The 288,358-nt window shown below is 44.5% G+C and overlaps 12 protein-coding genes across 19 annotated transcripts; 5 read left to right on the top strand and 7 right to left on the bottom strand.

The window, feature by feature from the left end:
• Positions 1 to 12,389: 12,389 nt before the first annotated feature.
• LOC311113637 (keratin, type I cytoskeletal 42-like) lies at positions 12,390 to 55,489 on the bottom strand (the record flags this gene model as incomplete). Its single annotated transcript, XM_084156906.1, has 9 exons — positions 12,390 to 12,496; positions 12,617 to 12,705; positions 13,188 to 13,241; positions 27,906 to 28,072; positions 28,380 to 28,616; positions 30,879 to 31,035; positions 31,266 to 31,348; positions 33,058 to 33,186; positions 55,268 to 55,489. 9 exons carry the CDS (start codon positions 55,487 to 55,489, stop codon positions 12,390 to 12,392), a joined length of 1,245 nt encoding a protein of 414 aa, XP_084013032.1.
• Positions 55,490 to 56,920: 1,431 nt separating this feature from the next.
• On the top strand, positions 56,921 to 88,011 carry LOC311113354 (UPF0575 protein C19orf67 homolog; the record flags this gene model as incomplete). Its single annotated transcript, XM_084156568.1, has 6 exons — positions 56,921 to 56,969; positions 57,079 to 57,277; positions 57,486 to 57,630; positions 57,998 to 58,098; positions 87,516 to 87,677; positions 87,861 to 88,011. The coding sequence occupies 6 exons, from the start codon at positions 56,921 to 56,923 to the stop codon at positions 88,009 to 88,011; spliced, it is 807 nt and encodes a 268-aa protein (XP_084012694.1).
• Positions 88,012 to 98,060: 10,049 nt separating this feature from the next.
• On the top strand, positions 98,061 to 98,578 carry LOC311113638 (cholecystokinin-like; the record flags this gene model as incomplete). Its single annotated transcript, XM_084156907.1, has 2 exons — positions 98,061 to 98,325; positions 98,508 to 98,578. The coding sequence occupies 2 exons, from the start codon at positions 98,061 to 98,063 to the stop codon at positions 98,576 to 98,578; spliced, it is 336 nt and encodes a 111-aa protein (XP_084013033.1).
• A 306-nt stretch (positions 98,579 to 98,884) lies between these two features.
• On the bottom strand, positions 98,885 to 156,880 carry LOC311113634 (trafficking kinesin-binding protein 1-like). Of its 5 annotated transcripts, XM_084156903.1 has the most exons (18): positions 156,792 to 156,880; positions 153,886 to 154,045; positions 144,333 to 144,680; positions 143,727 to 143,918; positions 111,453 to 111,529; positions 111,100 to 111,216; positions 110,677 to 110,774; positions 110,437 to 110,545; positions 110,209 to 110,287; positions 109,865 to 109,995; positions 109,513 to 109,587; positions 109,053 to 109,264; positions 108,496 to 108,735; positions 103,621 to 103,985; positions 103,133 to 103,330; positions 102,399 to 102,507; positions 101,085 to 101,188; positions 100,682 to 100,812 (listed from the first exon to the last, which is right to left on the bottom strand). In XM_084156903.1, the coding sequence occupies exons 3-18, from the start codon at positions 144,391 to 144,393 to the stop codon at positions 100,766 to 100,768; spliced, it is 2,214 nt and encodes a 737-aa protein (XP_084013029.1). In that variant the 5' UTR covers positions 144,394 to 144,680; positions 153,886 to 154,045; positions 156,792 to 156,880; the 3' UTR covers positions 100,682 to 100,765. The 5 variants fall into 5 exon arrangements, with proteins under 5 accessions (XP_084013025.1, XP_084013026.1, XP_084013027.1 ...); XM_084156899.1 differs by lacking the exon at positions 101,085 to 101,188 and having other exon boundaries at positions 98,885 to 100,812; XM_084156900.1 differs by lacking the exon at positions 101,085 to 101,188 and having other exon boundaries at positions 98,885 to 100,812; positions 153,909 to 154,045.
• A 6,733-nt stretch (positions 156,881 to 163,613) lies between these two features.
• On the top strand, positions 163,614 to 190,507 carry LOC311113635 (junction plakoglobin-like). Its single transcript, XM_084156904.1, has 16 exons — positions 163,614 to 164,078; positions 180,482 to 180,534; positions 180,952 to 181,122; positions 181,376 to 181,629; positions 182,468 to 182,706; positions 183,022 to 183,223; positions 183,607 to 183,751; positions 183,975 to 184,078; positions 184,348 to 184,686; positions 186,781 to 186,933; positions 187,123 to 187,242; positions 187,363 to 187,513; positions 188,505 to 188,626; positions 189,008 to 189,050; positions 189,474 to 189,623; positions 189,800 to 190,507. The coding sequence occupies exons 2-15, from the start codon at positions 180,522 to 180,524 to the stop codon at positions 189,614 to 189,616; spliced, it is 2,199 nt and encodes a 732-aa protein (XP_084013030.1). The 5' UTR covers positions 163,614 to 164,078; positions 180,482 to 180,521; the 3' UTR covers positions 189,617 to 189,623; positions 189,800 to 190,507.
• A 6,756-nt stretch (positions 190,508 to 197,263) lies between these two features.
• Positions 197,264 to 202,471, bottom strand: LOC311113636 (cell division control protein 6 homolog). Its single transcript, XM_084156905.1, has 9 exons — positions 202,400 to 202,471; positions 201,355 to 201,650; positions 200,863 to 201,132; positions 200,414 to 200,613; positions 200,026 to 200,180; positions 199,718 to 199,824; positions 199,061 to 199,301; positions 198,432 to 198,666; positions 197,264 to 197,839 (listed from the first exon to the last, which is right to left on the bottom strand). Exons 2-9 carry the CDS (start codon positions 201,620 to 201,622, stop codon positions 197,609 to 197,611), a joined length of 1,707 nt encoding a protein of 568 aa, XP_084013031.1. The 5' UTR covers positions 201,623 to 201,650; positions 202,400 to 202,471; the 3' UTR covers positions 197,264 to 197,608.
• A 405-nt stretch (positions 202,472 to 202,876) lies between these two features.
• LOC311113353 (uncharacterized protein) lies at positions 202,877 to 215,052 on the bottom strand (the record flags this gene model as incomplete). Its single annotated transcript, XM_084156567.1, has 7 exons — positions 202,877 to 205,493; positions 205,864 to 205,974; positions 206,645 to 206,896; positions 212,412 to 213,188; positions 214,301 to 214,429; positions 214,638 to 214,770; positions 215,035 to 215,052. 7 exons carry the CDS (start codon positions 215,050 to 215,052, stop codon positions 205,450 to 205,452), a joined length of 1,464 nt encoding a protein of 487 aa, XP_084012693.1. The 3' UTR covers positions 202,877 to 205,449.
• Positions 215,053 to 219,400: 4,348 nt separating this feature from the next.
• On the bottom strand, positions 219,401 to 223,596 carry LOC311113415 (UPF0669 protein C6orf120 homolog). Its single transcript, XM_084156625.1, has 2 exons — positions 223,513 to 223,596; positions 219,401 to 222,679 (listed from the first exon to the last, which is right to left on the bottom strand). Exon 2 carries the CDS (start codon positions 222,613 to 222,615, stop codon positions 222,058 to 222,060), a length of 558 nt encoding a protein of 185 aa, XP_084012751.1. The 5' UTR covers positions 222,616 to 222,679; positions 223,513 to 223,596; the 3' UTR covers positions 219,401 to 222,057.
• Positions 223,597 to 224,805: 1,209 nt separating this feature from the next.
• On the bottom strand, positions 224,806 to 249,505 carry LOC311113631 (puromycin-sensitive aminopeptidase-like). 4 transcript variants are annotated; one of them, XM_084156896.1, is made up of 23 exons: positions 249,141 to 249,505; positions 243,938 to 244,028; positions 243,670 to 243,747; positions 243,348 to 243,469; positions 242,803 to 242,910; positions 242,267 to 242,467; positions 241,945 to 242,041; positions 241,812 to 241,845; positions 241,459 to 241,573; positions 241,107 to 241,271; positions 240,832 to 240,936; positions 240,570 to 240,630; positions 240,314 to 240,423; positions 240,120 to 240,183; positions 239,815 to 239,954; positions 238,539 to 238,673; positions 233,861 to 234,101; positions 233,256 to 233,398; positions 232,684 to 232,740; positions 227,478 to 227,585; positions 227,032 to 227,187; positions 226,781 to 226,828; positions 224,806 to 226,644 (listed from the first exon to the last, which is right to left on the bottom strand). In XM_084156896.1, exons 1-23 carry the CDS (start codon positions 249,432 to 249,434, stop codon positions 226,498 to 226,500), a joined length of 2,820 nt encoding a protein of 939 aa, XP_084013022.1. In that variant the 5' UTR covers positions 249,435 to 249,505; the 3' UTR covers positions 224,806 to 226,497. The 4 variants fall into 4 exon arrangements, with proteins under 4 accessions (XP_084013022.1, XP_084013023.1, XP_084013020.1 ...); XM_084156897.1 differs by having other exon boundaries at positions 243,944 to 244,028; positions 249,141 to 249,484; XM_084156894.1 differs by having other exon boundaries at positions 233,882 to 234,101; positions 249,141 to 249,463.
• A 1,549-nt stretch (positions 249,506 to 251,054) lies between these two features.
• Positions 251,055 to 256,329, top strand: LOC311113546 (large ribosomal subunit protein mL45-like). The gene is made up of 8 exons (XM_084156791.1): positions 251,055 to 251,137; positions 251,745 to 251,946; positions 252,253 to 252,370; positions 252,733 to 252,831; positions 254,003 to 254,051; positions 254,795 to 254,944; positions 255,406 to 255,579; positions 255,948 to 256,329. Exons 1-8 carry the CDS (start codon positions 251,075 to 251,077, stop codon positions 256,044 to 256,046), a joined length of 954 nt encoding a protein of 317 aa, XP_084012917.1. The 5' UTR covers positions 251,055 to 251,074; the 3' UTR covers positions 256,047 to 256,329.
• Positions 256,330 to 257,775: 1,446 nt separating this feature from the next.
• Positions 257,776 to 275,191, bottom strand: LOC311113475 (uncharacterized protein; the record flags this gene model as incomplete). The annotated part of the gene is made up of 11 exons (XM_084156699.1): positions 274,272 to 275,191; positions 273,485 to 273,593; positions 269,979 to 270,063; positions 269,399 to 269,625; positions 266,442 to 266,510; positions 265,094 to 265,203; positions 264,642 to 264,880; positions 264,148 to 264,286; positions 261,813 to 261,915; positions 261,579 to 261,728; positions 257,776 to 261,147 (listed from the first exon to the last, which is right to left on the bottom strand). The coding sequence occupies exons 1-11, from the start codon at positions 275,171 to 275,173 to the stop codon at positions 257,776 to 257,778; spliced, it is 5,505 nt and encodes a 1,834-aa protein (XP_084012825.1). The 5' UTR covers positions 275,174 to 275,191.
• Positions 275,192 to 279,375: 4,184 nt separating this feature from the next.
• On the top strand, positions 279,376 to 285,489 carry LOC311113414 (suppressor of cytokine signaling 7-like; the record flags this gene model as incomplete). The annotated part of the gene is made up of 9 exons (XM_084156624.1): positions 279,376 to 280,907; positions 281,219 to 281,280; positions 281,446 to 281,550; positions 282,356 to 282,487; positions 283,056 to 283,204; positions 283,780 to 283,948; positions 284,526 to 284,654; positions 284,846 to 284,981; positions 285,369 to 285,489. 9 exons carry the CDS (start codon positions 279,376 to 279,378, stop codon positions 285,487 to 285,489), a joined length of 2,535 nt encoding a protein of 844 aa, XP_084012750.1.
• Between the last annotated feature and the right edge of the window lie 2,869 nt (positions 285,490 to 288,358).

Here is a 288,358-nt window from a genome sequence, read left to right as displayed (position 1 = left end):
TGCTATGTTAGCTAGCTGGCTATGGTTATCCAACACTGGAACTCTTCCAAGTCAAGATAAGCTTTTGGTTTGATTAATTTATTGCCACTGGGGCCCGCCGGGGTAACTGCTAAACTGCTTGCTGTACTGCATGATTTTAGCAGGTTTACTCACGTGTTAATTATTGTAGCTATGTTGATTATGACGTTAGCTAATATGGTGACAAAGATGTAGACTGTGCAGCAGTTAGAGGTTATGATATTGTCACGACTTCCTCCGAGGCTTCGACGATGCTAGCCAGCTTGGGAGAAGCGATGGATTGGGTTCTCCAGGTCATCCAACGCCTGGAGAGGAGAGGACCTGATCTGTCGGGACCAGCTGGGCGACCGGATCCAGCCACCCACACCCCAGCACCCAGAGGGATCCATATCTCCCGACCACAGGATTTCGAAGGGGCAGCTGCTCTCTGCCAGGGATTCCTCCTATAACTGGAGCTATATTATTCCGCCCTCGTCTCCTGTCTCTCGGGGAAAGCCCTGGAGTGGGCCAACGCGGTTTGGAGTGAAGGAGGAGCCCCGTTGGACAACTACGGGGAGTTCGCTCGCCTCTTCCGTGCAGTCTTCGACCGCCCGCCCGAGGGTAGAGAGGCGGGCGAGGGGACGAGGACCGCGCAGGACTTCACCCTGGAACGAGCGGGCCCTCATCGACCACTTCCGGTGCCATCTGCGAGAGGACGTCCGACGGGAGCTAGCCTGCTGGGACACCATGTTGTCCTTCATCCAACTGGTGGACATGGCCATCCGGTTGGACAACCTGCTGGCTGCTAGAGGACGTCCTGGGAGGGGTCTGCCCGTTCCACCCCCCCCCCCCCCAACCCGAATCACGAGATGGAGCTGGTGGAGCGGCGATCCGGGAGAGCAGAAGACGACAGCGCCAGTGTCACTCTCGTGGCGCGAGAGGACATTCTCCTTCACAAGGTCGTCAGCGTTCTTTTGGGTCTGGAGGCGGCAGGCAGGGCACTTTCGCGTCACCCCAGGTATCGAACACCCACACTCGTTCAGAGCCCTCTGCTACGCACTGTACACTTCCTATCCACTTTCCTGATTACATTGTAGTTCCCCAGTGTAAGGCGCTGGTCGATTCAGGCGCAGCTGGGAACTTTGTGGACAGGTCATGTTCACAAAGTCAAGGCATTACATTGGTTCCCCTATCCATTCCACTCCCCATCAGAGCACTTGACAAGCAAGTCACTTTTTTTATTATTGAGTCTCCTGATTTCCCTGTTGTGTTAGGTCTTCCCTGGTTAGCACTACACAACCCCACCTTTTCATGCCCGCAGAGGGTTCTCACGGGGTGGTCGCGAGAGTCTCAGGGTAGGTGTCTAGGTGTTTCCATTGGTGCAACCACGGTGGAAAGTCCAGACAGTACCTTCACCGTGTGCATTCTCCTCAAATACCCCGATTTGGCGCACGCGTTTTCCAAAACGCAAGCGACCAAATTACCACCTCATCAAGCGGGGGATTGCGCGATAAACCTCCGGGTAGATGCTGTGCCTCCCAGGAGTCATGTGTATCCCCTGTCGCAGGCTGAAATGGAGGCTATGGAGACATCCGTCTCCAAGTCCCTGCGCCAGGGGTGCATAGGTCCCTCCACTTCACCCGCCTCCTCAAGTTTATTTTTTGTGAAGAAGAAAGACCTCCGGAGGTCTGTGCCCTTGCACTGTTTACCGAGCAAGGGGAAAATACGTTATAGTTATCCTCTACCCCTCATTCCATCTGTGATCTAGTCAATGCATGGTGCACGCTTCTTCACAAAATTAGATCTCCGTAGTGCGTACAACCTGGTGCGTGTCCGAGAGGGGGACGAGTGGAAGACAGCATTCAGCACCACCACTGGGCATTACGAATACCTGGTGATGCCTTACGGTTTGATGAATGCTCCATCCGTCGTCCAGTCCTTTGTGAACGAGACGTTTCGGGACATGCTTGGTCGCGGTGTAGTGGTCTACATCGATTACATTTTGGTGTATTCCGCTACGCGTGCCGAGCATGTGTTCCTTGTTCACAAAGTGCTGGCCCGACTGTTGGAACATGACCTTTATGCCAAGGCAGAATAGTGTCTGTTTTTCCAACAGTCCGTCTCCTTCATCAGATACTGCATTACCACCTCAGGTGTGGAGATGGAGGGAGATCGCATTTCAGCCGTGCGTAATTGGCCGACTCCAACCCCGGTAAAGGAGGTGCAGTGCTTTATTGGCTTTGCCAACTACTATAGGAGGTTTATCCGGGGCTTTGGCAAGGTCGCAGCTCCCATCACATCACTGTTGAAGGGTGGGCCATCCCTACTCCGCTGGTCTGCTGAGGCTGACAGGGCATTCAGTAACCTGAGGGTTCTGTTCACCTCAGCCCCGGTACTGGCCCATCCCAATCCATCACTACCATTCGTAGTGGAGGTGGATGCGTCCGAGGTAGGGATAGGCGCTGTCCTATCTCAACGCTCGGGCACGCCACCCAAGCTCCGCCCCTGTTCCATCTTCTCCAAGATGCTCAGCCCGGCGGAGCAGAACTACGACGCTGGTGATCGGGATCTGTTGGCTGTTGTCCAAGCCCTGACCGTGTGGAGGCACTGGCTCGATGGGGCGAAACACCCTTTCCTCGTCTGGACGGACCACCGTTAACTGGAGTACATCCGGGCAGCGAGGAGGCTGAACCCTCGCCAGGCCATGTGGGCCCTATTCTTCACCTGGTTTGACTTTACACTATCTTACATCCCGGCTACGAAGAACGTGAAGGCAGACGCATTGTCACAGCTGTACGACCCAGAGGAGAGGCCCATAGACAACACCCCCATACTCCAGGCCTCCTGCATTGTGGCACGGTAGTATGGGCGATGGACGCAGACATAGAGCGGGCATTACGCACAGAGCCATCTCCACCTCAGTGTCCAACTGGGCTGCAGTACGTGCCTTCTCTTGTCCGTGACCATCTGATATATTGGGCACACACGTCCCCCTCCTCTGGTCACCCAAGTATCGGTCGTACAGTGCGCTGCCTGACCAGAAAGTACTGGTGGCCTACCTTGGCTAAGGACGTGAGGGTGTATGTCTCCTCCTGCTCGGTTAGCGCCAGAGTAAGGCACCTAAGCACCTCCCAGCGAGTAAGTTACAGCCCTTACCAGTTCCACAATGGCCATGGTCCCACTTGTGTATTGACTTCCTTACTGATCTTCCCCTCTCTCAAGGTAACACCACCATCCTGGTCGTTGTGGACCGCTTTTCCAAAACCTGCCGCCTCCTTCCTCTGCCCGGTCTCCCCACGGCCCTGCAGACTGCAGAGGTCCTGTTTACAGACGTGTTCCGGCACTACGGGGGTGCCAAAGGACATAGTGTCTGACCGGGGTCCCCAGTTCATATCCAGGGTCTGGAAGGCGTTCATGGAACATCTGGGGGTCTCGGTCAGCCTGACCTCTGGTTTTCACCCTGAGTCTAATGGTCAGGTAGAACGGGTGGATCAGGATTTGGGTAGGTTCCTGCGGTCCTACTACCAGGACCAGCCGGGGGAGTGGTCAGTGTTCTTGCCATGGGCCGAATATGCCCAGAACTCTCTCCGCCACTCCTCCACTAACCTAACACAATTTCAATGTGTTTTAGGTTATCAGCCGGTTCTGGTACTGTGGCATCAGAGCCAGATCGAGGCTCCTGCGGTGGATGACTGGTTTCGGCGTGTGGAGGAGACGTGGAACACTGCCCACGTCCACCTCCAACGTGCCGTGCGTCGCCAGAAGGCCAACGCTGACCGCCACCACAGTGAGGCCCTGGTCTTCGTACCGGGTGATCGGGTCTGTCTCTCGACCCGGAATCTGTCCCTCCGCCTGCCCTGCCGGAAGCTGAGCCAACGGTTTGTGGGGCTGTTCAAAGTCCTGAGGAGAATTAAAGAGGTTACTTATAGGTTATTACTCACTCCAGATTATCGCATTAACCCCTCTTATATAGGTTGTAGGTTGGGAGCTTTTGTGAAAGAGCACAGTTAGAAAGATATGGCATATAGAAGCAAAACAGATGGACATCATGAAAATGATCGGAGTTCAAGAGTAAAAACAAACAAAATAGAATTATTGTAAAATTGACTGTGTCCATAAAATATATATATATAGTATGTATAAGCTGGAAGTAGAGGCCTAAGCATTGTTGTTCACTAGTTTACTCCAAGTAGGGAAAGGGTGGCAGGGTTGGAAAGTAATAAAGGGGAATATATATTTTTTAAAGGATATGTATGTGTCACGTTCGTCAAACACAGTGGACCAAGGCGCAGCGTGATATGCGAACATACTTTTATTTATATTCACCCACACGAACAAAACAACAAACGATACGTGAAGTCCTTGGTTTACAACATAAAACCAACACGGAACAAGATCCCACAAAACACTGTGGAAAACAGGCTGCCTAAGTATGGTTCCCAATCAGAGACAACAAGCAACAGCTGACACTCGTTGCCTCTGATTGAGAACCACCCCGGCCAACACAGAAACACATGAGCTAGATAAAGAACCTAGAACACAAACACATATAAACTACACACCCTGGCTCAACATAACAGAGTCCCAGAGCCAGGGCGTGACAGTACCCCCCCCAAAGGCGCGGACTGCGACCGCGCCAAACATAAACCGAACAGGGGAGGGCCGGGTGGGCACTCCTCCTCGGAGGCGGTTCCGGCTCCGGGCTTGACCACCACCCTCCAACAATCCCCCCGTAGCGCCCCTGGTCCGGTCTGGCCCCGCTGGCTGGAGCTGGACTGGACATCGGTGGAGCGGATTGCTTAGGCTCCGATGTGGAGCAGCTGACCGGTACCTGACCAGGCACCGGTGACCCAGGCACGGGCTGTGCCGGACTGACGACGCGCACCACAGGCTTGGTGCGGGGAGCAGGAACGAGCCGGACCGGGCTGACAACGCGCACCACAGGCTTGGTGCGGGGAGCAGGGACGGGCCGAACCGGGCTGACGAAGCGCACCACAGGCTTGGTGCGGGGAGCAGGAACAGGCCGGGCCGGGCTGGCGACGCGCACCATTGGCTTGGTGCGGGGACCAGGAACAGGCCGGGCCGGGCTGGCGACGCGCACCATTGGCTTGGTGCGGGGAGCAGGAACAGGCCGGGCCGGGCTGGCGACGCGCACCATTGGCTTGGTGCGGGGAGCAGGAACAGGCCGGGGTGGCGACGCGCACCATTGGCTTGGTGCGGGGAGTAGGAACAGGCCGGGCCGGGCTGGCGACGCACACCATTGGCTTGGTGCGGGGAGCAGGAACAGGCCGGGCCGGGCTGGCGACGCGCACCGTAGGCTTGGTGCGAGAGGCAGGAACAGGCCGGACCGGGCTGGCGACGCGCATCACAGGCTTGGTGCGAGGGACAGGAACAGGCCGGACCGCACTGGGAACACACACCACTGGCCTTACCCGGGGATCAGGAACGGGCCGGACCGGACTGGCAACACACCTCAATACCTCTCGCCGTGCCTCTACATTTTCCTTCCCTCTACTCGCCAATGGCGCCCGTAACCCGGTGGCCTTCTCTCCTTGTCCACTAACTCGCCCCTTATCTGCCTCCAGCAGCCCCGTCGTCCACGGTGTGAGCCCCCCCCCTAAAAATGTATTGGGCTTGTCTCTCCCCCGTGGATATGGCCTCCATGGCTCTCGCCAGACTCTCCATCCTCTGCTCCCAAGTCCAACCTATCTCCTCCTCACGCTGCTTGACCCAGTCGAGGTGGACATCCGCTAAAGTTACCTCCGGCGTGTACTCCTGGACACGCTGCTTGGTCCAGTATTGGTGGGATCTTCTGTCACGTTCGTCAAACACAGTGGACCAAGGCGCAGCGTGATATGCGAACATACTTTTATTTATATTCACCCACACGAACAAAACAACAAACGATACGTGAAGTCCTTGGTTTACAACACAAAACCAACACGGAACAAGATCCCACAAAACACTGAGGAAAACAGGCTGCCTAAGTATGGTACCCAATCAGAGACAACAAGCAACAGCTGACACTCGTTGCCTCTGATTGAGAACCACCCCGGCCAACACAGAAACACATGAGCTAGATAAAGAACCTAGAACACAAACACATAGAAACTACACACCCTGGCTCAACATAACAGAGTCCCAGAGCCAGGGCGTGATATGTGTATGTATGTATGTATGTGTGTATGTATGCGTGTGTATGTGTGTATATGTGTATATATATATATATATACAGTATTTCACAAAAGTGAGTACACCCCTCACATTTTTGTAAATATTTGAGTATATCTTTCATGTGACAACACTGAAGAAATGACACTTTGCTACAATGTAAAGTAGTGAGTGTACAGCTTGTATAACAGTGTAAATTTGCTGTCCCCTCAAAATAACACAACACACAGCCATTAATGTCTAAACCGCTGGCAACAAAAGTGAGTACACCCCTAAGTGAAAATGTCCAAATTGGGCCCAAAGTGTCAATATTTTGTGTTGCCACCATCATTTTCCAGCACTGCCTTAACCCTCTTGGGCATGGAGTTCACCAGAGATTCACAGGTTGCCACTGGAGTCCTCTTCCACTCCTCCATGACGACGTCACGGAGCTGGTGGATGTTAGAGACCTTGCACTCCTCCACCTTCCGTTTGTGGATGCCCACAGATGCTCAATAGGGTTTAGGTCTGGAGACATGCTTGGCCAGTCCATCACCTTTACCCTCAGCTTCTTTAGCAAGGCAGTGGTCGTCTTGGAGGTGTGTTTGGGGTCGTTATCATGTTGGAATACAGCCCTGCGGCCCAGTCTCCGACGGGAGGGGATCATGCTCTGCTTCAGTATGTCACAGTACATGTTGGCATTCAAGGTTCCCTCAATGAACTGTAGCTCCCCAGTGCCGGTAGCACTCATGCAGCCCCAGACCATTTACATTTTTACATTTACATTTTTAGTCATTTAGCAGACGCTCTTATCCAGAGCGAATTACAGTTAGTGAGTGCATACATTATTTTTATTTTTCATACTGGCCCCCCGTGGGAAATGAACCCACAACCCTGGCGTTGCAAACGCCATGCTCTACCAACTGAGCTACATCCCTGCCTGCCATTCCCTCCCCTACCCTGGACGACGCTGGGCCAATTATGCGCTGCCCCATGCGTCTCCCGGTCGCGGCCGGCTACGACAGAGCCTGGATGACACTCCCACCATCATGCTTGACTGTAGGCAAGACACACTTGTCTTTTGTACTCCTCACCTGGTTGCCGCCACACACGCTTGACACCATCTGAACCAAATAAGTTTATCTTGGTCTCATCAGACCACAGGACATGGTTCCAGTAATCCATGTCCTTAGTCTGCTTGTCTTCAGCAAACTGTTTGCGGGCTTTCTTGTGCATCATCTTTAGAAGAGGCTTCCTTCTGGGACGACAGCCATGCAGACCAATTTGATGCAGTGTGCGGCGTATGGTCTGAGCACTGACAGGCTGACCCCCCACCCCTTCAACCTCTGCAGCAATGCTGGCAGCACTCATACGTCTATTTCCCAAAGACAACCTCTGGATATGACACTGAGCACGTGCACTCAACTTCTTTGGTCAACCATGGCGAGGCCTGTTCTGAGTGGAACCTGTCCTGTTAAACCGTTGTATGGTCTTGGCCACCGTGCTGCAGCTCAGTTTCAGGGTCTTGGCAATCTTCTTATAGCCCAGGCCATCTTTATGTAGAGCAACAATTCTTTTTTTCAGATCCTCAGAGTTCTTTGCCGTGAGGTGCCATGTTGACCTTCCAGTGACCAGTATGAGGGAGTGTGAGAGCGATGACACCAAATTTAACATACCTGCTCCCCATTCACACCTGAGACCTTGTAACACTAATGACACATTTTCACTTAGGGGTGTACTCACTTTTGTTGCCAGCGGTTTAGACATTAATGGCTGTGTGTTGAGTTATTTTGAGGGGACAGCAAATTTACACTGTTATACAAGCTGTACACTCACTACTTTACATTGTAGCAAAGTGTCATTTCTTCAGTGTTGTCACATGAAAAGATATACTCAAATATTTACAAAAATGTGAGGGGTGTACTCACTTTTGTGAGAAACTGTATATATATATATAAAACATGGGGGATTGGAAGTGATGCAGACAATTACATTGATGGAAGTTACAATCTATCTGCAATATTAAGCTAATTTAGCAGACACTCAGCCAGAGCAACTTGCAGCCGATGGGGATATAGGTTATATTGATTTATCTTTATCATTATATAAATGAAATTGAATTTTGACAGATATATGCTTCCATAGATAGTAACAGAGAGCAGTGGTAATTGGGAAACTTTTGAATATGGAATAAAACATCTTCATAACCTGGTGTTGACATCATTTCATGATTACATTAATAATATGTATATATAAAAATATGTTTAAAAAAATAAAAATAAATACAGCCATTGACCAGACATTAAATAAAGCATACTTCATATTTACATAAAGTTAGCTACAGTACACTTGACAGGCGACACCACTACACTGCTCCATTCCAAAGCAACATAACAAACTATTGAGAGTGCAATGGACGTTGTTCTTCTCAGGAATGCAGATTGTGAACCCTGGATGGCCCTCAATTGTACTTCCTTGATTCTTCATGTCCTTTCTCCTTTCCCCCTCCTCAAAATGCATTCGAGGAGAAGATCCAAGGTCCCTACCCTCGGACCTTCTCCACCAATGCATTTCTAGAAGGAGACGAGGAAATGGACACACAGGATCAAGGAAAGGCTAAATGAGATCCACCACCTGTGTTCTTCGGAGGGGAGGTACAGGGAGGGGTCACCTGGGGGCATGTGGGAGAGGGATGGGCCCTCGCAGACTAAACATGTCCCCACTGGACGAGTGTCGACAAGGGGCCTTCCACAAACCAGAGTGCCTCTTTGATCTCCATGGATTGCTTGAAGAGCTCTGCTGCTTTCTCAAAGACCCCCTTCACATAGCTGGGGGAAAGAGAGGGAGGAGGAAGGAGAAGAAGATGGAGAGAAGAGAGAACCAGGTTCATAAAGAGATATGGGGTTGATGACAATGATGATAAAACTAGTCGTTCAGCTTATAGTACTGTATGTATATTAACAATCAAATGGAGTGTGTGTGTGTGTACTCACCTGAGTACAGCTAGTTCTGTCTCTCCGACCCGTGGGTGTGAGCATCACAGACTGTCCTCTTACACTCTCAGAGCCTTTTCATGCAGGGGTAGCGCCTCACTATGCTTCTTCTGTCACAAAATAACACACAGTCAGACCAATGTCCAGACAGAATCTGGGAGAAACAATCTGAATTTCCATTTGAAGTCCAATTAAGCTGGGAAGTCAAATCAAACCATACACATGCTGTATGCTTTCCAGCACTTCCCATCTTTCCCTAATATGGATGCAGCAGACATGGGTTTAATGTGAAAAATCATTTCAAACACTTTATCTGTGCCTGTTTGAGCTTGCCTGGCTTAATAAACCAAACCAAAAGTCCCAAAACTGCAAACCCCACACATCTGGCGCTCCAGGCAAACTCAAGCAAACGCTCAAGTATTTGAAAGGATTTTTCAAGTATTTTAACCCTGGTCTGGTATGCAGTGAACTGTTAGCAGTGTTGGTCCTCTCACCAGTTGGCAGCAGAGTACAGCCAGGTTGACCAATGCTGTGGCCATACTGGGGTGTTTGGGTCCAAAACTATTCTCCCTGATGTCCAGAGCCAGCTCATGCTTAGGAACAGACTTATCCAGCTTCCCCTGGACAACACACACATCTTCTCTGTCAGCTTCACAAATCAGGATTACACACAAGCTACAAGCTAATAGAATTTGTGGTAGGTGAGGAACAAGAATTCAAGATCTCTAGGCTAACTGTCAAATGACAATGCACATAAAGTTACCAGACATGGGACGGTTACACAGACTCAGATTAAGCCTACATCTGGAGTGGACTAAAAGCAATTTTAATGTGTACTCTCTTTAGACGAGGACTTAACCAAAGTATTTATTCCATTGTCTTTTTAATTTTAGTTTTTAATTTATCTTATGTGGTGTTCACGGTGTTTGTTGGGTCTGTTCTGTTTGTGTGTAAAATCAATAGCAATGTTAAAAGGAGGGGTTCACTTACTCTGAACCAAATCTCTATTTTACATATAAATAGCATGTTATAGAAGGGTCCAGACACTTTTTTGTGATTTCACTTGGTTTTGAGAAACTTACCCCACCCGCGACAGACTTCCTCATTGCTCGTTCTGCAGTATGGGGGCTGAGGATACACATGAACAAAGGCTCCAAAATCACCCAAATACTTCCTTTTAGAAACGGCAAAGCTCTCAGTATATTGATGCAGGTCTTTAGATGTTGTAAACATGAAATTGTGTCATTCAGAACTTTATCTGCAACGTTACATTCCTTTTTGTTGCGACTAGGGGAAACGGCTCAAGTCCTGACGCAACAAAGCATCCCCAAACCATCACACTATGGTATGAGGTTCTTACTGTGGAATGCAGTGTTTGGTTTTCACCAGACATAATGGGACCCATCTCGTCCAAGAAGTTGACTCAAATTTGCCAAAAAGCACCTGGAAGCACATGGATGATCATCAAGACTATTGGAAGAATGTTCTATGGACAGATGAGTCAAAAGTATAACTTTTTGGACGACATGGGTCCCATTTTGCCTGCCGAAAACAAACACTGCATTCCACAGTAAGAACCTTATACTGTACCAACGGTCAAGCATGGTGGTGGTATTGTGATGGTTTAGGGATGCTTTGCTACCTCAGGACCTGGACGACTTGCCTTAATAGAAGGAACCATGAATTCTGCTCTGTATCAGAGAATTCTACAGGAGAATGTCAGGCCATCCGTCTGTGAGCTGAAGCTGAAGCGCACAATCAAGTCTACATGACAATGGCTAAAAAGCAACACATTTGATGTTTTGGAATGGCCTAGTCGAAGTCCAGACCTAATCCCAATTGAGATGTTGTGGCAGGACTTGAAACGAGCAGTTCATGCTTGAAAACTCACAAATGTCGCTGAGTTAAAGCAGTTCTGCATGGAAGAGTGGGCCAAAATTCCTCCAAAGTGACGTGAGCGTCTGATCAACAACTCCAGGAAGTGTTTGGTTGGAGTCATTGCAGCTAAAGGTGGCACAACCAGTTGAGTGTAAGGGGGCAATCACTTTTTCACACAGGGGCATTGGGTGTTGCACAACTTTGTTTATTAAATAAACGAAATAAGTATATAATTGTTTGGTTATTTTTTCACTCAGGTTCCCTTTATCTAATATTAGGTTTTGGTTGAAGATCTGATAACATTCAGTATCAAAATTATGCAAAAGTAGAGAAAATTAGAAAGGGGGCAAATACTTTTTCACAGCACTTTATATAATTATATATTTAGACTAACTGGAAACAGGAAATTAATGCGCAAAATGAAGAACTTGCTCTAGCTATATTCAACCTACTTTGTTTTGCTTATTTGCTGCTCACTCCTGCAGAATTTTGTTCTTCCTCTTCTTCCCTCACTTTTTTCTCAACATTTAAAAAAATGAACATGACATGTCTACTAGCCTGCTCTGTTTGGTATTCCCGCCTCCTTCCATTTTCATTGGTTGCCTGATGCTTTCTGCTCTGAGAACATGTTTGAGTAAGTGAAACTCCCATGAGGGTTATGCTCATATAATATAGGGTACAGTATGTGTTGGCCTCATCCACTCTGCAAAGGTGTTTTTTCCCCAGCTTTGTAGAGGACAGCAACGGACCATCAATTATGATATCAGTGTGCTGAAATGCATTGACGTCTAGATTTTATCAACAGCCACATGTATCATGTGTCGTAGGCTTACAGTGTCGTAAACCTACAGAACATGAACTTTAAACCTGTCATAGAGTATAGAGAATATACATGACTTGTGGTCCTGGGAGTATACAATGGAGCTAAAATAGCTTTATAATGGCTGATGACGCAAGTAATATTTTCCCTGATGTCATTTATGTAACTGAAATAATCTGTTTCCACTTTACTCAAATTAGATCCATTTCACTTTTTAATTGGGATGACCAAATATGTTTAAATGAGAGACATGCCACCTGTTGGCAAAGAATGGAAGAACGGGAAAAACACATTCTATAAATAATATTCAATTTGCTATATGATAGAGCCATATAAGAGTTATAAGGTAACATTAGTAAATTACATCAGTTATCATTCAGCTGATGCAATCCTGTCAGAAGGGAAATATTACAATATGCAACCATGAACATATATATATATGGGGCTTGAACCCCCGTCATCAGGGGTATGTGTGGTCCAGGGGTATGTGTGGTCCAGGGGTACGTGTGGTCTGTTACCGCTTCACCAGATTCCGGAACTATTTGGCCTTCTCAGTTTATATCCTGGACCTTCTCATCAACTGAGGTGGACACCACCTTCCCATCCACCATCTCCTCCACGATCACCCTCACACGCTTCTGCATGTGTGGGTTGTACTCTGTGGAAAGAGCCACAAAACAGGAATTAATTAATTAATTAATTGTGCGTATGATGGGTAACAACACTTGATTATTTCACTGATTCATTCATTTGATTAATTATTCTCCTGCTTGCTCACCTTCCACCACTTCCTGGACGTGTTGTACTTCCTGGACCTTCTCAACCATGATCACTTTCCTGACCTCCTGTCGGGTCTCCACATGCCTACTGGTAGATACACAGGGACAGCTTACGGACAGCTAAACTCACCAACACACATCTTGATCTTCTAGTTTGCAATGAGGTGCTAATAAACAGATGTCATTCACTGAACCCACTGCACTGTACCTGTATTGAGAAGGAGACGGGACAGTTTACACAGAGCATTGTGGGTACTGTAGTACACCATGCCAACCAACTGTGTATTTTTCTAACACCAGTATATATTTATGGTCTCTGTCCCCCCTCTCTCTTCCACTAACCGCTCCCTCTCTCTACTTCTGTCTTTCCTTTCTCCCTTTCTCTACCCTCCCTCCACTCTCATCCTGCATTCCCTCCTCCCTCCTCTCTTCGCCAACCCCCAATTACTACAACTTGCTCAATCTCCATCCTCCCTCTACACTCTCCGCTCTTTCCATTCCCCCAACTCGCTATCCCCCCATCCCAATCCCCCTCCCTCTCTTTCCTGCCCCTCCATTAACCCCTCTCACCTGAGTCCCTCTCCATCCAACAGCCTCCTGTACTCAGCGATCTCCATCTCCAGCCTAATCTTGATGTCCAGGAGGATCTGGTACTCATCTCCTCCAGCACCTTGCTCATGTCCACTGAGGAAGAATAGTCCATCTCCACATTCACAGCACCACACTGCTGTGTCCGCATCAAATCCATCTCCTAACAACAGGAAAAGGGGGACAAATTGTGTCATAATACCTGGGATTTGTAGTTTACTTATATACAGGGAAGGCTAAAAGTACCTGAAAACAATGAGTTACTGTATATTTGAGTACTAATAACAGTGAAGTTGCACAGTTCTTCAACGATCAACAAGATAAATACTGAGACAATAGGAATTACACCTCTAATCTATCACTGGATTAGAGGAAAGTATTCAGACCCCTTGACTTTTTCCACATTTTGTTATGTTACAGCCTTATTCTAAAATGGATTTAATAAATAAAAAATCCTCAGCAATCTACACACAATACCCCATAATTAAAAAGCTAAAACTGTTGTTTTTCTTTACATTTTTGCACATCTATTAAAAACAAAAACAGAAATACCTTATTTTCATAAGTATTCAGACCCTTTGCTATGAGACTCGAAATTGAGCTCGGGTGTATTCTGTTTCCATTGATCTTCCTTGAAATGTTTCTACAACTTGATTGGAGTCCACCTGTGGTAAAAAAAAAATGATTGGACATGATTTGGAAAGGCCCACACCTGTCTATATATGAGGTCCCACAGTTGACAGTGCATGTCAGAGCAAAAACCAAGCCATGAGGTCGAAGGAATTGTCCGTAGAGCTCTGAGACAGGATTGTGTCGAGGCACAGATCTGGGGAAGGGTAGCAAAAAATGTCTGCAGCATTGAAGGTCCCCAAGAACAGAGTGGCCTCCATCATTCTTAAGTGGAAGAAGTTTGGAAACACCAAGACTCTTCCTAGAGCTGACCACCCGGCCAAACTGAGCAATCGGGGGAGAAGGGCCTTGGTCAGGGAGGTGACCAAGAACCCGATGGTCACTCTGACAGAAATTCAGAGTTCCTCTGTGGAGATGGGAGAACCTTCCAGAAGGACAACCATCTCTACAGGACTCCACCAACCAGGCCTTTATGGTACAGTGGCCAGACGGAAGCCACTCCTCAGTAAAAGCCACATGACAGCCCGCTTGGAGTTTTCCAAAAACTAAAGACTAAAAACTAAAGACACTCAGACCATGAGAAACAAGATTCTCTGGTCTGATGAACCCAAGATTGAACTCTTTGGGCTGAATGCCAAGTGTCACGTCTGGAGGAAACCTGGCACCATCCCTACGTTAAAGCATGGTGGTGGCAGCATCATGCTGTGGGGATATTTTTCAGCGGCAATGACTGGGAGACTAATCAGGATCGAGGCAAAGATGAACGGAGCAAAGTACAGAGAGATCCTTGATGAAAACCTGCTCAGGACCTCAGACTGGGTAGAGGGTTCACCTTCCAACAGGACAACGACCCTAAGCACAGAGCCAAGACAATGCAGGACTGGCTTCGGGACAAGTCTCAGAATGTCCTTGAGTGGCCCAGCCAGAGCCTGGATTTGAACCCAATCAAACATCTCTGGAGAGACCTGAAAATAGTAAAAGTGTGCAGCAAGTGTGCAACATATCACAAAATGTGGAAAAAGTCAAGGGGTCTATACTATTCAGACCCCTTGACTTATTCCACGTATCTCCCATTCTTCTCTGCAGATCCTCTCAAGCTCTGTCAGGTTGAGTGGGGAGCGTCGCTGCACAGCTATTTTCAGGTCTCTCCAGAGATGTTCGATCGGGTTCAAGTCCGGGCTCTGGCTGGGCCACTCAAGGACATTCAGAGACTTGTTCCGAAGCCACTCTTGCGTTGTCTTGGCTGTGTGTTAGGGTTGTTGTCCTGTTGGAAGGTGAACCTTCTTCCCAGTCTGAGGTACAGAGTGCTCTGGAGCAGGTTTTCATCAAGGATCTCTCTGTACTTTGCACCGTTCATCTTTCTTTCAATCCTGACTAGTCTCCCAGTCCCTACCGCTGAAAAAAATACACACAGCATGATGCTGCCACCACCATGCTTCACCGTAGGGATGGCGCCAGGTTTCTTCCAGACGTGACACTTGGCATTCATGCCAAAGAGTAAAGTCTTGGTTTCATTAGATCAGAGAATCTTGTTTCTCATGGTCTGAGAGTTCTTTAGGTGCCTTTTGGCAAACTTCAAGCGGACTGTCATGTCCCTTTTACTGAAGAGTGGCTTCCATCTGGTCACTCTACCATAAAGGCCTGATAGTTGGAGTGCTGCAGAGATGGTTGTCCTTCTGGAAGGTTCTCCCATCTCCACAAAGGAACTCTGGAGCTATGTCAGGCCCTTCTCCCCTGATTGCTCAGATTGGCCGGGTGGCCAGCTCTAGGAAGAGTCTTGGTGGTTCCAAATTTCTTACATTTAAGAATGATGGAGGCCACTCTGTTCTTGGGGACCTTCAATGCTGCAGACATTTTTTGCTACCCTTCCCCAGATCTGTACCTCAACACAATCCTGTCTCGGAGCTCTACGGACAATTCCTTCGACCTCATGGCTTGGACATACACTGTAAACTGTGGGACTTTATATAGACAGGCTTGTGCCTCTCCAAATCATGTCCAATCAATTGAATTTACCACAGGTGGACTCCAATCAAGTTGTAGAAACATCTCAAGGATGATCAATGCAAACAGGATAAACCTGAGCTCAATTTCGAGTCTCATGGCAAAGGGTCTGAATATTTATATAAATAAGTTATTTCTGTTTAGAATATTATGCATTTTCTAACATTTCTAAAAACCTGTTTTCGCTTTGTCATTATGGGGTATTGTAGGTAGATTGATGAGGGAAAAAAAGTAATTTAATCAATTTTAGAATAAGGCTGTAACGTAACCAAAGTGGAACAATTCAAGGTGTCTGAATACTTTCCGAATGCACTGTATGTTGTTGCTCTGTCAGGTTTTGAGCTGGTGTCGGAGGTGACTGATGAGGAGCTCAAGGCAGCCTTAGGCCCTGTCCCTGACCTCCCAGAGGACATCACTGTGGCCTACTCCATCCCTGAGAAGGTCAGTACCAAATACAGTGTCTTGCAAAAGTATTCATCCCTCTTGGCGTTTTTCCTATTTTGTTGCATTACAACCTGGTGAAGTGAAATGAAAAAAATAACGTACAAAAATATATATATATATCAATAACGGAAAAGTGGTGTGTGCATATGTATTCACCCCCTTTGCTATGAAGCCCCTAAATAAGATCTGGTGCAACCAATTGTCTTCAGAAGTTGGAGTAAAGGGGGGGGGGGGGGGTAGAAGGATTACTGTATCCTATCCCAGGTATTCCTTAAAGAGGTGGGGTTTCAAATGTCTCCGGAAGGTGGTGAGTGACTCCGCTGTCCTGGCGTCGTGAGGGAGCTTGTTCCACCATTGGGGTGCCAGAGCAGCGAACAGTTTTGACTGGGCTGAGCGGGAACTATGCTTCCGCAGAGGTAGGGGAGCCAGCAGGCCAGAGGTGGATGAACGCAGTGACCTCGTTTGGGTGTAGGGACTGATCAGAGCCTGAAGGTACGGAGGTGCCGTTCCCCTCACAGCTCCGTAGGCAAGCACCATGGTCTTGTAGCAGATGCGAGCTTCAACTGGAAGCCAGTGGAGTGTGCGGAGGAGCGGGGTGACGTGAGAGAACTTGGGAAGGTTGAACACCAGACGGGCTGCGGCATTCTGGATGAGTTGTAGGAGTTTAATGGCACAGGCAGGGAGCCCAGCCAACAGCGAGTTGCAGTAATCCAGATCTCAGTATGTATACACCTGTTCTGAAAGGCCCCAGAGTCTGCAACACCACTAAGCAAGTGGCACCATGAAGACCAAGGAGCTCTCCAAACAGGTCAGGGACAAAGTTGTGGAGAAGTACAGATCAGGGTTGGGTTATAAAAAAATATCTGAAACTTTGAACATCCCACGGAGCACCATTAAATCCATTATTGAAAGATGGAAAGAATATGGCACCACAACAAATCTTCCAAGAGAGGGCCGCCCACCAAAAGTCACAGAGCAGGCAAGGAGGGCATTAATCAGAGAGGCAACAAAGAGACCAAAGATAACCCTGAAGGAGCTGCAAAGCTCCCCAGTGGAGATTGGAGTATCTGTCCATAGGACCACTTTAAGACGTATTCTCCACAGAGCTGGGCTTTATGGAAGAGTGGCCAGAAAAAAGCCATTGCTTAAAGAAAAAAATAAGCAAACATGTTTGGTGTTCGCCATAAGTCATGTGGGAGATTCCCCAAACATATGGAAGAAGGTACTCTGGTCAGATGAGACAAAAATTTAACTTTTTGGCCATCAAGGAAAACGCTATGTCTGGCGCAAACCCAACACCTCTCATCACCTCGAGAACAGTGGCTAGATGTGCCAAGCTTACAGAGACATACCCCATAAGACTTGCAGATGTAATTGCTGCAAAAGGTGCCTCTACAAAGTATTGACCTTGGGGGGTGAATAGTTATAAACGCTCCAGTTTTCTGTTTTTTTGTCTTATTTCTTGTTTGTTTCACAATAAAAAATTATTTTGCATCTTCAAAGTGGTAGGCATGTTGTTTAAATCAAATGATACAAACCCCCAAAAACTCAATTTTAATTCCAGGTTGTTAGGCAACAAAATAGGAAAAATGCCAAGAGGGGTGAATACTATCGAATTCACCTTTTAACGGTGTGATTCGAAATGGTCGGTGATCTGTTTTTTAACTTGGCTTTCAAATACTTTCGAAAGTCAGGGCAGGGTGGATATAGGTCTGTAACAGTATGGATCCAGAGTGTCACCCCCTTTGAAGAGGGGGATGAACGTGGCAGCTTTCCAATCTCTGGGGATCTCAGACGTTTTGAAAGAGAGGTTGAACAGGCTAGTAATAGAAAGAAAGGGTCCAGATTGTTTAGCCCAGCTGATTTGTAGGGGTCCAGATTTTTCAGCTCTTTCAGAACATCAGTTGTCTGAATTTGTGTGAAGGAGAAGCGGGGGGGCATGGGCAAGTTGTAGCGGAGGGTGCAGAGCTGGTGGCCGGGGTAATGGTAGCAAAGTGGAAAGCATGGCCAGCCGTAGCAAAATGCTTGTTGAAATTCTCGATTATTGTAGATTTATCGGTGGTGACAGTGTTTCCTAGCCTCAGTGGTAGTTGGGTTAGGAGCTGCTCTTATTTTCCATGGACATTACAGTGTCCCAAAACGTTTTGGAGTTAGTGCTACAGGATGCACATTTCTGTTTGGAAAAGCTAGCCTTTGCTTTCCTAACTGATTGTGTATATTGGTTCCTGACTTCCCTAAAAAGTTGCATATCGCGGGGGCTGTTCGATGCTAATGCAGTACGCCACAGGATGTTTTTGTGCTGGTCAAGGGCAGTCAAGTCTGAGGAGAACCAGGGGCTATATCTGTTCTTAGTTCTGCATTTTTTGAATGGGGCATGCTTATTTAAGATTGAGAGGAAAGCACTTTTAAAGAACAACCAGGCATCCTCTACTGACGGAATGAGGTCAATATCCAACCAGGATACCCGGGCCAGGTCAATTAGAAAGGCCTGCTCGCTAAAGTGTTCTAGGGAGCGGTTGACAGTGATGAGGGGTGGTCGTTTGACCGCGGACCCATTACGGACGCAGGCAATAAGCCAGTGATCGCTGAGATCCTGGATGAAGACAGCGGAGTTGTATTTAGAGGATAAATTTGTCAGGATGATATCTATGAGGGTGCCCATGTTTACAGATATGGGGTTGTACCTGGTAAGTTCGTTGATAATTTGTGTGAGATTGAGGGCATCTAGTTTAGATTGTAGGTTGGCCGGGGTGTTAAGCATATCCCAGTTTAGGTCACCAAGCAGTACAAACTCTGAGGATAGATGGGGGGCAATCAGTTCACATATGGTGTCCAGGGCACAGCTCGGGGCTGAGGGGGGTCTGTAGCAAGCAGCAACAGTGAGAGACTTATTTCTGGAAAGGTGGGTTTTTAGAAGTAGAAGCTCAAACTATTTGAGCACAGACTTGGATAGTACGATAGAGCTCTGCAGGCTATCTCTACAGTAGGTCCTCTGTAGCTCAGCTGGTAGAGCATGGCGCTTGTAACGCCAGGGTAGTGGGTTCGATCCCCGGGACCACCCATACCTGGGGCGGCAGGTAGCTTAGTGGTTAAGAGCGTTGTGCCAGTAACCGAAAGGTTGCTGGTTCTAATCCCCGAGCCGACTAGGTGAAAAATCTGTCGATGTGCCCTTGAGCAAGGCACTTAACCCTAATTGCTCCTGTAAGTCGCTCTGGATAAGAGCGTCTGCTAAATGACTGTAAATGTAAAAAAATACATATAAAAATGTATGCACGCATGACTGTAAGTCGCTTTGGATAAAAGCGTCTGCTAAATGGCATATTATTATTATATTATAGATTGCAACCCCACCCCCTTTGGCAGTTCTATCGAGATGGAAAATGTTGTAGTTGGGGATGGACATTTCTGAATTTTTGGTGGCCTTCCTAAGCCAGGATTCAGACACTGCTAGAACATCAGGGTTGGAGAAGTGTGCTAACGCAGTGAATAACTCAAACTTAGGGAGGAGGCTTCGAATGTTAACGTGCAAGAAACCAAGGCTTTTACGGTTACAGAAGTCAACAAATGATAACGCCTGGGTAGTAGGAGTGATACTGGGGGCTACAGGGCCTGGGTTAACCTCTACATCACCAGAGGAACAGAGGAGGAGTAGAATAAGGATACGGCTAAAGGCTTTAAGTACTGGTCTTCTAGTGCGTTGGGTAAAGAGAAAAAAAGGGGCAGATTTCCGGGCGTTGTAGAATAGATTCAGGGCATTATGTACAGACAAGGATATGGAAGGATATGAGTACAGTAGAGGTAAACCTAAGCATTGGGTAACGATGAAAGAAATAGCATCACTGGAGGCACCGATTGTATGGGGGGTGGGACAAAGGAGCTATCTAAGGCAGGTTGAGCTGGGCTGGGGGATCTTCAGTGAAATAGTACAACAAGAAATAACCGAAACAGCAATAAGCAAGGCATATTGACATGGGAGAGAGGCATAAAGCAATCAAAGGTGTTATTCGAGAGAGCTAAGACAACAGCTGGTAATGGCGACAAAGTTTGGGCTGAGGCTAAACATAAACAGGATGCGGTACCGTAAAAAGGAACAGTCCAGCAGGCATCAGCTGTGTAGCTGAGTTATCATAAGGTCCGGTGAACAGCAATAGGAGAGTTTGGAGGTAGTTCGGGGGTTGCTATAGCACTGACGAGCAAGAGGCCACGGCTAGCGTGTGCTAGCGGGCCGGGGCTAGCATATGGATCTTCCTGGTCGACGTCATAACGGGAAGCCTGTTGTAACCACATCAGACGATTTCGTCGGCAGATCAGTCGTGTTGGATCGGCGGAGCTCCGTGTCAACACTAGGAGGTCCCGTCCGGTTGACAGAGAGGTAGATAGCCGGGAGATGGGCCTGGCTCTAGGCTAGCTCAAGGCTGATTAGCCAACAACAACGTCCATTTGGTTGCAGCTAGCTAGCTGCGATGATCCGGTGTCAAAGGTCCAGTAATTCAGTGATTCCGGCAGAAAAAATTATATGTTCTGGGTCTATAACGCGCTGTGCAGACAGTGCAGAATGGCCGATAATAGTACAGGCTAGAGCTGGCTGGTAGGTAGTACAGGCCACGGACAATGGTGAAAAAACGCTAACGGTGGCTAATAGCAAGTAGCTAGTTAGCTGGCTACTCCCGTCCGGTAGACAGAGCGGTAGATAGCTGGGATATGGGGCTAGCTCAAGGCTAACTGGTGCTTACTTCGGGGGCAGTGGTGATTAGCCAAACAGCAACATCAATTCGGTTTCGACTAGCTAGTTGCGATCCGGTGTTAATGTCCAGTGATTCAGTTATTCTGGCAAAAAAAATCGATTTTCTGGGTGAAAACCGCTAACGGTGGCTAATAGCAAGTAGCTAGTTAGCTGGCTAGCTAGTTTCAACTGGAGATTCTAGATAAAAGGTAAGTCAATAATAGAATCCGTTCCACATTGAGTGAGGCGGGTTGCAGGAAATATATTTTGTAGAAGGATGAAAAGTGTGATAGGGAAATATGTACGAAAAATACAAAAAATACAAAAAATACAAAAAACAGGCTATTTACACAGACATTCAACAAAGAACACGACCGCACTGCTACGCCATCTTGGATATATAATCTCCACCCGGCACATCCAGAAGGGGACTGGCCACCCCTCAGACCCTGGTTCCTCTCTAGGTTACTTCCTAGGTTTCTGCCTTTCTAGGGAGTTTTTCCTAGCCACCGTCCTTCTACATCTGTATTGCTTGCTGTTGAGGTTTTAGGGTTTCTGTATAGCACTTTGTGACATCTGCTGATGTAAAAAGGGCTTTATAAATACAATTTGATTGATTGATTGATTGTAGTATCTGTATGGTCAGCACAGAAAAGCCAAGTCCTCATGTATCAGTGGAGGCTGGTGAGGGGAGGACGGCTCATAGTAATGGCTGGAATGGAATGGATTGAATGAAAGGTTAGCAAACATATGGAAACCATGTGCTTGATACCATGACATTCATTCTGTTTCAGCCGGTACTATGAGCCATCCTCTGATTTAAATTGACACTAGCCACCACTGCTATGTATGAAGTAAAAGTAATTGGCAGATCTGAAGTAGTTTCAAGTAACAATGGCTTTTCTACTACTTACTTAAACTGCATACTATTTAGAATGCACTGCTTAGTAAAAACTAATGCAGTACGCAACTAATATCAACATACTATGCTCATCCATGCTGCGAAGGCGTCATCTAATGATCAGTTGCTTTGAATCCTGTGGTGAATTATTATTAATGAACTGTAGAGTTTAATGGACTATGAGGTAGAACTGGGTTAATCAAGAGCATAAAGTTTGAATTCTTTGTTACTGGGCCAGGAATTGTATTGGGTCATTTAATTTCACTGTGTGGGTGAGTAGAGAGGGATTCTGCCCTAGGGTCAGATTGCTTGCTCTTACTTAGATCCATGGTTGTCTTATCATATCAAAGACTGAAACTGGCTTGGGCCGTTTGTTTTTCTTTTCGAACACAGTGAAAAGAGCCAGGGTTCAACAGAGTTTAAACTAAACATGAGTGTTTTTGCAAGATAAGGATTGATTGATTGTAGTACTCTGAACTTAATGAAAGTTGAGTTTAGCCACTCTCAGAGACAAAGGAAGTGGGCGGAGCAATAAAAGAGCTGGAAAACTGAAGAGGACTATATAAGATGGAGGGAGACCGTAAGGGGGTGTGCCTTTCTGCAGACTGGTATCGGCTTTGTTGAAAACTTTTATGAAGTCATTTCATGATGCAACAAAAACTCTGTAAGACCTTATTTGTAATAAAGTATAGTGGTTAATTTCCACAACAATCCCGCCATTCTGATTATCAGCTGTGGTCAAAAACATGTAGGTCTCAAAAGACGGTTCTCTTCCTCAGTAGTGTGCAGCAAATTCTACTAGATGAAAAGCCGAAATCAGTACATCCTACAATTTAAAGCATACTACATTTCTGAAATTTCACATACTGTATAACGTTCTATTTTCGCATACTCAAAATGCCTACTATTTAGAACACTGGAATGGGTATTCGGACACGGCCCATTAAACATTTTTCGTCATTAGGGGAGACGGTCAAGGAGACGGAACAAGAGTCTAGAGGAGCTGATGGCTCAGATGAGGAAAATATAGCTAGGACCAGAAGACACCTCTGTTTTCAGACAACCCTCATAGGCTACGTCACAAATGAAACCCAATACTATAGAGTGCACTACTTTTGACCAGGGCCCATTCTGTTAAATTAGCTTGAAGTAATGGACCAGGTACATACAAATGTTAGCTGTATAATTAACTGTGCTTATGTATCACCTGTTGAACGAGAGGAAAGATTGTTGTAACACTCGGAATTGAATAAGTAATCAATCACTGCATTATGGATGCAATTACTACGACTGGATAGAACTTCTAAAACGTTTTGAATGATGGTGAATGAGGGCCAACATTTCTCTGCATGACAAACCTGCCTTTACTGTATCTGCTCCATGTCAAGCTCTGGTCCAGGGCCTAACATGTGGTTTGAGCCTTAATAGCTCAAGCTGCACATAACGCCCTGGACCAGAGCTACTCCATGTCATACTCTTTGTCATACTCTTTGAGTCACTGTTTAAACTGATATATACACTACCGGTCAAAAGTTTTAGAACACCTACTCATTCAAGGGTTTTTCTTTCTTTTTACTATTTTCTACATTGTAACTACATCAAAACTATAAAATAACACATATGGAATAATTTACTAAGCAAAAAAGGGTTAAACAAATCAAAATATATTTTATATTTGAGTTTCTTCAAATAGCCACCATTTGCCTTGATGACAGCTTTGCACACTCTTGGCATTCTCTCAACCAGCTTCATGAGGTAGTCACCTGGAATACATTTCAATTAACAGGTGTGCCTTCTTAAAAGTTAATTTGTGGAATTTCTTTCCTTCTTAATGCATTTGAGCCAATCAGTTCTGTTGTGACAAGGTAGGTGGGGTATACAGAAGATAGCCCTATTTGGTAAAAGACCAAGTACATATTATGGAAAGAACAGGTCAAATAAGCAAAGAGAAACGATAATCCATCATTATTTTAAGACATGAAGGTCAGTCAACACAGAACATTTCAAGAACTTTTAATGTTTCTTCAAGTGCAGTTGCAAAAACCATCAAGAGCTATGATGAAACTGGATCTCATGAGGACCGCCACAGGAATGGAAGACCCAGAGTTACCTCTGCTGCAGAGGATAAGTTCATTAGAGTTACCAGCTTCAGAAATTGCAGCTGAAATAAATGCTTCACAGAGTTCAAGTAACAGACACATCTCAACATCAACTGTTCAGAGGAGACTGTATGAATCAGGCCTTCATGGTCGGATAATGAATCTAGTACTGAAAGCAAAAGCTACAGCTAGTTGCACTGCAGTGCATAAAATGTGGTGAGTAGTTGACTCAAAGAGAGAGAAAGACAACATTTAAACAGTTTTTACAAATTAATTTATTCAGAAATGAGAGAGACTGAGAGCTGTATTTCATTTTATTTTTAATTTTATTTTTTCACTTTCATTACTTAGCTATCAAATGCAGCTAGCTAGTTTAACCTACTCAAACACCTGGCTCAAACAGAGGGAAGCTTTGTTAACTAGCTGGCTATGGCTATCCAAGCTTTTGGTTTTGTTAATTTGTTGCCACCGGGGCCCACCGGTATAACTGCTAAATTGCTTACTGATTGTACAATATACTACATTATTTTTGCGGGTTTACTAACGCATTAGTTATATTAGCTATGTTGACTATGATGTTGCTTTAGCTAATATGGTAACAATGATGTAGGCTGTGTTTTTTGCCTGGTCACAGATAGCTGATGTGTTGTGCATTGAAGTCCACAAGCAAATTGAAAAGGTGAGAGAAGGAAAGCACAAAGATGCGAGAATGAATGCAACGTGGCCGCTATGAAAGTGATCTGTGCTTACGTGTGATCAGGGGTATATTCATTCCACCGATTCTGTTGAAAAACCTTTCTTAAACGGAAGCAAACGGAACAAAAAGGGGATAAACATACCTGAATTTGGCCAATAGAAACTTTCGTTTGCAACTGTTGATTACACCCTAGATCAGCTAGATGCAGGCAAGAGTGGGCAAGGCGGTATTGAATGTGTCACTGTATGTCGCCTCAAATGTTTTCTCTGGACCTGTGTGCACCTGCATTGTAAACTTTCATTCATAGACTAGCTTGTAGCAACCGCATGATGGGTAAAGGGAATATTCGAGCATCATGTAGAAGCCTAAACCTATCGATGTTACATTGAACTGGGTGAATGGAATATGAATGACAGTCATCCAATATGCTGTAATAGAAATAAGGCCATGCTCATTAAAAAAAATGTCGTCCTCCCTCATCTTAAACGGCACTGACCTCCACTGCTGTAAAGATGTTTCTTTCAGCTTTTTAGTTGACAACAACACACCCTCAGTTATGATATCAGTGTCCTGAAATGCATTGACATCTAGATTTTATCAACAGCCAAATGGATCATGTAGCGTCGGTGTCGTAAACCTACAGAACATAAACTTTAAACCCGTCATAGAGTACAGAGAACATACATTGCTTGTGATCCTGGGAGTTTACAATGGAGCTAAAATAGCTTTATAATGGCTGATGACGCAAGTAATATTTTCCCTAATGTCACTTATGTAACTGTAATAATCTGTTTCCACTTTTAATTGGGCTGGCCAGAGATGTTTAAATGAGAGAAATGCCACCTGGTGGCAACGAATGAAACAACGGGAAAAACACATTCAAGAAATAATATTCAATTTGCCATATGATAGAGCCATATACAGTGGGGAAAAAAAGTATTTAGTCAGCCACCAATTGTGTAAGTTCTCCCTCTTAAAAAGATGAGAGAGGCCTGTTATTTTCATCATAGGTACACGTCAACTATGACAGACAAAATGAGAAAAAAAAATCCAGGAAATCACATTGTAGGATTTTTTATGAATTTATTTGCAAATTATGGTGGAAAATAAGTATTTGGTCAATAACAAAAGTTCCTCAATACTTTGTTATATACCCTTTGTTGGCAATGACACAGGTCAAACGTTTTCTGTAAGTCTTCACAAGGTTTTCACACACTGTTGCTGGTATTTTGGCCCATTCCTCCATGCAGATCTCCTCTAGAGCAGTGATGTTTTGGGGCTGTCGCTGGGCAACACGGACTTTCAACTCCCTCCAAAGATTTTCTATGGGGTTGAGATCTGGAGACTGGCTAGGCCACTCCAGGACCTTGAAATGCTTCTTACGAAGCCACTCCTTCGTTGCCCGGGCAGTGTGTTTGGGATCATTGTCATGCTGAAAGACCCAGCCACGTTTCATCTTCAATGCCCTTGCTGATGGAAGGAGGTTTTCACTCAAAATCTCACGATACATGGTCCCATTCATTCTTTCCTTTACACAGATCAGTCGTTCTGGTCCCTTTGCAGATAAACAGCCCCAAAGCATGATGTTTCCACCCCCATGCTTCACAGTAGGTATGGTGTTCTTTGGATGCAACTCAGCATTCTTTGTCCTCCAAACACGACGAGTTGAGTTTTTACCAAAAAGTTATATTTTGGTTTCATCTGACCATATGACATTCTCCCAATCCTCTTCTGGATCATCCAAATGCACTCTAGCAAACTTCAGACGGGCCTGGACATGTACTGGCTTAAGCAGGGGGACACGTCTGGCACTGCAGGATTTGACTCCCTGGCGGCGTAGTGTGTTACTGATGGTAGGCTTTGTTACTTTGGTCCCAGCTCTCTGCAGGTCATTCACTAGGTCCCCCCGTGTGGTTCTGGGATTTTTGCTCACCGTTCTTGTGATCATTTTGACCCCACGGGGTGAGATCTTGCGTGGAGCCCCAGATCGAGGGAGATTTTCAGTGGTCTTGTATGTCTTCCATTTCCTAATAATTGCTCCCACAGTTGATTTCTTCAAACCAAGCTGCTTACCTATTGCAGATTCAGTCTTCCCAGCCTGGTGCAGGTCTACAATTTTGTTTCTGGTGTCCTTTGACAGCTCTTTGGTCTTGGCCATAGTGGAGTTTGGAGTGTGACTGTTTGAGGTTGTGGACATGTGTCTTTTATACTGATAACAAGTTCAAACAGGTGCCATTAATACAGGTAACGAGTGGAGGACAGAGGAGCCTCTTAAAGAAGAAGTTACAGCTCTGTGAGAGCCAGAAATCTTGCTTGTTTGTAGGTGACCAAATACTTATTTTCCACCATAATTTGCAAATAAATTCATAAAAAATCCTACAATGTGATTTTCTGGATTTCTTTCTTCTCAATTTGTCTGTCATAGTTGACGTGTACCTATGATGAAAATTACAGGCCTCTCTCATCTTTTTAAGTGGGAGAACTTGCACAATTGGTGGCTGACTAAATACTTTTTTTCCCCACTGTAAGAGGTATAAGGTAACATGAGTAAATTACATCAGTTATCATTCAGCTGATGCAATCCTGCCAAAAGGGAAATATTACAGTGTGCGACCATGACATATATATAGAGACGAGGCTTGAACCCCCGTTTGCAGGGGTATGTGTGGTCCATTACCACTTCACCAGATTCCGGAACTATCTGGCCTTCTCAGTTTATATCCTGGACCTTCTCATCAACTGAGGTGGACACACGCTTCTGCATGTGTGGGTTGTACTCTGTGGAAAGAGACACAAAACAGGAAATCATTAATTAATTAATTGTGCGTATGATGGGTAACAACACTTGATTCTCTCACTGATTCATTCATTTGATTAATTATTCTCCTGCTTGCTCACCTTCCACCACTTCCTGGACATGTTGTACTTCCTGGACCTTCTCAACCATGATCACTTTCCTGACCTACTGTCGGGTCTCCACATGCCTACTGGTAGATACACAGGGACAGCTTACGGACAGCTAAACTCACCAACACACATCTTGATCTTCTAGTTTGCAATGAGGTTCCAATAAGCAGCTGTCATCTCCCCCCCCCCCCCATCCCTTCCCCCTCCCTCTGTTTCCTGCCCCTCCATTATCCCCTCTCACCTGAGTCCCTCTCCATCCAGCAGCCTCCTGTACTCAGCGATCTCCATCTCCAGCCTCATCTTGATGTCCAGGAGGATCTGGTACTCGGGGGCCTGCGGCTGGATGCTGACATTGAGCTGCTGCAGCTCCTCCTCCATGCTGTTGATATGAACCTGCAGCTGGCTCAGCTGGGAGCCGTAGCGGCCATTTATATCAGTGACACTCTGCTCCAGGTACCCCTTCTAGGAATGTGTTTATGTTTGTAAGGGATGAAGAAGATGGAGAAGGAAGAAAGGAGAGGGTAGTAGAAATTGATGAACAGGGAGATGAAGAAGGGTAGAGATAGTTAGATTGGTGCGCATAAAGAAGTTAGAACACCTTGACATTACACCACAGTGGAGGTCTGAAAACATTTAACAAACTTTGATTTTGGAGTGTAATGTTCCTTTACGACATAAAGGAATTCCATATTTTAGGAACAGAGATAGGGTAAAGACGAATGCTATATGTTTAGGGATGCTGATTCACTAAGATGGTTTGACATCATACCTGAGTGAGCAGGCCATGCAGTTCAATCTCCAGGCTCTGGAAGGTCCTCTTCAGGTCGGTCACCTGAGACTGAGACGTTTTCACCTCTATGGGGCTGGTGGTGATCTGGTTCTTCTCCACCATGCCCTCATACTGGGTCCTCATCTCCTCCAGCAGCTTGCTCATGTCCACTGAGGAAGAACAGTCCATCTCCACATTCACAGCACCACACTGCTGTGTCCGCATCAAATGCATCTCCTAACAACAGGAAAAGGGGGACAAATTGTGTCATTGTCACGATCGTCTTGTAGCGAAGTAGACCAATACGCAGCGTGTTGAGCGAACATGATTGACTTTATTATATTAAAGTGCAAAAACCAAAACAATAGACGACTCGTGAAGTCCACAGTAACAATGACCGTAAAGGAACAAAAACCCACAAACACAAAGTGAAACACAGACAGTTAAATATGGCTCCCAATCAGAGACAACCAGCACACAGCTGACACTCGTTGCCTCTGATTGGGAGTCATTCAGCCAAACATAGAAACAGACAACCTAGAACACCCAAACAAAGAAACAGAACACAATGAATGAACACACCCTGGCTCAACATATAGAGTCCCAGAGCCAGGGTGTGACAGTACCCCCCCCTAAAGGCGCGGACTGCGACCGCGTCTTAACAAAACCCCAAACAGGGGAGGGCTGGGTGGGCATTCCTCCTCGGAGGCGGCTCCGGCTCCGGCCTTGACCACCACCCCTCCATAACTCCCCCGTAGCGCCCCTGGTCCGGTCTGACCCCGCTGGCTGGATCTGGACTGGACATTGACGGAGCGGATTGCTTACGCTCCGTTGTGGAGCAACTGACCGGTCTTACCAGGCTGACGACTCGCACCCCGGGCTTGGTGCGAGTAGCAGGAACGGGCTGAACCAGGCTGACGACTCGCACCCCTGGCTTGGTGCGAGTAGCAGGAACGGGCTGGACCAGGCTGACGACTCGCACCCCTGGCTTGGTGCGAGTAGCAGGAACGTTCTGGACCAGGCTGACGACTCGCACCCCTGGCTTGGTGCGAGTGGCAGGAACAGGCTGGACCAGGCTGGTGACTCGCACCCCTGGCTTGGTGCGAGTGGCAGGAACAGACCGGGCCGGGATGGCGACTCGCACCCCTGGCTTGGTGCGAGTGGCAGGAACAGGCCGGGCCGGCGACGCGCACCGTAGGTTTGGTGCGAGTGGCAGGAACAGGCCGGGCCGGGCTGGCGACGCACACCGTAGGTTTGGTGTGTGGAGCAGGGACAGGCCGGGCTGGGCTGGCGACGCACCCCGTAGGCTTGGTGCGTGGAGCAGGGACAGGCCGGGCTGGGCTGGCGACGCACACCGTAGGTTTGGTGCGGGTGGCAGGAACAGGCCGGACCGGGCTGGCTACGCACACCCTAGGCTTGGTGCGAGAGGCAGGAACAGGCCGGACCGGGCTGGTGACGCGCACCGTCCATTTGGTGCGAGAGGCCGTAACAGGCCGGACCGTACTAGGGACACACACCACTGGCTCTACCCCGGGAACTGGAACGGGCCGGACCGGACTGGTAACACACCCCAGTACCTCTCGCCGTGCCTCTAAACCTCCTTTCCCTACTTTGACCAGTAGCCCCCGTAACCTGGTGGCCTTTTGAATACGCCCCTTCTCTGCCTCCGTCAGCCCCGTCGTCCATGCCCTGTGCCCCCCCCTAAAATGTTTTTGGGGTTGCCTCTCGTCAGTCTCACTCCATGGCCAGCGATCCTCCCATGTCCAGTCTGCCTGCTCCTGGACACGCTGCTTGGTCATTGTATGGTGGGTTTTTCTGTCACGATCGTCTTGTAGCGAAGTAGACCAATACGCAGCGTGTTGAGCGAACATGATTGACTTTATTATATTAAAGTGCAAAAACCAAAACAATAGACGACTCGTGAAGTCCACAGTAACAATGACCGTAAAGGAACAAAAACCCACAAACACAAAGTGAAACACAGACAGTTAAATATGGCTCCCAATCAGAGACAACCAGCACACAGCTGACACTCGTTGCCTCTGATTGGGAGTCATTCAGCCAAACATAGAAACAGACAACCTAGAACACCAAAACAAAGAAACAGAACACAATGAATGAACACACCCTGGCTCAACATATAGAGTCCCAGAGCCAGGGTGTGACAGTCATAATACCTGGGATTTGTAGTTTACTTATATACAGGGAAGGCTAAAAGTATGTGAAAACAATGAGTTACTGTATATTTGAGTACTAATAACAGTGAAGTTGCCCTAGATTTGTTGTGGGTGAGTTTTGCCCCCTTGTGGCCAAACATGGAAAGGTCTCAAACCCACTGAGAATTAATAAATACATTCAAGTGCAAAAACATTCCAAAAATTACAGGGGGAGCCGGGGTGTCCAAATGAAAAAAACACGTGGCTGTCCTGGCACATTGACACTTCAGCCAACAGCACAAGCGTTAAGACTTGAGTGTGTGAGGAGAATTGAGGAGGTTACCTCCTCATGGTTCTTCCTGAGGTAGACCAGCTCCTCCTTCAGCCCCTCAATCTGCATCTCAAGGTCTCCTCTGGCATGCGTAAAGCTGTCTAGGACTCCTCTCAGACGAGCCACATCCCCTTCCGTCATCATACGCATTTTAGCCTCCTTCTCTAACCTATACGGGTTGAGGAGAGGAGAGAGCTTGATTAGTTCCTTCTCACAACAAACCAAGATACAAATTGCCCAACAGTATACTGATCCATAGCGCCTGCCTACCCCCATAAGCATTTCTGTAGATCTGGGAGGATTGGATGTACTCAATCTCGAACCTATAGGCCAAGAGCTACAAACAGAAACAGTACACTCACAGAAGCTGTGTACAGTACAGAGAGGAAGTGCACCTACTTCATCTTGAAGTCATCAGCTGCAAGTCTGGCTTTATCCACACACAGGATCATCTGAGAGTTCTCCATAGACCTGGCATGGATCTAGGAACAGGAGGACAGCCACAGTCAATGGAATGTAATAACAGTGTCAACTATGTATGGGATATAATGTGTTTAGATCAGCAGATCTGGGTCATATCTATTGTTCATTCATATACAACAGGGCACAGTTCTTCAACGATCAACAAGATAAATACTGAGACAATAGGAATTACTCCTCTAATCTATCACTTAGATTAGAGGAAAGTATTCAGACCCCTTGACTTTTTCCACATTTTGTTATGTTACAGCCTTATTCTAAAATGGATTTAATAAATAAAAAATCCTCAGCAATCTACACACAATACCCCATAATTACAAAGCTAAAACAGGATTTTTTACATTTTTGCACATCTATTAAAAACAAATACAGAAATACCTTATTTGCATAAGTATTCAGACCCTTTGCTATGAGACTCGAAATTGAGCTCAGGTGTATTCTGTTTACATTGATCTTCCTTGAAATGTTTCTACAACTTGATTGGAGTCCACCTGTGGTAAAATAATTGATTGGACATGATTTGGAAAGGCCCACACCTGTCTATATATGAGGTCCCACAGTTGACAGTGCATGTCAGAGCAAAAACCAAGCCCTGATGTCGAAGAAATTGTCCGTAGAGCTCTGAGACAGGATTGTGTTGAGGCAAAAATCTGGGGAAGGGTATCAAAAGATGTCTGCAGCATTGAAGGTCCCCAAGAACAGAGTGGCCTCCATCATTCTTAAGTGGAATAAGTTTGTAAACACTCTTCCTAGAGCTGACCACCTGGCCAAACTGAGCAATCGGGGGAGAAGGGCCTTGGTCAGGGAGGTGACCAAGAACCCGATGGTCACTCTGACAGAGCTTTAGAGTTCCTCTGTGGAGATGGGAGAACCTTCCAGAAGAACAACCATCTCTGCAGCACTCCACCAACCAGGCCTTTATGGTACAGTGGCCAGACGGAAGCCACTCCTCAGTAAAAGCCACATGACAGCCCGCTTGGAGTTTGCCAAAAGGCACGTAAAGACACTCAGACCATGAGAAACAAGATTCTCTGGTCTGATGAACCCAAGATTGAACTCTTTGGCCTGAATGCCAAGCGTCACGTCTGGAGGAAACCTGGCACCATCCCTACGTTAAAGCATGGTGGTGGCAGCATCATGCTGTGGGGATGTTTTTCAGCGGCAAGGACTGGGAGACTAGTCAGGATCGAGGCAAAGATGAACGGAGGAAAGTACAGAGAGATCCTTGATGAAAACCTGCTCAGGACCTCAGACTGGGTCGAAGGTTCACCTTCCAACAGGACAACGACCCTAAGCACACAGCCAAGACAATGCAGGACTGGCTTCGGGACAAGTCTCAGAATGTCCTTGAGTGGCCCAGCCAGAGCCCGGACTTGAACCCGATCGAACATCTCTGGAGAGACCTGAAAATAGCTGTGCAGCAACGCTCCCCATCCAACCTGACAGATCTTATGAGGATCTGCAGCGAGGAGTGGGAGAAACTCCCCAAATACAGGTGTGCCAAGCTTGTAGCGTCATACCCAAGAAGACTGAGGCTGTAATCGCTGCCAAAAGTGCTTCAACAAAGTACTGAGTAAAGGGTCTGAATACTTATGTAAATGTGATATTTCCGTTTTTTTTATATACATTTGCTAAAATTTGGAAACAATGTTGATTCAACCAGTGTGTGCCCAGTGGGTTGCTACATTAAAACTACATTACCCAGAAGTACCTTGTTGCGGATGTCTGCGATGGTGGCATAGAACCCACTGAGGTCCTTCTTGTGAGTCGGTGATCTCATCTCGTAGAACTCTTTGATCTGCAGCTCCAACTTGCTATTGGCTGCCTCTAGAGAGTGCACCTGTGTACACAGGGAGTGGAGGGAATCAGTTCAGTTCATGGGTCTTTCCGAAATAGCACCTATGGGTGCCATTTGGGGCGCATCCCATCACGTTATGTGAATCAGTGCACTCCCATAACATAATCCCCAACATAATGGAATTGAAAATAAATGATCAAATCCTGCTGTCATTGTCCTCATCAGTGTTTTAAAGTACTTCAGTAAAAATACATTAAAGTACTTCTTAAGTAGGTTTTTTGGGTATCTGTACATTACATTACTATTTATATTTTTGACAACTGTTACTTTTACTCAACTACATTCTTAAAGAAAATAATGTACTTTTTACTCCATACATTTTCCCTGACACCCAAAAGTACTCATTACACTTTGAATGCTTAGCAGAACAGGAAAATGGTCAAATTTACACTCTTATAAAGAGAACATCCCTGGTCGTCCCTACACAAACGCTTTGCTTGTAAATTATGTCAGAGTGTTGGAGTGTGCCCCTGGCAATGCGCACAAATAATTGTGCCGTCTGGGTTGTTTAATATAAGGAATGTGAAATTATTTATACTTTTACTTTTGATACTTAAGTATTTTTGAGCAATTACATATACTTTTGATACTTAAGTATATTTAAAACCAAAGACTTTTGGACTTTTACTCAGGTAGTATTTTACTCCGTGACCTTCACTTTTACTTGAGTCATTTTTTATTAAGGTATCTTTACTTTTATTCAAGGATGAAAATTGGGTAGTTTTTCCACCACTGGTCCTGATTATGTATTTAGGAATGCGTTTATAACAGGTGTGTCTTTTAATAATAATGAGACTTCTCCTTGGAGCTATACAGGCAAACTATAGGTTACTGTTTCTTCTCAATAGCAACTCATTCATACACGGTGGACCCACAAGACGACATGATGAATGATCCACATGCCTCGCTATGTGAACTCATCCCCATCAAGACTTCACTGTCGCTATCCTCAAACCACCACCCATTGAAACCCCAAAGCCCCCTCATGCAGCCAATATACTTGTACATTAAAAAAATCACTTAACTTAATGGCCTCAATGTATTTTCTGGTGACCCAAAAGGTTAAAAGGGAGTGTTGACTTGACTCTTTTTTGGCACCGTGTGATGAGAGATTTTCCCAGGGAAACCAAGATACCATTGTGTGCCTAATCACTTGGCAGACCTTCTGCTGTTTTCTTTGGTTCTATTATCACAGGTAGAGATATTTATGTTCTGCCTCGATTAGCGTATGACGGTAACAAAAGTGAAAGAGTGAGTCGTAATTTTCTTTGGCCTACATGCAATTCCTTCCGAATGTCAGTTGGAATGCCTGTATGTCTGGGCTCATATGATAAAGCAGGTATGGAGGGGAGTAGTACACCTCCTTTACTGGAAGTTACACCAGTAAAAAAGAGGGACACAGCACAGACTGATCCAGCACAATTTGGAGGGCTGGAGGTGGAAGGACCCTAACAAAATGGGTGTATTTCCAATCTACACTATAAAAAGTAAAGGTTCCTGGATGAAATTGTGGGGGAAGCCCTACATGTTCTTCAAAGAACCCCTTTTAATGGATTTTCGAATAACCTTTTGAATAACCTTTTGGGGTTAATTTTTGAACTACCCTAATAATACGCATAAAAATAACACAGTATTTTAGTTGTCAGTGTTTATTATATTAGTGGCAAATCAGAATAAAAAGATCAAAATATGAGGTAAACTCCTACACTCTAAAAATTAGGGGTTGAACAAGGGATCTTCTAAGATCATCAAAGTTCTTCAAATAACCTTTGGGTTCTTGGTACTGAAAATTGCCCCCAAAAGGTTCTTAAGAACCTAACTGCCCAACTGAAACGTTTTGATTTTAATTTGAAAGAACAGCAGATGCAGGCACTTAACTGAAACATTTAAGGATTTCCTAAATTAAAGGTAAGGTTTGGCCCTTGTATGATCTAAATTAAAGGTAAGGTTTGGCCCTTGTATGATCTAAATTGATATTGTTTTATGATGATACCATCTATCTTTTCATATTTGTGCAAATCTTTCTAAAACAGAAAATGGACACAATTCAATGGATATCAATAAACAAAGAGATAATAATATGTAGGCTATAATAATATGTTGAAGGCTAGCTGTATTGGGTGCAGATGACTGAACTGCTCACTTTTGTGTCTGCAGGTATACAGACGAGGAGGCATACAAAGGTACCTCAGACTGGGGGCAAAGGTTCACCTTCCAACTGGACAACAACCCTAAGCACACAGCCAAGACAACGCAGGAGTGGCTTCAGTACAAGTCTCTGAATGTCCTTGAGTGGTCCAGCCAGAGCCTGGATTTGAACCCAATCGAATATCTCTGGAGAGACTCAGGTGGACTCCAATCAAGTTGTAGAAACATCTCAAGGATGATCAATGCAAACAGGATAAACCTGAGCTCAATTTCGAGTCTCATGGAAAAGGGTCTGAATATTTATGTAAATAAGTTATTTGTGTTTTGAATTATATGCATTTGCTAACATTTCTAAAAACCTGTTTTCGCTTTGTCATTATGGGATATTGTAGGTAGATTGATGAGGAAAAAAAGTAATTTAATAAATTTTAGAATAAAGCTGTAACGTAACCAAATGTGGAACAATTCAAGGTGTCTGAATACTTTCCGAATGCACTGTATGTTGTTGCTCTGTCAGGTTTTGAGCTGGTGTCGGAGGTGACTGATGAGGAGCTCAAGGCAGCCTTAGGCCCTGTCCCTGACCTCCCAAAGATATCACTGTGGCCTACTCCATCCCTGAGAAGGTCAGTACCAAATACAGTGTCTTGCAAAAGTATTCATCCCCCTTGGCGTTTTTCCTATTTTGTTGCATTACAACCTGGTGAAGTGAAATGAAAAAAATTACGTACAAAAAAATATATATCAATAACGGAAAAGTGGTGCGTGCATATGTATTCACCCCCTTTGCTATGAAGCCCCTAAATATGATCTGGTACAACCAATTGTCTTCAGAAGTCACATAGTTAGTTAAATAAAGTCCACCAGTATGTATACACCTGTTCTGAAAGGCCCCAGAGTCTGCAACACCACTAAGCAAGGGGCACCACCAAGCAAGTGGCACCATGAAGACCAAGGAGCTCTTTAAACAGGTCAGGGACAAAGTTGTGGAGAAGTACAGATCAGGGTTGGGTTCTAAAAAAATATCAGAAACTTTGAACATCCCACGGAGCACCATTAAATCCATTATTAAAAAATGGAAAGAATATGGCACCACAACAAATCTTCCAAGAGAGGGCCGCCCACCAAAACTCACAGAGCAGGCAAGGAGGGCATTAATCAGAGAGGCAACAAAGAGACCAAAGATAACCCTGAAGGTGCTGCAAAGCTCCCCAGCGGAGATTGGAGTATCTGACCATATGACCACTTTAAGACGTATTCTCCACAGAGCTGGGCTTTATGGAAGAGTGGCCAGAAAAAAGCCATTGCTTAAAGAAAAAAATAAGCAAACATGTTGGGTGTTCGCCATAAGTCATGTGGGAGACTCCCCAAACATATGGAAGAAGGTACTCTGGTCAGATGAGACTAAAATTGAACTTTTTGGCCATCAAGGAAAACGCTATGTCTGGCGCAAACCCAACACCTCTCATCACCCCGAGAACACCACCAGTGGCTAGATGTGCCAAGCTTACAGACACATACCCCAAAAGACTTGCAGATGTAATTGCTGTAAAAGGTTGCTCTACAAAGTATTGACTTTGTGTTATGTGGGCAGCTTGTCTCTCCCTTTTCTGTTTCCCTTCCTCCTTGTTTTGTCTCCTCTTTGTCTGTTGTATCTGTATGTGTGTTTGTCCCCATTATGTGGGTGCGTCTGCCGGTGTGTGTCTGGAGTGGATCGGGGGGCGTGCTCAGGATCTGCCTCTCCTGTGCAGCTGCGGGTTGTTTCCAGTGATTCCTGCCTACGCAGCTGCATCCTATTCTCTCATCAACCTGCACTTCTAATTCCTGGGCATGGCTCTCCACCGGCGCCAGATAGTTGTTCTTACTAGAGCGTTCAGACATACCTCCCAACCTGCCTGCCTGCCTTCCTGCCTGCCTGCCTGCCTCAGCCTCTCCTTCCTCCGGAGCCGACTAGCCCACTCTGTTCCTTTTCTTCAGTTGTTTTTGGACTAGACAAATTGAACTTTTATTAAAATAATGTTTGTTTCTTCCACTCCCTTAGTCGTGTTTTGTTTCTCGGAGTGCTGGGTTTAACCATAGCGTAACACTTTGGGGGGGTGAATAGTTATACACGCTCAAGTTTTCTGTTTTTTTTGTCTTATTTCTTGTTTGTTTCACAATAAAAATTATTTTGCATCTTCAAAGTGGTAGGCATGTTGTGTAAATCAAATGATACAAACCCCCAAAAACTAATTCCAAGTTGTTAGGCAACAAAATAGGAAAAATGTCAAGAGGGGTTGAATACTTTCGCATGCACCTTTTAACGGTGGGATTCGAAATGGTCGGTGATCTGTTTTTTAACTTGGATTTCAAATACTTTCGAAAGGCAGGGCAGGATGGACATAGGTCTGTAACAGTATGGATCCAGAGTGTCACCCCCTTTGAAGAGGGGGATGAACGTGACAACTTTCCAATCTCTGGGGATCTCAGACGTTACGAAAGAGAGGTTGAACAGGCTAGTAACAGGGGTTGCGACAATTTTGGCGGCTAATTTTAGAAAGAAAGGGTCCAGATTGTCTAGCCCAGCTGATTTGTAGGGGTCCAGATTTTTCGGCTCTTTCAGAACATCAGTTGTCTGAATTTGTGTGAAGGAGAAGCGGGGGGGCATGGGCAAGTTGGAGCGGAGGGTGCAGAGCTGGTGGCCGGGGTAATGGTAGCAAAGTGGAAAGCATGGCCAGCCGTAGCAAAATGCTTGTTGAAATTCTCGATTATTGTAGATTTATCAGTGGTGACAGTGTTTCCTAGCCTCAGTGGTAGTTGGGTTAGGAGCTGCTCATATTTTCCATGGACTTTACAGTGTCCCAAAACGTTTTGGAGTTAGTGCTACAGGATGCAAATTTCTGTTTGAAAAAGCTAGCCTTTTGCTTTCCTAACTGATTGTGTATATTGGTTCCTGACTTCCCTAAAAAGTTGCATATCACGGGGGCTGTTCGATGCTAATGCAGTACGCCACAGGATGTTTTTGTGCTGGTCAAGGGCAGTCAAGTCTGAGGAGAACCAGGGGCTATATCTGTTCTTAGTTCTGCCTTTTTTGAATGGGGCATGCTTATTTAAGATTGAGAGGAAAGCACTTTTAAAGAACAACCAGGCATCCTCTACTGTCGGAATGAGGTCAATATCCATCCAGGATACCCGGGCCAGGTCAATTAGAAAGGCCTGCTCGCTAAAGTGTTTTAGGGAGCGTTTGACAGTGATGAGGGGTGGTCGTTTGACCGCGGACCCATTACGGACGCAGGCAATAAGGCAGTGATCGCTGAGATCCTGGTTGAAGACAGCGGAGGTGTATTTAGAGGGTGAATTTGTCAGGATGATATCTATAAGGGTGCCCATGTTTACAGATTTAGGGTTGTACCTGGTAGGTTCGTTGATAATTTGTGTGAGATTGAGGGCATCTAGTTTAGATTGTAGGTTGGCCGGGGTGTTAAGCATATCCCAGTTTAGGTCACCAAGCAGTACGAACTCTGAGGATAGATGGGGGGCAATCAGTTCACATATGGTGTCCAGGGCACAGCTCGGGGCTGAGGGGGGTCTGTAGCAAGCGGCAACAGTGAGAGACTTATTTCTGGAAAGGTGGATTTTTAGAAGTAGAAGCTCAAACTGTTTGGGCACAGACCTGGATAGTACGATAGAGCTCTGCAGGCTTTCTCTACAGTAGGTCCTCTGTAGCTCAGCTGGTAGAGCACGGCGCTTGTAACGCCAGGGTAGTGGGTTCGATCCCGGGGACCACCCATAAAAATGTATGCACGCATGACTGTAAGTCGCTTTGGATAAAAGCGTCTGCTAAATGGCATATTATTATTAGATTATAGATTGCAACCCCACCCCCTTTGGCAGTTCTATCGAGACGGAAAATGTTGTAGTTGGGGATGGACATTTCTGAATTTTTGGTGGCCTTCCTAAGCCAGGATTCAGACACTGCTAGAACATCAGGTTTGGCGGAGTGTGCTAACGCAGTGAATAACTCAAACTTAGGGAGGAGGCCTCGAATGTTAACGTGCAAGAAACCAAGGCTTTTACGGTTACAGAAGTCAACAAATGATAACGCCTGGGGAGTAGAAGTGATACTGGGGGCTACAGGGCCTGGGTTAACCTCTACATCACCAGAGAAACAGAGGAGGAGTAGAATAAGAACACGGCTAAATGCTTTAAGTACTGGTCTTCTAGTGCGTTGGGTACAGAGAAAAAAAGGGGCAGATTTCCGGCCATTGTAGAATAGATACAGGGCATTATGTACAGACAAGGATATGGAAGGATATGAGTACAGTAGAGGTAAACCTAAGCGTTGGGTAACGATGAAAGAGATAGCATCACTGGAGGCACCGATTGTATGGGGGGTGGGACAAAGAAGCTATCTAAGGCAGGTTGAGCTGGGCTGGGGGATCTACAGTGAAATAGTACAACAAGAAATAACCAAAACAGCAATAAGCAAGGCATATTGACATGGGAGAGAGGCATAAAGCAATCACAGGTGTTATTCGAGAGAGCTAAGACAACAGCTGGTAATGGCGACAAAGTTTGGGCTGAGGCTAAACATAAACAGGATGCGGTACCGTAAAAAGGAACAGTCCAGCAGGCATCAGCTGTGTAGCTGAGTTATCATAAGGTCCGGTGAACAGCAATAGGAGAGTTTGGAGGTAGGTCGGGGGTTGCTATAGCACTGACGAGCAAGAGGCCACGGCTAGCGTGTGCTAGCGGGCCGGGGCTAGCAGATGGATCTTCCTGGTCGACGTCATAACAGGAAGCCTGTTGTAACCACATCAGACGATTTCGTCGGCAGATCAGTCGTGTTGGATCGGCGGGGCTCTGTGTCAACACTAGGAGGTCCTGTCCGGTTGACAGAGAGGTAGATAGCAGGGAGATGGGCCTGGCTCTAGGCTAGCTCAAGGCTGATTAGCCAACAACAACATCCATTTGGTTGCAGCTAGCTAGCTGCGATGATCCGGTGTTAAAAGTCCAGTAATTCAGTGATTCCGGCAGAAAAAACGATATGTTCTGGGTTGATAACGCGCTGTGCAGACAGTGCAGACTGGCCGATAATAGTCCAGGCTAGAGCTGGCTGGTAGGTAGTACAGGCCACGGACAATGGTGAAAAACCTCTAACGGTGGCTAATAGCAAGTAGCTAGTTATCACCATCGATCAGTCCGCCTGTCCAACTTCTGGAACCCAGTGGGATTCGGCTCTCGCTCCCGAGGGCGTACGACGGCACCGCTGCCGGGTGTCAAGGGTTCCTGCTGCGAGTGGAACTCTACCTCGCCACCGTACACCCGGCACCCTCGGGACACGAGAGCGTTTCCGCCCTCATCTCCTGTCTCACCGGCAAGGCGTTGGAGTGGGCCAACGCCGAATGGAGGAGAATAGACGCCGCTACTATCACCTATGCAGAGTTCTCCCGCCGCTTCCGTGCAGTGTTTGACCATCCACCAGAGGGGAAGGCGGCGGGGGAGCGTCTATTCTACCTCCGGCAAGGGATGAGGAGCGCTCAGGAGTTTGCACTGGAGTTCCGGACTCTAGCGGCAGATGCAGGGTGGAATGAGCGGGCCCTCATAGATCACTTCCGCTGCAGTCTCCGGGAGGACGTCCAGCGAGAGTTGGCGTGTAGGGATACCACGCTTTCGTTTGACCAATTGGTTGACATGGCCATTCGGCTGGACACCCTGCTCGCCACTCGCGGGCATCCCGGGTGGGAGTCGCCCATTCCACCCTCCAGCGCCTCCGAGCCGAGTCCTATGGAGCTCGGAGGTGCTGGCGCTAGAGAACAGAGGAGAGGGAGCCCGAGGGGGGCCGTCCCCTGCACCAACTGTGGCCGTGGAGGGCACACCGCGGCTAGGTGCTGGGGAGGGTCTCCTGGTGGAAGAGAAGGCAGGCCACGCATTGGGGAGTCCTCCCAGGTGAGTAGGCGCCCCACTTACCCAGAGCTTTCTGTCGTACACATAACTATACCTGTTTGTTTTCCACAGGTTGCACCTCGTTCCCAGCATAAGGCGCTAGTAGATTCAGGCGCAGCTGGGAATTTTGTAGATCGTAAATTCTGTGTAGAGTTAGGGATCCCTCTTCTTTCGGTCAATAATCCTTTCCCAGTACATGCCCTAGATAGCCGTCCGTTAGGATCCGGGTTGATTAGGGAGGTCACAGTGCCACTTAGGATGGAGACGCAGGGGGGCCATGAGGAGACGATTCAGCTCTATCTGATCGACTCTCCTGTGTATCCGGTGGTACTGGGGCTTCCCTGGTTGATTACCCATGATCCTACTATTTCGTGGCGAGAGAAGGCTCTTAAGGGGTGGTCTGCCCAGTGTGAGGGGCTATGTCTGGGTGTTTCCGTAGGGGCGACCTCGGTGGAGAGTCCAAACCAAATGCCCGCACTGCACATTCCCTCCGAGTATGAGGATTTAGCACTCGTGTTTAGCAAGTCGAGAGCGGCGCGGTTGCCGCCTCATAGACAGGGGGATTGTGCGATAGACCTCCAGGCAGGAGCTGCGCTCCCGCGGAGCCATGTGTAGCCTTTGTCACAAGAGGAGAAGAGGGCGATGGAGACATACATTGCCGAGTCTCTGAGACAGGGATACATACGGCCCTCCACTTCGCCCGCGTCCTCAAGCTTCTTTTTTGTGAAGAAGAAGGATGGAGGTTTGCGCCCGTGTATTGATTACCGCGGTCTCAATCAGATTACTGTAAAATATAGTTATCCACTCCCTCTGATTGCGAATATGACGGAGTCATTACACGGGGCACGGTTCTTCACAAAATTGGACCTCAGGAGCGCATATAACTTGGTGCGCATTAGGGAGGGCGATGAATGGAAGACAGCATTTAGTACTACCTCCGGTCATTACGAGTATCTCGTCATGCCAAACGGGTTAATGAATGCTCCATCAGTCTTCCAATCCTTTGTAGATGAGATTTTCCGGGACATGCAGGGGCAGGGAGTAGTCGTGTACATAGATGATATTCTGGTGTACAGTTCTACCCGAGCCGAGCATGTAGCCCTGGTGCGCCGAGTGTTGAGGAGGTTGTTGGAGCATGACCTGTATGTCAAGGCAGAGAAATGTCTGTTCTTCCAGGAGTCGGTCTCCTTTTTGGGTTATCAGTTGTCTGCGTCAGGGGTGAAGATGGAGTTTGACCGTGTGTCAGCCGTGCGTAATTGGCAAACCCCAACCACGGTTAAAGAGGTGCAGCGGTTCTTGCGAATTACTACCGGAGATTTATCCGGGGTTTTGGACAGGTGGCAGCTCCCATAACGTCCCTTCTGAAGGGGGGTCCGGTGCGCTTGCGGTGGTCAGCTGAGGCGGACAGGGCCTTTGGGAGACTGAAGAACCTGTTTACCTCGGCTCCGGTGCTGGCGCACCCGGATCCCGCTTTACCATTCCAAGTGGAGGTGGACGCGTCTGAAGCCGGTATCGGGGCCGTTCTCTCACAACGGTCCGGCACACCACCTAAACTCCGCCCCTGTGCTTTTTATTCGAAGAAGCTCAGTCCGGCGGAGCGTAATTATGACGTAGGGGACAGGGAGTTGTTAGCCGTGGTACAAGCCCTAAAGGTGTGGAGGCATTGGCTTGAGGGGGCTCAACACCCTTTTCTCATTTTGACTGACCACCGTAACCTGGAATACATTCGGGCAGCTAGGAGACTGAATCCTCGCCAGGCTCGGTGGACTATGTTTTAGCCCGGTTCGTGTTTAAGATCACTTACATCCCTGGGTCCCAGAACGGGAAGGCAGATGCCCTGTCTCGGCGGTATGACACGGAGGAGAGGTCCGTAGAGCCCACTCCCATACTACCTAAGTCTTGTCTGGTTGCACCGGTGGTATGGGAGGTCGATACGGAGATCGAGCGGGCGTTGCGCACCGGACCTAGCCCTCCACAGTGTCCGGTGGGTCGGACGTACGTCCCGCTCGAGGTCCGGGATCGACTCCTTTATTGGGCTCACACGTCACCCTCCTCTGGGCATCCAGGCCGGACAGTGCACTGCCTTAGCACAAAGTACTGGTGGCCAACGTTAGCCAGGGATGTGAGGATTTATGTCTCCTCCTGCTCGGTGTGTGCCCAGTGTAAGGTGCCCAGACACTTGCCCAGGGGTAAGTTAGAACCCCTGCCCGTTCCACAACGACCCTGGTCTCACCTCTCGGTGGATTTTGTTACAGACCTTCCCCCCTCCCAGGGGAATACCACCATCCTGGTCGTTGTGGATCGGTTCTCGAAGGCCTTTCGTCTCCTTCCCATGCCGGATCTTCCCACTGCCCTACAGACCGCTGAGGCTCTATTTACCCACGTCTTCCGGCATTACGGGGTACCCGAGGATATAGTGTCTGATCGAGGCCCCCAGTTTACCTCCAGAGTTTGGAGAGCGTTTATGGAACGGTTGGGGGTTTCGGTGAGCCTTACCTCAGGTTACCACCCGGAGAGTAATGGGCAGGTCGAACGTGTCAACCAGGATGTGGGTAGGTTTCTGAGGTCGTATTGCCAGGGCCGGCCGGAGGAGTGAGCGAGATATGTTCCCTGGGCAGAGATGGCACAGAACTCTCTCCGCCACTCCTCCACTAAACTAACCCCTTTCCAGTGTGTGTTAGGGTACCAGCCGGTTCTGGCACCTTGGCATGAGAGCCAGATCGAGGCCCCTGCGGTGGATGAGTGGGTGCGGCGCTCGGAGGAGACGTGGAACGCTGCACACGTCCACCTGCAGCGGGCCATCCGTCGACATAAGACGAGCGCCGATCTCCACCACATTGAGGGGCCAGTGTACGCACCTGGAGATCGAGTCTGGCTCTCGACCAGAAACCTGCCCCTCCGCCTGCCCTGCCGGAAGCTGGGTTGGCGGTTTGTGGGGCCGTTTAAAGTCCTGAGGAGATTGAACGAGGTGTGTTACAGGTTACAACTGCCCATTGATTACAATAATATTAACCCCTCGTTCCATGTGTCTCTCCTCAGGCCGGTGGTAGCTGGTCCACTCCAGGACTATGAGATAGAAGAGACTCCTCCGCCCCCGTTGGACATCGAGGGGGCTCCGGCGTACACTGTTCGGTCCATCCTAGATTCGAGACGCCGGATGGGGGGTCTCCAATATCTCGTGGAGTGGGAGGGGTACGGCCCGGAGGAGCGGTGCTGGGTGCCGAGGAGGGACATCCTAGACCCGTCTCTGCTGACCGAGTTCCATCGTGGTCATCCCACACGCCCTGCTCCGCGTCTTCCTGGTCGTCCCAGGGGGGGTACTGTCACGGTTTCGGCCGAGGCTGCGCCTTCTCCTTGTTCGGGCAGGCTTCGGCGGTCGTCGTCTCCGGAGTACTAGCTGCCACCGGTCTATGTTTCCATGTTTGATTGGTTTTGTCTGTGTTGCTACACCTGTTCCTTATTAGTGTTTATTAGGTGTCCTATTTAGTTATCTTGAGTTTGGTCAGGTGTTGTGTGTAATTGTTTCCGTGTCACGTTGTGTGCTAGGTCGACATTTTCTGTTCTCTCTGTATTTTGTGTTTTGAGAGAGAGTTCCGCACTTTGTGCGCCTTAGCATACTTTACTGTTGTGCGTAAAGTTCGCCTGTAGCCTGTTGCCGTGTTTGGCTCATTTTGGACTTTACTAAAGACGCTGTTCGTAACCTCTGTGTGTCCTGCGCCTGATTCTACACCACCTCTACACTCAACCCTGACAAATGGATTGAATGAAAGGTTAGCAAACATATGGAAACCATGTGCTTGATACCATGACATTCATTCTGTTTCAGCCGGTACTATGAGCCATCCTCTGATTTAAATTGACACTAGCCACCACTGCTATGTATGAGTCAGTAAAAGTAATTGGCAGATCTGAAGTAGTTTCAAGTAACAATGGCTTTTCTACTACTTACTTAAACTGCATACTATTTAGAATGCACTGCTTAGTAAAAACGAATGCAGTACGCAACTAATATCAACATACTATGCTCATCCATGCTGCGAAGATCAGTTGCTTTGAATCCTGTGGTGAATTATTATTAATGAACTGTAGAGTTTAATGGACTATGAGGTAGAACTGGGTTAATCAAGAGCATAAAGTTTGAATTCTTTGTTACTGGGCCAGGAATTGTATTGGGTCATTTAATTTCACTGTGTGGGTGAGTAGAGAGGGATTCTGCCCTAGGGTCAGATTGCTTGCTCTTACTTAGATCCATGGTTGTCTTATCATATCAAAGACTGAAACTGGCTTGGGCCGTTTGTTTTTCTCTTCAAACACAGTGAAAAGAGCCAGGGTTCAACAGAGTTTAAACTAAACATGAGTGTTTTTGCAAGATAAGGATTGATTGATTGTAGTACTCTGAACTTAATGAAAGTTGAGTTTAGCCACTCTCAGAGACAAAGGAAGTGGGCGGAGCAATAAAAGAGCTGGAAAACTGAAGGGGACTATATAAGATGGAGGGAGACCGTAAGGGGGTGTGCCAATCTGCAGACTGGTATCGGCTTTGTTGAAAACTTTTATGAAGTCATTTCATGATGCAACAAAAACTCTGTAAGACCTTATTTGTAATAAAGCAAAGTGGTTAATTTCCACAACAATCCCGCCATTCTGATTATCAGCTGTGGTCAAAAACATGTAGGTCTCAAAAGACGGTTCTCTTCCTCAGTAGTGTGCAGCAAATTCTACTAGATGAAAAGCCGAAATCAGTACATCCTACAATTTAAAGCATACTACATTTCTGAAATTTCACATACTGTATAACGTTCTATTTTCGCATACTCAAAATGCTACTATTTAGAACACTGGAATGGGTATTCGGACACGGCCCATGAAACATTTTTCGTCATTAGGGGAGACGGTCAAGGAGACGGAACAGAGTCTAGAGGAGCTGATGGCTCAGATGAGGAAAATATAGCTAGGACCAGAAGACACCTCTGTTTTCAGACAACCCTCATAGGCTACGTCACAAATGAAACCCAATTCTATAGAGTGCACTACTTTTGACCAGGGCCCATTCTGTTAAATTAGCTTAAGCTTGAAGTAATGGACCAGGTACATACAAATGTTAGCTGTATAATTAACTGTGCTTATGTATCACCTGTTGAACGAGAGGAAAGATTGTTGTAACACTCGGAATTGAATAAGTAATCAATCACTGCATTATGGATGCAATTACTACGACTGGATAGAACTTCTAAAACGTTTTGAATGATGGTGAATGAGGCCCAACATTTCTCTGCATGACAAACCTGCCTTTACTGTATCTGCTCCATGTCTAGCTCTGGTCCAGGGCCTAACATGTGGTTTGAGCCTTAATAGCTCAAGCTGCACATAACGCCCTGGACCAGAGCTACTCCATGTCATACTCTTAGCTGTTTAAACTGATATATACACTACCGGTCAAAAGTTTTAGAACACCTACTCATTCAAGGGTTTTTCTTTCTTTTTACTATTTTCTACATTGTAACTACATCAAAACTATGAAATAACACATATGGAATAATTTACTAACCAAAAAAGGGTTAAACAAATCAAAATATATTTTATATTTGAGTTTCTTCAAATAGCCACCCTTTGCCTTGATGACAGCTTTGCACACTCTTGGCATTCTCTCAACCAGCTTCATGAGGTAGTCACCTGGAATACATTTCAATGAACAGGTGTGCCTTCTTAAAAGTTAATTTGTGGAATTTCTTTCCTTCTTAATGCATTTGACCCAATCAGTTCTGTTGTGACAAGGTAGGTGGGGTATACAGAAGATAGCCCTATTTGGTAAAAGACCAAGTACATATTATGGAAAGAACAGGTCAAATAAGCAAAGAGAAACGACAATCCATCATTATTTTAAGACATGAAGGTCAGTCAACACAGAACATTTCAAGAACTTTCAATGTTTCTTCAAGTGCAGTTGCAAAAACCATCAAGAGCTATGATGAAACAGGATCTCATGAGGACCGCCACAGGAATGGAAGACCGAGAGTTACCTCTGCTGCAGAGGATAAGTTCATTAGAGTTACCAGCCTCAGAAATTGCAGCCCAAATAAATGCTTCACAGAGTTCAAGTAACAGACACATCTCAACATCAACTGTTCAGAGACTGTATGAATCAGGCCTTCATGGTCGAATTGCTGCCAAGAAACCACTACTAAAGGACACCAATAAGAAGAAGAGACTTGCTTGGGCCAAGAAACACGAGCAATGGACATTAGACCGGTGGAAATGTGTCTTTTGGTCTGTAGTCCAAATTTGAGATTTTTGGTTCCAACCGCTGTGTCTTTGTGAAACGTCGTATGGGTGAACGGATGATCTCTGCATGTGTATTTCTCACGTAAAAGCATGGAGGAGGAGGTGTTATGGTGTGGGGGTGCTTTGCTGGTGACACTGTCTGTGATTTATTTAGAATGCAAGGCACACTTAACCAGCATGGCTACCACAGAATTCTGCAGCGATACGCCATCCAATCTGGTTTGGGCTTAGTGGGACTATCATTTGTTTTTCAACAGGACAATGACCCAACGCACCTCCAGGTTGTGTAAGGGCTATTTTACCAAGAAGAGGAGTGATGGAGTGCTGCATCAGATGACCTGGCCTCCACAATCCCCTGACCTCAACCAAATTGAGATGGTTTGGGATGATTCTATGAAATATAAAATATATTTGATTTCTTTAACACCTTTTTGGTTACTACATGATTCCATATGTGTTATTTCATAGTTTTGATGCCTTGTTTCCTTCCTCCTTTGGGTATGTTGACTTCAATACAAAACCTAGGAGGCTCATGGTTCTCACCCCCTTCCGTAGACTTACACGGTAATTATGAAATCTTCCAGAGGACTTCTTCCAACCTATCAGAGCTCTTGCAGCATGAACTGAAATGTTGTCCACCCAATCAAAGGATCAGATAATGAATCTAGTACTGAAAGCAAAAGCTACAGCTAGTTGCACTGCAGTGCATAAAATGTGGTGAGTAGTTGACTCAAAGAGAGAGAAAGACAACATTTAAACCGTTTTTAACTAATTAATTTATTCAGAAATGAGAGAGACTGAGAGCTGTATTTCGTTTTATTTTTTATTTTATTTTTTCGCTTTCATTACTTAGCTATCAAATGCAGCTAGCTAGTTTAACCTACTCATACACCTGGCTCAAACAGAGGGAAGCTTTGTTAACTAGCTGGCTATGGCTATCCAAGCTTTTGGTTTTGTTAATTTGTTGCCACCGGGGCCCACCGGTGTAACTGCTAAATTGCTTACTGTCTGTACACTGTACTACATTATTTTTGCGGGTTTACTAACGCATTAGTTCTATTAGCTATGTTGACTATGATGTTGCTTTAGCTAATATGGTAACAATGATGTAGGCTGTGTTTTTTGCCTGGTCACAGATAGCTGATGTGTTGTGCATTGAAGTCCACAAGCAAATTGAAAAGGTGAGAGAAGGAAAGCACAAAGAATGAATGCAACATGGCTGCTATGAAAGTGATCTGTGCTTACGTGTGATCAGGGGTATATTCATTCCGCCGATTCTGTTGAAAAACCTTTCTTAAACGGAAGCAAACGGAACAAAAAGGGGATAAACATACCTGAATTTGGCCAATAGAAACTCTCGTTTGCAACTGTTGATTACACCCTAGATCAGCTAGATGCAGGCAAGAGTGGGCAAGGCGGTATTGAATGTGTCACTGTATGTTGCCTCAAATGTTTTCTCTGGACCTGTGTGCACCTGCATTGTAAACTTTCATTCATAGACTAGCTTGTAGCAACCGCATGATGGGTATAGGGAATATTCGAGCATCATGTAGAAGCCTAAACCTATCGTTGTTACATCGAACTGGGTGAATGGAATATGAATGACAGTCGTCCAATATGCTGTAATAGAAATAAGGCCATGCTCGTTAAAAAAATAGTCGTCCTCCCTCATCTTAAACGGCACCGACCTCCACTGCTGTAAAGATGTTTCTTTCAGCTTTTTAGAGGACAACAACACACCCTCAATTATGATATCAGTGTCCTGAAATGCATTGACATCTAGATTGTATCAACAGCCAAATGGATCATGTCGCGTAAACCTACAGAAAATGAACTTTAAACCCGTCATAGAGTACAGAGAACATACATTGCTTGTGATCCTGTGAGTTTACAATGGAGCTAAAATAGCTTTATAATGGCTGATGACGCAAGTAATATTTTCCCTGATGTCACTTATGTAACTGTAATAATCTGTTTCCACTTTTAATTGGGCTGGCCAAAGATGTTTAAATGAGAGAAATGCCACCTGGTGGCAACGAATGGAAGAACGGGAAAAACACATTCTATAAATAATTTTCAATTTGCCATATGATAGAGCCATTTAAGAGTTATAAGGTAACATGAGTAAATTACATCAGTTATCATTCAGCTGATGCAATCCTGCCAGAAGGGAAATATAACAATATGCAACCATGACCATATATATAGAGACGAGGCTTGAACCCCCGTTTGCAGGGGTATGTGTGGTCCATTACCACTTCACCAGATCCCGGAACTATTTGGCCTTCTCAGTTTATATCCTGGACCTTCTCATCAACTGAGGTGGACACACGCTTCTGAATGTGTGGGTTGTACTCTGTGGAAAGAGACACAAAACAGGAATTCATTAATTAATTAATTGTGCGTATGATGGGTAACAACACTTGATTCTTTCACTGATTCATTCATTTGATTAATTATTCTCCTGCTTGCTCACCTTCCACCACTTCCTGGACGTGTTGTACTTCCTGGACCTTCTCAACCATGGTCACTTTCCTGACCTCCTGTCGGGTCTCCTATGAACCTGCAGCTGGCTCAGCTGGGAGCCGTAGCGACCATTTATATCAGTGACGCTCTGCTCCAGGTACCCCTTCTAGGAATGTGTTTATGTTTGTAAAGGATGAAGAAGATGGATAAGGAAGAAAGGAGAGGGTAGTAGAAATTGATGAACAGGGAGATGAAGAAGGGTAGAGATAGTTAGATTGGTGCACATAAAGAAGTTAGAACACCTTGACATTACACCACAGTGGAGGTCTGAAAACATCTAACAAACGTTGATTTTGGACTGTAATGTTCCTTTAAGACATAAAGGAATTCCATTTTTTAGGAACAGAGATAGGGTAAAGACAAATGCTATATGTTTAGGGATGCTGATTCACTAAGATGGTTTGACATCATACCTGAGTGAGCAGGCCATGCAGTTCAATCTCCAGGCTCTGGAAGGTCCTCTTCAGGTCGGTCACCTGAGACTGAGAGGTCTTGACCTCCGTGGTGCTGGTGGTGATCTGGTTCTGAAGCACCTCCACCTGACACACACAAACACACACACATCATTTTAGTCAAAAGTATAGTACCACTTCACTAAACACATTTAGGGACCCAGGCCCACACACTTTGAGGACCCCTGTCCTATTTTCAGAGGTTGTTTCACCTTGCTCTCGAACCACTTGGCAGCATCTCTCTGGTTCTTCTCCACCATGCCCTCATACTGGGTCCTCATCTCCTCCAGCACCTTGCTCATGTCCACTGAGGAAGAACAGTCCATCTCCACATTCACAGCACCACACTGCTGTGTCCGCATCAAATGCATCTCCTAACAACAGGAAAAGGGGGACAAATTGTGTCAAAATACCTGGGATTTGTAGTTTACTTATACACAGGGAAGGCTAAAAGTACCTGAAAACAATGAGTTACTGTATATTTGAGTACTAATGACATTGAATTTGCCCTAGATTTGTTGTGGTTGAGTTTTGCCCCCTTGTGGCCAAACATGGAAAGGTCTCAAACCCACTGAGAATTAATAAATACATTCAAGTGCAAAAACATTGCAAAAACTACAGGGGGAGCCAAGGTGTCCAAATGAAAAAACCACGTGGCTGTCCTGGCACATTGACACTTCAGCCAACAGCACAAGCGTTAAGACTTTAGTGTGTGAGGAGAATTGAGGAGGTTACCTCCTCATGGTTCTTCCTGAGGTAGACCAGCTCCTCCTTCAGCCCCTCAATCTGCATCTCAAGGTCTCCTCTGGCATGTGTAAAGCTGTCTAGGACTCCTCTCAGACGAGCCACATCCCCTTCCATCGTCATACGCATGTTAGCCTCCTTCTCTAACCTATACGGGTTGAGGAGAGGAGAGAGCTTGATTAGTTCCTTCTCACAACAAACCAAGATACAAATTGCCCAACCATAAACTGATCCATAGCCCCTGCCTACCCCCATAAGCATTTTTGTAGATCTGGGAGGATTGGATGTACTCAATCTCAAACCTATAGGCCAAGAGCTACAAACAGAAACAGTACACTCACAGAAGCTGTGTACAGTACAGAGAGGAAGTGCACCTACTTCATCTTGAAGTCATCAGCTGCAAGTCTGGCATTATCCACCCACAGGATCATCTGAGAGTTCTCCATAGACCTGGCATGGATCTAGGAACAGGAGGATAGCCACAGTCAATGGAATGTAATAACAGTGTCAACTATGTATGGGATATAATGTGTTTAGATCAGCAGATCTGGGTCATATCTATTGTTCATTCATATACAACAAGGCACAGTTTTTCGACAATCAACAAAATAAATACTGAGACAATAGAAATTACACCTCTAATCTATCACTTAGATTAGAGGAAAGTATTCAGACCCCATTACTTTTTCCACATTTTGTTACGTTACAGCCTTATTCTAAAATTGATTGAATAAATAAAACATCCTCAGCAATCTACACACAATACCGCATAATGACAAAGCTAAAACAGGTTTTTGGAAATTTTTGCACATCTATTAAAAACAAAAAAACAGAAATACCTTATTTGCATAAGTATTCAGACCCTTTGCTATGAGACTCGAATTTGAGCTCAGGTGTATTCTGTTTCCATTGATCTTCCTTGAAATGTTTCTACAACTTGATTGGAGTCCACCTGTGGTAAAGAAAAATGGATTGGACATGATTTGGAAAGGCCCAAACCTGTTTATATGAGGTCCCACAGTTGACAGTGTATGTCAGAGCAAAAACCAAGCCATGAGGTCAAAGGTATTGTCCGTAGGGCTCCGAGACAGGATTGTGTCGAGGCAAAAATCTGGGGAAGGGTATCAAAAGATGTCTGCAGCATTGAAGGTCCCAAAGAACAGAGTGGCCTCCATCATTCTTAAGTGGAAGAAGTTTGGAACCACCAAGACTCTTCCTAGAGCTGGCCACCCGGCCAAACTGACCAATCGGGGGAGAAGGGCCTTGGTCAGGGAGGTGAGCAAGAACCCGATGGTCACTCTGACAGAGCTTCAGAGTTCCTCTGTGGAGATGGGAGAACCTTCCAGAAGGACAACCATCTCTGCAGCACTCCACCAACCAGGCCTTTATGGTACTGTGGCCAGACGGAAGCCACTCCTCAGTAAAAGCCACATGAAAGCCCGCTTGGAGTTTTCCAAAAGGCACCTAAAGACACTCAGACCATAAGAAACAAGATTCTCTGATCTGATCTTTGGCCTGAATGCCAAGCGTCACATTTGGAGGAAACCTGGCACCATCCCTACGTTAAAGCATGGTGGTGGCAGCATCATGCTGTGGGGATGTTTTTCAGCGGCAGGGACTGGGAGTCTAGTCAGGATCGAGGCAAAGATGAACGGAGCAAAGTACAGAGAGATCCTTGATGAAAACCTGCTCCAGAGTGCTCAGGACCTCAGACTGGGTCGAAGGTTCACCTTCCAACAGGACAACGACCCTAAGCACGCAGCCAAGACAATGCAGGAGTGGCTTCGGGACAAGTCTCAGAATGTCCTTGAGTGGCCCAACCAGAGCCCGGATTTGAACCCGATCGAACATCTCTGGAGAGACCTGAAAATAGCTGTGCAGTAACGCTCCCCATCCAACCTGACAGAGCTTATGAGGATCTGCAGCGAGGAATGGGAGAAACTCCCCAAATACAGGTGTGCCAAGCTTGTAGCGTCATACCCAAGAAGACTGAGGCTGTAATTGCTGCCAAAGGTGCTTCAACAAAGTACTGAGTAAAGGGTCTGAATACTTATGTAAATGTGATATTTCCGTTTTTTTATTTTTATAAATTTGATAAAATATGTAAACAATGTTGATTCAACCAGTGTGTGCCCAGTGGGTTGCTACATTAAAACTACATTTCCCAGAAGTACCTTGTTGCGGATGTCTGCGATGGTGGCATAGAACCCACTGAGGTCCTTCTTGTGAGTCGGTGATCTCATCTCGTAGAACTCTTTGATCTGCAGCTCCAACTTGCTATTGGCTGCCTCTAGAGAGTGCACCTGTGTACACAGGGAGTGGAGGGAATCAGTTCAGTTCATGTGTCTATCCGAAATAGGACCTATGGGTGCCATTTGGGGCGCATCCCATCACGTTATGTGAATCAGTGCACTCCCATAACATAATCCCCAACATAATGGAATTTTAAAAAAATGATCAAATCCTGCTATGTAATTGTCCTCATTATGTATTTAGGAACGTGTGTTTATAATAGTAATACAGGTGTGTCTTTTAATAATAATAAGACTTATCCTTGGAGATTTACAGGTTAGTGGAGGGAATCAGTTCAGTTCATGGGTCTATAAGAAATGGCACACTATTCCCTATATAGAGCAATATTTTTGACCAGAGCCCTATGGGCCCTGTTGTGCACTACATAGGGAATAGGGTGCCATTTGGGGCACATGCCATCATGTTATGTGAATCTGCACATTCCCATTAGATAATCCCCAACATAATGGAATTGAAAATAAATGATAAAATCCTGCTGTCATTGTCCTCATCAGTGGTGTAAAGTACTTCAGTAAAAATACTTTAAAGTACTTCTTAAGTAGGTTTTTTGGGTATCTGTACTTTACTTTACTATTTATATTTTTGACAACTGTTACTTTTACTCAACTACATTCTTAAAGAAAATAATGTACTTTTTACTCCATACATTTACCCTGACACCCAAAAGTACTCATTACACTTTGAATGCTTAGCAGAACAGGAAAATGGTCCAATTTACACTCTTATAAAGAGAACATCCCTGGTCGTCCCTACACAAATGCTTTGCTTGTAAATTATGTCAGAGTGTTGGAGTGTGCCCCTGGCAATCGGCACAAACATTAAAATAAATAATTGTGCCGTCTGGGTTGTGAAATTATTTTAATTTTTTGATACTTAAGTATTTTTGAGCAATTACATTTACTATTTGATACTTAAGTATATTTAAAGCCAAAGACTTTTGGACTTTTACTCAGGTAGTATTTTACTGGGTGACTTTCACTTTTACCTCAGTCATTTTCTATTAAGGTATCTTTACCTTTACTCAAGTATGATAATTGGGTAGTTTTTCCACCACTGGTCCTCATTATGTATTTAGGAATGTGTTTATAATAGTAATACAGGTGTGTCTTTTAATAATATTGAGACTTCTCCTTGAAGCTTTATAGGTTACTGTTTCTTCTCAATAGCAATTTTACAATTAGAAAAGTTAATGATGGAATAAATCGTTTAAAAAAAGTTAAAAATTAAGTAAAAGGGGTTTTATATGTATGTATATATATATATATATATATATATATATATATATATATATATGGGGTGAATTTACTGTAGACTACTGCATTATCACATTTAATTTAACATTGTGGATCATATTCATGAAAGGGGTTATTAAATTTTTTTAAAAAAAGGATATATTTATGGGGCCAATTTACTGTAGCCTACTGCATTATCACATTTAATTGAACATTGTGGATAGTATTGATAAAAGGGATTATTTAAAACAAAAATGCTTTATAACAAAGATTGAAGATAATTTGCTCATTAAAAAAATCTGTATCATCGAATATGTAGTATTTTCAAAAGAGTTATCACTCTCTCTTGTCTGTCGGTCTCCACGCTCATAATCTGGGACGTGCATAATATCGCGCAGCGCGCGTAGCGTAATCGCCTTCCACATCCCCGTCACTCTTCCTTACCTTTTCCAGGTAGGTGGCCAAACGGTCGTTCAGATTCTGCATGGTATGCTTCTCGTTGGCGCTGAAAGTGATCTGGCCTGGCCAGTCCATAGAGAAAGAGGATTGAGAGATACGGGTGCCGTATCCCCCCACACCTCCGTATACACTCGGCGCGCGACTGCTCCCAAGAGATGACACGCTCATACGGGACCTACCGCTTCCCAACCCGTTGGAAAACTGCATCCCACCGGCAGAACTGAGGCCACTCGAACCGACACCGCTACATGAGCTGTAGCTACGGCTACTATTGCGACTGGCTACAATAGACATGGCGAGAGATAGTCTGGCGATGCGTCCTGGGAGGTTAAAGTGCGTTCTTCCGAGTGTGAGGCGACATGTAAAATACCCCCTTTTGTGTCCTCGAGTTTCTTATACAGTTGGATTAAGCATGATTGACTACGTCACCACTATTCCTTGGAATGAAAGTATATCTAATTGTTTTGTTAAGTAGGTGGGTAAAGGCAACAACTATGTAACAAGAGACATCAAGTCACTAAGGACTTTAAGGGAAATTAATTGTTCAGTAAAGGTTGTGGTTTATGAAGGGCAGTGTGTTTGACAGGTATAGACTGACAAATCAGACAGGTTGAGATTCTCTGGAAATTCACTGGATGTGTTTTGTAAAGCTGACATTCCATGGTTTCAGACAAACATTTTCAATTACATTTTGGTTTGTTTACTGAAATTGGCAATGTTTTTAATATATTTCAATATATAATTGGCAATGATTTGTAGGCTAAATATTGTATTTGTTATGTTATTATTTTAACAAACAAAAATGTTACACCAAGTCACTCTTCTTTTTTTTGTCATTTAGCAGACGCTCTTATCCAGAGCGACTAGGGTTAAGTGCCTTGCTCAAGGGCACATCGACAGATTTTTAACCTTGTCGGCTCGGGGATTTGAACCAGCGACCTTTCGGTTACTGGCACTACGCTCTTAACCACTAAAGAATGCCCCTACGCTCTTAACCATTTATGACAATGGTGTAAGATATATGGTCTTTTTTTAAAACATTTTGCAATCATTTATTTATTAGTCTTCCTAGGCAGAAGGGTTGTCTATCTCCAATTATGTATATAAATAAGCCCACATAATTGTCAAGAGGTTTTGTGCATGTTTCGGCCAGCAGAGGGGTCCGCTCGCTCTAGTGGTTGCTTCACACGCTCTCGTAGTAGTAGTTCTCGCGCTAGGCTAGCCTGCAGACAGACTAAATCAGTTGAGACGGGACCGAGCGTCAGATATAGACACCAAGGGAAAGAGGAGACGGAGAGAGGTTGAGAACCGTACTTGTCAAGTCCTGGACTGACCGTGGGACCGGAACGTCCATGGCGCTGCACATGAGCTCTTCACAAGCATTCAGAGGATTGGGGAAAGTGGCGTAGGTGTCGCTTAGTTAGCTAATAGCTAACTATCCTCAATTCATGAAAATACTGGCTCAGAAAGTTGTAACTTGTAAAGTGTTCAATTAATACACAACACACAAGAAACCCGTGTCTTATAGTGCAGTTGCTAGCTATCTGACAAGCTAAAGCTAGCTAGCTAATGAAGGATTTCGAAGAGGTGTCAACCTAAGCAAACTCACCAGAAAGCCAGGTCACATAGGAAGAAAGCATGGAACGGGGGGAGACGAAAAATAATCCTGAATCATCACCAGACACAGGTGACTTTCTGTCAAAATGCATAGGTAGCTTAATAATTATGTAGACGAAAAACGTGCTAACTCTGCTAGTCAAACTCAAATCAGCAAATTATTTCCCGCAATTTCTCAGAAAATGTGGAGCATTTAGAGGATCGTGCTTTGGCGCCCTCATGTGGCGATCAAAGGCACAGCACAGGGGATGCGGCTTGGAAGTCCACGTCCTCATGCCATGACATCAACATGATGGATCAGAAGCTCAGACCCATTGAACAGCAACTCCAGTACCTGCTGAATAAGGCGGATGAGTTTCAGGCACATCTTTTATACAGGTAACGTTAGAGTCAGTTAGGAAAGTTGTTAATGTAGTCTAAGATAATGAAAGGTAAAGGTTAGGTGAGTCAATGATTAGTGCACCTAAACTATACAATTGCATCTAGTGGTGTTTCAAGTTATTATTTATTATTTATCAAAAGGATTAAAGTAATACATAATGAATCCCTGTCCTGTGACATAACCATGTGTGTGTTTTGTCTGCAGACGTGACAATCTGCAAAAGGAAAACTTTGCTTGTGTGGTGCCTACTTTTCTGCGGACCTGTCAGCCCTACTTCACTTACCTGGAGTCGACCGCTCGCAGCTCCCTGCCCCAGCGCACGCCTCTGCCCGTGTACATCCGCTCACGAGTAAGAGCCTTTCGAAACACAATCCTACTCACCTGAATCCGGGTAGGACAAAACTGTCCCTCTTTATTGACAAGTGTTGCTGAATCGCCTCTCTATCCTCAATTCATGCACCTTGGTTGGAAAGTGAGGTAGCGGCAGTGATCCCTTCCCTTTGCACTGTTTATTGATATTAAATGTATTCTACACTTCACACAAACATAAATGTCTCTGTGAATCAACTCTGGTCAAGAATAAAGGCTTATGAGAGGTTTGAGAAATAATAGAGAAAAATCAAGAGATGCTCTAAACTGAGAGTGGTGTGTATTGAGTAATTGTGTGTATTTGTCTGTCTGTCTGTCTGTATTTATGTGTTTGTCCATCTCTCCAGTTGTTAGACTTCTCCCAGCAGCTGTGTGCGAGGCTGGAGCAGCTGGTCTTGACCTACGCCTCCTTTGACTTTCTCTCTCTGGAGGAGGCTGAGCCGGCCAGGTGCTGTGCTTACCAGAAGAGGCTGGTGGGAGGAGCTATAGGACGGCCTCATTGTAATGTCTGGAGTAGAGTAAATGGAATGGAGTCAAACATGTGGTTTTCATATGTTTGATGTGTGTTATACCATTTAATTTATTCCATTCCAGCCATTACAATGAGCCCGTCCTCATAGCTCCTCCCACCAGCCTCCTCTGGTACTTACACCATAACATCTGAAGGCAGTGAGCCACTAAACACACACATAGGCACATACAGACGCATAGCGCCGCTGTCGGGTGAAAACCTCATCTCCAAAACAGACACTTTTCAGGAAATTGAAAAAAACTCCCATATTAGACTATTTTTAACGAACTTACAATTTCGAAATTTCAGAAGCTATTTTGAGTATATTTTCTACAACTACTCTCTGACTTAGAATATGTGGACAACTACAAATACCTAGGTGTCTGGTTAGACCGTAAATTCTCCTTCCAGACTCACATTAAGCATCTCCAATCCAATGTTAAATCTAGAATCGACTTCTTATTTCACAACAAAGCCTCCTTCACTCATGCTGCCAAACATGCCCTCGTAAAACTGACTATCCTACCGATCCTTGACTTCGGCGATGTCATTTACAAAATAGCCTCCAACACTCTACTCAGCAAATTGGATGTAGTCTATCACAGTGCCATCCGTTTTGTCACCAAAGCCCCATATACTACCCACCATTGTGACCTGTACGCTTTCGTTGGTTGGCCCTCACTACATATTCGTCGCCAATCCCACTGGCTCCAGGTCATCAATCCCAGCCTTATCTGAAGTCATTGGTCACCATAGCAACACCCACCCGTGGTATGCGCTCCAGCAGGTATATCACCCCTCCTTTGGCCACCATTCCTTCCAGTTCTCTGCTGCTAATGACTGGAAAGAACTGCAAAAATCTCTGAAGCTGGAGACTCTTATCTCCCTCACTAACTTTAAGCATCAGTTGTCAGAGCAGCTTACCGATCACTGCACCTGTACACAGCCTATCTGTAATTAGCCCACCCAACTACCTCATCCCCATATTGTTATTTATTTTGCACCGCAGTATCTCTATTTGTACATCATCTTCTGCACATCTATCACTCCAGTGTTAATACTACATTTTACTTATTTTGCACTATGGCCTATTTATTGCCTTACCTCCATAACTTATTACATTTGCAAACACTGTATATAGATTTTCTATTGTGTTATTGACTGTATGTTTTGTTTATCTCATGTGTAACTCTGTGTTGTTGTTGTTTTTATCACACTACTTTGCTTTATCTTGGCCAGGTCGCAGTTGTAAATGAGAACTTGTTCTAAACTGGCCTACCTGGTTAAATAAAGGTTAAATAAAAAAATGAAATAAAATGTTTAATTCAAATTCATTAAAGATATTTTGTCAAGACTTGAAAAGTGCCATTTATTTCAAATGATAATTATTCAGTGTCTGCAACCCTCAAGAACCAGGGTGAGTCTGGGTCCCCCTTTAACTGGGCAAACACAACTTGCATATCGTCATAGACTAGGCCTAAACGTTAATCTTTTAACCTTGCTTGAATAAAACAATGCATTTTTAATAGTGAGAAAGAGTTGCGCTTTTCCTTTTAGATTATGATTAAGGTTTTTGGTTGCACCTCGACTCAACGTTGGTTGAGCGCCCTCCACTTTTTCGTCAAAAAATACATTAAAAAAAATGTCATAGGTAAATTATTAAAAGCATTAAAATTGGGATTGGGATGTTTCCCACTTATTTATACAACCTACTCCACAAAGTTTAGAGAAATGTTCTGAAATTAATTAAGAATTAAACAGAAGAAAATCAGAATTGAAGGCAACTATAATGGAAAGAATTTAATGGTCTATGGTTCAATCCTGTTTCTGGTCTAATGAATAGTTAATATTGTTCCTCCTCTTCCTTGTGGCAAGCGCAGCAGCACACTGCCCTCCAAAGCCTGCAAAAAAAACGCCGGACTGCCCCTTTCCTCGCCCTGCATGGAACATCCAGGGTCACGTCCTTGGTGACGTGTGGGGTGACGTCCGGGGTGACCACAGCAACATCCTCTGGAAAAGGACAAAAGCGGGACAGAACGTAAATAAATGCAAATCGTAGGTTCTAAACACTGGCCAGTTGAATGGGATCTTTTATTTCAGCTCATGAAACATGGGACCAACACTTTACATGTTATCATGACAAATGGCACCTGTCAGAGTGCTTTCTATAAGTCTTACTCACCTGCTTGGATGGCAGATGGCAGAGTGGCGGAGACGGCCACCATGAGAGGCTTTTCTTCAAGTGTGACGTCCACAACCTCCAAGAGTGAAGAAGCCGGGTATGCATTTGTGTTAGGGGAGAGGTCCAAAACCTCCAGCTGAGAACAAGCCTGGTCTGCTTCTGTGTTAGGGGTGATGTCCACAACCTTCAGGTGGGTAGAAGCCGGGTCTGCCTCTGTGTAAGGTGTGATGTCCACAACTTCCAAGTGGGAAGAGACAGGTTCTACCTCTATATTAGGGGTGACTTCCACAACCTCCAGCTGGGAATAAGCCGGGTCTGCCTCTGTGTCAAAAGTGATGTCCACATCAACTAGGTGGAAAGAAGCCAGGTCTGCCTCTGTGTTAGGAGTGATGTCCTCAACCTCCAGGTGGTAAGATACCGGGTCTGCCTCTGTGCTACGGGTTTTGTAAACAACCTCCAGGTGGGAAGAAGCCAGGTCTGCCTCTGTGTTAGGGGTGATGTCCGCAACCTCTAGGTGGATAGAAGCCGGGTCTGCCTCTGTGTTAGGGGTGATGTCTGCAACCTCTAGGTGGATAGAAGCCGGGTCTGCCTCTGTGTTAGGGGTGATGTCTGCAACCTCTAGGTGGATAGAAGCCGGGTCTGCCTCTGTGTAAAGGGTGATGTCCACAACCTCCAGGTGAGAAGAAGCCCGGTCTGCCTCTGTGTTAGGGGGGATGTCCATAAGCTCCAGGTGGGAAGAAGCCGGGTCTGCCTCTGTGTTAGGGGGGATGTCCACAACCTCCAGGTGGGAAGAAGCCCGGTCTGCCTCTGTGTTAGGGGGGATGTCCATAAGCTCCAGGTGGGAAGAAGCCGGGTCTGCCTCTGTGTTAGGGGGGATGTACACAACCTCCAGGTGGGAAGAAGCCCGGTCTGCCTCTGTGTTAGGGGGGATGTCCATAAGCTCCAGGTGGGAAGAAGCCGGGTCTGCCTCTGTGTTAGGGGGGATGTCCATAAGCTCCAGGTGGGAAGAAGCCCGGTCTGCCTCTGTGTTAGGGGTGGTTTCCACAACCTTCTGATAGGAAGAAGCCGGGTCTAACTCTGTGTTAGGGGTGATGTCCACAAGCTCCAGGTGGGAAGAAGCCAGGTGAGCCTCTTTGTTAGGGGTGATGTCCACAACCTCCAGGTGCGAAGAAGCCAGGTCTGCATCTGTGTTTGGGGTGACAATTAAAATCCTGATTGGCTTTACTACTACAAGGCACCAGGATGTCATGACAAAAGGCATCTGTCAGAGTGCTCTCTATGAGTGCTACTCACCTGCTTGGATGTCAGCTGGTAGTGTGGCGGAGACGGCCACCACTAGGACAGGGGGGACTGGCAGGGTGTCTGCAGTAGGCTGGAAGTAGCTTTTCACCTCGTCCGCCACAAAGGCACAGACAGAGCTCATAAAAAAAGGGGTTGTGAGGTCATCCAGGGAGAAGGACTGGCTGATTCTCCCGAGGATCGACCTCACAGAGTCAAAAGCAGCAGCCCGGGAGAAAGGGGTGTGAGGAGAAGAGGCCTTCAACGTGTTGGAGAGCTTCTCCCCTACGGCCACCACCATACTCACAGCCATCCCGCTTAGGAGGATGGGGTGATCTGAATGGCCTTCCTCTGGCTGAAGCCACAGGGCCAGGAGGATCCTGGGCACCAGCTCCACCACCACCTGGGATGGGCTGAGCAGGTTGCTACAGGGCTTATTGGACAGCTTGTCCAGAATGCTCCTCACAGCTCTCTCCACGATGCTGTGGACCTTAGGGTCGCTGAAATCAACAAAAAGCAGCAGAGAAAGCTAAACGATGTGCAATGTTCACACAGAGAACACTGCCCTAGTTTCTTTCTGCATAGCTCCAGATGTGTAGATGAATGGAGCAAGCTGTATGCAGGGCAGTACATGGAACTCACATGTCAGCGCCAGCTGGAGAGGTGGGGTGCATAGAGCGGCGGAGCTTGCAGACAGCCTCGTGCTCCATGTCAATCATTTTTAGGCAGGTGTTTACTTCCCAGGTCTGCCTTAGGAAACAGGAAGTCCCATTAGTGTAATTTCACAACAGATATATTCTGCTGTACTAACTAGTTGTTGAAAGGCTAGAAAAGAGCTCACTGACTGATAGTCTAAGTCTCTAACTCTCATTCTCTTACCAGCCGAGCGAGTTCGTTCCCCTCCTCCAGGGTTTCCTTCCACACCCTTCAAATAAAACACAAAGCATTTCAACTTTCCTGGCTTCCTATTTTTTGTTGTTTATTTTACCCACACCTCCTGGAGTGCTGCTGGTGACAGAGAATGGCAGTGAAGGTGAGAGCTGACGTGGTACTCACCTCTCCCTAAGGGATTTTTTGCCCTGAGACACCAGCCAGTCGCTCATGTGCTCCATGGTGACATGGGGCGAGACCTGGCCTCGACTCTGGAGCAGCAGATAGTGGACCATGAGCTTCTTCTGCAAGATGAGGTAAGGTGTGAGACCGTGCCACTAAAGACCATATAATGTGCTTTCAGAAGGGCTTCTCGCAACATTTCACAACTGCTCATGTCTCACAATTTGCAAGTGATCTTATGACCATCTTCTCTAAACTATCTTGAAATAAAACTCTTGTTTTGGGATTAAATCTCTCTCTTTTTTTCTGTGGTTACTGTTTTTGTGGGATGAATCTTACCTGTTTATTGTAATATACTTCCTCCCAGCAGGCCTGCAGAGTCTGAAAATAAAGGCTGCTTCTACAGAATTCCTTTGAAGATAATTAAAATAAGTATGCTTTATTAGGTACATTATGCACAGGCATTTACAGTATGCCAAAAGGAATATCTCCTAAGATTACCTTAGTGGGACCATAAGTGAACTCAGGAATGCTCCCAACCCTATCCATGGTCAGAGGGGGACGAAATGCAGCGCTATAAATATACGGGATGCTCTAGAGATAACAGGAATTACTTAAAGTCGCGAATGATCAATGCCTGTGGAGTCGTCCAATATGCTGCACTGAGAATTGAGTTGTAGGCGATATTTGGTTATGTTTGGCGCAACATACATGTTTACATTCTATTGCCATGGAGAAATTGAGTTTCTAGAACCTGTTTTCTTTTATGTCTTTATTTCGTGAAAGATTAAGCTCTTTATTTTGTCATAATGTGTATATGAGGACGTTGGAGCCCGTTCCAATTCATGACGCGGTTATCCAGGTGCATGTTACATAGACCTACTAATCCAACCTTGGCTTACAAGTTAAATTAAATGAGTATATATGCCTATACAAATCTATTGACCACATCCATTTAAATCAATGATTGTCAATTGAAAATGTGGTTGTTGTGTTATCTTGTTGTGCTTGTCAGGGGTCCTCTTCAGACCCGTCGCCAGACCTCAGTCTTAAGGGGGGCATATGAAATGCATGGGAGGGCAGGGCACAATTATTATTAGCCTACAGTACGTATATTTATAATAATCTTATACTCTATTTGCGCAACACCTAATCATCACATTAAACATAACCAAAAGCAATATGACCAGGTAGCCTATAGCCTACACCACATTACATAGAAGCAATGTTATGAGTATCCATAAAACACTTGACTATACAACATATTAGATGTAACACCAGAAGCATCTCTCAAACATTGCATTTTAAAGCAGTCAACAGAGGGATATGCATTGCCATGAGACACACACACACACACATATACACACACACACAGAGACTTTGAACCTACCGGTACTTTGAGTGGAGGCAGCGCTGTCCTCTCTCCAGTCCCTCCTGTCAGTACAGCGGGAGGCGGCGTTTCTCCGAGCAGAACCTCCTCATCAAAGTATCCTTCCACTCGGACTTAAACTTGTGAGTGAGGTCCTTTTCAAAAGCAAGCTGAATCAGCTGGGCCTTGCGTCTGTGCAGCATACTGCGCCGATGCGCTGAGAAGACGCTTTTGAGCGTGGAAAATGAGTTTTCACACATTGCTGTCGAAGCTCCTAAGGTTAGGGCAAGTGTGTAGGCTGTGAAAACAGTCGACATAGCCTGGAGTCAACAGTTGAATGTGCTGAGGATGTTGGCTATTGTCCATTTTCCATCTTCGGGGGGAACCGGGGTTCCAGCTAATACCAGGAGAGGGGTTACCTTTGATGGGTCCAGGAAATTATCCTCGCTACTGCGCTCTCCAAAACGCGCATTCATCTCTCCTTGCACAGCATCGACAACACTGTAAAACAATCTCATGAACCGTCTTTTCATCTATGTCACTTTGTGGCTGACCAACTGTTTCTTCAACTGCAAATCAGCGGAGGTTCTTATTAATTGTGCGTCTTCTCTTGCTTGGACCAGGGTCTTTCACCGGCACAGCCTCGGTGGCCGATGCTGGAGGAGCGCAGAGATCCCACAGTGCAGAAAACTCGTTTTCTGCGCGCATTGTCTTCACGCAGTCAGAAGCGCTGTTCACAAGTGTCACCGCAGTGAACAAGTCCATATCTTCGGCCTGTAGTAGTCTGTTAGGCGGCTCGAAAAGTGATAACAGTTTCATAACAAGGTGCGCAATGAAAAGAAAACTGCGCTGCGTAATGGCACGAAGCAGCCCCGTAGCCTCGACGCGCACCTCCGCTCCAAGGCCTCGTGTGTTTTCCACCTCGGTCAGTAATGTGGATATGTCGTGAAAACTCTTCACCACAACTTTGACCGTTGCCAAGTGGCCAGTCCATCTCTGGTTCAAGAGACGTTTCAGGGTATAGCCTTTGTACAGAATAGCCACGGTTGGCTTCCTGATGAAGTTGTACAGCATGTTGCATACTCCAAAATAATCATCGACAGCTGCTTCACTGGACATGGCATGAATCACAACCAGATGAAGTTGGTGATTAAAGAAGTGAATATATGGTATGTTACGATCCAGCTTGTTTTGGAGCAATTTCTGCACACCACCATGCCTGCCAGACATGAGTGATGCGCCATCATAAACTTGACTCAGGATTTTGTCCGTGCTGAGTCCGGCGCTGGTGAGCTCATCAATGATGACACCTGTCAGAGCCTCTGCATCACTTTTCTCAGATGTGGTATTACCAAGAGGCGCTCACACAGACCATAGTTTTTGTCAACAAAACGCACAACTACAGATATGTTTTCTTGGCTTAAAGGATCCCGTGTGCCATCCACTTTAATTAAATACCAGCTATCGCCGACATGTCTCACTATCTCCTCTGTCACGAGTTTGCTCATCATTTCGAGAATCTCGTTTTGTATCTGTGGGCTGGTATAGCGTGCATTCTGTGGGATTGTTTTTGTAATCCGTGTCAGTTCAGGATCTTTGCGCATGGTGTACTCAAAGAGAGACAAAAACAGCCCCATTGAGCTATTATCATCTAGCACACTGGCAAAACCAGCATTATCTCCACGTAACGGCAATTGATTCACCACTAAAAACTCCAGCATATAAATTACCGCTGACATGTAGTATCTGTTGCGAGCCAGTTGCTCTAAATTTAAGAGTGGAAATCTCTTTTCCTGTCTCTCTACGTCAGGGGTGTCAAACTCATTTTAGCTCAGGGGCCACATGGAGGAAAATCTATTCCCAAGTGGGCCGGACCTGTAAAATCATGGTATATATAACTTAAAAACAACAACTTCAGATTGTTTTCTTTGTTTTAATACTATCAACATAAAACATAAAGCTGGAGCCTGAGGACAGTGTGTCCAAAATAGTACAAGCACAACATCACTATTAATCATAAAACACCTGAAGTTTATTTGAAAATTCTAAAGAAAAAGAACACACAAACACACAATGCCTCAGTGATTCACATAACTGTTTCACAGATCACAGAACTATATCAGGGTGTCATTTCTCAGGCAGAAATGTAGATACAAATAATGAAATCCTGTTCCCCAAACAAGTGCAAGAACCACAGAGTCAAGAATAGGTTAAATATACAAATAAAATAAAAACAATTAAAAACAATAGCACATCAACATAAAAACATATCAACATAAAGCTGGAGCCTGAGGACAGTGTGTCCAAAAGCACAACATCACTATTAATCATAAAACACCTCAAGTTATTTGAAATTCTGAGGACAAACAACACACAAACACACAATGCCTCAGTGATTCACAGAAGTATATCACAGATCACAGAACTATATCAGGGTGTCTCATGCAGCACTTTAAGTGGGGTTGCATAGTTTATTTGACTCCTGATACCTGGCATCTTTTAGCTTTCACCAGCGCATCAATATCAGGCGTCACATCCTGAGTGGCAGCCAACTTCAGGATGTGATTCAAGTGCTTGTGCGTGAGCCTTGAGCGCAGCTTTGTTTTATTTATGCTCATTACAGAGAACTTGCTCACAAAGATATGTGGTTCCAAACATGCACAACAGTTTTGCAGCGAGGGCTGTCAAGTTGGGGTAACCTGGCAAGAGATTCTGATAAAATGTGTCCAAGCCAGCTGCGGCAAATTTGCCCTTCAAATCCGAGTCACACTGCAAGTCTATTATTTCAAGTTGGATGCTGACGGGCAGATCAGAGGGATTCACGGTGAATGGCGAACAAAAAACGTTGAAGTCTTTCTCCAGTTCACCAAAAATCTGAAAGCGTTGCTCAAACTCCCTTAACAGTCCCGTTATTTTATCTTTGAACCGCTTCATGTCTGCCACATGTTGGGTCGCGCACACATTTTTCAGACAGGGGAAGTGAGCTGCATCACCACCGGCGAGTTGCGTCTCCCACAATGACAGCTTCAACTTGAAAGAACGTATGCTGTCATAATACTGCGTGGCAACTTTGTTGCGCCCTTGCAGCTGTTTGTTCAAGTTATTCAGGTGCTCTGTAACATCCACCATAAATGCAAGGTCCTGCATCCATTCTGCGGAATTAAATTCTAACACTGGTTTGCCCTTTTCTTCCATGAACTGTTCAATTTCTTCTCGTAAATCAAAGAAACGCCTCAGCACAGCACCTCGGCTTAACCATCTTACCTCAGTGTGGTATGGCAGGCCATAGATGTGGTCTTTCTCTCTGAGAAGGCTGTCAAACTGACGGTGATTCAGGCTTCTGGATCGGATGAAATTAACAGTTTGGATGACCACCTTCATGACGTTATCCATCTTTAATGACTTGCAACACAAAGCCTCCTGGTGCAAAATACAGTGAAAAGTCCAAAAATCACGTCCTCCATTTGCAGATTGCACTTTCTCTCTGAACTTTGTCACAACGCCTGCTTTTTTCCCGATAATTGAGGGCGCACCATCTGTAGCCAGGCTGACAGCGCGGGACCAGTCCACTCTGACCCTGTCCAGCGCGCCGACAAGTGCAGTGAAAATATCAGCTGCTGTCGTTGTATCTGTCATCGGCACCAACTCCACGAACTCCTCGGGGACGGTCAATGTGTCATCAACTCCGCGGATGAAAATGGCCAGTTGTGCAACATCTGTAATGTCCGTGCTTTCATCAATTGCAACCGAAAACGCAATAAATGACTTTACTTTTTGCTTCAACTGTGTCACGATCGTTGAATGGAGTAGACCAAGGCGCAGCGTGATGAGCGAACATATTATATTTATTTAATGAATGCACGAACAATAAACAAAACAATAAACGATAACGTGACGTCCTAGGTTTAACACAACCAACACGGAACAAACCACAAGGAACAAGATCCCACAAACACTAAGGGAAAACAGACTGTTTAAATATGGCTCCCAATCAGAGACAACCAGCAACAGCTGACACTCGTTGCCTCTGATTGGGAACCACTCTGGCCAACATAGAAATACAAGAACTAGACAGTGAACATAGAACAAAACACATAGAAACTACACACCCTGGCTCAACATATAGAGTCCCCAGAGCCAGGGTGTGACAAACTGGCTGTCCAAATCCACTGAAAGATCGGAAATCCTGTCTGCAACTGTGTTTCTTGTCAGGCTGATATTTGCAAAAGCCTGGTGCTTTTTAGGGCACACAATCTCTGCTGCCTTCATCATGCATGTTTTTACAAATTCACCCTCACTAAATGGTTTTGAAGCCACTGCGATTTCATTAGCAATGAGGTAGCTAGCTTTCACTGCAGCGTCACTGATGTCTCGGCTGTGAGTAAACACAGACTGCTGTTTCTTCAGACCCACCAACAGTTCATTCACCTTCTCTCTTCTCCGCTGTCCTTGAAAGTTGTCATATTTGTCGGCATGAAGACTCACATAGTGGCAACGAAGGTTATATTCTTTCAGCACTGCAACATGCTGTGAACACACCAAACATACAGCTTTCCCATTCAATTCCGTGAATAAAAAGAAGGATGACAATTTTTCTTGGAACACTCTGCACTCTGCGTCCACTTTTCTCTTTTTTGACAGAGACATATTGGGGTAATGAGGGTGCCAAAGCACATAATGTTAAAAGTAGAAGCCGTAATAAATATCGCGGGCAAAACAAAGTAGCTCATCCGGACTGGCTGCACTTGCTTGACCTATTTGCTCTGCCCCGGTATAAACAGTTTGCTTGCTTAACACAATTGCTATTGCGCCATCCAGTGGACACAATTGGAACAGCAGTTTATTTTATTGAAAAATTGCAGCTCATTTTTATACTTTACAAAATCATCTCGCGGGCCGGATTAAACCCGTTTGCGGGCCTGATCCGGCCCGCGGGCCGGACATTTGACACCCCTGCTCTACGTTTTTCTGAATCTCTCCACATTGCTTCACAGGCTAAATGTTATTTTGAAGCTGCATGCTTATTTAAGCCCTTGCCTGAAATCTCTTTTCCTGTCTCTCTACGTTTTTCTGAATCTCTCCACATTACTTCACAGGCTAAATGTTCTTTTGAAGCTGCATGCTTATTTAAGCCCTTGCCTGTTCCAATTGCATGCTTCCAATCATTAAATCCCTTAATGGAGAAGTTCGCGTCCGATGATACAGATTTGAATTTCCTGCACGCATAACAAAATGCGGAGTCCTTTTCCACCAAGTACTCAAGCCAGTCCCTGTTCAAATACCAGCTAGAGGAAAATGATCGTTTTTTTTAACCAAACATTTTGACTGAATATTTCCTCAACACAACCTGTTTGGGTTTGTCCATGCCGAGGTCACTCATACCCACTGATTCAACAGGCAGTTGTGGCCCAAATGCTGCCCCGGACTCCACGGAGAAACTAGCATCAGGCTCAGACTGTCGTCCAGGGTCTCCTTCTCCAACTACAACATCAGGAGGCGTCGGTGTCGTATCCAATTTGGCAGAGGAGACTGTTGGTGGGCTTTTCAACCACTTACGGATATATATGACGAACTGAAGCGAGTAAGCCGGCGAAAACTCATCCAGCTTTCAAAAATGCGCGGTAACTGTTGAGCGGCTACACTGACGTAGGATACGTCACGTACGTAGCCTAACTTTCTTTTTATTAAGGCCGTGATAGGCTGTTGCAGTGTGGATTCCCATCAATCAAACAAAATCACACCATTGTTTCTTTATATTTTTAATGTTTTAATGATAAAGAATGCAACATTAATGCAACACAAAATTAGCAACTATTATAATATATATATATATATTTTTTGTTGACATTTACATTTACATTTACGTCATTTAGCAGACGCTCTTATCCAGAGCAACTTACAAAATTGGTGCATTCACCTTACAGCCAGTGGGATAACCACTTTACAACACATTTTTTATTTTTATTTTTTTTGTGGGGTGAGGTAAGAGGTAAGGGGGGGTAGAAGGATTACTTCATCCTATCCCAGGTATTCCTTAAAGAGGTGGGGTTTCAAGTGTCTCCGGAAGGTGGTGAGTGACTCCGCCGTCCTGGCGTCGTGAGGGAGCTTGTTCCACCATTGGGGTGCCAGAGCAGCGGACAGTTTTGACTGGGCTGAGCGGGAACTATGCTTCCGCAGAGGTAGGGGAGCCAGCAGGCCAGAGGTGGATGAACGCAATGCCCTCGTTTGGGTGTAGGGACTGATCAGAGCCTGAAGGTACAGAGTTGCCGTTCCCCTCACAGCTCCGTAGGCAAGCACCATGGTCTTGTAGCAGATGCGAGCTTCAACTGGAAGCCAGTGGAGTGTGCGGAGGAGCGGGGTGACGTGAGAGAACTTGGGAAGGTTGAACACCAGATGGGCTGCGTCATTCTGGATGAGTTGTAGGGGTTTAATGGCACAGGCAGGGAGCCCAGCCAACAGCGAGTTGCAGTAATCCAGACGAGAGATGACAAGTGCCTGGATTAGGACCTGTGCCGCTTCCTGTGTAAGGCAGGGTCGTACTCTCCGAATGTAGTAGAGCATGAACCTACAGGATCTGGTCACCGCCTTGATGTTAGCGGAGAACGACAGGGTGTTGTCCAGGGTCACGCCAAGGCTTTTTGCACTCTGGGAGGAGGACACAACGGAGTTGTCAACCGTGATGGCGAGATCATGGAACAGGCAGTCCTTCCCCGGGAGGTTCAGCTTGAGGTGGTGATCCGTCATCCACACTGATATGTCTGCCAGACATGCAGAGATGCGATTCGCAACCTGGTTATCAGAAGGGGGAAAGGAGAAGATTAGTTTTGTGTCGTCTGCGTAGCAATGATAGGAGAGGCCATGTGAGGATATGACAGAGCCAAGTGACTTGGTGTATAGCGAGAATAGAAGAGGGCCTAGAACTGAGACCTGGGGGACACCAGTGGTGAGAGCACGTGGTGCGGAGACAGATTCTCGCCACGCCACTTGGTAGGAGCGACCTGTCAGGTAGGACGCAATCCAAGAGTGAGCCGCGCCGGAGATTTCCAACTCGGAGAGGGTGGAGAGGAGGATCTGATGGTTCACAGTATCAAAGGCAGCAGACAGGTCTAGAAGGACAAGAGCAGAGGAGAGAGAGTTAGCTTTGGCAGTGCGGAGAGCCTCCGTGACACAGAGAAGAGCAGTCTCAGTTGAATGACCAGTCTTGAAACCTGACTGGTTTGGATTAAGAAGGTAATTCTGAGAGAGATAGCAAGAGAGTTGGCTAAAGACGGCACGCTCAAGAGTTTTGGAGAGAAAAGAAAGAAGGGATACTGGTCTGTAGTTGTTGACATCGGAGGGATCGAGTGTTGGTTTTTTGAGAAGGGGTGCAACTCTCGCTCTCTTGAAGATGGAAGGGACATAGCCAGCGGTCAAGGATGAGTTGATGAGCGAGGTGAGGTAAGGGAGAAGGTCTCCGGAAACGGTCTGGAGAAGAGAGGAGGGGATAGGGTCAAGCGGGCAGGTTGTTGGGCGGCCGGACGTCACAAGTCGCAAGATTTCATCTGGAGAGAGAGGGGAGAAATAAGTCAAAGCATAGGGTAGGGCAGTGTGAGCAGGACCAGCAGTGTCATTTGACTTAACAAACGAGGATCGGATGTCGTCAACCTTCTTTTCAAAATGGTTGACGAAGTCATCCATAGAGAGGGAGGAAGGGGGGGGGGAATTCAGCAGGGAGGAGAATGTGGCAAAGAGATTCCTAGGGTTAGAGGCAGATGCTTGGAATTTAGAGTGGTAGAAAGTGGCCTTAGCAGCAGAAACAGATGAAGAAAATGTAGAGAGGAGGGAGTGAAAAGATGCCAGGTCCGCAGGGAGTCTAGTTTTCCTCCATTTCCGCTCAGCTGCCCGGAGCTCTGTTCTGTGAGCTCGCAATGAGTCATCAAGCCACGGAGCTGGAGGGGAGGACCGAGCCGGCCGGGAGGATAGGGGACATAGAGAGTCAAAGGATGCAGAAAGGGAGGAGAGGAGGGTTGAGGAGGCAGAATCAGGAGATTGGAGGGAGAAGGATTGAGCAGAGGGAAGAGATGATAGGATGGAGGAGGAGAGAGTAGCGGAAGAGAGAGAGCGAAGGTTGCGACGGCGCATTACCATCTGAGTAGGGGCAGAGTGAGTAGTGTTGGAGGAGAGCGAGAGAGAAAAGGATACAAAGTAGTGGTCGGAGACATGGAGGGGAGTTGCAGTGAGATTAGTAGAAGAACAGCATCTAGTAAAGATGAGGTCAAGCGTATTGCCTGCCTTGTGAGTAGGGGGGGACGGTGAGAGGGTGAGGTCAAAAGAGGAGAGGAGTGGAAAGAAGGAGGCAGAGAGAAATGCGTCAAAGGTTGACTTAGGGAGGTTAAAGTCACCCAGAACTGTGAGGGGTGAGCCATCCTCAGGAAAGGAACTTATCAAGGCGTCAAGCTCATTGATGAACTCTCCAAGGGAACCTGGAAGGCGATAAATGATAAGGATGTTAAGCTTGAATGGGCTAGTGACTGTGACAGCATGGAATTCAAATGAGGAGATAGACAGATGGGTCAGGGGAAAAAGAGAGAATGTCCACTTGGCAGAGATGAGGATTCCTGTGCCACCACCCCGCTGACCAGATGCTCTCGGGGTATGCAAGAACACATGGTCAGACGAGGAGAGAGCAGTAGGAGTAGCAGTGTTTTCAGTGGTAATCCATGTTTCCGTCAGCGCCAAGAAGTCGAGGGACTGGAGGGTAGCATAGGCTGAGATGAACTCTGCCTTGTTGGCCGCAGAACGGCAGTTCCAGATGCTGCCGGAGACCTGGAACTCCACGTGGGTCGTGCGCGCAGGGACCACCAGGTTAGAGTGGCAGCAGCCACGCGGTGTGATGCGTTTGTATAGCCTGTGCAGAGAGGAGAGAACAGGGATAGACAGACGCATAGTTGACAGGCTACAGAAAATGGCTACAATAATGCAAAGGAGATTGGAATGAAATGAACTAAACATCTGGGAAAGCGAGAGAGCGGGGCCTCCTTCATTTACGTTTCACTGAAATATAACTCTCCCAACTTCCACCTCAGAAAGTTCCACCTCACTTTTTAAGAGATCTGTGCCTCAAGTGGGGGGTGCCAAGCATTTTTGGGGGCGGGCCCGGCCCCCTATGGCCCGCCCATAGCGACGGGTGTGGTCCTCTTAAGCACGTTATTTCAATATTTCCTAGCTCTGAATTGACGCAGGTTACACTTTTGCAAAGCTACTCGGTTAAAAATAAGAGCATGAATGACAATAAAGGTATGACTTGAATTATATGCATAATGATGTAGAAACAATATCGCTCAGCGTGGGAACTTTTGGTGGGGGGGAAGTAGCCTTTATAAGTCTCCATGGCGGGTAAAGACCATCACTTCGTTGTCTTGTTGGGAATAGTAATAATTCATGACAGTACGCATTGTAATAGTCTAACAGTTGTTTTTCGTTTTATTTCTCACATTAAACAGACATTTGAGAAGGATTTGAGAAGCGAATTGCTTGCAGTTGTACCTATGACACACAGACACACTAAAGCTGTACAGTGTAGTTAGAAAAGTCAGTTTACATTATTTGCAGATGTGTTCCCTTTTATTTACAAATCGAAAAATGTAACATTTGAAATGAATGTGACAGAACAGTTAAGCCAAGAGTTCCTGTGGGAGTCTTCTCCTTCAGTCTTTTTGCCTCCTATGCCTCGTTTCCCATTAGATGGGATTTTCCCAATGCCAACTTCACCTGAGACAGCCACTATCCAGTGTCATGTGTTGCTGAATTACAGATCTCGCTATCCCAATGTCGCTGCTGTCCATGGTGCTGAAATATCCAATCTCGGCTATTTGCATACATAGGACCATCCACACTTGACACCACACACACAAGTTAATGCTTTTTCTCTCACACACTTTTGAACATTGTACAACCTGCAACAAGACACTGAAACAACACTTAATTTCAAGTTTGTTTCTTTCTGAATAAAGATGAAATCAATGTGTGGAAGGAGATTGGACAATGTATAGGCATTCCCTATAGCTGTTTTTGACTGGAGCATGATCAGATTGCTTTGTTTGAGCCAGAATGGAAATTTGGTCTGAGAAACGACGCCCATTATAGCATGACTATTTCAGACAGAATTAACTTTATGTTATAGGTAAAAATATAAATAAGGCAATGTTTATATGACCCCCTTTCAAACAGTCACTTATTTATCACTTTCTTGCAGATATACAGTGCATTCAGAAAGTATTCATACCCCTTAACTTATTCCACATGTTGTTTTCTTACAGCCTGAATTCAAAATGGATTCAATTATAATATTTTCTCTCACGCAGCTACACACAATACCCCATAATGACAAAGTGAAAACACGCTTTTGAAATTTTTGCAAATCTATTGGAAATTACATACAGAAATATCTCATTTACATAAGTATTCCCACCCCTGAGTCGATTAAAGCTGTGTCTTTCTGGGTAAATCTCCAAGAGCTTTGCACAACTGGATTGTAAAATATATGCAATATACATTATATAGACAGCCATTTTTTTTTGCCATAGGTTTTCAAGCCGAATTAAGTCAAAACTGTAACTAAGCCACTCAGAAACATTCAATGTCGTCTTGGTAAGCAACTCCAGTGAATATTTGGCCTTGTGTTTTAGGTTATTGTCCTGCTGAAGAGGGAATTTGTCTCCCAGTGTCTGTTGGAAAGCAGACTGAACCAGGTTTTCCTCTAGGAATCTGCCTGTACTTAGCTCTATGCCGTTTATTTTTATCCTAAAAAAGTATCTAGTCCTTGCCAATGACATGCATACCCATAACATGATGCAGCCACCACCATGCTTGGAAATATGAAGAGTGGTACTCAGTGATGTGTTGTGTTGGATTTGCCCAAAACATTACGCTTTGTATTCAGGGCATAAAGTTCATTTCTTTGCCACATTATTTGCAGTTTTACTTTAGTGCCTGATTGCAAACACAATGCATGTACAGGTTTCCTTCTTTTACATTTACATTTTAGTCATTTAGCAGACGCTCTTATCCAGAGCGACTTACAGTTAGTGAGTGCATACTCTGTCAATTAGGTTAGTATTGTGGAGTAACTACAATGTTGATGATTCATCCTCAGTTTTCTCCTATCAAAGCAGCTGTTTTAAAGTCACCATTGGCCTCATGGTGAAATCCCTGAGCGTTTTCCTACCTCTCTGGCAGCTGAGTTAGGATGGACACCTGTATTTTTGTGGTGACTGGGTGTATTGATACACCATCCAAAGCGTAATTAATACCTTCACCATGCTCAAAGGAATATTCAATGTCTGCTTTTTTTGTACCCATCTACCAAAAGGTGCCCTTCTTTGCGAGGCATTGGAAAACCTCCCTGGTCTTCATGGTTGAATCTATGTTTGAAATTCACTGCTCGACTGAGGGACCTGATAGATAATTGCATGTGTGGGGTACAGAGATTATGTAGTCGTTCAAAAATCACTATTATTGCACACATAGTGAGTCCGTCTAACTGATTATGTGACTTGTTAAGCACATTTTTACTCCTGAGCTTATTTAGGCTTGCCATAACAAAGGGGTTGAAAACTAATTGATTAGATTACTAGATACTAGACTCTGTCAATATGTTTTTGGAAGTGGCTCTGCATTTCTTGCATACATATCATATTTATTTAAGGATTATGACGACTTTCTAAAAGGACAAAGCTGTTTCTGTGTGCTCCCTTGTCTCCACTGTCACTCACCACATCCCTCGATGCGTGCAAACAGAGCATCTATATTAGGGATGGGCAACTCCAGTCCTCGGGACCTGATTGGTGTTACACTTTTTCCCCAGCCCCAGCTAACACGTTTGACTCTAATAATCAAGTACTCATGGGTTTCAGTTTAGAATGCAATAAGTTTAATCATCTGTGTTTGCTAGGGATGGGGAAAAAGTGTGACACCCCTCCGACCCCCAAGGACTGGAATTGTCCATCCCTGATCTAAATGGTAGGACCAGTACCAGACCTGAATGAATGTGTCTGTTTTGAATATTCACGGAGACAGAATGATGTGGTTGATAGCAGAGACGTCATGCCCAAAGGGGGCACAGGGTCACTTGCCCCCTCAGATTTGTGATGTTTAAATTTGTCTTGTTATATTTTCTCTGTCATACTACTAACCATGAAGATGGCTTTAGCTAGCCCAGATAGGATCCCAATCTCCCAACCTAATAACTACACTGAACAAAAATATAAGCGCAACATGTAAAGTGTTGGTCCCATGTTTCATGAGCTGAAATAAAAATCCCAGAAATGTTCCATTCGCACAAAAAGCTTATTTCTCTCAAATTGTGTACACAAATTTGTTTACATCCCTGTAAGCGAGCATTTCTCCTTTGCCAAGATAATCCATCCACCTGACAAATATGGCATATCAAGAAGCTGATTAAACAGCATGATAATTACACAGGTGCACCTTGTGCTGAGGACAATAAAATGCCACTCTAAAATGTGCAGTTTTGTCACACAACACAATGCACAGATGTTTCAAGTTTTGAGGCAGCGTGCAATTGGCTTACGGACTGCAGGAATGTCCACCAGAGCTGTTAACAGATACGTTTATGTTAATTTCTCAACCATAAGCCAAGGCGGCTTTAGAAAATTTGGCAGTACTTCTAACTGGCCTCACGACTTCAGACCACTTGTAAAGCAGCGTATGGGCGAGCTGTTGGCTGATGTCAACGTTGTGAATGCTCCATGGTGGCAGTGGGGTTATGGTATGGGCAGGCATAAGCTACGGACAATGAACAAAATTGCATTTTATCGATGACAATTTGAATGCACAGAGATACCGTGGGATAGTGTACGTGCACAAAGTGAGTTTGTAACATGTATATCATTCTTACTTGTTGTTCTTTATATTTACTACCATTGCCTATTGTAAGTTGCCTCTCTGTGTTTTACTATCAGTTATTGTGCATATTCATTACCCCTGTTATCTGTCCATTACAGGACCACTATCATCCCACTACCTTTCCATGTCCATTTCATCCGTGTGTGTCAATAAAGTATCCTTGAATGTAACTCTGAGGTTGCCTTATTCCCCTCTTACCGGGGGAGGTGAAAGCGCAACCTGGTCTCAGAACATTTCGTATTATTCTGTATGTACAAAGCTGTGATCAAGGCAAAGGGTGGCTACTTTGAAGAATCTCAAATCTGAAATATATTTTGATATGTGTAACACGTTTTTGGTTACTACATGATGCCATATGTGTTATTTAATAGTTTTGATGTCTTCACTATTATTCTACAATGTAGAAAATACACAAGACACAGAGGAGGAGAAACTATCCAACACCCTGGGAGAGAGAACGAGTGACCTCAGTCGAACTCACAGCCAGAAAGATGGGTTAGATACAGGAGAGGAGGAGGTTACCCCGGATGCCATCACCCCTGCTCCTGTGAACAAGAAATGAGAGGGGAAGCCTTCTAATCAGGCCAACGGGCAGGCGGAGCGAGAGGTCATAGTGATAGTGATTCACACCCAGAGAGAGACAGACAACCCATACAACCTCTTGGCTGAGATTAACCACACAGAGGTAGAGGCAGAGGGCCTTCAGGGCAAGCCAGTCAGCCTGCCTGCTCTGATCCTCAAGTCAATTGTATTTAATAATAATAATAATAATAATATGCCATTTAGCAGACGCTTTTATCCAAAGCGACTTACAGTCATGCGTGCATACATTTTTTTTGTGTATGGGTGGTCCCGGGGATCAAACCCACTACCTTGGCGTTACAAGCGCCGTGCTCTACCAGCTGAGCTACAGAGGAATTCATATTCATTAAAGATTTTTAGTCAAGACTTGAAAAGTGCCATTTATTTCAAATGATAATTATTCAGTGTCTGCAACCCTCAAGAACCAGGGTGAGTCTGGGTCCCCCTTTAACTGGGCAAACACAACTTGCATATCGTCATAGACTAGGCCGAAACGTTAATCTTTTAACCTTGCTTAAATAAAACAATGCATTTTTAATAGTGAGCAAGAGTTTTCTATGATGATGAAAGTTTTTTTGTCGCGCCCTCCACTTTTTTGTCAAATAATACATCTAAAAAAAATGTAATAAGTTAATTATTGAAATAATTAAAATTGGGATTGGGATGTTTCCCACTTATTTATACAACCTACTCCACAAAGCTTAGAGAAATGTTCTGAAATTAATTAAGAATTAAACAGAAGAAAATCAGAATTGAAGGCAACTATAATGCAAAGAATTTAATGGTCTATGGTTCAATCCTGTTTCTGGTCTAATGAATAATTAATATTGTTCCTCCTCTTCCTTGTGGCAAGCGCAGCAGCACACTGCCCTCCAAAGCCTGCAAAAAAAACGCTGGACTGCCCCTTTCCTCGCCCTGCATGGAACATCCAGGGTCACGTCCTTGGTGACGTGTGGGGTGACGTCCAGGGTGACCACAGCAACATCCTCTGGAAAGGGACAAAAGCGGGACAGAATGTAAATAAATGCAAACCGTAGGTTCTAAACACTGGCCAGTTGAATGGGATCTTTTATTTCAGCTCATGAAACATGGGACCAACACTTTACATGTTATCATGATGAACGGCACCTGTCAGAGTGCTTTCTATAAGTCTTACTCACCTGCTTGGATGTCAGATGGCAGAGTGGCGGAGACGGCCACAATGAGAGGCTTCTCTTCAGGTGTGACGTCCACAACCTCCAAGAGTGAAGAAGCAGGGTATGCATCTGTGTTAGGGGTGAGGTCCACAAGCTCCAGGTGGGAAGAAGCAGGATCTGCCTCTGTGTTTGGGGTGATGTTCACAACCTCCAGGTGGGAAGAAGCCAGGTGTGCCTCTTTGTTAGAATTGATGTCCGCAATCTCTAGGTGGGAAGAAGCCGGGTCTGCCTCTGTGTTTGGGGTGATGTCCACAAGCTCCAGGTGGGAAGAAGCCGGGTCTGTCTCTGTGTTAGGGGTGGTTTCCACAACCTCCTGATAGGAAGAAGCCGGGTCTAACTCTGTGTTAGGGGTGATGACCACAAACTTCAGGTGGGTAGAAGCCGTCTCAGCCTCTGCGTTAGGGGTGATGTCCACAAGCTCCTTGTGGGAAGAAGCCAGGTGTGCCTCTTTGTTAGGGTTGATGTCCGCAATCTCTAGGTGGGAAGAAGCCGGGTCTGCCTCTGTGTTTGGGGTGATGTCCACAAGCTCCTGATGGGAAGAAGCCAGGTGTGCCTCTGTGTTAGGGGTGATGTCCTCAACTTCCAGGTGGGAAGAAGCCAGGTGTGCCTCTGTGTTAGGGGTGATGTCCAAAACCACTATGTGGGAAGAAGCCGGGTCTTCCTCTCTGCTACGGGTGATGTCAACAACATCTAGGTGGGGAGAAGCTGGGTCAAACTCTGTGTTAGGGGTGAATCCCTCAACCTCCAGGTGGGCAGAAGCCGGGTCTTTCTCTGTGTTAGGGGTGATGTCCACAACCTCCGGGTGGGAAGAAGCTGGGTCTGCCTCTGTGTTATGGGGGATTTCCACAACCTCCAGGTGGGAAGAAGCCTGGTCTGCATCTGTGTTAGGGGTGACAATTAAAATCCTGATTGGCTCTACTACTACAAGGCACCAGGATGTCATGACAAAAGGCATCTGTCAGAGTGCTTTCTATGAGTGCTACTCACCTGCTTGGATATCAGCTGGTAGTGTGGCGGAGAAGGCCACCACTAGGACAGGGGGAACTCGCAGGGTGTCTGCAGTAGGCTGGAAGTAGCTTTTCACCTCGTCCGCCACAAAGGCACAGACAGAGCTCATAAAAAAAGGGGTCTTGAGGTCATCCAGGGAGAAGGACTGGCTGATTCTCCCGAGGATCGACCTCACAGAGTCAAAAGCAGCAGCCCGGGAGAAAGGGGTGTGAGGAGAAGAGGCCTTCAACGTGTTGGAGAGCTTCTCCCCTACGGCCACCACCATACTCACAGCCATCCCGCTTAGGAGGATGGGGTGATCTGAATGGCCTTCCTCTGGCTGAAGCCACAGGGCCAGGAGGATCCTGGGCACCAGCTCCACCACCACCTGGGATGGGCTGAGCAGGTTGCTACAGGGCTTATTGGACAGCTTGTCCAGAATGCTCCTCACAGCTCTCTCCACGATGATGTGGACCTTGGGGTCGCTGAAATCAACAAAAAGCAGCAGAGAAAGCTAAACGATGTGCAATGTTCACACAGAGAACACTGCCCTAGTTATTTTCTGCATAGCTCCAGATGTGTAGATGAATGGAGCAAGCTGTATGCAGGGCAGTACATGGAACTCACATGTCAGCGCCAGCTGGAGAGGTGGTGTGCATAGAGCGGCGGAGCTTGCAGACAGCCTTGTGCTCCATGTCAATCATTTTTAGGCAGGTGTTTACTTCCCAGGTCTGCCGTAGGAAACAGGAAGTCCCATTAGTGTAATTTCACAACAGATATATTCTGCTGTACTGACTAGTTGTTGAAAGGCTAGAAAGGAGCTCACTGACTGATAGTCTAAGTCTCTAACTCTCATTCTCTTACCAGCCGAGCGAGTTCGTTCCCCTCCTCCAGGGTTTCCTTCCACACCCTTCAAATAAAACACAAAGCATTTCAACTTTCCTGGCTTCCTATTTATCTGTTGTTTATTTTACCCACACCTCCTGGAGTGCTGCTGGTGACAGAGAATGGCAGTGAAGGTGAGAGCTGACGTGGTACTCACCTCTCCCTAAGGGATTTTTTGCCCTGAGACACCAGCCAGTCGCTCATGTGCTCCATGGTGACATGGGGCGAGACCTGGCCTCGACTCTGGAGCAGCAGATAGTGGACCATGAGCTTCTTCTGCAAGATGAGGTAAGGTGTGAGACCGTGCCACTAAAGACCATATAATGTGCTTTCAGAAGGGCCTCTCGCAACATTTCACAACTGCTCATGTCTCACAATTTGCAAGTGATATTAAAAACTCTTATGACCATCTTCTCTAAACTGTCTTGAAATAAAACTCTTGTTTTGGGATTAAATCTATCTCTTTTTTTCTGTGGTTACTGTTTTTGTGGGATGAATCTTACCTGTTTATTGTAATATGCTTCCTCCCAGCAGGCCTGCAGAGTCTGAAAATAAAGGCTGCTTCTACAGAATTCCTTTGAAGATAATTAAAATAATTATGCTTTATTAGGTACATTATGCACAGGCATTTACAGTATGCCAAAAGGAATATCTCCTAAGATTACCTTAGTGGGACCATAAGTGAACTCAGGAATGCTCCCAACCCTATCCATGGTCAGAGGGGGACGAAATGCAGCGCTATAAATATACGGGATGCTGTAGAGATAACTGGAATTACTTAAAGTCGCGAATGATCAATGCCTGTGGAGTCGTCCAATATGCTGCGCTGAGAATTGAGTTGTAGGCGATATTTGGATATGTTTGGCGCAATTTACATGTTTACATTCTATTGCCATGGAGAAATTGAGTTTCTAGAACCTGTTTTCTTCTATGTCTTTATTTCGTGAAATATTAAGATCTTTATTTTGTCATAATGTGTATATGAGGACGTTGGAGCCCGTTCCGATTCATGACGCGGTTATCCAGGTGCATGTTGCATAGACCTACTAATCCAACCTTGGCTTACAAGTTAAATTAAATGAGTATATATGCCTATACAAATCTATTGACCACATCCATTTAAATCAATGATTGTCAATTGAAAATGTGGTAGTTGTGTTATCCTGTTGTGCGTGTCAGGGCTCCTCTTAAGCACGTTATTCCAATATTTCCTAGAATTGACGCAGGTTACACTTTTGCAAAACTACTAGGTTAAAAATAAGAGCATGAATGACAATAAAGGTATTACTTGAATTATATGTGTAGTAGTGTGATGTTGTTCCCCTAGATTATGCACCAAATTGCACACAAGGACAGTTCAAGTAGGCCAGGTCAAGAGGGGATGTTAATAAATTAATAATAATAATAATTCAATGTGGTTTCTTTATTTAATTACAGCTGCATAGCTAATGTTATTTTAATGGTGTACAAACATTTTTATGTATCTATATTGCAAATACACCTAATTGTAAAAGTTGTGTATATTTTGGTTTGGTCAATCGCGGGTTATCTGTATTTATGTACCCTCTTATTGTTCTCTTTTGCCTGACCTTCAACTAGCAAGGTATGTTGTCCTTGGCGCCGTAATTTGTCAATATAAAACTGTGGTTAAGTTACACAAAGTGCTGTTACGCAACTACAGGTTTTGTTACAATGTGGACAATATAAAGATGTATGTTAACAACTTTCACCGAGCTCGCTAATTAGGGTACCTATTGTAACTCGGGAGGATTTGGGGCAGTGTTTGAGTGAGTTTCTATGTGCTCACGCAGGTGCCCGAGAGCTGTGGCTGCACCAAGGGCTAACCTATTGTGTGTTGTCTCGTGGTGTGCAGGTATGTCTTTTATTTTGTCAGAATTATGTTGTATATCATTTTACTTGTATTGTATAGTGTGTTGTTAGGCACTGAATGTGTGCATGCAGCACCTGTTCTCTTTTGCCTGACCTTCAACTAGCAAGGTGCCCGAGAGCTGTGGCTGCACCAAGAGCTAACATATTGTGTGTTGTCTCTTCGTGTGCAGGTCGAATAAAAATTATCCAACCATCAGAATTCCAGTTGTGGCAGTGTCCTAATTACGTGACCTGCCGACTGGTCAGCTCAAGCCGACCGCCGGAGCTGTGCATGTGGATGAGGTGCACGACCTGCGCATGTGAATTTGTTGATGGCTTACTGTAAGTGAATATATACTGTAAACAGTGAAAGTGAATGTAGCATATTCATTAGATACAGGTATTCGTGCTTATTTGTATGTTTTGGATGAATTTGTTTATTGCATTAATTTTTTTTGGTATTTGAATGCACTACATTACATTGTATTTTAGTGCTCTGTTGAGCCATGGAAGATTCTCAAATCCATAAGACGTGTTATGCTGGGGATTTTAGTGTGGGTAGAGGGAGGGGTGTCCTTCCATTTACACCAATTGTACAGTCAGCTCCTGGGAGTAGAGAGTTTGCTAGTCCTGAGTTTGCAAGCACTGGGAGGGGTAGGCTGTTTGTTCCACCTGACCAGGGTATCCCACCTCTGTCTTTTGATGTACCATCATCCACAGTACTCGGTGATAATGGGACGCCTCCGAGTCAGCTTAGTGACCTTATTAAGCAGATTGGTTCAGAGATAGGAGAATCTATCAGAGCGAGTTTACTGCAGCCTGGGGTTTCAAGTCTTTCTCCTGCCCGTCCCCCTCACCAACCCCAGCAGTTTCCCCTGCCTGAGCAGTGTGGGTCAACCTTTATTGATGCGTCCAAGCTGAATCTGGTTGTGAAGTCAGATGTTAGTGCTCCACCTCTTTTTAGGGGTGATGGCTCAGATAAGTACTCTGTCCTGGAGTGGGAGGAGTTAATGGAAGTCTACCTAGAGAAGAGGGGTTACACTGGGTCTGGGAATGTTGGGGAGGTGATGTCTAGGCTCATGGGGAGGGCACGGGATGTGACCAAAGTCTGGAAGCGTAACAACCTTGTTGTCACAGATGTTAAGGCGGTGTTCAGTGTTTTCAAGCAACACTTTGGGGATACTGTCTGCTCAGGTATGCCATTAGCTGATTTCTATTCAATCAAACCATATGCTAATGAGGGTCCAATAGATTTCTGGATTAGGCTTAACAAAGCTGCAGAGGCAGCCGAACAGTACCTTGTGAGTGAGGGCAGGACCTTACCCAATCAGTGCTCAGAGTTGGCAGTCATGTTTGTACGCAACTGTCCTGATAAAGAGTTGGCCCAAGTGTTCAAGAGCAAACCCATTCGTGACTGGACAGCCAGTGAGGTACAGGATCGGTTGGATGAACTGTTAAGGGAACGTAAAGCATGTAGAACACAACTTTCACAGCAGGTTGCTGCTGTTTTTGACTGCCCTCAGGAGGGAGTGGGTCCTGTGAAAAGACCTAATGTGTCATCTTTTTCTCAATGTGGCCGTGAACCAGACCAGGCACCATCTGTATCTGAGGGTGGGACATTAAAGAAAGTTTTGACTTTGTTAGAGAAGGCTCTGGTCAGCAATACTCAGCAATACTCAGTCTGTGAGTGGCGCAGTGGTCTAAGGCACTGCATCGCAGTGCTAGCTGTGCCAATAGAGATCCTGGTTCGAATCCAGGCTCTGTCGTAGCCGGCCGTGACCGGGAGACCCATGGGGCGGTGCACAATTGGACCAGCGTCGCCGAGGGAATGGCCGGCTCAGTTCGTAGAGCATGGTGTTTGCAACGCCAGGGTTGTGGGTTCGATTCCCACGGGGGGTATGAAAAAAAAAAAGTAACGTATGCACTAACTGTAAGTCGCTCTGGATAAGAGCATCTGCTAAATGACTTAAACATGTTAAATGTAGAGGGCCCCGTAAACAGTTCCACAAACGTCAGCATGAGTGTGCTGTCTGTGGAAGCACTAATCACTGGACCAAAGCTCACTGTCAGATGCACCAGCTGTGCGTCAAGTGCTTTTCTCCGGGCCACATGAGCTTTGACTGTAGTGAGGCTGGGCAGCGACAGAACCCTGGATGTGGACAGACTGGCAGGTCTCAGGAAAACTAGAAAGCCTCCGTTCTGAGGAGGGCAATGTGGGGCATTCTTATTTTTCCTCCACTGATGATGATATCCAATCTGTTTATTCTTACTTTTGTGAGTCAGTACCCAAGAACAACACAGTCATTTTTCAGAACACAATGAGAATTACTCAGAATGACAGTTTGTTTTACACCACTGTGCTAGTACAGGATAAAGTTGAGCTGAAGGGGATGTTAGATAGTGGGTCCATGGCTACTACTCTGCGCGCAGATATTGTACCTCGGTTGAGGGAGGCAGGAGTGGTAGAGGGGAACTTTCTAGCTCCTTCAGACATCATCCTGGTGGGTTGTGGTGGGAACAAACTAGCCCAGTGGGCATGTGTGACTTAAAAATTCAACTTTATGGCTTCTGTTATGTAGTCCCAGTGCTTATTGTTGATGGGCAGGTTGATGAACTCATTGTGGGAACTAATGTGTTGAAGTCTCTGATTAGACAGTGAGTTTCTATGTGCTCACGCAGGTGCCCGAGAGCTGTGGCTGCACCAAGGGCTAAGCTACTGTGTGTTGTCTCTTCGTGTAGAGGTATGTCATTTATTTTGTCAGAATTATGTTGTATATCATTTTACTTGTATTGTATAGTGTGTTGTTAGGCACTGAATGTGTGCATGCAGCACCTGTTCTCTTTTGCCTGACCTTCAACTAGCAAGGTGCCCGAGAGCTGTGGCTGCACCAAGAGCTAACATATTGTGTGTTGTCTCTTCGTGTGCAGGTCGAATAAAAATTATCCAACCATCAGAATTCCAGTTGTGGCAGTGTCCTAATTACGTGACCTGCCGACTGGTCAGCTCAAGCCGACCGCCGGAGCTGTGCATGTGGATGAGGTGCACGACCTGCGCATGTGAATTTGTTGATGGCTTACTGTAAGTGAATATATACTGTAAACAGTGAATGTAGCATATTCATTAGATACAGGTATTCGTGCTTATTTGTATGTTTTGGATGAATTTGTTTATTGCATTAATTTTTTTTGGTATTTGAATGCACTAAATTACATTGTATTTTAGTGCTCTGTTGAGCCATGGAAGATTCTCAAATCCATAAGACGTGTTATGCTGGGGATTTTAGTGTGGGTAGAGGGAGGGGTGTCCTTCCATTTACACCAATTGTACAGTCAGCTCCTGGGAGTAGAGCGTTTGCTAGTCCTGAGTTTGCAAGCACTGGGAGGGGTAGGCTGTTTGTTCCACCTGACCAGGGTATCCCACCTCTGTCTTTTGATGTACCATCATCCACAGTACTCGGTGATAATGGGACGCCTCCGAGTCAGCTTAGTGACCTTATTAAGCAGATTGGTTCAGAGATAGGAGAATCTATCAGAGCGAGTTTACTGCAGCCTGGGGTTTCAAGTCTTTCTCCTGCCCGTCCCCCTCACCAACCCCAGCAGTTTCCCCTGCCTGAGCAGTGTGGGTCAACCTTTATTGATGCGTCCAAGCTGAATCTGGTTGTGAAGTCAGATGTTAGTGCTCCACCTCTTTTTAGGGGTGATGGCTCAGATAAGTACTCTGTCCTGGAGTGGGAGGAGTTAATGGAAGTCTACCTAGGGAAGAGGGGTTACACTGGGTCTGGGAATGTTGGGGAGGTGATGTCTAGGCTCATGGGGAGGGCACGGGATGTGACCAAAGTCTGGAAGCGTAACAACCTTGTTGTTACAGATGTTAAGGCGGTGTTCAGTGTTTTCAAGCAACACTTTGGGGATACTGTCTGCTCAGGTATGCCATTAGCTGATTTCTATTCAATCAAACCATATGCTAATGAGGGTCCAATAGATTTCTGGATTAGGCTTAACAAAGCTGCAGAGGCAGCCGAACAGTACCTTGTGAGTGAGGGCAGGACCTTACCCAATCAGTGCTCAGAGTTGGCAGTCATGTTTGTACGCAACTGTCCTGATAAAGAGTTGGCCCAAGTGTTCAAGAGCAAACCCATTCGTGACTGGACAGCCAGTGAGGTACAGGATCGGTTGGATGAACTGTTAAGGGAACGTAAAGCATGTAGAACACAACTTTCACAGCAGGTTGCTGCTGTTTTTGACTGCCCTCAGGAGGGAGTGGGTCCTGTGAAAAGACCTAATGTGTCATCTTTTTCTCAATGTGGCCGTGAACCAGACCAGGCACCATCTGTATCTGAGGGTGGGACATTAAAGAAAGTTTTGACTTTGTTAGAGAAGGCTCTGGTCAGCAATACTCAGCAATACTCAGTCTGTGAGTGGCGCAGTGGTCTAAGGCACTGCATCGCAGTGCTAGCTGTGCCACTAGAGATCCTGGTTCGAATCCAGGCTCTGTCGTCGCCGACCAGGAGACCCATGGGGCGGCGCACAATTGGACCAGCGTCGCCGAGGGAATGGCCGGCTCAGTTCGTAGAGCATGGTGTTTGCAACGCCAGGGTTGTGGGTTCGATTCCCACGGGGGGTATGAAAAAAAAAAAGTAACGTATGCACTAACTGTAAGTCGCTCTGGATAAGAGCGTCTGCTAAATGACTTAAACATGTTGAATGTAGAGGGCCCCGTAAACAGTTCCACAAACGTCAGCATGAGTGTGCTGTCTGTGGAAGCACTAATCACTGGACCAAAGCTCACTGTCAGATGCACCAGCTGTGCGTCAAGTGCTTTTCTCCGGGCCACATGAGCTTTGACTGTAGTGAGGCTGGGCAGCGACAGAACCCTGGATGTGGACAGACTGGCAGGTCTCAGGAAAACTAGAAAGCCTCCGTTCTGAGGAGGGCAATGTGGGGCATTCTTATTTTTCCTCCACTGATGATGATATCCAATCTGTTTATTCTTACTTTTGTGAGTCAGTACCCAAGAACAACACTGTGTGTTGTGTTTCTCGAGCAGCTACTTCCTGTGCTACGAGGACGTCCCTGAGGAGCCTGCTGAGCGGGGCGATGGAGAAGGTAAAGGGGAGACGGTTGCTATAGGCAACGTGGTCAGGATGTGGTCAATCGGTCAGTGGGTCCAAACGCAGCCTGAACCTGTGACAGACGACATCTACGAATGGTACAAAGTCACACTCAGATCGCTACACAACACTCTTTCATCTTTGACTTGTTTAAATAAGATTTTTTTTGCACAAACTCTACTTAAGACTAAGTACCTTACAAGTACCATGTTAATATAGCTCACACTGTGTGTGCCTGGTGCGTGTGTGTTTGTGCGTCTCTGTGTGTGTGTGTGTTCCAGGGTGCTGTGCTGGGTTCCACAGGCTCAGTACCACAGGCTTTTGTGTCTGGGAGGAGAGGAGCCCACTGCCTGCAGTGCTACTGACTGTCTACTGGGGGCGTTGTTCTCTCAACAGAGCCCAGTGGAAAGCCCCAGTCCTGAAACAACATAAAGAGACAAGCCACTTTTCTAGAACTATCTTTGACCATAACATGTTCCCATTGATTAAAGGATTTAACATTACTTATTGTTAGTTTTACATTGTGTTATGTTCGGCTAATGTTTCCAAATCTAAGTAACTATTGGGAAGGACATTAAGGACTGAACACTGAAATAGCTCTGGTTCCAATTAGCCAGTCATCCATGACAAATGGTTTTCTTATGGTTCCTTACATATTGTATAAAAATAAATATAATTTCTAAAGATAGCAAGTTTTATTACCAATTCCCTACCTGCTAGTGATACATTTGAACTGTATCTGATGTCTGTTCATATTCAAGGTTATATTGAGCACGTATGTATGTTACTGTATTGTGTGGTTGTTGGAAATCATTTTGTATGATGTTAAGAATAAAAGTATTGACCTGTCATTCATTTGTATGGGAGTGTTATTTTATGAAAGAAAACAATTTATTGAAAATAAATCATTGTGTTTCAGAGAATAAAAAAATATTGAATATTTTCAAAACATGGGGTCTCAGTACTGTACTTAAATTGTAAATTATTTGTTTGTAAACAATGGAGTAATTAAACATTACATTTTTCCATATTATAAAGATAGAGTTAAGATTTTTTCTTTATTGATAATATTTCACGTTTGCAGCGCAAAATAGCCTACTGTGACATCTAGGCAGTTCAGAATGAAAAGCGTTCTGTTTCAGAATACTTTCTGGCGCTGTCCTTGCCGCAGTTATTTTTAGTTCACTTGCACCATCTAGTGGTGATCACAATGTCTTATGTTTGCCAAAGATTCTAAAGTTCTATATTTGAGCATTCTATAGTTCTATTTTTATACACATACATTCTGAATTCAGACTGCTATAATACACTACTTGGTTACATTGCTCGATTGTTTAGTTCTTATTTAGGATTTACAGAAGTTTTCTAGCACAGTTTAGCAGTTTTTAGTTGAGTTTTCTGTAAATAACTATTTTCTAGCTGTTATACTGGTCTCTTGGTGATACCTTGGAGCAAATATGGATGACTCTACATCCATCCAAGGGTCTTCTTGGGTCGATTGTTACCTTGATGAGCAGGTAAGTTTGCCATTAATTATTCAATAGCTCTCATGTGTATAAGCATCTATTTTGATGTTCTCCTTTAGTTTTTAATACATTTTGGACCGACCACATCCATGATAAATCTGTGATATCCTGAACAAAATGACATTGTCAAGGCCATAAAATAAAATGTCCTGTGTGATACCACTGCTAATATTAAACTCCTACTGTGCGTACAGATGTTGAAGGTGAAGGGTCGCCAGAGACTCCATGAGATCGAGCAGGAAGTTCATAGAGAGCTGAGCGTGACACTAAGCCAATGTCACCAGTCCCCAGGAGAGGTAACCTTTCGGTTACTGGCACTACGCTCTTAACCACTAAGCTACCTGCCGCCCCACTTACATTTGAGGATTTTCTATCATTCTATCCATTTGAAAAGATGGGCAGTAACAGTCATATTTTTGAAATGTAGATAACCATTATGATCTGTTCATGAATTCAACACATTCAATTTTGTTACTTCGTCTACTCAGTATACTTGCTCTCAGATTAGTTGGTTTGGATAGTGTGTTTAATCATTGTCAAAGTTGTGTAGTAGATATTCTTACTAAAATAGAATGTTGTCCTAAGTCACTTTGACGTACTGTACTGTACAGTAACTATGCCCTTATTTGAAATATGAATAAACCTCATATTCCTCACATTCCATTTAGCCTACTCTGTACTTGCTCTCAGATGTTGGTTTGGATAGTGTGTTTCATTCAAGGGAAAAGTGTATGCAAAACAGCCAGAAAACAGCCTGAATAAATTGAACAGTTTCATTCCAAAACGCTATATATCAATTTTCAGAAATATTAGTAAATTAGCTTTTATTGTTTAAAGACATTTTGAAAGAGATTGGTATGTTTTTTCACTATCTAATGAGGTTGTTCAATGACAAACATGTATTTGTTAGTACTGCTAGGTTCCGCATAGTCAAATGTAACAAATAACTACATTTATTATAAAGAAATGTATGAATGAAACATTTGTGACATCAATATTTCAAATTATTCAGTACAGTAATGTGAGATCTGTATGTAGAACGTTTACATTTGACATTTTAGACATTAGCAAATGCTCTAATCCAGAGCAATTTACAGAAAGTGCATTCATTTTAAACTAGCTAGGTGAGACAACCACATCCCAGCTAGCACATAACGTTCTGAGAACCATATGTTTCTTAGAGCTTGGTGAGAGCTTGGTTGTCCTATGGTTTATTGCATACAACCTTCCCATAACGCAGGGGTTCCTAAAAAATGTTGGCCCGCGATTTCATTTTGAAATAAAAAAAAATGTGTTTGCGACCCCATCATTTAGAAAAAATGATGTAATCAACGGTCAATATTTACTTTTTAAATTGGGGTTATGACAGTCTGATGTTCTTTTCCCCCCAGTCTGAGTTAGTGCCTGGTCTTGTCCATTCTGTTCAAATTAGTATTGTGGGCATTGTAGAGGGAAACATAAGTGTGATGAGTGTGGTGAAAGGAGTCAGGCGCAGGAGGGTAGTCACCGAATATAGAGTTTATTCCTTCGTTGACACACACATGAGCTTCAATAGCGATCAACGAAACAGGCACAGGGGAAACAAACATCCCTGGTAAATACACTGTAACGGAATCCAAATATACATAGGCACAGGGGGGAAATCTACCCTGGCAACAGAACGATCTGCGTAGCTCCACCGAGCTACAATACTCTCACAATAAACAATCAACCACAAGGACAAGGGGCCAGAGGGAACACTTATACACAGACTAATTAGGGGATAGGAACCAGGTGTGTGTGATTGACAAGACGAGACAGTTGTGATGATGATTGGGGCGGCAGTGGTTAGTAAGCCAGTGACGACGAACGCCGAAGCCTGCCCGAACAAGGAGGGGAGGCAGCCTCGGCCGAGGTCGTGACAATAAGACATATGTGTTCCTGGGAGTCTTGTCTTTCAGTGATGGGGTCATAATATTTTGTAGCTTAAACAATTAATTTTTTGGAAGAAAACAGAAACCGCTCTGTTTATTACCACTGCATCTGACGTAACCCCAGTTCTATGAACCAAGCGCAATCATTTTTATTAATTTCAGAGTTTGTCTCCCCATTTTATAATCAAGCGACCCGTAGTTTGGGAAACGCTGCCATAACATTTCCTACAGGTTTCCTCATGGTTCTATTTAAAGTCATGTTCTCAAAAAATTCAGAAAAGGTTAAGAAACAACATTCTTTTGTGGGAATTTCTGTACTTCAGCATAACGTTTTCTGCGGGTTTCCTCATGGTTCTATTTAAAGTCATGTTCTCAGAACATTAAGAAAACTTTCCATAAAATCCAGAAGAAAACATGAATCAAGTTTTAAAAAGTTATAAGAATGTTATTTAAAAACATATACATTCCTTTCTTAGCATCAACAAAACTCTCTCTATACTCTATCTTGTTAAGTGTGTTCAGGTGTTTTGGCCACGCCCAATAATTGGCCACACCTGATCTTAATGAGTGCTTGTTTCCTTTGAAATAGGATCTGTTTGAATAAACTAAAATGAACAGCTTTATATGAGTAAAAAAAACATGGCATGCTAGCTCCATCCTGGTGGCACAGTGAACTTATTCCATGGACAGACGCCATGCCACATAAAACAATTAATTGGTTTGCATGATTACTGCCTAGGTGAATGAATTTCTATCTGTGCCTGGAGTTCACAACAACAAAACTAGCAGTGTTATTTGAAAGTCTTATTGAAACATGTTCTCAGAACATTATTTAATTACCTTCAAATAACCTATAATTTCCGTTCTAACATTAATAAAACCTCCCAGGAAAACATTCAGGGAACTATAGAAAAACATTCTCAGAACCTCCTTGCAACTTAAAAATGTATGTTCCCAGAATAGGAGAATAGGAGAACTTTACGTTTCAACTGTCAGGAAACATATCGCTTCGTTCCCAGAACCAATGGGAAACCAAAAACGTATGTTCCCACAACTTCCAAGGAAACAAATGTGCTGGCTGGGATATCACATTCAAATATACAGGATACGAACATTCCATTTTAGCTAAAAAATGGATTTATAGCATTTGCATTAAACGAAAAAAGCTGTACACACCTGGATTGTACAATATTTGCACATTATTATTTTAAAAATTCTTCAAGCTCTGTCAAGTTGGTTGTTGATCAGTGCTAGACAGCCATTTTCAAGTCTTGCTATAGATTTTCAAGCCAATTTAAGTCAAAACTGTAACTAGGAACATTCAATGTCATCTTGGTAAGCATTTCCGGTGTATATTTGACTTGTGTTTTAGGCTATTGTCCTGCTGAAAGGACATAAAGTTAATTTCTTTGCCACATTTTTTGCAGTTTTACTTTAGTGCCTTATTGCAAACAAATGTGCTAGCTGGGATATCACAGTCCAATATAGAGGATACATCAAAAACATCTAAAATCGAGGAATTAAACATCTGAGAACAGTCATATTTTACAAACAGATGAAGGTACCCATAAGCAATCATTTCTGATGAAAAAAATAAACACTGACAAATGTGTTGATATAGCTTTTTTGAAATTAACGCTTCAAATACTTCTCCATGATCAAATCAAATGATGTCTACTGATGGACAGATGGACATTTTCTTTCCTACATACTGAGGCTGGATTTCAGTCAAACCTGTATGTTTACACGCTCTCTTTGTTTAGTAAGAACTGCCCAAGCTCACATATAATTCTGAAAACCATCAAGCATCAACCTGTTAGAGGAGTCTGTAGTTGGATTTTTGCAGTTGTGAAAACCATTCTATGATTTTATTTGATCATGAGGAAAATGAGCTGCTGTGTAAGCACTGCAAGGCAGATTAGACTGAATTGAGCCATGTAATGATGATGAATGAGTTCTTCCTTGTCAGAGCATGAACAGACATATCACCAGGCCATTTCACCTGAACAAAAATAATTAGTGATGAATAGCACACAGATACAGAGCCTTCAGAAAGTATTCATACCCCTTGACTTATTCCACATTTTGTTGTGTTACAGCCTGAATTCAAAATTGAATTCAAAAATAACAATATCTCACCCATATACACACAATACCCCATAATGACAACGTGAAAACGTAGAAATGTTTGCACATTTATTAAAAATGAAATACAGACATATATCATTTACATAAGTATTCACACCCCTGAGTCAAAACATGTTAGAAACACCTTTGGCAGCGATTACAGCTGTGAGTCTTTCTGGCTAAGTATCTAAGAGCTGTACACACCTGGATTGTAAAATATTTGCACATTATTCTTTTAAAAATTCTTCAAGCTCTGTCAAGTTGGTTGTTGATCATTGCTAGACAGCCATTTTCAAGTCTTGCCATAGATTTTCAAGACAATTTAAGTCAAAACTGTAACTAGTCCACTCAGGAACATTCAATGTCGTCTTGGTAAACAACTCCAGTGTATACTTGACCTTTTGTTTTAGGTTGTTGTCCTGCTGAAAGGTGAATTTGTCTCCCAGTGTCTGTTGGAAAACAGACTGAACCAGCTTTTACTCTAGGATTTTGCCTGTGCTTAGCTCTATTCCGTTTCCTTTTATCCTAAAAACAACAACTCCCTAGTCCCTGCTGATGACAAGCATATCCATAACATCATGCAGCCACCACCATGCTTGAAAATATGAAGAGTGGTACTCAGTTGGATTTGCCCCAAACATAATGCTTTGTATTCAGGACATAAAGTTAATTTCTTTGCCATATTTCTTGCAGTTTTACTTTAGTGCCTTATTGCAAACAGGATGCATGTTTTGGAATGTTTGTATTCTGTACATGCTTCCTTCTTTTCACTCTGTCATTTAGGTTAGTATTGTGGAGTAACTACACAACCGTTAAACTCTGTAACTGAGTTAAAGTCACCATTGGCCTCAAGGTGAAATCCCTGTGCGGTTTCCTTCCTCTCCAGCAACTGAGTTAGGAAGGATGCCTGTATCTTTGTAGTGACTGGGTGTATTGATACACCATCAAAAGTGTAATTAATAACTTCACCATGCTCAAAGGGATACTCAGTGTCTTGCTTTAAAAATAAAAATAAATCTACCAATAGGTTCCCTTCTTTGCGAGACATTGGAAAACCTCCCTGGTCTCTTTGGTTGAATCTGTGTTTGAAATTCACTGCTCGACTGAGGGACCTTACAAATAATTGTATGTGTTTGGTACTGAGATGAGGTAGTCATTCGAAAACGATGTTAAACACTATTATTGCACACAGAGTGAGTCCATGCAACTCATTATGTGACTTGTTAAGCACATTTTTACTCCTGAACTTATTTATTCGTGCCATAACAAAGGGCTTGAATACTTATTGACTCAAGACATTTCAGCTTTTCACTTTTAATGAATTTGTAAAAATGTCTAAAAACAAATTTACACTTTAACGTTATGGTGTATTTTGTGTAGGCCAGTGACACAAAATCTAAATTGTATCAATTTAAAATTCAGGCTGGAACACAACTAAATGTGGAAAAAGTTAAGGGGTATGAATACTTTCTGAAGAATCTGTAAGGAGACATTTTTATTTTTTACCTCAAAGCCACAAAAGTACAAATCATTCATACACGGTGAACCCACAAGACGACGTGATGAATGATCCACATGCCTCGCTATGTGAACTCATCCCCATCAAGACTTCACTGTCGCTGTCCTCAAACCACCACCCATTGAAACCCCAAAGCCCCCTCATTCAGCCTAGACTCTTCTTTGGCACCGAGTGACGAGAGGTATTTCCAGGGAAACCAAGACACCATTGCGTGCCTAATCACTTGGCAGGCCTTCTGCTACTTCTACTGTTTTCTTTTGATCTATTATCACAGGTAGAGATACAGTGGGGGAAAAAAGTATTTAGTCAGCCACCAATTGTGCAAGTTCTCCCACTTAAAAAGATGAGAGAGGCCTGTAATTTTCATCATAGGTACACGTCAACTATGACAGACAAAATGAGAAAAAAAAATCCAGAAAATCACATTGTAGGATTTTTAATGAATTTATTTGCAAATTATGGTGGAAAATAAGTATTTGGTCAATAACAAAAGTTTCTCAATACTTTGTTATATACCCGTTGTTGGCAATGACACAGGTCAAACGTTTTCTGTAAGTCTTCAGAAGGTTTTCACACACTGTTGCTCCATGCAGATCTCCTCTAGAGCAGTGATGTTTTGGGGCTGTTGCTGGGCAACACGGACTTTCAACTCCCTCCAAAGATTTTTTATGGGGTTGAGATCTGGAGACTGGCTAGGCCACTCCAGGACCTTGAAATGCTTCTTACGAAGCCACTCCTTCGTTGCCCGGGCGGTGTGTTTGGGATCATTGTCATGCTGAAAGACCCAGCCACGTTTCATCTTCAATGCCCTTGCTGATGGAAGGAGGTTTTCACTCAAAATCTCACGATAAATGGCCCCATTCATTCTTTCCTTTACACGGATCAGTCGTCCTGGTCCCTTTGCAGAAAAACAGCCCCAAAGCATGATGTTTCCACCCCCATGCTTCACAGTAGGTATGGTGTTCTTTGGATGCAACTCAGCATTCTTTGTCCTCCAAACACGACGAGTTGAGTTTTTACCAAAAAGTTCTATTTTGGTTTCATCTGACCATATGACATTCTCCCAATCCTCTTCTGGATCATCCAAATGCACTCTAGCAAACTTCAGACGGGCCTGGACATGTACTGGCTTAAGCAGGGGGACACGTCTGGCACTGCAGGATTTGAGTCCCTGGCGGCGTAGTGTGTTACTGATGGTAGGCTTTGTTACTTTGGTCCCAGCTCTCTGCAGGTCATTCACTAGGTCCCCCCGTGTGGTTCTGGGATTTTTGCTCACCGTTCTTGTGATCATTTTGACCCCACGGGGTGAGATCTTGCGTGGAGCCCCAGATCGAGGGAGATTATCAGTGGTCTTGTATGTCTTCCATTTCCTAATAATTGCTCCCACAGTTGATTTCTTCAAACCAAGCTGCTTACCTATTGCAGATTCAGTCTTCCCAGCCTGGTGCAGGTCTACAATTTTGTTTCTGGTGTCCTTCGACAGCTCTTTGGTCTTGGCCATAGTGGAGTTTGGAGTGTGACTGTTTGAGGTTGTGGACAGGTGTCTTTTATACTGATAACAAGTTCAAACAGGTGCCATTAATACAGGTAACGAGTGGAGGACAGAGGAGCCTCTTAAAGAAGAAGTTACAGGTCTGTGAGAGCCAGAAATCTTGCTTGTTTGTAGGTGACCAAATACTTATTTTCCACCATAATTTGCAAATAAATGTATTAAAAATCCTACAATGTGATTTTCTGGAGAAAAGTAATCTCAATTTGTCTGTCATAGTTGACGTGTACCTATGATGAAAATTACAGGCCTCTCTCATCTTTTTAAGTGGGAGAACTTGCACAATTGGTGGCTGACTAAATACTTTTTTCCCCCACTGTATTTATGTTCTGCCTGGATTTGTCTTTGGCCTACGTGCAATTCCTTCCAAATGTCAATTGGAATGCCTGTGTGTCTTGGCTATTATGATAAAGCAGGTATGGAGGGGAGTAGTATACCTCCTTTACTGGAAGTTACACCAGTAAAAAAGAGGGACACAGCACAGACTGATCCAGCACAATTTGGAGGGCTGGAGGTGGAAGGACACTAACAAAATGGGTGTATTTTGATTCTACGACATCAACAATCTTACGTGCTTTTTTGCTTTAATGATCAGTTTCTCCGTAACTCTCTCTTCAACACCTACGTCTCAAAACTGAATGAACAACATCTCGCACGCACCTCAATTACCCCAGTTACCACACACACACCCCTCCAATCTTCCTGGGAAAGAGCCGCCCTATGCATTATCATCACCCTTGGAGTGACAGAAAAGGACAGACTGGCTGGCAGTTTTTCTATATAAATGAGTTGATACTTTACATTACTGTGAAGTGCACAATGAAAAGAGACATCAGGTCCATGTTAAACCATTATCTCTTGTTTCCTATTTCCATAACAGCATATCACTTTGGCTGTGGTTTCCTGACAACAATTACAGTGTATTTTTAAATGTATTTTTTATTGACAAGCTTCATTGACTACATTCTAAATGGATATCATATCTGTATGAATTGAATTAAAAAATGTTTTACAGCTTTTAAAGACTATATTATATACAGAAGCTACTGTCTTAACTATTTAGAAAATCTATAGGTAAACAACTCTAATGTTGGTCCCAGTCAATGATGCTCTCTTTAGTCCAGATAAGAGTGGAGGATGTACGTCGTCACACATTGTCCACTATAACCTTCCTCATCGGTTGTTTAGGTTACGCCTTAACGATATCTCTGTCATAATCATTTTACAACTAGGTCTATATTAAGAACAACAGTAAGGATATGGTGCCTTTGTGTTTCTAAGTGATGGACCACTTGCCACTTTTTCCATGGCATTTTTAATGATCGATCCATGGTTTTCGTTGCATGTCAATGCAAGTGGAAGTTATAGTTGGTGGACCTTGGCCTTGGATACAGCTGTTATGACAGGGTTGTAGACTTCTGTAACAACAACCACTATTGAACGTCTAACTGAGTTTTACTTTATTGTCTCACATTTATGTCTCACATTTCCAGATGAACGATTAAAATATTGATGCGCCCCGCCTGAACGCAGAATGGCACCAAGTATCCATTACGCATGGCGTTTCCATCATCTTTTTCAATCAATCAAGGGATCTATCTTGGACATTGTTATCAGACATTGCTCTTTGACCATATTGGTTACATAGACTTTTGTGTATAAAAGACATAAAGAACTGGCAATATCATTCGCACATGCTGACTTCAATTTGTACAGACTGTTACGTACAATCACCTCTCTTTTAAGGTAATTGACACTCACTTTCACACAAAAAATTGCTTTTTGCATTTCCTACTTTTAATAATCTAAAGCTATTTTGTTAGAAAACTCTTCTTCTGCGTCCAGGAATGGCAATGAGTGGATTGTTGTTGTGCGGCCTCATGGCAGCGCTAGTGGGGGTTGGTTTGACATCGCCCGTATCCAAGTCGGATGGCAACACCAAACAGGGTGGGATACTGCCACAGCTACTGGCCAGGAGGGAGGCAGTGAGGAATAGTGCAGAGAACGTCGCTAGGCGGAAGCAAGACAGTCAAATGAGCATGGCACGGATGGCGCACCTGTCGGAGGACCAGCGCGAGTTCATGTCCAAGCAAATCATGCAGGCCATCTCAGGTACGTGGTGGTGTCGAGTCAAGTGCGTGTGTGTGTGAGAGAGAGAGAGAGAGAGTAAGTGAGTAGGTGGGAGATGCCCACATCTACCGTGGCAAATGTGAAGAGTATCGTCGTTCGCTTGAGCACTTTAAACGCAAATTTAACTTTTCTGTTTGGTTCATGTTGGTTCTTATTGTTCGCAGAGATGATGAACGAGTGTCCGGACCGGGACTACCAAGGATGGGTAGACTTTGGACGGCGGAGTGCAGAGTAGAGACGTACTACAAGCCAACCGAGGAACGTCTGCCTGCACTGGCTTTACTCAGGAATCCATCCCTATTTAAAATATATTGTATATTTTCATTGGCTTATGTCATTTGACTTTTGCTTTTAATCCAAGTGTCATAATAAACATGTTTGCAGTATGTATGTCTACGGACTTTCTTGTTTTTGTTTAGGACATGGACCGGTTTCCACGGACACAGAATATACATTGAGTGTGCTTTTTAGTCTAGGACAAGGCTTAATGTGTCCGGGAAACCGGCCCTTCGAGTAGAAAAATAACACACATGCACGTGTGCCTGATGGAAATACAATGTACTTTTTAATTTACAAGTGGTACAATTTATACACACATACAACTCAGCAATTATAACATATAATTCAGCAAAGAGTAGTCCATTTCAACATCTGAAATATATGCATTGCTGTTTGGTTCATTTTCTTCTGAATACAAATTGTCGTAATTTGCTATCATTTTCCCTTTTGATCTGCAGTATCCTACGCCTTTTATATACAACTGATTATCCAAAGCATGCAGTCCATTATCATTTGGTTTTTGTACCTTTCTTTTTTCCCGTGACACTTTGCTTGTATTTTTTTTTTCCTCGTAAGGTATCCTCCTTAGTGCAATCACTGGAGGAATTAACTTTGAATGCCCAACTTAATTTTTTCATACAGCTAACTTTCATTATTCCTGATGACATTAAATACATTTGTACAAACAAGACTTTAGTTTAAGGTCTGTTAACACAGATCCAGCACATACACTAGTCCCAATACATTTTACAGTCACCTTCTGTTGTCTTTGATACAGCATGGTAGACTACCTGAATGCTTTTGGAGAGGTTTGAATAAATGCACAAGTTCACAATGACTGACATAATTTGACAGCATTTCGAAGTAAAGCATTTTACAATGACTTGCAGCAGGGGATGTTGTGTGATGCCATGCAAACGCACAGTACTGCTAGTGCTACATGAGGACTTTGGGGGAAAGAGCAGAGTAGTATCCCTCAGTTAATGTCATTAATGTCACAAATTTTCAGTAAGTTCAGTCAGTGTATCAGTCTCTCCACCATTCTGTAATGGGGAGTGATTGAAGTGCTTGTGGTTTTACCACAGTAAAGTGAATGTGGTTAATACCCACAAATGCTTCATTTTCTAATAGCAGCTATATATTGCAAAAGGACATCCTGAATTCCAGTGCATCTTGTTTTTTTAAAGTGTGACAAACTAACTGCTGTGGTCAATCTTTCCCAACATAATGAAAAGGTAATGTGATTGTATTTGATGGTATTAACAAATTATTTTAGAAAAAATAATATTCTAAAAAAAAAAAACACCACGAGAAGCACCATTCCCTTACTTTCATACCGTGTAAAACCATCGACACGCACAAAACACAGGTAGAAAAAAGCAACGCATGTTTCTCAACTTTTTATTTTATAAAAAAAACAAAAACCCTTCCGCGTGTTCAAGCCAGCCGGAGCGGTGATCAGGTGATTCTCCTGAGAATGATCATGATGTCACACATTGTCGTGGAGACCTAGTATCTACAATACAGGAGTCCATTACAAAAAGAAGAGTGACTGTACACGTGACAGAAACTCAATATGGCTCTATGGTTCTCCCGAGGCTCCATTTTACAATGTATTGCTGTGGGCCCGAAACACAAAATGGCGGTACAGTGGCATAGCCAGCATGTGGTTTGAAGTCAATGACGATTGAGGAGGAAGGGGAGAAGGAGGGGGGAGGGAGTTCTCCCAGTCGTTCTCAGACTCTAGGTGGATGTCTGTATTGCCTGACTGCTTCTCTCTCCTCTCCGTTCTCTCTCCAGTCCACCACCCCTCGGGCTGCCACCTTGTGAAGTCCCAGACTCCTCAGCTTCTCTACCAGTTTGAAGCTGAAAATGTTCCTTCTCCCTTCTTCCTCCATCTTGAATGTACCTCCATCCTGATCTTCCTCTGCCGTTGTGGGGCGTGTGTGGGCTGTGAGTGGGGTCAGTTGGTGGTAAGGGTAGGGAACGGTGGAGCCGGAGATGCCCTGCTCCTCCAGCAGCCTCAGGAGTCCCAGTGATAGAGGAGGTGCTGGGGTGGAGGTGGAGTGGTGGCCGCCGCCCTGGCTAGGGTCAAATATCAGCCCACAGTGCTGCTGATTGGAGGAGGAGGGTGACGTGGTGCTCAGATGCTCACAGCTCCCACAAGCGGACAGGCTGCGAGAGCAAAGGCTGCAAATAGAGGAAAAGAGAAAAAGACCAAATCAGACACAGGAGTGCTGTTATCACACATCCAATAAGATACTCAGCTTGTCATTTGCCTACTTAAACATACAAAATAAACAAATAGCTATAAGCTTAGCAACATTAGTAACAGTGCATCATTAGTTAAGAGTGGTTAGTTAGTTTAGCTGCCTGTAAGGGTGGATTAGAGATGATGTTAGTCAGTTCGATAGTCAGCCTGAGAACTGAAAAGAGGATTGCCGTTGGGTCGTGCAGTTTACCTGGAAGAATCTGGAAGGGATCAGGAACTGGTGTCCAAGTTAGCAAGCCAAGCAAGTGTGTAACATGTTGTTTATGAAGTAGATTCAAGATAATGGACCAAATCCTTAATAGAGAAGCAGGCATTAAGATGTTGGAATGGGAAACCTGTGTGTATTAAAGTTTGAGTTACGTGTGTATCTTAAAATAGGATTTGGCCCCATTAATCTAATACTAAACCTCAAAGTCATTTAAATAGACACAAGAACATCCATTTGTTTTATGCATGGAAAGTTGAAGCATTGTCATAGCTGCGAGTGCATTCATTCCATGACTTTGTAGTGGTGTTTGTTCAAGGCTCAGCATGGGGGTATGATCAATAATTTTACTTAGGGGTTGGGTGGGGTCAGAGTTAGAATGGGAGTGGTTTAGAAAAGTTAGGGGATAAATATATAATTTTCCTGCATTCCCAAGATGTCCATGCCTGTTGGATCTTACTTTGCCTAGAAAGTCCACTTTAGAGCTGGAGAAAGTGCTTGGACCAGCGTTTCCTACCACTGAGGGGAGAGACATGGGGTAAGGAGAGAGAGATTGAGTAAGGGAGGAGAGAGAAGGACTGCTATACACACAAAGTAGCAAGGTACTATTGAGGAGAAAAATGGAGCAGCACAGCGAAGCTGCTATTGTTTTCAGAGTGGTATATTGTAAATACCTTTTCACGTTACTACTAATATTGGTCTTTAGTTTAATTAATTAATTAATTAAAGATTGAATGAATACCAAAAGGCAAATTAATGAAAAATAAATGGATTTCACTTCATTTTACAGTCCACTACCTGGGGATAATAGGCAGAATCTACCGCACACCCAAAACCGATTAGTGAAGGTGCTGGAGGCAAAATGGACAAGTGGAGAAACAGGGAAAAGTCTCTGCACACTTCCATTCAGATGCACATTTCATTTAATAGTAGCTGAGCTTTAGGTCAGTCGACCATCAACAGTCCACTACCTGGTAATTACTTATGTTGCTTTGGATTCATTTCAAACACCATTTAGTACCATACCATTTAGTACCAGGTTACCTATTATTTCGACGTCTTTGATGAAACTTCCAGGAAGTATTCATTGTCACCATATATACGTTCTTAGTAAATACCAGACAAAAAAACATGTAGCTTTTTGCACTTGACTGTACGCTGCTTTCTTGGCCAGATCTCCTTCGAAAAAAATACCTCAAGGGCCTTCCTGGTTAAATAAAGCATACAAAAATTGAAACCGGACAGTAAAATAAAGTGTTACCAATGAATAGTTGTGTGTGAGTGATTCCCAGATCTTACCTGGTGGAGAAGGAGGGGAGCAGGAGGGAGGGGTGGTGGCGCCGACAGGTGGTGACGGTGTGGGTGGGAAGGGTCTGGGGGAGGTTGGGGCCGGAGGATAGAGGAGTGACTGTGGATGATGGACACACTTTACACAACTACCCACCAACACAAAAACACACACACAACAACAAACACATACACAACTACTCACAATGGATGAGGAAAATCCCAGAGCCACACACCAAATGACACGGATGGGAGAATGTACGATATACAATGACAGTATGAGTTGGAATGACTCAAACTGTTTAGTAACATCACACCTACCACACAGGTGAACTTAGGAAAGTTGGAATGAGTTGGAATGACACAAACTGTTTAGTAACATCACACCTACCACACAGGTGAATTTAGGAACGTTGGAATGAGTTGGAATGACACAAACTGTTTAGTAACATCACACCTACCACACAGGTGAACTTAGGGGGATATGGACCACAGTAGACATGTTATCCAAATAGAAGGTTCCAGTGTCAATGCCTGATCGTTCTCCCTTACCCAATCTGACGGACCTAAAGAGTTCCGTCGGAGGGAGAAGGGAAAACGATCAGATTTTCACACCAGACTAGAGGGACCAGAGGAATGAGTGTGTACTGTGTGTGTATGAGTGAATGTCTTCACTTACAATTGACACCCTATCAACCGTATCTACTAAATTCAACTAAACACTACCCTGTGGCCTCTTTTCTTACCCATGGCTCCGGCAGCCAGGCTGTGGGAGAGCTGTGATAGGTCAGGCTCGTCCTCCTCCAGGTCGTTGAGGCTGTAGACGTGTTGGAGGTCGATCTCCAGCTCCCGGAAGTCTTTGGTGAGGACCCCCGGGCGAGGGTGCAGGATGCCTCCCAGGTTGGGCTTGGCCAGCTGCTGCCAGTGGTGTAGGGTCACTGAACCTGTTGTGGCGAGGAAGGGCAATATAGTTAACATTGTTGTATGTTGGGAATAACACATTTATTTATTTATGTAATAAACTGTATTTCTCTAATCATGCATATTTTTCATATTAAAAGAAGGAAAAAATGGTAAAGAGTGTCTACTTTCAGCTGTAGAGACTACATTCATAGTTTCACCTGTAATTGAGTCTAGCAACCTTAGGCAAGTTACCATAAAACTGACAGTCGAGTTACCGCACACCTAATATCTCAGCAAAGAACACAAACAGGGTCTCCCCCTCCCTCCTCACCTTCCAGGGGCTTGACAATCTGCAGGCGATCGGGTAGGTAGGAGCGCGAGCCCCCCGATCCGGCCGAGGAGTGCATCGAGCTGCCATTGGAGTAGTTGGTGCCTGTCGACGCCGCCGAGCTGGACACCAGGCTGTCGTTGGGCGTAAGGAACCCGCTGGAGCCCAGCTCGCCCACCTCCTCACCCTCCTTGCTGCACCCCTGGTAGGCGGCGGCCAGGGCGCAGAGTTTGCGTTCGCGCTCCACCTCAAAGAAGGGGCGCTCTGAGGCGTGGCTCTGCTGGCGGTCAGATAAACAGCGGAGCGCGGCTTCTAGGTCATGGCCTCCAGGCATGCCCGGCATGCCCAGACGCTTAGGGCCACTAACACTGAGATCAGAGAGAGATAAAGGAAGGTTAGTGATGTACTATACACTGTTGATGCACTAACACTCAGAGTAGAGGAGGTAGAACAGGTTTTGAATACAAATGCACTGTTGTTATTAGTACACATAGACCAGAGAAATAGAAGCTGTATGTTTGAACATGTAGGAGTGAAAGAAGTCCATTAATATACTATGGAAAAGCATTTCACTGTTAGTCTACGCCTGTTGTCGGCGAAGCATGTGACAAATAAAATTTGATTTGATTTGATGTGAAAAGTAAATACCCTGTGTGTCTGCTGTCTGTGTAGACTCTGTATGAGAGTTAATGAATTCAAACATACAGTACCAGTCAAAAGGTTGGACACACCTACTCATTCAAGGGTTTTTCCTTATTTTTCCATTTTTTTCCATTGTAGAATAAAAGTGAAGACATCAAAACTATGAAATAACACATATGGACTCATGTAGTAACCAAAAACGTGTTAAACAAATCAAAATATATTTGAGATTTGAGATTCTTCAAATAGCCACCCTTTGCCTTGATGACAGCTTTACACACTCTTGGAATTTTCTCAACCAGCTTCACCTGGAATGCTTTTCCAACAGTCTTGAGGAGTTCCCACATATGTTGAGCACTTGTTGGCTGCTTTTCCTTCACTCTGCCGTCCGACTCATCCCAAACCATCTCAATTGGGTTGAGGTAAGGGGATTGTGGAGGCCAGGACATCTGATGCAGCACTCCACATCACTCTCCTTCTTGGTAAAATAGCCCTTACACAGCCTGGAGGTGGGTTGGGTCATTGTCCTGTTGAAAAATAAATGATAGTCCCACTAAGCCCAAACCAGATAGGATGGCGTATCACTGCAGAATGCTGTGGTAGCCATGCTGGTTAAGTGTGCCTTGAATTCTAAATAAATCACAGACAGTGTCACCAGCAAAGCACCCCCACACCATAACACCTCCTCCTCCATGCTTTACGGTGGGAACTACACATGTGGAGATCATCCGTTCACCCACACCGCGTCTCACAAAGACACAGCGGATTGAACCAAAAACCTCTCATTTGGACTCCAGACCAAACAACACATTTCCACCTGTCTAATGTCCATTGCTCGTGTTTCTTGGCCCAAGCAGGTTTCTTCTTACTATTGGAGTCCTTTAGTAGTGGTTTCTTTGCAGCAATTCGACTATGAAGGTCTGATTCACATAGTCCCCTTTGAACAGTTGATGTTGAGATGTGTCTGTGACTTGAACTCTGTGAAGCATTTCTTTGGGCTGCAATTTCTGAGGCTGGCAACTCTAATGAACTTATCCTCTGCAGCAGAGGTAACTCTGGGTCTTCCATTCCTGTGGCGGTCCTCATGAGAGCCAGTTTTATTATAGCTCTTGATGTTTTTTGCGACTGCACTTGAAGAAACGTTCAAAGTTCTTGAAATGTTCCGTATTGACTGACCTTCATGTCTTAAAGTAATGATGGACTGTCATTTCTCTTTGCTTATTTGAGCTGTTCTTGCTATAAAATGGCCTTGGTCTAAAAACAAATAGGGTTATCTTCTGTATACCCCCCGCCATGAGGTCGAAGGAATTGTCCGTAGAGCTCAGAGACAAGATTGTGTCGAGGCACAGATCTGGGGAAGGGTACCAAAACATTTCTACAGTATTGAAGGTCCCCATGAACACAGTGGCCTCCATCATTCTTAAATGGAAGAAGTTTGGAACCACCAAGACTCTTCCTAGAGCTGGCCGCCTGGGCAAACTGAGCAATCGGGAGAGAAGGGCCTTGGTCAGGGAGGTGACCAAGAACCCAATGGTCACTCTGACAGAGCTCCAGAGTTCTTCTGTGGAGATGGGAGAACCTTCCAGAAGGACAGCCATCTCTGCAGCACTTCACCAATCAGGCCTTTATGGTAGAGTGGCCAGACGGAAGCCACTCCTCAGTAAAAGGCAAATGACCGCCAGCTTGGAGTTTGCCAAAAGACTCTCAGACCATGAGGAAGAAGATTCTCTGGTTTGATGAAACCAAGATTGAACTCTTTGGCCTGAATTCCAAGTGTCAAATATGGAGGAAACTCAGCTGGTAGAGCACGGCGCTTGTAACGCCAAGGTAGTGGGTTCGATCCCCGGGACCACCCATACACAAAAATGTATGCACGCATGACTGTAAGTCGCTTTGGATAAAAGCGTCTGCTAAATGGCATATTATTATTATTATTATCCCTACGGTGAAGCATGGTGGTGGCAGCATCATGCTGTGGGGATGTTTTTCAGCGGCAGGGACTGGAAGACTAGTCAGGATCGAGGGAAAGATGAACGGAACAAAGTACAGAGAGATCCTTGATGAAAATCTGCTCCAGAGCGACTGGGGCAAAGGTTCACCTTCCAACAGGACAACGACCCTAAGCACACAGCCAAGACAACGCAGGAGTGGCTTCAGGACAAGTCTCTGAATGTCCTTGAGTGGCACAGCCAGAGCCTGGACTTGAACCCGATCTAACATCTCTGGAGAGACCTGAAAATAGCTGTGCAGCGACGCTCCCCATCCAACCTAACAGAGCTTGAGAGGATCTGCACAGAAGAATGGGAGAAACTCCCCAAATACAGGAGTGCCAAGCTTGTAGTGTCTCGAGGCTGTAAATGCTGCCAAAGGTGCATCAACAAAGTACTGAGTAAAGGGTCTGAATACTTATGTAAATGTGAAATTTCAGTCATTTATTTTTAATACATTTGCAAAAATTTCTATAAACCTGTTTTTGCTTTGTCATTATGGGATATTGTGTGTAGATTGATGAGGGGAAAAAAACAATTTAATAAATTTTAGAATAAGGCTGTTACGTAACAAAATGTGGAAAAAGTCAAAGGGTTTGAATACTTTCCAAAGGCACTGTATATATACAGTGAGGGAAAAAAGTATTTGATCCCCTGCTGATTTTGTACGTTTGCCCACTGACAAAGAAATTATCAGTCTATAATTTTAATGGTAGGTTTATTTGAACAGTGAGAGACAGAATAACAACAAAAAAATCCTGAAAAACGCATGTCAAAAATGTTATAAATTGATTTGCATTTTAATTAGGGAAATAAGTATTTGACCCCTCTGCAAAACATGACTTAGTACTTGGTGGCAAAACCCTTGTTGGCAATCACAGAGGTCAGATGTTTCTTGTAGTTGGCCACCAGGTTTGCACACATCTCAGGAGGGATTTTGTCCCACTCCTCTTTGCAGATCTTCTCCAAGTCATTAAGGTTTCGAGGCTGACGTTTGGCAATTCGAACCTTCAGCTCCCTCCACAGATTTTCTATGGGATTAAGGTCTGGAGACTGGCTAGGCCACTCCAGGACCTTAATGTGCTTCCTCTTGAGCCACTCCTTTGTTGCCTTGGCCGTATGTTTTGTGTCATTGTCATGTTGGAATACCCATCCACGACCCATTTTCAATGCCCTGGCTGAGGGAAGGAGGTTCTCACCCAAGATTTGACGGTACATGGCCCTGTCCATCTTCCCTTTGATGCGGTGAAGTTGTCCTGTCCCCTTAGCAGAAAAACACCCCCAAAGCATAATGTTTCCACCTCCATGTTTGACGGTGGGGATGGTGTTCTTGGGGTCATAGGCAGCATTCCTCCTCCTCCAAACACGGCGAGTTGAGTTGATGCCAAAGAGCTCGATTTTGGTCTCATCTGACCACAACACTTTCACCCAGTTCTCCTCTGAATCATTCAGATGTTCATTGGCAAACATCAGACGGCCCTGTATATGTGCTTTCTTGAGCAGGGGGACCTTGCGGGCGCTGCAGTATTTCACGGCGTAGTGTGTTACCAATTGTTTTCTTGGTGACTATGGTCCCAGCTGCCTTGAGACCATTGACAAGATCCTCCCATGTAGTTCTGGGCTGATTCCTCACCGTTCTCATGATCATTGCAACTCCACGAGGTGAGATCTTGCATGGAGCCCCAGGACGAGGGAGATTGACAGTTCTTTTGTGTTTCTTCCATTTGCGAATAATTGCACCAACTGTTGTCACCTTCTCACCAAGCTGCTTGGCGATGGTCTTGTAGCCCAGCCTTGTGTAGGTCTACAATCTTGTCCCTGACATCCTTGGAGAGCTCTTTGGTCTTGGCCATGGTGGCGAGTTTGGAATCTGATTGATTCATTGCTTCTGTCGACAGGTGTCTTATATATAGGTAACAAACTGAGATTAGGAGCACTCCTTTTAAGAGTGTGCTCCTAATCTCAGCTCGTTACCTGTTTAAAAGACACCTGGGAGCCAGAAATCTTTCTGATTGAGAGGGGGTCAAATACTTATTTCCCTCATTAAAATGCAAATCACTTTATAACATTTTTGACATGCGTTTTTCAGGATTTTTTTGTTGTTATTCTGTCTCTCACTGTTCAAATAAACCTACCATTAAAATTATAGACTGATCATTTCTTTGTCAGTGGGCAAACTTACAAAATCAGCAGGGGATCAAATACTTTTTTCCCTCACTGTCCATACATACGCTGTTGCCAGTCTCACCTGTTGTCCTCAGTATGGGCCACCTCTGCCAGCCTCGAAATGGCACTAGGTGGTTTGTCCTCCAAGGTGAGGCTGGCGCTGTCTGAGCCGTAGTAGCTGGTACGGGGGGTGGAGGCGCGGCTGGAGTGCAGCGACACAGGGCTGGAGCCGGGCACCTGGCCGGGGGAGTGGCACCGTGACCGCAGCCTCGACGCTTGGTTCACCACCTTCACCGTCTCAAACACGCGCCACGGATGGTTCCTTTGGCAACCATAGATAAACCATGTAGATTAGTGGTGGCGACAAAGTTTATGTCAGTGTATTTGTGCTTGAATATTAGATCTTCTTTAGTGTAATTTTGGAAACATTTTAAACATTGTATTTGACATTCTGTATTTTTGATCAATAGATGTGCTTTGTTATGTCATGCTGTTTTCGTTCAATCAAACATACTTGGTAACACTTCACCTTTGGCACATAACTGACATACCGGTATTGTCATTCAACTGAGCTTAACAGGTTGGAAAAAGCACATTGTCACCGGTATTTTATGTTTTCACAGTGACATCATCACTCACTTGTACTCGGACGGGGCAGGGACGTCCAGGCCCTTGCGGAAGGTGCCCTCTATCTCTGCTGCCAGGGAGTCCATGGGGAACACGGCTGATAGGGCGCTGTAGCGCTGCACCGTGCTGTTGGGCAGGCTCTTGTTGCGCAGGTTCTTAATGTCCTCTCTGGCCTCCCGTAGCATGTCCTCGCACTCTGAGTACTTGTCCTGCAGGTAGTTTAGCTATAGCCAGGGAGTGCCAGAGGTCAGTTAAACACACACTACTACTGCAGTTAAGTACAAGCTTGACTTGAGGGACAGATCTAGGGTCAGCATAGCCTCCCCAAATCGTTGCCTTAACAATAAGGGGGGAAATCCAAAAACCGACCTTAGATCAGTGTTAAAGAGCAACATTATCCTACTTGTTATAGATAGCTCATTGGAGGGTAATGAGCTGTGGATTGTGGGTAGAGTGTGAGGGCGGGTCTTACCTCTGATTTGAGCTGTGATTGGCTCTCCCGCAAGGCACTCAGGTGCTGGGTTAGCTCTTCGTTGTCAGTGGTGAGCTAGAGGAACAAAGTGGAGAGTTAATACCATGATCGTATCAGTGATACTGTAGATACCAACTTCAGTGCACATGTAAATATTTGATGTACTCCATTATAGAAGTGTTCGGTGTGGGTGAGTCTTGAGTCTTTTGTCCTTGTGGAACCTCAAGACATGACAGGAGTGCCATGTCAACTCTGATGTGTGTGTGTCCGTGCACTGCATGCTTGTGTGTGTGTGGATTTGTATTTAGGTGTGTGTGTATGTGTGTGCGTTGTTGTGTCTGTGATCACTCACCCCTTTGCAGCGTGCCTGCAGGTCGACTATCTGTCCAAGCAGGGAGCTGATCTCCTCCTGCTGCCTGAGAGTGTCCTCCACCTTACGGGCCAACTCATCAGACAGGTCCACCACCTGCTTATTCACAGAGGCTGGGAAGGAAGGTCGAAAAAAATGGAGGGAGAGAAAGCGAGAACGAGACAGAGAGAGAAAAAGAGGAGGGAGAGGGTTAGTATTAATACACAGTACAAACACATACTGTTTTCACTGTATTCACCCACTCAACAATTCACTCTCCCCTCAGGAACACAGTAATACCGTATACATGATCAAATATGTATAGTAGTACATTATAGTATACTTACTGAGTTCCTCCACACACACCATCATCAGCTCCTGCTCTTGTTCCTCATAGTTAGCAGTCTCTGACGTCAGTTCATTGGCCTGTGGAGTAACAACATCAATGGCATTAGCAAGGTTCCTATCCACTTCAATGAATCTGGTGTATAGTACAGTAGCCATCATTAGCGATTAGCAAGTTTCCCATCCACTTCAATGACTTCAGGTATTTAGAAGTAGACAATGTTACACACCTCACAGCGTAGTTTGAGGTTCTCCTCCTCCAGACCTTTGAGTTTCTGCTGTATGAAGTCATAATTGACAAAGTTACTGAGGGAGTTAGACGACTCGTTCCTCTTCATTCTGAAAACCAGGAGAGAGGGAGAAGGCAGTCAGAATTTAAGTCTTACGTTTACCTGCCGAAGTTGTGTTGATATGCCTGAAGGGATGTACGATGTGTATGTGTACTCTGCAGTGTGTGTGTGTGTACTCACAGTGAGAGTGAGTCGGAGGCGTTCTCAATCTCCTCTGTGCTGGCGTACAAGTGGAGCAGGTCGTCTCTCATGGAAAGCTCATGACGCAGCTGGGCTATCTGATGAATGGAAACAGGAACCAGGGAATCTATCATGTACAGTGGTCCCCATTCCTGGTCTGGGCGAGAGTTACCTGGTGTGCAGGCTTTTGATCCTGCCTAGCACTTATGCAATGATTCAACTGATAAAAGGTCTAAATCAAAATTGAACCAAGGTGTGTTAATGCCAGGCTGGAACAAAAGACTGCATACGCTGTAAGTTTCATATTCCAGGACCAGAATGAGTGTGTATTTTCTCTTGCTAAAAGCTATGTTCCAGCGCTACTGTATTCTGTCTGTAATAGGTGAGATAAATCAAAGTAGGGCTACAGTGATGGTTTCATACCTCTTCCTTAGCGATCTCCAGCTGTTCGTCCATTAACTCATTCCGTGCCGTTAGATCCCAATTCTGCTTGAGCAGCGATTGGCCGATCCGGGCCGCCAATTCGAGGTCCCGCTCTTTCTGCAAGACGACAATGGTTTGATGAGGATTTTCCTCATTCTGTGATGTAGTTACAGTTTCTAGTAGAAGACTTGTTTATCATTCTAGCAACATGGTTATGTCTGATGACTATCGGGATTTGCTCAAATGTATAATATATTCAGTTACACATTTTTCAATCCGATTCAATACAACTTAATTAGTCCCAGGGGCGATTAAGGGGTTACATACGGAACGTTCCCGTTATATTTACTTACCTCTTCCAGTAGGTGGGTGACAGCCTCGATGTCATGGTACGCCTTAGTGACCTGGCCCACTCTCTCTGAACACAGCACTGTAGGAGGGAGAAAATACAAATACCTGGTTAATATATAGTTCACTGAAAAGTAGGAGAGGCCATTGGACAGTGAATTATTCAGACAGTATAGAGACAGTAACTTTCTGGTTAGAAGTTTCATTGGTCACAGGAGCTAAGATAATGTCTGGCCTACACTGACCACACAATTCAGTTAATTTGACCACGATATCGGGAAGTAAAACTTTGAGAGGTAAAAGCTAACTGCCCGGTGGACTAGGTCATCATTGTCCTCAATGACCCACAACTATCCCCTCTCTTTCTGTGAATGACTCATGGTCAACAACAAGTTGAAAGGAAACAGACCGGGGCGCTGACCACAACATTACCATGTAGCCAGTCAGTTAGAGCTTATCCTCTTAGCCTGATCCTCATTACAGGGATAAGACCCATCTCTCTCTTTCCCTCTGATATAAATAAACCTCAGCACTAGCTGCTGTTGAAAACTGTAATGAGAACAGTTAACACTCAGAAGGAAGTTAGGCTGGATATCTATGGCCGTGATTATAGAGCGATCTGGTTATAGACAGGTCAGTTTGTTTACTGGTTTGTGAATGGACACTGCGACCCTGTTCAGGACTGATGGGCGGGTGAATAGTGGTCATCCTGTTTGGAAGCCGAGTCATCATAGAGTTACAGTTGATGCTTTGTTCATCATAGTAATTATTATAGTGACCTAAAGAAGTGGGGCCCATGGTTTCTGTGCCAGGGCTCATCTTTGTTTCATGTTTTCTTGTGACCCTCCATATATAATCAAAAATGTGTTTCTATCCAGACCAATCAGCCGGGACCAATGGATTGTTCTAATTTTTTTAATGTGTATTTTTCCATATATAGACACACCCTATGTGTTTTAATAAAACTATATGCATTGAGCTTGTCTGATGCTTTAAGCTTACGGTTTGATGCCTCAAGAGGGTGCCAGAGATCTAGCTAACCAGAATTTTAAAAAACTTAAACTGACCCAACTATTCTTCTCCTGCACCTGCTGGTTTTCGCAGATTTTGCCATTACTCTCCTGAAGTTGCCGGTAATAGGCTACACTAGGAGTCGGCAACCTTTCTCATGTGGAATGCCAATTTATCTTACCATTTCTACCGATCTGTGTGCCAGTTTCATTTTCTTGAAACAGTTTCATTTAATTTATAATAACGTCTTCATATCTCAAAATCATTGTCATGTGGTTAAACAAAATTCTATACAAATCTAAATGAAAATGATACAAACCTAAAAAGTAACTTTGATTGCCATTGCCAATATGTAAAGAGAGCCTACATAAAGCCAAAAAATAAAAACATTGCAGGTAGAAAATATCCTGATAAAAATAAATCTCCTATAAATCACATTGACTACACATGGCCTGTCTGCAACGAACTTTAAACACTGTATCAACTATTAACCCGAAACTTGCAACATTGTATAAAATATTCTGGGCCTTCAGAGTTTCCCATGCCAGTGAGCTCGGGACAGACACAGCTGTAGGCTATTTGCGCAAGGGATAAGCAGTGCTTGACTTGGGTACCGGCACCTTACATGTTCTACTGCTTGAGCTCCTGTTCCTCCTATAGAATATTAGCTCAAAAGAATTGTGGATCTCCTGCACCTAAATATAAACAGAACCCAAAATGAGTACCGGAACCTATTTCAGTCCAAGTCAAGCACTGATAAGAAGACTATTTTATTACTTTCCACTGGATCAGAGCATGACATTTTTCCCTTTCACACTGAGTGGTTATCGAAAGGGAAAGATCTTTCAAATACATTGAGGAACTATTGTAATTCTCAATGGATGTAAAAACAGACTTTGATTGCTTGCTGTCTGAGGTGAAGAAAACATTACTTAGAGAAGCTCCACAGGTCATTAGTGGTGGTGCGTTAAGCCAATCAGAAATACTATCAGATCCCCAAATGGGCACATTTATATGCCTACATTTGCACGCAGGCATCTACGCATGTGCGTCCTTACTCAACATTGACAGGAGCGCTTCAAACCAAAGACAATGACAAAATGACAGAACTCGTAAATGTTTCTCACAAGTTTAGCATAGGTTGTGCACTCTGCAAACAATGTGTCCACTCCGACAATGAGAACAGGAAGACTGGAATAATAATATTGAATGCATTAAAATAAATTACCGTAACCAAAGTAACAAACATTGTAGATGAGAAATTATAGGAATTAACGGTAAATGTACTACTGGTGATATATGTAATGGGGAATTGATATACACTAACAATCAAACGCAAACAATTCACACAATTAAGTTATGAAACAATGAATGTGCACAAATTGGCGGGAGAGAGCGCATTCTGGAGAGAGAAGTGCATTGTGCATCTGGGCGCATGGTCAATCCGACGTCCCTTCGGATTGCTACAAAATATGGGAGGTGCATGGCGATGCGATACAGAGCTCGATTTGGCCTCTGTATCGCATTTGCTTCACACCCTCCATATGGAGCCTCCGACCACATTTTTGAATCAAGCATGAATTGGCTTTTAATCTAGGCCTCCGCAATGGATTAGTTCACTGAGATGGGAGCAAATATATATATATATATATATATATATATACACACAGTTGAAGTCGGAAGTTTACATACACATAGTGATACACTTACATACACTTAGTTGGTGTCACGCCCTGGCTCTGGGGACTCTTATATGTTGAGCCAGGGTGTTAGTTTATATGTGTAGTGTCTATGTTTTGTTTTCTATGTGTTCTTTTCTAGATCGTGTGTTTCTGTGTTGGCCGGGGTGGTTCCCAATCGGAGGCAGCTGTGTCTTGTTGTCTCTGATTGGGAACCATACTTAGGCAGCCTGTTGTGCACTTGTCATTTGTTGGGATCTTGATCCGTAAGGTTTGTGTTTAACCCTAGGACTTCACGTATCGTTTATTGTTTTGTTTGTGTGTGTACTCATTAAAAGAATGTACGCTTATCACGCTGCGCCTTGGTCCGCTCATTACGACGATCGTGACAGAAGATCCCACCATAACAGGACCAAGCACCGTGTCCAGGAGCAGACAGCCTGGACTTGGGAGGAGATCTTGGACGGGCAGGGATCCTGGACTTGGGAGGAAATCCAGGCCGGAATGGATCGCCGTCCGTGGGAGGAGACGGTGGAGGCGCGCCATAGAGAGGAGCAGCGGCGCCAACCGTGCCAACGTCGGACACGCAAGAGGCAACCCCAATAAATTTTTTGGGGGGGGCACACGGCATGGACGACGGGGCTGCTGGAGGCAGCTACAGGGCGAGTTTGTGGATTAGGAGAGGAGGCCACCGGGTTTGGGGGTTGGAAGGGAGGTTGGCGGAGCCTAGAGGTAGAGCAGAGCCAACTCCCCGTACTCAGGCTAGGCAGCGTGAGACTGGGCAGGTTCCGAGGTATGCAGAGCTGCGTACTGTGCCGCGAGTGGTCCGGCACAGTCCTGTACGTCCTGTGCTAGCACCACGCACGTGTCGTGCTAAGGTGGGCATGCAGCCAGGACGGAGTGTGCCGGCTCAACGCTCGTGGCCTCCAGTACCCCTCCTCGGTTCCGGATATCCTGCGCCAGTGCCACGTGCTGTAGTGCCAGTACGAGTACACAGCCCTGTACGTCCTGTGCTGATGCCTCACACAGAGTGTGTAAAAATAGGCATTCAGCCAGGACGTCTCCACAGCCCGGTCCGGCCTGTTCCTGTTCCCCGCACCAAGCCTGTGGTGCGCGTCGCCAGCCCGGACCGGCCTGTTCCTGCTTCCCGCACCAAGCCTGTGGTGCGCGTCGCCGGCCCGGCCTGTTCCTGCCCCTCGCACCAAGCCTGTGGTGCGCGTCGCCAGCCCGGCCCGGCCTGTTCCTGCCCCTCGCACCAAGTCTGTGGTGCGCGTCGCCAGCCCGGCCCGGCCTGTTCCTGCCCCTCGCACCAAGCCTGTGGTGCGCGTCGCCAGCCCGGCCCGGCCTGTTCCTGCTCCCTGCACCAAGCCTGTGGTGCGCGTCGCCAGCCCGGCCCGGCCTGTTCCTGCTCCCCGCACCAAGCCTGTGGTGCGCGTCGTCAGCCCGGTCCGGCCTGTTCCTGCTCCCCGCACCAAGCCAGTGGTGCGCGTTGTCAGCCCGGTCCGGCCCGTTCCTACTCCCCGCACCAAGCCAGTGGTGCGCGTCGTCAGCCCGGTCCGGCCCGTTCCTGCTCCCCGCACCAAGCCAGTGGTGCGCGTCACCAGCCCGGTCTGATGAAACAAAAATAGAACTGTTTGGCCATAATGACCAACGTTATGTTTGGAGGAAAAAGGGGGGCCTTGCAAGCCGAAGAACACCATCCCAACCGTGAAGCACGGGGGTGGCAGCATCATGCTGTGGGGGTGCTTTGCTGCAGGAGGGACTGGTGCACTTCACAAAATAGATGGCATCATGAGGAAGGAAAATTATGTGGATATATTGAAGCAACATCTCAAGACATCAGTCAGGAAGTTAAAGCTTGGTCACAAATGGGTCTTCCAAATGGACAATGACTCCAAGCATACTTCCAAAGTTGTTGCAAAATGGCTTAAGGACAACAAAGTCAAGGTATTGGAGTGGCCATCACAAAGCCCTGACCTCAATCCTATAGAATATTTGTGGGCAGAACTGAAAAGCCGTGTGCAAGCAAGGAGGCCTACAAACCTGACTCAGTTACACCAGCTCTGTCAGGAGGAATGGGCCAAAATTCACCCAACTTATTGTGGGAAGCCTGTGGAAGGCTACCCGAAACGTTTGACCCAAGTTAAACAATTTAAAGGCAATGCTACCAAATCCTAATTGAGAAACTTCTGACCCACTGGGAATGTGATGACAGAAATAAAAACTGAAATAAAACATTCTCTCTACTATTAATCTGACATTTCACATTCTTAAATTAAAGTGGTGATCCTAACTGACCTAAAACAGGGAATTTTTACTAGGATTAAATGTTAGGAATTGTGAAAAACGGAGTTTAAATGTATTTGGCTAAGATGTAAAATTCTGACTTCAACTGTATATATATTTGTTACTGCTCGACTAAAACAATCTCGGTCGACCAACAGCCTAACGACCAAACAAATCGACCAGTCGACTAATTGGGGTCAGCCCTACATCCTGCAGACGTAGTCTCATGCAGGTACATGCAGTAACATACCCCTTTGTTCAAATCAGCCTTTCAAATCTCCCTTTAATCAAAAGCCTGGCTGGCACCAAGGAGATTAGGTACTCATCAGTACTGTATGGTACATTAGAATAATTAAAGTGAGGGGCAGCATTTGGCTGAAAATGGGGTGACTGTGTAACAGTATGCATGAGCCAATTATTTAATGGAATGAAATGGTCCTGGTCCGGATCTACTGTATGCCTACAGTCATTAATCCTTTGAAACCTTTAAGAAAATAGTGTGTGTCCTTGTTTTGAGGTGATGGGGGTCTACAGTGTGGAAAAAGAGATATAGGGAGAGAAAGAGAGAAAAGAGAGAGATGGAGGGAGAGAAACAGAGAAAGAGAGAATGAAAGGAAAGGAGAGAGCGAGAAAGAGAGAAAGAAATAGAGCGAGAAAGAGAACATTTTGTTCTAGCATACTGAGACCAGTCCACAGCAGCGGGTGGTGGTTGAGTAGGAGGCAACGGCTTCCTACAGCACTGGGCACGGGCACTGGCAGACTGCAGCTACAGTGCCAACCTAACCCCTGCAACAGACAGAGCTGGTGCTTATGCACCAAAAGAAGATGCTGCCCGTATTGCATAAGTGCAAATAATACATTGCAGTTATTTTGTTTATCGTTGAGTCTACAATGGTACTTTCCTACAGTACAGTATATCATAAAGATAAACCCTAATTGTGTTCTTTATGAAGATTAACATTCTGTAAAATACCCTGGAATACCCTAATCTGGACAGTCAGTCCGATCAGGTAGCCTACCATTTTCAAATCAAATCAAATCAAATCAAATCAAATTTTATTGGTCACATGCGCCGAATACAACAGGTGCAGACATTACAGTGAAATGCTTACTTACAGCCCTTAACCAACAGTGCATTTATTTTAAACAAAAAAAGTAAGAATAAAACAACAACAAAAAAAGTGTTGAGAAAAAAAGAGCAGAAGTAAAATAAAGTGACAGTAGGGAGGCTATATATACAGTAAAATAAAGTGACAGTAGGGAGGCTATATATACAGGGGGGTACCGTTGCAGAGTCAATGTGCGGGGGCACCGGCTAGTTGAGGTAGTTGAGGTAATATGTACATGTGGGTAGAGTTAAAGTGACTATGCATAAATACTTAACAGAGTAGCAGCAGCGTAAAAAGGATGGGGTGGGGGAGCAGTGCAAATAGTCCGGGTAGCCATGATTAGCTGTTCAGGAGTCTTATGGCTTGGGGGTAGAAGCTGTTGAGAAGTCTTTTGGACCTAGACTTGGCACTCCGGTACCGCTTGCCGTGCGGTAGCAGAGAGAACAGTCTATGACTAGGGTGGCTGGAGTCTTTGACAATTTTGAGGGCCTTCCTCTGACACCGCCTGGTATAGAGGTCCTGAATGGCAGGGAGCTTTGCCCCAGTGATGTACTGGGCCGTACGCACTACCCTCTGTAGTGCCTTGCGGTCAGAGGCCAAGCAGTTGCCATACCAGGCGGTGATGCAACCAGTCAGGATGCTCTCGATGGTGCAGCTGTAGAATTTTTTGAGGATCTGAGGACCCATGCCAAATCTTTTTAGTCTCCTGAGGGGGAATAGGCTTTGTCGTGCCCTCTTCACGACTGTCTTGGTGTGTTTGGACCATGATAGTTCGTTGGTGATGTGGACACCAAGGAACTTGAAGCTCTCAACCTGTTCCACTACAGCCCCGTCGATGAGAATGGGGGCGTGCTCAGTCCTCTTTTTTTTCCTGTAGTCCACAATCATCTCCTTTGTCTTGGTCACGTTGAGGGAGAGGTTGTTGTCCTGGCACCACACGGCCAGATCTCTGACCTCCTCCCTATAGGCTGTCTCATCGTTGTCGGTGATCAGGCCTACCACTGTTGTGTCGTCGGCAAACTTAATGATGGTGTTGGAGTCGTGCCTGGCCATGCAGTCATGGGTGAACAGAGAGTACAGGAGGGGACTGAGCACGCACCCCTGAGGGGCCCCCGTGTTGAGGATCAGTGTGGCAGATGTGTTGTTACCTACCCTTACCACCTGGGGGCGGCCCGTCAGGAAGTCCAGGATCCAGTTGCAGAGGGAGGTGTTTAGTCCCAGGATCCTTAGCTTAGTGATGAGCTTAGAGGGCACTATGGTGTTGAATGCTGAGCTGTAGTCAATGAATAGCATTCTCACGTAGGTGTTCCTCTTGTCCAGGTGGGAAAGGGCAGTGTGGAGTGCGATAGAGATTGCATCATCTGTGGATCTGTTGGGGCGGTATGCAAATTGGAGTGGGTCTAGGGTTTCTGGGATTATGCTGTTGATGTGAGCCATGACCAGTCTTTCAAAGCACTTCATGGCTACAGACGTCAGTGCTACGGGTCGGTAGTCATTTAGGCAGGTTATCTTAGAGTTCTTGGGCACGGGGACTATGGTGGTCTGCTTGAAACATGTTGGTATTACAGACTCAGTCAGGGACATGTTGAAAATGTCAGTGAAGACACTTGCCAGTTGGTCAGCACATGCTCGGAGTACACGTCCTGGTAATCCGTCTGGCCCTGCGGCCTTGTGAATGTTGACCTGCTTAAAAGTCTTACTCACATCGGCTACGGAGAGCGTGATCACATAGTCATCCGGAACAGCTGGTGCTCTCATGCATGCTTCAGTGTTGCTTGCCTCGAAGCGAGCATAGAAGTGGTTTAGCTCGTCTGGTAGGCTTGTGTCACTGGGCAGCTCGCGGCTGTGCTTCCCTTTGTAGTCTGTAATAGTTTTCAAGCCCTGCCACATCCGACGAGCGTCAGAGCCAGTGTAGTATGATTCAATCTTAGACCTGTATTGACTCTTTGCCTGTTTGATGGTTCGTCGGAGGTCATAGCGGGATTTCTTATAAGCGTCCGGGTTAGAGTCCCGTTCCTTGAAAGCGGCAGCTCTACCCTTTAGCTCAGTGCGGATGTTTCCTGTAATCCATGGCTTCTGGTTGGGGTATGTACGTACGGTCACTGTGGGGACGACATCATCGATGCACTTATTGATGAAGCCAGTGACTGATGTGGTGTACTCCTCAATGCTGTCTGAAGAATCCCGGAACATGTTCCAGTCTGTGCTAGCAAAACAGTCCTGTAGCTTAGCATCTGCGTCATCTGACCACTTTTTTATTAACCGAATCACTGGTGCTTCCTGCTTCAGTTTTTGCTTATAAGCAGGAATCAGGAGGATAGAGTTATGGTCAGATTTGCCAAATGGAGGGCGAGGGAGAGCTTTGTATGCGTCTCTGTGTGTGGAGTAAAGGTGGTCTAGAGTTTTTTTCCCTCTGGTTGCACATTTAACATGCTGGTAGAAATTAGGTAGAACGGATTTAAGTTTCCCTGCATTAAAGTCCCCGGCCACTAGGAGCGCTGCATCTGGATGAGCGTTTTCCTGTTGATTAATGGCCTTGTACAACTCATTCAGAGCAATCTTAATGCCAGCATTGGTTTGTGGTGGTAAATAGACAGCTATGAAAAATATAGATGAAAACTCTCTTGGTAAATAGTGTGGTCTACAGCTTATCATAAGATACTCTACCTCAGGCGAGCAAAACCAATGGTAGAGCAGAGCAAGAGTGACCATAAGTAAGTATAGCTTCCTAAAACACTGCTGTCCTAACTGCTAATGTTCCCATCTGGAACTATAATTAAAATTGCTTCCTCCATAGAACAAAGGCTAATTTTCTAATATGGCTAGGCCTACTACAATTAAAGTAGCTTCCTATTACAAATAATAATTATAAATCGGGTCACTACAATTGAAATAGCTCTATCCATGTAACAATTCCTAATTGTACCATTATCAAAATAGATTCATCCATAGAACAAAGGCTAACAAGCTAACTGGCTAACTTCCTGCAAATCCAATGGTTACATGGTAATTTACTGGGAGTACATACTTATGCTAATGCTAAATCCCCAATTAGCTTCCCCAATAGCTTCTCAATCTTTACAAACTCAAGTTATCCTTTTTGTATTCAGGCTAAAACAACATTATAGACTGGACTACTTTCCAGACAAGGAAAAGGTATTTAATACAGACACACTGCAGACAGAACATTGTGTTGGATTATCGAGAAGAACTAATGCTGAATTTGTAGCTGTCAACTTATTTTCTTAATTTCTTTTCACAGTGCCAAGCTTTATTGATTTCTTTGGAAAGAAAATGTTTCAAGAATGATGACGTCTGAGAGGACTATCCCTTTAAAAGCTATGCCACAGTACAGTACAGTAGTTGACTGTCTGTGAGCAATACATATTGTACTATATTACCGTCTAAGACCACGCTATAGATAGCGCAGATGGTCTCAAGGGGCTCTTTGACTGAGGGATTTCCTAGCTCACTGTACCCTAACCGAGAGGATTCAGAGTGGATCCTGTACAGTACACAGGAGCCTACAGGATCAATAGGGATCTGTAGGGATCAAACCCACAAGCTCAACTCTGTCCTCTGTCAGTCTGATTCTCGCATCACTACAGACGTTATCATAAGCCTTTCTCCCGATCCTCTTGGGACGTCCATTCTGAGGTATTAGGCTACTAATACAGGACAGGCCATTGTATCTGCCTGGGACAGGTTGCAGAAACCTGCATGTGACATCACAATACCTCCGTCTTCCTGCCCTGATCCGTTTAGCTGTGTGGTGCAGGGGTCAGGGAGAATGAGACAGCCATTACACCAATGTCCTGCCTTGTGGGTCATTGAGGCCTACTATGAGTGCTTTAAGGCAGTATAGCAGTAAAGCGCCAGTGAATCTCAAGATTGAACTTGGGTCTATAACCATTAAAACCCAATTGCATGACATCAGCATGACACAACAGGAACCGGGATTCGTCAGACCAGGCAATGTTTTTCCACTCCTCAATTGTCCAGTGTCGGTGATCGCGTGCCCACACGCTGCTTCTTCTTTTTACCTGATAGGAGTGGAACCCGATGTGGTCGTCTGCTGTAATAGCCCATCCGTGACAAGGACCGACGAGTTGTGCGTTCCGAGATACTGGAACCGGCACGCTTCGCACCACGCTCAAAGTTGCTTAGATCACTAGTTTTGTCCATTCTAACATTCAATCGAACAGTAACTGAATGCCTCGATGCCTGCTTTATATAGCAAGCCATGGCCACGTGACTCACTATCTGTAGGAGAGAACCATTTTCATGAACGGGGAGGTGTACCTAATAAACTGTGTATATTATACTGTAACCCAGCATATGGAGTATTGCTAGAGGCACTGAGTGAAGACAATTAGCGTGTGAATCTAGGGCATCATCATGACACCTGCCACATTGAAGGACCATAACAGAACAGCATGGTTGGGACCAGCCTTGTCATTTCATCATTTAATTAATTTAGGGCATGAATTGAAAATTCTATTAAATGCCCACTGAAACAATGATCAATTATGGACAATTACCCAATTCAAACATGAGGGGTTGATTCAATTTCTTAATTCAATTGAGTTAAGATGATATGATAGATCCCATCTTTACAAAACATTATTCTCATCAGGGCAAATGGACAGTTCTAGAACATACCCACTGGGCAAAAACTGGTTGAATCAACATTGTTTCTCGTCATTTCAACCCAAAAAAAATCTATGTGATGTCGTTGAATCAACGTGGAAAACTAATTGGATTTGCAAAAAGCCATCAGCGTAAAGGCATTCATTTAGACAACCAACTTATAACCTAAAATCCAATAACATGGTGAAATGTATTTTTTATTTCACCTTGAATACACGTTAGTTGACAACTTAACCAAAGGTAAATCAAAACTAGACGTTGAACTGACATTCTGTGCCCAGTGGGTAGCCAGTACTTCCATGTTTTTGACCTTCATAGAGTCCTAAAAGTCCACAACCTTTTCCAGCCAGTCTGTTCACTGCAGCCCAAAGTCAATGACACTCAAAGGCACAGAGACAATACACCACAGAGAACACTGCTGCTGCTGCTGGAAAACACACAGACTGCTGCTAAGAACACACACTCTGGCACAGTGACCTTCACACTCTATGGGGAGAAATGCAAGATCAGTATATCTGGCAGCCCGTGTACACTGGAGGTAAGTTATACATTTGGCATTTGTGAGTTCAATATCTCAAAGGTAGAGACAAAGATCAGACTTCAGATGTTCATATACACACACGTAGCCAGTCAATAACCTAACCATGTGTTACTGTATGTGAATGAAATCACAGCTGAATGAAATCACTCATACAACAAAGAATCCATGCATAAGCACCTTCACAGCCATACCGTCACTCACTTAGCTTGACTGTAAGCTGCACAGATTCTACAGTATGTTTACACCACAGCAACACTGCCTATAAAGCTGATCTATGGCTGCAGAATCAGCCTGATTGCCTGCAACCACCTCACTCCCTCCTTTGCCCTTTCTCTCATCCTCCTCCACTGCTCCCTCCATCCTTGCTCCTCTCTCAATCGCTCTCTTTTCTATGTCTCTCACCCTCCCTTTACTCCCTCACCTTGCATCAGTTCCCTGCACAGAATCTCCTTATTGTGTTGCTTTTCTCCCTCCTCCACCTCCTCTTCTTCCTCCTCCTGGCTCCCGTGGCCGCTCTCCTTCTCTTCCTCCTCGGAAGCAGAGGAACTCCACACCTCCACGGTGACCGGACAGAAGCCTTCTTCCATCCCCCCTTCCGTTATATTGTTCTTTTTATTCTATCTCTTCACTAACTCTCTTTTGTTCCCTGCTTCAGCTCTATGCTCATTCCAATAAGCCGATGCTCTGTTGCGTTTTACAAACAGTACCTGTGTCTGTGTGGGTGTGTGTTAAGTGTGTGAGAGGAGACTGAGCTGTCCTTAGTGTTAATATGTAATCCCTCTGACTGGGAGGTCCATCTGTCCTCACCCTCCTGTTTATATTGACCTGGCCACACTGGACTGTGGGAGCGCAGAAAGAGGAGGAGGAGGAGGGATGTCAGAGGTAGCTTGAGATCAGAATGACGCATAAAAGCTCAAATAGATCATACATAATTTTGCCTAAGAACTATACATATAGAAATGCAAGGCTTTAATATAAAACACAATACAAATTATAATCTGGTTTAACAAGAGAATGCACTTAGTCCCTGCACCCCCGTGAGGCAGAGTGAGATGGTACGTTCCAGCCAAGGCCATGACTGTTGTCTTCCTGCACACATACTATTGGTGCAGACTGATCCACACCCACTTCTAGAGGGAGAGGGATGCAACACTGATACTGTACACATAGACTGGGATTGTGAGTGGACTGTTGATGTTCGTGTGAACTGTTGCTGTTTGTGTGGAGAGGGAAAGTGATATATGAATTGATGTCAAGCTGGGTTTTCAGCTGGCCAGCGCCTCTCGATTTAGTGAGCTCTTTGGTATATTAGCACTGTGCAATCCTCACATGCACAGTAAAATAATGCAAACACAATTGTTCCTCAATTCTCAACGCAAATACATTTAATGAATTAATTCACATGAACTGTGAATGTACAAACTGGAGAGATGCCCATTGTTTTCATGTTTTCCAATTAATGGTCTGTATTGACTGAGTTAAAATAAAGTAATCCCAAAGTACTAAAGCTGCTTATTTCACATCAACTGATACGTTTCAAAACAATATATCAGATATATGCCAGGTATGCTTTATTGACATATAACAACTTAGTACAGGGAAAAACACACCCCTGAAGTCTAGCCTTCATCACCACCAACCATCATCATCACTTCATCCACCCAGTGCCCTCCCTGTTGCTACCCTGGCACTCAAGGTGTCCTCTCCCAATCAAATATTAACCTCTCCCTCATAAATGTTTCACCCGCAGGCAGCTTCTTTCAGGTCAGGTACGGCACACAGGGGGCAGGTACTTTCACTGTCTCCCCCTTCTCTTCTCCTTTCTCTCTTTACACCCCCCCGGCCCGTTTCATCCCCCTATCCACTTCGCTTTCCTACCAGGGTTGTGTAACCGCCTCCCCAACACAACGCATTAGACAGGCAGGACAAAATGGAGGATGCCAGCGCCTAAAAATACCAGCCCATTCAATACAATTGGACTTCCTTACCCTTCCAAACCTAATTGATTGATTTAGTTAACAAAATCAGGTCACTGCTACAATAGAATTAGATAGACAAAGGAAAGTTAGATTAAGCTGGGGCCAAGATGGCTAAAGAAGGCTACATTACAGAATATACAGTGTGTCAGGCCCTTTGTCTCCAATAAAAAGAGCACAGACCCAAAGCTCATTAAAACCCTTGTAGCAGTAAAGCTTGGTAACATTTTCCTCACATTATCTATGACAAACCTGACGTTTTTTCATAAACATGACATAACATGACATAACATGACATAACATAAGCACTAAGCAGTCATAATTAGCTGACTGACTTGACACAGTCAAGACTATGCTAGCCTAGCCATTGTTAGCGTGCATAAAATAGCACTGCAAGCAACCTGACAATGTTATACTAACATAAAATGATGTCAGTTATCATGACTTCTGTAATACTATGCTAATAACAGTGGAAGGATCACGTAAAGTGTTACCAAGAGCTGCTACACTGATTCATGGACAAATCCATTCTGCCTCTGCAGATATGGACAAAAACATAAGTTCCAAGTCAATATTCACACGAAACCACTTTGAACTGATATCACTTCCTTGCAATCAACAAATGGAGAGCAAATCACGGTTCAATATTTGACTAAGATGAAAGAACACACCCTTAGGAGGTCGATGGCCAAATAGTTTCATGGGCGGCTACGGGTTCAGTGGAAACACAGTCAGAGCAAAACAACACCATAAGCTCCATATCACTGATCAGATAAAGAGAGACTGATCCAGTCTAAAGTACCCTATAAAGTGGTAACATAGACTACCATTCAAAAGTTTTAGAACACCTATTCATTCAAGGATTTTTCTTTATTTTTACTATTTTCTACATTGTAGAATAATAGTGAAGACATCAAAACTATGAAATAACCAATAAACCAATAAACCAATAAACCAATAAATAAGTAACCAATAAAGTGTTAAACAAATCAAAATATATGTTATATGTTATCATCCGTTCACCCACACCTTATCTCACAAAGACACAGCGGTTGGAACCAAAAATCTCCAAACCAAAGGACTCCAAACGAAAGGACAAATGTCCACCAATCTAATGTCCATTGCTCGTGTTTCTTGGCCCAAGCAAGTCTCTTCTTCTTATTGGTGTCCTTTAGTAGTGGTTTCTTTGCAGCAATTCGACCATGAAGGCCTGATTCACACAGTCTCCTCTGAACAGTTGATGTTGAGATGTGTCTGTAACTTGAACTCTGTGAAGTATTTATTTGGGCTGCAATTTCTGAGGCTGATAACTCTAATGAACTTATCCTCTGCAGCAGAGGTAACTCTGGGTCTTCCATTCCTGTGGCGGTCCTCATGAGAGCCAGTTTCATCATAGCGCTTGATGGTTTTTGCGATTGCACTTGAAGAAACTTTCAAAGTTCTTGAAATTTCCCGGATTGACTGACCTTCATGTCTTAAAGTAATGATGGACTGTCGTTTCTCTTTGCTTATTTGAGCTGTTCTTTCCATAATATGTACTTGGTCTTTTACCAAATAGGGCTATCTTCTGTATACCCCCCCTACCTTGTCACAACACAACTGATTGGCTCAAACGCATTAAGAAGGAAAGAAATTCCACAAATGAACTTTTAAGAAGGCACACCTGTTAATTGAAATGCATTCCAGGTGACTACCTCATGAAGCTGGTTGAGAGAATGCCAAGAGTGTGCAAAGCTGTCATCAAGGCAAAGGGTGGCTATTTGAAAAATCTCAAATATAAAATATATTTTGACTTGTTTAACACTTTTTTGGTTACCACATGATTCCATATGTGTTATTTCATAGTTTTGATGTCTTCACTATTATTCTACAATGTAGAAAATAGTGAAAATATAGAAAAACCATTGAATGAGTAGGTGTTCTAAAACTTTTGACCGGTAGTGTAGCTAGATATGCATTGATCAACAACGACATATGAAGAGTGGAATCAGTCACGTTCTGCTCTTAGAAGTGGTCAGCCGTCCAGTGCAATGGCAAAACACAAAGGCTGCACCTGAAATGTCACCCTACTCCCTGTCTAGTGCGCTACTTTTGAACAGAGCCCGGGTCAAAAGTAGTGTACTACATAGGGAATAGGATGTCATTTCAGACGCATCCAGAGACTGGGTTGTTTATCATAGGGGTTAGCTCCATTTCAGGTGTATTTATTGACATGGGCATCCACCCATATCCCTGCCGCAGTTAGGTTAAGACTGTAAGCTGAACCGGTATTTAAAGCAACAGAGCCAGACACAAAGGATTACTTATTAATAAGTCTATAACTGGAATGAAGTTGAATCTTTTAAAAGGCTGGCAGAGACGGAGAGAAAGTTTTTGAGACGGAAAGAAGAAGACAGAAGGTGCATGAAAGAACAGAGAAAGGAAGTAGAGAAACATCCTGAATTGTTATAAAGGAGACAGCTAGAGGAGGGTAGAAAGTGAGAGAAGCGGGGAATTGGTCAACCCACAGATGGAACACAGAGCAAAACCAGGAGGGAGGGAGAGATTCAGATCAGAATAGGTGTGCACCAAGGTAGATTACCAGAAGAGGGACACCCAAATAAGAGATGTACAGAAGTTTAGGGCACGTGCCGCCTGCTAAGTATCTAATGTCAACAGAGGACCAGATATAAGACACAGCTGTGTGTCGGCTGACTGGCTGTGTACAGTCGTGGTCAAAAGTTTTGAGAATGACACAAGTATTGGTCTTCACAAAGTTCACTGCTTCAGTGTTATGAGATATTTTTGTCAGATGTTACTATGGTATACTGAAGTATAATTACAAGCATTCCATAAGTGTCAAAGGCTTTTATTGACAATTACATTAAGTTTATGCAAAGATTCAATATTTGCGGTGTTGACCCTTCTTTTTCAAGACCTCTGCAATCCGCCCTGGCATGCTGTCAATTAACTTCTGGGTCACATCCTGACTGATGGCAGCCCATTCTTGCATAATCAATGCATGGAGTTTGTCAGAATTTGTGGGGTTTTGTTTGCACCTTGAGGATCGACCACAAGTTCTTAAGTCTGGGGAGTTTCCTGGCCATGGACCCAAAATGTCGATGTTTTGTTCCCCGAGCCACTTAGTTATCACTTTTGCCTTATGGCAAAGTGCTCCATCATGCTGGAAAAGGCATTGGTCGTCACCAAACTGTTCTTGTATGGTTGGGAGAAGTTGCTCTCGGAGGATGTGTTGGTACCATTCTTTATTCATGCCTGTGTTCTAAGGCAAAATTGTGAGTGAGCCCACTCCCTTGGCTGAGAAGCAACCCCACACAAGAATGGTCTCAGGGATGCTTTACTGTTGGCATGACACAGGACTGATGGTAGCGCTCACCTTGTCTTCTCCAGACAAGGTGTTTTCCGGATGCCCCAAACAATCGGAAAGGGGATTCATCAGAGAAAATGACTTTAACCCAGTCCTCAGCAGTCCAATCCCTGTACCTTTTGCAGAATATCCGTCTGTCCCTGATGTTTTTCCTGGAGAGAAGTGGCTTCTTTGCTGCCCTGCTTGACACCAGGCGATCCTCCAAAAGTCTTCGCCTCACTGAGCTCTGCACTGGTGGTGCCCCGATTCCGCAGCTGAATCAACTTTAGGAGACGGTCCTGGCGCTTGCTGGACTTTCTTGGGCGCCCTGACGCCTTCTTCACAACAATTGAACCTCTCCCCTTGAAGTTCTTGATGATCCGATAAATGGTTGATTTAGGTGCAATCTTACTAGCAGCAATATCCTTGCCTGTGATGCCCTTTTTGTGCAAAGCAATGATGACGGCACGTGTTTCATTGCAGGTAACCATGGTTAACAGAGGAAGAACAATGATTTCAAGCACCACCCTCCTTTTAAAGCTTCCAGTCTGTTATTCTAACTCAATCAGCATGACAGAGTGATCTCCAGCCTTGTCCTCGTCAACACTCTCACCTGTGTTAACGAGAGAATCACTGACATGATGGCAGCTGGTCCTTTTGTGGCAGGGCTGAAATGCAGTGGAAAAGTGTTTTTGGGGATTAAGTTAATTTTCATGGCAAAGAGGGACTTTGCAATTAATTGCAATTCATCTGATCACTCTTCATGACATTCTGGAGTATATGCAAATTGCCATCATCAAAACTGAGGCAGCAGACTTTGTGAAAATTAGTATTTGTGTCATTCTCAAAACTTTTGACCACGACTGTACCTGTCTGTCCTGTTCTCTGCAAAGAAGACGGAGTGGACGGAGGGTACAGCCTATCCTGCCTTATGGGGGAGTAAGCCATGCAATCCTATTGGACATCGCAACTCTGGCACTGACTGTACCCCCAGTAAAAATCAGCTTGAATGAAAGGAGAGTACAGCCTACCCTGCCTTATGGGGGATTATTCTCACTATCTTATTGGAATCTGGCAACCCTAGTATCCCTGGCACTGTACCCCCAGCTACGATCGGCTTGAGTAAAGGAGAGTACAGTCTATCCTGTCTTACATGCAATCCTATGGGAACCAACATGGCAACGTACCCCTAGTCACGACGGCTAGAGTGTAGGGCCGGGACAATACCAGTATCACAATACTTGTTAGTATCGTGGCAAGGAAACAAAACACAAAGCAAATTTAACTTCTTTAGGAAAACAGCCCTAACGTTATTATTTTGTCATCCAGAGTCACATGTATTTATTTTCCAAGCTATAGTACACAATATTTTACATACAGCAGGTTTTTAAATATTGCGATACTGGTATCGTCCCAGCCCTACTTGAGTGAAAGGACGGTATAGCCTATCCTGCCTAATGGGGGAGTTAGCCATGCAATCTTAGCAACCCTAGAACCGCACCGATGAGGTCAGAAGTTGAAAACATCCAACTAACACTGAGGTTAACACCAATTCAGACTTCTGTGCCAATGTGAAGTCAACAGGTGAAATCCGGTCGCTGTGCCCAACTAAAGCTCTGTATGCTTTCCTAATAACATAGACTGCATCAGATACAAGAAAATGCCATCTTTGTTAATATCACACAGTCAGAAAAGACTGGCATATCGTCTGTTTAGCAGGCGCCCACTTCTTTTGTTTTGCGAATGCATGGCAACGTATATTTTAATTTCTTCAACCTTTGTCACCAGGCTGTCCCATTGAAGTAAAATAAACAGGGGAGACCTGGCCAACATGTTCAACCAATCTAAAAACTCTGTCTATATTTGAGACCATCGACTTGCTTTCACATTAACCTCTTCAGGATGTCGCTCTAAAAATGACACCAAAGGCCACAAATACACACTGTTTACACAGCAAACCCAATCTCTGAGCTTTCAACCTGTCACCTTTCTGACACCTCTCTGGTCTAGACTATGCTCACAAAGATATCTTGAAAATGTACACTACTGATGGGTTGCTAGGACGACCAAGTCCAACACAGTGACGAAAGAATACAGTCAGTGTCACCGTGGCGTGGAAGAGCAGTCAGTGTGGAAGAGCAGTCAGTGCTCAGGGCCAAGCCCTTTGTAAAGGCTACTGGTAAAGTCTGTTCTGGACTGGAGGTGCAGAAGGAAACTGATTATAGCTAAGAGGCTAATCAGTTTAGTGGCATTTGGCATCTGTGGCCCCAAGCATCAAGAGAAGGAACGGGGCTAGAGGATTAGACACCTCCCCTAAAGTCACCAGAGGGGGGTTGGGGCTTCTGTCAGTTCCTCTACTAAACAGACCATACATACATACATACGTGGACTACTGTACAGTATTGATAAATGGAGATTCTGATATTATAGTGACCCTTTAAGGTGATTATGACAGTGGAGTAGCATTGTAATAGTCAGTAGCATGATCATGTTGAGTGTTGGATTTGGGTAAACTCAGTGTTTGTTATGTTGAGGGATACAATATGCAGGCTTCCATGTACCGAATCAATTGTTTCTTCCTAGAATCTTGTGACTATGATCAATTCCACCCATATCTATCTCTAGCTCATATTTTAGCATTTACATTTATAACATGACCCCATTAAAACAAATTACAATATTGTTGAAAAAACATTTATAAATCTCATTAGATTTGTTTTTCCACGTCTACGTAGGATAGTCAAGGGAAAACACTTTGTTGAAAGGACAATTGAAACAGATAAAATCTTCAGCCAGACCTTAACTCTGAATCTACGTCAGACTGATAGGAAGAATGTTCACCTCAGATTTAGAGTTGAAGATAAACTAGCAGGGGTTGACCATGGTCATTATCTACAGTACTTCCTGTTGGCAACGTGCCGCCAACCAAACCCTTTGGACCCATATCACACCATCCAACTCCAATCATTTAGTCACCACTACTGTGTGATTCTATTATGAGGGTGTTTTTAAGTGTGATTTGAGATGTAATTTTAAACACACCAGGATAAATTGGTCCAATATCAGATATATTATTGCAGACCATATTGCTACTTATTCACAATCAATGTCTTCTCTTGCGGACACTACTAATGCATACACTGTGTATTGAGATATATTTTTCTTCCAATTGTATTTGTCTTACAGGCAAGGAGACAGTCCACAAGCTCTTTAGATCCACACCATATGGATGGCCTGATAATGGCAAAAGAGAGAGAGATTATCACATCAATGTAATACTATAAAGTCCAGTGATTAAAGGATATGTGTAATCTGTGTACACGTTTCCATTGACCAATTACAAAGCAAATGTGAGGGGTCAATTCACAGTAGGACTTTAAGATGGAATTGCTGTAGGCTATTCAATTCTTTGGAGGGCCAAAACATTTCTGGTTTTTGTTTCTACCTGGTAGTTAATTGCACTCACCTGGTGTCCTAAGTCTGAATTAGTCCCTGATTAGAACGAGAGAATGCAAAACAGAAGTGTTTCGGCCCTCCAGGACCGGAATTGAATAGCCCTGCCGGACATTCAGTACATTTTCAACTGAGGACCTCATTTTACCAGGTTAGAACACTAGATAGTGGATAACATGTTCTCAAACCTGAAATATAAGACATGCCTCCACAGGGGTAGATGCAATAGCTTTGGGAGTAGGCAGCCCTGTTCCTGAGTGCCACAGGTATAGTACATCAAGTTGTGTATTTCTAAGCATCAGTTCCCGTAAGGGCTGAAAGTAGAACAAATATCTTCCCGGTACGGGAACTCCTATATGTGCATGCATTTGCGTGTGTCCCAAAAAGATATATGGGCCTAAACATACAATTAAATATATAATCCCCATCAATTCAATATGATCTTTGTGGGCCTAGTCGTAAAGATTTGTAATTTAACTTAAGAAATGTATTAGCTTTTATTGTGGCATAAACACAACCAGTCATGATGTTTTGATCTGATTGTCAAACAATGACTTCAAAGCTGGGTTGGATTAAGAAATCATAAGCCCCGGGGCTTTTTGGGAAAAGTTTATGAGGCATACAAAGTACAGTGCATTTGGAAAGTGTTCAGACCCCTTGACCTTTTCCACATTTTGTGATGTTACAGCCTTATTCTAAAATAGATTAAATTGGGTTTTTTCCCTCAACAAATGACACACAATACCCCATAATGACAAAGCAAAAATTGTTTTTTAGAAAATGTTGCAAATTTATATATATATATATATATATATATATATATATATATATATATATATATATATATATATATACAGTGGGGAGAACAAGTATTTGATACACTGCCGTGAGAGACGGAATCTAAAACAAAAATCCAGAAAATCACATTGTATGATTTTTAAGTAATTCATTTGCATTTTATTGCATGACATAAGTATTTGATCACCTACCAACCAGTAAGAATTCTGGCTCTCACAGACCTGTTAGTTTTTCTTTAAGAAGCCCTCCTGTTCTCCACTCATTACCTGTATTAACTGCACCTGTTTGAACTCGTTACCTGTATAAAAGACACCCGTCCACACACTCAATCAAACAGACTCCAACCTCTCCACAATGGCCAAGACCAGAGAGCTGTGTAAGGACATCAGGGATAACATTGTAGACCTGCACAAGGCTGGAATGGGCTACAGGACAATAGGCAAGCAGCTTGGTGAGAAGGCAACAACTGTTGGTGCAATTATTAGAAAATGGAAGAAGTTCAAGATGACGGTCAATCACCCTCGGTCTGGGGCTCCATGCAAGATCTCACCTCGTGGGGCATCAATGATCATGAGGAAGGTGAGGGATCAGCCCAGAACTACACGGCAGGACCTGGTCAATGACCTGAAGAGAGCTGGGACCACAGTCTCAAAGAAAACCATTAGTAACACACTACGCCGTCATGGATTAAAATCCTGCAGCGCACGCAAGGTCCCCCTGCTCAAGCCAGCGCATGTCCAGGCCCGTCTGAAGTTTGCCAATGACCATCTGGATGATCCAAAGGAGGAATGGGAGAAGGTCATGTGGTCTGATGAGACAAAAATAGAGCTTTTTGGTCTAAACTCCACTCGCCGTGTTTGGAGGAAGAAGAAGGATGAGTACAACCCCAAGAACACCATCCCAACCGTGAAGCATGGAGGTGGAAACATCATTCTTTGTGGATGCTTTTCTGCAAAGGGGACAGGACGACTGCACCGTATTGAGGGGAGGATGGATGGGGTCATGTATCGCGAGATCTTGGCCAACAACCTTCTTCCCTCAGTAAGAGCATTGAAGATGGGTTGTGGCTGGGTCTTCCAGCATGACAACGACCCGAAACACACAGCCAAGGCAACTAAGGAGTGGCTCTGTAAGAAGCATCTCAAGGTCCTGGAGTGGCCTAGCCAGTCTCCAGACCTGAACCCAATAGAAAATCTTTGGAGGGAGCTGAAAGTCCGTATTGCCCAGCAACAGCCCCGAAACCTGAAGGATCTGGAGAAGGTCTGTATGGAGGAGTGGGCCAAAATCCCTGCTGCAATGTGTGCAAACCTGGTCAAGACCTACAGGAAACGTATGATCTCTGTAATTGCAAACAAAGGTTTCTGTACCAAATATTAAGTTCTGCTTTTCTGATGTATCAAATACTTATGTCATGCAATAAAATGCAAATGAATTACTTAAAAATCATACAATGTGATTTTCTGGATTTTTGTTTTAGATTCCGTCTCTCACAGTTGAAGTGTACCTATGATAAAAATTACAGACCTCTACATGCTTTGTAAGTAGGAAAACCTGCAAAATCGGCAGTGTATAAAATACTTGTTCTCCCCACTGTATATATATATATACAGTGAGGGAAAAAAGTATTTGATCCCCTGCTGATTTTGTACTTTTGCCCACTGACAAAGACATGATAAGTCTATAATTTTAATGGTAGGTTTATTTGAACAGTGAGAGACAGAATAACAACAAAAAAATCCAGAAAAAAACGCATGTCAAAAATGTTATAAATTGATTTGCATTTTAATGGGGGAAATAAGTATTTGACCCCTCTGCAAAACATGACTTAGTACTTGGTGGCAAAACTCTTGTTGGCAATCACAGAGGTCAGACGTTTCTTGTAGTTGGCCACCAGGTTTGCACACATCTCAGTAGGGATTTTGTTCCACTCCTCTTTGCAGATCTTCTCCAAGTCATTAAGGTTTCGAGGCTGACGTTTGGCAACTCGAACCTTCAGCTCCCTCCACAGATTTTCTATGGGATTAAGGTCTGGAGACTGGCTAGGCAACTCCAGGACCTTAATGTGCTTCTTCTTGAGCCACTTCTTTGTTGCCTTGGCCGTGTATTTTGGGTCATTGTCATGCTGGAATACCCATCCACAACCCATTTTCAATGCCCTGGCTGAGGGAAGGAGGTTCTCACCCAAGATTTGACGGTACATTGCCCCGTCCATCGTCCCTTTGATGCGGTGAAGTTGTCCTGTCCCCTTAGCAGAAAAACACCCCCAAAGCATAATGTTTCCACCTCCATGTTTGACGGTGGGGATGGTGTTCTTGGGGTCATAGGCAGCATTCCTCCTCCTTCAAACACAGCGGGTTGAGTTGATGCCAAAGAGCTCGATTTTGGTCTCATCTGACCACAACACTTTCACCCAGTTCTCCTCTGAATCATTCAGATGTTCATTTGCAAACTTCAGACGGCCCTGTATATGTGCTTTCTTTAGCAGGGGGACCTTGCGGGCGCTGCAGGATTTCAGTCCTTCACAGCGTAGTGTGTTACCAATTGTTTTCTTGGTGACTATGGTCCCAGCTGCCTTGAGATCATTGACAAGATCCTCCCGTGTAGTTCTGGGCTGATTCCTCACTGTTCTCATGATCATTGCAACTCCACGAGGTGAGATCTTGCATGGAGCCCCAGGCAGAGGGAGATTGACAGTTCTTTTGTGTTTCTTCCATTTGCGAATAATCGCACCAACTGTTGTCACCTTCTCACCAAGCTGCTTGGCGATGGTCTTGTAGCCCATTCCAGCCTTGTGTAGGTCTACAATCTTGTCCCTGACATCCTTGGAGAGCTCTTTGGTCTTGGCCATGGTGGAGAGTTTGGAATCTGATTGATTGATTGCTTCTGTGGACAGGTGTCTTTTATACGGGTAACAAGCTGAGATTAGGATCACTTGTTGTTATTCTGTCTCTCACTGTTCAAATAAACCTACCATTAAAATTATAGACTGATCATTTCTTTGTCAGTGGGCAAACGTACAAAATCAGCAGGGGATCAAATACTTTTTTCCCTCACTGTATATAAAAACAAAATATTACATTTACATAAGTATTCAGACTATTTACTCAGTACTTTGTTGAAGCACCTTTGGCAGCAATTACAGCCTTGAGTCTTCTTGGGTATGACACTACAAGCTTGGCACACCTGTATTTGGGTAGTTTCTCCCATTCTTCTCTGCAGATCCACTCAAGCTCTGTCAGATTGGATGGGGAGCGTTGCTGCACAGCTATTTTCAGATCACTCCAGAGATGTTCGATCAGGTTCAAGTCCGGCTCTGACTGGGCCACTCAAGGACATTCAGAGACTTGTCCCGAAGCCACTCCTGCGTTGTGTCATGAGCACTCTCTCTCCCTGGTAGCAACATTAATTGCATTCAATTCTCTGCCACTCTGCTCACTCTCTCCCTACTCTGCCTAACGAGCTCCACCTGGCTCCGCCCTGCTCTGCTCTTGTTACCTGGCCAGCTGCACTGCATTTCCCACTCACCATCCTCACCTTGCCTCACTCTGTTCTAATTACTCTGCCAGCTGAACTGCATTTCCCCACTAACCTCTCCCAGTATATCAAGCCCTGTTTTTCAGCCAAGCCCTGTCAGATCGTCTTCAAACCCGGACCAGTAACCTGCCTGTCTGCGCTCTGACTCCTGTTTGTGATACCGATCCTTTCTTGACTGCCTCCTTGTTCTACTGCCCCGTCTATCCCGACCTGCCTTCTGGACCTCGACTACTCTCCGATCTTCAGCCCCTCCGGTAACTCGATTCTGCCTTCTGTCTCTCACCACGATATTTGCCCAGCCCTGATCTGTACTTCTGCCTGCCATTCATATTGCTGTTGTGTGTGTGTTCCCCCAGGTCTCCGACCACCAGATGAGCGTGCCCAGACGCTTCACCACCCTCAGCCCGATACGCCGCTCCATCACTGGGGAACACACACACTAAGCACTTGGACTGGACACCCCCGGACATTTGGTGACCCCCGGAGCACAGGTACCCACAGGACCCTGAAAAACCCCAGAGCCCCAAGCACCCCTGGAACCCCTGACACCCCTGGCACTCCTCTTCCCGCCTGAAACCTTCAATAAAGAACTCTGAATTTGAACTTGCGCTCTTGGGTCCTCTTCTGTCCGTGACAGAACGATCTGACCATCATGGACCCAGCGCACTCCCTGACCACGATGGAAGAAGAGCCAGAGATGACTGCCATACAGCGACTGGAACGCTCTGAGGGAGACATAAATCGGATGGCTGGCGACATCGCTTCCCTTCTCCAGCTATTCAACCAGCAGCAACAACAGTTCCAACTGCAGCAACAACAGCTAGCCCAAGCCCTGCAACTACTCTCAAACCCGGCTAATCCACCTGCACCCCCCCCTGGTCCTTCTGTTCCTGTACCACCGACACTCCTTCATCCCTCCGCTGGAGGTCCCAATGCTGCAGGCCCGGCAGTGCTGCCACCAGATCCCCACGCTCCTGAACCAAAGATTGGGAACCCGGAACGTTTTGATGGCAACCAGAAGCAAGTAAGACCATTCTTGAGCAGCTGCCGAATCCAGTTTGCACTACAGCCCAGGACTTTCTCAACAGAGGGAGCCAAGGTGGGGTATGTCATCACACATCTCACCGGTCGAGCTCGGTTGTGGGGAACGGCGGAATTCGACCGGCAAACCCCAGCCTGTGCCTCCTTCAGTGCCTTTGAGGAGGAGATGTTAAAGGTCTTTGACCTAGGCTCGCCAACAGCCGAAGCGTCACAAGCTCTGCTCACCATCCGTCAGGGCAATCGGACAGTGGCAGACTTCTCCATTGACTTTCGTACCCTGGCCAGTCAAAGCTCGTTTAACCCAGAGGCACTGGTGCAAGCCTTCCTCCATAGCCTGGCGGACTATATCAAAGACGAGCTTGTTTCCCATGACCCGCCCTCAACGCTTGATGCCGCCATTGACCTTGCCGTCCGCATTGACCGCCGTATACAGACCCGGAGGAGGGAGAAGGGCCGTCTCAGTCAACCTGCCATCCGCACTCGGGTCGATACCGCTTCTGTCCAGCCCCTGCCTGTCAAGTCCCATAGCCAACTCAGTCAGCCTGAGCCCATGGAGATTGGCCGTGCCTCTCTGACTCCCGAGGAGCGTCGGCGCCGTCTAAGCTCCAACCTTTGCCTCTACTGTGGTGGCGAGAATCACCGTGTCGCCACTTGTCCGGCAAAAGCCGCAGCTCACCAGGTGTAGGGGAGATCCGGGTGAGCTCAACAAGCCTTCAGTCTCCCTCCATCCGAAAGACCCTGCTTCATCTCCGCCTTCAGCTTTCTGACAAGACTCATACATTGGCCGCCCTTGTGGATTCCGGAGCCGAAGCAAACATCATGGACCCTGAGCTTGCACAGCAACTGGGCGTGAACCATCATCAACTGACACAACCCATTCCTGCACGAGCCCTGGATGGGCATCATCTTGGCACTGTCACTCATATCTCCGCCCCTGTGACAATCCTGCTGTCAGGAAACCACCAGGAGTCCATCCAGTTTCACCTCCTACACTCACCTGGCCAACCACTCATTCTTGGATACCCGTGGCTCCGTCAGCACAACCCCCACATCGACTGGGAGACAGGAACAGTCCGTGAGTGGGGAAGGAGTTGTCACCAGACCTGTTTAAGGGGGGCCACCCTGCCCGTTCACCGGGAAAGATCTAGCGCTACCTCCGACATATCCAATGTTCCGGCCTGTTACCACAGCCTGAAAGAGGTGTTCAACAAATCCAAGGCGACATCTCTACCCCCACACAGACCCTATGACTGCGCGATTGATCTCCTGCCTGGCACAGCACCTCCCAAGGGTCGTCTGTATTCACTGTCAGCCCCGGAAAGAAAGGCCATGGAGGACTACATTAATGACTCTCTTGCCGCCGGGATAATTAGACCGTCATCTTCCCCCGCAGGAGCGGGATTCTTCTTTGTCGGCAAGAAGGACGGTTCTCTTCGTCCATGCATAGATTACCGGGGTCTGAACGACATCACGGTTAAGAATCGCTACCCACTGCCCTTACTTTCGTCTGCCTTCGAACTGCTGCAGGGAGCCACTGTATTCACAAAGCTGGACCTTCGCAATGCCTACCATCTGGTGCGGATGAGGGAGGGAGACGAATGGAAGACAGCGTTCAACACACCAACCGGCCACTATGAATATCTCGTCATGCCCTTCGGCCTCACCAATGCCCCAGCAGTTTTTCAAGCCCTAGTGAATGATATCCTCAGGGACATGCTAAATACGTTCGTATTTGTGTACCTTGACGATATTTTAATATTCTCAAAGACTCTGTCAGAACACACGCACCACGTCCAGTTGGTCCTGCGCCGCCTGCTGGAGAACTCTCTTTTCGTGAAGGCAGAGAAGTGCGAGTTCCATGCCAAAACCGTTTCATTCCTGGGGTATGTGGTGACCGAGGGCAGCATTCAGATGGATCTCACGAAGGTGTCGGCTGTCACTTCCTGGCCAGTTCCTGAGTCTCGGAAAAAGTTGCAACAGTTCCTGGGCTTTGCCAACTTTTATAGGAGATTCATCAGAAACTATAGCACAGTGGCTGCACCCCTCACGGCGCTAACCAGCACTAAACAACCGTACCAATGGACATCAGCTGCTGATAAGGCCTTCAATATCCTCAAGACATGTTTCACTTCTGCTCCCATCCTCCAGATGCCAGATGCAGCAAGGCAGTTTGTGGTGGAGGTAGATGCTTCGGACGTGGGAGTGGGTGCAGTGCTTTCTCAAAGAGCAGCTGAGGATGGCAAGATGCACCCCTGTGCCTTCTACTCCCGTCGGCTAACCCCTGCCGAATGCAACTACGACATTGGGAACCGCGAGCTGTTGGCTGTCAAGCTCGCCCTTGAAGAATGGCGGCACTGGTTAGAGGGGTCAAAGGAACCATTCGTAGTGTGGACAGACCACAAGAACCTGGAGTATATCCAAACAGCCAGGAGGCTGAACTCCCGTCAACAGCGGTGGTCTCTGTTCTTTACGCGCTTCAATTTCACGCTCTCCTACCGCCCGGGATCTCGCAACATCAAACCTGATGCTCTTTCCCGGATGTTTCAGAAGGACGAGACCACCGCCATGACAGCCCCCATTCTTCCCAGCCACTTGGTCGTAGCGGCCCTCACCTGGGAGATCGAGAAGCAGGTCATGGAGGCTCTTCGGGACCAGCCAGGTCCAAGCACCAGCGCCCCCAACCGTCTGTTTGTTCCAGCAAATCTCAGGTCACCTGTGATTCAGTGGGGGCACGAATCCCGTCTGGCCTGTCATCCCGGCATCACTCGCACCCTTCATCTGGTCCGCCAGCGGTTCTGGTGGCGGCGGATGAGACGGGATGTCCGAGAATTCATCCGAGCTTGTCCCACTTGTAACCGAAACAAGACCCCCAACCAGCCTCCTGCTGGGTTGCTGCAACCCCTACTCATACCCAAGAGGCCCTGGTCCCACGTTTCACTGGACTTTGTTACGGGCCTTCCGCCCTCTGACGGACACACAGTCATCCTTACCATTGTTGACCGCTTTAGTAAGATGACCCACTTCGTGCCCCTTCCCAAACTACCCTCTGCTAAAGAGACCTCCCAGGTGGTCCTGGAACATGTGTTTCGTATCCATGGCCTACCCCAGGATATAGTGTCAGACCGGGGCCCGCAATTCTCAGCAACCTTTTGGAAGGAGTTCTGTCATCTCCTTGGGGCCACCGCCAGCCTATCGTCTGGATTCCACCCGCAGTCAAACGGCCAGACTGAACGCATGAACCAGGAGCTGGAGAAGGCACTGAGGTGTGTGGCTTCCCAAAATCCCCGGGCCTGGGCTCAACACCTGCTCTGGGTGGAATATGCCCATAATTCACTCACCAGTTCCTCCACCGGGCTCTCCCCCTTTCAGTGTGTCTACGGGTATCAACCTCCACTGTTTGCCAGCCAGGAGGCGGATGCCACCTGTCCGTCTGCTCTTGCGTATGCCCGCCGCTGCCGCCGCACTTGGGCCCAGGCTCGCACTGTGCTCCTGAAGTCTGGAACCAGCTACGCCGTCGGTGCCAACCGACGGAGGACCCCAGCACCTACTTACCGGGTTGGTCAGAAGGTCTGGCTGTCTGCCCGGGATCTGCCGCTGCGGGTTGAATCACGTAAGCTGGCCCCTCGCTTCATTGGTCCTTTTCCTGTGCAGAAAGTCATCAGTCCAACGGCGGTCCGACTTCAGTTGCCCGCTTCCATGCGGGTCCACCCCACCTTCCACGTCTCCAAGGTCAAGCCGGTCCATGAAAGTCCCCTGGTCCCTGCAGCTCCGGCGCCACCTCCTCCGCGCCTCGTAGATGGCGGTCCTGTCTTCACCGTCCGGCGGCTGCTCCGCTCTAGGCGAAGGGGTAGGGGTCTCCAGTACCTCGTTGACTGGGAGGGATATGGTCCAGAGGAGAGGACCTGGATCCCGGCCAGGAGGATAGTGGACCGGACCCTTATCACTGACTTCCACCGACTACATCCTGATCAGCCTGCAATCCGTAGGGGCCGTCCAAGAGGGGTTCCTAGCCGTCCTGCCCGCCCTGCTTCCTGTCCTGTGCCTGACCCTGCTCCTGTCTCAGTGCCTGTCCTGTCTCCCGACCGTGACCCTCCAGCTCCTTCTGAGGATGAGGAGATTCACTCGGACCGCTCGGAGGAGTTCTGACCCGCCGCCTGCTCCCCTCCACCCTCCCGGCATGATGTTGTTCTTGGGACTTCTGGGGCCGTCCCTTGGAGGGGGGGTCCTGTCATGAGCACTCTCTCTCCCTGGTAGCAACATTAATTGCATTCAATTCTCTGCCACTCTGCTCACTCTCTCCCTACTCTGCCTAACGAGCTCCACCTGGCTCCGCCCTGCTCTGCTCTTGTTACCTGGCCAGCTGCACTGCATTTCCCACTCACCATCCTCACCTTGCCTCACTCTGTTCTAATTACTCTGCCAGCTGAACTGCATTTCCCCACTAACCTCTCCCAGTATATCAAGCCCTGTTTTTCAGCCAAGCCCTGTCAGATCGTCTTCAAACCCGGACCAGTAACCTGCCTGTCTGCGCTCTGACTCCTGTTTGTGATACCGATCCTTTCTTGACTGCCTCCTTGTTCTACTGCCCCGTCTATCCCGACCTGCCTTCTGGACCTCGACTACTCTCCGATCTTCAGCCCCTCCGGTAACTCGATTCTGCCTTCTGTCTCTCACCACGATATTTGCCCAGCCCTGATCTGTACTTCTGCCTGCCATTCATATTGCTGTTGTGTGTGTGTTCCCCCAGGTCTCCGACCACCAGATGAGCGTGCCCAGACGCTTCACCACCCTCAGCCCGATACGCCGCTCCATCACTGGGGAACACACACACTAAGCACTTGGACTGGACACCCCCGGACATTTGGTGACCCCCGGAGCACAGGTACCCACAGGACCCTGAAAAACCCCAGAGCCCCAAGCACCCCTGGAACCCCTGACACCCCTGGCACTCCTCTTCCCGCCTGAAACCTTCAATAAAGAACTCTGAATTTGAACTTGCGCTCTTGGGTCCTCTTCTGTCCGTGACACGTTGTCTTGGCTGTGTGCTTAGGATCGTTGTCCTGTTGGAAGGTGAACCTTCGCCCCAGTCTGAGGTCCTGAGCGCTCTGGAGCAGGTTTTCATCAAGGATCTCTCTGTACTTTGCTCCGTTCATCTTTACCTCGATCCTTACTAGTCTCCCAGTCCCTGCCACTGAAAAACATCCCCACAGTATGATGCTGCCACCACCACGCTTCACCATAGGGATGGTGCCCGGGTTTCCTCCAGACGTGACGCTTGGCATTCAGGCCAAAGAGTTCAATCTTGGTTTCATCAGAACATATAATCTTGTTTCTCATGGTCTGAGAATCTTTAGGTGCCTTTTGGCTAACTCCAAGCGGGCTGTCATGTGCCTTTTACTGAGGAGTGGCTTCCGTCTGGCCACTCTACCATAAAGGCCTGATTGGTGGAGTGCTGCAGAGATGGTTGTCCTTCTGGAAAGTTCTCCCATCTCCACAGAGGAACTCTAGAGCTCTGTCAGAGTGACCATCGGGTTCTTGGTCTCCTCCCTGACCAAGGCCATTCTCCCCTGATTGCTCAGTTTGGCCGGGCGACCAGCTCTAGGAAGAGTCTTGGTGGTTCAAAACTTATTCCGTTTAAGAATGATGGAGGCCACTGTGTTCTTGGGGACCTTCAATGTTGCAGAAATGTTTTGATACCCTTCCCCAGATCTGTGCCTCGACACAATCCTGTCTCGGAGCTCTACGGACAATTCCTTCGGCCTCATGGCTTGGTTTTTGCTCTGACATGCACTGTCAACTGTGGGACCTTATATAGACAGGTGTGTGCCTTTCCAAATCATGTCCAATCAATTGAATTTACCACAGGTGGACTCCAATCAAGTTGTAGAAAATCTCAAGGATGATCAATGGAAACAGCATGCACTTGAGCTCAATTTCAAGTCTCATAGCAAAGGGTCTGAATACTTATGTAAATAAGGTATTTCAGTTTCAGCCCAGGTAAACCCCTGCATTAATCCAGCCCTGCTTCAAAGGGCTGTTTTACTAGGCTACCCGTGCACGTTCATCCATTAGCAACATATTTCCAGCCTCCAAACAGTGGTGAATTGAAAGAAACATCTGTTACACAAAACACCAAAAAGTATAATGACATTTGGTGACTGTCATTAGGCCCGAATGTAAGCCTCCACTGCTGTCCATGTGCGTCTCAGTGTTGGCCACTCATCTCTGCCTTGGCAAAATGTCAGTGTTTTCGTCGAATCACATCGCATTTTGGAGCGTAGGCTATACCAGACATTTTCAAGTCCATCCGCGAACTGTTCATGCCTCTGACATGCGGTAATGATAAATAATGGTGTAATATAGCCTACTGTTTTCTTGACATTTTGTTTGAATTATTGTGATAGGCTCGTGTTTTACCGGTAAGGCGTACCCCCACTATTTATTTTACCGGGACGCTATACCGGACTGTACTGCCTTACGTTCACCCCTGGTGCCCGTATTCATAAAGCATCTCTCAGAGTAGGAGTGCTGATTAAGGATCAGTTTCGCCTTTTAGCTCATAAGGAATAAGATTATATAAACAGGCAGACCTGATCCTAGATCAGCACTCCTACTCTGAAACTCTTATGAATACGGGGCCTGATTTAGATCTAGGAGACCAGGTAGGTGCTTTCACTCAAGCCAGCCGCTGCACATGGGTCAACTCATCATTGGATTGAACTGGTTGATTCCCATCCAAGCTCAGTTGGTGAGGTGATTAACAAGCAAAATCAGGTGTGGTACATTTGGCACTCCAGTACCAGAGTTGCCTTCTCCTGTGTTAGATGCCTAGCGTGGACAGAGTGGGGGACTTACAGAAGTACTTGAGCGTCTCTTCTATCTGGTCGTGCGTGAGTCCCAGGGCGACCTCCGGGGGCAGCAGAGGGGTGTGGAGCCAGTCGTCGTGGTCGTAGCCAAACATGCAGTCCGCCCGCAGAGTGTAGTTAGGCAGTCCCTCAGACAGCAGGCTCACTATCTCCACCTCACTATCGCCACCTGAACAAAGTTCTGACAGTAGAAAGGGAGGGAGGGAGGGAGGGAGGGAGGGAGGGAGGGAGGGAGGGAGGGAGGGAGGGAGGGAGGGAGGGAGGGAGGGAGGGACATGAGTGTGTGGCAGGGGAGATATGGGCAGCATTCAATCACATTGGATTGACCACTCTGAAATCTACAAGTCTCTGCTGCCCCCTTGAGGCACTGACTGGATGACACAGTTCCCACATCACATTACAATGCATTACGTTAAAAACATGTAATTGAACACTATTCCTGGATGCAGGATGATATTCCAATCTAATGTCCCCTGCAATGGTTCTAAGAGACCCATCTTCCCACTAGCTTCTAACAAGTGCTGTCCAACATGAAACATAACCCCTTATCCAATCCCCTATAACCCATCTACTACATTCATTCACTGTGACCTACCAGTGAGGGTGGACACATCGTGGCTTCCCCTATCCACTCTTTCCAGGGGGTCCCAATCCATATTAAGGCCCTCATAGAGGGGCAGGGTCTCTTCATCGAGGCCCCCGGACGCCTCCTCCTGCCCCCCATTAAGGGAGAGGGTTGACAGGGGGTCCAGTGGGGAGTGTGGGGGCAAGAAGAAGCGATGAGGAGGAGAGGGAGAGGGATGAGGGTGGGACAGCTTGACTGGAGCCGGGGTGTTCAGGGTGAGGGTGGAGGACTCAGGGCTTGTCCCTGTAAGGGACTGAGGCCCCCTGGTGGATCAGGGAGAAACAGCAGGCTGACCGCACATCTGGTACCAACGCTGGTCTGAGAGAGGGAGAGAGAACAAAAGTGTGAGTGTTGCTTGGTTTCCATTCAATTGGCGACAGATTTTCATGCGAATATTCTAAAATCCGCATAAAAACATTTTCCCACCAGAGATGTGTTTCCATCAAATTGATTTATTGCAGATTAAAAGGTGTGTGATGACGTAATGTACATCAAAATACCTTTTGCAGTTAAAAATACAAGTTACATTGATTTCCATCGCATTTTCAACTCTATTGATGGGTTTATCACAAAAACAATTCGATACATAGCGAATGTGCCCACTCTGGTATTGGCACGTGCTCTCTAGCCAACAGCGCACATATACAGTAGGCTACTGAATCTGCGCCAAAAGAGCGATATTATTTATATTTGTAAAACGGCAGCCAAGCATTTCAACACCCTGTGAAGTTCATTTTAATTTATTTAATCTGTAGCCTAATAAACTGCATGCATGACTCCAAATTTACTTTGACATGATGGTTATTATATCAATATTTGCATAAAAGCGCTTCCAACAACATTTCTCTGATAATTCATTTTGCCGAGACAAAAAGATCCCACCTTGCCTAGTTTATTTTGTTTTGTCGACATTTGGACATGTTCTGTTTCCATCAGTCTTGTCATTAAAAAAAATTTATCCGACATGTACTTTACTCGCATAAAAAGTTTGTATGGAAACCTGGTTAGAGATTAATTCAAACCGACCATCTTTAATTTAGCAACATCACATTTTAGTATGGAATAGCATAACATTAAATGACGTTTTACATTTTAACATGGAAGGCCATCAAATATTGATGTATCAAGAAAACTCCCATCCCTTTAATGAAATGTATTTCACCTGTTTTTCCAGGTGAGATAGGCTACTGAAATGATACTCTCATTTTCTATAACAACCTGGTTAAAAGACATACAGATATAGGTCAAGTTTAAGGACCAGTTGAAACAAAACTTACTTCAGACTTGAACCACTAATTTACAAGCATCTTAATCTTTTTAAAGCCATGTACAGTGTCATACATGCTCCAATTGTCTCACTAGGCTTGGCCTTTCCCCTGAGTTTTTAGGGTCAGAAAGCTAGAGTTACCCTGGCCAAAGCTACACACAGATCAAGTTACAACCGGGGCACAACACACCACCTTATGACATTTAAACCAACATAGTTACAAAAAAAAGCTTTACGAGGCATAATACAAAGTACTGTACATTCCAACTAGGACTGCCTGCTAAGGCTAGCTGCAACCTGTATTAGAGTAAATGCTCATTCATACTGTTTACAAAAGCAAAGAGAAACAAGAGCTTCCCTCTTCATAAGGCATATCACATTCACCTACATGTCTGCCAGGAAATGCTGTGGGCAATTGTTCTGTAACTGAATAGCCTGGCTAGTGACATAATTCAAAGAGAAAATGGCTGGGGGGGGGGGACAATCTAACAATGGACAGCAAAGTAGCCTTAGTTTATTGATGGAACTCTAAATAATTGTCACATCCAGTTTTATTGTCATATAGTGGTTGTTAGTGTTTAGATACATCAGACCTAGGCAATATCAAGGCCAGTGGTAAAGGATAGTGGATGTTATACAATACATTAGCTATGTATTGCAGTCTGAGTCAAGGGAATATTGTATGAGGACTATTAGTGCAATGGGTTAATAAAGTACTGACCTTGCATGTGGGTAGACAAAACATGTGACACACGCACAAGCGTGCACACACACACACTCAGCTGTCTGCAGCTCGCACACACACCCACTCAAGAGACAGATGAGAATGACAATCTCTCCTCCTTCCTCCCCCTCTCCAACCCCCTTAATTAACTGGGTGTATTGCTCTGGTCACTCCTGCCACATCCATCCACTCCCTTCACTTACAGCTGTCAGAGGGAGCAGCAAGGTCATATACATACTGTAGGTCTGGGTTTTACTGTATCCACCCCCACCACCATGATGCATAATGTCTGGTGAGGTAGTTCTGTTGTATGTCGTGTCTAGTGACTAGAATGATAAGTAGTACTTGTGTTTTTCACTAGAAAAAATAAGGATGCATGGATGAAGTCCAAAATATAATGTTATTATACAATTATAAATGTCTTATTCCCACATCTTAAATGACAAATAAAAAGATGGAGGGGAATCAATTGGCATTTGGTACTGGCACTTAACTAACCTGCAGCACACAGTCTCACACACAAAACAAATGGAGTGTGCCCATGCACACACACACACACACACACACACACACACACACACACATCTTTTCTGTCATATTTACATGCTGCAAAGGCCAAGTTGGCAGGCATTGTACTGTAACACTGTGGGTCTATTAACTACCCAGCCAAGCGCAGCCTTGTATCCCATTTAGAGGGGTCACCAGTGGGCATGGTTATTGGCCATCTCCCCCGGTCTCTGTTTGTGTGTGGTTGTCACTGGGCCAGGCAGAATGTCAAGTGAAAGACCCTGTTATGCTGCCCAACATGCTGTTATGCTGTACAACCCTGGGCTCCACTAGGCCCTCGCTCCCCAGATCTGCCAGCAAATGAACAGTCCAGAGAATCCACAGGAACTGTGAGAAAATATTTGTCCAGTTCCATAGACAAACACACACAGTGGGGTGCGGAAGACTGGTCCACTAAGGACAAAGCCAAAAACATCTGAGCCCTGAGGATGTGTTCTGTACAGTATATCCATAAGGATATAATCAAACATCCAGGCTATTTTTTATGTAGCCTATACAAGTTACTCTCATCTTGAGAAATGTGGAATGCACAGAAATAAATGTTTACAGTATGCTACGTGATTCAACTCAAACAAGGAACGTTACTTCAATCTGAATTTCAAGGAATGCAAACTCCTTTCCTAATGTAAATGAGAAGTTAAAACGTTACCTTAATGTGTTATAGTTGCATAGGCCGTTCATCCAAGATGAGCAGTTCCAAAAGTAAAGGAATAATAAGGTGACTTTTCTGAGTGAACTTCAATAAGTCACTATAAGTGTAACTCTGTAACTGTAATGGATGTCATTCTGAGTCTGACTGACCTTCCAGAGGACTCACGCTGAACTCGTAAACGCCGGTTGGAAAAGCCTGTCTTAGGTGCTCTTTGGCCGTTCAGAAGGGGTGTGTACGTGTGTGGAGTCACACAGGAACAAGAGAGGAAGGAAGGGCAGATGAGGGTGCTAGAGAAAGAAGCGAGGGAGGGTGGGGGGGGGTAGAAAAGAGACAGATAGAGAGGGTTTAGGAGGGAGGAGGGACACTTGCAGGGTACAGTACTTAGGAAAGTGGGAAGGGAGGGGGTAGGAAAGAGTGGGCAAACTGACGGAGAGAGAGGGCACAGGGGGGAGGAGAGGAGCCCTTAGGAAAGAGGGAAGAAAGAGATGAATGGGTCACACTCGATTTAGCCTGTCACCACCAGATTGAATAACAAAATCAGAACTTGCAAACCTGAGAGGGAGAGATTTGTCAAATGCCAATCTCACCTCTAATTGGCTGAGAGGGCTAAGGACTCTGGACCCATGGTCGCCCGGGCAACAGTTTGGTCATGTGACGAAGCCCAACTGATGCCTCTGCCAGTAAGGATTTTATTCAAATGGAAAGTACTTAATTATTCAACTTCAAGGTAGAAGTTTGTACTTTAACCACAAACCAGAGAAAAGCTCTGCACTAAAATGGGGCAAGATTTACAAGACCCTTTGCACTAGAGCGAAATCTGCACCTTTTTCCCCCAGAGGGAATACAACAGGAAAAGGTAGAACAATCAAAGTCAAACAATTTAAGACTTCCACATAAGAACAAGAAAGGAAGTACACCTTTGAGATCGCTTTAGTAAATCTAAGCCAGATCACCCCCACACAAGCTAATATTACATTTACATTTTCGTCATTTAGCAGACACTCTTATCCAGAGCGACTTACAAATTGGATACAATGTATCAGTGATGAAACTTGTTTTCTGTACCCGGACAGGGCTTCTATCCAATAACTTCAAAGCTCTTTCACTGAGGGTGTAACTGACCCCATAACTGGCCTCATTTACTTCAAGTGGTGCCACACAGTCCATTACTGTGGTGGCCAGGCAGGGCAGTGAGGGCACTAGGGGATAATTAGATCAGATAAATGGCCAGATAAACTAGTGCTTGAATGATAGCCACCATTGAATTATTAAACTCTACCCTGAGATAGTCTCTCCTGACAGGCTTAAATCAAGTAGCTGACCAGCCAGCATGCACATGAGATTTGGTTCTGGGTGACGAGATTAGAGCCTTTCTAATGACTAGGGTTCAGGCTAATTATAGTGGAATCATACTGGAGTGGTGCTCCCATATGGCCGTGTTTCGACTTGACAGTTAATGCTGTTTTTGTATTCTGATCATGGAGTTCTGATCATGGAATTCCGAACACATCATGCGTCTACACCTACATTTAAAATGTGTCCACATTTTGTCCGGATTCCCTTTTCCCGCACTATATATTAAAATGCCAATATGCATTCTGTAAACGGTAGAATAGGCTAAATATGATAATAACACAACAACTGATGGCAGTAGCTAACTAGCTAGCTTACCTCTGTAGCTAGCCAGCAAGCTAGCAAGTGAAACTAAAGGGATTGCAAACAGGTTAGCATAACTCTAGCCAAACAGAAAATAATTGTTATAAATATTAACTAGCTGGCTAGCATTTATGAGGCCAGTAAACATGCTCCCCACACGCTAGGAACGTATTTCCTCCAACGTTATAATGAAAAGGTGCCTCTCGGTCCCAAAACACACATTTTCAAGAGACTTATGGGCGGAGTGCTGATGACGTCGCCCACTGTATGCGCTTTCGGTAGCCTGATTGCATCCAGACTGAGGAGAAATCTGCACACAATTCATCCCTGACCATCTCCTGAAGTGGTCAGCCAGATCTGAACACAATCAGACCACAATGCATCTAGACACGTCTTTTCAATGCAATCTTCGTATTCTGATAGCAGAAGTCGCATGTAAGTGTCAAGTGTAGACACGACCATAGAGAGGTGTCCCCCAAAATAGAACAGGTAACATTAGTTCCTTCTAGGTAAGCCTTCAAACTAAATTGTGGAAAGACATCGAAAACTGAGAAAAGACAATAATTAGTCAACACACTATACTAATAAAAAGCAGGAAATTAACTATTAAAATAGTCGATGGCCTATGATCCAGGTGGAGTAAAAGGCCTGAGTAAGTAAGTAAATACTATACGCATCTCTGGAGCCAAGCAGCCAGACAACATGGGTTGTGGTGGGCGAGGAGAATGCAGAGACATGTCGCTACTAGAGTCTCATTTCAAACAGATGACCTTAGCCACTGTCTGTCTCATGGTCAGAGATAAGCTGTTGTGTTGTATCAGTTGAGTATCTAGACACAGTGTTCACTCCCCAAACAATAAACAATGCCTACGAGACCTTCTGCACACTTTCCATGGCTGAACTGCCTTCACTTCAAACCTGATTAATCAAGTCACAAGGCAATTATGACTCAATTATATCTCAATTTAAAAGGTAGACTCAGCTAAGTGACGTTGCCACGAGCAGCACCGCAGATATTGAGATAAGTGAGATGCAAGACTTCGCCTCACGCTTCAACGCTCTTAGTTGTTGCGGAAACTGGCCCACTATACTGTTCACATTCTGCAACCTACATCATATCGCTGAGTCTACCTTTAAAGTAAGCGAAGTTTCCTGAGTCCAATACAATAAAACAAATTCAAGCTTCTCAGAGGACAAGGAAAGTCATAAATGTTCTAAAGAATATCACAACTCCTGTCAATCCCCTCAAGCCTAATATTTTCCCCAGTTAGCAGTCGCCGTGACTGAAAACAGCTTCCCCTGCTATCGCTAACCTGATCAAAACTGTTTACAAAGTCATGGACCCTGTAAACAGACTGCCATGACATATAGTCCCGTGTGGCTAAGTTGGCAGCGCATTGCAACGCTAGGGTTGTGTGTTCGATTCCCACAGGGGACCAGTATGAACAAATAAGAAAATGTATGCACTCACTACTGTATGTCGCTCTGGATATGAGCGTCTGATAAATGACAACAACAACAACAAAAAGACTAACTGACAGACATCATCCCATCCAACAGATGACATCACATCTATCACACCCTTTTCAACATAGGTCTTCTCACAGACACTTTGCTCTCATTCCTATGAAGCAACTTCCCCTAAACGCACTGCAATCTCCATTAACTCAAACTGGGAGCACTGATTGGTTAACCATTAACTTCCTCATTGTACTATTTCCCATAAAGACCCAGTCTATCAACCGCCTCACTGATAAAGGTGTGGTGTCTCTTAAATGTATATTGTTTAAACTCTGGCACAGGGAATAGAGGGGAAAGGAGTAGGACAAAGCATTTGCAGATCATTGTTTGTGCATTTCCACAGTGATGTTTCAGTTATTCTCATGGCTCTGCCTATCTAACAATACGCACTATTTGGATACTTTGGATACTTTGAAAATGACTTGTGTGATGATTATATGACATCTGTTGTTATGTCTGTTTGGTCTCTTTTAGAAAATATCCTATGGATGGTACAGACGAAACCAAAGTCTGGACAAACATTGAAGCCTCTGCATCTACAGAGATGCAGCCACAGATACTATTGACATGATCAGGCACAAACCAATGCACAATGCAAATCACCAAGCTTGTCATGAGTCATGACAAAAGGCAGGATATGAGGGGAGAGATAACTTTCCACAAAGCACACACAAAGCAAATGAGGGAACACTTAGTCTAGTATGAGAGAAAGACAAAACAGGAGAGTGAATGAGAGAGAGAGAAACACTTAGTCTAGTATGAGTGAAAGACAAAACAGGAGAGTGAATGAGAGAGAGAGAAACACTTAGTCTAGTATGAGTGAAATACAAAACAGGAGAGTGAATGAGAGAGAGAGAGAGAGAGAGAGAGAGGGAGAAAAAAGAAAGAAAGAAAGAAAGAAAGAAAGAAAGAAAGAAAGAAAGAAAGAAAGAAAGAAAGAAAGAAAGAAAGAAAGAAAGAAAGAAAGAAAGAAAGAAAGAAAGAAAGAGCGAAAGAGTAAGAAAGCTAGAGAGCGATACTACACAGACACCAGCAAGTATCTTTAAAATGACCTCTATCTAGAAGATTTGTTACAAGCTAATGAATACAGCTATGATCCAGAGGCATGTATAGGGCATGGGATACAGAGACACAAAAAGAGACAGAAGGGGGGGGGGGAGAGAGAGAGAGAGAGAGAGAGAGAGAGAGAGAGAAACAACAGCACTGTATCAGGAGAACCTTTACTTGGACAGAGACTGGTTATTTTTACAACCCACTAGTCACCCAGACAACTGGAACAGCTATATCCGGACTCCAACTACAGTGTGAACAGAAAGTGGCCTTAAATACCTAAACCTAAATACCAACACACTCTCAGTCTCAGCTGATTCTCTCAGTGTAGACATTTACATTTTAGTTATTTAGCAGACGCTCTTATCCAGAGCGACTTACAGTTTGTGCATATTTTATTTTATTTTATTCTAGGATCTCTAGCGGCACAGCTAGGACTGCGATGCAGTGCCTTAGACCACTGCGCCACTCGGGAGACAAAGGTCACTAGCCCTACTCCTACAGAGCTACTACAAGGGTGCAGGCTTTTGTTCCAGCCAGGCTCTAACATACCCAATGACGTGATTGGATGAATCTACTACTCACAAAGACCTTGATCAGTTGAATCAGTTGACTTAGTGTTGGGCTGCAACAAAAGCCTGCACACCCTGTAGCTAGAGACAAGAGTCTGTGACCAAAAGCTACAAGTGATGAGAGGATGAAGGATTGGGAGTCACACACTGTAATCATTATGTCTGTCAAGTGGTAATTCTCATCAATGTAATGTCATTCACTGTCCACATTAAGAAGACAAGTAGGACTATTCAAGCTTAACAGAGTGGCATTCTACCTCTAATATGCTAACATATAGAGAGTTGCTATTTTAGCCATATGGTTGTATTTGAAGAGAGAGCACATTACATTTTACATTTTAGTCATTTAGCAGACGCTCTTATCCAGAGCGACTTACAGTTAGTTTATTTTTCATACTGGCCCCCCGTGGGAATCGAACCCACAACCCTGGCGTTGCAAACGCCATGCTCTACCAACTGAGCTACATCCCTGCCGGCCATTCCCTCCCCTACCCTGGATGACGCTGGGCCAATTGTGCGCCGCCCCATGGGTCTCCCGGTCGTGGCCGTCTACGACAGAGCCTGGATATGATGGTTTGGGTAGTTTGGAACTCCAATGCACTCACTATATCCTTTATCATGCACACATATGGTCTGCACTAGTGTGAATTGCTGCAGATACAATGTGGCTAAAATAGACTTTCACACAAGATGCAATTCAACTCATATTAACTTTACTCTGCACAAATACCATGGACTACTACACTGTATTACTTTCTCTTGTCGTTTTTAGTAGGAAGATGGTATTACAAATTGAAACCACTCTGCCAGCTCACAAGATATTTGTCTGTGGTTCAACAGGCCTACAACCAAATCAACCTGTGGTTCAACAGGCCTACAACCAAATCAACCTGTGGTTCAACAGGCCTACAACCAAATCAACCTGTGGTTCAACAGGCCTACAACCAAATCAACCTGTGGTTCAACAGGCCTACAACCAAGTCAACCTGTGGTTCAACAGGCCTACAACCAAATCAACCTGTGGTTCAACAGGCCTACAGTACTTCTGAAGGCTCTTACACAACCTAGCAACCTAATAAAGACCAACAATACACACATGACAACACAGTACATCAGCTATGAAATGAACCTCAGCCTCCATGATCTTCCAAATAACAGGCTTCTTTACTGTGCTTCTGGTCAATGTTTGCAACGTTTTCATTAGACTGAAAGCATACTGAAACACACACACAAGCACACACACATCTCTATCACACACATCTCTAGCTTCCAGTCAATTTGTGTAGTCGGCCCCAAATGTATTGACATGACTAAGTTGCAGGGAGGGGAGAAGAACAAACACAGAAGTCCTCTGTGCCGGCTCTCTCAGGGACAATGAACGCAAACAGAGTCAGAGGCTAACTACAGTAGCATAGACACAGAGACAGTACACTAATAATGCTAATAACATTAGGTTATTAGCGTTAGTGACTAACTGAGTATATCACGTACTGTGGTAAATGACAGTTACTCACTGTGCTGCTAGGAGTATCCTTACATTGATTTGACGCAGGTATTGTTGGTAGGAAAGGCTCTCTTTGAGAGTGAGAGAGCCAGAGTCAAATCCAATGCCCTCTACAGCTGCTGCTTTTCCTGTCAGCTACCGTAGCCCTCATCCAGTGTGGAGTGTCCTGGCTGAGAGGGAGAGCGAGAGTGAGAGCAAGAGCGAGAGCGACGGAGGGAGGGAGGGAGGGAAAAGGGATGGAGGTGGGGTTATAATGGAGAGCGGTGGGAGAGGGGCATAGAGAGTGTGTGTGTGACAGAGAAGAGAGAGAGAGAGAGAGAGAGAGAGAGAGAGAGAGAGAGAGAGAGAGAGAGAGAGAGAGAGAGAGAGAGAGAGAGAGAGAGAGAGAGAGAGAGAGAGAGAGAGAGAGAGAGAGAGAGAGAGAGAGAGAGAGAGAGAGAGAGATGGAGAGAGAGAGATAGAGAGAGAGAGAGAGAGAGAGAGAGAGAGAGAGAGAGAGATGGAGAGAGAGAGATAGAGAGAGAGAGAGGGGAATAGGGTGTGTTATGCTTGCCCATACAAGAAAACCAGATGGATGTTCTGTTTTTGATTCTGGAGAAAATCTTTGAAATTCTACCTCAATGGTCCCACCTTAACAAAGAGTCAATACCCGTCTTTGAAGGCCCCAAAACAGGTGGCAAGACCGAGTCAATGAGTCAAAAACCCACATGAACCCCACACTTTAATTTCTCTTGGCTAATGTTCAAGGACAAAGCATGCAGTGTTTAAACAACAGGACCATTCATCTCACTGAAAATCCTACGGCCACTTATCCACAATATGCAGTAATCTGTAAAGAAAGCTTAGCAGAGTTAATGATATATAATTAATTTAAAACAAATGAAGGAAATTCTGCCTTTTTTATTGTAATACACAATTGTAATCATGTTACACAGCATCAGAAGTGTTGATTCACGAGTGGACCAGTCAAACCAAATCTCAACTTTGGGAGACATTGCAGGTTCCCTGACCAATAAGTTATTGATACATTCTTCCTAATAGGTTTGCATGTTAGGTTCTAATAGGTTCACTCAAAATGGCAATTTACTAAGAGTAGGCTAGGCAACACAATCACAAAGTACACAAGAGAGAGAGAGAGAGAGAGAGTGTGTGTGTGTGTGTGAGAGAGAGGAAGACAGTCTGTGAGTCAGCACTTCTACACCCTGTCATATTGCAGCTGCAGGCAAGGAATACCCTCTCCCCTCTCTCTCTGTCATACTATCTGCCTCAGTCTGGTGCTCTGATCAGAGCCATGCATTTGCGTCAGTCATATCAGACATCTCACTTTCTGCTTTACACACGGTCGTACACTAGCCAAATCAAATGCATTACTAATGCACAAGTTCAACATTTACATGCAACCAGCAGTCAGCAGATAAACTTAGCTCATGTTGTTTGGGCCCAAAATGCTCTCGAAATCTGCCTTATAGGTTTTAGAAACAATTGTCCATTGTAGTTTGACAATTAAACTAACCGTAAAATTAGGACACTTCGAATACATGCTGATGGCATATGGTAGGCCAACATCAGACAATGGGCAATAAAGGAATACACTGAATATGAAAGGCATGAATACATCATAGATCTGTGATTACAGAGGCTTCATTATTTGCCATAGACTCTAAACCATTTGGCTGGTCATGAACTGTTAGGCTATTTATGGAAAAGTATTACAAATTAGAAAAGGCATGTTCTAAGTTACAGTTCTGAGTATGAAGGGCTGCCATAAAAGGACATTTCTATTTAGTCATCAAAAATGGTGGTGAGAGCAGCACCTCCTGTTGTGTCTCCTAGCTAATATAACAGCCTAGGCTACAGTGATAATGACCTTCAAAGAGTGAGGTGACTGGATCTGACATACAGTCACTCGCTTGATTGTATCTGTATCAAGGTGCTATTGTATATTGCAAACACCCATCAATATGTAGGGTAGGTATGGTCAGTGTCAAGGGTGTGCTGGATAGTTCCAAGGACCAACATCAGTTGTTCAACAATATCTAGCTGCAGTAGATAGGGACACATACACCTATATTGATTTTAAATAATAATAATAATAATAATAATAATAACATGGCCACATTACCACATTGACATAGGATTGGTAAGGAAGCACAACTACAGGAGACATGGACTGTACAAATAAAATTGTAGCCTACTACAGACAAACGTTAACATTACTGTTTGTTCGAAACATTGTTGCAAAAATTATGTCGCAAACAGAAACAATGTTGCAAACAGAAACATGGAAAGTCAGGTAGCTTAGTGGGTAAGAGCGTTGTGCCAGTAACCGAAAGGTCGCTGGTTCTAATCCCCGAGCCGACTAGGTGAAAAATCTGTCGATGTGCCCTTAAGCAAGGCACTTAACCTTAATTGCTCATGTAAGTCGCTCTGGATAAGAGCGTCTGCTAAATGACTAAAATGTAATGTAAAAATGTCTTTAACTGGATGTGTGCGCTTCATTTGTCATTTAGGTCTAACAAAGATTATAGATAATGTTTTCGTGATACGATCCGATCCGCCTCTGCCAGTTTTACAGTTGACTAGCTACATCTCTCTTCATCTTTTCTGCTGATAAATAATTCACTATGCTGCAACTGAAAAGGGGTGATTGTCGTGTACAATGAGTTAATTTGTCCTACTTCTTTGAGATAAATAAGTGTTTATTTAAAGAACATTTTCAAAGAGCACAGGCGTTTTGCATTTCCACCGACAACAAAAGGGCAGGGATCCTACCAAGTGATCCCACCCTGTGTGAGCCTATGGAAACTTCGCTTCATCAAGTTGGTCACCCTTTGCTTTGTTTAGAAGAAGAGAAGTACCAAAATGCAACTATCAACAGATACTGTGACATGAGATAACAAGATTATAGAGACTTACGCATTTGATTTTTACCCAAGTTCTTCAAGGTCGTTTTCGGCAACCTTTACAGGAACTTTTCCTCCGGACTTCGAGCTGTCAAAGCGCTGGGTCCGTCCGTATTTGGTCATCTTGGAAGCGAAGTATTATGGAACATTCAGTTTCACGGGCAACATCCATGCTTTGTACCTAGCTAGAATACTTTGAACTAGTGGCCCCCAGTAACAGGTAACAGACATACATGATGAAATCACAACTATTGCGCATTTATGCGCAAATGTGACAAATATTTAGTGAAATTGTATGTATTACAGATTTCAATGTGTTCAGAATATGTGTCTCAAATGTAAATATAAGATGTACAGACCGACCTTCTTGTTTGATTTCAACAGAATAAAAACTATTATAGAAAAGCAACAGTTGAGGACAGTGTCACACCACCTAAAAAGTTCCAGTGGAAGTTCCCTGGATACATCATAAAAGTAACTGCCCCTGCAGTTTGCAGCCCAGCCATGTTCAAATTAGAGGTACTCCAAACCAGTGGTCACATGAAATGTATTTTAGTCATGTCCTGCTGCTCCATAGATAATTTTGGTGATACTATATCTGACAAATCAGGCATTCATCTAGTAGGTTAAATGAGGCAGTCAACCTGAATGCAGCAGATTACAAGCATGGAAATTATTAATAAGCTTGGCCTACTTCCTATATTACATTTTGAGGCTGTTTATCAACTTTCTTATATATTATTTATGGTTATATTCATACTTATATTTGAAAGATAATATTGGATGTATTTAATTATATTTAAGGGTACAAATGGGTACAGATAGATATGGTGAGAAAATTGTAAAAGTCCCATTTGCTGTGAAATTGTACTACTCCTCCCAAAACAGCAGGAACTCTTATGGGCTTGATGTCGCTCCCATTCTAAAGATCGGCTTCATCTCTCTCCTACTCTATATCTAGATTCTCCCACACTCCTTAAGATGCCTACACTGGGTTGGAGCAGCAAATGCTAGGCTATTTTCACCCCCAGAGAGAACCACCAAACCTCTTTGGGAATGCATCCCTCTGACCCTGAACAACACACACACACACACACACACACACACACACACACACCAGTGGAGGCTGCTGAGGGGAGGACGGCTAATAATAATGGCTGGAATGGAGTCAATGGAGTGGTATGAACCACGTGGAAACCACGTGTTTGTTGTGTTTGATACCATTCCATCGACTCCATTCCAGCCACTATTATGAGTCGTCCTCCCCTCAGCAGCCTCCACTGATACACACACGGTGGCGCTAATATATGGGGTAAAGCAGCATTTGAATGTGTAGTGTTGTGTGTTTTGATGTGTGGGCTACTGTCTGCCTCTAGTGTCTAAAGTCATGTACAGACATGTACTGTAAAAACACAAAGAAATGCACTGACTTTCAAAATAATGTGTTAAATTCAATATTTGTACATGAAAAACATGTTAAATATAAATTGATAGATACAAATTTATACTTATAGTTTTATTTTGAATGTAATAATATTCACATATACACACTGAGTGTTCCAAACATTAAGAACACCTTCCTAATATTGAGTTGCACCCCACCTTTTGCCCTCAGAACAGCCTCAATTTGTCGGGGCATGGACTCTACAAGGTGTCGAAAGCGTTCCACAGGGATGCTGGCCCATGTTGACTCCAATGCTTCCCACAGTTGTGTCAAGTTGGCTGGATGTCCTTTGGGTGGTGGACTATTCTTGATACACACAGGAAACTGTTGAGCGTGAAAAACCCAGCAGCATTGCAGTTCTTGACACAAACCAGTGCACCTGGCACCTACTACCATACCCTGTTCTAAGGCACTTAGATTTTCTGTCTTGCCCATTCACCCTCTGAATGGCACACATACACACTCCGTCTCAATTTTCTCAAGGCTAGAAAATCCTCATTTTTAAATAAAAAAAACATTTTTTTTTTTTTGTTTTAAATGCAAATGTTTTTTTTCCAATAATTTGTTCATTAAAAAAAAATACAAAAAATTAGTCATTTAGCAGACGCTCTTATACAGAGCGACTTACAGTTAGTGAGTGCATACATTTTCTTTAACCTGTCTCCTCCCCTTCATCAACACTGATTGAAGTGGATTTAACAAGTGACATCAATAAGGGATCATAGCTTTCACCTGGATAGTATATGTCATGGAAAGAGCAGGTGTCCTTAATGTTTTGTACACTCAGTGTATATATACATTTATATATAATATGCCATTTAGCAGATGCTTTAATCCAAAGCGACGGTCATGCGTGTATACATTTTACGTATGATTGGTACTGGGCTCAAACCCACTACCCTGGCGTTACAAGCACCATGCTCTTCCAACTGAGCTACAAAGGACATTATAGATATTACACATACTCTGTCATAGCAGTTGCATGCTAAACAATCCCCTTTATAGACAATATTATTCTCCATATAAATCTATCAAAAAATCATTGGTACTTGAACCTCTCTACACTATAATCACTCAAACATGTTTTAATGTAGCAGAGTAGTATAGTCTAATTCTCTAATTCTGTCTTGTGGTGTGAGATCGTATATAGCTTCCCACTGTCCATTCTTCCACATTTAACACAAGACTACAGTGTCTCACATTGGGGAAACAGCCATTAATAATTTACAACACTCTCCATCAATCCAGCCAGTGAGCCGATGGGTCTGGTCCGGTCCCAGCTTGGCGTCCTCATCCTCTCCCAAGGACAATGGGGCCATTTCCTGTCGGTGTAAAAGCAGAGACAGTGGAGTATTGTGAGGCAGGACATCATATCAGCCAGCCATGACCTTGGAGTGAAAGACTAACTCAGTCATATACACTGAGATTCATTGGTCTATTTGCTTTGAGGTCGGAGAGGGCTGATTGGTCACTGGCACCCAAATGCAGTCATCAGAATGTTCAGATGACTCCTATGTAGGAAGTTCAGAGCAGTTACAAGCCCTACTACAAGCCAATTACAGTTTTTCTCAATTGCTAAAACACTAAACCCTATTGTCTGAACCAAATGCTCAGTTGCCTGAACCCACTGATTGAATCAATCACTCTTTTGGCAAAACCATAAGCACTTTTCACCTGTTTAGACATAACTTGCCAACACATTTTCATTGTGATGCACCCGTGCTGCATAATGGTGAGCACAGGTGACAAAAGTCAAACACAATTAGAGCACAGGTGTCACCACTTGAACACAACAACTCAAAATTGATCACACTTGTGGCTAATGATGTGAGGGAACATATACAGTAAGCCAGTTCAGAGAGCACTGGTTTGTGAGGCCCTACAATGGATAGAAATCTGAGAGGAAGAGTTCGTGTGAGAGGAGGTCGAGGTGGTCGAGGTGGTCAGCGAAGACAAAGAACAGTAATATCTGATGAAATCAGAGCTACTGTGATTGACCATGTTCTTGTCCATGGTATGAGCATGAGGGAGGCTGGACAAAGGGTACAACCAAACATCAGTAGATTCACTGTGTCCACCATAATCTGAAGATTTAGAGAAGAGAACAGGTAATTACCTTTTTTTGACATTATAGTACAGTATGTAAATGTTGACAGCAATTACTGTATGACATCCTATATACTGTACCACAGTATACTGTAAGTAAATATATGTTTCAGTACATCACTGTACCAATGTACTGTAGTATTGTAATGGAGGGTTGGTCTAACTGTTTGTAGGACTAGTATTCCATGTATATTTTTTGTAACTCCATGTTCTCTTTTTGTAGAATTGAAAGACTGCCACATGGGGGTGGGAGGACAGGTATGTTCTCCCCACACCAAGAGACCCTAATTGTTGATATGGTCCGTGAGAACAATGCCATTAAACTGAGTGAAATTCAGCAGAAGATCATTGAGGACCATTTAAATTTTGAGGGTATCGACAGTGTCAGCCTCTCTACTGTTGGTCGTGTCCTCAAGCGCAACAGACTGCGCATGAAACAGCTATACAGAGTGCCCTTTGATCGCAACTCAGACAGAGTCAAAGAGCAAAGATTCCAGTATGTACAGGTTGGCATATATCCAGACACATTCAATGTTGATTACTCTAAGTAGTGATTTACTGTAGTGGCCTAAATCACTTTTTCCGTATCACTTACAAAACTATATCTATTTCTACAGAGGGTTTTTCAACTGGATGCAATAGAAAGACCCCATCAATACATCTACATGGATGAAGCTGGGTTTAATCTCACCAAAAGGAGAAGGAGAGGCCGTAATGTGATTGGCCATCGGGCCATTGTTGGTGTTCCTGGGCAGCGTGGTGGCAATGTCACATTATGTGCTGCCATCAGCAATCATGGGGTTGTCCACCATCATGCCAACCTGGGGCCCTACAACACTCACCAGCTCCTCATTTTCCTCAATCACATGCGAGATGCTTTGTTAGGGCAGCAGGATGAGCATCCCATCTATGTTGTTGTTTGGGACAATGTGAGTTTTCACAGAGCCCTCCAGGTTAGAGAGTGGTATAATATGAACCAAGGTTTTATCAATCTTTGCCTTCCACCGTACTCCCCTTTCCTAAACCCCATTGAGGAATTCTTCTCCTCATGGCGGTGGAAGGTATATGAACGCCAACCTTACACCAGGGTAAATCTCCTGCAAGCCATGGGACTTGCCTGTGGTGACATAGGTGTGGAGGCATGCCAAGCCTGGATACGGCATGCCAGGGGTTTTTTCCCCCGTTGCCTGGCCAGACAAAATGTGGCCTGTGATGTGGATGAAGTCCTGTGGCCTGACCCAGTACGGAGACATGATGCTGTGGCTGAGTAATGCACTTATTTGTATATTTTTGTACTTTATTTTTACATGGGCTTACTGTACACAAGTGGCAAACGCATAAGATTTCTGTTTGTTTTTACAAGTGCTACATGTAAATGCACAAGATTTCTGTTTTGTCTTTTTGTACAAGTGCTAAATGCACAGTTTTTTTTTGTTTTGCAACATGCATTTAGCCTACAGTGAACAATAAACATTTATTTCTCCAGCTTCATGTCCTGAGCATTGTGTTTTCTATTTTTCTACGTAGTGTTTAGTGACTGTTCAGTAGTGTTTTTTATTTTGATTGACTCGGGGCACGATTTGACAACATAGTTCAGTTTTGAGCACAGATTGAACTGTTTAGAGGTGAAAGTTTGGTTTTGCAAGAAGAGTCTGAGGTTTTGTGAATGTAGCTTGAAAATTGGGTTTTGTGTTCACAGTTAAGAGAAAAGGAGAGCAGCTTTCAAGAAATGTGTCTTAGCAATCGAGAAAAAATGTAATACATCTGTGATATCGCGTAGAAGGAGGCATTGTGTCAGTGTGTGTGTGCATGAGAGAGAGAGAGAGAGAGAGAGAGAGAGGGGAATAGGGTGTGTTATGCTTGCCCATACAAGAAAACCAGATGGATGTTCTGTTTTTGATTCTGGAGAAAATCTTTGAAATTCTACCTCAATGGTCCCACCTTAACAAAGAGTCAATACCCGTCTTTGAAGGCCCCAAAACAGGTGGCAAGACCGAGTCAATGTGTCAAAAGCCCACATGAACCCCACACTTTAATTTCTCTTGGCTAATGTTCAAGGACAAAGCATGCAGTGTTTAAACAACAGGACCATTCATCTCACTGAAAATCCTACGGCCACTTATCCACAATATGCAGTAATCTGTAAAGAAAGCTTAGCAGAGTTAATGATATAGAATTAATTTAAAACAAATGAAGGAAATTCTGCCTTTTTTATTGTAATACACAATTGTAATCATGTTACACAGCATCAGAAGTGTTGATTCATGAGTGGACCAGTCAAACCAAATCTCAACTTTGGGAGACATTGCAGGTTCCCTGACCAATACGTTATTGATACATTCTTCCTAATAGGTTTGCATGTTAGGTTCTAATAGGTTCACTCAAAATGGCAATTTACTAAGAGTAGGCTAGGCAACACAATCACAAAGTACACAAGTTGGTGATGAGAAGTGTCAATTAGCCCTAAGGCTTTCAGACATTAGTCTGTCAACCACACATGCTTTTACACCCAGACGCATGGCCTATATAATCAGCAGCACTGACCCAATATGCCGTGCCACTGGCCCTGGCCCCTGTCTCATCCAGTCTAGGGGAATAGAAAATGGCTGTCACAATGAACAGCTAGCTGCTAGCCTGACAACAATACACCCTGAGGCAGGATATGGACTGACCTATTTGAGTCTGTCATACAGCATGCGAGAGAGAAACACTTTCCACATGCTCACTTTCTCTCTGTCACTTTGCTCACATAACCTCATTCTCTATCCTTTCTAGACTCCTAACACCATGCGGGGTGTCACTTTGAATATTCATCCACAAGTTACTAAAACTCTCTCTGTGCCCACTGAGAAAGGTTTTTCGAAAAGACGAATGAGAGTGTGAATGTGGGTTAAAATTATGGATCCAGATTTATCTTGTCTTTTGCGTCTCTGTCTTGCACTCTCCTTCTCCCTCTCTCATGACCTTAGATGGGTGTCTAGGGGCAACAGCACCCCATCATCACTGTCTTGGATGATGTTGGTGTGATTCACACTGACATCCTCACAGAAAAAAGCAGACAACAAATACAAAGCCAGTGTCAGGTTACATTAAATCCATGGTGAAAGTCACAGGCGTTTGTATGAGTGTATTTGTGTGGGCTGTCTTCTCTATAAAAATGTGATAAGACTTTAAGCCACCACTTCCCGACATATAAGATAGTCTACCCCATGTGACTCACCTCTGTCTAGGCAAGTTTCATGACGTAGCCTAACTAAGGTGTGGCCGTTCTGTAGGCTATTTTCTCACACAGGTAGACAAATACCCTATGTGCGAGCAGGGCATGCTAACGCACTAACATTTTATCCATAGTTGTAAATTCGAAAACAAAACAACAAAATACGTTTTAGTCATGTAGTTGACAAAAATACCTTTTTGAAACAAAATTAATATTCATATTACTGTACAGAGGTTTCATTTTAATGAGTCGATAGACTCAAGTAAACACACCATTGTTTTTGTTCTGGCCAATTGCGTTTAAATTCCAAATTGTGGAGAGGTAAAGGATGGGGTTGGGTCGGGTCGGGTCGACAGCGCTAGTGGTAAGAGGGGCGGAGTCTCCGGTGTTGTTAGGCTTTTTACTCATTGTTCTGAGTATCATCCTACCGCAGTTGAGGTGAGGCAGAGAGGACAAAGTATATCGTTGGAAAAGTCTGTTTGTGGACCTGCGTAGACTTGGAATATTCGAAACAACTTATTGTATTTTGACAGGTAAGAAATATATGTATTTATTGAAACATTCCCGTGTATTGACAGTCTTCGGAGAAAGTAAATCCGTGTCGAGTGGGATAGGATAGTCACAGTTCCTCCTTTCCTGTGTAGCGCGTCTCTAAACTGGAAACATGATTTCCCAACGTTCCATAAATGTTCTTCCCGGTCTGGATACAATATAGCCTATCTCTGATATTCTGTCTCCGTTAATTTTTCTATTTGTCTCTGAACTTGACGGCAGAATAGCCTAATGTTGCTTTCCTCTTGTGTCTAGTCACCACCCAAACGTCGTTAAAAAGTCGGACATTAGTTATCGTGGGTGTATTCATTACGCCGATACTGTTGCAAAACGTTTCGTCTGTTACAAAACGTTATGCAACAGATACCGTTTACTCCTTCTTGTTGGTTTATGTTACTACAAGGTTTTGTCAAACGCTGTCCCTGCCAAATAGATGTGCCAACGTTTTTCGACAAACTATTATTGATCAACTTCTTGACGTCATGCACATTTCAATAGAATAGAGCTGAAAGTGGTGTAACCGTGACGACACACAGCAGAGTGAGAGACGATCGAAGTTAGTCTACCCCTCCATCTATTGTCAAATCCACTGCCCCCCTAGTCGGGGCCAAAACGGTAGGCTACAGAACTGTGCAGAGAAATAACTGAAGCTACAGAACTGAACAACTGAAACGCAAATTACTTTCTGGTTGCTTTGTCGAATCTTGAAAGATTTTTTAAACCAATAATCACTGCCACATGGGTCAATTTTCACACAATCAATCCCAGCCAGGTGTATGTCCTACAGTAGGCTATACAGTATGTCATCTCTATTCAAGGGTTCTGCTGGGGGCTTTGACAACCACAGTGAGTTGGGGGTGGGACATGATGAGTGTCTGCATGGATCACACATACATCACGGGTTAGGATGAATAATACTGAACAACAATCAGGCAGTAATACCAAAATGTCCTTACAAGACCTTCACACCTACAGTACATTCTTTTTTAGGGCAGTTCAGAGCCACATGGGAAGCAGTGCCAGTAATGTCCAGGTCTTTGTCCCAATTGGCACCCTATTGCCTATATAGTGCACTACTTTTGATCAAGGCCCATTGGACACAAACCAGGTGTTCAGGTTGATGACATTATCCATACCAGTGAGCCTCTATTGCCTTATACTTCATCCTTGTCCAAAGGGAACCATATGCCATTAGTTACAGTAGTTTTACTACCCCCTCTATTGCACTGCGATAGCAGAGCACAGATCCTCTCATTTTATTTCACAAGTAAATCCACTTTCACTTCAAACATGCAACCGAAATGACATTATCTCGTTCGCTTGTCTTACACGGTTTCGTCTTTTCAAACACTCCCACTCCCCTACCTCTACGGAAGCACAGTTCCCGCTCAGCCCAGTCAAAGCTATTTGCTGCTCTGGCACCCCAATGGTGGAACAAGCTCCCCCACGACGCCAGGACAGCAGAGTCACTGACCACATCCACCCCCCCCCCCCCCCTAAAAAAAGAAGGAAAAAAAGTGGTTGTCCCACTGGCTATCATAAGTTGAATGCACCAATTTGTAAGTCGCTCTGGATAAGAGCGTCTGCTAAATGATGTAAATGTAAGACCAGCTTTAATATCTGTCCAAGTCAAATTTGACATGGCACAGCCTGGCATTAGGGCTGGACAGATGTTGTCTGTCAAAATGGAGTGGATTCTCCTCTCATACAAGTAATGATCATGCCATTCCAATGACCAGAAACAACCAAGAACGATGGCCTCAAACAAGTTTTTGGCATTCAACAGCATTCTGGACCAGTGAGCCCAGCTGATGTTTTGAATGGATGTCAGGTTGAATTGAGTTGAGTCCTTTCACACATTCTCTACGCCAGTGCATTCTCCTTGTCCACCCTGGCCAGGCCTGCCATGCTGCTGGTGCTGTTCCATGAGGTGCAGTCTGGCACGCCTGGGGCTGCTGTCTGCCTCTGGGGGTGGGGGGGGGGGGGTTTAGGCTGAGATTTGCAGTTGCAGCTGGGGTCATACTGATGCTAATCCTTCCCCTTGCTTAATTCCCTGATATTGTCCTACATTAGGCCAGCAAGGGACCAGGAGATTACCGACGATTCAACAAACTCCATATATCTCCTCATCTTTCTTTTCCTTCCTCCTTTCATTTTTTAATCATGTCGTCTTGTTACGTGTGTCTCTAACTTGGTTCCACATTTGCCACTTCTCAAATGTGACCCTTCCCTACCTAATTCTCCTCCCTCGTCTTGACCAGTCTCTCTCCTCAACCCTTCCTTCCCTCCCTGGTGGAGCCTGAGCACTACAGAGGGCTCAGTTACACCACAGAACCTAATCAGGCCACACGTGGGACCAGGCCTCAGTGCCAATGTGTGTATCCATGTCTAACGTGTTTGTGTGCATGTGTAGGCTACATATTGGGATTCTTTCTGGTCAGCCATGATATGGACTCGTATTATATCTGAGGTTAAAGAGAAGGTGGTACGATAGCGGCCTAATCTCCTAGGGGTAAAGTCGCCGGACAGGGGCTTAAGATATCTTCTCAGACAATGCCGTTATCAACCCAAAGCAGATTTACTCTGACTGCTACCCTCCCCATCTCCACCATTTTTTTTATTCTTGGCATAAAACAACAAAGGACGTCAAAGACAGAAATCACTATCTTTTGATATGTTATCCCCAGACTAAGGCGACTTCCTTATTGGACAGCTGTTGCAAATATCAAGGACATTACACAAGGACGGAGCAGAAGATATATATATAAAGTAGTAAAGCCTATGGAAGCAAAACAGCAGGTAGGTCTGACGCCTGAGCCTCTATCTTGGAGAATGCCATGATTAAACAGACAATAGAGGCCCAAAGTGTCTTGGAACCCTCTTCCCAGTCATCAGTGGAGTGGCAGAGGTGGCACGATATGAAAGAATCTGTCCAAGCTGGCATCGCCCGGGCGACCAACACAGCTGGGTTCCCATTACGGTCCCAAAGATGAATTATTCACTCAATAAATGTTTTCTGGGGAGGCCTAACAACCATTTTCCCCCACCACTTGGTGCTCTGGAAGTCTGGTACTACTCTACCAACTTGATTATTTTCAAGTCGGCTCCTATCAGACAGCTCTTCATAAACCACCAGGCCACATCTGCTGACAGCATGCTGGAAATAGCTGCATCCATTACTGTCTGTTTCTTTATGAATATATTACCATTGATAATTTTTTCATTACTGACACAGTTTCACAAGGAGGCACGAGAAGGGAGGGAGTGGACTGGGTGACTCAAAATACAGGTTTTACAGTTGGGCTGGTTCGTTTAGCCTACACTGAGCAATGCTTCTCAGTAAGTTGAGTCGGATGACTACTCCTAGTCATTGCTGCGGTGTCTCTCTTCACCCTGCTCTCTCATCTCCCACTTCCTACTCATCCGTTAATTGCACTCCAATGAGCGGGAGAGGAGAAGGGAGGAGTGAGGGTGTGGTGGAAAAGGAATGCTAACGACTGGGAATTCTTCACCGTCGAGACACTCCGTATCAGAAAAGAGAATCCTCAGCCTCATCTAGAAGAGTGACTCTATAATTCACACACAGATATGAAGAGTCTGTTATGATGATTGATGCACAATGACGTGTAGGTGATCTTTATGGAAGCAACGCCTCACAATAACCTCACGTCTCTTCTTTCATACCAAGGAAAGAAAGAACGTTATTTGGATTCTTCAGTCTCCTGTCTTCTTCTTTTTATATCGGTCACGGTTTACATGAAGAACATTTTAAAGTGGAAGCATAAACACTGCAGATAAATGTAACTACTCACGCTTCCCCTCCGAGGATGTATGGTACAGGCTTTCTCAACTTGTCAGCCAAACTTCTTCTGGGAGGGGGGTGGTATTCTTTAGCGTCCCCTCAGATTTTCGCCCCGCTCTCCCAAGCCTCCCTTCCGCCTCTGATCTTTCTGAAATATTAATCATCTGTCGCATCGCCTCAATGCTCACCAGCACAACTAGGCATATATCCAGTATCCACGCTGCAGCAGGCGAAGCCTCCCCACTAACCCTAAAGGAGGGCTTTAGATGGAATCAAGCAAACCTGGCTGTCCAAACGATGACCGACATCCATTCTAGATGCTCTGTAGAAGACTCTTGTATAGTCCCCATCAAGAACTGAGAAACTGAGCTCACTTTAAAATACGTATTTCCATTCACTCTCATTGACGGTCTCCCATTCACCCTAGATATTGTGGCACAAGCCTCCTTGTCCATTCTACCTCCATACAGAGTAATTGGGGACAGCAATTTTGGACAGAAGCCCAGCATGTTACATCAGAGTTCATGCAGCATCCTCCTTCCTTGCAGTGGCAACACAGCCTCCTGTTAATCTATAACAGGGGTATTCGACTCTTACCCTAGAAGGTCCGGAGCCTGCTGGTTTTCTGTTCTACCTGATAATGAATTGCACACACCTGGTGTCCCAGGTCTAAATCAGTCCTTGATTAGAGGGGAACAATTGGGAGGGGGGGAGCAGTGGAACTGGCTTCGGGGTCCAGAGTTGAGTTTGAGGGCTCTATAACAATGGAGATGGGACACAAGGCAAGCTCATAACTCTTATAATAAATAATAATATGCCATTTAGCAGACGCTTTTATCCAAAGCGACTTACAGTCATGCGTGCATAAATTTTTGTGTATGGGTGGTCCCGGGGATTGAACCCACTACCTTTGCGTTACAAGCGCCGTGCTCTACCAGCTGAGCTACAGAGGACCACAATGGAGGCACAGCCTTCCATAGACCACATAGCCTTCCATAGACCACATAGCCTTCCATAGACCACATAGCCTTCCATAGACCACATAGCCTTCCATAGACCCTCACACAGTCATTGTTACATCAGAGAAGCCACACAGACATGGAGGCCTAGTTCTACTGCCCTTTGCCCTGTCCCCTCCTCCTTCCCTGCTTCCGTCCTTCTCCGTGTAATCTGATCCAACTCCGCACTTCCACACCTCAGAGACAACACTGACCTCCTATGATTCATAGTGAGTGGAGCGTACAGGGAGTAAACATGAATTACCCATATCGCTCGTCCCAGTCTGAGCCAACTGTACCCGCTCTGGTCTGGTGTAATACTCTTTGGACACATCTATTGACAGATCTAAGCCTAATATATGTTAGAATTATTATTTAATCAGTTACTGGGTAGACATTATTGTGTTACACTGTCTAATAGAACCTACATTGACTTGGTGAATGACTTGCAAGTCATCATTGTTTCTTTTTATTTGTCAGGTGACTTCTAGCTGTTTTCCAGGCTATGTCAATTAACACAGTAATAATATTAGCTAAGGCATCGCATTTCTCCCGATGAATCACTGCTAATGACACCATGTAGCTACTGTAATGGAAAACCATGCAGTTACAGTCCTGGGAATGGCCACCGTTTATAATGCTGTCACTGTATTTAGCTAGGGTGGTAATGAAGTATTTCACCAAGTCCAGTAAGCCAAACTCTAAAACGCATGAGACTAGGCCTAATCCTCAATTTAAAGTCTGCGAGACTTCATGCTCTGACTCTTGAAAGCATATCACAAACAGACGTATAATGTCTTTGACACGCAGCTTCTCTTAGACATGGATTTTCTGCCATGCACAGAATCAGATATCATCCCCTCTTTCAAGGTGGAGAATGTGTGCTGGCGCCCTCTGGTTCACATGCGATCCTGCCAGCAGGGCCCTGCTTTGTGTACTTAAGCCTTTCAATGTGTCTCACTGTAGTGGGAGTTTGGCATGCTAGTGGAGCCGAGAGGGGAGTTCCATCGACTGGCTGTTATCAATGGACTGTAGGAAAGTAGCCGGAACAGCTTGTAGGGCAGGAGCCTATGAGCGCACCCTCTGGAGAGGACGCTGGTCTATCGCAGGACCTTACCCCCAATCTATCTCCTGAAAGCTGAATGCCAAGCAGAGACTCATCAGGTCCTATTTTTACAGTCTTTGGTATGACTCGGCCGGGGATCAAACTCACAACCTTCCAATCTCAGGGTGGACACTCTAACCACAAGGCCACTGAGTTGGTATAAATGGACTGTAGCCTACACCCAAGTGGGTGTAGGCTACAAACTTTCACAGATAGGAGTTTCCTGCACTTTTCTTCAATTTTGACTGATAAGTCTAACTAAATATTGGCCCAACCTAGTTTTTGATGTGGTTGTATCTACATTTGAAACAATTCTCTCCTTTGTGTAGCAAATGTTGTTGAGCCTATCCCTCCGACTGGAAAACAACAATCCAGACCCCCGGTGCTGCTGAGTCATAGCCTGGTCCGATCGTGAAATAACCACAACTTCCTATAGCCCACACAGTAGATCCATTAACATCACGCTCCACACCACTGCACATCCTCCCATATAGATTTTTCTACTCCACAGTTGGCCAATTAACCCCCTATTTCTTCCAATAGTTCCACAGTGGACAAAGTGAAGGGTGAGTGGGAGAGCGTGAATAAGAGGGGGAGATGGGGGTGAGAGGGTCCTGAGGGGTTTAAGCTTTCTCTCAGCAGTCCAGCTGGACCAGGACCACCTGCCAGATACACACAGGGGGCACACAACTGTGTGTTTACCGTGTCTAGAGAGCACTTACTGACCATACCCTCTTAACAGCGGGGGCTCAGCTGGCAAGCCAGCCACTCACAAATCCATTTAGAGAATTGACAGGGATGTGTTTGGGGTGTGTGTGTGTGTGTGTTAGGGTTTAATATTTTCCCGGTATTTTACAAATGTTTCATCCCGAGAATAAATCACTTTTCTCCTGGGTAACCCGGTATTTCTCAGTAGCACCAAGCAGCTATGACTCAGCAGGACTAAGCTCTTCTCTGTTCTGGCACCCCAACGGTGGAACCGGCTTCCCCCTGAAGCTAGGACAGCAGAGTTCCTGCCCATCTTCCGAAAGAATCTGAAACCCTTCCTCTTTTAAAGAGTATTTTAAATAATCCCCCTTCTCAACATGACCCCCCCCCCCCCCCCCCCCCCCCCCCCCCCCACCATCCCCTTACTAGCTCTGGCTTTGCTGAGGAAAAGTGTACTTACTATGCCTGTGATATGTGGTTGTCCCACCTAGCTATTTTAAGATTAATGCACTAACTGTAAGTCGCTCTGGATAAGAGCGTCTGCTAAATTACTAAAATGTCATTACCATAACCGGAAATGTCATTCTAAAGCATATAAATATGTCTGGATTTGATTGGAGCTTTGATCGGCATGAAAATTCAAGCCTGATGCTACCTGAGCCAGATGAGCCCTACATTAGAAATGTTATTAGCCTAAACCCCAAAAAGCCCAAATGATTGTGCCGTTATCCAATAGGCTACTGCACATTACGCACGACAGAAAAAAATACAACTCATAGTTGTATGCTCTCTTGGGTAAATAAATTAAACAAGCTCCAGTAATCTTTTTAAGTGTGGACTGTATTACTGTATTGTATTATATGGACTGGAATTACGCACTTTGTTCAAACTATGAAGCTGGGAGAGAACACGTGATGCTGGTGCAGGACATGCAGCCTGCGAAGTTACATTTGTAAGCTAGCAAATTAGATTTTCATTTTGAAATCTAATATGGCCTATTTTACATTTGTGTAATTAGTAGGCTGACTCATTAGCCTACCTTTCATAATACAGTGAGGGGGAAAAAGTATTTGATCCCCTGCTGATTTTGTACATTTGCCCACTGACAAAGACATGATCAGTCTATAATTTTAATGGTAGGTTTATTTGAACAGTGAGAGACAGAATAACAACAACAAAATCCAGAAAAACGCATGTCAAAAATGTTATAAATTGATTTGCATTTTAATTAGGGAAATAAGTATTTGACCCCTCTGCAAAACATGACTTAGTACTTGGTGGCAAAACCCTTGTTGGCAATCACAGAGGTCAGACGTTTATTGTAGTTGGCCACCAGGTTTGCACACATCTCAGGAGGGATTTTGTCCCACTCCTCTTTGCAGATCTTCTCCAAGTCATTAAGGTTTCGAGGCTGACGTTTGGCAACTCGAACCTTCAGCTCCCTCCACAGATTTTCTATGGGATTAAGGTCTGGAGACTGACTAGGCCACTCCAGGACCTTAATGTGCTTCTTCTTGAGCCACTCCTTTGTTGCCTTGGCCGTATGTTTTGGGTCATTGTCATGCTGGAATACCCATCCACGACCCATTTTCAATGCCCTGGCTGAGGGAAGGAGGTTCTCACCCAAGATTTGACGGTACATGGCCCCATCCATTGTCCCTTTGATGCGGTGAAGTTGTCCTGTCCCCTTAGCAGAAAAACACCCCCAAAGCATAATGTTTCCACCTCCATGTTTGATGGTGGGGATGGTGTTCTTGGGGTCATAGGCAGCATTCCTCCTCCTCCAAACACGGCGAGTTGAGTTGGTGGCAAAGAGCTCGATTTTGGTCTCATCTGACCACAACACTTTCACCCAGTTCTCCTCTGAATCATTCAGATGTTCATTGGCAAACTTCAGACAGGCCTGTATATGTGCTTTCTTGAGCAAGGGGACCTTGCGGGCGCTGCAGGATTTCAGTCCTTCACGGCGTAGTGTGTTACCAATTGTTTTCTTGGTGACTATGGTCCCAGCTGCTTTGAGATCATTGACAAGATCCTCCTGTGTAGTTCTGGGCTGATTCCTCACCGTTCTCATGATCATTGCAACTCCACGAGGTGAGATCTTGCATGGAGCCCCAGGCCGAGGGAGATTGACAGTTATTTTGTGTTTCTTCCATTTGCGAATAATCACACCAACTGTTGTCACCTTCTCACCAAGCTGCTTGGCGATGGTCTTGTAGCCCATTCCAGCCTTGTGTAGGTCTACAATCTTGTCCCTGACATCCTTGGAGAGCTCTTTGGTTTTGGCCATGGTGGAGAGTTTGGAATCTGATTGATTGATTGCTTCTGCGGACAGGTGTCTTTTATACAGGTAACAAGCTGAGATTAGGAGCACTCCCTTTAAGAGTGTAACAGGGGATCAAATACTTTTTCCCCTCACTGTATTTCCCCTAATGTTGTGTGACGTGAGTAATGCGTATTACCACCTCTCTCTCTTGTTGCTTCATTGCTTCCTCGCTCTCAACAGTTAAATCAAATGTTTCGTTGGCTTTCATTGTAATGACATGCTTGAATAATACAGGACTAGAATAAGATGCTTCTCTTCACAGAGATTGAATGGTTATGGGTCTGAATAAATAACTGCTATAGTCTATCGCCATCGCATTTAACGTTCAGCAAACAAGAGCAAGCTTGCATCCCTCTTCTAATAGTCCACAAGTATAAGAAATTCTAGTCTATCTTTTCCCTGGACTCCACAAGAGCTAAGGAGAGAGGCCAGCGGAGGGCCGGTGAGTATTGCGCAAGAGTGAAGACATGCATATGAGATGTCCCCACCCTGAGCGTTGATGATTGATCATGCAGAGAAGTCTGTAGAGAAGACCAATTTAGACATGACATTATTATAATTTAACAGTTACATTTCACATCATGCTGTTCTTAGAAATTATTTGCCGGTTTCTCAGTTATTTATCCCAGGAAACAGGAATGGGTTTGGGTGGGAAATCTCTGTTAATCTCGCTAACCCAGTTACCGCTATTAAACCCGTGTGTGTGTGTGTATATATATATATATTTTTTTACACAGATGTGAACGCAGCTTTACAGATGTGTGGTAATGGGACTTAATCTGCTTGATCTGTACCACCCACCTCTGTCACAACTGTCTCTAGTCTCTTGATCCCTCTGTCTCTTTGGTGTGTCTGTGGAACAAGTCTACCTCTGGCTTAGCAGCACATGGCCAGGATCAAGAAAACAAACCTCTGTCTACGAGAACAGAAAGAAATTCTGCACATTGTATAACTGCTCTCAAATTAGACTTTAGAGACACAATGTTTAGACTGTGAAGGTCTATGATACCTCTAGCCACACCACCACCACCACTGTTTGTTTTCCCATCAGGCTTTTTATCTCCTTAGATCTGGGTTCTTTCACTCCCTCATTTAACCGTCTTCATTCCTTTTGGGAAGTAGCTTAGGTTAGCCTGGTTTAGTCAACCTTATCTTGGTAAACCAGGTCCGCTGGATCTCTTTTAGTGCGTCAAGGCTTAAGCTAATAGACATTTTTTGATTAAAGTCAGTGTATAAATGGATAGGGTTGTAGAGAGGTTCTAATTTAAATGTAGCAATGCTGCAGTTTATGCGCTCCAGCGAATGGGTGTGTTTTGCCAGATAGGAGCCAAAGACCCCACACACACACACACACACACACACACTGCACAGTGCCACACCTTGCCAGGGTTATGAGGACACTCCCCAGTCTGATACGCCAGTGAGTTGAGGCTGGAGATGGTGAGCAGTGTTGACACCATCTGTAGAACCTAGTCAATCATCCACTAACACAACGTCTGTGTGTTCCTGTTTAGTCAGCAAAGGATAGTTTGGATGTATGACAATAGTTTGTGTATAACTTGTTTGTCTGAGAGAAAGTTATCAAATCACATTTTATTTGTCACATGCGCTGAATACAACAGGTGTAGACCTTACCGTGAAATGCTTATTTACAAGCCCTTATCCAACAATGCAGTTCAAGAAATAGAGTTAAGAAAATATCTACTAAAAAAAGTAACACTATAAAATAACAATAACAAGGCTATATACAGGGGGTACCGAGTCAATGTGTGGGGGTACAGGTTAGTTGAGGTCATTTGTACATGTGTAGGTTGGGGTAAAGTGACTATGCATAGATAGTAAACAGCGAGTAGCAGCAGTATAAAAAGTCCGGGTGGCCATTTTATAAATTGTTCAGCAGTCTTATGGCTTGGGGGTAGAAGCTGTTAAGGAGCCTTTTGGACCTAGACTTGGCGCTCCGGTACCGCTTGCCGTGCGGTAGCAGAGAGAACAGTAGGACTTGGGTGACTGGAGTCTTTGACAATTTTTGGAGCCTTCCTCTGATGGTGTTTGTTTGCAGTACAGGACGAGATGGTTAGAGAGAGAGGGTGAAACAGTGTTTTCAGCACAGGTCTATTTTGGTTGATGTTCGCAGTGGGAAAGTGTGTGTCGAATGAGGCTAAATGTATGGGGCTAGTGTGAAATGTCACACCAGGATTAGAGCGATGGGGGCCAAACCGCATTCATCTGTCTTTATTTATTTTATTTTTTCTTTCTATCACTCTTGTCCACTGGGGGCTCTCTGACAGTCAGACATTCCTGCCCTCATTGTGTTGTGCTTCCTGGAAGGCCCGACCATCAGTCCAGAATGCTTTAGGGTTAAGCTTCTCCTAGGTATATCTAGGATCATATTCCCCTCCCCCAATCCTAACCTTAACCATTAGTGGGGTAAACGCAAACCTGCCCCAAGATCAGAATCCTCCAAACTATCCCAGTAGCTCAGGAAGAACAATAGAGTGGGGGTGGGTGGGTAGGGCTAGGGCAGGGTGTGGGTAGGGCTAGGGCAGGGTGTGGGTAGGGCTAGGGCAGGGTGTGGGTAGGGCCAGGGCAGGGTGTGGGTAGGGCCAGGGCAGGGTGTGGGTAGGGCCAGGGCAGGGTGTGGGTAGGGCCAGGGCAGGGTGTGGGTAGGGCCAGGGCAGGGTGTGGGTAGGGCCAGGGCAGAGTGTGTCTATGGCTAGCTTTGGAAAAGAAAAGTATAGCTCCTAGTACTGTGGTGAACGATAATGGAGCAAGGTACAGTAGGAGGGAGTGTGAGTCCATGAGTCATTAACCTAATCACACTACTTAGAATACAGGGCCGACGAGCAAAGTCCACTCGAAGTACACAATATGCAAACCAACAGCAGTTCCTGGTCACTACCCACGATGTAGTAGTGTTTTTACACCATTTATTTGTGTTCATTGCCAGATATACACAATGTATTTCTGTCAGTAGACTACATATTGCAATACTACTACCACTTTAACTTGTGGTCAACACAGCTCAGGCAATCCATGCTTTTCATTTCCAGTTGATTGCAAATGGGGATTTGGTGGTTGAAGGAGCCTCAAGCTCTAGGTCTGTTGGTTTTACCAGCACCCAAAACACTGTAAAAGCACGGTCTCAACATGCCTCCCTATCTGTTCTTCTCTTCTCTGCTATCATATCATCAACTTTATCACTATAGGCATCTATAGTCTGGTACAGTCAGGGTCAAGGCTGCCGAGGCTGTTAGCACAGTGTTACAAAGGCGTGTGAGAGAGCGAGCGAGAGAGAACAAGATTGATGGACAACCAGGAAGAGTCGATAGACTAGATAAAGTCAACAGTATCAAATCAAATGTTATTTGTCACATGCGCTGACTACAACAGGTGTAGACCTTACCGTGAAATGCTTACTTACAAGCCCTTAACCAACAATGCAGTTCAAGAAATGAAGTTAAGAAAATATTTAATAAACTAAAAGTAATACAATTAAAATAAAATAAAAAAGTAACACAATTATGAGGCTATATACAGGGGGTACCGGTACCAAGTCAATGTGTGGGGGTGCAGGTTAGTCGAGGTAATTTGGACATGTAGGTAGGGGTAAAGTGACTTCACTCACACACAGTATAGTGTGTGAGTGAAGTCTTTGTTACTAAGGTGATGCGGGGTGTGTCACAACAGTGACAACAATCAACAATCAAATCGGAACACATTGTCTGAACCCACTGCCTTGCCTAGGAAAACAAAGACGGAACAAACACTGTCACAGATTCACCAAAAACAATGGAAAGTTCTTTCAGCTTTCTTTTTCATCTTAAAGAGGTGTTATTATATAAGCTTGTGGAACCAGGATATACAGCATACCTAGTATTTTGGAATTTTGGCATGGTATTATTTTTCAATGTCCTCTACTAATTCATTATTACCTAATGGTAATCAGCACATTTGAAAAGACAAGACACTCCCAAGCTTGGGAAAAGGAGAAATGAGTGCCACACCTCTTTAAACAGAGTGAGAGAGAAATGGGGCGTAAGAGAGGTGGGAACGAGCCTGGGAGACATTTTCTGTGTCCATGATGAGTCCGCTTGTACCTGTAACGTGTAGCTGCAAGCTCAGACAGATCTGTCTCCTGGCCAACGCCCTGTTCACTGTGAACCCCCATAGGTCAGGTAGCTTGCTGACTGGGCTGTGACTCGTCTGTTCCCAATGGAGCTGAGATATTATTATTATTATTATTATTATTATTATTATTATTATTATTATTATTATATGCACACGTACCTCTCAAGGGCCTAGAGTGAAACCGATGCATACTGTACACACACACACACACACACACACACACGATACTTATTAACTCCCATGGCAACATGGTAACTTGCCTGTGACTCACCAGTCTGCTGTTCCAAATGCTAGTGAGATAAGTACGCATGAGGGCTCTCGGGGTGGAGGGCCTCGAACGACACACACTTACACACACGCATGCCAATCTAATTTCTCTCTGAACCCTGGGGAAAACACAGGAAGGTCGTTAGTGAGAAATACACAATTATACACACATCTCCACTACACTCCTGGTCTCTGGGAAACGCATGAAAACTCTCCAGTTCTAGAGAGTGAAACATAAGAACACACACACACACACGTCCCCCATTCTGAGCCCTGGGGCTAACACAGGAGGGTGTGGTACTATCACTCACATCAGTAACAGGCCCACTGCTTGGCAGACCCACTAAGCAACTCCAGACTCATTTCTGACAAGAATAGTTATGCACGCTGGTATAGGAGTAGTCCTACTATCTCGCATGTACAAAAATACTTCGGAGTGGCATAAAGTAAATCGTGTTAAATGTGATTTCCAGAGGAATGACAATTATATTTATAAAACAGTCATATATGAGATTAAACTAATATGCTTTTGCATAGAAAAGCTCATAGATACATTTGATGTTTACTGTATTAGGTCATAATCACATATATGCAAATACAGTACCTGGAGATGCCTTGGTTGCATACAAGGACAGGAATGGCAGAGGTAGCCAGGAATGTTAGTGCATCGCCCATCAAGTACAAACATGCCAGGTGGGTAACATGCTGTCACAACTCTCCACGTTATCTCTCCTTGCTCTACTACAAGGTGGAAAATAGATACGCTTTCCTTAATTCCTGTCATCCTGCCATGCGGTACTCATTCCTGTCCTCCTGCCATGCGGTACTCATTCCTGTCCTCCTGCCATGCAGTACTCAGTCCAACCCTCCACCTCATTTCCATAGCTGCATATATTTGGAAAGTGAAATATCTGTCAGACTTTTCCAGTGATGACAATATTAAGTGAATTTGTAGGCTACTATCTGTCATAACATAGGAAGTATTTCATATTGTAGGTATTTGCAGCCTGAGTCTAGAAATATGCAGGTAAATATAATGGTTTAAAAGCATCAAATGAAACCCACTCTCGTATGAACAAGGAGTAGCAGTGCAAAATAAATCAACTTTAAAATATTTCTGCATCATACATAGTTAATATTGGATGTATGGTGCATTCATGTGGAATTGTGTGATGTCTCAAGCTGCTACATTCATGCATATGAATAATGAGATGCACGTAAACAGAAATGTGTAAACACATTGACACACTCTCACACACTTGGCCTTTGCTCTTTGGGAGAATGGCTCCAAACAGACTCTTATATCATGCATGCTTCCCTCTGACTCTCCCACAACCCTATCCAGTTCACAAACACACACACACACACACACACACACACACACACAAACACACACACACACACACACACACAAACACACACACAAACAAACAACACGCCAGTAATGTCTGTGCCCAGCAAAAAATCCCATCCTTCCAGTTACAGTAACTCCCATCACCGCAAACATCTGAACCACACACTGGTGACATTGTAGAGTGGACTGTAACTCCCATCGCATTTTCCTGCAATGAACGAGCCACCATTGATAATGTATTGAGTTAGTGGTGGGTTGAGTGTAGAAGTCGGTGACGTTTTGTTCACAGTGAAACTGAGTGTTTATATTGAGGAGTGGATGTGGGACAACTAACTCTTTCCTGCACCAGAGGTTGTTTTGAGTCTGAAGACCATCAGAATTAGGAATGTGTGCACTGTGACACACACACACACACACACACACACACACACACACACACACACACACACTCATGAAAAATAAGATTTCCATAAACAAATGCTTAAACACATTGACATACTCACACACTTGGCTTTTGCGCTTTGGGAAAATGGCTCCCAACAGAAAAAGTTCAAATGTATTTAATGGTAAAATATTAATGGACTTTCAGATAAATGCACAAAATGAGAGGAAAAGAGTGGATATAGGATAGTATGGAGAGAAAGCGACTAGTGCCAGCTGAGGGGGCTGAATGACCTGAGTCAGAGACATCTTTAGAGTTAGGCCAACTTTTCAAATATTGTTCCAATTCTAGACATTCAGTTAGATAGCATTGTTTAAATATTCCCCATGTAATGTTAATGGAGAACTAACATGGCTGCAGTAGAATGTTCAGGTGTCGTGTAAATGCATCATAATGCAGAAACCACATTGGCCCAACTGAGTGAACCAGGAGAGGAATCATTTAAGTGGGGGAAGAGTAGATGAGGTCCAAGCCAACACTTTAGCTGTATGACGGATACTTCAGGAGAGGAGGGTGTATTATCGATGGTCACAACAAGAGAGGGAGCAGAATGGAGATAAGAGACGGGTACTGCTGGGAAAAAATGACTTGATAAGGTTTGTAAAAGAACTGTTGGAGAATAGAGGTGGGAGTGTTTCTTTTAAATCAGCCAGTGATAAATGGTCATAAAGCACTGGGCCTGTATTTACAGGTGAAGGAGGTGTGGCGTTTTGAGGAGGAACAGTGTGTCTGTGTATGACTGTGTCCACCATAAAGGTGTTGTCTTAGGAGGAATAGGGTGTGTATGAATGACTACTTACTTTCTCACACACACACAGAGACACAGACACACACGGGAAACCTGTCCAGCGGGTTCTGGGTGCTGATACTGTGCATCGGCAGGCAAGGGTCTAGCTCCCACAGCCGTGTGGATAGGCGGAGTCTCGGCCCAGGGTTAAAGGCAGCGGGGGCTGAGCAGTAGGCATTCCTGTCCTGCAGCTGTCTCTCCGCCCCCTCCTATCCCAGCAGCCTTTGCTGCTAACTCGGTGTTGTCATTTCTGGGACTGTTCAGAGGGAGGGCATTCATTCAGCTATCTGTACTCTTACCTGGGAGAAGAGTATGAAATAAAATATATTTTAACTAATGGCCTAGATAATGTTTAGCATTTAAAAAGACAGGTTAGAAGAATAAAGGTGGCAAACTGTAAAATAATTAAGTGGTATGATTGTAAGTTAATTATTTATCTAAATGTTCTCTTGTTGTTTGTCTTTCAGGTGTTCTCCATTGTTGTTGGTTTGAGCCCAGGAGGCCACCATGGAAATGCAGAGTGAGTTCATCATCTTTTTATTTCATCCTTTGTTTTCTTCCTCTTCTCGTCTCTTAATTCCTCTTCTCTTCTCTTAATTCCTCCTCTCTCTCATATTCCTTCCTCTCCTTTGTTGAACTGAACACAATGCCTTCCCCCTAGTGCAATAACAAGTACGTTAAATGCATAATAGCTAAAAGGTCACTTCCAAGTGCAGTGTTGTCCATAATAACCCCTCTTTGCGCTCCCTCCTAGTACATTAACAAGTGTATTAGAATAATAGCTAAGTGCAGTGTTGTCAATAACCCCATAACTCTCCCCTCTTTCCCTCTGTAGTGGGCGAGCCCTGAGGGCACTAACAAGTGTGTTAAATATAGATCATATATTACTTCAAAGTGCATTTCCATACTAACCTCTCTGCCCTCCTTCCCTTCGTAGTGGGCAATGACGGGATGGTGAAGGTGAATGAGTGGCAGCAGACATACTATGCCGGGGACTCTGGGATCCAGTCAGGAGCCACCACAGTGAGGACAGATAACGATGGGACCGAATACAGCACCAAGCACTACAGCACCGTCACCACCACCGTCGTCTCAGAGAACCCTGCTGGTGAGACGCACACAGTTTAATGCTGGAATACACGCACTCAAATGTACATAAACTAACATTCAAAAGTACAACCTGCCACAAACATGCACTCAATTTCACTTAGGACCATGGGGTTAAAACACGCGCACAAAAAACAACAACATTCACACACACCTTATTACTGCTTAATACTGAACTATCATTCAAACCCACCATCTCAAAATACAAACCACTCAACCCTCTCTACCTTTCCTCTCTCCTCCCTCCCTTTTAGAAGTGGAGTCTCAGTATGCCCTGACCCGGGCCCAGCGTGTCCGAGCGGCCATGTTCCCAGAAACGGTGATGGAGGGCACGGCCATCCTGTCCACCCAGACTGACCCGTCCCAGATGACCAACGTCCAGCGCCTGGCCGAGCCCTCGCAGCTCCTCAAGACGGCCATCGTCCACCTCATCAACTACCAGGATGATGCCGAGCTGGCCACACGCGCCATCCCCGAGCTCACCAAGCTGCTCAACGATGAGGACCAGGTACAGTACAGGTTGTTTGGTACAGCTCTTTGCGTCAGGGTTGGGTTCAATTCAGAATTTTGGAATTGACTCCTATTCAACTTATGAGTTTGAATTGAATTGGCCACACATAATGTAAAATGTTTTTGTTTGAGTGACAGGAAGTAAAATGTTATTCTGTGCAATTCAAATAAATTCCACTCAGTCATAGAACATGAAAGTTTAATTGACTCAACAGGTACCAAAGAATATATCACACTGGAAACAATGTTCATATACTCTTTTAACTATAGTGCTTATAATAGCCAATTATATTTCCACCAATGATTTCATAACTTGAGGGTTAAAGTAATGCATTCTGGGAAATGTAGTATTAATGAAATAACTTCGAATATTCACATTGAGGTTTTGTTTTCCTTTGATCATTAATTTGAAGTTTGTCCTGAAAATCAGTTGTTTCAACAATATTTTATATGCATGTATATAACATGTTTGATATTTTATCTACTAGATATACTCTATATTTGACTGCACCCATTATATAATAGAAAAGGCATTTGAATTTCATTGAATTTAATTCAAATTTTAATTGTAATTCTGTATCCTGTTTACTACTTCAATTCAAATTCAATAATTGAATTGGAATTTGAGGCATTCTCAATTCAATTCTGAATTGAGGTCAACCCTGCTTTGCATGTGTATTTGTCTTTATCTACACCAAGCATCTAGCCATCAATCCACTCATCTGTCCCCCCCCCCCCCCCCCCTCACATTGCTATACTTCTAGTCAACCCTTGCCCTCAATAGCTCTGCATTTTCCCTCCATTCAAACTAACCAAACCCCCTGTACGTCTTCCAGGTGGTGGTCAACAAAGCCTCCCTGATCGTCAACCAGCTGACTCGTAAGGAGGCGTCTCGCCGGGCGCTGATGTCGTCTCCCCAGATGGTGGCGGCGGTGGTGCGGGCCATGCAGAACACTGGGGACATGGAGACAGCCCGGGCTACAGCAAGCATCCTCCACAACCTGTCCCACCAGAGAGAGGGTCTGCTCTCCATCTTCAAGTGCGGGGGCATCCCTGCCCTGGTCCGCATGCTCAGGTAGGAGTCTGAGGAGACGGTTGAGAGACGGTATGGAGGGGGGAGAGAGTGTGGCGCGCATCGTCGTGTCCCTTGCACTCTTCCTCTCTTCTACCTCTGTGTGTCCATCGGTGGGTGAGCGATGACATGACTGGATGAAAGATGGTGTCGGTCTCTCTCTCTTTCTTTCTCTTTTCGCTCTTCTCTTTGACTCGCAAGCTTTCTCTCTCAATACAACCACAAGATTGACAAAGCATTTAATAGTAAGACTCGATGAACTATGTTTATCTATCTAAATCCTTAAGATAACATTCTCCCTCTCTCTCTCTCTGTCAGTTCTCCCATGGAGTCTGTGCTGTTCTATGCCATCACCACCCTCCACAACCTGCTACTGCACCAGGAGGGAGCCAAGATGGCGGTGCGCCTGGCCGACGGCCTGCAGAGAATGGTGCCTCTGCTGAAGAAGAGCAACCCCAAGTTCCTGGCCATCACCACAGACTGCCTGCAGCTGCTGTCCTATGGCAACCAGGAGAGCAAGGTGTGTGGGGTGGGAGGGGAGTGTGGGTGGGAGGGGAGTGTGGGGTGGGGGGGTGTTGGCATGGGTGTGGTTGCCATAGTAATTCTGTGAGTGCATGTGAGGATATGAGATGGGTGTGGCCGGGTAGGGATGTCTGCCCTGTGTGTGCTTGCCTGTGGTTTAATGTGTAAGTGCATGTTTGGGTAGGAGTGATACATGGAATGTTTTGACCCTTTGAACTTTTTAACACCTTAACCCCTAATAGAAAGGGAGGAATTGGGCACATCCAAACATGCTACGAACTGGACTAAAAGTGAATGTCCACACTGTTTGCTGCTCATAGAAATGCTATCACTTGATTCATATTGTTAAACTCCATTTCCCATCATCCCTCTCTCTCTCAGCTGATCATCCTGGCTAACAGCGGTCCGGAGGGCCTGGTCCACATCATGAGGAACTACAGCTATGAGAAGCTCCTGTGGACCACCAGCCGCGTGCTCAAAGTGCTCTCTGTCTGCCCCAGCAACAAACCTGCCATCGTGGATGCTGGTGAGTGTTTGAAATATAGGGGGGGTGTATTTATAGTTACTTGTTGTAGATGAGTGATACTGTGGTTTTAATGAATAGAAATGGGCATTTCTTTTCAGTTGTAATGCTATGAGATTATGAATGACGTACATATTTTGCAGTAAAAGGAGTTAGAGAATAGATGATCTCTCTCTCCCACCCTCTCATACACATTCTATCTATCCTCTCTGTTTCCCTCTGTCAGGTGGGATGCAGGCTCTGGGGATGCACCTGACAGGCTCCAGTCCGCGTCTGATGCAGAACTGTCTGTGGACCCTGAGGAACCTGTCTGATGCCGCCACTAAACAGGTGAGACTTCTACCATCCAACCTAGAGCCATATAGAGGCTGTTTCCACCCTGCTGTCTGTTTCTCTCGTGTCTGTCCTAACCTCTGACCTACTCGTGTCTGTCCTAACCTCTGACCTTTTTACTTACTCTTTTTACCTCACTTGGATTTACTCTAAATGTTCTTATTTATTTGAAAATCTACTTTATTTATTTATTTATTGCAACAGCAATGTTTTTAATAACCTCTAATATATTACAGATAAACAAATCTCTCTCTCTTTCTCTCTAGGAGGGTTTGGACAGTCTTCTTCAGACCCTCGTTGGTCTCCTGAGCTCTGACGACGTCAACATGCTCACCTGCTCCACTGGCATCCTCTCCAACCTCACCTGCAACAACGCTCGCAACAAGGCCATGGTCACCCAGGGCAACGGCATCGAGGCGCTCATCCACGCCATCCTGAGGGCGGGAGAGAAGGAGGACGTGGCGGAGCCGGCCGTGTGCGCCCTGCGTCACCTGACATCGCGCCACTCCGATGCTGAGGTGGCCCAGAATGCCGTGCGCATGCATTATGGTATTCCCGCTATCGTCAAGCTGCTCAACCAGCCCTACTACTGGCCGGTCATTAAGGTGAGGATGGGGGGGGAGGGATGGATAGAGGGACAACCAGCCCAGCCCTACTATTGGCCTGTCATCAAGGTTAAGGAAAGTGGGAGGGAAAGTGGGAGGGGATGGAAGGACAACCAGCCCTACTACTGGCCGGTCATCAAGGTGAGCGGGGGAGAGAGATAGAGGGTGGGATAGAGAGAGATGAATAGTTGACAGATGGTTGCCCAGGGAGAGGGCTTACCATTCATATAACCGGCAGCTTAATTCGCCATGAGGTGAGAAGTATGAGGCATTAGGAGAGAGGGAAAGAGGAAGACAAGGTTGTGATGGAAGGAGGAAAATGAGGCATAAGGAAGAAGAGATAACAGGGAGAGGGAGGTAGAGGGAAGGTGAGTGAGGGAGAGAAACTACACTGCTCAAAAAAATAAAGGGAACACTTAAACAACACAATGTAACTCCAAGTCAATCACACTTCTGTGAAATCAAACTGTCCACTTAGGAAGCAACACTGATTGACAATACATTTCACATGCTGTTGTGCAAATGGAATAGACAACAGGTGGAAATTATAGGCAATTAGCAAGACACCCCCAATAAAGGACTGGTTTTGCAGGTGGTGACCACAGACCACTTCTCAGTTCCTATGCTTCCTGGCTGATGTTTTGGTCACTTTTGAATGCTGGCGGTGCTTTCACTCTAGTGGTAGCATGAGACGGAGTCTACAACCCACACAAGTGGCTCAGGTAGTGCAGTTCATCCAGGATGGCACATCAATGCGAGCTGTGGCAAGAAGGTTTGCTGTGTCTGTCAGCGTAGTGTCCAGAGCATGGAGGCGCTACCAGGAGACAGGCCAGTACATCAGGAGACGTGGAGGAGGCCGTAGGAGGGCAACAACCCAGCAGCAGGACTGCTACCTCCGCCTTTGTGCAAGGAGGAGCAGGAGGAGCACTGCCAGAGCCCTGCAAAATGACTTCCAGCAGGCCACAAATGTGCATGTGTCTGCTCAAACTGTCAGAAACAGACTCCATGAGGGTAGTATGAGGGCCCGACGTCCACAGGTGGGGGTTTTGCTTACAGCCCAACACCGTGCAGGACGTTTGGCATTTGCCAGAGAACACCAAGATTGGCAAATTCGCCACTGGCGCCCTGTGCTCTTCACAGATGAAAGCAGGTTCACACTGAGCACATGTGACAGACGTGACCGAGTCTGGAGACGCCGTGGAGAACGTTCTGCTGCCTGCAACATCCTCCAGCATGACCGGTTTGGCGGTGAGTCAGTCATGGTGTGGGGTGGCATTTCTTTGGGGGGCCGCACAGCCCTCCATGTGCTCGCCAGAGGTAGCCTGACAGCCATTAGGTACCGAGATGAGATCCTCAGACCCCTTGTGAGACCATATGCTGGTGCGGTTGGCCCTGGGTTCCTCCTAATGCAAGACAATGCTAGACCTCATGTGGCTGGAGTGTGTCAGCAGTTCCTGCAAGAGGAAGGCATTGATGCTATGGACCGCCCGTTCCCCAGACCTGAATCCAATTGAGCACATCTGGGACATCATGTCTCGCTCCATCCACCAACGCCACGTTGCACCACAGACTGTCCAGGAGTTGGCAGATGCTTTAGTCCAGGTCTGGGAGGAGATCCCTCAGGAGACCATCCGCCACCTCATCAGGAGCATGCCCAGGCGTTGTAGGGAGGTCATACAGGCACGTGGAGGCCACACACACTACTGAGCCTCATTTTGACTTGTTTTGAGGACATTACATCAAAGTTGGATCAGCCTGTAGTGTGGTTTTCCACTTTAATTTTGAGGGTGACTCCAAATCCAGACCTCCATGGGTTGATACATTTGATTTCCATTGATAATTTTTTGTGTGATTTTGTTGTCAGCACATTCAACTATGTAAAGAAATAAGTATTTAATAAGATTATTTAATTCATTCAGATCTAGGATGTGTTATTTTAGTGTTCCATTAATTTTTTTGAGCAGTGTATAAACGATGACGAGATGGGTAATATTTGTAAAACAAACAGTCTCTAACCAAAAAGAATGTTGCTTTCTTTGTGATCCCCAATCAAAATGGCGTCCGTCTCTAACCCCGCCTCTCTCTTGTCCTCAGGCTGTGGTTGGTCTGATCCGTAACCTGGCACTGTGCCCAGACAACCAGACCCCTCTGAGGGACGCGGGGGCCATCCCCCGCCTGGTCAATCTGCTGCTCAAAGCCCACCAGGACGCCCAGAAACACGGCTCCGCCGCACAGCAGACATACCAGGTAGACGTAGAAACAGATCGATCTACTTAAATGCATCATTGACTTAAAACATATATATATATATATATATATGTATGTGTGTATATGTGTCCAACTGTTACATCAGTAATTCGCCCTATTCTTAACCCCCCTAGTCTGTTACTGACTGACTCTTGCTTTCTCTCCCCCCTCTCTCTCTCTCTCTCTCAGGATGGCGTGAGGATGGAGGAAATTGTGGAGGGGTGCACAGGGGCCCTGCACATCATGGCAAGAGACCCCATCAACAGGGGAGAGATCGCCAACATGCAGACCATCCCACTCTTTGTACAGGTAAGAGCTTTTTTATCTCAAATATTTGTTGTTTACTTTTAAGACCTCAATATCTATACATGTTGTTGCTTTTATCTCCTGTAGATGTGTGTTAACCATTGTCTCCCTCCTCCTACCTAGCTGCTGTACTCTCCAGTGGAGAACGTGAAGCGCGTGTCAGCGGGGGCTCTGTGTGAGCTGGCCCTGGACAAACACTCTGCGGAGATGATCGACGCAGAGGGCGCCTCGGCACCACTCATGGAGCTGCTGCACTCTAACAACGAGGGCATCGGTGAGACGACTTCTACTAAACACGTGATTTATGATGCATCACTAGTTTCAAGTTTTTATTAGTCGTATGTACGGTGTACGAATGTTATATATCGTCCAACGAAATGCTTACTTGCATGTTCCTTCTGGACAATGCAACGACAATAAGAAATAGTCAAAAATAAGAGTATGAACCTAAAATAAATGGCAGTAGAGTAGAATAAACATTTTAGCATAAGTATAATACAGGAAGGCACAATTTATAGTCCAATATTTACATGTGTTTTGGCGATGGGGGGGAAGTGTATAAACAGAGCAGTATAATAAGTGGTAGCAGCAGTTGTGATGTGTGGAGAATCAGAGCAGGTGGTCAGTCCAGTTCAAGTGTTCAGCAGTCTGATGGCTTGTAGATAGAAACTGTTTCTGAGCCTGTTGGTATCAGACCTCATGCTCCGATACCGTCTGCCCGACGGTAAGGGAGGGAACAGCTCGTGGCTGGGGGGTGTGGGGTCCTTGATGATGCTGCTGCATGCCTTCCTCAGGCACTGTTTCGAGTAGATGTCCTGGATGGGTGGAAGCACGTCACCAGTGATGTACTGAGCCGTTTTCACCACCCGCTGGAGGGCCTTGCGGTCTATGTGGATAGATTCGGAGGTTGTTGTTTGGCGTCATTGAGAGGAAGTTATGATCAGGAAGAGAATGCTTTTTTTTTAGTCATTGACTGCATAATGGGCTGCATTTCCATAAACCAGGGGAGCCTCAACGGGCGCAAGTCTCTGCTGGCTTTCATCTCTCTTGCACTTAATTGACCAATTATTGAGTCTGGGCCACATCTGATCTCTTAACTCAATTGTTGAATGAGAGACAAGGATTGAGAAGTAGCATTACACACTGTAGCCATTTGCATCCCGCTGATACATCCTCTCAGATCTGGGTGTATATGAACTTTGTCAGCCAATCAATGTGTCCGTGTGATAATCTGACTGTTAGTAACCATGTCTCCTCTCTCCCAGCCACCTATGCAGCCGCTGTCCTCTTCCGCATCTCCGAGGACAAGAACTCCGACTACAAGAAGCGTGTGTCCGTGGAGCTCACTCACTCCCTGTTCAAGCACGACCCCGCCGCTTGGGAAATGGTGAGTGGAGCTATGCTCGAGGCCTCTAGCGCCCTCTGTGGCGAGGAGGGAGTCACTGCAGGATCTAATGACAAACTGCAGCTTCTCTCAATTCTGATTAACTGAAGAAAATACTTTGCTTCTAGCTGTAATTTAACATTGATAAAAATGCATGTATTACATTTTCGTAGATTCTTACATGTGAGGTATATTAGTTTCTGTAAAATTGCAACGTGTAATATTTTTATTAAGAGAAAGGTAGAGATATACGGTCTGTAGGTAGACGATACAGTTTAAGAAAACAGGCGAAAGCGTTGGCAATTTGACACGGTTTCTGTCGTCCATATATGGGCAACTCGCTGACTTCATTTTGACCTTTCACCTCTCGTGACCCCTCCCCAGGCCCACAACGCTGTCCCCATGGAGGCAGGCTACCCAGCAGACGGTGAGTAACTCACTCTGGCGAAAAGGTGCCCATACTGCACATTCCTCAGCCCCATACTGACTGGCTGACTGACACTGTAACATGGGGCAGAACAGAACGCTGGCCTTAGCTCTATTGTCTGGATTCATGTGTGCCAGTGGGTTCAGGTGCTAGTTAGTCACTGTTCTAATGAGCGGTTTCTGTGTAAAGTTAATGTTACAATCAATGTATTGCTTTTCTATATTTGTATTTCTGACATGTATAGGATTTTTATGATATGATTATACTGTATTGTTAAGGAGAGAAAAAGCAATTGATCTATATAACTTCAACAGTTAATTTAAACGTTTGGCCTCCCATTTTTTATGAATTAAATACAAGGGTCTCTTATCTCCAGAAATGTAACTATTTTGCAAAGTGTTGATCTAACTATGTGTGTTTCAGAGCTGGACGCAGGCTACAACCATTATGGAGACTACCCTGCTGACATGCCCATGGAAGGGGAGATGGGCATGTCCGATGTTGAATACCAGAGCGGTGGCGTGAACTACGACATGAGGAAACAGGGATATGCTGACCACTATTAGGACAAGGGTTAGTGAATACACCCAATAGACACATTTACACACACTCTTATTGTCAAGAGCAGACACACTAAGACACAGCAGCCATTAATTACATACATACACCTATTATTCTAAAAACAAGTCACACACCTCAAGTCAACCAGTTGGAGCGCTTTTAATAAAGATGCACTGTTCTCTCTACAGACACTGAAGGGATGAGAAGAAGAGAGATGGGGTGAAGCAGCAGAAGAAATCGCACAGAGAATCTTCAAATGGAGTGATGTCAATCTGTCTCTGCTCACCTCCATGTAATATATGCAATTATAACTGACTGTGGGACTCGGAATCTAACAGGGCTTACCTTCTGTTTTCTAAGAATAATGATGATGATGCACATAGGTTTTTAGTCGAAGACGTTTTAAGGGTGTGTGTGCTTTTCAATGGGTAATCTATGCCAAAGAGATTTTATTTTGTGATGATAATCATGTAGCTTCCTTTTTTTTTTTCTTCAATTTCAATACTAGTTGAAAACACTGCCAGAGGTGACTCGACAACGATGTGTACTGTACAGCTCACCTGCTCATGTTTCCTTTCTTCAGCCTTTGTAATGGACACTGCTGTTTTAACTGTTTCTTTTAACACTATTTGCTGTTAACATTCTTCCCACTGTGTCTCTCGAGAGTCTGCATGAGTTCATTCACAAGTTAGTAGTGAGTTAATTCATGAGCTAGTGGTGTAATATTCTTACATGGACTCTCACACAGTAGAAGAGAACAACCCAATAGATGGGAGTATACTGGAGGCCCTAAATCAAGAACCTTCGGTCGAATGCTACTGACAGGGAATTTGTCTTTCTACATAATGTTTTTACTTCAATTTTGTTTAAGAAAATAAAGAATATATTAAAGTACAGGCAGACTGGGTATTGATAATGATTTTACTGTAGGGATATTTAATATCTGCGGCAATGCCATACTGTTTTTTGCTCTGTATAGCATAGACGCAAGTACATCTTTCCTACCCAAATTTAGGGAAAGTACTCTCTTTATCCAACGATGATGATGCATAGCCAGTGCTGCTGATGTCAGAACCGCCACCCTTCTTGGGACTGTAGTAGTTACTTACATAATATGTATTTATGACATCACTCTCTAGCGGGATAACATTTTCAGTAGTCTCTCAGCCAAAACAGTCACATTCTCTTCAACAGCACTTTCTCTTCCAGACATTTTCTCTACATAAAATGGCTTGTGGCTCCATCTAGTGGCTGTTGAGAAACCGGAGACCATGTAATAGAAGTTCAATAGCCCAGAGACCTGGCTATAGTATGTGATTTTATAATACTCCAAATTAGCCTACATTAATGTGCAACATGTACCCTAAATTATTTCCTAAATTAAGTGTCATTTAAGGCTGTGATCTGTGCACACCTTATAAGATAAAACCTTACCAGATAAAACATTACAATTGTCTCATGATGCTTAATAACTCTTAAGTTGAACATTTTCAAAAACACAATAGGCCAACACATCTTTTTCAAAAACAAATATTTGCTGTAGGTGAAGCAGAGTAGAAAAATAAATGCTAATTTATTTATATTATTATTTATTTATTATTTTTTTGTGTGGGTATTTTACCCACTTTTTCTCCCCAATTTCGTGGTATCCAATTGGTGGTAGTTACAGTCCCTATCCCATCGCTGCAACCCCCGTACGGACACGGGAGAGGCGAAGGTCGAGAGTCGTGCGTCCTCCGAAACACAACCCAACCGAGCCGCACTGCTTCTTGACACAGTGCCCGCTTAACCCGGAAGCCAGCCGCACCAATGTGTCAGAGGAAACACCGTACACCTGGCGACCGAGTCAGCATGCACTGCGCCCGGCCCGCCACAGGGGTCGCTATAGCGCGATGGGACAAGGACATCCCTGCCGGCCAAACCCTCCCCTACCCTGGACGACGCTGGGCCAATTGTGCGCCGCCCCATGGGTCTCCCGGTCGCGGCCGGCTACGAAAAATAAACGCTATTTTAAGGTTGCCGAAATTGTGGGTTCGATTTTGCACAGCAGTGCAAAAAATATGTTTGAAACTGCAATGACAACTGAAAGGAATTATCAAGATAAATAAATATAGAAGGGAGGGAGGGTAACTGTCAAATAACATCATACCAGGGCTTCAGCTGAAACCAGGTAGTAGGGGACTACTGATTTCTAAATCAAGTATCAATTCTGGAACGAACACGTTGCACTGCAACGCAAACGTACTTCTAAAAGCGTAATGCAAAAATCATCTACCTGCAATGATGGAATTCTGGCCTGAGTTTCAAATTGGAGGCTGCTCTACCTGACACAGGCACTGTAAAAACAGAAGACAAGACAGTGGTTGAGAAACACATCCGGAAGATCTCAATTGCATACTGCTTGAGTCCTCTCTCCTCGTCTCCTTCTCAAAACCCATTAGAGGAGAAGGTCAGAGGGGAGGAACTTCTGGCTTTCTCATCCAATGGGTTTTGAGAATGAGACGAGGAGAGAGGATTATGCAATTGAGGTCTTCCCATACAGTACAACAAAGGCAGGGCAACAGAATCAGTTATGATAATAATATACATATCACATACCATTTGAAAAACAACAACTTTGAATTTGTATACCTGAGTTTCTCCAGTGTACATTGTGGATCCTCCAGTACAGCAGAGAGCAGCTTCAGCCCCAGAGTCTCCTGGGTGATTGTAGCTCAGGTCCAGCTTCCTCACATGAAGGTTTGGACCGCAGCGCTTCAGCTAGAGAACCACAGCCTTCCTCTGTGACTCTACAGAATGACAAACTGCAAAAAATATGAATTTCACTCTAAGTAGTAGGTTGGAAGTAGGCTAGCTATCCCTGTTACAGTGTGATCCGTCTCAACCACGTTGAGTGAAAAGATAGTAACAAACCATTTGACTTGATGCTTAAAATGTATGTGAGTTAGTTCACTTTAGTAATTTTAATAACATCATAAACTAAACCTGAATTTACTAACCTGAGTGTCTCCAATTTGCAGTTTGGACTCTCCAGTCCAGCAGAGAGCAGCTTCACTCCTGAATTCTGCAAGTCATTGTCACTCAGATCCAGCTCTCTCAGGTATGAGGAGTTTGAGCTGAGAGCTGAGGCCAGCATCTCACAGCATTGTTCCGTGAGGTTACATCCTTTCAGTCTGAAGAGGAATACATACAGTACATGATCAACACAAATATTTCCTAGTAGGTTTTTAATGCATTGGAAGGTTAAAATCAAAAAGGTACTCACAGAGCTGTTCTGGAGGCTTTGATCACTGGCAACAGCCTCAAAAGACCTTCCTCTGATTTGCAGTATTTCCTTAGGTCAATCACATCCAGCTCTTCTTCTGATGTTAGCAACACGAATGCCAAAGCAGACCACTGGGCAGGTGAGAGTTTGGCCTCTGAAAGACTTCCTGAGCTCAGGTAGGTTTGGATCTCCTCCACTAGAGAATAGTCATTCAGCTCATTCAGACAGTGGAACAGATTGATGCTTCTCTCTGGAGAGGGATTCTCCCTGACTTCTCCTTGATGTACTTGACTGTTTCCTCATTGTTCTGTGACCTGCTTCTTGTTTTTGTTAGTAGGGGCCGTAAGAGAGTCTGGTTGGATTCCAGTCAGAGGCCAAGGAGGAAGCGGAGGAACAGGTCCAGGTGTCCATTCTTACTCTGCAAGGCCTTGTCCACTGCTTTCTTGTAGATGATGGTTGCAGGTATCTCTTCAGATGTCGGAAGATTTCTGCTTGTTTCCTGTTCAACCATGAGATTGACATTCTCGTTGTTGAATGTCTGAAACACATAGACAGCGGCAAGAAACTCCTGGATGCTCAAATCCACAAAGCAGTACACCTTCTCCTGGAACAACCCACACTCCTCTCTGAATACACTGACACTTCTGTAACATCAATGCCACATTCTTCCAGGTCTCCTTCATAGAAGATCAGATTGCCCTTTTCTAGTTGTTCAAAGGCCAGTTTCCGAATCATCTCTTTTGTCTTTTTTAATTTGTGAATATGTCTCAGCATTTTCTGGTCTCTTTGGATATTTCTGGTTTTTGAGTCATATGTTACAGTTCAGGAAGTGTGAATACATTTGAGTCAGGGTCTTCGGCATCTCTTGACTCTCTGTTTCACGCAACAGTCTCTCTAGAACTGTAGCTGAAATCCAACTGAAGACTGGTATGTGGCACATGATGTAGAGGCTTCTTGAACACTTCAGGTGTGTAATGATTTTGCTGGCTAGGCTCTTGTCACTGATTTTCTTCCTAAAGTACTCCTTCTCTGTCACCTGGTCAACACACTGTGGAGGGATGTGACTGGCAGCTGCTGGTCGGGAGGTTATCCAGATGTGAGCAGAGGGAAGCAGATTCCCCTGAATGAGGTTTGTCTGCAGCACGTCCACTGAGGTTGATTTTGTAACATCACACCAGGTCTCGTTGTTCTGGAAGTCTAGGGGAAGTCGACACTCATCCAGACCATCAAAGACAAACATCACTTTGTACTTCTTGAAGTCTGAGATTCCGAACTCTTTTATTTCCATAAGAAAGTGATTGAGAAGGTCAAGCAAGCTGTGTTTTTCCCCTTCATCTAATTCAGCTCCTGAAAAGGAAGTGAAAATATCAACTGGATACCTTGATTGGCTTTTCCTTCAGCCCAATCCAGAATGAACTTCTGCGCAGAGACTGTTTTGCCAATGCCAGCAACTCAAAGATGTCGTTGCATTTGATCTGTGTCTCTTGTGTTGCTGTCTCAATCTGTCTCACCTCCAGGCTCTGTCGTAGCCGGCCGCGACCGGGAGACCCATGGGGCGGCGCACAATTGGCCGAGCGTCGTCCAGGGTAGGGGAGGGAATGGCCGGCAGGGATGTAGCTCAGTTGGTAGAGCATGGCGTTTGATTCCCACGGGGGGCCAGTATGAAAAATAAATTAATAATAATAATAATAATAATAATAATAATAATAATGTATGCACTCTCTAACTGTAAGTCGCTCTGGATAAGAGCGTCTGCTAAATGACTAAAATGTAAAATTTAAAAATTTAAATGTTCATTATTGACTTACACCCTATGTGATGTAGAGCTCTGTGTAGATCTTATTGAGAAGTGTTAGGTTTCCTTGTGTAGCCATTCCTTCAAACACACATTCAAACTTCCTTTTGAAGTTGAATTTGAGTTTAGGTTGACACACAGCAAGCTCACCTAAAAGATCTGAAAATGACAAGAACAAATGTACTTTGAAGCATACTAATAAAAGTATAGTACTTTTAATACATTTATTTTTGTAAGGACAGTGACGACATCAATCCAACTGTCTGTGAGCATATTAAATGGAACATTAAAGACTAAAGGTGAGAGATCTTACTGTTCTCCAGTGTGTCAGCGAGCTCCTTCTGGTTCATGTTCCTCAGGATGTGCAGTGTGATCTTCAGAGCCCCCTCTCTGGCACTGCTCTCCTGGTTCTCATCTTCACTGTACACCTACTTCTTCCCCTGACTGTCAGAGCATTCTGGGTGATCTGGACTCAAAATCTTCTTGAACTTCTTTCATTCACTCTTTACAAACGTGATGAATTGGTCTTCAACAAACTGGAATAGGCAAAAACGGATATTAATATGTAAAGAACAAATATTATTTATCTGAAAGTTTAATGCTGTAATCATATTTCATAATTTGTATTTTCCTGGTGGATCATTGAGCCTTGTGGGGTTTAAATAATAGACAGTAGTCAGAGGTTAAAGGTCACAAAGATGTCACAAACAACTATCCGTTCACCTTTAACTGTAAGACATGAGTCAGATCACCTTGAATATGGAGGACACTTCTGCGTAGACCGGCCACTGTTTGCTTCAAAATATCTATTAGAAACAAATGAGAACAAGAGAACACAAACCAGACAAGCTGTTGATCAGTAGATATATTTTCTGTCTTGAAGTTGAACTGAGGATCAATAGACATGTCTGTTTTCATGGACAGACAGCTGGGTACAGGTGAGACTGGTCTCTCCTGCTGGATTTGGCTTCAACACAACAGAGACAGATCTTCAGTCTAATGTCTTCTGACTTAGCCTGGGTACCAATTAATATCAATATTAGTGATAGATGTGCTGTTAGGAATCTGTCAGTCCCATACATGCAACTCACCTTCCAGCTTCATTGTACGTATCAACTCCATCAGAGACCCTTTTTTGGAGGCTGTTCCCCCCTCCGCTCTCTCCCCAGACTCCTTTTTCGAGGCAGTGCCACCCTCCGCTCTCTCCCCACTCATTTTTCGATGCAGTGCCCACCTCTGCTTTCTCCCCATGAAGACTCCCTTTCGAGGCAGTGCCCCCCTCCGCTCTCTCCCCAGACTCCTTTTTCGATGCAGTGCCCCCCTCTGCTTTCTCCTAGAAAGACTCCTTTTCGAGGCAGTGCCCCCCTCCACGCTCTCCCCAGACTCCTTTTCGAGGCAGTGCCCCCCTTTGCTTTCTCCCCAGAGAGACTCCTTTTAGAGGCAGTGTGCTCATATTGTGTAGAGAATAGAATTGTGATGACAATTAAAGGCCCACTCCTTCATTTGAAAAACAACAGTGCGGCAGCCCACTACATGGTTTGCTATAGTGAATCACGTTCATATAAAAATGAATAACAGCAGTGTAGTTATCCAAGCTAATACAGTCAACATTGTTTATGAAAACTGCTAAGAATGATAAAAGCTGTACTACATTATGATCTCTGAGTGTTGGCAAGCAGGCGGTTGTGAGTTTTCACCCATGTTGAAATGGAATTTCCACTCTGTCACACAAACTGTGTAGAACAGTTTTCTGCAGATCGGTGATTTATCATGTTTGTTTAATATCTTTATAAATACCCATGTAGTTCAGTATTATATTTAATTTGACTGCCATGTGGGATTAAGTAAATTGTATTACTATCCAGATCAGATGGTCATGAATAGTCAAAGGCATATAGCTGGCATTTAGGCTATATTTGGTTCTGACCGAAACCTACCGATAACCATTTCTATGTTTAGAGCATGTATCCCGTAGTTACATTTACAGGAAATGGCATTTTGCATTGTGTAGGCTATAGGCCTGGGCAATTTATTTAGGTACCCATGCTCAAGTATGCATCCAGAAGAGCAAATGTGAATGAATTGTGAATAAATAAAACACCCTTTACACCACCACCTCTGATGGCTTAAGTAACTCGGACTACAAAATCAGCATGCTTTTCACAAGAACCAACCAGGAGGAAATACAGAAATTGCATCTGAACTCACAATATGGATGACTTGATCTGTGTTGATATCGTTTCCAAATAGCAGCTCAACCTACAATTATTGTGGGTACTGTATTAGATTAGCTAATGAAGTGCAGGCACCTGCACTTAACTTTGTTTGCTTCCCCCGGTTGTTTGGTTCACTTGTGTTTTGTCATTGCACCTGTTGTTTTTGTATACTGCATATTTCATAGAAATACTAGCAGGCAGGCCTTTTATTTATTTTGAGTAAGGAAAAAGGACTAAGGCTATATTTCCTCATAAAGTTAATGATTTTGATGGGTATGCCTACAGTTTACAAAAACATTTTTCTTTTTTTTGATGCACCATGTTTAACAAAAATAGTAGGCCTCTTGCTGAATTAAAATAAGAGCAACAATTGTTTAAAATATGTGTACATTAATTTATTACAATATAGATGTACATAAGGTTCTCACCCCCAAAAATAAATAATGAGCAGTTTAAACTCAAGTTAAAAGCAGCTGGTCAGTTTGGCTGACCATCTGAAATGTTTCCAGTCAATGTTAATCATCTGCTAATAAAAATTGTACAATCACTGCAATCATTGTTCTGAAAAAGGTAGTCATAGTTGGATATGCATCACAACACCAGGAAAAAAAGAATCCCAAAAATCATTAAAAAAGTAATAAAAAAGGTAAAAATAAAGATTAATCTGGTTCAGTCAGATGATGGAGAAATTGATATCATCATAGGGGTAAAAGGTGAGAGGTCATGGTAGGCCAGCGGTCAGGATGCTGCCCAGCAGGGTGCGATCCTTCAGAGCGTTCTCCACATCCCTCTCCTCAATCTTCAGAGAAACCTTGGTGAGGCGAGCCTCCTTGGCTTTTTTCAGGGCAAAGATGCCCCGGCTCTCCAGCAGACTGCAGAGGGAGAGGCACTCCCCCTGGCCCACGCTGCCCACCTGTCTCTGGGCACACAGACGGCTGTACACCTCATGGAGCTGAGGGATAGAGGAGAGTCAGACTTGAGAAAGAATGGTACGGACCTTCAACAACCCAATGACTTTTAGTGTTAAGCAGGTCAGTGCAAGAGAAAACGTCTAACTGTTTAATTCTGACTAGCTTTAAATTAGACTTGTGTATGATGCATGTACACAGAGTATACCAAACACCTTCCTAATATTTTTCCCTCAGAACAGACTCAATTCGTCAGGGCATGGACTCTTCAAGGTGTTGAAAGCATTCCACAGGGATGCTGGCCCATGACTCTAATGCGTCCCACCCAGCAGCGTTGCAGTTCTTGACACAAACCGGTGCGCCTGGCACCTACTACCATACCCCGTTCAAAGGCACTTCAATCTTTGGTCTTTCCCATTCACCCTCTGAATGGCACACATACACAATCCATGTCTCAATTGTCTAAAATCCATGTCTCAATTGTCTACGGCAAAAAAATCCTCTTAATGATTTATATACTCAGTGTAGTACAAAATTAAAAGCAACAACAACAAAAATGCTAATGTTTGCTCTCAATTTACAAACGTGTGTTGTAGTATCGTGTTGGCACCGATGCAGTGGGCCAGTCTCTCTCACCTTGCCCAGTGGGATCTCCTTGTTCTTGCCGTTGCGGGTGAGCAGTAGCAGACAGCACACCAGGAGTTTCTGCTGGAGGGGGAAGCTCTCTCCCTCGGAGGAGGACATGCGGTCCCCGTACACCTCCGACAGCACCCTCGCCACCTGGGGTATGCTCACGCGAGACGCTTTAGTTTCTGCTGTGGGGCTGGCTGCCTTCTTTCGGTTGTCAGATTCCACAAGCTCTACAGCTCTCCTGTAACAGAGGAACCGGCGTCATGCTACTTTATTTTCTCATACAAAACTTCAACCAGTTAACCAACTGTTCCCCGGGCGCTGAAGACGTGGATGTCGATTAAGGCAGCCCCCTCCACCTCTCTGATTCAGAGGGCTTGGGTTAAATGCAGAAGACACATTTCAGTTGAATGCATTCAGTTGTACAACTGACCAGGTATCCCCCTTTCCCATACCAATTATCCAAGAACACTTACAACTAGCCATAGTAAATGCACATTTTTGGTTGCTCATTAAAAAAAATTATTTTTATGGGCAACCCAAATGTGTCCTAAGAAGTCATCATTGCAACCAACATGTTATTTAGTATTAATACAGTGTATTTAAGATATTATTTAGTCAATTCATTCCCTTACCGGCAGATATCCAGAGCTTTGCGTGCATCTCCCGATACAGCAGACACCTTCCTGGCACAGAACTGCACGGCCGATGGGTCTAGTAGCCCTTCTCCAGACACCTGTGTGAGTCTGTCCTGTACGATGGCGGCGAGCTCCTGGCGGCTGTAGGGAGGGAAGTGTAACAGCTGGGGGCGACAGCGAGGCAGGGCCTGCAGCCTGGGGAGGATCCTGTCTGTCAAGTCCAGAGCGTTGGCGATACCTAGAATGGTACGACACCCCCATTACACACTGTCATTACACCTGCCTGCATACAGGAAGACTAAGGACAGCCCATATGAGGAAATGGCTATGAGAGTTAAAGATGGAATTTAAATAGAGAAAAGGGTAGACATGTATGAAGTTTTAGGGTGAAATCTTCAGATGAATCCTTAGATAGATATTAATAATAATAATGCCATTTAGCAGACGCTTTTATCCAAAGCGACTTACAGTCATGTGTGCATAAATTTTTACGGATGGGTGGTCCCGGGGATCGAACCCACTACCCTGGCGTTACAAGCCCCATGCTCTACCAATTGAGCTACAGAGGACCACAAATTAGAAATTGTAAAGTCCAATAAATGTATACTAGAGATGGTATATATTGTAGAACACTGTATATTTGGGGGTTCTTACCGATGAGACAGAGGCGGGACTTGGGCAGGTAGGGCCACTCAAAGATAGTGTAGAGAACGTCTTGGGCCTTGCTGTCCAACTGATCCATTTCATCCAGGACTAGAAGACTGAGGAGAAAGAGGGTTAATAGACAGAACTTATCGGTCAGCAAAATGTAATTCCTTTCTCAAATATATTTTTAAAAAATGTACAGTGTAAATTCAGAGCTGTTGGACAAAGACAACTTTAGAGATTAACTCAACTTTTTTTTTTTGGCGAAAGGTATCGTGGATTTAGGTTTTAGTTATATACAGTAGCTAGATACTCACACAGTGGGCCCTGTGCTGGTCAGCAGTTTCTGCAGCTTGGTGTCGGTGTGGCCCCCGGAGGCCCCCAGCTTCTCTGCCAGCAGGGGGAAGATGGCGTGGGAGCTACGCAGAGCCATACAGTTGATCACCACTGTCTGAATCTCCTTCAGCTCATCCTGGATCAAGAGAGAGGAAATAGTTAAATTCATATAACAGAAATCAATGGGGTTAAATTTACACAGGGTTCAGTGCTGTACACAAGCAGTGGAATTAAGTGATACTGCGCCTTATGGTAGAGGTGGAAGGCCATTTTAGAGTATCGGGATCCACTCAAGATCAACGCGAGGCTAATGCTAACAATTAACCCATCATTAACAAAGCGGAGGCTAACGCTAACAACGGTGCTAACCTTCATATCCTGCAACACACAGTTGAGGCATGCCGTCTTGCCGGTGCCAGGGGCCCCAGAGATGTAGAGGCTGGCTGGGCTGGCGTTCAGGGCCTTGTCCTCCAGGAAGGAGCGGATGGAGGACCTCTCAGCCTCCCGGGATAGCAGGCGCTCTGGGACGGCCGTGTGGAGGGCCTGCTTCACACTATGGAACTTCGACTCTGGAGAGGGATGGAGAGAGGGAGAAGGGGTTAATAGTCTGCTATAAGTCTACATGAACATACAGTATGTAGATGAGGGAAGTGATCATTTCTTGAATTGTGAAGTGAACATTAGCATAATGGCCAAATCAAATAAAGGCACACATTTCTCTTTGGAGTTTTACGCTTTTCATTTGCGTTTGAGAAAAAGACAGGAGGAAGAGAACGTGAGGAAGAAGAGAAAGAGAAAGTGAGGGAGACGCGTCTTACTTTCAGCAAAGAGGCGGACCACCGGGGCCTTCTTCTCTGATCGGGGACATGATGGGCTCCCACTGGGGGTCTCATGCAGTCTGCTGGGGGAGGGCCTGGGGCGGGAGGTGGGGGAGAGGGGCTGCCGTTTGGGGGACAGGAGTCTCCTCGGGGATAAAACAGGGGAGTTCTCATCAAAGCCCAGCTTGCGGGGGGAGGCCAGGTTAAGGCGGCTCTGTTTGGGAGGAGAGCCCAGTAGGTTGGCACTGAGGTTACAGCCATTTTCATCTCCTGAGAAACACACAGAAGACGCATGGTTAGGTTAGAAACAAGATGTCAGTCTTTTGGATAGCAGGTCATGTTTACATCATGGGTGGAAATAATTACTTAATTTTGAGCAGGGTGGTTTATCAGCTTAAATGTTGCACAGAATATGTAAAAACCACAAACTACCTAAAGTTCTAGACAGTGAAACATCGTTTAAAAGTTGGGTATAATAACACAATCCCATACCTGTGCGTTTGCGAGGGCTGAGGGGTATTCTTGGGGTCAGCCTTGGGCACAGAGTGATGCCTTTGAGGGCCATGGGCCCATATGAGAGGGGCGTTAGCTGGATCCTCTCTGGAAGGGGCTGCAGTTTAGGAGCCTCCATGGGGCAGGGGGACTGGGTCTCCTTCGGCTGGAGTGTGCTCTTGGAGGGGGTGCTTTTTGAGTCAACCCTGGAGGACTTGCGTCTGGGGAACTTGAGGATGGGCTGAGCCTGGGAACGTGTGCTGGGCATCTTCGCTGTGAGCACTTAGTGTCAATACCTGTTCCAAAAGACAGAGGGGGAAGAGAAGGTCAGTCATTGTGACAACACCCATGAATAGATAAGACAGCAAGAAAAACACTCGTCTTATGTTCAAGAGTGACTTGAAATGAGTGAATACAGAAGAGGTACATAACTGCATAATAGTAAATGACACCATCCATCCTAGCCGTCAGGCCTACCCTGATCGAAGTAGTTCCAGTATTTTCCACGCAAGTTAATGTTATTACTGCTCAACATGACTCCCTCTCTTCACCAGTGTGTGCGGCATACGTTGTCTTTGTGCCGTCGTTGCACTGTTGTAAATCAACATTACAAAAGTAATCCCGAATGTTCGACTTGCTGTATACTAACAATGCAACAAACAACTCGCCAATTTCCGGGGCAATCAAAATGGTGTGAATTCTCAGTAGCTACTGTATCTGCAGAGACTCAATGGCTACAACAATACGTGTCCTCATTTGTGGCGCCAAAAGCACAACTATTATAAAACACTGAAATGGCGTAAAATAGAACACTCAAAGAAAACAGGACATATATATATATTGGTGTATTCGACAAACGGTTTAATGTGACTAACTAGTTAAACTTGACTGACTACTTGATAAAAATCCCCCCAGTACGCTACGGCAACTCGCTAGTCAATATATCTCCCCCTAAATTCTGACAAAACATTCAACAATATATCGTCAAATCAAACTTACTGCTACAAGTTTACACATTTTAAACATGCATTGAAAGTAGTGATACCTTATTTTAGTTCTTGATTAAGACGTATTCGGGCTATTCGTCTTGATGAATCTAGTGTGAGGTGTGTCTGAGGCGACTAGAAACAAAACTTGCGCCAAATGTCTCCACAACTCCTCCCACAGTCAGCTGGACTTCCCGCCACTAACGTCTGATTGGTCCTTCTTGTGTCATTGTGTTATTTCCCAGGCTCTCATTGGTTCACCTTCGATTGTCAGGCAACGTCAGTTGTTGTAGCACAAGACATGGTGGCGGGAGTTTCAATAATTAATATTTTTGGCGGACTGGAAATTTCCCGGGAAATTCAGCATTGTCTGGTGTAGCATTTGGCACAATATTATCTGGTGTTGTTAGTAACTTGGATGCAGTTTGAGATAATTACTATAACTACTGCATACATATTTAAATATTTTTGAAATTATGCATACATTTAATGTGTATAACTGTACAACCAATTAATTTGAGTTATTTATGTTTCTGTGTAGTCTATTATAATCTAGTGTAAAAACGTTCATTCTTGTTAACTTCGACAATAAATTACTGTAAATTGCATTTGCAAGAAGCTTAAATTGCATTGAAATAATTTGTGATAATCTCTTTAGAAATACATCAGATGGATGATAGACATGGTGATAAAGAGTCAAATACATTGGACACTAAATCTGAAAGTTAAAAACAATCATGTACCCCTTTTTCCCCCCAAAGGCATATATTTATTTCAAATGATAAAACATGGATGATTAACAGGTGAAATGACCACAGTAGGAATGAACAGGGTGAGAACATGAAAATCACACATAGTCAATGAGTCACCTGTGTAAGAATAATCCATATCCATCAATCACATAAATTACACAAGGTCAGGCATTCAGAGAAGTGCTGCGAAGAGACCCGTCTCTCTGGCCGTCAGACAAAGCCCACAACTGGACTGTTGTTACATTTTTTTATCAATTTCCTCCCTATAGTACAAGCTTTTTACAAACATTAAAATAGATCAATAACTATGATTACCATATTCCTCATACTTTCTGTAAATAGACATTAATTATTGCATTTAATAGACTGGCTCTTTTATTTGTATTTTTTAAAATCATTTTTACAAATGCACTGGTACCGATAAGTATGACAATAGAGGACTACATAAACAGAATGAAGAGAAAAGGAATCTATTCTCATGTAGCTGGTCCATGTAGTTATTTCACTGTAGTGAAATCATAACAGAAATCACAATGCTACAATGTAATGACAGTTTAGGTATGACGCTTTTAGGAGCTCATAAGTAATACAAATTATATAAATCCACCATGATGACATTTCTGGGGCCTACTCTGCCCAAATAGTTCCCTGGTGCTCCAGGTGAAGTTTACCCTAGGTACATATCTAGGATCAGATTCCCTCCCCCAATCCTAACCTTAACCATTAGTAGGGAAAATACAAAACTGACCCAAAATCAGCATCTAGGAGCAACTTCGCCCTACACCTTGTCTGGCACTTAGGTGTTTCCTTTTTGGTTAGTTGCTACCAACGAGAAGTGAGAATACATACAAAATCGTTCCTTGCATAGGAATGCATAAACTCAAGCATTATAGTTTCCCTCTGGCCATGATAAGGTCCATTCCAAAGGGCCACCAGCAGTAAAATCAAATATTATAGTCTCAAAAAATAGATATTTTTTGTTCCTTGAAGGATTTTATAACGAACAGTGATAAGGGGTCCCTTATAAACTCCAGAAATAGACAGGGTTGAATGACTGACACAGCCCTGCAAAGCTACCCTTGGTCCAAAGAAAGGAATGAGGGTAATCATTTAGCCATGATTGCCCCCTTGTGGCCTAGAAACAGGAACAGCATTGAATAAAGTGAACGCGGAATTTCATACAGTACTCTCAAACGCCTTCCTAGATCAATAAATTAAAGGAGCTTTGGCAGCTAACGCCCATTAAAGAGGAGCGGCAATGTGGATCCCTGCAGCATTTTGTAGTGTTGACAAAATTAAGATTAGTAGAATTTCAGATAAACCTAAAATGCAACCGATCAGAGCAGCACTTTCTGTTCTCCTCTAGTGTAAAAACATGGCATCCACAGGTGCCACGGTTAAGCGGTTATGCTGCCACAGAGCAATGCCTTGAGGAAGAAATAAAAAAACTAATCAAATTGGGAATGCCCCTCTCACAATGGAAAGACTGTCACTCACTGTCAGCAAGATTCACCCTCTCTTAACATGACAAGCATTCAAGTAACGTCTCCTGTCCCCTGTTTCATTACTCAAAGTAATGAAAAACAAGATTCCAAAAAACTAAGCCATTTCTGTGTGACGCAAACGACAGCTTTTCTAAGTGTGATAGGCCCCTCTTATTCTACTCCACCCCACTATTGCCACATCAAGGTTGGAGAGAATTCTATTCCACACTCCTTCTCCTCAGGGCACTGGTAGCACTGCATTTTAAAACATATAGAAAACACACACCACGTACTATAGATACCAATTGACACCCAACGCATTGTTGGCAACGTTTGTGTGTGTACGATATTTCCCTACTGACAGCACAGCTACTGCGGTTAACCATACAACATTTTAAAACATAATTCATAATCGCAGGAAATCATCATCAACCTCATCATTATCGTAGATTATGCGCACATTTCAAAAGATGAAATGCAGAATTCAGAAGTCTTAGTTGGTCCTGCTGCTATAAAGTATCATCAATGCAATGCCCGCCATCTTGTTGAAAGATTGACTGTGCTGTGGCCACAAGCCAAACCAGTCAGTTCCTCAGCTCAGAGTGGTTTTGTTCTATCATGCTAAGAAGACAGAAGTGTCTGAAGTGTTTGTGCAAAAGAGAGTGACTGGTAGTGTAGAGTTTTGTAAAAACATAGCGTCGAACAAGACCAGTGAATTTGCTATAGTGTTTGGGGTTGACCTGTTTCCGGCTGGTCATATAAAGTGTGTCTGTTTAGGCCTGTGTGTGTTTCGAGTGTTGTGCCACTCCCCTGAACGTCTTCTGATTAGACTGAGTGAGTTATTAAAGTCCTTGTGCTCCTGAATTCCATAGTTCACCTTGCCACCGGTGGCGCTGGAGGTACTCCCCGGAACGTGGCTACAGGAAGTAGAGGAAACAAAGGTTACATCAGGTCAGTTCCTACCTCCAAAAACAACCATGTGGCTCTTTTTTTCTATTAATCTTTTCTCAATTCCTCGCATCATTCTCAAAACGCATTGGAGAAGAAGGGGAGGGACATGGACCTTCTCCTCCAATACGATTGCGAAGGAGGCAAGTCGAAAGAATGCGAGGAATAACGGAAAGACGAATTGAAAGAGCCCATATCAATCATTTGCTTGAATTCCAAATCCCAGCTGACATTCTATATGGTAATAACATTGTGATGCAGTAGTGCAGAGGCCATTTATTGGATGTTGTGTACAGTCTGTATGTAGGCAGTGATGTTGAGAATGAATTAAGCCTGTACCTGGACCAGGTTTATTGCTTTTGCTGGGGTAGATCTTGGTGAAATTCCTATATTCCTCAGGGGGTGGGAGGTCCTCCACTGGGTGGAAGTCGAACTTGGACTCAAAATCCTCTGAGGGTTAAGAAAGGTAAAGGGTCAACACAACATTAATTGTAAATCAAGATCAATATCTCTATAACACTAAACTAGCAAAAAATGAAGGCCAACACTTCATTATAGTAATATAATTAATAAAGTACAGTAACATGTTAGCATGGCCCTGCATATAAACAAATTAGAAGTCAAGTATTTTTGACTTGTCGACCTTGCTCTAGTAATTTACATTTCCATTAACCAAGCCATGCACAATGGTCAGTTCTCCTGGAAACATTAATCTGACTGTGCAATCTATGAACGCTCTGGGTTGGTCACGATGCAACAGGAACTACAGGGGGCATTTGCATTCCTGAGATGGCATTTGAATATGAGGCTATGATACCTGACAATCTACTACCAACAACAACTAGGCTACTAGTGTCTCCAACATGTCTGTTGGTTTGAGAGCTAACAAATGGCAATAGTGTTCAAAAGTACACTGTGTTCAGGGCTGTTGGGTGGTGTTGAGGCTAATACTCAACACAAGATAGATTCTAAAGCGATGAAATGCCGGCAACAATCACATCACATTCATCAAAAGCAGTGACAGTTGTTCAAAAACTGGACTTGCTTGAAAACCAGCATGTACAGGCGACACTGAGGACCAGGACTGGGAGATGGAGGAAATTAGCCTGTCCTGACTCACCTATATTGGACTTGGAGGAAGAGGATGAGGAGTGTCCATTGCGGATGGGTGGGGGAGGTGGCGGGGGTCCGGTGCGGGAGGAGAGGGAGGAAGATGAAGGTGGGGGAGGGGGCTTAGGCCCCCGGGTGTGGTGGGGTGGCTCCGAGGAGGTGATGTTGTGGGTGACAGCGCTGTGGACCCGGTAGGGGGGCGGGGGAAGAGGGGCTTGGCCACCACCCCCGTTTCGTGACCCAGGATTGGGTGCAGAAGGGGCTGCATCGGTAGCAAACAAACACACACAATAGTAAGACCATGATGATGCCTTGTTCAAATAAATTAATCACATAAGCAATTAAGGAGCAAAAATATCCCTCCCAACATTTAACTTTCTAAAAAATGTATGTACTGTAAACTGAAAAAGAGGTACAGTGCATTCGGAAAGTATTCAGGCTTTTTCCACATTTTGTTACATTACAGCCTTATTCTAAAATGGATTAAATGTTTCCCCCCCAATCAATCTACACACAATAACCCATAATGATAAAGCAAAAACAGGTTTTTAGAAATGTTTGCAAATGTATATATAAAAAAAAAGAAGGTAAATATCACATTTACATATGTATTCAGACCCTTTACTCAGTACTTTGTTGAAGCACCTTTGGCAGCCTCGAGTCTTCTTGGGTTTGGCGCTACAATCTTAGCACACCTGTATTTGGGGAGTTTCTCCCATTCTTCTCTGCAGATCCTCTCAAGCTCTGTCAGGTTGGATGGGGAGCGTCACTGCACAGCTGAGCGCTCTGGAGCAGGTTTTCATCAAGGATCTCTATACTTTGCTCCGTTCATCAAAGAGTTCAGTCTTGGTTTCATCAGACCATAGAATCTTGTTTCTCATGGTCTGGGAGTCCTTTAGGTGCCTTTTGGCAAACTCCAAGCAGGCTGTAATGTGCATTTTACTGAGGAGTGTCTCTTGGTCACCTCCCTGACCAAGGCCCTTCGCCCCTGATTGCTCAGTTTGGCCGGGCGGCCAGCTCTAGGAAGAGTCTTGGTGGTAACAAACTTCTTACATTTAAGAATGATGGAGGCCACTGTGTTCTTGGGGACCTTTAATGCTGTAGAAATGTGTTGGTACCCTTCCCCAGATCTGTGCCTCGACACAATCCTGTCTCGGAGCTCTACGGACAATTCCTTCCACCTCATGGCTTGGTTTTTGCTCTGACATGCACTGTCAAGTGTGCGCCTTTCCAAATCATGTCCAATCAATTGAACTTTCCACAGGTGGACTCCAATCAAGTGTAGAAACATCTCAAGGATGATCAATGGACACAAGATGCACCTGAGTCTCATAGCAAAGGGTCTGAATACTTATGTAAATCTGTTTTTTTATTTTTAATACATTTGCAAACATTTCTAAAAACCTGTTTTGCTTTGTCATTATGGGGTATTGTGTGTAGATTGATGAGGAAACAAATAATTTAATACATTTTAGAATAAGGCTGTAACGTAACAAAATGTGGAAAAAGTCAAAGGATCTGAATACTTTCCGAATGCACTGTATGTCCTTAAATAACAGACCATGCCCAACGGATCAGGACTGGTCAGGTTGCGAGAAAGATTAGATACTGTAGGCTGTAATGTGCGTCAGGTAGCTTAGTGGTTAAGAGCGTTGTGCCAGTAACCGAAAGGTCGCTGGTTCTAATCCCCAAGCCGACTAAGTGAAAAATCTGTCGATGTGCCCTTGAGCAAGGCACTTAACCCTAATTGCTCCTGTAAGTCACTCTGGATAAGAGCGTCTGCTAGCCCTACTTCATGTAGATCTGAAAAGGTGGAGCAATTGTCATATTGCAATTACCATTAGGGCTGTTCCCGACAACAACAAAAAAAAAATCTTAGTCGACCGAGAGTCGTCTGTTCTTTCGACCAATCGATTGGGAGAAATGTTAAAATGTGTATTTTTCCATATATTTTTCAAAATCAACTATATGTAGGCTACTGAGCTTGTCTGATGCTTTAATAATAAAAAACACACAAATAACTAGTGGGAAGGAGCCAGAGATCGATATAGCCTACCCAGAAGAACAAAAACCTGTTCCCGCCCTCCTCTCTCTGCTGCCGGTAATAGGCTACACCAGCGGTCGGCAACATTTTCCAATTGGAGTGCCATGTTATCGTACAATGTCTACTGCTCTCCGTGCCAGTTATGATTTTCATATGTACATTTTCGTGGAACAGTTTCATTTATAATAAAGTCTTCATATCTCAAAATCAATGTTGTGGTTTTAATAAAAAAAATCTATCTAAATGAAAATGATACAAATCTAAAAGTAACTTCTATTGCCATTATGTAAAAATAGCCTACATAAAAGCAAACAAATAAAACATTGCAGCCCACAGGTAGAAAATATCATGATAAAAATAAATATCCTATAAATCACATTGGCTACACATGGCCTGTCTGCAAGGAACTTGAAACATTGTATCAACTATTGTATTAACTAGCAAACTTGTAACATTGTATAAAATATTCTGGGCCCTCAGAGTTTCCCACACCAGTGAGCTCCAGACAGACACACACAGCTGTAGGCTATTTGCGCAAGGGATAAGAAGTAATCATTAGGCCTATTTAATGACGTTTCCACCGGATCAGAGCATGACATCTTCTCCCCTTTCATCAAATCAAATCACATTTTAAAGAGCGTCTGCTAAATGACTAAAATGTCAATGTAAATGTGTTTAGCAGATGTTATTGCGGGTGTAGCGAAATGCTTGTGGTAATCGAAAGTGAGAGCTGGAAAGATTGTTCAAATAGGCTACATTGAGGAACTATTGTCATTCTCAATGGATGTAAAAACAGACTTTGTTTACTTGCAGTTTGAGGTGAAGAAAAAAATACTTTGACAAGCTCCATAGTGATGGTGATTTCAGACGATTGAAGACAATCAGAAATAGTATCAGATCCCCAAATGGGCACACTTATAGGCCTACATTTGCGCACAGGCCAGGTAGATCAGTCCTACTTCTATGTGCATAATCAGGTGCGTGTCCTTACTCAAGATTGACAGGAGCGCTTCAAACAAAAGACAATGAATACATTGACAACTTGTAAATGGAATGAAATAAACCAAAACTTTTTTTCTCACAAGTATAGTCTAGGTTGTGCGCTCGGCAAACAACGTGTCAACTCCTACAATGACAACGGTAAGACTGTAGTAATAATATATTGAATGCATTAACAGAAATTACCGTAACCAAACAAATATAAATTATGGGAATTAACGGTAAATGTACTACTAGTGTGCCACCCCCGCGGCCTCCGCAATGGATTAGTCCACTCAGACGTGTCTCGTGTGCCATAATTTTTGTAAATATATTTGCCACTGCTCGACCAAAAAAAAAAAACGTCGACCAACAGCCTATCGACCAAACAATCAACTAAATGGGGTCAGCCCTAATTACCACAGAGATAGATAGATGACTCTAGTGCCCAAAAGCCCGTATTAGCATGGGTCGTGCCATTGAGGACTTTCAACTGGGTGGGACTTCCTATGGTTAAGTAAAGGTCACATGATTCCATCCGGGTTATCAGGAGGGATCAGCTAATTAATTACAGTGCATTCATAAAGTATTCAGACCCCTTGATTTTTTCCACATTTTGTTACATTACAGCCTTGTTCTAAAATTGATTAAATTACATTTTTTTCCTCATCAATCTACACACAATACCCCATAATGACAAAGCGAAAAAAAGGTTTTTAGAAATGTTTGCACATTTATTAAAAATAAAACAAAAATACCTTATTTACATAAGTATTCAGACCCTTTGCTATGAGACTCGAAATTGCGCTAAGGTGCATCCTGTTTCATTGATCATCCTTGAGATGTTTCTACAACTTGATTGGAGTCCACCTGTGGTAAATTCAATTGATTGGACATGATTTGGAAAGGCACACCTGTCTATATAAGGTCCCACAGTTGACAGTGCATGTCAGGCCAAAAACCAAGCCATGAGGTCGAAGGAATTGTCTGTAGAGCTCGGAGACAGGATTGTGTTGAGGCACAGATCTGGGGAAGGGTACCAAAAAATGTCTGCAGTATTGAAGGTCCCAAGAACACAGTGGCCTCCATCATTCTTAAATGGAAGAAGTTTGGAACCACCAAGACTATTCCTAGAGCTGGCCGCCCGGCCAAACTGAGCAATCGGGGGAGAAGGGCCTTGGTCAGGGAGGTGACCAACAACCCGATGGTCACTCTGACAGAGCTCTAGAGTTTCTCTGTGGAGATGGGAGAATCTTCAAGAAGGACAACCATCTCTGCAGCGCTCTACCAAATCAGGCCTTAATGGTAGAGTGGCCAGACGGAAGCCACTCCTCAGGAAAAGGCACATGACAGCCCGCTTGGGAGTTAGCCAAAAGGCACCTAAAGACTCTCAGACCATGAGAAACAAGATTCTCTGGTCTGATGAAACCAAGATTGAACTTTTTGGCCTGAATGCCAAGTTCACGAATGGGCGGCAGGTAGCTTAGTGGGTAAGAGCATTGTGCCAGTAACCGAAAGGTCGCTGGTTCTAATCCCCGAGCCGACTAGGTGAAAAACCTGTCGATGTGCCCTTGAGCAAGGCACTTAACCCTAATTGCTCCTGTAAGTCGCTCTGGATAAGAGCGTCTGCTAAATGACCAATTTATATTATTATTTATTATTATTATTCACGTCTGGAGGAAACCTGGCACCATCCCTATGGTGAAGCATGGTGGTGGCAGCATCATGCTGTAGAGATGTTTTTCAGCGGCAGGGACTGGGAGACTAGTCAGGATAGAGGAAAAGATGAACAGAGCAAAGTACAGAGAGATCCTTGATGAAAACCTGCTCCAGAGCCCTCAGACTGAGGCGAAGGTTCACCTTCCACCAGGACAACGACCCTAAGCACACAGCCAAGACAACGCAGGAGTGGCTTCGGGACAAGTCCCTGAATGTCATTGAGTGGCCCACCCTGAGCCTGGACTTGAACCCGATCGAACATCTCTGGAGAGACCTAAAAATAGCTGTGCAGCGACGCTCCCCATCCAAACTGACAGAGCTTGAGGATCTGCAGAGAAGAATGGGAGAAACTACCCAAATACAGGTGTGCCAAGCTTGTAGCATCATACCCAAGAAGACTTGAGGCTGTAATCGCTGCCAAAGGTGCTTCAACAAAGTACTGAGTAAAGGGTCTGAATACTTACGTAAATGTGATTTTAGAAATGTTTATATAAATGTGCAAACATTTCTAAAAACCAGTTTCTACTTTGTCATTATGGGGTATTGTGTGTAGATTGATGAGGGAAAAAAACTATTTAATTCATTTTAGAATAAGGCTGTAACGTAACAAAATGTGTAAAAAAGTCAAGGGGTCTGAATACTTTCCGAATACACTGTATACTTGTGAGCAAGTATACAGTAACTGCAGGTGGCAGTAAATCGGCAACCTTGGCTTCATACCTGTTCAAACAACACAATACAGGTAGCAGTATGCACCCTTTCAGTTTGTTTGCCAACTCATAGAAGTAGTAGAAGAAAATGTACTACTTAAAAATGGAGATTGCCTCAATGGCGCTTCCCATGCTCTGACACCATAATGGGACATATACAATGTTGTGATGTCTAAGTCTATGGCTACTACCCATCCTTTCATTTCAGACCATGAAATTGTGTGTGGAAGAAAGGGTTGATTTGGAAAAGGGCATTACACTGTGACAGTAGTCCCTTGATATGACTAACGGCTCCCCAATATAAACATACAGCTGTGTTCTAGTACCTGATTTTCGGCCGGGGGGCTCCCTGGCGGGTGGGGGTGGTCTGCCGCCCCCTGGAGGTCCTGGAGATGGCGACGGGGGTGGAGGAGGCGCATGATTGCGTCCGCCGTGGCTGCCGCCTGAGGTCTTCTTGCGCAGTGAGTTGTGCCTCTGGGGCAGTTTCGGAGCCCCATCTCCACCATGGTGCCCCATGGGGCCATTGGAGGTTCCCCCAGAGGGGTGCCTGTAAGGCGGGGGCGGAGGGGGCGCCGAGGACCCCCCAGTGGGCGGCCGTGTGGAGGAAAGAGGCGGTCTCGATGGAGGGGGGCCAGAGCTGGGCGGAGCCGGGCCTCTTTGGGGCGGCGGGGGGAGGGGCTTCTCCCGGCTGTTGGTGGGGCCTACTGGGGCCTTTTGTTGGGGGGTTGATGGGGCGTTGCCGTGGTAACCACTACGGTTAAACGGCGGGGGAGGAGCCGGGGCGGATGTGCTGGGCTTCATGCCCCCTGTCGAAGAAGGCGGAGCGGGTGGGGCTGATGAGCTGTGCTTCATGCCTGAAGAAGGGGGAGGGGGTGGAGCTGAGCCTGAAGTACTGTGCTTCATGCCCCCAGTGGAGGAGTGGGAGGAGCTGGCACTGGTTGGGGGGCGGGAGATGTCGGGGAGAGAGGGGCGGTGGGAGCGCTGGGACTCCGGGGCGGAGGGTTTGTCTCCTGGGGAGGGGGAGGCAGAGTGGCCTGGGGTGGGCCGGGGGGCTGCAGGTCTGGAGCCTGGGGGATGCAGGGCTGATCTGCCCACTGAGGTGTCTGGAAGGAAGGCATTGAAACACACATTATAGAACACTATGCATAAATACACCCATTCAGATACTTTGTACCATTCACATCATGGCAAATGTAGAACTTCTAGTAGCCTGGGTGCCAGTCTGTTTCTGCAGTATATTTATAGTAGCATATTTACATAGGACCCTATAAAATCCATGTTGTGGAGAACGCGGACGGAACCACGGAATCCAGAAATTAAAATGGAATTTAATAAACTAAATGTATTGAACTTATTAGAAAATTCATTAATTTGTCCAAGTTAATCATAAGACATTTTTAAAAATGCATCAGTGATTTGTATTTTCCTGCAACTTTCTGAAATGGCACAGGAATGCCCGTCTGTGTATTTGTGTGTGTGTGCATCTCTGGTAGAGATAGAAAGGCTTTCCCAAAAACCTTCCCAATTAAACGCTTACTACAAAGTAGCCTATGCCTACCTGGCAGAATGATATCATGATTATTTGCATCAATCCAGTTGCCATTTGTTTTGCAAACTCTGCAATCACACGAGCGCTACAGAAACGTCGCTAACAGTCTCTTGCTCGTGCGAACTTGCATTAAACTACACCCAAAAATCAAAATAAGCATTGTTGTAGACTTAGAACATCCAATTTGGTTGTTTTTCTATTAAAGCTGCAATATGTTACTTTTTGGGGGCGACACGACCAAATTAACATAGAAATGTCATTGATTGAAATCAAGTCTAAGAAGTGGTAGATATGTTCGGTGTGTGCTATTTCTATGCTTCCCGTTCTTAAGTTTCATTTTTTGCGTCTTTTACTTTCGGTTTTGTACGCCAGCTTCAAACTGCTGAAAATACAATATTTTTGGTTATGGAAAAGATTTCACAGCGATTTAGATGGTACAATGATTCTCTACACTTTACTTGCTTGAAATTAGGCAAACTATTAGAATTTTAGCAACCAGGAAATGGCGGAGTGATTTCTGCATTGTGCACCTTTAAAAACGTGGGAAAACGGAAACAAAAAAGGAAACCGAATTTAAGAAAAAACAAAACAGAATCAGGCAAAAAATAAAGCTGATTTTATAGGGCCCCACTTATATTCTATTCATATGAAGTGAATTCTGCTTACCTCCAGCTCCAACTGATCGTAGTTTTGGCATGCCCCCAGCGAACAGGCCTCCAAGGCCTCCCCCTGACCCTCCACTGCTCCCTCCTCCTCCTCTACCACCTCCACCACCTCCACCACTTTCCTTTGGTTCTGGGGAAAGCAGAGGGTCAAATATCCTTGTTACACTGTTGTGTTGATAATGCTTGCATTGACATTGTTGAAAGCTATTTGTGGCATGGAATTTTGCATATATGTATACATAAACGTACATGTATAGTCTGTGTGTGTGTCTGTGTCAGCGGGAAAAGAGGAGAGTGCAAAAGTTAATTTATACCTATATGTTTACTATGCTACTTACTCTCTATAATAGGTGCACTTCGGTCATTGACCACTCCAACCTTCTTCAGCCTGGCTCCTTTGGAGATATCAGAGAGCAACGCTCCTCTCCCCTTCGCGCCATCCCGATTCAACTTAGGTGCTGTAGTGTTCGCCTGAGGAGAGGATATGAGCAAACCACCATGTTAGTTAGGTTGACCATGCCAATGATAACATGAACTGCATAAGGTACCGTCGTTATAGCAACAGATGGCAATGCAGCATTATGCTGTAAATTGATGTAATCCCGATGGTGCCTGTGTGGGTGTGTGTTTGGCCAGCTCTCACCTTTATTTGTGTGTGGATTTGTTTACAGGTAAAAACTGCATCAATAAATTGCAGCCTTTATAAATATGGCATATCAACCCTAGAAATCATACTATGGGAAATTTGTACATTATAATATATTAGACATAGTATCTAACACTAGCATGTGTTTTTTATTTTATTTTATCACCTTTATTTAACCAGGTAAGCCAGTTGAGAACAAGTTCTCATTTACAACTGCGACCTGGCCAAGATAAAGCAAAGCAGTGCGATAAAAACAACAACACAAAGTTACATATGGGGTAAACAAAACATAAAGTCAAAAAAAAAATACAACAGAAAATATATATACAGTGTGTGCAAATGTAGCAAGTTATGGAGGTAAGGCAATAAATAGGCTATAGTGCAAAATAATTACAATTAGTATTAACACTGGAATGCTAGAGATTATGTGCAAATAGAGATACTGGGGTGCAAAAGAGCAAAATAAATAACAATATAGGGATGAGGTAGTTGGGTGGGCTAATTTCAGATGGGCTGTGTACAGGTGCAGTGATCGGTAAGGTGATCAGTGCTTAAAGTTAGTGAGGGAGATAAGAGTCTCCAGCTTCAGAGATTTTTGCAATTAGTTCCAGTCATTGGCAGCAGAGAACTGGAAGGAATGGCGGCCAATGGAGGTGTTGGCTTTGGGGAGGACCAGTGAGATATACCTGCTGGAGCGCAGACTACGGGTGGGTGCTGCTATGGTGACCAATGAGCTAAGATAAGGCGGGGATTTGCCTAGCAGTGATTTATAGATGGCCTGGAGCCAGTGGGTTTGACGACGAACATGTAGTGAGGACCAGCCAACAAGAGCATACAGGTCACAGTGGGGGGTAGTGTATGGGGCTTTGGAGACAAAACGGATGACACTGTGATAGACTACATCCAATTTGCTGAGTAGAGTGTTGGAGGCTATTTTGTAAATGACATCGCCGAAGTCAAGGATCGGTAGGATAGTCAGTTTAACGAGGGCATGTTTGGCAGCATGAGGGAAGGAGGCTTTGTTGCGAAATAGGAAGCCGATTCTAGATTTAACTTTGGATTGGAGATTCTTAATGTGAGTCTGGAAGGAGAGTTTACAGTCTAACCAGACACCTAGGTATTTGTAGTTGTCCACATACTCTAGGTCAGACCCGTCGAGAGTAGTGATTCTAGTCGGGTGGGCGGGTGCCAGCAGCGTTCGATTGAAGAGCATGCATTTAGTTTTACTAGTGTTTAAGAGCAGTTGGAGGCTACTGAAGGAGTGTTGCATGGCATTGAAGCTCGTTTGGAGGTTTGTTAACACAGAATCCAATGAAGGGCCAGATGTATACAAAATGGTGTCGTCTGCGTAGAGGTGGATCTGAGAGTCACCAGCAGCAAGAGCGACATCATTGATATACACAGAGAAAAGAGTCGGCCCAAGAATTGAACCCTGTGGCACCCCCATAGAGACTGCCATAGGTCCAGACAACAGGCCCTCCGATTTGACACATTGAACTCTATCTGAGAAGTAGTTGGTGAACCAGGCGAGGCAGTCATTTGAGAAACCAAGGCTATTTAGTCTGCCAATAAGAATGCGGTGGTTGACAGAGTCGAAAGCCTTGGCCAGGTCGATGAAGACGGCTGCACAGTACTGTCTATTATCGATCGCGGTTATAATATCGTTTAGGACCTTGAGCGTGGCTGAAGTGCACCCATGACCAGCTTGGAAACCGGATTGCATAGCGGAGAAGGTACGGTGGGATTCGAAATGGTCGGTGATCTGTTTGTTAACTTGGCTTTCAAATACTTTCGAAAGGCAGGGCAGGATGGCTATAGGTCGGTGTTGTATCATCCTTCACAATACAACAGCAAATAATAAGTGATTTCAGTTATTTGATCATGTAATTATGATGCTCTAGAAACCCTTCAGAGGACTTTTGAGTGTTGTCATGTTTTGAACATCGGGTTAGGAGCTGGACTGACCTGGTTGAAGGTGGGGGGAGGAGGGGGTCCTGGGGGAGGAGGGGGAGGAGGAGGAATGGGCATCCTGTCCCTCTGTGGGCACCTTGGGGAGGGGGTTAGTTCACCGTCTCAGCTCTGGGTACAGCCTCAAACACCTGCAAAACAAGAGGGGAGACTCGGTTCAGTCAAATAAACACAACAGGGTGAAAATGAACACTCCTGAACTGAACTGGGGTCAGAGTAATATTGAACATCCTTGTAGTGTCATGATTGACATTGGTGGACTATATTGAACTCAGGTGAGTCAAGATATCATTGGGACATCTGTTCAAGGAACATTACAATTCACCTCAATCACACTAAAAACAGCTATCCTCTAATTCTACATGCATATACGCACTCTAGAATGATTCAGCTCAGTAGAGCTCCCCAAACCAGTTCACTGGCTGGGCTGAGCTCATTGTGGAGACAGGCATACAGCACGCTGAGCTAGGCCTCGCAGCAAACCCCACCCTCCTTCACTCACCCCTACACTCCATTCCACAGGCTGCCTATTAACAGGTGTTTGAACAGGTTTTCACAGAAGAGGAAAACAAATGGAATGTCATCGGGTGAGCTTGCCAGTAAGGCGAAAAGGAACGGAAATGAAGCAGCCGTTGTAAGTTTCTACCTCGAGAGAGACAAACCGAGAGTGGACAGCACAGCCCACCCCTTCATGATTCATCCATTGACAAGATTTGATGTTGTTTTTGTAATACCAGCACCGACCATTTATACCAATCAAAATGTCTCTAGAATCTCCCATAAATGTTCAATTGGGTTGAGATCTGGTGACTGAGGAAGCCATGACATACAGTTTACATCATTTTCATGCTCATCAAACCATTCAGTGGCCACTCGCGCTTCCACACAGGGCATTGTCATCCTATGGGGGCATAGCCATGGTAGCCAAAATAATGTCCTGCCCAGCATTTTTATACATGACCCTAAGCATGATGGGATGTGAATTGCTTAATTAACTCAGGAACCACACCTGTGTGGAAGCACTTGCTTTCAATATATTTTGCATTCCTGATTTACTGAAGTGTTTCCATTATTTTGGCAGTTATCCCCTGTACATGCGCCTACTTGGAGAATTGCCAATGGATTGAGGTTTTATGACATTCTTACAAGGTATGGGAGGTGTACAGCGCCGTCTCCAACCTCACCTGTGACCCATTGAGGAAGTTTTATGCTTTTGTGGACGGGAAAATAATTTCGAGAAAAAAAAAGTGCACAAACTAGCAACCCTAAAACGAGCAGGCCTGAGTCAGAAGTGTCACTTGAATTTCATTTTCTGATATGTAGAAAATGAGACTTCGTTTGTTACTGAACTGCCACCAATTTAAGCACAGATTTGAGAAGGAAAAATTCCAAATCAGAAATGGGCTCGAGTCGTTAGCCAATGTCTACGCACACTACAAGAGGTGCCAGGTGAGCGAGCCCAAAAACATGTAAGGAAAGTTCGAAAACAATGCAATTCCTCCCTTTTGGACTACAACTTTAACTACCTAAATGGCCATTGCTATTTGAATTAACGTAGCAATCTAAGTAAAAGGTATATAAAGTGAGTCAACTAGTTATTAGCTGGATAACATGTTGATCTAACTACTGTTAACTAGTTGGGTGGATTGGCAGTGACTTACCCTGTCTCGAAGGATTGCGAGTCTTGTCTTCAATAACAACATGAATGGAAACTGCAGTTGTGGCAAGTTTGCTAGCTAACACAATCCCAGGCAGTAGGCGGCTCTCGGTTACTTGCATAGAAAATCTAATAAAAACTGGGGGGCACTAGCATCTAAGTTAGCTTGCTAGCGACATCAACAAAATCTGAAACCCAAAGTTAGCTTACTAGCCAAGTTACTGTTTACTCGCGCCAGCTGTCAGCGGTCCAGTGTAATTTAGCTGGCGTCTGAACTATGGCGCTAAACAAGTTCTATTTAGGTGCAAGAGCTAATTCGAGGTACGCGTATCTCCAGTTTATATCCTATTGTCATGTACTTTTTATTCCGCTCTTGTAAGGAAAGCGAGACTCGCTTCACAACTGTTTCTGTCGCTTCTCGGAAACCCGGAAATGGGCCGTCCAACACAAAATGGAGGCAAGCAGGTAACAGGATCACCGCCGACAAGTTTCTCTCTCTCAACTGGGTAAACAGCGACCTCCATGGAATGAAACCTGTAGGACACTCATGATTAACGACCTATAGTTTTAGAAACTCTGAGAGAACACCCTTGAGTGGGTGGAGCATGGTCCTCTTCTTGCTTTTGCCTCATGTCCGATTTGTGTTCATGCAAGCATTCATGACATGTATGGAAAATGTTATGGAAAATATAAAAATATTGCTTGTAAGATATGCATTTCAATGAGTCTGATACTTGTACAGTCAAGTGAACAAACTGTGATGAAATCATTGCACTTAGTGAATCTGAATCCATTTCACAAAAATATTGTGGATATCCCAGACAGACAGGTATTTTGCAAAGATAATCACATCTTTATTTGAAAATCTTATAAAATGACTCCATTTGCATGAGATGTTGCATTGCCATTCACCCAAAACATGACATATCAAAAGGCACTGTTGAACATCTCTGCTCACTGGTGTACTGATATTTAGTTGTTGCATAATTCAGACCCAGGACACCAATTTAGACCTGGGTCTTGTTCATTAGGCACATATGGGAGCAAATGTTTTCAAATGGAAACGCAAAAGTTAATTCCTATTGAAAAGTTTCAGGTAGTCCCTGCCGCCTCCATTTCAAGTAATTTGTTCCCATTTGGAACCTACTGAACAGGCCCGGTTTCACAAAAGCATATTAAGGCTAAGTTCATCGTTAGAACCTTTGTAGGCGCATCGTTAAATCTCAGAGTTGTTTCCCAAAACCATCGTTGCACTTAAACGCTCGTAATCGAACGGCTGGCTCAGACAACTCGTAGCACAGCTAAGTGCGTCGTTAAATGCTTTTTTGCCCTCCCGCGTCACTTTATACACAGATCTCCGCTAAACATAGAATCACATGGTTAATTCGCCTCTCTGTGACTGCTGATAACTTCAGAACACAGTTGACTACAAATACAAAGTTTCCAACGTCCTTGCAATTGATACAAACAAGCGACGTATAAAAACATGCTTCAAATTAAAACCGAGACTACTGCATTAAAATATAAATAGCCTACAGTAAGTAGGCTATAGGCCTATTTCAATCATATTGAAATACATTTAATGTTCAATCAATTGAGTTCTATTTTGCTACTTGTATGATACTGTCTGTAATTTGTCTCAATATATTTCATGATGTGCCAAATCTCAATTTGCCTAATATTTGCAGCCATATGTGATATCTTTCAAGGAGCTGATCGTCAGTATCGTGGAATAAGTATAATGTTAAGGTAAGATTTGAATGGAGAAAGCTGATCAGAGCAGCGTTGCCTTTCTTCACTTAGTGAATGTTCTCTCTGCCTGGTGTTTTGGGAATTATACAACGGGTGGGTCTAATCCTGGATGCGTATTGGTTAAAACTGCATTCCAAAAGTTACCATCGGCTAAAGCTATGACGTTGAAATGCCTATTTACTCTGTTCCATCTCACTGCGCAATCCACTGTCTCATCAGCCCAGCCAGGCAATTTATTTACTTGATCTCCACTATTGAAAAACATCTAGACATTATCTCCCATTTCTTTTCGACTAGCATTTGATTTTCAACAACAGAGATTTGTATAAACCTTGCCGTCTGTCTCTCTGACATTTGCAACATTGTTTCAAAATTGAAATGAGATCTCCAGCTGTCCCATAGTAATGAACGTGTTGGGATGAGGCAGGCAGGCAGACAGCTTTTCTCAGCCAGTCGAAATCATGAATCAGCTGGTATCATTTTTATGGATATACACAAAAAAATGTCAACAGACAATAGGTAAAACGAAATGCAGCTAGTTTGCAGTCTTTCCAGCTTCAGTTTGAAGGGATTGTGTTAGCTGTGTTGGCTAGCTCCTCTGAACAGTGTCCTGACGAGAAATGTCATGAGAAAACAGCTTAAACAAATGCAAATGCAGCTACTTTGCTGTTATTCTGGCTGCACTGTTTGACGTGACTAAGTTAGCCATTGTTGGCTAGCAAGCAAGGGATAAGAACGTTGCCAGCCAGTATGGCAATGGAACATTTAGAACGAACGAAAAGAGTGAACGACTGGGTCGCGTCTCTGGCAACCGAACTGATAGAACGAATGACCAGCCGGATTGGGTAGCAACCTTAGATTTGTGTCGGGACTAGATCTCGTGGAAGGATGAAATAGTCTGAATAAATTCAAAATGTTTATGAAAATATGTCAATCATTATTTGTTTATGTTGGTAACCCATTGTATAAAAGTGCCCTCGAAGCCGGTGTTTAGAGGATATATTGGCACGGTTTGCCGGCCCGAGACGTCCGCGCCAATATATCCTCCAAACACTGGTTGCTCTGGCATTATCACTGAAATGTTACATCTTCGGCCGCTGTAGGAAAGATACATTGTTAAAACACTTGTAAGCCTAAGTTCCATTGCTATCAGGAAACCGGGCCCAGATTGGCTAAACTCTAAACGACCTCAAGTGAACAGGCTCATTGCACGAGTTCCATGAAGAAGTGCTATGAGTCTGTCCAGTGAGGCACTACCAATCAGATTAACTTCAATTGTTTGTTAGGCCATGGTATTTGCTTGGAGAGCAGTGGTCAGCACCATAACCCAGTCATTTAATCAGATGGCATAATTAATGTAGATATGCAAATACTAGTGGTTTGATTCAATATTTTTTCACAGAGGTAAGCCTCAGCCAAGAGGTTGATTGACAAGCAACATATTGAGGCATTGCCTTTGTCATTAATCAAAAGATAATCAATAGATTTACGAAAATAAAAAAAATATTCCCTTTGATTTTCCGCTTCTTCCCCCTAGGTTAATTTAAGCCCAATGTTCAGATCACCAATGCCAGGGCCCGGTTTCCAAAAAAGTTAAGTTCTAAGATGAACTTAGCCTTAAGATGCTTTTGGGAAACCGGGCCCAGATAGATTAAGACATCATGCGCTCAGCTCGACTAGACCACAAGTGTCCTCATTCTAAATGCACATGACAGCGAGCAGCAGCACACATTTCTTAGAACAAAATTTCAAGTATAATCTTCAGAATACCAATGAAAATAGTCCAGAAGATGGACTCCTCTTCCTGGAAGTCGTCCTCTGGAGCTGGGGAGTAGCTCTGCTTCCCCCGGTCCTCCTCCGAGGGGTACGACCTTTTATCGAACGGGTCCTGGAGGGAAGTCTGATCGTAAAACACCCTCACCTCAAACTCGCTCTCCTGGTACGACGGGTGGCCGTAAATGCCAATCCCCACGGGCCTCACAAAGTCCCCAGGCACTACGACAACGTCCTGGCCGCAGGTGGCCGACTGCAGCTTGTAGGTGTCGAAGCAGGGCCGCAGAGTTTTGTCCGAGACGTACAAGTCTGCGTCCCCCTTGAGGCTGCGCATGTGCAGGATGATCTTGCCGTCGTGGTTGAGCCGCAGGTAGCTGTAGTTGCCCGCCCCGATGTGGCCCTGCACCACATGGAGCAGCACCCACTCCTTAGGAAGGGCGTCCTCTTCCAAAGAGTGCAGGAACCCCCCCGCCTGAGACAGGAGGAATGCCACAGCCAGCAGGCTGCTGCACAGCACCATAGTGGAGATGGATGGTCAGAGTCACCGACTGGACAACACCCACCTTCTACCATCTGTTGATAACCTGAAGGGCAACACAGAAACAAATTCATTACCTACAGTACAGTATAAGCCTGTTAAAGCTTGTACAAGGCAAATCCCCTAGTGGGCAATAGGGTCTTCGGCCAGGACATAGTGTCAGACTGCCAGATGACTTTTAAGGGATGTTTAGAAAACTGACACCTGCCTGTAGAGCACTGTACTGGCTACAAGCCCTGCTCTATAAATACAGCAGCAAGCTAGCTTCTTCTAAAGATTAGCATTGTGTGACCTCTGCAACCTTGTACTATACTACACATGTTTAGAAGTTACTTCTTGAGTAGCCCATCTGTAAAGGCGTTACGCCCACCCTGTCTGTCTGCCTTGCACTGACTGCTGGCTAACCGCTCACAGGCACATGTCCGTTTAAACCGCTGGCTAATCCCATTTACAAAATAGATTATAAAACTAAACTTAGTTATGCGCTAACGTAGAATAAAGTCCGAAAGCAATTGTTTGCTTTGACTGGCTTTGGCCAACGTTTGACAGCGCGTGGCCATGTTGACAATTTGAAACTTCGAGTATTGTACTGGTGGCTAGTTAACTATATGCAAAATAAATATATTTAACAATACATATGCAAATATATTATTCTCGATATGAACAACATAGCTACATTTCATCAGCCATGCAAGGAGCAAGCTACTGTTGCCAGAGTTCATGCTAGCAAGCTGGCTCGCTTGCTAACTGCCAGGCTACGCTAAATTACATAGCTAGCTAGTGGTCTAGCACAAACAACTTTCCGGGGCGACGAGAAGCAACAATTACTATTATCACAATATTTAGCAGGTTTGTGGCCCAAGAACATTAGCTACTCACCTGTACATTGTTCCGAGCAGATTTAGTAATGGTTATTGTTTTGCCAGTACCTAACGAACCAGTCAGTGTAAAGTTCACTTCTTCCGTTTTCCGGGCTCTCTCACACTTAAACATCCACTGGCGCCGCCTATAGTACAGGGAAAGTAGCACATTCATAACTGAACACAAACAACCAAGTAACACTGGGCCTATATTAATCACATCATCCTACAAATGTACATTTGATATGGGAAATATATAAATAGACAATGTGATCCTAACCAGTTCTAAGTTATTTACAGTAACCTGATCTATTTATTGTCAAATTCACACTCCTCAGAGACTTGACAGTTGTAAGCTTCACACAGCAGTAATGTAGTAGCTAAAGGAGCGCTGAACCCCCAAACACCATTTTAGGAGCCTCCAAAGAGATCCCCCCCCCCACCAAAAAAAAAGTGGCTACACATTGGTCGAATGACGTCAGCATTATTACTTTGTAGAATATGTTAACACATTACATCAATGTTTTGATCAATGCATGAAGTGCATTTAGAACAGCGGTTCCCAATCCCGACAACAACCCTGCTATTTCCAGCCAACAAGATCAGGTTTCTGGTATTAGTTCCCAAGCACTGTGCATAGGATTATAGAAAGGGGTCAAATATTTTTTACTGGAATTGAAGACTCATCAGCATATCAATGCATCATCAGATCAAGGTACTGTAAACCAAGGTGAAAGACAATCTCTCATAGTGAATGATATTACCACGTAACTTTATTGTACTGCATCTTAATTTCTGATTTGGCAACACTAGCGTCACAGTCGTCCTGCCAATAACGTTATTATTATTATTTTTATCGGAAACAATGGGACAGTCAAAACGAAGTTTGATAAATCAGATTATGAAAAACGGAGTCATTTTATCCAACCACTACCACAAAGCGTTGGACTGCAGCGTAATACTGCAATGAAAATATAACAGCATGTAAATCTCAAGACATCAAAATCCACCACCGCAAGTTTACAGACACCTTGTGAAACAAAACGTATAGACTGATTTTACTTCCCACCATCTACATCATGCCCATTTTCTTTATTCTCATTTAGGTAAACTTTAATTATGTACACCGTTCATTTCTATTGCAGTTTTTACTAGAACCATTTGTAATCTATTTATGATAATGTTTTTGCTTATTAGGATCATATAAAAAAGGTATTAAATTGGATTAAGAATTGTTCAATTACATATCAAACTGGTTTCCAGGCATGCACACTCACACCTCAATCATAAAATCAACTGTACTAATTTCACATTGTTTTTAAGTCTTTTTTTTTACTTTAATGAACACCAACTGTATTTTTAAACAAAAGCACAACAAATGTTCCAGGGAAAGAGTGACAATTAGTTTGATGATCTTCTCTGGTAAATGTTTTCAAAGCCACATCAAATTCTATATAGATAGATATACTCGTTCAACAAGTCTATGTGTAGATCTGTCATGTTAGAAACAATATTTTGACTTTGAAGTGGAATATCACCCACTTCAGTGTAATAATTATTGCAAACCACTTTACCAATTTAAGGCTTCAGAGTTCAATAGCAGTGTTAAGTAAATCCTATCATTTCAAAGTTCAAACTGAGCCAGTACATACATCATTAAGTTTTTACACTAGAGTTTCCAGGTGTTAACTGCACTAAAGGCCCAAGTAGCGTTGTTTTACTCATTCTTTAGAATAAATGAACGTTTTTCCTCAACATTAAAATAAATCACTGCATCTATATCTTATAAAAACAGGTTTTTGAAAACAAGATGTCATTTTGTATATAATGTGGCAGATGAAGAAACAATTGAAATATGCATGTTTGTCATACTATACATCATTCTGTAACTCTACAGAGGGCTGAGAATACAGGCGACTGGACAGGGGAGGGGGGGTTGATGTGGGGATGGTATGTATCAAATGCCAGAGTAGGACGATGGATGGAGGGGGAAGAGAGGGGCAGGTAAGGTAACGATGAACATCGCTATTCAGATTTGTGGAACGTCTTTGCAAGAATGCTCGCATTATACAGTATACATGTAGTACCATGCTAGCGCTGCTCGCCTTTTGTCCTAACCGTTATTAGAGATGGAGATCAGTGCCATGAGTTCATTTAACTACCGCCACCAAAACATCACACGCTATATTAACCCCATTCTGCCCAGCTGTGCTCTTACCCTATCATAACGCCTGTTGGGTAAAAACCAGCAACTGCGAAATGCCGATGGCAGAAAAAAAGAAAAAGAAAATAATTTGTTTGTACAGAAAACAAACAAAGTAAACAAAAACAGCAACAGGATATATCATATAATTCATGCTTTTTTTTTTTTCTCCATAGAGTAGGAGCGGGTGATGAGAAAAAGAAAAATTCACAGTTTTCAAACTACGATGCAAGGTTGTGTGTGTATGCAAGTGTTTATGTTTTGCATGTCATAACTGTACGGGAGTGTGAGTGCATGCACTCAGACTTGGTGTGCATCTTTGGGTACATCTCAAATGGTACCCTATGCCCTATAAAAGTGCACTAATCTTGACCAGGGCCCATTTGGCTCAGGTCAGAAATAGTGCACTAATATAGAGCATAGGGTGTCATTTGGGACGCACCCTGGGATAGCCATTTCACTAATCATATCTGGGGGTGTTAAACCCCAGTAACCAAACTCATGTATCATCTTCCGATGGGCAGAATGGGGGTAACTACATTCCTTGTCAGACTGAAATTAATTTGTTTTGTTATTTATGTATAATAGTCTCTTTTCTTTTTCAACGCTTGGTTAAATTCTTGGCTTGTTTGTTGACGTCGTCGTCGTTTGTATTTTTTCTTCTAGAGAAATTCAGCCTGCTTTGAGTATGCTCGCTCTCCGTCTATGGACTGCAAAGGGGGGCCGAGGCAGCTATGATGCTGGGAGGTCCGCGCTGGAAGGGGGGGGAAAGGGGGGGGGTCTGGAGGGGGATTGGGTTGTTCAGACCGGGGGAGCTTTGCGCTTCAGTAGATACTGGTGAATGTCGTCAGCGTCGCGCTTGAGCCAGGCGGCATTCAGGAGAATGTTCTCGCAGCACTGCTGCACCGTGCGCTCGGCCGCTGGCGCGTGGTGGCTCTCGAAGAAACTCTGGAAGACACAAGATGGCCGCGCTTAGAATTAGAATGACTGAGAAGTTACCTATATTTATTTTAGTTAACGTTTAACAGTTTTATTGATTGAGACAACACAATATTAAAAAGGCATAAACCAATATGATGCTCACCTTCACTTCAGCAGCCATTTTGTCAATGGCGAATCCATCCACAGAGAGCTGTGAAGAGGGGTGAATATACAAATGAGTTGGCTTAGGTCATTGGGCCAAATGCAAAAACTACCAGTCTTCCATAATACATTCCTCTTATAATAAAATACAGTGCCCTCTGAGGAGCTTAAATAATGAACAATGCTTTGGAGGAAAACTGCTTAATAGGAGAGTGTGTACATGTACTGTATGTTAGTGGGCGGAGCCTTTACCTTGATGAGCCGTGATATGAGGAAGCCGCCCTGGTAGCGGTTGTGAAGCTCCTCCCAGTTGTCTTTGACGAACTTCCAGGCGGCTTTCCTTCCATGCTTACTGCTTCCGGCCACGCCCCCGATTACTGACACCGTGTCCTGGGGACGCACGTCCTCCTGGGTAGGGGAGACAGAGGGGTTGGATTCATCATGCTCATCCTATAGTTAAACTCCTATGACCAAAACAACTATTAGGGCTACATTTACAAAACTAGTTAACACCAGTGTTAACAATTGCACTGGCTATTTTCAAGAAAGAAAACCATAAAAGCAAGACCAAAACACAAGGTTAGTGTAAATACAAATTTCTAGGGATTTTTGTTTTGTCTTTCATATCCTCCTGACAAAATAGCAGGAGCAAGCAACACACTCCAGTTGCCAGGGCAAGAATGGTTGTGTGTACGTACCGAGAGGGCAAAAGTGAGGACTTTCTGGATGAGGTCGGGGGCAGAGATGGCTCCCAGCACTCTCTCTATGCGGTTCCTCTCCTCCTGCATGTCAGCCTGCTTGTGAAGCTGGAGGGGAGGGATAGAGAGAGATAATGTGAGAGAAAAATACATTCAGATTTTACCTTTGGTGTGACATTTATGGGACGAAATCAAATAATGATATCAGTTCTCATCAGTTGACTGTGATTAAAGCTTTATCCGTCACAGATTATCGGTGAGGCTCGGACAAGAGTCGAGGACATGGAGCGAGCTGGTAATCTTGTTCATCTGACTGAGGAAATGTAATAGAAATCATTCATGTTTACAATATATGACATGCTTATGGAGGAGACTGATCTCCAACCAGCTGGCCTGGCTGGGGTGTATTCACTAGGAACCAAACGGAAGCAAATGGGCCAAAACAGGGAGGGACTAATCTAAATGTATCAATTTGCTACGGTGTGCACTAGTGAATGCACCATAAAAAATAAAAATAAATTATTTCATTTTTTTATTTAACCTTTATTTAACCAGGTAAGCCAGTTGAGAACAAGTTCTCATTTACAACTGCGACCTGGCCAAGATAAAGCAAAGCAGTGCGATAAAACCAACAACAACACAGTTACATATGGAATAAACAAAACATAAAGTCAAAAATACATACAGTGTGTGCGAATGTAGTAAGTTATGGAGGTAAGGCAATAAATAAAATAGTTACAATTTCGTAATTAACACTGGAATGATAGATGTGCAAAACATGATGTGCAAATAGATATACTGGGGTGCAAATTAGCAAAATAAATAACAATATGGGGAAGAGGTAGTTGGGTGGGCTAATTTCAGATGGGCTGTGTACAGGTGCAGTGATCGGTAAGGTGATCAGTGCTTAAAGTTAGTGAGGGAGATAAGAGTCTCCAGCTTCAGAGATTTTTGCAGGTCGTTCCAGTCATTGGCAGCAGAGAACTGGAAGGAATGGCGGCCAAAGGAGGTGTTGGCTTTGGGGATGACCAGTGAGATATACCTGCTGGAGCGCAGACTACAGATGGGTGTAGCTATGGTGACCAGTGAGCTAAGATAAGGCAGGGATTTGCCTAGCAGTGATTTATAGATGGCCTGGAGCCAGTGGGTTTGGCAACGAATATGTAGTGAGGGCCAGCCAACAAGAGCGTACAGGTCACAATGGTGGGTAGTATATGGGGCTTTGGTGACAAAACGGATGGCACTGTGATAGACTACATCCAATTTGCTGAGTAGAGTGTTGGAGGCTATTTTGTAAATGACATCGCCGAAGTCAAGGATCGGTAGGATAGTCAGTTTAACGAGGGCATGTTTGGCAGCATGAGTGAAGGAGGCTTTGTTGCGAAACAGAAAGCCGATTCTAGATCTAACTTTTGATTGGAGATGCTTAATGTGAGTCTGGAAGGAGAGTTTACAGTCTAACCAGACACCTAGGTATTTGTAGTTGTCCACATACTCTAGGTCAGACCCGCCGAGAGTAGTGATTCTAGTCGGGTGGGCGGGTGCAAGCAGCGTTCGGTTGAAGAGCACGCATTTAGTTTTACTAGTGTTTAAGAGCAGTTGGAGGCTACGGAAGGAGTGTTGTATGGCGTTGAAGCTCGTTTGGAGGTTTGTTAACACAGTGTCCAATGAAGGGCCAGATGTATACAAAATGGTGTCGTCTGCGAAGAGGTGGATCTGAGAGTCACCAGCAGAAAGAGCGACATCATTGATATACACAGAGAATAGAGTCGGCCCGAGAATTGAACCCTGTGGCACCCCCATAGAGACAGCCAGAGGTCCAGACAACAGGCCCTCCGATTTGACACATTGAACTCTGAGAAGTAGTTGGTGAACCAGGCGAGGCAGTCATTAGAGAAACCAAGGCTATTTAGTCTGCCAATAAGAATGCGGTGGTTGACAGTCGAAAGCCTTGGTCAGGTCGATGAAGACGGCTGCGCAGTACTGTCTTTTATCGATCGCGGTTATAATATCGTTTAGGACTTTGAGCGTGGCTGAGGTGCACCCATGACCAGCTTGGAAACCGGATTGTATAGCGGAGAAGGTACGGTGGGATTCGAAATGGTCGGTGATCTGTTTGTTAACTTGGCTTTCAAATACTTTCGAAAAGGCAGGGCAGGATGGATATAGGTCTGTAACAGTTTGGATCTAGAGTGTCACCCCCTTTGAAGAGGGGGATGACCACGGCAGCTTTCCAATCTCTGGGGATCTCAGACGTTACGAAAGAGAGGTTGAACAGGTTAGTAATAGGGGTTGCGACAATTTCTGCAGCTAATTTTAGAAAGAAAGGGTCCATATTGTCTAGCCCAGCTGATTTGTAGGGGTCCATATTTTTCAGCTCTTTCAGAAGATCAGCTGTCTGAATTTGTGTGAAGGAGAAGCGGGGGGGGGGCATGGGCAAGTTGCAGCGGAGGTGGCAGAGCTGGTGGCCGGGGTAGTGGTAGCCAGGTGGAAAGCATGGCCAGCCGTAGCAAAATGCTTGTTGAAATTCTCGATTATTGTAGATTTATCGCTGGTGATAGTGTTTCCTAGCCTCAGTGCAGTGGGCAGCTGGGAGGTGCTGCCCTTATTTTCCATGGATTTTACAGTGTCCCAAAACCTTTTGGAGTTAGTGCTACAGGATGCAAATTTCTGTTTGAAAAAGCTAGCCTTTGCTTTCCTCACTGATTGTGTATATCGGTTCCTGACTTCCCTGAAAAGTTGCATATCGCGGGGGTTGTTCGATGCTAATGCAGTACGCCACAGGATGTTTTTGTGCTGGTCAAGGGCAGTCAAGTCTGAGGAGAACCAGGGGCTATATCTGTTCTTAGTTCTGAATTTTTTGAATGGGGCATGCTTATTTAAGATTGAGAGGAAAGCACTTTTAAAGAACAACCAGGCATCCTCTACTGACGGAATGAGGTCAATATCCATCCAGGATACCCGGGCCAGGTCAATTAGAAAAGCCTGCTCGCTAAAGTGTTTTAGGGAGCGTTTGACAGTGATGAGGGGTGGTCGTTTGACCACGGACCCATTACGGACGCAGGCAATAAGGCAGTGATCGCTGAGATCCTGGTTGAAGACAGCGGAGGTGTATTTAGAGGGTAAATTTGTCAGGATGACATCTATGAGGGTGCCCATATTTACAGATTTAGGGTTGTACCTGGTAGGTTCGTTGATCATTTGTGTGAGATTGAGGGCATCTAGTTTAGATTGTAGGTTGGCCGGGGTGTTAAGCATATCCCAGTTTAGATCACCAAGCAGTACGAACTCTGAGGATAGATGGGGGGCAATCAGTTCACATATGGTGTCCAGGGCACAGCTCAGGGCTGAGGGGGGTCGGTAGCAAGCGGCAACAGTGAGAGACTTATTTCTGGAAAGGTGGATTTTTAGAAGTAGAAGCTCAAACTGTTTGGGCACAGACCTGGATAGTACGATCTCTACAGTAGATTGCAACCCCACCCCCTATGGCAGTTCTATCGAGACGGAAAATGTTGTAGTTGGGGATGGACATTTCTGAATTTTTGGTGGCCTTCCTAAGCCAGGATTCAGACACTGCTAGAACATCAGGGTTGGCGGAGTGTGCTAACGCAGTGAATAACTCAAACTTAGGGAGGAGGCTTCGGATGTTAACGTGCAAGAAACCAAGGATTTTACGGTTACAGAAGTCAACAAATGATTACGCCTGGGGAGTAGGAGTGATACTGGGGGCTACAGGGCCTGGGTTAACCTCTACATCACCAGAGGAACAGAGGAGGAGTAGAATAAGGATACGGCTAAAGGCTTTAAGTACTGGTCTTCTAGTGCGTTGGGTACAGAGAAAAAAAGGGGCAGATTTCCGGGCGTTGTAGAATAAATTCAGGGCATTATGTACAGACAAGGATATGGAAGGATATGAGTACAGTGGAGGTAAACCTAAGCGTTGGGTAACGATGAAAGAGATAGCATCACTGGAGGCACCGATTGAGTCGGTCTCCACGTGTATGGGGGGTGGGACAAAGGAGCTATCTAAGGCAGGTTGAGCTGGGCTGGGGATCTACAGTGAAATAGTACAATAAGAAATAACCGAAACAGCAATAAGACAATAAGACATAAGCTGGTAATGGCGACAAAGTTTGGGCTGAGGCTAAACATAAACAGGATGCGGTACCGTATAAAGGAACAGTCCAGCAGGCATCAGCTGTGTAGCTGAGTTATCATAAGGTCCGGTGAAGAGCAATAGGAGAGTTCTGAGGTAGTTTGGGGGCTTCTACAGCACTGGCGAGCAAGAGGCCACGGCTTGCGTGTGCTAGCGGGCCAGGGCTAGCAGGATCTTCGTGGTCGACGTCGTAACGGGAAGCCTGTTGAAACCACATCAGACGATTTCGTCGGCAGATCAGTCGTGTTGGATCGGCTGGGCTCCGTGTCAACACTAGGAGGTCCCGTCCGGTTGACAGAGAGCTAGATAGCCGGGAGATGGGCCTGGCTCGAGGCTAGCTCAGGGCTGATTAGCCAACAACTACATCCATTTGGTTGCAGCTAGCTAGTTGCGATGATCCGGCATTAAAGGTCCAGTGATTCAGTGATTCCGGCAGAAACACCGATATGTTCTGGGTCGATAACGCGCTGTGCAGACAGTGCAGACTGGCCAATAATAGTCCAGGCTAGAGCTGGCTGGTAGGTAGTGCAGGCCATGGACAATGGTGAAAAACCACTAACGGTGGCTAATAGCAAGTAGCTAGTTAGCAGGCTACTCCCGTCCGGTAGACAGAGAGGTAGATAGCCGGGATATGGGCCTGGCTCGAGGCTAGCGCAAGGCTAACTGGTGCTTGCGTCGGGGGCAGCGGTGATTAGCCAACAGCAACATCCATCCGGTTGCGGCTAGCTAGTTGCGATCCGGTGTTAATGTCCAGTGATTCAGTTATTCCGGCAGAAAATCCGATGTTCTGGGTGAAAACCGCTAACGGTGGCTAATAGCAAGTAGCTAGTTAGCTGGCTAGCTAGTTTCAACTGGAGATTCTAGATAAAAGGTAAGTCAATAATAGAATCCGTTCCACATTGAGTGAGGCGGGTTGCAGGAAAGTATATTTTGTAGAAGGATGAAAAGTGTGATAGGGAAATAAGTACGAAAAATACAAACAGGCTATTTACACGGACACACAACAAAGAACACGACCGCACTGCTACACCATTAGCTGGTGTGACTTACCTTCAGCATTGTGTCCAACGTGGCACTGTCTCCATGCTTCAGCACTGTTAAGTACACCTAGAGAGAAACAAAGACCATTAGCATGGGCATTCAATATGGTTTCACCACTTTATTTTACAATCATTTTATGTCTGTCTCATCATAAACGGCATCTACTTCCAGTCATGATTGTACTAAATAATGTAGGACTATCATTAGCACTCAGAAATTATCTACAAAAGGAGTCACTGTTTGAAAGTGGGATCAATGACATGATTACAGGACCATTGTTGAAATGTTGACCTCAATTGAAATGAATGGACAGGTGAAAGCAATACTGAAGAAGCGTCACCTAACCAACCAGAAGGCTAGATGGAGACATTATCAAATTGCTGACCAATCAACATTAACATTCATGACGGAAAGTCATCAAGAGCCTAGGGTTAGAGGGCAAAGGTTGGTTTGGAATGGGGCCTTTATGTAAGTACATGTTAAGAATACATGTGTTTCTCTATGAATAAATGTGTGTGTGTGTGTGTGTGTGTGTGTGTGTGTGTGTGTGTGTGTGTGTGGCGGGGGGCAGAACAGCTTACTGGGCTCCTGAGGTCTGCAGAGAGGATCTGCTTGCCTTCCACATGGTCTTTGAATCTCCGCCGGGCCTCCTCCAACGTGGGCTTGTGTCCCGCCTTCCCCAGCTTCCCCAGAACCAGGCCCCTCAGCAGGGCATCCAGGTGACCTGAGAGAGGGGGGAGAGGAGAGAGGGAGAGAAGTAGAAGAAAGGGGGGGAGGGGACATTTAAAAAAGCACCAGTCAGTCTCAAACACAAAACACACAAACGCTTTGACACAATTAACTTCATCCAAAAGGACCACATTCATCTACTGCTAGGCAATCCAGGAGCCAGTGAATCCATACAAATCACCAGATCTGGGATGATACCCCTACTACACAAAACACTTGCCTAATTCCAAACCGACAGCCCCTAACCCCTAGGCACTTGATCAGATCTGAAAGGATCGTATAGGTGTAAGCAATATAGCAGAAATGAAATTCCACCAAGCCTATCAAGAGTGCAACGTAGACTCATTACCATCTCTCTTACACCTATCCAACCCAATCAGAGCTTCATCAAGTGCCTTGGGGCTAAAGGCTGAGGATCGACTCGGAATGACTTGGCAGCTCAGTTTTTTGCTCTTACCACCAGCCCCTGGGGGCTCACCTTCGCCTTGCTTGCATTCCCAGCCCAGCTTGAGGCCGATGGGGGTGAACAGGTCCCGGATGAACTCCTGGATCTCCTCGTGGAAGTCTGTGTGGGAGAGCAGGGAGGAAAGCACGCCCAGGTTGCAGCTCAGGTCGCTCCACACCGTGTAATTGGGCTCGTTGACGAAGGCCTCCATCAGCTTCAGCACCTCCACCGTGCTGATCATGCCGGCGCGCGACTGAGGGGGGGGGGGGGGGGCAGGAGAAGAATTGGTAAGAGTTACAGTATTGTGATGTTATCGACAGTGTGTTTGTAAATGAGCACTGAATGAACGGGACAATAAAGCTTTTGGACTTTGAGGAATAGGATAAAGCAGGAAAACAAGTTGATTAGATTACACATTGTTTATCCAACGTCTACAGTAAACATCTTCATAAGAGGCTTTGGTGAGAAAAAGGCCAAAGAATCAATGCTTAACAATTCACATGACATATCTTAGTCGACGAGCTTAATACTCATGGGTACAGAGGGAGAAAGGAGAAGTACCGTTATTGAACCACAACAGTTACGTTCACATGACCACACAATACACAACAATAACATGTAACTGCCAAAATAATGGAAACACAAGTAAATGAGGGATACAAAGTATATCGAAAGCAGGTGCTTCCACACAGTAGTGATGTGCGGGTTGACTCATAAGCCGCAGTCCCCGCAGTTTTATCCGCAGGGCGGGTTTAGGCTCATGAAATATTGTGTAGATGAAGGGCAGGTGGGTGGCAGGTTGAATAAAGAGAAAACAATAAATTCAAAAATCCATTAATGTTTAATTAATATATCTACAGTATAGGCTACATTGAGGTTTTTCTTTAATTCTTTTTAGGCTATCTGGCATTTGTGCGTAAGCCTATAAGCTTTAGGGCCAAACTGTACTCGCGCAAAATAGCCTACACGCCAATCGCCAAATGCTTTTGGGAACGGGCAGAAAAAGTGAATGTCGATCCACTGAGGCAAAAAGGACAATGTCGGAGTTTAATTCAATAAGAGAAAAGCCGCAAAATGGAGAGTTGAAAATAAAGAGAAGGGAGGAACAGAAAAGTAATGTTTGGGAATGATTTGGTGAAGTGGTAAAAGAGGATGATAGCAGTGCCGGCTATGTTGAGTGATGATTGTGAGGCGCTATACAAAAGCGACAGTCACAAGACAGGAATTTCAAATAGGCCTATGGCATGTCAAAGGAACTTTAGCCTACTGTTCAGATGGATTAAATGGAAATTTAAATCTGGACACTGACTGTAGGTCTATAACCTCTCACATAGCCTTAATATTAACTCCTGCAGAATTAAGCATTTCTTGCAGCAAAATTATACACCAATTGTACATTTTGAAATATGTGGAGAAATATGATTTCTTTCTTTCAGCATCTTGAGATAATGCTAATGTGCAGTTAAGGGACAGTCTGTAGAGGTGCTATCTTTATCAACATCATGTTGGGTCATTTTCACAGCTTCCCATTTCCTTACAACCGGTCAAAATGATGTCATCGAGAGCTTGGGACTATAAGGTTCCATCTGCAAAAAGATGATTCTGAGATAATTGGCTTTAAAGTTCCAAACCTTCATTGGTATGAATGGGGTCAGCAATTTTTATATTGTATTATTTTTGAACTTATCAAGATGAATTGGGGTATTTATATAGGTAGAGAGACCATTGAACAAAACAAGGCTAGGTCAATAACAAGATTTTGATAGAACCTTATTAGGGCTGAGCCCATTTAGTCGACTGGTCGATTGTTTGGTCGATAGGCTGTTGATCGACCGATATTTTTTTAGTTGAGCAGTCGCATATATATATATATATATATTCATGGCACACGAGAAACCTGTCTGATTCACACCTCTAAGTGGACTAATCCATTGTGGAGGGCGTGGGGATGGTACACAAGTATCAGTAGTACATTTACTGGTAATTCCCATAATTTCTCATCTACAGTGTTTGTTTGGTTACGGTAATTTCTCTTAATGTATTCAATATATTATTACTACACTCTTACTGTTCTCATTGTAGGAGTTGACACGTTGTTTGCAGAGCGCACAACCTAGACTACACTTGTGAAAAACAAGTTTTGGTTTATTTCAATCCATTTACAAGTTGTCAATTTATTCATTGTCTTTTGTTTGAAGTGCTCCTGTCAATCTTGAGTAAGGACACACACCTGATTATGCATAGAAGTAGGCCTAGGCTACCTGTCCTGTGCGCAAATGTTGGCCTATAAATGTGCCCATTTGGGGATCTGATACTATTTCTGATTGTCTTTTCTCAACACCACTGTGGCACTTCTCAAAGTAATTTCTTTGCCTCAAACAGCAAGTAAACAAAATCTGTTTTTACATCCATTGAGAATGACAATAGTTCCTCAACATAGCCCATTTGAAAAATCTTTCCAGTTCTCTCCCTTTCGATAACCACTCAGCATGAAAGGGGAAAGAATGTAATACTCAGATCCGGTGGAAACGTCATAAAATATTCCTTCCTGATTACTTCTTATCCCTTGCACAAATAGCCTACAGCTGTGTCTTTCCAGGTGCTCACTGGTGCAGGAAACTGAGGGCCCAGAATATTTTACACAATGTTGCAAGTTCAGGCTGGACCAAGTTTCAAGTTCCTTGCAGACAGGCCATGCGTAGCCAATGTGATTTATAGGATATTTATTTTAAAATCAGGATATTTTCTACGTGCAATGTTTTTATTTTTTGGCTTTATGTAGGCTCTCTTTACATATTGGCAATGGCAATAGAAGTTACTTTTAGATTTGTATATTTTTCATTTCGATAGAATTTTGATTAACCACATGACATTGATTGAGATACGAATACTTTATTAGAAATTAAATGAAAAGGTTTAACGAAAATGTGCATATGAAAATCGTAACTGGCACGGAGATCAGTAGAAATGGTACGATCAATTGGCACTCCAAATGGATAAGGTTGATGACCGCTGGTGTAGCCTATTACCGGCAACTTCAGGAGCATAATGGCAGAATCTGAGAAGGCCAGCAGCAGCGGGAGGAGGGGGGACAGGAACAGGTTTTTTCTGGTTAGGCTATATTGATCTCTGGCTCCCTCAAGTAAATTGTGTCTTCATTTTTAATCACAGTGCTTAAAGCATCAGACAAGCTCAGTAACCTACATATAGTTGATTTTAGTAAAACATGAAAATACGTTTTTTTTTTTTACCAATCGATTGGTCGAAAGAACAGACAACTCTCGTTCGACCAAGATTTTTTTTTGTCTGGGACAGCCTAAACCTGATAGTCCCAAGCTATCGAAATAGCCTACCAAAATGTTAGAAATGTGAATGTATCAAACCAGTTGCCGTGATACGTTTTTTGTTGTTGTGCACTCTCCTCAAACAATAGCATGGTATTTTTTCACTGTAATAGCTACTGTAAATTGGACAGGGCAGTTAGATTAACAAGAATGTAAGCTTTCTGCCCATATAAGACATGTCTATGTCCTGGTAAGTTTGCTGTTACTTACAACAGTCATGCTAGTTAGCTCAACCGTCCCGTAAACGGGACACCGATCCTGTAAAGGTTAATTAAGCAATTCACATCCCATCATGCTCAGGGTAATGTCTAAAAATGCTGGGCAGGCCATTATTTTGGCTACAGACAGGTTGGCTGACAACGTCATGAAAATGATATGAGCGCATCTATGTGTCTGGAAGGTGTGCGTTGTTATGATTCTGAACGGTCAGATAGCTAGCAACAATGACAAGAAGCTGCCATGTGGGGAATCGTAGGTGGTTTGTTTCAGCTAGTTGTATCTTGTTTTGAGGTGTTTTGACTGATGTCATGTCTATGCTAATATGGCACAAATTCACTAGCTATCTAACCAACAACTGTATTTGAGAGACAGCAAGTTTTCATTGTGCAAATGTATTTGTTTTCAATAAACATTTGGAGACTAAATATAGTTTACATGTCAGTCTAAACCAACCCGGTCTGTTTTGCCCCATTGTTGCGCACAAGTCGGTTTTGTTAACAATGCCCCCAGCCACAGGGAATGAGTCGTCACTGAATGGTTTGATGAGTATGAAAACTATGTAAACCAGGGCTGTCCAACCCTGTTCCTGGAGAGCTACAGTCCTGTAGGTTCACTCCAACCCTAATCTAGTCAACCTGATTCTAATAATTAGCTGGTTGATATGATGAATCAGGTTAGTTACAACTGGGGTTGGAGGGAAAACCTATTTTGGCAGTATTTCCTTTATTACATGTATCTGTGTGGATTCCACACTTACAACATTGAGCAGTTGATTTGATTTGATTAGAGTTTATTTTAGGGGAAGCTTTGACCCTGGGCTTCCTCAAAAAGGATCAGTTTATACACTAAAGGTTGTGTGTCTTTGCCACTGTAGCGCTCGGTTAGACAGATTGGGCCTTGCTATTTGGAAAGGGAAAGGACGTAAGGCTTTTGTGGCAGAAAACCCCCCAAAACAAAGTGACTTTCAATCCATTCCCTGAACATGATTGTGTTACAGGAACTGGCCCTTTCCCTGTCCATGACTGACTTTATATACAAGCACCAATACCATACATATCCAATTTATTCTTGAGCGTCGAGCTAAAGGGCATATTGGTGTAGTGTTGACAGTAGTCTGTGTCTCTCACCAGGGAGAAGAGGTCGTTCTGCAGGCCCAGACGGTCCACAGGCAGCAGGGTGAGGTCTCTGATACCAGGCAGCAGGCTCTCCAACATGGCTGAGCTGTACTGGATCCTGTAGAAGCCCACTGTTCCTGGGTTGATCTATAGGGGGGGAGGAGGACAGTTGAACAGCAGCCAAAGACTATAGCCTTGTTGCCAATCTGTTTTCTTCCACTCCTTTGTCGGTGTGTCACGCCAAACAATTTGCTGTTCCAAACTTGTTAGCTAAAGCATAAATAAATCTGCCTAACAAGCAAGTGTGGAAGAAAGCCCTTATATGCTTGAATGACCCACCCAACAAATTAACAAAATAGCCATAAAAAGTGCAGTTTAGCATTAAGGAAACAGGAAGAGATATTTTCTAACCTTTTGATAATCTCAGTACATGGATAATTGTCCGTTCTGAATGGCACACACATAAGTAGTTTCACTCTCCCTACCATAGCCATGTGCAGTGGTTCCCAACCTTTTTTGGTTACTGTACCACCAACTGAATTTTGCTCTGCCCGGAGTACCCCTGAAGTACCCCCTCGTGCATTTTACCAGTAAGCCTATGGTCTAAATTAGTCTTCTCAAGTACCCCTTGTAGATATGGCCAAGTACCCCCAGGGGTCCTTGTACCCCTGGTTGGGAACCACTGGCCTTGTGGAGCTTCTTTAGCATTGCTAACTAGATAGTGGCTAGCCAGGTTATGATCCCGCTCAAGCAAGTGGTTATTTTTGATTGATTCTCAGTTTCCTGAACTTTCTATGACATCACCAATGATGTCCTTTCAGTGAACAGCAATTTCTATAGTTCATTCACAATTCCTGACCATCTAGCCTCTCAGCAACCACTCCCAATAGCCATCTGTGTGAACTTTTGATCCCTTTCAAAGACTTTCAAGGGTCATGGTTGGCTTAACCTCTCGTTGACCCCTTTGGTCAGGTGATTGGTTTACTGAACTCCCAATGATCTCCCACACATTAGTAAATACTAAACAAACAGTCTCAGACTTAAAATGTTACTGCCCATTCCCAGACGTTTAGAATTCTCCAAGCAAGCAGACCTTAGTCATGGCTCTTGTAGCGAGCATTTTTGTATCCATTACTCTTTTATTAGACAGATTCCTATTTCCCTAAACATACAGTCTACATGCCACTCTGTATAAGGGTTATAGTACACATTTTAAGGTCTCAGGGCTTGGTTTTCAACTCAATTCTATATTAGACAGATGTAATAGGTAGAATTTGGTTGTCCTCACCTTGACCCACTGGTCAGGGCTGACGTTGTTGATCGTGATGGTGGTCTCTGGGCTGTCCAGCAGCACCTTGAGCTTGGTACAGCCGGGGTCCTCACCCGTACAGATACTGATGGGGACCATCCAGTTAGGGCAGTCCTCACCTTGGGGATGATTGACACAAGCAAGACCCAATTAGATGGAGCACAGTAGGGGGAGGATCTTGGTCTTCTTAAGCACATTCTCATGTAGCTAATAAGTGATAAGTAGTGAACCAGCGATTTGTACTTGGCTTTTTTGTGTTGAGTTATTGGAAAATATTATCTTACCATTATGTGGTCCACTGGCACAGAATTTCTTCTGAGATATCTTGAGGATGCGGTCATCCCCTTGCTAGAAAAATAAAATGTATTTGATTATTTAATACACAAACAGTTATATCCACAATAGAGAGATCTCTTCTCACAGGATATAAAACAGTACATTCATATTGTCCAAAGACAATTTCCATTGGGCTATTTACCTGCTCCTGGTCCACTACAATTATAGGGAAGCCCATCTGCTTAGTCCAGGAGCTCATCACCAGGGCAATGGGTTTCCCACTAGCCTGTTCCAGACAATCCCATAGGTCCTCTGGGAAAGGTGGTGGTGGGGAGAGAGGTGGTCACCAACCAATTACAATGCTCAAATAATGATATTGTTATAAATGGACCAGGCATGGGCCTGCCAGGGTCTCATTATAAATTCATGAGAAATTATAGGAGACTTGACTGGGTTACCTGTTGCTGCATTTTTATGTTGGAACTTCAACAAATAGGAATGCATTCCTTTCCTAAAATCCTAGAGATGGGAGAAACAAATTGGTTTACAAAGAAAGCCAGAAAATCAAGAAAAACGTCTGAGATGCAAATATACAAATAGTTAACAGAGACACTTGTTCACGCAATAGCCTTTTGCTCTAGTACTTCTAACTAGTATATGAAATAGAGCTTGACTAATTAGCGGACAATATGGCAGTGTGCCTGGGCAGCTCCTCCTCACCTCGTCTCCTATGTAGTTGTGCAGCATGCGGATCACAGACGCTCCTTTGCTGTAGGATATGGCATCAAAGATTTCATCCACCTCCGACGGGTGGCCCACATTCACCTGCAGTCCAGGGGATCAGTCAGTTCATGCTTTCAAACGCAGTACGAGGGTTGCTTTCATCTGATAGATACCTCACATACATTCACATCCATTGAAAAACGGTGGTCCAGTACATACAGGATAAGGCACAAACGTGCCATTATCTAACTAATTTTAAAGCCAACACACACCTCGATGGGATGACTGTTGTCCAACGCGTCCAGGTCCAGGGCGCGGGTGTAATCGGCAGACACAAACTGTGTCCAGATGTCGTAGTCAGGGAAACAGTGGTCCACACAGAGGTATTCGATCCATGATGCAAAGCCCTCGTTAAGCCACAGATGGGTCCACCATTCCTACAAGGCATCATATTGACTAAAACTAATTCAGGACAACAATGTATACCCCAATGCAATTGAAGAATGTTGTTTATATAATTGAATTCAATGATGTAATATCTTCTTATGACCATGTCCTCCTGTCATTGACCAGCAGTGCTTTTTTGTTGCTACATAAGCAGTAAAGAGCGCAGTGGTTGTTTACCATGGTGACCAGGTTTCCGAACCACTGGTGGGCCAGCTCGTGTCCCACCACTAGGGCCACCCACTGCCGTGAGGACGAGCACGAGTTCTTCGGGTCGATCAGCAGCGCCGTCTCCCTGGGAAACGAGGTCAAACAGCAAGGTCAAGTCGAAGAAAACAAGCGCAAAAAAGCAATTCACTTCACACTCCCCCTAGTGGTAAATTAACACAAAAACATAAGTTGCATATAAAAATCACATAAATTTCCCTCTAGACGTAATCAAATAATCTTTGTATGGAATAACATCATGATTGGCAGGCTAACTGTGCATCCTCTCATTAGTTGCAAACGTAGCAACGTTACTTTAGATTTACCTGTAGGTTACAAGGCCCCAGTTTTCCATGGCACCTGGAGGGGCAGCACCAAGCGTGTTAGATCTTGACTATATCATTCTTCTTTTTCATCACAATATAATAATTGATATACAGTCATTTGACTTGTACTTACCAGCAGCAAAGTCAGCGATAGCTATTAGATCAATTTTAGGCAATGGGTAAGGAACATTGAAGTAGTCGTTGTAGAAAGGTAAGGTCTTTACTGCAACCTGTGAGAAAAGTGGAGAGAAAAAACGAGATATAGTTTAGATTTTACATTTGGTGCCAATATATAGTTGCTGCTAGCACAACAGTCATTCATCAACATGTACATCTATACCTTTCAACTCCTTTATTCTAGAGACAGCTCTCATAAACAGTCATAGTTATACATGACTAATGTTTAGTAATGGTCTAACCAGTATTCAAGTTAAAATAGGTAAAAAACAACTCACCTCTAGTGCAAATTTCCCTTGTTCCGCCTTTCCGGTAGGCGTGTAGACACGTACGGTCACGCCGTCCGACGATTGGCCTTCTACAAAGTCGTATTCGCCGATGACGAAAGCTACAAGGTACGTGGACATGATGGGGGTGGTGGCGAACTTCACTTCCAAAAGGCTGTCATCTTCTGGATATGGCTTTCGATCGATGACATTCTGTGTCGATGAGGACAAGGGCATATTAGTACGGACAGAAAATTTACTCAGAAAGTAATACCCGTGTCAGCAATGCTTTTTAAGAATGAGTTCATAGCCTTTAACAGTCAGCAGGGCAGACATCTTGGGGAAAAAATACTAATTCAGTTGCCTTTTGAATGCCAGTAGACTTACCCTTGTAGCTAGATGGGGGGGGAAATGCAGTGACCCAACAAGACCATCTTATGTTACATAAACCAATGTTAGCAGAGCGCAAACAACAGAGTGGCGAAATGTGACTCAAGCTGTTTGGGGTCTGGCGTCTCCAGGGGGAAGAGTTAGAGTGTGACACGTACCATATTTGACAAGGCTACTCGGTCCTTGGGAACTATCAGAGAGATGTCAAAGGTGGCTTTGATAGCTGGCTCGTCCCAACAGGGGAAGGCCCGGCGAGCGTCCGTGGCCTGAGGAGAGAATAGAGGAGGGAAGACCATGGGAGGTTAGGCGAGAGAGCGGACAACACATGTTTCACAGCATGTTACGTCAGGCAAACATCCTGGAAGGTGTCAGAGGGTTGCTTTATAATAAAGCTACTCCAATGACCTCTAGTGAAAGTGGAAGATAAAAAACATGGGTGTATATAGCAGCTGGGCATGTCGTTTCCCCCCCCAAAAAAATCTAAAGATAAGAGATGACAATGTTGCATTATCAAGAATCGCCAACAATGGTTGCTAAAACATTCAGCCTGTAGCCTGGGTGTGACAATCCTCAAACATTGTGGTCAAATTCCTTTTACAATATTGCAACATGGGTTAAGCAATCAACTCTGCTGCCGAGAGAAACTGTACTCATTATGGTAACAGAAGTGATGCAGGACAGGAAGAGCGTCTAGTTACTGTACCTCGAACTGCGTGACAGCAGCATAGCGGATTTCTCCTGCAGGAGTTGCATATTTACTTCTGTAGAAACCTTTCATTTTGTCATTCAGCTCCCCAACAAAGTCAATCTTCAACGTACCGGATCCTGGGAAACAGGTGCAAAAACCAACGTGTGTTTATTCAGCCTTTACTACAATAAGAGGTTTGTTTTTTTGTCAACTACAAACAAAAATATATGGCATCGTGTCAAACAAGAGGAAGAATAATGAATGGCAGAGAGTTAAGGTTTTATTATATAAACTTAAAAAGCCCTGTAGCCATTCTGGTTAATGTCCTTTGACTTACCTGTCTGTAGAGCACTAGGGAATGACAGAGTTACTTTCTCGTCCTCATTTTGATAGTTGAATCCTGTAGCGTTAATTTCTAAAGAGAAAGACAAAATGCAAGGCTGATATTCGCTGCCATAACATACCAATTAAAATAATATCCAAATGTGCCTAACAAGCCTGAAAAAGCAGGTCTAATCAGGTGAAAAATCCTTAGAATCATAAAAATATATAATTATGTCTATATTTAAGAGAAATGTGAAAAGACAATTTCAACAGAATCTCACCCTCACCTTCCCCTCCCTCTGGTACAAAGGATGCTGTGATGATGTCAATGTCAGCACAGTTCATCACAATCTGATTAGTGGACAGGTTAACCTAGAAAAAACGACAGAAACACAACTACTAAGTAAAATCGGGGATTAGTATTCCCCTGTATAAATCCCTGGGATGACATAAGAATGCCAAATGTTTTATTTGTGTAAAAAAATATATATATTTTGGCAGTCATTCTAGAGTCCCTCTACGATAATACTCCCTCGATATAATACCTGTAAACTAGGATTTGTTTGGTTTTTCTGCCATAAGCAAATCCACCATTAAGGGTAAATCTAATCTGAACTGTGTCAGATAGTGGTGATAGGGATCAAACAATTTATTGTAGGCCAAGCAGGCTAAACCTAGTGGTTCAGTATCACTGTGAAATAATTGAGAGGGAGAGCGGAATGGGAGCGAAAGATGGTTTGGAGAGAGGGAAAGAAAGAGACAGTCTATAGGGCTTCTGACTATAACGCAATGTGATAGCGGCTCATGTGACAGTCCACCGTCCAACTTATTGAGGGCGGAACACAGTGGCACACTCAGATGCGGCTTTCTGAGAGAGTAGGCTAGTCCCATTTATTGACGGTTGGGTGCTGCCGTAGTTTATTTTGATACTCAAATAGAGAGCTGGGAGGTTGTAACCGAGAAGGCAGGGATGTAATTATAGAGCGCGCTAGGTGATTGCGCAGTGCCACATCGGTATGTGTCTCGTAGGCTATTGTGCAGTTATCTGACAACTTTTAAATCATGGGCTGGCATTGTCATTAACTTGGCTAATGAAATCATAGAATATGCATGCAAATAACACATAGCCCATGTATTGCAGTTAAAATTGCCCTACTTGACAACTGTATTTGTCAGTTAAATGCAAAGAGTAGCCTAATCTTTTCATCTAGCCTCATTTCCTTGGCAAATGCTGTTTACCAACTACGTAAACAATGTGCCATCCCCCTATGGATAGGCTACCAAACATAGATCAGCGGCACATAGATAACCCATACAGTAATCTTTTAGATTTAGACAATGCTTGTACTAAAATAGTTTAGCCTGGTGTTTTAAGTGTCATTGAAACACAGCCAGTGTTATGTCCCCATGATGACTTGTAACTTCCTAGCCTGTGTTCTGAGATGCAGATGTTGTATGCTAACATCTGAGGGCAATATATGCACCATATTTGGCACCAAATATGACACCCATTAGAAACTAATTTGAATGAAGCAAGTAAGTCTGTAATACACGTGGTGTAGTATTAGGGATGGGCATTTGACATTTTTTGACTGTTCCAGTACCTGAATGATTGTCTTTCCAATTCGTCAAGGAATGGACTCTACAAGGTGTCAAAAGTGTACCACAGGGATGCTGGCCCATGTTGACCCCAGTGCTTCCCACAGTTGTGTCAAGTTAGCTGGATGTCCTTGGGTGGAGGGCCATTCTTGATACACACGGGAAACTGTTGAGCTCGAAAAACCCAGCAGCGTTGCAGTTCTTGACACAAACCGGTGCGCCTGGCACCAACTACCATACCCTGTTCAAAAGGCTCTTAAATATTTTGTCTTGCCCATTCACACTGAATGGCACACATACACAATCCATGTCTCAATGGTCTCAAGGCTTAAAAATCCTTCTTTAACCTGTCTCCTCCCCTTCAGCTACACTGATTGAAGTGGATTTAACAAGTGACATCAATAAGGAATAATAGCTTTCAACTGGATTCACCTGGTCAGTCTATGTCATGGAAAGAGCAGGTGTCCTTAATGTTTTGTACACTCAGTGTATATATTCAGTCAATAAAAAATAAAGTGCCATTTAAGATTAATTTACTGAAACGTAATATCAAATGGTTATATTATATCGTGGAACACAATCTTTAAAAAGGCAGTAACCTCAGCAGTGGCACTTGCTTGTAGAAGCCTATGGCTGTGCAATGGCATATTTTCAGTGTGGAACCTGTCTATGTTTAGGGGGGTTATAGCCTAGGCCAGTCCTTCTCAAATAGTGGGGCGCGCCCCCCTGGGGGTGCTCGGAGCGATGCCAGGGGGGGGCGCGTGTGACCCCGGGGAACATGTTTTTTTTTGCCGCAGGGAGTAGGGTTTTTTTGCACCGAACAAGAGCACACAGCACAGAGCAGGAGATATGAAGTGCAGATAACAAACCCTTAAGAGACACCATGGAAAAATATTTAACAGGGATGAAAAGAATGGCGGAGAGAGACGGAGATAATGAGACAAACGTAAGTCTCCCGAAAGCTAAGACGAGGAAATATGACGAAGCGTATGTAGCGCTTGGCTTCACTGTGACTACGGTGGGAGACGAGGAAAGACCGGTATGTTTACTGTGTCTAAAAATGTTGGCAGCGGACAGCATGAAGCCAAATAAATTAAGGCGTCACTTAAAGACATTACACCCCAATCAACAGACCACTAAAAACAAGAGTCTTCTCTGCTATCTGTGAGGAGATGGGAGCTGAACATCAAGCTGTGCTGTTTCACAGTGAAGCAAGGTGGCTGTCACGAGGAAAAGTATTGTCCCGAGTTTTTGAGCTCAGAGAGCAGATAAGAATGTTTTCGGAGCAGGAGCACAAGTATGACCTCGCAGAAAAATGTAGTGATGAGAACTTCCTGGCAAAACTGGCCTACCTGAGTGACATATTTGGAAAGCTAAATTAACTAAATCTACAGCTTCAAGGGAAAGATAAACACCTCCCTCAGGTCACAGACAAGATCAGCTCTTTCACTCGAAAGCTTGCAATGTGGGGCAGGCGACTTGATGAAGGAAATACTGATTCATTCGAGAACCTGCATGAATTTGTTGACACTACTGACTCTGATGCCACCTCAGTGATTCCATATATTAAGGAGCATATTTCATCACTGATGGGATTCTTTAAAAAGTACTTCCCTGAAAACAGTTCCCAATATGACTGGGTGAGAGATCCTTTCAATGCACCAGCTCCAACTGGTTTCTGCTCTGCAGAGGAGGACCAGTTCATTGATATGACGTCTGACTCCACATTGAGACTGTGGTTCACATCACAGACACTGAGTGTAGAGAGGCAGTATCCACTCTTAGGGCAGAGGGCCATGGGCATTCTTCTTCCTTTTGCAACATCTTATCTTTGTGAGACTGGCTTCTCTGCTGTTGCTGCACTGATGACCAAGTACAGGTCCCAGCTAAACATTGAGCAGGAGCTGAGAGTTGCAGTATCATGCTTCAAACCCTGCTTCAAAAAGCTGTGCACTGCAAAACGTGCTCATTGTAGCCATTAATCCTGACTTCCTCATTTAGATTTTTTTTTTAAATCAGCACATTGTTTTATTCATTTTTGTTTTATAGGTCAAAGTGTTTCATATATTGTGCTCCTGAGTTCATGTTGCTGATCAATTTGAATGTATGATTATTTATTCATTATATATTTTATTTTTCAGTATCAAATGGTCAAAAAATGTTTACAGTTTAAATAAGTTTTGAAATTTGTTTTTTTTCAGGCAAATTGATGCACTTTAAGTATTTTCTGTTACAGACTAAAACATTTTTTTAATAAAGTTATTCTTTGTTGTAAGTTGATCTATATTTCTTTATTTTTTCTTTTTTAAAATGTTAATAAGGATACAATGTTATGCAGAGGTGTACTTATAACAATTTTATAGACAAATGATACTATTTACAGTCGCACCGGAGAGTTGGGGGGCGCGAAATGTTTACTTCTTCCTAGGGGGGGCGTAACAGAAAATAATTGAGAAGCACTGGCCTAGGCTAACCAATTCTAAATGGCACTAGCAGTTCGCAAAGTAGCTTAAGTAGAAAATAGGCTGGACACAATTATTCCAAAGCGGCTTCTCGTCGTTGGAACACATTTTCCTACTTCAACCAGTCCATTTATAATTTGCGATAGAACTGTCATTATTTGGCAAGGAATGTAGTTTGTGTATCGCATCAGTTAAATGCCTATAAAATCGTATCTCTTTCTGTAGGGCTAACGGGAGCTTGTGATGCGCACTCTGCACGCCTGTGTGTAGGGAGCGGTCAGAACGCAATTGAGTGAATGAGACATGGACGGGAAAGGGAATTTCGGGAGAAAAACTAGCAAGTTAATGTTTTCTTTAAGACAACATGTAACTTGCCTGTTCGGGCAGCCACAAAGCACACACCAAATAGTTTGACAGTATTTGGGGAAAAATAAAAGTAATCTCTGGTTAAAGATCGAGCTTTGACGTCCGTTTGAGTACTCATGCCCATCCCTATGTAGTATTTGGTTTACAACATCAACATACCAACAAGCAATGGGAAGTATGCAAGGTGGCACAACACTTTTCCAATCACTGACAGATTAGGAAACATATAGCTAAATTCAACTAAATTTGTGTATGTGTCGTGCATTATCATCAAACAAGATCAGTTCTGAATGTTATACAAATACATGTGAATAGTCAGTTCTTGTTGAGTGCATTACGGGTGTTGTGAATGTCTAGTGTTGTCATTTCATGGTCTGCTAGCAACACGCTTGCAAAATAGGTTAACAGAGGCGGAAGCTGGGAGGTCTTCTCTAGGAAGACATTTGCTAGCTATGATTTAGCAAACATTAGCTCAGTTAGCAAACGCGCTAGTGCTACTTTGCTAACTGTAGAGTGCGCTGGCAGGCAACTAACGTTAGCATTTAAACTACATCCACATCTTTGCATTGACCATACTATGCATGAATTTCAAGTGAAGTATGTAGTAGTGACTCTACTAGCCAGTGAACGATTTGCAAAACATGACAGCGAGCTAACGTTAAATGTGCCTAGCTAACTAACTAGCATTAGCAGTTAACTAGCTAATGACAATTCAACTAGCTAGCTTGGTAGCTAGCTAGTTAGCTACTCTGGTACAGAACCATTCAGGCAAGTTAAGGTGTTAATAAAAATATTATTTTCTACATTAAATACATATATTTTCAATCTAGCTAAAGTTAGCTAGGCTAGCTGTTTGCCTCTACTATCATGGGCTAGTATCTAACGTTAGATAGGGGTTAGCTAGCTGGCAAGTTAGCTGGCTAACGTTAGACGACTAGCTAGTTAGCATTTTTGCAGTTAGCCATTCGAACGTTGTAATAGGCTAGATAGATTACATAACGGAGTCCCCGCCATGCACCAAGTACGATACAAATTATCTTTCAATTACTTCACCTACCTCCACAATCGCCTCTAGCTTGCCATTGAAAGTGAAGTCGATGAGGTCGGGCTTCAAGCACAACCCGTAGTTGACGGGGTAGACGTCAGTGGGCAACCTTACGAAGGGCCTCCTTTCAGGCATGGTGTCTGTATTTTGTCTGGTAGCGCTTGCGAAGACGATGCTGCTGTGTATTAATCCGAATTTGATAGTTCTGAAGTTGTGCAAGATGGGCTTCGAGAACAAAACTGGATCGTGGGTAATGACTCGTTTTACGAATGACAGCGAAACCCGACGGCCGAGAACCAGCAACATAAAATCCTTAGCTAGAAATGTTGCCAGCTAGGGTCCTCCCCTCTCACTTCAAATATGCCGAAACAACGTGTGTAGGAGCGCAGTACGACGAGCAAATAGCGTCATCGCGTTGAAGCGGAGGAACACTGGAACAAGGGGGTCAATATTATTTGTTTTTAATTAGTTTGTTGGTTCAATAAGGTTTGCCAATTGCAGTGCACCTGTTTCCCCCAAAATATAGCTATATGTTATGTACAATATTTGACATAAATCAACATTTACAATTACATGCTTTCTGTTTGTGGCATTCCTTATTAGTAGTAGTAGATAGTAGCAGAAATAACAACAATGCATGAAGTCATCTGCACTCTGAAAATAAGTAAGAATTTGCATCAACAACACAGGTTGTTTACCTTTTTATGTTGAGAAAGTTTGTATGGTTGTCTATGTTGTTGCCTAGTAGTGAGTGTGTGTAAATCACTTATGGAAACCAGTAGTCAGGGGGTTTAGCTACTCACATGACTCATATAGGTCATTGCAGACACCTCTCTATCAACTATATTTTGTTTGCTTAAGAATCCTCCTGCCAAGAAGATGTGCACAGCCACTGCAGGTGCTCGAAGTAGCCGTTGCTCGTCTTCAGATCATGTCATGAAAAAGCAACCAATGTAAGAGGCAATTCCCCCATCTAAACCCATGTAACTCTTTATTATATGTGTCCAACAGCTAAGTAACTGGTGCTGTAGCCTGCATCCATAAGAGCCAATTTATGCTTGATCCAAAAATGGAGGCGTATGGATGGTGTGATGCAATTGCGAAGCCTCCAGAGTCACGCAGAGGCCAAATTGAGCTCCGTACTGCATCGCTGTGCACCTCAAACTTTGTAACAATGAGGAGGGCTCCATAATGCTCCGCATTGACTTCTTTCACAACAGCTCTGGATGCTTGGGGAAGCGCAAAAAGTATGAATGATCTGACTGCTGCACTGCAGAGGCCATATCAAAGGCTCTGCATGGTCATTCTGAAGTCTGCATTGGCAGTGCATCACTTATGGTCAGCATTTACGGCCTCTGCAGAAGTCAGGGCATTCATACTTCTTGCGATTTGCGGAGCGCAGAGCTGTTGTGAAGGAAGTTGTCAAGGAAGTGAGTTTGTGTTCATACAGGACCTCCCGCCCTCACCTACCGTCAACCAATAATGTCAATGCAGACCCCTCTGCATTGTTACAACATTTGAGAGGTGCAAACTCAATTTGGGCTCTGCGTGCCCCCGTAGTTGCGTCACAACATCCATATGGCGACTCCGACCACATTTTCGGATCAAGCATAATTTGGCTCTCACCATAAGTGCTGCATGGCCAATGCAGACGTTGGAATGACCATGCTGCACGGAGTCAAACATTGGGCCACACCTTGTAGACAAATCTTTGATTTTTTGTCTTCTGATCTATCAATCTTTGACCTATAAACCAACAATAACTGAAAGCAGATTTTCATTATATAAAAAAAACCTAAACAAGTAATCGTTTATTCTAAAATGCAGAGCAAGGCGGAATAGCCAAAGTGACCCCCAAAACGTTGCAAGAAGAATTCGTAACAATGCGCAGCACAGTGCAGATATATTGTTCTTGAACACACCCCAAACTGAGTGTTATAGCAAATATGGCGATGTCCATGAGGAGGGCATTACTGCCTCTGCATCGGATGAGATGCAGCAATTTGAAGGTATTATTTGAGAGAATATTGATTGCTATAGCTATAAATTACACACAATTCATTGAAATATTGACTGCTCCGCTCCAGAAAACACCACCGAAAAAAGCTGTAGGTTTATAGTCAGCAGTAGCTAGCCTAGCTAGCTGGCTAGCTAGCTAACCTAGCTTAACCCAGCAAGCAGATCTTTTTGGAAGGCAACTCTTGCTAAAACAGTCAATTTGTCAACTGACTGAGTTTTAAACCAGTTTAGCTACCTAGCTAGTCTATACTCATTAATCAGTGACCGTATCCTACCTAAAATACATTAAACTTAATAAGATCTCATAATTGCATTTTATGACACTGTTTTCTACAGTCTCTTTGACTAGCATCATCTGATTTTTTGTATTTATTTCCAAAACCAAGTTGTTTGTTCAACTAAATGCATAAACGACAATTTTCTCAAATGTACCATCATATTACTATATTAACCATACAATAATAACCAATTGATAATGATGTGCAATTCTCTTATCTCCATGAATTGCAAACCATATGAACAAATTGTGCTATAACCATTGCATATACTGGTACTCCATGATTTCTTATCTAATCCACCAGCTTTTCCCTCATGCAGAATGCAGAGGCTTCACTGGAGGTACGGTATCCCCTGCCCTTTGTTGTCCCGGTAAGGACCAAGAAGCGCTACTTCATTCCCCCTGCAGTGGGGTTAAAAGGGAAGGCAGCAGCGTCGGCAGACCAGGAGGCCAAAGCCAGAGCGGCAGGTGTTGTCCTGAGGCAGGAGTACATGGAGAGAGCCATCAACATCGCCTGCACTGGTACAGACCTGTTTATGTGCATTAATACAGGTTTCAAAATGTCAGACAGTCTGACACTACTGTTGATGACTGCATATTAGCAGTAGTGTAAGACTGGCAGCCATTTTGAGAACATATGTTCTAGACTTGTTCTCAAAGCGAGCTAGACCAGTACAGTATCAGCATATCAATTATGGTCATCTTCAAGTTCAAACCTTCAGTTTGTTGTACACAGAATCAAAGTTAAGCGGCTTGCCACTGTTACAGTGAAGCTTATAGTATACATAGTCACAATAACCAATATCTCTCTCCTTTCCCCTACCACAGCGGGAGTGTTTGACCCCTATATCCCCCCAGAAGGTGATGCTCGTCTCTCCAGTCTGTCCAAAGAGGGTCTGAAACAGCGCACAGAGCAGATCAAACAGGGTGCTGCCTCCCAGCTAGCGTAAGACTTTCTTCCTGTGTTACACTCTAACATTGACCCCCGCCCCATTGTTTATCTTTTTGTAGGATATTGAGGGATCGTTCCTTATCTTTCACACACACTCAGATACTCCTAACTAGCAAAGACTGTCTGTCATGTACTCCTTAGATATTCTTACTCTCCATTAGTATTAGACTTAGACTGAGTACCTATTTGTCTCTTATATTGCATTAACGCCTTTGCATTGAAACAAACCCGGTCACACTTTAAACGAACTTAGAAAGGCTTTATAGTACATTCATGAAGGCCTTATAAAGGGTCTATGAAGGCTTAAAAGTTGTGGTTCATTTGAAGTGGGAACACAAACCTCATCTCCCCTGCAGGATACGCAAGATCAAAGACCATGACGCTGAGTTCACCACAAAGGCGTTCCCAGTGAAGGCTCAGGAGATCTTCATTGAAGCTCACAATGCTCTCACACAGTAAGCGATACACTCACTCTCATATGACCCATGTAAACTTCTCCCTATCCTGCCTACATTCTTGGCTACCAGGCAAAGATGATCTGTGAAAGGGGTGGGTGGTGTCCCCAGTTATTCCAGTGAGGCATTTCTAATGGAAGTGAGATAGTGACTCACTGTGGTCATGATGGATATATTGCTTTCACTGATATAGCTTGCTGTTAAAGTCTGTTTAGGTTAATCTTGTTTGTAAATCTGAACTACCTGATTTGGTCTGGTCATTAAGAAAATGCAGCGGCCGTGACTGAAGCCAAACAAGAGTTGTTGTTGGGGGGGGGGGGGGGGGTTAATGTGGGTGTCTCTTGTGTGTGTGTGTTCGCACATGCAAGCGTTTGTACATTCACTCTGCCAAAACAGTACACAGTTAGTCACTCAGCCTTCTAATCAACTTGAGACAGTCTAACCAGGTCTTGTCTTGAAGTCGCCTAGGCTAGCTAGTGCTAGCCAACTTCTTTCTCCAGTTAGCTTCAGCCTGCTGGGTGTGTGACAGTGGTGAAGTTGGTTTGACATTGGATAGCCCATCTCTGGGGCTAGTTAGGGTCCGTCAATAAATTACACAATGTAAATGGGACAATATACTGCGCATCTTTTAGTTGTCTTATTAAATGCTTTAAATATTTGTATATCAATTTCTACAATTGATAGTTTGTTTTGAGGTTTTTAAGTAATTGAAATAAGGAGCTATTGACATTTTAAAAATATTGTCCCATGTACATTGTGTATTTTACCGATGGTCCCTAACTAGCCCCATAGGTATATCGAATGTCAAACCAAATTGACCATGGGCATTACAATCTGGTCGTGCAGCTGCGCTCCGAATTGATGATTACTTGGGTGCTGCCAGCTTTGGGCATGTGGCCAGGATTGAAATAAACACAACCCAAGGAAAACTGTTATGGTACCCTTCATTCCGTGACATACTATTTTTTTCCTATCATCTCGCAAATCTCAGTTTTGGATGAGACTGACTTTATTACGAAAATTATCCTATTTACACTTTGTAGTAAATTTTGGCACCAGAATAAATGTTTCTGGCTCATCGATGCCACATAGGCCGCTATCAAAACGAGAAGTTGGTGTTTAGGGGCAGTCGCTCTTTATGCGTATCACCCTTCTTCTGTCTGTGTTTCAGGTTTAACAAGGAGAAACTGCACTCCCTTGTGACAGAAAGATGTTACCCTGTAAGTTCTCCCTCCTTCAGGCAGTTATTGTCACCATCACTAGGACACTTGCTTTAACTGTTACTGTTTATACAATACACAGGCTATTTATTTCAGCATGTATATTTATCTTCAGTTCTATTTGCACTGATACAATCCCAGTGTTATCATGATGTCATGAAAATTGCTGCTGCTATAAATAGTGTGTGTGTGGTTGCACTTTAGGGTTGGGCGGTATCCAGATTGTCATACCGTCATGTCATACCTTTTCTGTACCGTACTGGTGTATGCGGTATTACCAGAAGTGCACACAAGGGGCGCTGTTTTTAAACGCTCAAAACAATTTAGAAACAGGGGCTCTTGATCCAGTAGGGGATTGAATGTCTCTGCTGTAACCAAGAAGCTTGATCTTGATGACATCTAGCCAGTTAGCAAACCAAATGCATAGCTGGAGCCCTGAGTTGGGTATAATTTATTTGACACATCTTAGATTTCTTATAGTTCTACTTAACTTACAGTTATAAGCAGTGGGATAGCACGGAGACCACGTGAGATAGGGTGCCCCCAACGGTGTATCACCCAAGCCTATTGCACTTCATTTTACGGTACAGAAATAACCAAATATTTTACTAAGAAATAGTATGATAAAACGTTAATTACACTTATAACCTATGTTATAACCTATAAGTTAGTTGTTGTGTTTGTCTTTAGGATGCTCTTTTAGCTTAGATGACATTAGCTCACTGTCTGTCCATCCTGTGCAGGAGATGGTTAGGGGGAACCGCTACAAGACACTGCGGTGGCATTTCGTGGAGTCCCTGGAGCCGCCCAAGGTGGTGCATGCCCGCTGCCCAGACATGGTCAGCAAAGGCAACATGTATGGGCAGGTTACGGTGCGCATGCACTCCAGACAGGTGAGACGGACAGTCTCAAACACACAGTCTGTCACTCTGAAAAGGGTTGTCATCATTTTGGAATACTGTCATGATAAACCACACAGGTTGGGTACTATGGAATCCCACATTTTGAAATGTTAAAAGGAGACAATGGCACTTTGCTTAGCTTTAGCTATAAGGGTCAGCATTTATTTATAGACTGAAACATTCACATTGCAATAGCATTAGCATAGTAGTAATGAGTGAACCAATTAGTAATGAGTGAACCAATTCTCTCTTAACTCACTCATTCTCTTTTCTCCTTTTCCCCCTACCTTCTCCTGCCCCCTGAATCTGTCCCACTCTTATGGCTGAACGTAACCACCCTAATGGCTACATCATCGTTTCACCATAATCATCAATAAGGGTTGTTACCTTGTTGCGTTACCTGAATTAACATAATTCCTAAATTGTTAACTTGTGCCTGTTCTGGTGGTTAGACCCTGGCTGTCTACGACCGCTTCGGCAGACTGATGATGGGGAGCGAAGAGGAGCCCAGGGATGTGCTGGAGTACCTGGTTCTGGAGAGGCACCTCATCAACCCATACGGCATGTGGAGGTTACATGGCAAGATAGTACCAGCCTGGGCCCCAGTCAAGGAACCCGTCGTCAAGGTGACCTTTCATAGGAGTCTATAGCAAGTTTTCTGATTAAAGGGGCACTTCACAAATGAGTGAGGTTAAAAAGAGATGAAGTGCCCCTTTAACTCTGTTTACCAAAGGGTTGATTAGAAAATGATTAGATGACTTAATGAAATTCCTGAATACATTTTCAGTTCATTATCGGAATGGACTTTAATGATTTGTAATGTACTGCAACTCTGTTTACCATATGTGTTTTGTCTCGGACAGTTTTAGAACTGGCCTTAGATTTCCTCACTCAGTGTTCTCAGTAACTTGTATGGTACGCAAAAGCTAATATGAGCACCCATTTGTCTGTGGTTTTAATTTCTGCTTACTGGCTTTTATTTCCTCTGTTTCAGACCGTTATGATCCCTGGCCCGGACCTTAAGCCAGGCGAGGAATTTGAGGAGCTCAACTATGACGTGCCCAAGCCTAAGGCTGTGCAGTGGCACAAATAGACCACAGGTGGGAGCTGCAATTCTGGGCCATCACGTACAGACTCAAAATCAAATGTTAAAATGAACATTCTAGTTTTTTAAAGAAAACATACTGAAGCTACATTTAGTTTTCTGCCTTTTTATGTAAAAATACACTGTTGTTCGTCACACCTTACACTTATATATCTAAAACACTTAAAATAATCCATATTGTCCAGATCTGTAGAGATTGTATGGTTTATTTCAATGGTGAATATATTACATGTTAATTTAAAGAATAGAAAAATAAAATGTCCCATCTCTTTTTTCATCTCTTTTTGATTTCAGTGAATGTACATTTATATCAGAATAATCTGTACTTTTCATAGGCAATACATACAAAAATAACTGAAATCTCAACCGAAATAATTTAACATACATACAAAAAGGATTCATTGTGTAATGATGATATTTGATTCTACTTAACAAAAAGACAGCACACCCATTCAAAAAACACATTACATGCATCAAAAAACTTTTACAAAACTAAGTTGGTCCATTGCGAATAACACGAGGCAGCGCATGAAGATGATATCACCACCACACAAACTTTAATTGTCACTGAATGAGGAGATGTGGCAAATTTGGATGGATACATTTGGTAAATAAAGCATGGAAATGGTGAATAAAGCAATCACAAGGGCCATATGTACAGTTTTAGGAGGACTATACTGAGGTGCAGTTCTTTTAGGGCAACTGTTTCCAAATTGAGTTGTATGCTTTAAAAAAAAAAGGTGGAAAAAGGTTCGGTTTTGCATCCTCCTCAAAGTGTAGGTATACCTTTTTAAATATATTAATTAATTAATTCTGCTAATAAAATTGGTATTATCAGTATTGTAAATTATTCAAAAGAACAGATTATAGCTAGTTCTTCACAAGTCAGTATTGAATTAGTACGATTTAAGTTCTCTGTTAAAGTTAGATGTATTATATTATTAATATTAGTGTCTGTGGGGACATGATTATGTTGTTCATCTACATTACTGACATTACATTTTATATCCTTGTAGCCACGACTGTGTAATTGACACAATTGACTTTGAAAAAACACACATTAATATTACAGCTGGAAAGCTGTCCTTAAATTGTATGGAATGTGTTTATAGCAGGCAACACAAGGACATGCATCACCACTATTATAATCAGTGATTTCCAAAATCCTGGCTGTGCTTACAAGTTAACCTGAAGGAACACTGGTCTAGCGTAGATTATTTCCCTGTGTGTCTATAAGGAGTTATCACCAGCTTCATAAAGCTCAGGCTGTTATTTTTGAAACACATTGTCAACCTTTTACAGCCATGGCAATCGGGTTTTAACTGTGTGATACAGAAGAGCACATTGTCACTTATAAACACACAAAGACACAGAAAACAATATACATCTCTAAAAGGGGTCAAAGTGGGAAGAAGAAGAGCGACTGCATTCAGACGCTTTCTCTGATTGAGAACCTGGGGGGGTAAATGTACCTCTGGTGGACAGAGCCGTTGCAGATCCTGGCCCAGGGGCATATTGCTTGTGTAGCAGTGTCTGTGGGGAGTGTTATGGATGGACAGTCCAGGGGCCTTTGCTACATTCAGGTTAGCAGAGATCATGTCCGATTCATTACCCCCCTGCTATGGGACAGCTTTGCACTGTGACCCAGACAGTGAATCATGTGCAACAACCCACTGAGACCATTCTTGTTCTAGCCAGTAACTGACAGGCCTGGCGTTTACAAGTCGGATGGGAAGACGAAGGCTTCTGCAGCACTCTCGGCATCGTCTTCCTCCTCTTCCTCTTGAATGTTTTCAGGCTCCCATGTAAAAACGTCAGAGTTATTGTCGTGTTCTGTGATGGATGCGGGTGGTTTGGTTCCTTCCATCTCCCAAGGGCACATAGCATCACGCCGAGCCAGGGGCATGTTAGCTTTGGCCGCCTCTGCCGCCTGCGTGCTGCCGGCTGCAGGTTCTTCAGCGTCACCCTCTTCCATAGAGAGTGCACCCTGGGTCTCTGTGACGTCCTCTCTGCCACTGGCAAGGATAGTTTCCTCTTTCTCTGCAGACTTTTCTGGTTCATCAGTTTCCCATGGGCAAATGTCTGCTCGAACACTTTCTTGCTTTTTTATCTTCTCTGGTTCTATAGGATCCCTGGTCTCCCATGGACAAATGTCTGCCTTGGTGCTGTCCTGCCTTTTAGTCTTTTCTGACTTTTCAGCTGGACCAGTTTCCCATACACAAACATCTGCCTGAACACTGTCTTGCTTTTTCATCTTTTCTGGTTCTTTGGGGGCATCAGTTTCCCAAGGACAAATATTAACTTGAACACTGTCTCGTCTTTTCTCTTTATGTGTTTCCTTGGAGATATCTGCTTTAGTACTGTCTTGTCGATTTGTCTTGTCAGTCTCTCCAGTTTCCCAAGGACAAACATCATCTTTCTCCTCTGTCTTTTTTGGCTCCTCAGTTTCCCATGGACAAACGTCTGGTCGAGTGCCATCTCGTCTTTTTGTCTTGTCTGGCTCATCAGTTGCCCCAGCTTCCCAAGGACAAACATCTTCCAGAACACTGTCTTGTCTTTTAGTCTTTCCTGTTTCTATGGAGACAATAGGCAGAGTGATGTCTTGCTGCTCTGTATTTTCTGGTTTCTCAGTCTCCCAAGGACAAATATTTACTTGAACGCTGTCAGTCTTTTTTGGATCAGCTTGAGTGCTGCCTTGACAAACATTTGTACAAGGGCCGTCTTTTCCTTCTGTCTTTTCTTGGTCTCCAATGTCCCATGGACAAATGTCTGTTTTTGCGACTGTGGTCTCCTGGGAAAATGATCCTTTGGTGATATTTATGGTTATGGGTGGTGTTGGACTCTCCTCCTCTTCCCAAGGACAAAGTACTGTCAAGTCTTTCGGTGGGTCAGGGAATTCCCATGGACATGCTTTCGCTAAGGGGACACTTAGTTTTTCAGGGGCAGATTTAGCTTGCTCTGTGCTTTTTGTTTGTACATCTTGTTTCCCAATGCTTGGCGTGTCCATTGATTCCCAAGGACAGACATTCTCCCGTACACCGTCTTGGGATGTTGGGGTTTCTTCAGATTCCCATGGACAGACTTTGGCATGTATTGTCTCCTGACGTTTTGCTGGCGCCTTACGCAATCCCTTGTCCTCCTGTGGATTAACATTTTCATAAATAATCGCTACCTTTACTTTTTCAGGGAAGGAATCCCCCACATCCCAAGGGCAGACATCAACCCGTACACTCTCTTGGGGTTTCAGGCCGTGAGAAGTCTGTGGGGTTTCATCGGTTTCCCAAGGACATACATCTGTTGGTTTCTTGTTTCGACCCTCTGGTTTCTTCTCAGACTGGTTGGACGCTGAGGTAATTGGGTTGGCAGAAACATCAGCTTCCCAAGGGCATACATCTCCCCGGACACTCTCCTTTCTTTTCATTACTTCTTCCAATACTTCTTCTGATTCCCAAGGACATACACTGACACATGCAGGCGCCTTTGGATCCTCCTCTGGTTCCTCCACCTCCCATGGGCAGATGTCTGCTATGGTGCTCTGTTGTCTCTGTGGGGCCTGCATGGAGGAAGCAGGAACATCCCTTGGGCAAATATCTGATTGGTCAACACTCAAAGCAGGCCTAATTTGGCTACCTCTTCTGTGAGTGGAAGGAGTCTTAGCTGTGTTATGTGCACTGTTTTCCCTTGAGATGAACACATTTTCATACATACTGTCCTTTTGCATGTCCTCTGAGTCCCAGGGATAGACAGTGGACTGTACAACCACTATTCTCCTAGGACTTCTTTCAGAGGAATCACTTGAGGACACTCTGATTGCAGCCTGTTTCACGAGGGCAGGTTTCACACCTACTGTTGTCATACTTCTTTTCTGCTGTGTCCTCTTGTCTACGCTTGAAACACTATATTTCTTCTCCAAATTTGAAACACTTGGTGATTTCGTTTTTGCGCTTGAAATGCTTGGAGTTTTTAATTTTAATGCTGCGACGACAGCGATGGCGGCTACACTCCCCTGGCTTTTTTGTGAAATTGAGTCCTGTTTCTTTACCGTATCTGCTGCTGTCTCCTTTTTGGCTTTTTCCTTGATGCTTGCATCCACAGATCCTACAAAAGATTTCACAGAGAGCCATTTCTGGGTGGAAGTGCGGAAGGAGAAGGCCCGCATGTCCTTTGCGGCCTTTATGGACCCAGGTACACTAGCGGAGATGGGAGCCTGGGGTCTCAGGGACTCGCATTCTGCCTCTCCCCCTTGTGAATCCCCAGCAGGACTTTCTGCTGGGGTAGGAACTGGTATATGGTCCCAGGGGCAAATATGTTTCAGTATTGGTGATAATAAACTCTCTGGACTCTGTGGTTCTTCCTCAGAGGGAGCAAAGGTAACGTGTGGCTGGTTCTTGTTGGCAGGGCGTTCCTCCTCCAGCTCCCAGGGACACACTTCGGCCTTGTCATAGGACTGGGATTGCACAAGGGCACTTGAGGTCTGATCCTTGATAGCAACATCCTGTTGGGACTGCCCTTGCTCGCCTGGGGTATCTCTGCCTACCCGGGAGGTGTCTTCCAGACTGTGGGCTTTACTGGACGCTAAACTCAGTGACTTGTGTAGCTTGGTAGGTCCAGGAAGCAGGAGATTGTTATTGACTGTAAGGTTTTGGGCACTGGCCGACTTACAGACCAATGGTGCGATATACAGCGAGTCTGTCTCAGAGCGCTGTGAGCACCTCTTAGCTAGATTCGCCCTTAACATGGAGTCGTGCAAGGAGGGGTCCTTATCTGTTACATAGTCATAGTCACTTTGAGATTTACGCAGCACTGGTGAAGGCTGCTTTACTGGTTCATCTTTGTAATTTACGTTAAAAGTATCTGGCGCTCTCTTACAGGACTCAGAGTGCGTAACATCCCTGCTGCCCAGGTTGACCTCTTTGCTCTCACGGCTGCACTGTCGGCTCATGGACTCTGGGATCTCAGTGATACGCTTTATGAAGGACCGGCCCAGCCCGCGCCGAGAGCTGCGCTTCTTCTGCAGGTGGGGGTTGTTTGCTGTCATCTTCTTGGTCTTGTGGACCTCCAATTGACCATACAATTTCTTCAGCTCTTCCTGGTGCAGGTAAAAAGGAAGAGAGAAGGAAGGATAAAGGGAATTAGGGAGGGTATTGGTATGTGAGCAGAGGAAAAACCACAGGGAACAGTTAGTTGGGGAAGAGTTATTGTTAAGGACAAGGAGAGCAAGTTTAGGGAGAAGAGAACGGTCAGGCGGAGGAGAAAACACAGGTCAGGTCTATGCCAGGCCACATATTGTGAAATACACACAGGGTTTTTTATGTCTACGTTTTATAATGAAAATTAGAGTTGGTTTTAAATTAGTTTAAAGTGATCCTACAAATGGTTATAGCAGTAATTCGATGTTTATAATTGTTTTATTTTACTAAAGTTTAAATTCGATTTAATAATTTCTCCCCCTCTTGGCCTAGACAGTGCCTGAATACAAATGGTCACTTAGTAAGGGTCCAGGGCAGAAAGGGAGTTTACCCGAATGTCATCGGGGTCCAAGCTGTGGTCACTCCAAACTGCTGAGGTAAAACTGCTGTTGAGGTACGAGCCGGATCGCCGCAAGTCCACCTCATCCTCATACACCTCCTCTGCAATCTCCTCTCTCCCTGCCCTCGACACATGGAGGAACTACAGAACACACACACACAGAGTAGTTATGTGTCAGAGACAGATTTATACTTGCATTGATTGTGGAAGAAAATTGCCATGTACCTTGGGTATGAAGAGCAGGGCAAGTGTCACAGTGATAGTGACATGCGTGTGGGTGAAGAACAGCAACAGCATCCAATCAGGATGCAGAGAGGGCATGACAAACCTAAGGAAAATATAGAACAGAAAGACATGTTATATGTCCCTATACAATATGCGTTTTTCCTGGTGAATATGCATGTTTTATCCAATGATGTACAGTGCCTTGCAAAAGTATTCATCCCCCTTGGCGTTTTTCCTATTTTGTTGCATTACAACCTGTAATTTAAATGGATTCTTATTTGGATTTCCTGTAATGGACATACACAAAATAGTCCAAATTGGTGAAGTGAAATGAAAAAAAGTATAAAAAATATAAATAACGTAAAAGTGGTGCGTGCATATGTATTCACCCCCTTTGCTATGAAGCCCCTAAATAAGATCTGGTGCAACCACTTACCTTCAGAAGTCACATAATTAGTAAAATAATGTCCACCTGTGTGCAATTTAAGTGTCACATGATCGGTCACATAATCTCAGTATAAATAAACCTGTTCTGAAAGGCCCCAGAGTCTGCAACACCACTAAGCAAGGGGCACCACCAAGCTAGCGGCACCATGAAGACCAAGGAGCTCTCCAAATAGGTCAGGGACAAAGTTGTGGAGAAGTACAGATCAGGGTTGGGTTATAAAAAAATATCAAAAACTTTGAACATCCCACGGAGCACCATTAAATCCATTATTGAACAATGGAAAGAAAATGGCACCACAACCAACCTGCCAAGAGAGGGCCGCCCACCAAAACGGGCCGCCCACCAAAACTCACAGACCAAGCAAGGAGGGCATTAATCAGAGAGGCAACAAAGAGACCAAAGATAACCCTGAAGGAGCTGCAAAGCTCCACAGCGGAGATTGGAGTATCTGTCCATAGGTTCACTTTAAGCCGTACACTCCACAGAGCTGGGTTTTACGGAAGAGTGGCCAGAAAAAAGCCATTGCTTAAAGAGAAAATAAGCAAACACATTTGGTGTTTGCCAAAAGGCATGTGGGAGACTCCCCAAACATATGGAAAAAGGTACTCTGGTCAGATGAGACTAAAATTTAGCTTTTTGGCCATCAAGGAAAACGCTATGTCTGGCGCAAACCCAACAACTCTCATCAACCAGAGAACACCATCCCCACAATGAAGCATGGTGGTGGCAGCATCATGATGTGGGGATGTTTTTCATCGGCAGGGACTGGGAAACTGGTCAGAATTGAAGGAATGATGGATGGCGCTAAATACAGGGAAATTCTTGAGGGAAACCTGTTTCAGTCTTCCAGAGATTTGAGACTGGGACGGAGGTTCACCCTCCAGCAGGACAATGACCCTAAGCATACTGCTAAAGCAACACTTGAGTGGTTTAAGGAGAAACATTTAAATGTCTTAGAATGGCCTAATCAAAGCCCAGACCTCAATCCAATTGAGAATCTGTGGTAAGACTTAAAAATTGCTGTACACCAGCGGAACCCATCCAACTTGAAGGAGCTGGAGCAGTTTTGCCTTGAAGAATGGGCAAAAATCCCAGTGGCTAGATGTGCCAAGCTTATAGAGACATACCCCAAGAGACTTGCAGCTGTAATTGCTGCAAAAGGTGGCTCTACAAAGTATTGACTTTAGGGGGGTGAATAGTTATGCACGCTCAAGTTTTCTGTTTTTTTGTCTTACTTCTTGTTTGTTTCACAAGAAAAAATATTTTGCATCTTCAAAGTGGTAAGCATGTTGTGTAAATCAAATGATACAAACCCCCCAAAAATCAATTTTTAATTCTAGGTTGTAAGGCAACAAAATAGGAAAAATGCCAAGGGGGGTGAATACTTTCGCAAGCCACTGTATATAAACCCTGGATTGCTGATGCTATGTATTGGCCAATGAGAGGCTTTGAAGCCACCGGTCGGCCATATTGACACTCCCCAGAAGAAGCAGTCCTCCATAGGAATTAAATGTTTCAAGGACAAAATTACATTAATTTAGTTTTTTTTTTTGTACTGGGCACAGTAACAGAACTTCAAATAATTATACTTTAAGAAACATGCTATTTTTATTTCTTATGTTTAGCTCACAATATAATTTTAAGTATGCATTGTGTCTGTAATAAAATGAACTTATTGTATAAAAAACATGTAGACAGTAATAAATGCATTGCTACAGCTTAAAGAATATTTTCCACAATGGTGGGGGAGTGCCAAGATGGAGGTGCGGTGGCTTCAAAACAGCGGCCCCTGTCAGTCATCTAGTGTAGGCCTATATACTATAAATCAATAGCTTTATCCCGGTGTACTGCCTCTGTTTAGAGCCGAGTATCATGTACGCTGGTTACCGTAGCAGGTGGAACATGGAGGAGAGCAGCAGCTCGTTGTGTATGGCGATACCTATGTAGCGAGGCTCGTGGAAGGCTGAGGGCACTGGCTTCACAGCACTGCACAGGAAACTGCCCCAGCACAGAAACAGCAGCTCGGCTGAGACAGTCAGAGACAGACATAACGTTTATACTCTTCTCATACACAAGTAGTGTCAGGCAGAGTTCAATAATGTGTTGTTTTGTCTGGGTTTTTGAGCTCAAAATCATGTTTGTAAATTGATTTGACCTCTGACCTCAATCAGGAATGTGGTTTGTAGCTCTGTGTTATTTATTTGAAACCAAACAGAAAAAGCAGAATCGATAACAGTAGCATTCACTAGATTTTTGGTTTTGGTCAATAGCTCTACACAAGAATGCCTGTGTGCTGGAGTTTCGTTTTTCAATATAGATTTTTTTCTCTGTTCACCTGGAAAACACGATCAAACAACCCTCTTTTTCAATTATCCACTCACCCACGGCCATCATGTAGTCCCAGCGGTCCAGGTCACAGAGGCTGAAGCCCTGACCATCCGATGTGGTCGATATGATCATTAACGGAACGTTCCGGTCACGGTTCTGTAGAACGCCCGCGGTCCACGCACACAGGAACCAGCTGACAGTCACAACCATGACTCCCAGCATCCTCAGCAGGTGTATGCTGGACATGTAGGGCACTCTCTGGGCTGTGCGTGACAGGAACACCTTGAGAACCCTTCATGTGTGGGAAGTTGACTTGATGTTACTCATTCCTCAGAGAGAAACATATACAGACACATTTTGAATTACATTACAGCATACAAACTGATCTGAGTTCAGAGAGAGACCTCACAACATATTGTTCTACCTGACTATAACGAGGGGATACACATGCAGTGATACTGACGATACAAGAAATGCAATAGTGAGAGAGTGCAGTAGTACAGACCTATATATCTTCAGTGTTACCGTTCCATAGACTATGGCAAAGCCCAGAAGTCGCACCCAGCGAAGCAGGATGCACCGGAAGGTGCTGGGCTTGAAGTACATGATGAAAACCTGAGGGGGGAGACAGAGAGAGGCATTAGCAGATGATCTATCACGCGGAATCACTCCCGATGAGTTTAGCTTACCTTGTCTTTGTGGTTACAATAGGTGACAGGCTTTATGGATTAAAATAGTACAGAACCATAATTTATTGTTCAAATAGAACATTTCTACCTACCTCAGAGGAGACACACAGTATGCACTTAGTAATCACAACTGGTTGCTTAGTGGGTAAGAGCGTTGTGCCAGTAACCGAAAGGTCGCTGGTTCTAATCCCCGAGCCGACTAGGTGAAAAATCTGTCGATGTGCCCTTAAGCAAGGCACTTAACCCTAATTGCTCATGTAAGTCGCTCTGGATAAGAGCATCTGCTAAATGACTAAAATGTAAAATGTAAAAATGTATACAACTGTACAGAATGTATACAGAAATGCAGTGTACAGGACTGTTTGTGTACATGAGTGGAATTGTATGTGTGCTCTATGTTGGTGACCACAGCACCAGTAGATCAAATGGCTGGAGGGCTAAAGAGGGCGAGTGTCACCACCCAAGGTGATGCCCTACAGAGATGAGAGAGTCTGTCCCTCTGTTGCCCTTTCGTCTGGGCCAACGCTCCAAAGTTACAGTAGGGGATGCAGCAGACTGAAAGGAATTTCACCTTTGTATCGGCCTTTTAGCGTCTGAATCCCCCATAGGTGTTTCTTTAGTGCATCTGTGATACTGTAGTAAAGTTGGAATAGAGCAAAGCTCCACCATTTTGAACTGAGCAAGGGAACACATTATATGTGTATATATCGCACATATGTTACTCAACCTTGTGTTCTAGCGAGCGAAGTTATATGATCAATGATCTACAAGGGCACTGCATGCCCCCATCACTTACCATTGGCTTGAACGGGATACTTTGATCAATGGTTCAGGGTCAATAGATACATGTATGAGTGAGTTGTGCAACAACTACTTAATTGAGATAATGAATCACACAAGTGATCGATAATCTATCGGCAGCCATTGAGTAAGGCCGAGTTATGCAACGAACACATCGTTGCGTCCCAAATGGCACCCTATTCCCTATATAGTGCACTACTTTTGACCAGGGTCCATAGGGGTGCCATTTGGGACGCAACCATCACCTTCCTCCCCACCACCAATCTAAATTGTCCATTACGATATAATCCCCAGCCCAACGCAATGATCTGAAAAGAGCGCTCTTATCTCCACACTCACTCACTCATATACTCTCTCACTCACCGGGAAGTACAGGAGCAGAGAGCCAAACAGGATGGTCTCCAACAGCAGGAGACCCGATGCCCGGATCCTCTATAGGGGGAGGTGAGATAGACAGAGACAAGGGGGGAGAGGCGGGATGGAGGGATGGATGCGGGAGAGAGGGAAGGTGAAGGGGAGAGATGGGGGGAAGGATGTAGGAGAGGGAAGGGGTGAGGGAGGGCAGAGAAGAGGGAAGGTAGAGGTTGATGGAGAGAAGGATGAGGTTGATGAGGCGGAGAGAGGGAAGGGGTGGATGAGGGAGAGAGAAGTGGAAGGGGTGATGGAAAGTGAGGGGAGGGGGAGTGAGAGGAATTGAGGAGAAAGATTGGTTCAGTATGATGTGCTTATCTCACAGTGCTTTGATTTCCGATGTCTCTGTGGACCACCGCTGCTCCATGTTTAACCATTTAACTCTAGATGTGTTGATGTATGCAGGTTTCCTTTATTTTGGCAGTTACCTGTATGTTGGCCATACTTTATGCATACAGTGGGGGAAACAAGTATTTAGTCAGCCACCAATTGTGCAAGTTCTCCCACTTAAAAAGATGAGAGACGCCTGTAATTTTCATCATAGGTACACGTCAACTATGACAGACAAATTGAGAAAAAAAATTCCAAAAAATCACATTGTAGGATTTTTTATGAATTTATTTGCAAATTATGGTGGAAAATAAGTATTTGGTCACCTACAAACAAGCAAGATTTCTGGCTCTCACAGACCTGTAACTTCTTCTTTAAGAGGCTCCTCTCTCCTCCACTCGTTACCTGTATTAATGGCACCTGTTTGAACTTGTTATCAGTATAAAAGACACCTGTCCACAACCTCAAACAGTCACACTCCAAACTCCACTATGGCCAAGACCAAAGAGCTGTCAAAGGACACCAGAAACAAAATTGTAGACCTGCACCAGGCTGGGAAGACTGAATATGCAATTGGTAAGCAGCTTGGTTTGAAGAAATCAACTGTGGGAGCAATTATTAGGAAATGGAAGACATACAAGACCACTGATAATCTCCCTCGATCTGGGGCTCCACGCAAGATCTCACCCCGTGGGGTCAAAATGATCACAAGAACGGTGAGCAAAAATCCCAGAACCACACGGGGGGACCTAGTGAATGACCTGCAGAGAGCTGGGACCAAAGTAACAAAGCCTACCATCAGTAACACACTACGCCGCCAGGGACTCAAATCCTGCAGTGCTAGACGTGTCCCCCTGCTTAAGCCAGTACATGTCCAGGCCCGTCTGAAGTTTGCTAGAGTGCATTTGGATGATCCAGAAGAGGATTGGGAGAATGTCATATGGTCAGATGAAACCAAAATATAACTTTTTGGTAAAAACTCAACTCGTCGTGTTTGGAGGACAAAGAATGCTGAGTTGCATCCAAAGAACACCATACCTACTGTGAAGCATGGGGGTGGAAACATCATGCTTTGGGGCTGTTTTTCTGCAAAGGGACCAGGACGACTGATCCGTGTAAAGGAAAGAATGAATGGGGCCATGTATCGTGAGATTTTGAGTGAAAACCTCCTTCCATCAGCAAGGACATTGAAGATGAAACGTGGCTGGGTCTTTCAGCATGACAATGATCCCAAACACACCTCCGGGCAATGAAGGAGTGGCTTCGTAAGAAGCATTTCAAGGTCCTGGAGTGGCCTAGCCAGTCTCCAGATCTCAACCCCATAGAAAATCTTTGGAGGGAGTTGAAAGTCTGTGTTGCCCAGTGACAGCCCCAAAACATCACTGCTCTAGAGGAGATCTGCATGGAGGAATGGGCCAAAATACCAGCAACAGTGTGTGAAAACCTTGTGAAGACTTACAGAAAACGTTTGACCTGTGTCATTGCCAACAAAGGGTATATAACAAAGTATTGAGAAACTTTTGTTATTGACCAAATACTTATTTTCCACCATAATTTGCAAATAAATTCATTAAAAATCCTACAATGTGATTTTCTGGAGAAAAAAATTCTCATTTTGTCTGTCATAGTTAACGTGTACCTATGATGAAAATTCCAGGCCTCTCTCATCTTTTTAAGTGGGAGAACTTGCACAATTGGTGGCTGACTAAATACTTTTTTTCCCCCACTGTACATCTGATATTGGATAAATGTATTAATTCACAAGGTGTTACATAGAACATGGCTTAAGATATTCAATTCATGTTAACACTCACGGCTCATATTCAGGAGTCTTAGAGTAGTGCTGATATAGGATCAGTTTTGCCTTAGTGAATAATATTATAGGATCAGTTTTGCCTTAGTGAATAATATTATAGGATCAGTTTTGCCTTAGTGAATAATATTATAGGATCAGTTTTGCCTTAGTGAATAATATTATGTGGACAGGGAGGACCTGATCCTAGATCAGCACTCCTACTTTGAGACGCTTTTTAAATTCGGGCTCAGAGCCCAGAGTGAAGTATTTCCACATTTCTTATGTGACAATGACTATGATGAGTAATGACAGAAGATGTCAAGATGACTAGATTAGCTATGATAGAGCCACAGAGCAGAGTTTCTGATTATGCTATATACAAGGAAGCAATATTCTAGCACTGACAAAAGAATGTTTCAAAAGAATGAGGGAACAACTTAATTGTTACTTTTAACAGAGCTTGATATAAATGTCCTTCTAATGACAGACTAAAGTAGCACTGCGAATAAACTTTTAAACTTGAAGACTAGTGACAACTTGTGGTTGAAGTTGTCTCTAACCACAGATCTAGGATCGTATTGCTCTACCATTAACCTTAACCGTTAGAGGAGCTACTCCAGAGGTGTATTCATTAGGCACCACATGGAAGAAAACAGACTGCAACAGGGAGGGACTACCTGAACTTGTCCAACAAGAAGCACTCATTTTCATTTAACGTTGCAATACGTTTTACTACAGTGTACCCTAATGAATATGACCTTCTCACTCACTAGAACTTACTCACCCTGCTGCGTCTGAACTGGTAGGCTACCAGCATTATGATGAACACCAGCAGCATGAAGAAGCCCTGGACGGCCAGCACCCCGGCTCTGAGGAACCAGTCCTCCTCTACCCAACAGGGGGCACCGTCCTCGCAGCGCCTGCAGCCCGGCCAACAGGGGAGACAGATAGGCAGGGCCGGGTAACACACGCCACCCCCGTCGCCACCGCTGCCGTTCAGAGCACCACCTTCTGTATTAGACACGCACGGGCACGCACACACCGGGGACAGAAACAGAGACAGCTGGACAGTGACGACAATAAATCTTTAAGTATTGTCTTAAAGCTGTTTTTGGCAAACAAGTCAAACGATTACATCATCTTGACCAGGGTCTTATATCAAGTAAAGTTCTTTGACAAACATTGAATAGAAATTTTGATTATCTGGATGCTTCCCAAATGGCACCATATTCCCTACATGGTGCACTACCCAGTGGTCCTTGGTAAAAAGTAGTGCACTATAAAGGGAATAGGGTGCCATTTGGGAAGCAGACTATAAAGGGAATAGGGTGCCATTTGGGAAGCAGACTGTATGTCTTCTTTACCGTCCATTGGGGGGCTGTAGTATCCCTCTTTGCATCGACAGCAGTACTGGCCCAATCTGAATCCCTGGCCTGTGATTGGCTCACACTGGAGGGTAGTAAAAGCAGTGGGGATTAGAGTTCACATCACAGTACAAGGACAGGGGTGTAAATATCCCCCTGAGGCTAGTAGTTTGGGCTTTGATCAATCAATGTCCCTGATTGGCTGGAACCTGATTGGCTAGACGGAGTCCACGCACATGATTACCAAGGATGAATAGGGTCCTTGAGGGGACGAGTTTAGGAGGACTTTATCATTATTGCAATAGCCCCCCTCCACACCTGAAGGTGGAGCTCCTAGAGGAATAAACAACTATTTCATTAAATGCAAGCAATACTTTTTCGTTGGCATGTCTGCATCCATTGCAATGTTTCTAGCTGTGAACAGCTGTGGACGTCAGAAAAACCAATGCAAACAAGGCATCATCTCTGCTGCTGCTGTAATATCAGCATTTCTGGGTGAAAATGGCCGAAAAACCAATGTTCTCTTGTTACAGTTAGGTGACTGTATAGCCTATGCCTGTTTGGACTGACATGCTTGGCCGTTCCTGAGTTAATGGAGATGAAGTGTGTTCCACATGTTCTCTCAGCCAGCCTGGTGTTAGTTTCTCCACCATGATGGTTCCCAGCACAGCAGCACTCAGTCAAGGAAACACCCATTTGGACTCTCGCCTCTCGCCTCCATGTTAATCTAAGTTAAAACCTAAATGGATATGTAATGCCTCGCTACCAAGAGCATTATCCCTTTTCTACCAGTGAAATCCCATATGCACATGCACGCATACACACACACACACACACACACACACACACACACACACACACACACACACACACACACACACACACACACACACACACACACAAGCACGTAGGCAGACACACACACACAAACACACACACACATGCATGCATGTAACACACACGCCCACACTCAAGTACATGTGCACCCCCACATCAGGTAGTGACAGACCTAATGGCTTGCTTAAAGTAGCAACGGTCATCGGAATTGTTAAAAGGTTTTAAAAACTATTCTAATAAATGCAACAGTTGGAAAATGGATGAAGATACTCCAAACTTTTTTAATTTTTATAACTCGTGAGATATTGACTGAATTATAGCACATAAAACATTTTACTGGCATGGACAAATAATGTTCAGGGATTTTGTTGGGAATTCAGGTATTCCATTTATTGTAAAATGTCCCTTATTTTTTCTTAGAATGCACTCATATATACATTTAAATTAGATGTACCTAATTTGCATAAATACACCAGATGTATTTGCATATATGGATAAATTAACACAAAGGAAGGTACAGGGCCGCAACCACCAGACACTTGCTCTGTCTACCCTACCTGCACTGTCTAGACTGCCTCATTAATTACTGTTGTTGTCACGTTCTCTTGCATAATTCAACAAGTGTGTCAATAGCAGGATACCCTCTGATTAAAAAGCAACACGCTTGGCTCTAGACTACACCTACAGTATCTAAACATACTTTACATTGTTTGCGAGCTCAAACATAATATCACTATAATTCGAGTCTTCATTTTCTGAAGTTGGTTTCATTTCAGCGCATCTAATTTGTAAACATTTCAACTGTATTAAATTATAACTTTTTTCAATTCCACAAAAAATGAACACCCATCAAAATAAGGTTATCTTTCTTCTCTTTCTTGTGATGTAAGTGTCGAGACGGTGTTTTAAATCCCTGACGAAGCTTTAGCGTTCGTATAGATTCAACAGAAAGCAAATGTATCCCATTGAGGCCATTACAGCCATTACCAGGGTGTGTTTGCCAGGTCATAACAAACGGTCGTAACGTTAACGGGAAAAAACGACAGGCACAAGCAAGGGTATGAAAGCGTCTGAGGATTAAAATGAAAGCTATCAATGCAGCAAGTTTTAAGTGACAAGTGGATTTTGCATCCCTCAAACTCAGGAAATAGATGGCTGAAAAAGACAGCTCTTCAGGTGGGCGGGGTGTGCGTTCCTACTTTATATATATTTGTATGTGCCATGGATTAAACTGAACACCGGCATGAAGGCAATTTAATTATCTCAGATGGAGATGGAATACATAGCAAGTCATTGAGAAGTCAGCTGGTTGGTAAACATAGCATGGACCTGCACTTTAAAGCCTCATATCAAGCTCACTCCAGAGGCATATTTGCTCTATGGCTTGACTTATTTACTGAGTGTCTATCTAATGTGGTCCATTGTGTGATTTTTTTATTGCATTATGTAATTTTGATTGAGAGAGGTGGTTTTTAATTTTTGCTTAGTTGACTGTTATATGGATTTAAAATTGAGTTGGTGAGTAATTTATTTATATTATTATTATTATTATTATTAATTTGTATGTAACACACACATACACACACAAGTGAAAGTGAAAGACATCTGTTGCCTTTTGAAAAAACCTGATAAAGGTATCAAATCACGAGATTTAAGTTTAGCTAGATCATATAGTTTAAATACAGTATTACATTTTTTTTTTTTTTTTATGGTTTCAGCATGCAAGTTATCTCTTCCCCTTGAGGCCTTAGCCCGCAATTAGACATTAATCAATTAACTCCCTTTCTAGGAAATGAAATAATCTCTAATAAAACATCCCATTCTACCTGGAACTCAATCTCTCTTGTTCCACCTCTGACCTGTCACTGGATGTTCCATGAGGGGACAGCATGAGACAAGAGGGGGGATGATGCTGATGAGATTGGGATATGGGTGTGCTCCTGTGTTCTGTTTCTGTCTGTCAGATGAGCGATGGGTGCATGGGGATAGGGGGGAAGGATGTCGTTCATGGCTGGATTATCATCTTAATCCTGCAGATCATCCCTCTGCCACCCAACACATATATCTTTAAATATAAGGGGGTGGGGGGGGGTGAGAGGGAGAGGATTGTGTCGGAAAGGACAGATGATGATCAAACAAGAGAAGGAGAATAGACTGGGGATGAAGGTAAAGGAGGTGCAGAGGAGGACAAGTATGGATGGATAAAGGGATGAACGGAGGATAAATATTGAAATGAAGTAACACGTGAAGGATGGAGATGGAGAGAGAGTGAAGCTATTTTAAGCGATTAGGGTTGATGAGTGTGTCCCCATTCATTTTCATTGAGGGCATGCAGAGAAATGTGCGGGGGCTTGTGAGAAGGTGAGTGGCGAGAACCCTGCTAGCAGAGCGGTAGAAAAAGTTGAGCTCTGCTCTACTTTATACAAATTTCAAGCAAAGCGAAGCGTTGTCAAGAGGAGGCGTTGCCTCTGGTCAAAACCCACTGTAATGCGAGTGGGATGGGTGTGGCTTCGTGACAATGATCAAAAGCAGCTGCTCACCGATTTGACAGCTCCAATGCTATCGCCGGTTAACGCTTGATCTGATTGAATCTAGGCCTTGGTCCGAGATAACTCTTCAACAACAATTTGGGGTTCAATTACAGGGCTTAAATGTTTTGAGAACTTTACCTCCATGGTGGTGCGGTTGCACTGGTGTGTGTTGGCAAACCAAGCGTCCCCCGTGGCACACTGGTTCACATCAAAGCCCTGTACGTTTACATCCACACGGATTACACCCCTGGCACAAGAGCGCACACACACGCAAAGAGAAACATCCATTTCAGTAAAGGAGAATATCCCAGAAACTAACTGGACACAAACAAATAGCAAATAGCAAGATAAACAACAGGACCTTTTATGGGAACAAATATATTACTATTGTAATTTAATCCATTTCAACTCTGTCCCCTGAAGCTTGACATTTTCTCTAGATAAACTTCTTTGGCCTTTAAAAGTGCCTTACTTTCAAATGTCAGATGGTATCCAGCAATGGGTAATTCAATCATATCTGCTATTTCAAATGCTTATCAAAGTATCTCCAGTGTGGCTCTCTGGCTACTACTATACGCCCTTCTACTGCTGGGGCCAGATATTTTTAGAGCCAGGCACTAAAGGTGAATTATAGCCTACTGGGGGCAGGAGTAGTGGGTTGGGGCCATCATACGCCTTCATGATGGTACTAAATCTATCTACCTCAAATCATGTCATCAGTATGAGACACAGAGAGAGACATGGCTTTGTCCAAATGGCACCCTATTCCCTATATAGTACACTACTTTTGACCAGGGCCCTCGCCCAACTAGCCCTGGTCAAAAGTAGTGTACTATATAGGGAATAGGGTGCCACCTGGTCAAAACCTAGTGCACTATATAAGCAATCGAGTGCCATTTTAGACGCAGCCAGGGTCCTGACTGACCTGAACTCAGGGCTGAGGTCAGGCTTCAGGCCGTAGAAGGAAGTGGATAGGGTGAGCAGCCAACCCGGCAGGAAGCGGCCGTCCTCACACTCTAGGAATGGCCCATTGGCCCAGCGCACCCCGCTGCGATTGGTCACGTAGCTATCACCCTGCCCCCATTTGGGCGTGTCCAGGGTGCTGAGGTCATTGAGGAGGACTCTTTTAGATAGGGCCGAGGTGGGCTTGTTCGAGGAGGCGGGAAACTTGAAACTGCTGAACCAGGTGTCGTCGGGTGCGGGGGCTGGGAGGTGCAGACTCTCCCATTGGCTAGAGAGGTCCTGGAGGAGGATGTTCTGGTACCTGGGAGGGGCGGGGTTCCGGGAGGCGCGGAGCACGAGTTGGGGGGCGGTGGCGGCTGGGTCGGCATCAAAGGTGAGGAGGGCCTGTCGGATGAGGGGGTCGGCCTCCAGAAGGGCGCGCACCATGGCGTGGTACCACTCCATGTCCTCTCGCACACTGCTCTCCCGCAGGTCGCTAGCCTGGAAGATCATGTTGAGGAAGTTGGCCGTGTTGGCCAGTGCGTCCATGGATGGCCGGAGGGGGCCATAGAACCCTCGCGGCAGAGGGCCATTCTGACCCGTGAGACTGTACGCCCGGTCGCACTCCACTATCTCCAAGACAGAGTAGTTCCCGCTGTAGAGAAAGACCTCTGCCGGCGTCCAGTCCTCCTCTGGGGCTTCCGAGGGGGTTGTGACCGACCCCGAGGGATCGGGGCTGGAGGGGGTGCCCGACGCACCTGTAGCACTCACAACGGACGCCGTGGGGTCCTCTGACTCGGCTGTAGTCCCCAATTCAGAAACGATGCTAACCTGTGCTGAAAGGAGGGGCGTGAGCAGCAACAGGAGGAGCCAAACAGGGCCCATCCTCAAATCCACTCCCGTTGGGGGGGGGGGGGCACACACTAATACCCCCCTCTTTAATAATCTCTAGTCTTGACCTTTTTCAAAATCCTCAAATAAATGTCACATTTTGGCCAAGGCTTGGAAAGCCTCATAAGCCTCTTCTCTCTTTATGTCTCTAATCCTTCTCACCAGTTGTAGTCATACAAACAGAGGTGCACCAGCAGGTGTCTGCTGTAACGACAAGGGGGAGTCGATCATCTGTAGCACTGTCTCAGACACACAACACACCGTGTTCATTTGTGCCTCATAATCACACACTCCTCACACACACACACGGATAAAAATCATACTCTCTACCTCCGATGGGAATTCGGGGAATCCAACTGGTGTTCCTGGTTAATCCTGCATCTCGGTGGGAGGGAGAGGGAATTGTTGGGGAAATCCAGTGGCGTTCCCGCTCAATCCCACTACCATTCCCAGCATGTCCGCAGTCAATCTGCCTGTCACTCCCATGTTTTTTATTCCGTTTCCCGGCGACGAGTCCCCTGAGAGCAGCAGCAGAGCAGCGAGAGACAAAACCAACCGAGATTAGAGAGAGGTGCGACACACTCTCAGACCAAAGCAAGCGCTAGCGTGTACGACAGGAGGAGGCAGAAAGGGAGGGGGGAGGGAGGGAACAGCCCATAATTGAGGGAGTCTGAGGCAAGGTGGGGAGAGAGAGAGCAGGTAGTAGTGTGTGGAAAGGGAAAGAAAAATAGCAGCTTTCCTCGTCTCTCTCTCTCTCTTCTGCGCTCCTGTTACATTCTCGCTCGCTCCACAGCTCCTCTGCAAAGCATCTCTCGCTCTCACTTTCCACTCTCTCCGTCTCTCGCTCCCCCTCTCTCTCTGATTGACGGTGATTACTCCGGCCCCTCAACCTCTACCCCCTCTCTCTCTTTCTGTGATTCCCCCTCAGTATGCTGCTGGAGATGCTAATGTAACTGTTGTGCCTGTGGAGTGATGAGAGTGCACATTTGCTGGCGGCAGGGACTGCCGTGTATGTCTGTGTGTGTTTTAGTGTGTGTGTGTGTGTGTGTGTGTGTGTGTGTCTGCAGCGCAAAGAGGAGAGAGGATGATGCAGGATGAGGGTTAATCCGCCTGTATTTGGGCATCCATCAAAATCCTGCGCTCGATGGATTAACCCCTGGCGTTCCAGCGGGGTCAGCCAGGAGAGTGGATGAGGGACAAGGTTGCTCTTTGATCATCCAGGAATATGTATACACACTGTCAGGGAAGCCAGGGATGCTATAGATATGATTATGCTTTCAGCTGTATGATGTGTGTTGACACAAATATATTACCAGTATGTATCTAGTGAACAGGTGGAGATTGATTCATATTGAGTGTCATTATGTGTGGCTATAAAATGGGAATCTCCCTTATCATACGATTCAGTATTCATCATCACTTAGAATAAGGAGGGAGAGAGAGAGAGAGAGAGATAGAGAGAGAGACAGAGAGAGAGAGAGACCTCCCACCCCTTCCTATATCTCAGTGATGGAGCAGGGAACTCCAGACTCTGGGTGATACAGGCGAATCCTTGTTTTGGTGCCATGGCAACGGGTTTCTGAGAATTCTCATGGGCCTCCTACCCCCACCCAGGACTGCAGAGCAGAGGAGGTGCTGCAGTGGAGTGTGGGAAAGACAATGAGGCTGCACAGATGTGTGTTTTTGTGTGTTTGTGTGTGTGTGTGTGTGTGTGTGTGTGTGTGTGTGTGTGTGTGTGTGTGTGTGTGTGTGTGTGTGTATGTGTGTGTGTGTGTGTATGTGCATAGGTGTGTATGTCACAGTACATTGATTGCAGGTGTATGAATGTATGTGTAGAGTTTATCAAGGTGTTTGTGTATGTGTGTATGTGTGTGTCCATGCATATGGCATGTGTGTGTGAGTGCGTACGTGTGTGTTTGTTTGTGTGTGTGTGTGTGTATATGTGTGTGTTTGTGTAATTAAGTGTGCATAATCTGTGTGTTTCTGTGTGTTCACATGTGCCTGTGCTTTTACTGTATGTAGTTGGGAGTTTGTTCATAGTCATACAGAATTAAGTCTGCTTGTAAATGTTAAGATACCAAATTATCAGTGCATAGTCTGTGTTTATGTATACATCCATTTAAATCTCACAATCAGGACTCAATGGCAATGCAATACGTTTCTGTTTAAAATTACTCTAGAAAAGCAAGCAATTTTATAGTTGTGCATATGTGCATTTTCAGCCCCTTCTGTTGCCAGCCCTGCCCAACATTACCTGTATGAGCAGCTTTTGAATTAAACATTATCTGTGATCATGATGATGCATTAGCCTGCACCATCTCATTGACTTAAATATTTGTGTTTACATACCAGCTAGCACTCAACAAGGATTAAACGTCTGTCCATCCATTCTACGATGATCAATTGTATTCAACTGGGCTTCAGTGGGTTTACCATCATTGGTGGCCTGTAGCACCACCTTCTGGTTGAGAGATGTAAATAAAATATATGTTTTTTTACAATGGATTGAACGAGTCATGATTTATGGGTGAAAACATTTGTCATCCTTTGTCTGCAAGGTGGTGTGTTTTTGTATATGACAGGTGGAGGAAATTGATAGCATCCTGAAATCTGAAATAGGGTACCTAACAAGGGGAGATAGGCCTTGCCCAGCTGAAATGTAGATAGTCAAACTCAGGACAGTGCTGCTTGCTCTGATGGAAGGCTCTAGAATTCCCCAATCATGTCTTATCACTTTAATTTGGAACGGAGTGCAGTCTAGGAGGCCACTCATCTGGACCTAGCAGGCTAAAAGTCAAATGGTTATGATATGAGAGGTCTAATTATAAATGCCCATGCATTGATGATTTGTCTTTTGCAAATGGATTGGTGGAATTTATATTATATCCTGTTCTATTCTATGACATTACATTTTATGAGTGACACATGGATTGCTGAATCACCACATTTATCTTTTTAAGTGCAGTTACATCAAGTGCCAGAGACAGAGTGTGAGGCACAGTCTGGAATCGAATAGAATCTGAATCTTTATTTCTTATTTATTTTCTCCCCTAATTTCATTTGTCACTTTAATAGCACAATGTTAGATTGTTTCTTTCTGAGTCAAATTGAATTGAAATTGACACAGCTTTTAAGTTGGCGAAGACTGGGCGGTGAGATGCCAAGAACAGACTGAGTAGAGCAGGTGCCCAGCACTGCCCACAGCCATTGGCACAAGTGGTCCGATTTTTATTCTGTGCACTGGAGAAGATAATGGACTAATTTGTTGAAGTCATGCAATAATTTGCAGTGAAATCAAAATAGGCCTTGCATACTAAATAATTATTATAGCCTAAGCTATTAGGGATTTTATTACCATGCTGATTCTTGCAATTAATCAATCAGATACAGACATCAATCAATCAAATTCAGCAACAACAAATATAGTGAATTAATTTCCTCAAACAATGTCAATAATAGGAACAATTTTAATGTTGGAATATTTAGGCTACTATGCAAGTCACTAATTGCAACGTAGCCTAGCATTCTAAAATGATTAATTATTTGTTTTATTTTACATTTTTTGGGGGCGGATTATGTGTGTATTGTTTTGTATTGCTAGATATTACTGCACTGTTGGCGCTAGAAAACACAAGCATTTCGCTGCACCTGCGATAACATCTGCAAATCTGTGTACGCGACCAATACACTTTTATTTGATTTCTCTCTCTCATCACTTCACACTATAGGGAGAGAGAAACGGGGGGAGGGAGAGGGAAACAAGGGACACACTGAACGCAGAACGCATAGGATTTGCGGAAGTGAGGGAGCGGGTGGGGCTTCGCTGGGAACCGGAGAGAGAGAGCGAGAGAGAGAGCGAGAGAGAGAGAGAGTGGTCAGACTTGCGAGGCTTTTATTCTAGCAAATGAGACCGTATGTTTGACCCCGGGGTTCGCCTGCTTACAACAGCAAGCTGGATATATTTATGCGTGCACTCGCTTGGTCTTCGTTAGAATATAAATGGATGTCGTTTTTTTGTAGGCGTTTATCTGTGCGATAATGAAAGAACGCTTCAAATAGTTTATTCGCTCGTAGCCTATTTATGGTAGATAGCGGTTTGGCCCTTCTTTATTTTAAGACAACGGGGATCCATCAAACGGCGGTAGCTATGTGAGGTGAATAAATCTTTATTCCCTTTCGTGAATTGAGGAATAATTATGAACAACGCGCAAGATATGTCTCCCGATTTTGTCTTGATGCGCCTGGTTTCCGCGGCCGAAGATGACCGCTTGGACGAGGAGAATGGGAATCTGTCGTCGGGTGGAGTGGTGGCAGGACTCGGTAAAGAGGTCTTGGCTCATAGCAACATGAAAGGGGGCTTGGAATTCGCCCGAGATCCCACGACAGACCTCGCGCATTCCGGCCATCGTTCTTCGCTGAACAATGCACAGCAGAGCGGCGGAACAGCGGCACCTGACACGGGAGTGATGGCGACTAGACCGTCGGTGTCTATTCCTCCTCCTCCACAGAGCGCCATGGAGGCCAAGGGCTTTGAGTTCGCCCACAGAGGCGGCTTACGGCCTCAACTCCTGGTGTTTCCTAACATATTGAGGGATGGTGAGGTGATTTTACACCGTGAATCCGACCATCGGAATCAGTCGAGGGAACATATTGGTTTGGACAAGACCTCCGGCTCTGGCTCCGACCTAAGCGGAGGCATCAATAACAATACGCTCAGCGCCGGCGACGCGCAACAGCAGAACCATCTGTCCCAGAGCTGGGGTCTGCATCCCCGGGCGGCATTATCCACGGTTGCTGCCGATATCGAGGGAGGTGAGCTATGCCACCGGCACCGTTTGATCACCAACCCATCAGACTGGCCTCCATTATCGGATAAATCCAATCCTCTCACCATAATAGAATCGAAATGGGGGTGCACACCCGGGGAGCTGCCCGACGGCCCGGTGTTCGACCTGGCCAGAAGGTTCGGGGAGCTGGGGCTCGGCGCAGTACCCAAGATATTATTCAAGGACGGGGAGATGCCCCAGTGCTCGTGTCAGGGCGCACATGGGCCGGCACCGGCGGGGATGGGGCATGGGGATGACCCGACTGAGACTAGCGATGCTTTGTTAGTGCTGGAGGGCCTGGGGACTGGGGACGTGGCCAGCCTGGGTATCACAGGCTGCCCCGAGGACGATTCAGATGAAAGTCGAGCACGTCGAGTTCAGAAGATGTCCGGTGCATTTTCTCTCAGTAGCTTTCAAGCAGAGTTGACAAGACAGATGGAAGGGGCGGCTGGAGAGCCTTGTCCGTCGGCGCACGGTGATGCACAAGGATGTAGCCTGCATGGAAACGTACCCAACCCAACTCAACCGAGCCCTGGAGATACAGAACAGAATCCGGAGGTGTCGACATTACCTGGGGCCTCTGCGACTACACCGAGGTCGGACCGACTTGTCAGTCCAAACCCTAGCCAGGCATCGACACCCCGGAAGCGGGCGGACAAGTGCGTCAGTGCGCCCCGGACTCCAACCGGTCGGGGAAGCGCTGGAGAGAAAACACTAAAAGTTCCAGGGAAGTCCAGAAAGGGCTCACTTAAAATACGCCTGAGTAAACTTTTCAGAACTAAAAGCTGTAGTGGTTCCAATAGCCTTCTGGATAAGAGGCCATCAGTGGCCTATTCAATCTCCTCTGCTGGAAGTCTGATAGATATGGCCAGTGCAAGTGGTGGGGAGCATGACGTGGACAGGTAAGGACTTCCACACTTTTAAGCATTGTGAGTAATTACTGACTGTATGCCTATAATTTATAATAGGCTATAGAGGTCAACTCATTTATTGATTGATCACAGTGCCAGGTAATATTGTAGGACCTATCCTAAAATATAACATTTTCTATCAGGATATTATAGGCCCATAACTGTCAGAATCTTTTCTAAATTTGTGCTTTTCTAAATCTAGGCTAGATAACTCTAACATCTATTTTTCACCCTATCACTTCTATATTCCATCCCTTTAGAACTTATTTCATTCCTATTTTGCTGTCTTTCTCTTGCCACAGCCAACCCCGAATGACCAGGGCCCAAAGTGCCTTCTCTTCTGCTTCCTTTGTTCCTTTCACTGGTAAGGGGCTCTACTGTTTCTTGGCTGAGGAGGCAAACTCTGGTCCAAGAACTGACGTTTCTTTACTAGCATCACTCTCTTCCTCTGTCATTTCCTTTCTCATTTGTGGCACTTGGTCTTTCCCTCTCTCTCTTTCTCTTTCCTTCTTTCCATTGCTGGGTGTAGGTGAGACTGTTTCATTGGTGGATGTGGATATTTCGAGGAGAGGGGCGAACACTCCGCACCCTCCCACGCCTCCACCTCCGCCACGCAGAAGTCTCAGTCTATTAGGTACTTTACCTCCTCTCTTTCTCTCTGTTCTTTCTCTCTTTCTCTCTGTTCTTTCTCTCTTTCTCTCTGTTCTTTCTCTATTTCTCTCTGTTCTTTCTCTCTTTCTCTCTATGTGTGTCTCTCTGTATAGTAGCCTATTTTTCTCTGTGTGCTTCCTTGTGTCCCTCCCTTTCTTGCACGCATCTCTTTTGCCTATGTTTCTACCTGTAGGCACACACAAACACTAAAAAGGATTCCTGCATACCCTCACTCACCCTACTCTCCGATACCCATCTTATTACCCTCTCCTGAAAGCTATATCACAGTAATATCACAGTATATAAACATGCCCATTCTGTTCTATGGTGATGGAGAGCCTAATAGCTTTACTCCATCTCTGACCCCCACGGCAACACTCACATCAACAGCCATAAGTCTGAGGGACTGTTGTATTGTGGCCTTATAGACCAGTGTTTCTCAACGTTGATCCTGGGGACCCACCCTCTCGACCTATCATAATTGAATGTTCAGCCAAGCAGTGGTACAAGGACAAACCAATTTACTGAATGTCACGTTGAATCACACATTTCTCTCAACCTAGAAATATAACCATACATTAGATGTTGTTTTGATTTGTTAGTTACCCTAGAATACTTCAAGGAGTACATTTTTATCCGAAAAACGAACACTACAAATAAGTCTTGTTAATTGGTCGAGACGAAAACTTCACATCACAGTGGGTCCAGAGGAGCGGAGTTGAGAAAGCCTGTGATATAGACCCCTCCCTGGTCTGAAACCTCCCCTTCCCCTCCCTGCTCTGTTCCAGATGACATAGGTGGGCCGCAGCCTGGTCCTTTCCTAGTGAGTGTTATGGGGGCCTCCCTACAGTCCCTCCCCCTGCCTCTTCCTCCTCCTCATCCCTCCCATGCCACCATCCAGCATAGTATCAGCCTCAATGGTAAGACACCAGAGAGCAGAGAGCTGGGAGCTGTGCATGGGGCAAACAGGGGGAGGGTGTCGTCGGGGGATAGAGCACGTAATGGCCAGAGCTAAGACTCTGAAAAGACCATAATACAAAACAGTACCAATATGATATGTTTATAATGCTGTATTTATAAACGTGTGGATATATCAGTAATCATAAACATGTATAATATCTGCAGTTATGAATATATATGTAACATAAAACCTATATGCCTGTCGGCCAATGTCTAAGGTCGTAGAGTGGGTAACATAAATAGAGTGATATGTTGTGACACTTGCGTGTTGTGGTGAAGGTTGCATAATTGCCATCAGGTCAAATACTGTAAGTGCTTGTAGTCAGGAAAGACTATACAGACCAATCAGCGTGGAAATGAATCGTGAAGGTGCATGGTGTGCGGTCGCAACCAATGCTTGTCTAATCTTTTTATTATAAATATGCCTTGAGAATTAGTATTTGTGGCACTTGGTCTGTCTAAGCAGTCTTGCTCAAATAGAACATTCATATCACTGTGTCTAACTGAATATTTCTCTATTTGTTACAGATGCATTCCTCCGGGCCCTGCCTCACTCCACCTCTTCACAGCTCCTCTCAGCCCCTCCCCCTTCCAGGTTGGCCCCACCCCCAAGGCTCTGTCCTCTGAGGAGGCCTGAGGCCAGCAACTTCACCGCTAGTCTGAGAGAGCTGGAAAAGGTAATTGCGACACACTCAACGACACATAAATATTGACCCACTACTAATCGATTGGGTTACATACGAACAAATATGTACAAACCTTTCATTGATGATAACTGCCTTTTTTACATTTACATTTACATTATTTAGCAGACGCTCTTATCCTGAGCGACTTACAGGAGCAATTAGGGTTAAGTGCCTTGCTGAAGGGCAAATCGACAGATTTTTCACCTAGTTGGCTCGGGGATTAGAACCAGCGACCTTTCGGTTACTGGCACAACGCTCTTAACCACTAAGCTACCTGCCGCCCCGGTGTGTGTGTGTGTGATAACAAACCTTTAATCGATGATAACTGCCTCCTTGGTGTGTGTGTGTGATAACAAACCTTTAATTGATGATAACTGCCTCATGACATTCATTCAGTTCTGTGTTTGTATTTTATTCTATGGATGATGTGTGTGTGTGTGTGTGTGTGTGTGTGTGTGTGTGTGTGTGTGTGTGTGTGCGTTTGTATGTGTGTGTGTGTGTGCATTTGTGTGTGTGTGTATGTTTCTATGATATTAGTTCCTAATCACCTACATGTCTATCCCCAGTGTGGCTGGTACTGGGGTCCTATGAACTGGGAGGATGCAGAGATGAAGTTGAAGGGGAAGCCTGACGGGGCGTTCCTGGTGAGGGACAGCTCTGACCCCCGCTACATCCTCAGCCTCAGCTTCCGCTCCCAGGGAGTCACACACCACACGCGCATGGAGCACTACAGAGGTGAGTCGTGTGTACTGTAAATAATCATAAACACACACAGGCACACACACACAGTCAGTCAATCACACAAATATAAATGTTGTAGCTATATAATCACTCAGTCATTGTGTTCATTAACCCACACACACACACACACAGGCACTCACAAGGAAGCACACACACAGAGCAAAGTGGTGAGTCACCCACATACAAAGTGAGTGAAACATACATGACATATGGATAATGTACTTCTAACATGACTCACAGACACACTCATCATGCAGTGTACATACATGACAGACAGAAAGCATGCAGTTAATTATATTTATGTTTTACACATACTGCACATATCAGCCACCTAACCCACGGGGTAGCTGAGAAAAACAAGTTTGATACATGACATATTATATAATATGTGCTTATAACAAGTAATAATGCATTATACCTGCACACTTTAAATAAAGTGGTACCCCAAGGTTCTATTTCATTCCCCTTTAAATGGTATTTGGTTCTGTTTCATTCCCCTTTAAATGGTATGTACGTGTGAGTGTTCGGTGTAACCTCAAGTGGTGTGTCCCTTCCATGTCTCCGCCTATAGGGACATTCAGCTTGTGGTGTCACCCCAAGTTTGAGGACCGATGTCATTCTGTGGTGGAGTTTATCGAGCGAGCCATCATGCACTCCAAGAACGGAAAATTCCTCTACTTCCTGCGATCACGTGTGCCGGGTAAAAAACTGACCCCATTCCTACACAGCCTAACTAATTAGATGTTTATGTGAACTACCACTTAGTGTGGTGGTTGGAATGACAGTAAGCATAGCATACAAGGTTGCTGAGAGGTTACGAGCATCTGTATTGGTTGTTTGTGCTCACTCGTGTGTGTGTGTGTGCACGTGGAATGTGTGTGTGTGTTCCAGGGCTCCCCCCTACCCCGGTGCAGCTGCTCTACCCAGTGTCCCGGTTCAGCAACGTCAAGTCCCTGCAGCACCTCTGTCGCTTCTGCATCCGACAGATGGTCCGCATCGACCACATCCAGGAGCTGCCGCTGCCCAAGTACTGCCATACTCAATTTATCAAAACATTTATTTGGCCATTAATTTTAGCCTTGTATTTATTTTCTTGGAAGTAATTGTTAGTGAAGTAGCATTCTCTCCTGAGCTTTGACAGAAACGCCTCAGCATATTCTTTTACTCTAAATAAAGAAATCTAATCCTTGATTGCCAACAAAATAAACATGGATGATGTGCTTTGAGACCAAGTGAAAAGTGCTATATATAGCAGCTGTACTTTAATGCAATCCATCATCATCCTCATCTTCATCAGTTTCCTTTCTTTTATGGAGAGTGTTATACACAGAGAGAATACTACTTCACATGCTAAACATAATGTAAAGGTATCTTTCTGCATAAGGGGTTACTCATTTGACCTCTCTCTCTACAGACCGCTGATCATGTACCTGAGGAAGTTCTACTACTATGATGCAGAGGAAGAGATGTACCTGTCAATCAAGAGCATTCGACCAGGGGCTGGAGTAGAGCAAGAGGCGGAGTCTCAGACGTAACTGGAAGAGGTGTCTACTGGTCTGCCAGTCTTCCAGCATCAGCCAATCGAAGTCCTCGGCACCCACTGTATCCAATCGGCTGCAGTCAAAGGGATCCAGATGACCCCGCCCCTCTCTTGACTTTAACCAATGAAGGTAGAAAGGGACAGTAGTGGAATGCTGGAAAATTGTCCATATGGAGTGCACACATGGGGCAGGGACAAAAAAGGACACAGCCTCATTGAGAATGGACTGGAGAACGGACTCTTCTAGCCTGTAACAACCTAAAAACTAAAAAACAACTTAAATCTAGACTTTGAATCAATCCCTAGACAGATATTCACTGTACCTATGAACTGAAGTTGATGGACTGGTCCATTTGTACTACTATTGTTTTCCATTATCATCATTTCCTTGTGTTCTTCCCTCCTGTTGCTATGAGGGTTGTTGTGGACTCCAATTGGCCCACAGGAGGCCATGGTTGATCTTTATTTGTTGGTTTTAATCGTCAGAAAATCCCTGATTGTAACTTGCTCATCATTCTGTTCCTCCGTACCCCAAGCTGGCCACAGGCTCAGCATTTTCAGTAAAAGAGAAAACATGTGTCTTCCCTCTTTTGCACAATCTTTTAAATTGACTGAAGTAAAGCAGAGAAAACAAGTGGTGGTGTGGCTGTTGGGTACATGAAGAGTCTGGTGTGTGTGTGTGTGTGTGTGTGTGTGTGTGTGTGTGTGTGTGTGTGTGTGTGTGGGTAGATGGGGGAGTTGAGTCATCAGTGAGTGCATCCCTCCCTGTATGTTTGTAAATAATACATGTACACTGGGTGTACAAAACTCTTTCCATGACATAGACTGACCAGGTGAATCCAGGGGAAAGCTATGATCCCTTATTGATGTCACTTGTTAAATCCACTTCAATCAGTGTAGATGAAGGGGAGGAGACAGGTTAAAGAAGGATTTTTAAGCCTTGAGACAATCAAGGCGCACTGGTTTGAGTGTGTCAAGAACTGCAACGCTGCTGGGTTTTTCACGCTCAACAGTTTCCTGTGTGTATCAAGAATGGTCCACCACCCAAAGGACATCCAGCCAACTTAACACAACTGTGGGAAGCATTGGAGTAAACATGGGCCAGCATCCCTGTGGAACACTTTTCACACCTTGTAGAGTCAATGCCCCGACGAATTGAGGCTGTTCTGAGGGTAAAGGGGGGCGGGGGGAGGGGGGAGGTGGGGTGCAACTCAATATCAGGAAGTGTCCTTAATGTTTTGTACACTCAGTGTATATTGTACATGAGATAAATTGTACCTCAATCCACACATACATACTGGCACATGACCACTGACACACACATGCAGGCCTTCATGGGAAGGTGATCCTAATGTTTTGTACACTCAGTCAGTTCCATGTATGGGTGTTTTTGTGGTAATGATGAACATGGCCCTTTCAAGCCATACAGACTGATGTAATAATGGAGGTAGTAGTGTAAAAAGCATCAAGGTCAAATGTTTTTACTCTATCATACACTCTTGATAACTAAACCACCAATGACAACACACACCCTGTTGTGTAGTCGTGGGGACAAGAGGCATGCAAAGCATAAAGGCAATGTCAATCTTAACACAGAATAGGTTTTAACACTTGCAATTGACAAAAACAACAACTCATCCTGTCATTTTGACTGCTTTGCTTTTTAGTCCCCCCCCCCCTACCAAACATATGTTTATTTCATAGCACCCTTTTTAAATTGTTATCCTATTCATGCATGCACACACACACACACACACACACACACACACACACACACACACACACACACACACACTCACTCACACACACAGGAAGGATGATCTTAGGAGAACAAGGACTGCTGATACACACATGCTCCTATGTTGGGGGCCAACTCAATGGATGGCCAACAGATTCATTTGACAGATAACTATGCCAGTAGTATTGGTGACTTGCCTCTATAGAGAGAATCCAGTTGGGTAAATGGGTTTGTGATTATACATTGAAATTAGGCAGAATGCCCATTCTTAAAGATAAGAAGGCCCAGCATGTCTACACTAAGGGTTTAATAATGAGATATTTTCAATTCTGAGCAGAATATTTACAAGATTTGTTTTACTGATTGTGTTGAAATGGAAATGACCCTAACCACAAACTGGTATCTTGCTGTTGACTGGTTGCTCATACTCTATACCCATCAAACTCAACTCTGGACCTTGAAGCCAGTTCCACTGCATGTTTTCATTGTTCCCCTCTAATCAGGGACTGATTTAGACCTGGCACACCAGGTGGGTGAAATGAATGATCAGGTAGAACAGAACACATGCAGGCGCCGGACCTTGTAGGGTAAGAGTTGAATATCCCTGCTCTATAGGCTTATTATCCATGTCATAAATCAAATCAGCCTAAAAAGGGTAGGCCACTAGGTACTAGTGTAAAGTGGTACTATAATGATTTAATAAGCAGAAATGCAAGGCTGATCGTTCCCCTAAACATGATTTTGCAAGCTTGATCATCATGCATAATAAGCCTATTTTGCATGCACTCAATGATTGCACTACTACCCCTGCAATAGATTACTAATGACTGGGATATAGACATAGGTGTAGGTGAGTATTTAGAAAACATGCACATGTTATTTCTATAGATAATTACCTGAGGACCTACATCACTAATTTAGTTTGAGTGACAGAAACAAGTTTGTAACAGCTTGCCTTGTGTCCTTATCAGCACTGCCTTTCTACCTCGTTATCCGTAAGCCTTATTGTGTGTTGACTATGACAGACTGAGTATAGCCTATCCATTCCAATAACATACTGTATCTGATTCAAACGGTTTAAAACAAGCTCATTGATCAAAATGGATGTCATTCTGAGTTTGACCGA

Source organism: Coregonus lavaretus (assembly GCF_964263955.1).
Source record: "Coregonus lavaretus genome assembly, chromosome: 40".
Classification (NCBI taxonomy): Eukaryota; Metazoa; Chordata; class Actinopteri; order Salmoniformes; family Salmonidae; genus Coregonus; species Coregonus lavaretus.
The sequence above is the reverse complement of the archived record's forward strand: the minus strand, read 5'-3'. Positions and strand labels throughout refer to the sequence as shown.

What these genes read in the sequence shown, in the direction of transcription:
- LOC311113546 (XM_084156791.1), top strand. Translation starts at nt 251,075, where the DNA reads ATGGCGATGTCCATGAGGAGGGCATTACTGCCTCTGCATCGGATGAGA. An exon ending in GGTGCTGCCTCCCAGCTAGC is followed by an intron (nt 252,371 to 252,732) that starts GTAAGACTTTCT and finishes TCTCCCCTGCAG; the next exon opens with GATACGCAAGATCAAAGACC. An exon ending in TGACAGAAAGATGTTACCCT is followed by an intron (nt 254,052 to 254,794) that starts GTAAGTTCTCCC and finishes CATCCTGTGCAG; the next exon opens with GAGATGGTTAGGGGGAACCG.
- LOC311113636 (XM_084156905.1), bottom strand. Translation starts at nt 201,622, where the DNA reads ATGCCCAGCACACGTTCCCAGGCTCAGCCCATCCTCAAGTTCCCCAGA. An exon ending in CAGCCCTCGCAAACGCACAG is followed by an intron (nt 201,133 to 201,354) that starts GTATGGGATTGT and finishes TGTGTTTCTCAG; the next exon opens with GAGATGAAAATGGCTGTAAC. An exon ending in GTCCCGCCTCTGTCTCATCG is followed by an intron (nt 199,302 to 199,717) that starts GTAAGAACCCCC and finishes GTACCATTCTAG; the next exon opens with GTATCGCCAACGCTCTGGAC.
- LOC311113634 (XM_084156899.1), bottom strand. Translation starts at nt 144,393, where the DNA reads ATGGATTGGGACCCCCTGGAAAGAGTGGATAGGGGAAGCCACGATGTG. An exon ending in CGATGTGTCCACCCTCACTG is followed by an intron (nt 143,919 to 144,332) that starts GTAGGTCACAGT and finishes TTCTACTGTCAG; the next exon opens with AACTTTGTTCAGGTGGCGAT. An exon ending in GATTGTCAAGCCCCTGGAAG is followed by an intron (nt 103,331 to 103,620) that starts GTGAGGAGGGAG and finishes TCGCCACAACAG; the next exon opens with GTTCAGTGACCCTACACCAC.
- LOC311113635 (XM_084156904.1), top strand. An exon ending in TGCTCAACGATGAGGACCAG is followed by an intron (nt 181,630 to 182,467) that starts GTACAGTACAGG and finishes TACGTCTTCCAG; the next exon opens with GTGGTGGTCAACAAAGCCTC. An exon ending in CTGATGCCGCCACTAAACAG is followed by an intron (nt 184,079 to 184,347) that starts GTGAGACTTCTA and finishes CTTTCTCTCTAG; the next exon opens with GAGGGTTTGGACAGTCTTCT.
- LOC311113631 (XM_084156896.1), bottom strand. Translation starts at nt 249,434, where the DNA reads ATGTTGCTGGTTCTCGGCCGTCGGGTTTCGCTGTCATTCGTAAAACGA. An exon ending in TGGGGCCTTGTAACCTACAG is followed by an intron (nt 241,574 to 241,811) that starts GTAAATCTAAAG and finishes CTCGTTTCCCAG; the next exon opens with GGAGACGGCGCTGCTGATCG. An exon ending in TGCCAGTGGACCACATAATG is followed by an intron (nt 239,955 to 240,119) that starts GTAAGATAATAT and finishes ATCATCCCCAAG; the next exon opens with GTGAGGACTGCCCTAACTGG.
- LOC311113415 (XM_084156625.1), bottom strand. Translation starts at nt 222,615, where the DNA reads ATGGTGCTGTGCAGCAGCCTGCTGGCTGTGGCATTCCTCCTGTCTCAG.